Raw genomic sequence first — 269,376 nt, 5'->3', positions numbered from 1 at the left:
GTGCATGTCATCCATATTCGGATCATAGAATGGTTACAGCACAGAAGGAGGCCATTCGAGCCAGTGCCGGCTCTCTGCAAGAGCACCTCAGCCAGTCCCACTCCCCTGCCCTTTCCCTGTAGCCCTGCAAAAAAAAAAAAATTCCTTCAGGTAATTATCCAATTCCCTTTTGAAAGCCATAATTGAATCAGCCTCCTCCACCCTTTCAGGCAGTGAATTCCAGATCCTAACCACACGCTGCGTAAAAATGTTTTCCCTCATGTCACCTTTGGTTCTTCTGCCAATCACCTTAAATCTGTGTCCTCTGGTTCCTGACCCTTCTGCCAATGGGAACAGTTTCTCTCTACTCCATCTCGACCCCTCATGATTTTGGACACCTCGATCAAATCTCCTCTTGACTTTCTCTGCTCTAAGGAGAACAACCCCGGCTTCTCCAGTCCCTCATCCCTGGAACCATTCTTGTAATCTTTTCTGCACTCTCTCTAATGCCTTCACATCCTTCCTAAAGTGCGGTGCCCAGAATTGGACACAATACTCCAGTTGATGCCGAACCAGTGTTTTATAAAGGTTTGTCATAACTTCCTTGCTTTTGTATTTATGAAGCCCAGGATCCCGTATGCTTTTCTAAACTGCTTTCTCAACCTGCCCTGCCACCTTCAATGATTTGTGCACATATACCCCCCAGGTCTCTCTCTTCATGCACCCCCTTTAGAATTGTACCCTTTATTGAGCACCTCCTTAATGCTATTTCACTTCAATAAACACTGTAGGAAATTCTGAGGGTTATTAAACATTGCATGTCTCTTAGTGACTGAGTAACCTAGGGACCCTGGAAATTTGTGGTCTGGCCTCTTTGTTGTGAATGATATACAAGGGGTGGGAGGGGGACCTTTTGAAGAGAAGGGAAGAAAAGATTGGCAGAACAGGGCCTGAAAGGTCCGACAAGATTAAGGCAGCTGCTTTAATCCCACGTTTGCTTAACATTCACTTATTTCTAAATACATACTAAAGACAAGAAAAATGAATAATCTGTTTTTGGATCTACATGAAGAGTTTATAGAAATAGTATATCTGAATTCCATGGCTGCGCCAGATATGTTTATCCACACTCCGCTATTGTGGTTAACTGGTGGAAACCCATCCTGTGTGTGGGAATACTGTGTAGCTTATTATTCCACAATATACATTGTACTTGGAGTATATGCTGAAGAAGATAAAATTATACTTCCAAAAGACTTCTGACTGAAAATATTGGATAGCTCTTTTCCTCAGGCTAGGGGGGAAGGGGGTAGAGGCAGTAGAATAAGGAACAATGCTCACTGGGCATTAAGCAGAGCCCCCATGAAAAGCTCCCTTGACCTTGCTCAATGCCCTTTAAACGCTAAGCCACAGAACAGTGGCTACTGTACCAGTGGTAATTTTGACCATCCGGCATCATGGCCTGTCTGACTGATCATTTGCGCCTATTGATCTGTGGCCGTGAAGGCTGGAGTTGAGATTGCCCAGATGCATTTGTTCAGGAATGACAGCCACCCCTCTTGTGAGCTATATAGGTGCCATGCTTCATACTCTGATCTTGATCTTACAGCAATATCCTCATTCAGCTGAGGTTCACTGCTGAATATTTGTGTCAGTCGTGGATCAGTGGGTCGCACTCTCACCTCTGAGTCAGAAGGTTGTGGGTTCAAGTCCCACTTCAGCACAAAAATCTAGCCTGACACTCCAGTGCTGCACTGTCTGAGGTGCCGTCTTTCGAATGTGACGTTAAACTGAGGCCCCATCTGCTCTCAGGTGGACATAAAAGATCTCTGCACTATTTCGAAGAAGAGCAGGGGAGTTGTCCCCAGTGTCCTGGCAAATATTTATCCCTCAATCAGCATCACTAGAAAGAGATTATCTGATCATTATCACATTGCTGTTCTACCTTACAACAGTGACTACACTACAAAAAGTACTTCATTCACTGGAAAGCGCTTTGGGACGTCCGGTGGTCGTGAAAGGCGCTGTGTAAATGCAAGTCTTTCTTAGTTGGTTAGATTTGAATCCAGAGATGACAGGACAGTGTTTCTAGCCCCCTGCACCCTAGTATCCCACATAGCATAGGATACATATCTACTCTTTAATAATTGAATTGTAAAGGATTAAAATCACTGCCTGTCTCTTTTCAAAAAGAAACTGGCCATTATTCTGTGACCTCTGCAGTGAACATCCAATAATCCATCTTCAGTTTCTTTTCTACTCTTACCAGCACAAGTTGTTTTCCCACTACTTTACAAGCGATGTTTATCTGTTAAGCATGTTTTGGACCAGTTACTTGTTCTCAGTTTTAATGTGTGTTTCCTGGTAAAACAAGAAATATTTTGGGTGTCTCTCTGTGAATTCTGTCAAAGTTTCCAACAAAATAAACCAGTCCCAAGATAGCCTCCGCATCTCCCAAATGCTGATGCTGACGAATCAAACTCTCGCTGCCAGTCCACAGCTGCATCCCGCTGTAACCCTATTCAGCCGCTGAGAATGATTCCCCTGGCCCCAACCAGAGGCAGCATCTCACAACTGTCTCTTCCTTCTCTGCCTTCCATTGCTCTGGTCAATGCTTTAAGAGGCAAACCTCCTTCGTGCACTGGTCAGTGCAGAGTATACCACAGCACAATCCTGTGCTGGTTTGATGCATCCTATGAGCTTGTGGTGTTTCAATGCCTATACTTGGCAAAAGACAGCTACATAGAAGGATTGTTTCAGCAAATTTCAGACTTTCTCCAAAATGATAAAAATTACAGAATGCAGTACCATGTAATAAAAATAGAATTTGACTTAGTCACGGTAAATTAGTGGCCCCTGATAATACATTGTGCATTAAATCTATAATATCCCTATTATAAAACTGCACATCCTCTGACTCACCTTAAAATATGCCATGGGAAATTGGCTAGTATTAAGTTAAACTGATTGGTTTTACTTAAAGAGTAACAGGAGAAATGTGACATCTGAATGATTTATTTTCACAAGTGGAATAAACACGATGAGACCAGCAGAGTGAGAGCAATTATATTGCAGGGGTGGTTAGAACATACTGTATTTGTTATATACAAAACATAGAATTTTAATTGCAACTCATTGATCTCCTATGGCATGGTTTATGGACGAAAATAAAATTCTTCCTGTAACTTTCCATCATAGTGTAATTCTTTGTGACCTTGTTTATCTTCCAGTCTCTTGCACACTTTCTTGTCGCTGTATTTCTGTTGTCTTCCACTCTTTCTGCAAATCTGTTTTGTCTGTCAGTCTCTTTATGTTTCACACTGTATCTGTACGTATCCTTTATTCATGTGTATAAATTTAATTTGTCAATTAAAAAAAATTATAGACATCTAGCTAGAGGGGAGCCAAAATGTCCCAGGCGGGATATGAAGAGCTCAGCTGGGAGACACTATTAGCTGCACCAGGGATGTAAGCGAGACTCAGGCCTGAGCTTAGGGTCTGGTTTCGGAGGGAATGGTGGATCTGGTGCAACGGCACTGTACCCCACCTGGATAGGCTTCCTTTGATGTGGATCAAGAGCCGCAGTTCTGACCTGTGCTGGTGAAAAGTTAAAAAAAAATACTGCAGATGTTGGAAATCTGAAATAAAAACAGAAAATGCTGGAGATACTCAGCAGGTCAGGCAGCATCTGTGAAGAGAGAAACAGTTAACGTTTCAGGTCGATGACCTTTCATCAGAACTGGAAAAAAGCAGGAAATGGAACAGATTTTTAAGCATGGGAAAGGGGGGAGGGGAGGAGAGGAAAGAACAAAAGGGAAGGTCTGTGATAGGATAGAAGGCGGAAGAAGTTAAGAGACATTAAGAGATATTCAAGGCAAAAGGAGATGGTAATGGGACAGGTTAAGAAACAAAGGATGGCTCTAGATGAAGTGTAAATTGCGCTGGCAGAATGAAAGACAGCTGCCATGTGGGAGAGAAGAGCAGACGGCACAAACAAAAAGTAAACTGGTGAGTGAGGAGGGTAGAAGGGTCTGAGAATAGGATGGGAGAAGAGCAGGGTCTGAGAATGGAGTGGGGAGGGAGTGAAGTGGGTTCTGAAGCTGCCTTGGGAAAGGAGCACGGCAGATCTCAAGGCCAGGAGCTGGAGTGGGGAGGGAACAGAGGTGAAAGGGAGGCAAGGAAGGAACTTTTTTTTGTAATGTTGGCTCTATGTGTGTGGGACCCAGGGGAGAAATCTCAGCATTTGAGCAGATGGCACAGTAGAGTGCTGCTGTGGAACGAGAGTGTTCGCTTTAAGAGCTTGCACAATCAATGTCAGGACCAGCAGATCAAATGATTTCCCGTGCACAGTTGGAGAACTTGCAGAACAAAAGCTGGAGCAGCCAAGGCAGGCCTGGACAGAGCAGAAGCTGGGAAGAGTGAATAAGATGCCCAGGGTGGAGAACTAACGGGGTGGGGGACATGGAATTATCATGGCAGCATAAACCAGTTAGAAATGTTAGAAGCTCACAACATATACAGACACCAAGATTTTTAATCATTCAAATTATTTGTGTTAGTGCTATATTCCATTGCCGATTTTTCATTAGTCTATTCCTGTGCAAGATTGAGGAAATAAACCCTGAACTTTTCCATTGCTTTGATTTGGAATTTCAGAACTTTTAAAATTGACTGCTATGGTAAGGGAGTCAAGGGTTATGGGGAGCGGGCAGGGAAGTGGAGTTGAGGCCAAGATCAGATCAGCCATGGTCTTATTAAATGGCGGAGCAGGCTCGAGGGGCCAAATGACCTCCTCCTGCTCCCACGTCTTATGTTCTTATGTAGAAGTTGTTTGTTTCACTACCTGGGATGATACAGACCAGGAAGGTCCAGCTTTGACCTCTGGTTTTAGCTGAGTTATTTTGAAATTAGCCAAAACAGTGACATGGGAGCTACAATTAGCTTCAGTGTCCCTGCACAAGCGAGGAGAAAAATCAGCTTGGCTTCTCATTCCTAATTGTTATCCTGTGATTTAGCTCAGTGCTCACTGTTCCACACAGGAGAAAGGATGGGGGTGTGGTACTGGATGACATCTGTGAAACTATCTTCAGATGAAGTGCCAACTTCAAGAGAGAGAGGTAAGGGGTTAACTTGGAGAAGAAAAAGTAAACCCCAATTTAATTTTGAAAACATCAAAGGAAGTAATGCCACTAATATGCTGCCATGTGAAATGTGTAAAAATCTATGGGGCTGTGGGGCTGCTTGTGGTTGTGAATCCCCTTCTCTCCACCAGGAGAGAGCTCTGAGCTTACATGCATATGTAGAGTTCCACACCCAGACCATAAATTTAAAATATTTTGAGAGCACAGGTGCGAGTGTCTCCTTTCTCAAAACATTAAGAAATCTACAATAAGTTTATTAAATGGCCTGGAAGCATGAGTGCATCGTGTCGAGACCAAGCAGTGTAAGATGGTCTCCCTGAGGAGTTTCTGCTCTCCAAACTGATTTCACAGGATATACGGCACAGAAATAGGCCATTTGGCCCAACTAGTCCATAGAAACATAGAAGATAGGAGCAGGAGTAGGCCATTCGGCCCAACCAGTCCATGCCGGTGTTTATGCTCCACTCGAGCCTCCTCCCATCTTTTCTCATCTAACTCTATCACCATAACCCTCTATTCCCTTCTCCCTCATATGCTTGTCCAGCCTCCCCTTAAATGCATCTATACTATTCACTTCAACCACTCCCTGTGGTAGCGAGTTCCACATTCTCCCACTCTTTGGGTAAGGAAGTTTCTTCTGAATTCCCTATTGGATTTCTTGGTGACTATCTTATATTGATGGCTTCTAGTTTTGCTCTTCCCCACAAGTGAAATTATTCTTTCTGTATCTGTTAAGTCTGTGAATTATTTAGTTAATTAAGACACAGACTAATGAGTAACAATAAAAACAGGTCTTTACTGGTTGGAGGTAGGGACTATACTGAATACAAGATTACTGCACAGTGCTTATATACCGGTGTGTTCACCCCCGGTATTACGTCTACAGCAGCCTGAGAAAGTAGTACATCTCTTAAGGTGGAACAGGCTTAAGCTCTCTTAAGGTGGAACAGGTTACATACACAACACTCCTCCCTTCTTAGCTTTATAGTCATCCCCCCATTTAACATAACGTAATAACATATATACATATATAACTTCATGTTTAACGTAACATATCACAGATTCAGTCTCTGCGGAAAACAGTTCACAGATTCAATCTCTGTGGTGTAGTCGGTTCACGTTACTCATTCAATAGTCCTTTCATGGATTTAACAGCTTGAACTTCCGAACTGATTTGGCTCCGTTCGGAGGGACCACGTGTGTGATCTGGTAGAGGTGATAATGGTTCAGATGGGTCATCTTCTGTTTTTCCTTTTCCTTTTCTGCTTCTTGGAGACTCTCTGGGCTCCATTGTCAGCTGCCACAGCTGCCAGCTGCATGCGCAGTTCCTCCTTCTCTTCCTCCTGTTTCCGTCGTAGAGCCAGCTTCTCCCGATGTTCCGTAGACTTTTGGTGCTCCTCCATGATTTCTGCACTTTGGGAGTCGAAGTTACAAGCTGGGCAGGACAGGACATCGTAATATTCGGTGTCGTCCACCAGGTCATAGTAATATTCGGTGTCGTCCTGAGCTAGACCAGTGAGAGGGTCGTCTATTTCCTCCATACCCAGCTGGACGTTAGCCAGCTCTTGTTCCAAATCCAGACATCTTTCCTGAAGAGACTTCTTCATGTGTACCTCTGCATCCAGCTTTTTCTGGGCTTTCAGCAAGTCGTTTACTAGTGACCTCATTTGTGATTTTAATACTTCAACTTCCTTTGGAGATTGATTGATCGGACTATGCAATCCCTCTACCAGAGCAGCTGTTTCAGCGGTCTGTTGTTCTACATTGACGTGAGTCAGCGTACTTTTGGCATCCAATGGCTGCTCTGTTGCAGTCGTTTCAGTCTGTGTCGTCACATCAGCCATCTCAATGACTTTTGAGAGCTCCGAACCCTTTTCCTTTGAAGATCGCAGCTCGTGTTCAAGTTTTTCCCATTTCAGAGTCTTGTCCCTCAGCATATGAAGGAGTTGGCTGACCGTTAACTCTTCTGACACCAGATTATGGCACGCACCTTCAGAACCTGAATCAGCTTTGATTCGTTCGGCCTCCTCACGCAGATGGTTGGTGTGCTCCTGCTCCATTTTCTCCATCAGTTGCTTCTGTTGCCTTTCCAGATTCTCCCACTCTGTAACAAAGAACTTTTTTATTTCGTTCATCTCTTGCTCAAAACGGCGAATCATTTGTTCTAATTGCTGTTGTAGTTTGAAATGGAGTTGAGTTCGAGCCCAGTGTCCCTCAAAAATGTGCATATCAGTAGACTTGACAGACTCAGAATTCTCTGTTAAACTATGTTGTTGTTGCTCAGTGGAATTCTGTGCTGAAACTTTGTCTTTTGCACATGGGTTGGTCTTACCATCATCAGTTCTAGAGTCTGGGCTGATTATCTGCACCGAGTTCTCACTCTTTATGGCTTTTAGCAAATGCCAGTCCATATTTATGTTTCTAAACCACTCCCGGCCTAGTAGTGGTGGACCTCCCTCCGGTAGCACATATAAGTCCATTATTTGACTTCCTTCGCCCTTGTTGGCCACTGCAACCTTTATTGTCCCGATGGGGTACACTCTCTGCCCCGTGTAGGTTGTCAATATAATCTCCGTATCCTGTAGGGGAATATGTTGGAATAACCTTCTGTAATCTTTCTTATTCATGACCAACAATGCCGATCCAGTGTCCAATTCCATTTTTACTTGGACTCCTTCTATCTGAAGAGTAACCCAAATTGTCTGGAGGTCTGCACCCTTACCAACGTTGAGTACCCTTAAGCTAGCCAGTTCAATACTGCTTAAGCCAGCCAGTTCATTACTGCTAGCGTCTGAATCGGACTCCTGTTCGGCCACCTTGTGTACCTTTGCGTATTTCCCTTGCGGTGACTTCTTGTTGCTGGTCTTCTTCCCTGACCTGCATACTCTAGCTATATGTCCAAGCTTACCACATGTTCTGCATTCTTGGTTTTTAAACCAACACTGGTTCTGATCATGCGTTGTCTTTCCACAACGATAACATTTAACAGAACTCACACCCAATTTGTGTGCACTGAGCTCCGGTGACCGTAGCTGCATTACTGCCGTGCCTCTCGCTGCGGCTTCGTGTGCTGCTGCCATAGTGACCGCCTTCTCAAGCGTCAGCTCATTCTCCTCGAGCAGTCGCTTTTGTGTATCCTGTTTAAATAAACCACACACAAATTTGTCTCGTAGTGCATCTGTCAGTCCCGTTCCAAACTGGCAATATTTCGCTAATTTACGCAATTCCAGCAAATATTCAGCATTGCTTTCATGCTGTAGCTGCCTTCTGTCGTAAAATTTAAATCGTTCCGCTAGCATCAGCGGCGTGGGGTTTAGATGATCTTTCAGGACAGTAACAATCTCATCGAACGTCTTATCCGCCGGTTCATCTGGTGATAACAGGTGTTTCAATTGCCCGTATGTCTTCGCACCCATTAAATTTAATAATGTTAGAGCTTTATCTTGGTCACGAATTTTATTGGCCTTACAATAATTTTTTACTCTTTCAACATATATGGCCCAATCTTCGAGGTCACTATCAAAGGTGCTAATATTCCCGTGTTTAGGCATTGTAGATTTGCAATTTCTCAGATTTTATTTTCTTTACTTGTTATCAAAGATGGCGGCTTCCCGCTCTTGCCGTCGTCCTCCGCCCACAAAATGGCGGTTTTCCCGCGCTTGGCGGTCTTCACCCGTCCCCCGACGCCATCTCCCTTCAGCCCCCGAGTGCGGCCCTTATCTTCGCCGTGATCGCCCGAGTGCGGCCCTTATCAGCGGATGCGATCGATGGCCCGGCTGCGCCTCGCACTTGAAAGCGGCCCGGCCCTTATCAGTGCTTGCGATCGATGGCCCGGCTGCGCCCCTCACTTCAAAGCGGCCCGGCCCTTATCTGCCGATCGCTATCGCCCTGTACCTCTCTCTTCCCCAGTCCTGTCTTCTACTCCGGTTCACAAGCTGATGGAGGCTTCAGGGTCCTAATGCCTGTCGCTTCCAGTGGGGTGGTGAGTGGTGAGGTTTGAAACCTCTCTTCAACCGCCGTGGAATAACTGCCGCAGGGTAAGAACCTGACTCGTCGCCAGTGTTAAGTCTGTGAATTATTTAGTTAATTAAGACACAGACTAATGAGTAACAATAAAAACAGGTCTTTACTGGTTGGAGGTAGGGACTATACTGAATACAAGATTACTGCACAGTGCTTATATACCGGTGTGTTCACCCCTGGTATTACGTCTACAGCAGCCTGAGAAAGTAGTACATCTCTTAAGGTGGAACAGGCTTAAGCTCTCTTAAGGTGGAACAGGTTACATACACAACAGTATCCACTCTATCAAAACCTTTCATAATTTTAAAGACCTCTATTAGGTCACCCCTCAGCCTTTTTTCAAGAGTAAAGAGACCCAGCCTGTTCATCCTTTCCTGATATATATACCCTCGCATTTCTGATGTTAGCTATAAGATCCATCTCCTGCCTGCTCAATGCCCTTCCCACTTGATTCCTCACTATTCAACTTTCCTCCCCGTTCCCCATGGAAGGGACAATGGTTCCTTCTCCCTTGAAAATTGCTACCACCCCATCTTAAAAACCCACCATTGACACATTTGTCCTCTCTAACGTCCCTTCCCTCTTGCTCATGCCCAACTCTCCTGAAACGTTTGGTTAAAATCCCTTCAGTTTGCTGCTACCCTTTTCCCAGCATCAAAACAGCCCCAACCAAAGTCCTGAACAATTTCCTGTGTCTGCAACCATGCTGCAATTATCCTTTTTTCCCGCTCATGGACCTTTCCGCAGTATTCAACAAGAGTTGGCCATACAACTTCCTTCAGCTCCTCTCCACTGTTATCCAGATCCATGGGACTGCCAATCCTACCTATCTAATGCAGTCACAAAATGTCTAACAATGGCTTCTCTTCCCTCTCCTGCACTGTCATCTCTGGAGTCCCCATACTCTATCTACATACTGACCCTCAGTGACATCATCTGCAGGCAGTCAGCTTTCACAGGTGCACTGATGACGCTTGGCTCTATCTCCACCTCCCCTCTCAACCCCTCCACTGCCTGTATAGTGTGAGACTACTTACTTGTCATTGTCTTGGTTGAGTCATAACTTCCACCAGCTCAATTGAAGCCATTATTTTTAGTCCCTGCCACCCTGTCATTGACTCCATCCCCCTCCCCAGCCACCTTCTCAGGCTCAACCAGACCATTCGCTGCCTTGCCATCCTGTTTGACTCTGAGCTGAGATTTATACCCTACCTCCTATCCATCACCAAGACTGCTTATTTCTAAAATAACAACAGAAAAATGCTGGAAGCACTCAGCAGGCCAGGCAGCATCCATGGAAAGAGAAACAGAGTTAACGTGAAGGGTCCCAGACCTGAAACGTTAACTCTGTTTCTCTCTCCACGGATGCTGCCTGGCCTGCTGAGTGTTTCCAGCATTTTCTGTTGTTATTTCAGATTTCCAGCATCCGCAGTATTTTGCTATTGTATTACTGCTTATTTCTACTTCTGCAATGTTGCCAACCTCTGCCCTAGCTCAGAAAACCTGCCCCCACTAAAACTAACCAAACACTCTTCTCACTGGCTTTCCATCATCCATTCTTCATAAACTCTAACTTGCCCAAAATCTGCCGCACATATCCTATCCCAAACCAAGTCCTGCTCACCTGTCCTCAATGACCTACATTGGCCCATTGGCTCCCTGTTGCCACCTATACATTTAACATTTTTGTTCTATTCTTTAAATCCTTCCATTCCTTCATCCCACCCCACCTCTTCAATCTCCAGTGCTATATCCCCACTCTGTCTTTTGTGTCACCCCCCACCCTTTCTTATTATTAATGGCAAAGCCTTCAGCTGCCCAAGTCTTACTCTTTGGAACTTCCTCCCTTAACCTTTTAGTGCCAGGACACCGGGGACAACGCCCCTGCTCTTCTTCGAAATAGTGCAGTGAGATCTTGTTTGTCCACCTGAGAGCAGATGGGGCCTCAGTTTAACGTCACATCCGAAAGACGGTACCTCAGACAGTGCAGCACTGGAGTGTCAGGCTAGATTTCTTGTGCTGAAGTGGGACTTGAACCCACAACCTTCTGACTCAGAGGTGAGAGTGCGACCCACTGATCCACGACTGACACAAATATTCAGCAGTGAAACTCAGCTTAATGCTCTTGATCTTACAGCAATATCTTCAGAGTATGAAGCATGTCATCTATATAGCTCACAAGAGGGGTGGCTGTCATTCTTTGCCTATCCACCTGTAAAACCCTCTCAAAACCAACCTTTTTAACCAAGCTTTCAGTCACCTCAACCTTTCCTTTCTTGGCTCATCCAGCTCTTTATGCCTATTTGTGAATGCTGAATAAATGGAAATTACTGTCCACGTCATATTAAAAATGTAGCAATGCAAATGCAGCAATATAACATAGACATTGACATAGAAGATAGGAGCAGGAGTAGGCCATTCGGCCCCTCGAACCTGCTCCGCCATTCAATGAGATCATGGCTGATCATCCAAATTCAGTACCCTGTCCCTGCTTTCTCCCCATATCCCTTGATCCCTTTAGCCTTAAGAAATATATCTAACTCCTTCTTGAATATATTTAATGAATTGACCTCCACTGCCTTCTGTGGTAGAGAATTCCACAGGTTCACCACTCTCTGGGTGAAGAAATTCCTCCTCATCTCTGCCCTAAATGGCTTACCCCTTATCCTTAGACTGTGACCCCTGGTTCTGGACTCCCCCGCCATCGGGAACATCCTTCCTGCATCTAGTCTGTTTAGTCCTGTTAGAATTTTATAAGTTTCAATGAGATCCCCTCTCATTCTTCTAAACTCCAGCGAGTATAAGCCCAATCGATCCAATCTCTCCTCATACGTTATTCCTGCCATCCCAGGTATCAGTCTGGTGAATCTTCACTGCACTCCCTCCATGGCAAGAACATCCTTCCTCAGATAAGGCGACCAAAACTGCACACAATACTCAAGGTGTGGTCTCACCAAGGCCCAGTACAACTGCAGCAAGACATCCTTGATCCTGTACTCAAACCCTCTCACTACGAAGGCCAACATACCATTTGCCTTCTTAACCGCCTGCTGCACCTGCATGCTTACCTTCAGCGACTGGTGCACAAGGACGCCCAGGTCTCGTTGCACTTCCCCTTCTCCCAATCTATTGCCATTCAGATAATAATCTGCCTCCCTGTTTTTGCCACCAAAGTGGATAACCTCGCATTTATCCACATTATACAGCATCTGCCATGCTTCTGCCCAATCACCTAACCTGCCCAAATCATACTGGAGTTTCTCTGCATCCTCCTCACAGCACACACGCCCACCCAGCTTTGTGTCATCTGCAAACTTGGAGATATTACATCTAGTTCCCTCGTCTAGATCACTTATATATATTGTGAATAGCTGGGGTCCCAGGACCGATCCCTGCGGTACCCCACTAGTCACTGCCTGCCACTCGGAAAAAGAGCCATTTATTCCAACTCTTTGCTTCCTGTCTGCCAACCAGTTCTTTATCCAAGTCAGTACCTTGCCCCCAATCCCATGTGCCTTAACTTTACACGCTAATCGCTTATGTAGGACCTTATCGAAAGCCTTCTGAAAGTCCAAATACACCACATCCACTGGTTCTCCCTTATCTATTCTACCAGTTACATCCTCAAAAAATTCCAGTAGATTAGTCAAGCACGATTTACCTTTTGTAAATTCATGTTGACTTTGTCCGATCCTGTCACTGTTTTCCAAGTGCTCTGCTATTACATCTTTTATAATGGACTCTAGCATTTTCCCCACTACCGATGTCAGGCTTACCGGTCTATAATTCCCCGTTTTCTCTCTACCACCTTTTTTGAATAGTGGGGTAACATTAGCTACCCTCCAATCCATGGGAACTGTTCCAGAGTCTGTCGAATTTTGGAAGATGATCAGTAATGCATCTACTATTTCTAGGGCCACTTCCTTAAGTACCCTAGGATGTAGATTATCAGGCCCTGGGGATTTATCGGCCTTCAATCCCGTCAATTTCCCTAACACCATTTCCCTACAAATACTGATTTCTTTCAGTTCCTCCCTCTCATAACTGCACCCCTAGAGTCCTGCCAGATTATATAACACTCAATTAACTTTGTCTTTAACCCATTACCCTTATATTTACTTTTAGCATTTCCCCATACATGGAGCCTTTCCCGTAGAAGTGAGACCAGATATTGGGGGGGAAATTGAAAATGCTGTTAAAAAAGCTTATGGGATCCTTGGCTTTATAGAGTACAAAAGCAATGAAGTTATGCTAATCCTTTTATAAATCACTGGTTGGACCTCAACTGGAGTATTGTGTTCAGTTCTGGGCACCGCACTTTAGGAAGGATGTCAAGACCTTGGAGAGGCCGCAGAGGAGATTTACTGGAATGGTACCAGGGAAGAGGAACTTCAGTTATGTGGAGAGGCGAGAGAAGCTGGGGTTGTTCTGCTTGGAGCAGAGAAGTTTAAAAGGAGATTTAATCGAGGTGTTCAAAATGATGAGGGGTTTTGATAGAGTAAATAAGGAGAAACTGTTTCCAGTGGCAGGTGGGTCAGTAACCAGAGAACACAGATTGAAGATAATTGCCAAAAGAGCCTGAGGAGAATTTTCTTTTTACTCAGTGAGTTATGATCTGGAATGTGCTGCCTGAAAGGGTGGTGGAAGCAGATTCAATAGTAACTTTCAAAATGAAATTGGATAAATACTTGAAGGGAAACAATGTGCAGGGCTCTGGGGAAAGAGCGGGGGAGTGGGATTAATTGGATAGCTCGCTCAAAGAGCCGGCACAGGCACGATGGGCCGAATGGCCTCCTCCTGTGCTATGTGATTCTATGAAATCATTAAAAAAAATGTTTCATTTAATAAATATTAAACTGTCTTGGAGATAAAGAAAAGCGATTGCATTTCCTCGGATGATTGATTTCAGATGAGGCCAACAACACAGGCTGGGTCAACTTTTACCGTCTCTCTGCGGTAAAGCAGAATCAAATACTCGCAGCAGCCAATCGCTTTGATGAGATTTCCCCCCCCCCCTTCGAACTCCACCCCCGTTTGAGCTGCGAGGGTTTCCTGAGCTTTGCACGCGTCAGTTTCATTGGCTCTTGTGTTTCTCTTCCGTCAGTTTCAGCCGGGTCACATGTTGGTGTCGGTGGAAAATCTCCAGCCCCGGCTAGTTCTGACTCGTCCTGCGGACAGGCTGCCTTCAGGTCTGCGGTGACAGGCATTAGGCATGTGATTGACTCCCACTCTCGGGGTGCAGCTGAGCAGTGCCGGAAGCCTTTACTGTGTAACATGTGTAACATTTGTCACCTCGGCCCGCGGTTGGCTACATTATTATTCAATGTTTCTATGTAATTTGTTACATCACCGGGGCCGTATGGATACACCAGACTTCAATCACAGACACCATTCTCCCTGCGCTGGAGCAATTGCTGAACCTTAAAAGGCGAGACTGAGAATCGGTGCTGCTTGCTTTGTGTCTCGTTCATTCCGTTTTAGAAACTGTTACCGAGTGAATCATGTCCCGGTCTACGCTCCCTCCAGGAATCCGCTGTATTCAGGCATTTTCCAGGAACAGCTGGTAAGGATCGTTTTGTTGTGTGGGTGAATGAATATACATTGCCGGTGTCCAGGAAGTCTCGGCACCTGGTCTTCGGTTAAAGGCAAGCTTGCCCCTCCCCTCCCTTCCTTTGTTAGCGTCTAAACTATCGAGAGAAGGACAAAGACAACTCGAGGCACCACAATCCTGCGGGGCTCTTTCTGTCTGTCTGTCCCTCTGCCTGCTTGGCTCCCTCTTTGTGTGTATCACCCTCGCTCTGTCTGTGTTCGGCCCTGTTGTCCCTCGCCCTGCTATTCCTGGGTTTGTGTTTTTTTGCCTCGCCTCGAGAGAGGATAAAATGTTTCGAGTTAAAGATGTTGACTGAGAGGATGAGCTCGTTGCAGAGTCATTAAATATACTTGTCTGTATGCAGCATATTCCACTTGGGCTGTGCCACTGAACTAGGGTACACACCGTACAAAATGACAAGGGAGGGTGAAGATTGGGATTCATTTTCCTCTAATTGAGCAGTGGAGGTGTGGAATAAATCCCAGTAACAGCAGTTAATGCTGTGCCAATCTCATCTGGTTAAGGATGGGACTGGAGGTTAGAGGAGCGTGTGTCGAGGTGATCAAACATTCCTTGGAATCCTGTGTTATTGGGATGATGAAGATGGAACTGTTGGGGGGGGGGGGGAAATAACCAGCCAGGCCTGAATCAAGGTGTAAGTGTAGACAGGTACTGTAGCGTTTTACTGGGTTATCCTGGGAAAGCAGGAAGAAACATTTTGCTCAAGAGATTGAAGCAGGTGAATGGTTTGGATGCAATTTCCTGCTTTTCTGCCGTTTGGTGCGAGAGACTCCTTCAGTTATAAGTAGTTCACAAATCCTGCAACTTCCATTTTGTGTTGCCTTGAGGTGGCTTCTCCACTCCTCCTTGCTGTTCTTCCTGAGCCCCACCCCCCAGCCTTTCGTGCTTTGTGCTGTGCTCCTTATCTTCCTTCCTCATTCTTTTTCTCTCTGCTTCTCCACCCTACAGCTCTTCCTGGTTCTGTCCTATCCACCTTTTGCGCCGGTGCTGTGTGAAAGGCCTGGTAACAATATTTTTCTCCAATTCCCTTGCCGTTGAGAGCCTAACTCAACAGGCACCAGGGATTGAAGTTGGGATCTTCCTGCTCTGTACCATGGTTCAGCCATTTGACTAACTGAGCTGTCAGGACAGCCAGCATGGTGGAACCAAAGATGTCTACAGCACAGGAGGAGAACATTTGGCCCATCGTGTCAATGCCAGCTCTTTGCTAGAGAAATCCGCTACTAATCTCACTATCTCCACAGCTGTGTATCTTCATCTGTTTCCAATGTTTAACCTCTTCTGATGCAGTGGGTTCTGCATCAACCACTCCCTTGTGATAATGCATTTCATGCTCCAACAACCCGCTGTGTAGAGAAACTTCTCCTGACCTTCTCCTCCCTCTTGGTGACAATTTAAAATTGCTCATCTCTCGCATCCCATTTATCAATCAAGGGAAATAATATTTCCCTATTCATTCCATTAAAACCCCTCATAACTTTAAAACCTAAATTTAGGAAATGCTATTATGTCTCATCTTAACTCTGGCAGAAATACTTCTTTGAACCTGGGTAAGGTAGCATAGTAGTTATGTTGTTGGACTAGTAATCCTGGACTAATGATCTGGAGACATGAATTCAAATCCCACCATGGGGAATTTAAATTCAGTTAATTAAATAAATCTGGAATAAAAAGCGAGCATCAGCAATGGTGAGCATGAAACTATCGGATTGTCATTAAAAACCCATCTGGTTCACTAATATCCTTTTTTAGGGAAGGAAATCTGCCGTCCTTACCCAGTCTGACCTCTGACTCCAGACCCACAGCAATGTGGTTGACTCTTAACTGCCCTCTGAAATGGCCGAGCAAGTCACTCCGTTGTACCAAACCGCTACGCCTTCACCACACGGACTGCAGCGGTTAAAGAAGGCGGTTCACCACCACTTTCTCGAGGGCAGTTAGAGATGGGCAATAAATGCTGACCTTGCCAGCGACGCCCACATCCCGTGAATGAACTTTAAAAAAAAAAGACAAGTGATTTGATCATTTATTTCATTGCTTTTTGTGGGAGCTTGCTGTGCACAAATTGGCTGCTGCGGTTCCTACGTTACAACAGTGACTCCACTTCGGATGTCCTGAGGGTGTGAAAGGTGCTATGTCAATGCAAGTCTTTATTTCTTTTAACTGGTTAGTGCAAGCAGGCAAGTGTGCAGTCATCCATTTTGGACCAAAAAAGAATAGATCCAAGCTTTTCGCCATTTAAAAAATACTCGAACAGTGGAGGGCCAAAGAGATTTAGGGGTCCATGTACACAGATCACTACAACGTTGTGGTCAGGTACAAAAAAAAATCAAAGGGTCTAATGGGATGTTAGCCTTTATATCTCGAGGGCTAGAATATAAAGGGGCGGAAGTTTTGCTACAGCTACACAAAGCCCTGGTTAGACCACATCTGGAGCACTGTACAATTCTGGGCACCGTGCCTTGGAAAGGATATATTGGCCTTGGAAGGAGTGCAGTGCAGAATGTTACTAGGGCTCCAAAGGTTAGATTATGAGGAGAGATTACATAAACTAGGCTTGTATTGCCTGGAATATAGAAGGTTAAAGGTGATTTGATTGAGGATTTTAGAATTTTTAAAGGAATTGATTGGGTAGATAGAGAGCAACATTTTCCACTGATGGGAGCGTCTAGGACAAGGAAATCAGAGCCAGGCCATTCAGGAGAGAAGTTAGGAAACACTTCTTCACACATGTGATGGAAGTGTTGAAACTCTCCTACAAAAATAATAATAATAATTCAACTTTATTGTCATTGTACAATGCACAAGTACATGAACAACGAAATGTGATCTTGCAAGCTCCCATGAGTCCAGTACAAATAACATTAACATTAACGTAAATAGCACCATCCTGGGAGAAGCAAAGCCGCTGCGTCTGTGCGCGCCGCCATTCCATTTCCACCATTCCTCCTGTCCAACAATCTTCAGCCCAACGCCCGGGCCTGCTCACCAGCCGCCCCTCCCGGGGCTCCTTCCGTGACCTTCTCACCAACTGCCCCTCCTCGGGGCTCCTTCCGTGACCTTCTCACCAACTGCCCCTCCTCAGGGCTCCTTCCGTGACCTTCTGCACCTGGTCTTCCCTGATGGTCACCCCTCCAGGTACTAACCAGGCCTGGCTCTGCTTAGCTTCCAATTTAAATTTTTGCCAACTAACGGTATTGAGGGATGTGGAGCTGAGGCGTGGATGGAGTTAGGATACAGATCAGCCATAATCGCATTTAATGGTGGAACAGGCTGGAGGATCTGAATGGCCTACTCCTGTTGCTATAAGCTTTAGTTGAAAAGGGAAGCGTGCACTTATTTGAACCTGGAAAGGGAAGCTAAAACTGCTTGGGATATGATATGAGACTGTATTTACCACACGTGCACAATCTCAAAATTGGGACGCTCAGACTAAGCAGACATGACTCTAAATGGAATAAGAAACTAAAAGTAAGATAATGAGGGAAAATGGCCAGTATAAGTCCTTCATTGTGAAGAATTTTGGGACGTCGTGAAAATGCTACATAAATGGAAGTCCCTTCTTACAAATCCTGCCGAGTGAATGGAGACAGCGTTAATTGGGATGAATATAAGAAAACATCGAGAAAGCCAATCCAGATTATTATATTAAATCATGTTAGTAGAACTAAAGGACACCGGTTCAATCTAAAGGTTATTTTAGGACTGATATCAGGAAATTCTTTGTCACATGAAGAGTGATCAATGTGTAGAACAACATTCCAGCTAGAGTAGGGGAGGCTAAAACCTTGGAGTCATTAAGAAACAATTGGATGCTGCAATGGGCAGAATGTTGGTATCCTTCTGAATGGATGAATAAAGATGGGCCAAATAGCTTTCCTAGTCTAGTTATCTTTTGACCTTGTAAAATGGTGCTTGCCAGATTTTTTGGGGGTTTAGCAGAAGAGCCTGGTCATATCTTCACACTGATATCAGGGACATGTGATGTTTGGCATGATTTGCATCATTTATATTGAAGGGAGGGAGAAAAATTTTCTTAAACACTTTTTCATGATTAGGTAATCTGAGTTGGGCATTTTAAAGAGAATTTACCCGGCCAGAACATCTTGGGTTATGCAAACACCCATTTTGAGTTGGCACTCAACCCTGTGGAACTGTCTCATTCATACCTCTTGATGTGAGGCTGTGTCCAATATTTTCTAAAACAAGTAACAGCTTCTAATAGAGCTGAACGTTGGCTCTAGCTATGATTCGAGCATGAGTTGGAGAGCTAGCACAGACCAACACGGAGTCCTGTTCACACATGTTTGCTGGTTCTATTGCTTTGAGTGTCTTGGTGACGTGGGGTGGTTTAATCACTGTTGCACCTTTAGTGAGAGCAAATCCACAGACACATTCCATTTATTGACTGGTATTTGCACAGTTATATTCCAGATTTCCTTTTTACCATGTTAGCGGCTCTCCCATGGGGTTAAGGTTGCCGACTCCGGTTTGACGTATTCCTGAAGATCTCCTCACGTGGCATTCGATCGCATGACACTGCAAGTGATGCTTAATCACATGATATTTGCTCACTTGGCATTTCCCCATTGTTTGCAAACATTGCAACTCAACTATGGTAAAGGCAATGAGAAACACCAAGTAAAATACCACTGATTCAACAAAGCATCATCAATGTAATTTCTAACTAAAGGTTTCATACAATTTTATGGCTTTTTACAATACCCAGCAAGTTCTAAATAAAACCAAACCTCATTCACTTCACTGACTTCCGCACCCCACCACTGAAGCCCAGCTTCAGGGAGGTGAAGTTCACTCCATAGGGAGAAGCACCAATCAGCCTGACTCCCAGAACAAAATGGATTATACAACCGCGCACATCACAAGCCGACATGAACTCTCCCTCGCTCCAATTTGTGTTGCGTGCGCTCCCACCCTCCCCCAGTTGCGCGCTCAGGACTAGTGGAGCTTCCAGGCAATTTTCATTTGCCCGGATGACGGCAATGAAGTGGCGTTTCTGAATAGCAGGAAGACTAGCATGGCCCACACAACACTGTTTGGTGGCAATCCATGACACCCGGAGAACTGCGGGCGCACAAACAGCGCATACAAGAACCGTTTCTCCCGAATCATCAGTAGCTGTACTCGGAGACCAATCGCCCATTCCGATAGTCTCCAGCCCAAGGTGGGAGGGTTGGGAACCCTACATGGGGGTAGGTCCTAGTGAGTTGGCCAATATTGACGCTGTATATTGTTGTAATGTATAATATATTGTTGGGGTCAATGACTTAGTGATTCAATAAGTGATTACTTTTTTTTACAAAGCATTACTGAACTGTTGCTGGTTCATGTCCACATTTTTATGGCGGTTGTAAATCTGTGACTTTGGTGATTTATTATCTGATTAGCCATGTACTCAGTTTTACGTTTTCAAAGTCTTAAGTACCTCAGGAAGCTGACGAAAGCTGTGCCAGGTTGCCGATAGCGAAGATGCAGGGAGAAGCACTGCAGGGAGGGGTCTCTTCTGGTTTTGTAGTCCAAGAATATGGAAGAAGAAGAAGGAGGAGGAATTTTGGGGCAAGGTCTCTGAATGGTGTGATGGGAGGGTTGGGGGTGTAGCAATGCTGGCAGGGGGATTGGTAAGGTTGGGAGCAATGGATGGTGAGGTGTATGGGAGTAGCTGTGGGGTGCTGGGCTCTGGGAGAACATTGAGGAACAGGATGCATGGAGGTGGGACTACAGGAATGTGGGCACTGTAGTTTTGGACTATTGTCAGGCACACACAATGTTGATGAGGGTCTGCGTTCATGCTATGCAGCAGTGCTGGTGAGGAGGATTGGGGGGGGGGGGGAGAGAGAGGGCCTGGCACCTGAGAGAATGGGGAGGTATGGTCTGGCACTATTGGTGAGAGGGCATAGGATATAGTGGTGGTGGGGGGGTGGCAAGAGGAGAAATGAGAGAATGGAGGCTGTAAACCTTCACCAATTCTTGACCCCTCAACTTGGCCCCTGCCAAAGTTTTGGAACTGCACTTTTTCAGCACTGAGCTGGGAAGCTTCTTTTTATTTAATGTGCTTCATGTCTCGGTCTGCAAAGGCCCAAGCTATTAAGATTAAGAATGCAGCATGTCTGTGCTCAGGTTGGCTTTGGGATACACCCACACCTATGTTTGAAAACTCTTGGTCTATGTTAGCTAGGGTGTGTGCCCAAGATGTATTTTTATTTATGCTTTCTGGCAGACTCGGTTTGTGGTCTTGGCCTGCGGCAAACATTCTCCTGTGGTGCTTCCATATCGAAGCATTGCAGCAATTCCCCAAAAGTTACTACAACAACAATAACTTGTATTTATATAACGCCTTTAACGTAATAAAACGTCCCAAGGCACTTCACAGACATATTATAAGACAAAAAATTTGGCACCAAGCACAAAAGGAAGTGATCCAACCATGGCTAACGAAATAAATTAAAGCTAGTACAGTATTAAGTCAAAGGAGGAAGCTTATAAAGTTGCCAGAAAAAGCGGTCAGCCTAAGGATTGGGATCTTTTTAGAAATCGGCAAAGGCGGACCAAGAAATTGATAAAGAAAGGGAAAATGGAATATGAGCACAAACTAGCAAAATACCAAATCAGATTGTAAAAGCTTCTATAGGTATGTGAAAAGGAAAAGACTGGCGAAGGTAAATGTAGGTCCTTTACAGTCAGACGGGGGTATTTATAATGGGGAATGAGGAAATTGCAGTGAAATTAAATAAATACTTTGTTTCTGTCTTCACGGAGGAAGACACAAAAAACCTCCCAGAAATACCAAAAAAACAAGGATGTGGTGAGAATGAGGAACTGAGTTTATTATTATTATTAGTGTAGCTTCCAAAAGCTCTTATAATAATGTGTCGGTGACTACACAAACCACTCTGGGTCCAGGTATATTGTGTATCAGTAAAACAGTCCGTGATTACACAAACCACTCTGGGTCCAGGTATATTGTGTATCAGTAAAACATATTGGCCCAGAAATTTGGGTCCCAACGCGTGCGTACTCACGGGGTACTCGCACGTGGACCCGATGGAAGTGCCGGTTTCTTGCATGCGCGGGAAACCGGCACTTCCGATCCTCTGAACGAAGGGGTTCAGAGGTCGAACGCGTGCGCGCAGGTGTGTGCGCTTTGAACTTACGTTTTTTTTTACAGGTTTTTACGTGAGGGTAAGTCTTTAGATTTTAGAAATGTAAAAACCAGGCGTAAGGACTGCATTTTAAAAGGTAAGTGGTCAATTAATATTAAAACATTTTTTCCACAGGTTTATTATTTTTAAATACTTTAAAGCAAGGTAAGTTTATTTTTAGCCCTGTTTTTTTTATAAAATTATTTTTTCAAAAATTTAAATTATTGTTTAAAATAGTTATTTAATGTAATTTATAGTTTATTTAAAGTTTTTAAATTTATTTGAAGGTTAACTACTGTTTTGGGCCCTCAGCATTCATACGTTTTGACAGGTCTTTCTGTCAATCTTATGAATGGGCTTTTCCCTCCTCCGATTGGCTGCCCATGGCTCACGTGATCCCAGGGGACGCATCGCACTAGCTACGCCCCTGGGACACGCAAGCACAGCGCGCCGGCCTCTGGGCCAGGCCCCGGAGAGGAATTCCACGCAGGCCCAGAGCTCAACTGCCGGCGCGCTAGGTAAGTGTAGGTCGGGGGCTTGCACCCGCGGGAAGCCCCCGACCCGAATTTCTGAGCCATTGAGCATTAAACATCCAGTACAGAGAAGTTATACTTAAGGAGATAGTCAGAGTCTTGTTTGTTTGAGCCTCGGCATTCCTTCCGATTGACTGGCGCGGTCTCTCTCTTTTTTGCTGTTTTCTCTTGCCTGAAGCTCACTTCTCTGCTTTCTTGCTGTGTTCTGTCGACTGAAGCTTCTTCAACTCTGGTTCGTGCTGCCTTCAGTGTTCAAAATCCGTACCTTGATACGCCTTTTTTCCCCTCTTCCTACGTGACTGTAAACAGCCATCCGGCACCTGATGCATATTTTACGACCTTGTTGATCCCACTCTGATTCGCTTTGTGCATATCAAAGGGCTCTTTTAACTTTAGACATTCTCTTTCCAAAAACCATTTCCCAAGATGTTGTCTAAACAATTTGTCCATTTTATAATAGTTATCGCTGAGGGGTGCTTCTCTTATCAATCTCTCTTCTCCAACTCTTATCTCTTTTCTATCACATTACTGAATACCGCCTAACTGATGGTCTCCATAAATTTAGCATTACATTCCATTACTTCAGTAATTGCAAACCGAGCGAGTTTCAGCCAGGTTAGCACAATTCCCCATCCTGCTTTTCTCTCAGCCATTCGCCATTTTATACAGGCTTTTAGGCTTTTAACATACAATTTCACATATTGTAGTTATACAAAAATGTGTTACTAAATCATACACATACACCCTATCCTACATTAGTTAAAAAAAAAAAGCACTAGCAAAATTAATGGGACAAAGTAGATAAATCCCAAGGACCGGATGACCTACATACTAGGGTTTTGAAAGAGGTGGCCATTGGGATAGTGGATGCATTGGTTGTTATCTTTCAAAATTCTATAGATTCTGGAACAGTTCCTGCAGATTGGAGGATAGCAAATGTAACCCCTTATATTTAAGAAAAGAGGGCGAGAGAAAACAGTGTACTACAGACCTGTTGGCCTCATCAGTAGTTGGGAAAATGCTGAAATCTATAATTGGGCACTTGGAAACTAATAAAGGAAACACTTTTTTTTATCCGGTACTGACGGGACCGGCGTGGTGCCGGTTTATCAAAGTCCGGATTACAGAGAGGTATAGTAAAAGATACGAGAGCCCCGTACACGGCCACAGATCCAGGCATCCCTGTTGCATAGCAACAGGTGCAAGAACCCCGACCACAGATCCAGGCATCCCTGTTGCATAGCAACAGGTGCAGGAACCCCGGTTACACGGCCACAGATCCAGGAGCGGCCACTAATATGAGGTAAAACTTACCTGAACCTACTCCTGAATTTTGCCGGTTAACAGAGATTTCCGGTTATTTTATGTGCCGGTAATCGAGAGTTTCAGGAGTAGGTTCAGGTAAGTTTTACTTCATATTAGTGGCTGTTCCTGGATTAAGATTGGGCAGAGTCAACATGGATTTATGAAGGGGAAATCCTGTTTAACAAACCTATTGGAATTCTTTGAGGATGTAACTAGTGTAGTAGACAAAGGGGAACCAGTAGATGTGGTGTATTTGGATTTTCAGAAGGCCTTCGATGAAGTCCCACACAAGAGGTTGCTGAACAAAATTAGGGCACATGGAATTGGGGGTAATATACTAGCATGGATTGAGAATTGGTTAACAGACAGAAAACAAATAGTAGGGATAAATGGGTCTTTTTAAGGATGGCAGGCTGTGATTAGTGGGGTACTGCAAGGATCGGTGCTTGGGCCCCAGCTATTCACAATCTATATCAATGATTTGGATGAGGGGACTAAATGTAACATTTCCAAATTTGCGGATGATACAAAGCTAGGTGGCAGTGTCAGTTGTGAAGAGGATGTGAAGAGGCTTCAAGGGGATCTCGAAAGGCTCAGTGAGTGGGTGAGAACATGGCAGATGAAATATAATGTGGATAAATGTGAAGTTATCCACTTTTTGGTAGGAAAAAAACAAAGGCAGAGTATTTCATAAATGGTGAAAGATTGGGGAATGCAGATGCTCAAAGGGACCTGGGTGTCCTTGTACATGAGTCACAAAGTGAATATGCAGGTGCAGCAAGCCATTAGGAAGGCAAATGGTATGCTGGCCTTCATTACAAGAGGATTTGAGTACAGGAGTAAAGAAGTCTTACTCCAATTATATAGGGCCTTGGTGAGACCACACCTGGAGTATTGTGTACAATTTTGGTCTCCTTAGCTAAGGAAGGATATACTTGCCATAGAGGGAGTGCCACGAAGGCTCACAAGATTGATTCCTGGGCTGGCGGGACTATCGTATGAGAAGAGATTGAGTGAACTAGGCCTGTATTCTCTTGAATTCAGTAGAATGAGAGGGGATCTCATTGAAGCATACAAAATTATTACAGGGCTTGATAGGGTGGATGCTGGGAGAATGTTTCCCTTGGCTGGGGAGTCTAGAACCAGGGGCCACAGCCTCAGGATAAAGGGTAGGCCATTCAGGACTGAGATGAGAAGAAATTTCTTCACACACACAAGGTGGTGAATCTTTGGAATTCTCTACCCCAGAGGGCTGTGGAGGCTCAGTCATTGGGTGTATTCAAAACAGAAGTCGATAGATTTCTGACTAGTAAGGGCATCAAGGGATATGGAGTTGAGGCAGAAGATCAGCCATGATCTTATTAAATGGCGGAGCAGGCTCGAAGGGCCGAATGGCCTACTCCTGCTCCTATTTCTTATGTTTTTACATAAGGAGAAATTCAGGCAGGAGACCAAAAGTTTGGTCAAAGAGATATAGGTTTTAAGGAGCGTCTTAAAGGAGGAAAGAGAGGTAGCGCGGTGGAGAGGTTTAGGCAGGGAGTTCCAGAGCTTAGGGCCCAGGCAACAGAAGGCACGGCCACCAATGGTTGAGCGATTAAAATCAGGGATGCTCAAGAGGGCAGAATTAGAGGAGCGCAGATATCTCTGGGGTGGTTGGGCGGGGGGGGGGGGGGGTGGAGTTGTGGAGTTGAAGGAGATTACAGAGATGGGGAGGGGTGAGGCCATGGAGGGATTTGGTGTGGGAATTGCGGCAGCCAATTTTCACACAGCAAGCTCCCACAAACAACAATGAGATAAATCACCAGATAATCTGTTTTAGGGGTGTTGGTTGAGAGATAAATGTTGGCCAGGACATCGGGGAGAACTCCTGGCTCTTCAAAAAATGCCATGGCTTTTTTGCATCCCCCGAGAGGGCAGACAGGGTTTTGGTTTAACGTCTCATCCGAAAGACAGCACCTCTGACCCTACAGAACCTCTTCAGTACTGCACTGTAGTGTCAGCTTAGATTATGTGCGGAAGTCTGTCGAGTGGGATGATGAATCCACACTACTCTGACTATGGTGAGAGCTGCCATTGAGGCAAGACTGACACTTGAGCCTTCCCCAGTACTGTGTCCTTATCTCGGCCTCTGAGTCAGAAGGTTGTGGGTTCAAGTCCCACTCAAGAGTCTTGAGCACAAATTTAGGCTAACACTCCGGTGCAGTACTGAGGGAGTGCTACACTGTCGGAGGTGCCGTCTTTCGGATGAGATGTTAAACCGAGATCCCATCTGCTCTTTCAGGTGGACATAAAAGATCTCATGGCAGTGTTTCAAAGAAGAGCAGTAGAGTTATCCCTGGTGTCCTGGCCAATATTTATCCTTCAATCAACATCATAAAAATAGATTATCTGGTCGTCATTCCATTGCTGTTTGTGGGAGCTTGCTGTGCACAAATTGGTTGCTGCGTTTCCTACATTACAACAGTGACTACACTTCAAAAAATACTTCATTGGCTGTAAAGCACTTTGGGCTGTCTGGTGGTCATGTAAGGCGCTATATAAATGCAAGTCGTCTTTTGTAGGAAATCTTTCCTCCCAGCCACAGTTCCAGTTTGAACTTTTCCATTGAGATTCACCGACCCTCCAGTTTCTCTCTGCATATTGTCCTTTTTAAAGGAACTCTTCAGTTTAGACATCGCTATCTTTTTACAGTAGTCTTTTGGAATGTTTGCGTTGCATGGATTTAGGGCTGTTTCAGATCCTTATTTCATCAAATTGAGATGGAAGCCGAGCTACAACACATAATCAAATTGGAAAATCTCCTGTTTTTATGACTTCAGCTAAATAGGGTAAATTTAGTTTTTAAAAATTGGCTTTTGGTGAAGAGTTTGTGTTGGACCAGTTGCTATATATGAAACTGTCCTGTCACTATCCACAACCTCCACAAGAGATAAACTGTCTACAAGAATTAATTTGATATACAGATCAGCCAAGAGGCAGAAGCTTTGTATTTGGTGATAGTTGAAATATTCCTAGACCTTTTTGAAGGACCTTGGATATTTTATTTATGGACTCAAATAATTAAGAATAGTTTCTTGGTGGCCAGTGACTGAAGCAAATAAGCTATCAAATGGCAGGAGAATGTCAGAAATAGTTAATAACTTAATTGCCTAACCATTGGGAAGTATCAATTTTATCTTCAATTGGTTTCCAGCAAAGCCTCAAATTTAAAATTCTCATCCTGCGTTTTTTTTTTTACATTCGTTCATGGGATGTGAGCATCGCTGGCAAGGCCAGCATTTATTGCCCATCCCTAATTGCCCTTGAGAAGGTGGTGGTGAGCTGCCATCTTGAACCACTGCAGTCCGTGTGATGAAGAGAGATTGGGTCGATTGGGTTTATATTCGCTGAAGTTTAGAAGAATGAGGGGATCTCATTGAAACTTATAAAATTCTAACAGGACTAGATGCAGGAAGGATGTTCCCCATGGTCGGGGAGTCCAGAACCAGGGGTCACAGTCTAAGGATAAGGGGTAGGCCATTTAGGACAGAGATGAGGAGGAATTTCTTCACCCAGAGAGTGGTGAACCTGTGGAATTCTCTGCCGCAAAAGGCAGTTGAGGCCAATTCATTAAATATATTCAAGAAGGAGTTAGATATATTTCTTAAGGCTAAAGGGATCAAGGGATATGGGGAGAAGGCAGGGACCGGGTACTGAATTTGGATGATCAGCCATGATCTCCTTGAATGGCGGAACAGGCTCGAGGGGCCGAATGGCCTACTCCTGCTCCTATCTTCTATGTTTCTATGCACTCCCACAGTGCTGACTTTGTCGTCGTGGTTTGGTATAACTGAGTGCCTTGCTAGGCCATTTCAGAGGGCAGTTAAGAGTCAACCACATCACTGTGGGTCGGGAGTCACATGGGCCAGACCGGGTAAAGACAGCAGATCCCTTTCCTTAAAGACATTATTGAACCAGATGGGTTTTTACGGCAATCCAGTAGTTACATGGTCACCATTACTGATGCTAGCTTTTTATTCCAGATTTTTAAATTTAATTAACTGAATTTAAATTCCCCAGCTGCCGAGGTGGGATTTGAACTCGTGTCTCCGGATCATTAGTCCAGTTACTGGTCTAGTAACATAAGCACTGTGCTACCGTACCCCTGTGTTCAAATCCCTGTATGGCTTTGCCCCTCTCTATCTCTAACTTCCTCCAGCCCTACAATCCTCTCCGAACTCTGACCTCTTGTGGATCCCTTATTTCCATTGACGGTCGTGCCTTCAGCTACCACTTTGACCAAGCTTTTGGTCACTTGTCATAATATCTCTGACTTGGTTTCATGTTCTGTCTGATAATGCTCCTGTGAAGCACCTTGGGAAACTATGTTCAAAGTGCTATATTAATGGAAGTTGTTTCAACATCAAAGGAAAGTTACAGATAATGGGGCTGCAGCTCTGGATTACTCAGTTCCATGTTTTCTGCTGCATGTTCCACATGAGATGTCTAAGAGGGCACTGTGGAGTCATTGCTTATGTACCATTTTGATCTAAAAAAAGAAGCACTAAGACTTTAGACACACTTTTTTTACTTTGAAGCAGTTTGTTGTGCAAGTCCAGTATTATACGGTTACTACTTATGTTCTTAAAAGAAACTAAGAGCAGGCAGGAGTAGGCCATACGGCCCCTCGAGCCTGCTCCGCTAGTCAATAAGATCATGGCTGATCATTGACCTCAACTCCACTTTCCTGCCCGATCTCCATATGCCTTGATTCCCCTAGAGTCCAAAAATCTATTGATCTCAGCCTTGAATATACTCAAAGACTCAGCATGCACTGCCCACTGGGGCAGAGAATTCCAAAGATTCACAACCCTCTTAGTGAAGAAATTCCTCCTCATCTCAGTCTTAAATGGCCTACGCCTTATCCCGAGACTATGCCCCCTAGTTCTAGACACTCCAGCCAGGGGAAACAAGCTCTCCGCATCTACCCTGTCAATCCCCTTCAGAATCTTGTATGTTTCAATGAGATCACCTCTCATTCTTCCAAACTCCAGAGAGTATCGGCCCATTCTACGCAATCTCTCATCATAGGGCAGCCCTCTCATCCCAGGAATCAATCTCGCTTTGGCAGCACCTCCCAAACCCATGACCTCTTGCACCTAGATGGACAAGGGTAGCGGGCACATGGGGACACCACCACCTCCAAGTCACACACGACCCCGACTTGGAAATATATCGCCCATCCTTCATCGTCGCTGGGTCAAAATCCTGGAACTCCCTCGCTAACAGCACTGTGGGAGTGCCTTCACCGCATGGACTACAGCGGTTCAAGGTGGCGGCTCAACACCACCTTCTCGAGGGCAATTAGGGGCAGGCAATAAATGCCGGCCTTGCCAGTGACTCCCAGATCCTGGAATGAATAAACAAAAAACCGCCTCCAAAGCAAGTATATCCTTCCTTAGGTAAGGAGACCAAAACTGTGCACAGTACTCCAGGTGTGGTCTCACCAAGGCCCTGTACAATTGTAGCAAGACTTCCTTACTCTTATACTCCAACCCCTTTGCGATAAAGGCCAACATGACATTTGCCTTCCTTATTGCTTGCTGTACCTACATGCTACCTTTCTGTGTTTCTTGCACGAGGACACCCAAATCTCACCAACACCAACATTTGAAAGTTTCTCACCATTTAAAAAATATTCTGTTTTTCTATTCTTCCTACCAAAGTGAATAACCTCACATTTCCCTACATTATACTCCATCTGCCACCTTACCTTTCTTCTCTGTAATTATTCTGTAAATAAATTTAGCTCTTAATTTTAGCCTGAATAATCTGATATGCTAATGAGACCCATACCAGATTTTGGTACAAAAGCCAGTGTAGCTGCGATATGAACTTGCGTCAGAAGTGGGCCAGGTGGGGTTCTTATCCTTGCACTTGGGCACCACAGGAAAAAGCTGGCGTAAGCTGTACAGTACAGAAACATTTACTAACATAATCACTTGGAGTATGATTGGAAGATTGTAATCAAAATCAGGGTTAAAGCATAGAATCTTAATAGGAAGCCATTCGGCCCATCGTACCGATGCCAGCTCTTTGAAAGTGCTATTTAATTAGTCCCTCTTTCCCCATAGCCCTGCAATTTTTTTCCTTTTCAAGTATTTATCCAATTCCTTTTTGGAATTTACTATTGAATCTGCTTTCACCACCCTTTCATGCAGTGCATTCCAGATTTTAACAACTTGTTGCTAATTTCCCCTCCTCTCCCCTCCTAGTTCTTTTGCCAATTACCTTTAATCTGTGTCCTCTGCCACCTGTCTACTCCATCAAAATCCCTCAACTTTCAACACCTATTAATTCTCCCCTTAACTGTTGTGTATGTAATATGTGTGCTACTTTGAACCTATGGACAGGACTGCACTACTTGTTGGGCGTAGTGATACGCAGTACCACTCCTGGCCATAGGGGTATAAATAGTACTGTGGGTACTGATCCCCCTCAGTTCCCGCCTGTGGGCATGAAGTAAAGACCTATGTATAGTCCCTACCTCCAACCAGTAAAGACCTGTTTGAGTTATACGTTTAAGTCTTTGTGTTAATTGTTCAATACAATACACATACTTAACATTAACCTTCTCTGCTTTAATCCGAACAATCCCAGCTTCTTTAATCCATCCACATAACTGATGTCCCTCATCCCTTGGATAAATTGATCCTTATCTGGAACCAGGGAGCTACCCGAGGAAACCAGCTGGGGACGGAATGGAGACGTGAACATTTGGCAAAGGCTAGTGACTGAGCAATTTCAGAATCTTCACACCCAGAGCATAAGGAAACTGACTGACATTACCATGCCCATCATCACGTTTTCTTAGGAAGTTTTATATTTCACGCATCCATCCGCTTTTTTTTTTCTAAAGCGGGCGCTCCCCCGATAGCTAAGTGGGTAAAGTCACTGCGTGGTGTGGTACCGAACAGTCCACACTGGCCAATCCCAGGTTTGATGCCGAGTCAGTTGATCTCGCTGGAGAGGGTGCAGAGAATATTTACAAGGATAATGTCAGAAATGTGAAGGAAAGGATGAACAGGCTGGGTCTCTTTTTTTTTCTCGGAGGGTGGCGGGGCGGGGGAAAGAAGGCTGAGGGACGACCTAATAGAGGTCTTTAAAATTATGAAAGGTTTTGATAGAGTGGATACAAAGGGAATGTTTCCACTTGTGGGGAAGAGCAAAACTAGAGGCCATCAATATAAGATAGTCACCAAGAAATCCAATAGCGAATTCAGAAAAAACTTCTTTACCCAGAGAGTGGTGAGAATGTGGAACTCGCTACCACAGGGAGTGGTTGAAGCGAATAGTATAGATGCATTTAAGGGAAGGCTAGACAAGCATATGAGGGAGAAGGGAATTTAGATTAGATGAGGAAAGACTGGAGGAGGCTCGTGTGGAGCATAAACGCTGGCATGGACTAGTTGGCCTGTTTCTGTGCCGTATACCCTGTGTAATCCTATGTCATGGGTGCAGCAATTGAGCTGTCAGAATTGGCCTCAACGCCCCTGGGCTAGACGGGGGGGGCAAGCCATGGCGCTTATGTTTCTGGAGAAATGTGTGTATATTTCTAGAACATAGGAACAGCAGGAGGCCATTCAGCCCCTTGAGCCTTCTCCACTGTTCACTTGGGTCGTGGCTGTTCTGTACCTCCACTCCATTGACCCACCTTTGCTCCAGATCACTGGATCCCCTTACCTAACAACAATTCTACTGCTCTCAGTCTTGAAAGCTCCAGTTATTACAGCATCCACAGCCTTGCGGGGGGGAAGAAATGTGTGTGTTTCTGGATGGAGCGCAAGCAGCGGGTAGAGCCCTGCTGTGATGCCCAACACTTGTGACCTGGGCTACAGCATTCCGAATGGTCACTGACTTGCAAACATTTAAACCTTGCAATGATGCTGCTCGGTGTCTGTTTTCGTAACAGCAATAACGGCCAACCTTATCAAGTATTTATCGGCTTCTATGTTGAAAGTTTTAAGAAGTGGAGTTGCACCGTTGACCCTTTTGGCATGTTTGCTTCATGAATTACAGTCATGTGTTACATTGTGCACTGTGGCAATTTACATTTACCCCAACTAGGCCCCTTCAAAATGTAATTTTACAAAGTACTCCCCACTTTGGTTGTGTGAAATTTGCTAATATTTCCTGATTTTTAATTTTATAATTGGATTGAGAGCACATAACTAAACACAAGTGAAAACAAGGCTGGGGATTAGAAGTACTCCCCTTATCCCTCCTTTGCCCCAAGAAGTGGATAATACATGGAATAGAATCCCAGCCAAAACAGTTAATGCTGTGTCCGTTCAACTACTCTTTAAAAACAAACTAAAGGCAGGTAATGTCTGATTGCGACTGAAGGTTCTAAGGTTGAGTATAGACAGGTGATTGACCATGGAATACGATCAGAGGCATTGTATTATTGGTGCCTCCCACCAACTGCCCCTTCCCCACCCGCCCCTCATTTTCATTGAATCCCAATTCAGTACACGAGCCAGTCTGCACCTGAGCATAATGGTTCCTTTGCTGCAGAGGCTCTGCAAAGGGTTGAATAGCAGGTAGAAATGCAGGCCGATATCGCGCTGATTTGCTTAACTATTTTCAGTGATCGGGTGGGTGTTTTTTTTTTAGAACTTTGCTATAGTGCTTTTTCACATCAAGAGGGTTTGGAAGTGCCTTACACAATGAATTACACTTAAAAATAATAGGAGTGGCGTGGTGTTCCAGAGATGAAACATGGCAGCAATACCCCCCACAAACCTTGAGATGAATGACATTTTTTGCTTTGGTGGTAAATTGGCAGAGGGCGAAATGTTGGCCAGGGCACAGGGAGACTCCCTGCCAGAATTCATGCCATGAGATCCTGAACCAGCAGAACAGGCTCGACTTACCATCTTATCCAAAGGGCAGCATCCTCCAACAGTGCTGCATTTACGAGCTCAAGCCCAATGTGGGGCTTTTGTGCAGATGATTAAGTTGTGCCGATTGTACGTGGCTTGGTAGAAGAGTAAGTGTGCACGTTGGATTCTTGTGCCCTTAACAGATGTTGCACTTGGGTTACAGCAGTGTCAGCTGACAGGAAGGGGTGATTGTAACATTATAGACTAGGGAGGGGTCAGTTTACTGGAAGTTAATGCACATGATTATCTCCTGTCAGGCAGTGTGGTTTTGCTGAAATATATTCTAGTGTATATGAAAACTGTTGCATTTCTGATCATCTTTTCAGATAAATAAAAACCAATCTAATGATGACAAAATGGAAGAGCAGGCTCGTTGGTGCTGCGATTTGCAGCTTAATCTGTTTTCAGGGCAGGAGGCAGCCACGTCCCAGGGCAGGAAATCATGTTCCCTGATCACAGAAACTTCTAAAGGGCATTAGAAATACGGTCAAGTGTGCAGCTTGACATGTAACCATGAAATGGGCTCCCTTTATTAGGGAAAAAAAGTTCTGTAATGTGCAACTGTTAATGGGAATGCCTGGATAAAGAGACTATTTCCACATATTCATTCACTACAGTGCGTTTAATGGGGTTCGGGAAACCGTTGGATTGAGATAAGCAAATAAACGGTTTCATTAACTACAGCCCTGCAAATATTTCTTTCTTTAGGATTTTCTCCTTTTTCTCTCTCTCCTCTCCTGCCCCCCCCCTCCCCTCCCCCCCCCCCCCCCCCCCCCCCCCCCCCCCCCCCCCCCCCCCCACACATCCCATCCCATCCTGAAGAAAGTGACTCATTGGGCTCTGGTAAAGTCCCCTACAGTTCAATCAATCTTTTATGTGAATGCTTATCACTTAATGCAAATTGGTTCTTCATTAGGTTTAGTGATTTTTTTTAAAAAGCATTGTTCTTGTATCTAAAGGTCATGTGCGCGAGTGCCAAACCTTCATGGCTGGAGTGCTAGGACTTCATGTACAAGTAACGTGCTGATCTTATTTGACATTGTACTGGGGCTTTGTATTCAGTGAAGCCCGTGTCCTGTATGTCTAACGGGACTATAGGATGAAGCCAGTTTTGCATGTGATGGGGGGGTCTCATTAAACTGGGTCTCTACACTAACCACAGTCTAATCCTGCTCTCCTCACTCCCCAAACCCTTTCACATTCCTTTTTTTCAACCAACTACCTAATTCCCTATTGAAAGATTTTATGGACTCTTAACAGTTTCTTTCAACAGTTTGCACATTCTAACAGTCCTCCTGTATAAAGTATTTTTTTTTCCAACCTGCCCTTTAATTCTTTTGGTGTGACTATCTTTGCCTATCTTAAACTTGAGTCCTCATTACCATCTCGTGATCAGTGGAAACCATCTTATTACTATTTACCCATTCATAATCTTGAATATCTCGATCAGTCTAAACATTTTTCAGGTTGGGTTCTGAACAAAACTGGGTCTAGGATTTTATTTTTATAAGACTGGATAAGGGGACAGATTTGGCAATGGAATCCAGCTCAGACGCTGGTTTCTCCAGAATCTGTCCTATAATTTTTTTTTAAACTTTACACTGACTGCAGTCAGTGAGGGAAAAGACATAGTCTCATTTCCTTGGCGTCAGTCCATAGTGTAAACAAGCAGGCCTATCTTCCCCCTATCAATGGCATTACAGACTCACTAAAATGTCAGTCTATGATTCTGCTCTGGGAATAAGGGAGCCGGTTGATTCAATGTAAATACGGGGAGCTTGTGTGTGAGTGTCAGTCTCTCATGTCTCCAATCTCACAGGAGCTTACTAGTACTGTTCAATTCAGGATTCATGGAGTAGTTTAACTTCCTGCCTCCGCTGAAAGCCTGGGCCAGTATTTGAGCTGATACTGAGGGTATATTATGGCCAAAGAGCTTTCTTGTGATCTGGCTCTATCACTAGCCTGTGTTGCTTTTGCTAGTTACAAATTCACATTCACATGTGTTTGCGAACTCCTGCAAGCACCATGTCATTCAAAGTGAATTTGCAAACAAATAAATTATCAGTGTCACGTGAAGGAATGAAATCCTTGAGAGGGTGCGTCTGGGTGTTAGTGAGTGTTTTCTTACAGACTCTGTTTGTTCTTGTTGCTGACTTGCTTGTCTATACAGGGTGTGATGTGCTCCTGTGCCAACTCAAACAGTCGCTGTTACTTGTGTCCTTGTGGTTCTTGGGCCAGCAGAGTCGTTCCGACACAGCTGTGAGGTTGAAGTTTAAGTGCTCTGTTGGCATGTTTTATACTGAATATCTAATAACATTAGCCATTTTAAAACTGAAGGCAGTATAATTTGTCCCCTCCTATATTTAAAAGAAAAATTTACATTTATATAGTGCCTTTCATGTCCTCGGGATGTCCCAAAGCGCCTGACAGTCAATTAATACTTTTTTGAAGTGTAGTCACTGTTGTAACATAGGAAACGAGGCAGCCAATTTTCACACCGCAAGATCCCACAAACAAGAATGAAATAAATGACCAGATAATCTGATTAAGGCTGTGAAATTCACTTCCTGGGTTAGTGGTTGAGTCAGAAACCATCAACATTCAAGATTAGATGGATGGTTCAAGGGGATGAAGGGTTATGGGAACAGAAAGGGTAAATGTGATTTGAACTATTTGCTCGTGTGGAGGGTAAATGCCGACATGAACAGGTTGGGCCGAATGGCCTAGTTTCATGTTGTAATTTCGATGAGTTGAAGGATAAATGTTGGCTAGACACCAGGAGAGCTCCCCTGCTCTGCAAAATGTGTTTTTTCCTTCTCTACAATGTTTGTTTCATCCCACTCCCTCCTCCAATGATGCTGACTCTTGTAGAACTTTACCCAACATGTGTTGCTCAGCCTCTCTGCATCTACCTGTCAATCCCCCTCGGAATCTTGTGTTTCAATGCGATCACCTCTCATTCTTCTAAACTCCAGAGAGTATCGGCCCGATCTACACAATCTCTCCTCATAGGACAGCCCTCTCATCCCAGGAATCAATCCCGTGAACCTTTGTTGCACCGCCTCTAAGGCAAGTATATCCTTCCTTAGATAAGGAGACCAAAACTGTGCACAGTACTCCAGGTGTGGTCTCACCGAGGCCCTGCACAATTGGAGCAAGACTTCCTTACTCCTGTACTCCAACCCTCTAGCAATAAAGGCCAACGTGCCCTTTGCCTTCCTAATTGCTTGCTGTACCTGCATGCTAACTCTGTTTCTTGTACTAGGACACCAACATTTAATAGTTTCTCATCACTTTATTTAAAAAAAAAAAAAAAATTCTGTTTTCCTACCAAAATGAATAACCTCACATTTTCCCACATTATACTCCATCTGCCACCTTATTGCCCACTCACTTAACCTGTCTATATCCCTTTATTGAATGGAACGAAAATAACGTGCAAATTGGTGCAACAGTAATTCTACGTTACGATGTGAAACATTTGTGGTGACCCTGTCCCTTTTTTATAAGGTGCCATATTCACCCTATCAAATTTTTATTGTCCTCCCAGTATGAGTTGTGATGTGGTTAATGTCGCCATACTTTGGATTTGATTAACCGCTGGACTCCAGATACAATCTCAATGATTTCCTATTTGCCTAGCAAAGCAATAATGTCTGGTTCCTCTTCTCTCTTATCCAGTACAATCTTGCTCAACTCCAGGGAGAAGGTTATTGGCTTGACTTAAGTACAATTTGAATTTCACAATATCTCGCCTTGAAGGAACCCGTTGCCCCGTGTCTTAACTCCCTTGTAATGCTTAACCTATAATTGGTGCAGAGTTATCCACCAGCTTTTTGTCGAGGGCCATAATCCCAGATAATGTCTTATTTGAGGGCAGTGCTGCTGCGGAGTCTGCACCTGCCATGCCATTCCCCATATGAGCTCCTGGACCCTATCATGTAGGTTGTTGTCATATGGAGACCAGGCACTTTCCCACAGGAAGACTGAAAGGGATGGTTAACAAATAACCTCAATAGTTCTATCAAACGGGACCATTATGCTAACCACCTGGACCTGAGGATAACCCTGCCTCCCCAACCGCATTCACAAGCTGCTTTTTGCTGGTCAACCTGTCTCCGCTGGGCAGATGATTGAAAGGAACCCGGGGGTACAGGTCTCTCGACGGCGAGGGGTGCTGTAGATGGTCTCTGGAGCCACATTATGACTGAGGGTATAAATTATCCAAGATGTTTGGTCTTTGCTTGCCATTTCAGACCCTGACGACAAGAATTTCTGTCTGGGCACAGTAGTACCTGGGCTGGCACTCTGAAATAAACTGTATAGTATTAACGACGAGGCACATTTTTAGCTCTTATTTTGATAGATTCCTTGTTAATTTTTCAATTGATAAGGAAGCACTGCGAGCAAGTGTAACGCTAGGCCTTTGAGGAAGCTGGTCCTTGGGGGGTGGGGACTGTATTCTACTCCACTCCTTACATCCAATTAACTTTTATCCTTTTTCCTGTGGCCTGACTTTTGAATGTTTAGGAAACTTTTCCAGCATTATCGTGCCACGCACTAACTGCAGGGAGGTGGAGGGTAAAACAACTCCCTGTAGTTCGTCCAATTTAGGTTCCTGAAGGGGTCATGGGAAAGGGAATGGGAATTGCCTGCTCCCCACCAGCTTTCAAGACCCTGTTTCCAGTACATGGGCCACTGCTGTTGGCCCTGTCTACTGCCAGCCTACGAAATGCTTCACCCCAAGTATGTAACAGATGCGTGTTTGTAACCTTGGGGCAGTGGTCGAGGTTTGCTTTAGACTGAACCTCATGGGCCAAGGCTTCCTATCTTGCCTTTTCATGAAAAGGTGCTGAAGAAGTAGGATTAAAAATGTAAAGTTGAAATTTTTAAAAATAAATTTAAAAAATGTACAATTCTGTGTGGCGTTTTGATGGTACTTGTACCCAATTCAGTATTTGGTAGAAGATTCATGGACCTGACCTTCATGCTTGTCACTTGACTTGGCAGTATGGGGTGTATGTGTACACTTATTCATTGTTGCTCGAGTCTGTTACGTCCGTGAATAATTGAGACACGGACAGCAGGAGTGAACAAAATAAGTCTTTACTGGTGGAAGTCCATAGTGAAAATAAAAACAGAGGCTCACTAGCACCTTTTATACAGGGGTGGTCACTGCCGGTACTGCAGTCTGAGACCAGTTATTCTCTTAAAGGTACATACACAACAATTCCTCCCCCTTTTAGATAAACAGTACATAACATTCATTTAACAACTAAATGATAACTAATTACAATTACTGTTGCTAGATACATTGGTTAAGTTTAAGCAATTATAAGTTCAGTCTTTGAGGAGGCTTCCTGATTCTGTCTGGATAACGCCTCTTTGGGGTATCCGGTTCTTCTGGCAATGTTGAGTCGGGATCAATGTTGTTGTTTGGTTCATCTGCTTCCAATATTACCGGTTCTGCGGTAGCTGCAATTGGAACGTCGATTTCATTACCAGGTGTATCAGATCGTGGTGTGGAGTTGACGTTTTCCAGTGACTCTCGAATCTGGTCAGCATGGTGTCTTACAATGCTCTCCCCAACGTCCACGGTATACATGAGCGGTCCTTGTCGTGTACAAATCGTTCTTGGCTGCCATTTCTCAGTGCGGTAGTCCCGGGCCAAAACTGGTTGACCTATCTTAAAACTCCTGGTCGGCCTTTCATTCATATTCTGAAACTGCCTGTTCTCCACATCTCTTCGGACGTTTGGCTTAACCAAATCCAAGCGGCATCGTAGTCTTCGATTGAAGAACATCATGGCTGGAGTTTGGTTGGTAACCGCATGTGTCGCATTCTGGTAGGCAAACAAGAAGTTGTCCACCTTGTGTTGTAGGGGTATATCTTCATTACACATTGCCTTGATAGCCTTCTTGAATGTTTGGACAAACCTCTCGGCCAATTCATTAGTGGCTGGATGATATGGGGCAGATGTGTAATGCTTAACACCATTGTTCTTTAAGAACCTCCGGAACTCTTCAGACACAAACTGTGGTCCATTGTCAGAGCAAATCTGTTCAGGCAGCCCATTCCTGGCGAATATGGTTCGTAAAACTGCGATAGTTTTTTCCGTGGTGGTTGAGGACATTTTTATTACCTCTGGCCACTTTGTGCATCCACCGCAATTAAAAACATCGAGCCCATGAAGGGACCAGCAAAATCAATGTGCACCCTTTGCCATGGAGATGAGGGCCACTCCCATGGATGCAGAGGAGCTTGTGGTGGGGCGTTTTGGACCTTCTGGCATCCTGCACAGCTCTTGGTCATCTCTTCGATTTCTCTATCGATTCCCAGCCGCCACACAAACGCTCTGGCTAAGTTCTTCATTTTTACCCCACCCAGATGACCCTCATGAAGCTCATTGAGCACTCTATCCGTCAACTTAGGTGGAATTACTACTCTGGGTCCGCACATCAAGGTTCCTCTGCACACTGACAGCTGTTCTCTTCTCGGTGAGAATGCTGGCAGCAGTGGTTCGCCATGTGCTGGCCATCCCTTCCCCGTTAAATCATAGACCCGTGATAGTGTCGGGTCATTCCGTGTTTCCTTTTCTATGTTTGCATTCGTCACAGGAAGACATTCGACTATGGTCGAGTGGAATAACTCCATTGGATCCACTGCAAGGTCTTCTTCCACTGTCGGCAACGGTAGACGTGACAATCCATCAGCATTTCCATGCTGTTTAGTTCCTTTGTACTCGATGTCATATTGGTGTGCCCCTAGGAAAAGGGATCATCGCTGCAGCCGTTGTGCTGTCATTATCGGTACGCCCTTCTGAGGGTTGAAAATGGAGACAAGAGGTTGATGATCGGTTAGTAGAGTAAATTTTTGACCGTGCAGGTAGTGATTGAACTTCTTCACCCCCCACACTAGGCTGAGGGCCTCTCTGTCAATCTGGGCGTAGTTATGCTCGGCAGAAGTTAACGAGCGTGACGCAAAAGCTATTGGCCTCTCTAAACCATCAAGGAATTTGTGACAGTACCGCCCCAATGCCATAGGGAGACGCATCACACGCCAGCCTGATTGGCAGTGCTGGGTTGTAGTGAGCCAAAACTTCCCTTGAAGTGATTAAGTCCTTACTCTTCTGCAAAGCACGCTTACAATCATCGCTCCATTTCCATGCTACCCCCGTTCGTAGCAGGGCGTTCAGTGGGTGCAGAATTGTCGACAAATTCGGCAAAAACTTGCGATAGTAATTCACCAATCCGAGGAATGACCTCAGTTGCGACACATTTTCAGGCGCTGGGGCCTTAACAACCGCTTCAATTTTGTCAGGGGACTTATGTAACCCCTCCATCAATCACGTGGCCACAATACGATATCTGTTTCTTAAAAAATTCGCACTTGGGGCGGTTGGCTCGCAGCCCATGTTCCCGTAGTCTAGTGAGCACCTGTTCTAGGTTGTTAAGGTGTTCACTGTCATCTTCACCTGTCACTAGGATGTCGTCCAAGTAACACTGAGTCCCCGGAATCCCTTGCAGGACTTGTTCCATCGCTCTTTGCCATATCGCCGGAGCCGATGCTACTCCGAATACCAATCGATGATACTGGTAAAGACCTTTGAGTGTTTATCGTGAGATACTTCCTAGAGGACTCTTCAACCTCCATCTGCAAATATGCTTGTGCTAGGTCAATTTTTGTAAAACGCTTCCCTCCAGACAGTGAGGCGAAGATGTCTTCTATCCTTGGAAGAGGATATTGTACTGTGTGAAGGATTGGGTTCACCGTCACCTTGAAATCCCCACAGATGCGAATCTTCCTTGGCTCTCTGGACTTATTGCTTAACGTTTTCTTCATGACCGGAACGATGGGTGTCGCCCAGTCGACCTTAGACAACACGCCCGCCTTCTCCAGATTCTCCAGCTCTGCCTCGATGGCTGGGCGAATTGCATATGGTACCGGTCTTGCTTTGAAAAACTTGGGAACTGCATTCTCTTCTATTTTTATCGAGGCGGTTACACCTTTAAGCGTGCCCAGTTCTTGTTGAAATACCTCTTTGGCGTTAGCTAAGATTGTTGACAATCGTCCAGGAGTGACGTCTTCATTTTTACCGTCCACCGTCATTGCATGAATGGAATGCCAATCTAAGCTTATCTTCCTGATCCATTCACGTCCCAATAACGGTGGTCCACCATTTGGCAGTATGTAGAGATACAATTTCCGTATTTTCTTGCCATTGTATTCGATACGCACCCTTATTTTTCCTCTGGGGTATACTTTTTGCCCCGTATACGTCAAGACGATGGATGTCTCTCTCAAGGGTATGTGTGAAAATAGCCGCTTGTAGTCTCGTCGATTCATGACGGTTAGCGCTGATCCTGTATCCAATTCCATTTTAACTTGGGACCCTGCTATCATGAGGGTGACCCAAATGGTTCGGTGATCCTCTTTTGCGATTACATTGTGAAGTTTGAGACAGCTTAGTCTCCTGTTCCCGGATTCACTATTGCTCATCTGGTCTTCGGAACTACTGTCCGTCATCTTTTGTACTTTCTTGTACAGTTCCTTAGTAGCCTTTTTGTTGTCGCTGGTCTTCTTCCCAGACCTGCAAACTCGTGCAATGTGTCCCATCTTCCCGCATTGCCTGCATATTTTGTCTTTGGACCAGCAGTCCTTCTGGTCATGGTTAGTTCTGCCGCAGCGATAACATTTTGCAAATCCCCGTGTCATTTCGTGGGTGCCGTATTCCTGTGGTTTTTGTTGAATTTCTGCAGCTCCCCTGGCTGCTGCTTCATACGATACTGCCACGCTGAAAGCCTTATCTAGCGTCGGCTCTTTCTCTGAGAGTAACTTCTTCTGTGTTCCTTCACTCGAGTCCACAGACAAATTTGTCCCGTAGGGTATCTGCCAGTCCTGCTCCGAACTGGCAGTGCTTTGATAGCTTGCGTAGTTCCGTAAGATACTCAGCATTGCTCTCATCTTTGTGCTGAGTTCTCCTGTGGAATTTAAATCTTTCTGCTATCAACAGTGGTGCAGGGTTTAAGTGTTCCTGTAGGACAGCAACAATTTCGTTAAAACTCTTCGCCTTCGGTTTGGCTGGAGTAATCAGGTCCCGCAATAGGCCGTACGTTCTAGCGCCCATTAAATTTAGCAATATCGATGCCTTTTTCCCCTCCGCTATTTCGTTTGCCTCGAAATATACCTCGACTCTTTCCACATACGTGGTCCAGTCCTCTATTGTATTATCAAAAGCAGTGATACAGCCAGTCTTCGGCATCTTGCAAATTTAAAATGGCGCCTCCCGCGCTTTGCCTTCTTCCCCGCTGTTAGCGCTGCTTTCCACGGTTTCTTGCGCGTTTAATATTGATTTTTTTTCTTTTATTATTTTCCCGTCGTGGAGCGGACCCTCTGGGACACTTCCCTCCCTCTTAGGTCCGAACGCTGCCCGGCTTCGAAGCACCGGCCGCGCCCTGTGTGCTTCACCCTCTCTTTGCTTCCCAACTCGCTGCCCGGCCCCGTTGAAAAGCCACCCGATTGAGCTCTAGCCCGCCGCAGCCCAGGAAGGATCAGTGCACTACCTGCCACCAGCCCGATTTAGCTGGGAAACCACAGACCGAGGAACCAAGCCTGGCTCTGGACAGTCTCTCCTGCAAGTTTTCAATCCGATGATTTGGAGGGCGGTTGCCCACGGTCGACGCCTGTTTCTCGAGTTTCTTTGGATTTTTTTTCTTCTGGCTTCGACCTTCAATAACATCGTCTGAGGTGCTGCCGAGTTGCAGGTAAGTTCGTTTCTTACTCGGCGCCAGTGTTACGTCCGTGAATAATTGAGACACGGACAGCAGGAGTGAACAAAATAAGTCTTTACTGGTGGAAGTCCATAGTGAAACTAAAAACGGAGGCTCACTAGTGCCTTTTATACAGGGGTGGTCACTGCTGGTACTGCAGTCTGAGACCAGTTATTCTCTTAAAGGTACATACACAACAGAGTCTAGCCTTGTTTTCCCTAAATAAAAGCTGCAGAAGTGATTGAGGTTATCTTTGTTTTACATTTTCTGTTCCAGTCGTGTAGGAGTTGAATTTTTCTGGACTACGGGTCCACGGGTGTCGGACATCTTCCAATACCTCAGCCCAGTGGCAATTCTTCAGCTATCAACCTGGCCAATGCCTGGTGACTTCTTAGTTTTTAGCAGGATGTTCACCAAGGTAGGAATTGCAACCAAGCCCAAATCCTGTCGGCTCCCAACCCCAACACCTGCATATTCCAGCAGGGCTCACTAGATAGTGATCAGAAGTGGCCTGTGTGGGTTTTTTTTTGGTGACCCTGAGGGCTGTTGTAGCCTCCTGTTTAAGATCAGTAGACAGGCATCATCAATACAGTATAAAGCTTAATTTGAAACCAATAGGTGTGGTCTTTCTGGAACATAATCCAAAAACATTTTGTTTTTCTATTGCAGGTATCGTGGGTTTACTCTGGTGCTGACCTTCCTATTGTACGCCAGTTATCACCTGTCGCGCAAACCCATCAGCATCGTCAAGGTATGTGACCAATCAGCTGAGAAGGGAGGGCTCCATCTGGTTAAGAGGGGGAGAACAGTTTTGATCACCAGCAGAAGCTTCTAGAAGCCCAGTGGAGCCGCATCCATGTCACCACCTGGCCCATCGAGCCTATGCTTCCCACTCCCGAATGATCTGCTCCATTTCTATTTTCTGCTTCCTTTCTGTAATCTTCAAGTGGTTCATTCCCTTTTTTAAATGAGTTAATCCCTTCATGACCTTGTTTGGTCTCCGCCTTTTCCCTGATTCTTGGTTGTGGTATGTAGGAAGTAGCCATGCTCCCAAAGGTCAGGGGTCACCATAGGTGGAAGCCAGACATGCCTGGTCCAGTCTTTAATGAAAGGGCCAGCCACAACAGGCCACAACAGGCAACACCCACCCCGGCCCCCCAATCTCTTTTGTTGGCCCCAGGGCCAGGGGAATGCAATTCCTGTGGGAAGGACTTGGTCCTTCTGCACAGGACTCTCCAGCAATGTTGCATCCATTTTGCTGCTGTGGACCAACTGGAACTTGTTTAAAATGGAGCTGGCTGCTCAAAGGGAGTTCTCGAGGGATGTGAACCTGGGACCGCCAGGTTCCTTGATCGAAACATAGAAGATCCTGAGGGGCTTTGACAGGGTGGATGTGGAGAGGATGTTTCCTCTTGTGGGAGAATCTAGAACAAGGGGTCACTGTTTTTATAAAAAAAAAAAAAAAATAGTCGCCCATTTAAGACAGAGATGAGAATTTCCCCCCCCCCCCCCCCCACCCCCAGAGAGTCGTGAGTCTTTGGAACTCTTCCTCAGAAGGCGGTGGAAGCAGAGTTTTTAAGGCAGATTAGCTAGATTCTTGATAAGCAAGGGGGTGAAAGGTTATCGGGGGTAGGCGGGAATGTGGAGTAATTGGACCAGCCATGATCTTATTGAATGGCGGAGCAGGCTCGAGTGGCCGACTCCTCCTAATTCATATGTATGTTCAATACCCAGCCCCTAACTGCTGGACTGCATGAGCCCTGATGGTGAATTCAAGCGATGAGGGCACGTTCTTGAATTGGTGTCAACCTTGGCTCAGTCAGAGGGTCGCGGGTTCAAGCCTCACTCCAGAAACCACTGTCTGAGGTGCTGTCTTTCGGATGAGCCATTAAACCGAGGTCCCGTCAGCCCCCTCGGGTGGCATTAATAGAAGAAAAACAGACGAGGTCCCCTGGCCAACATTATCCCACAACCAACATCAACAAAGCAGATCATCTGGTAATTTATTTCATTGCAGTTTGTGGAATCTTGATGTGTGAAAATTGGCTGCGGCATCTGCCTACACCACAATGGACAACGCTTCAAAAGTAATTTAATTAGGTGTGAAGCACTTTGGGACATCCGGAGGACATGACGGGTGCTTTATAAATGCAAGATTTTGCATTCTTTCTAGTCTGCTTCATATCCATATGCTGAAAACTCTTGGCGACAGAGTGCTTGACGTGGAAGAAATAGGAATTGGGTTCCCTTGCCCTGTAATTATAATCCTCCTCCCCTTGTAATTATTCGCTCTCGTGTTTGCGCCTCCCTCCCCGGAGGCAGCGATCAAAATCCGCATGTTGGCACTTGGCAAGTGTTGGATGGGCGCTCACTTGTTGTTGCTGCTCAAAGGGTCAAACTCCTCTCTAATTTGGAAGTTTAAAAAACTTTTTGCACAAAGATCTACTTTGAATAATCTACCTTGCCTATTGACAGAACTCATTTGTGTGTCATTTTGTCTAGAAATTCTACTGCAGCACTGAATGGCTTAAAATTACAGAACTAGAATGGTCTGCTTTATTTTCAGCTGTAGAATCATGTTTATAATTTTTTTAAAGTACAGAAACCAGCCACTTGGCCATCAGGTCTGTGGCTGTGTTTGCTTCCTGCACTAGAATTATCTGCTCCAATTCTATTTCCTCCTTCCTTCCTGTATTCTACAAGTGCTTAATTTCCTTTGAATGTGTTAATCCCTTCATGTCCATCTCAGTTGATTTGTTCTCTCTCTCCCCCCTCCCTCCCTCCCTCCCTCCCTCCCTCCCTCCCCCTCTCTCTCTCTCTCTCTCTCTCTCTCCTCTCATTCTTGAGCGCTGCATTTGGCAATTGCTGATTTCTTGAATTGCCTCCAGCTCCTTTGTGACGACGTTGTTTAATCAGTATGAATAGCGGAGCGACGCCCTCACAATTTACTGTGTGGTTTATACGAACTTAATCTCAATACATGCCAGCACAAGTTGGAATAAAAATCCTTCTGCACGTGTGTGCAGAGATTTACATTTGATAATGATCTACTCTGTGTATATTGGTTACCCGAGTACCCAACCTGACTGGCTGAGTGACCAGTGGGGTTTCAGGCCCCTGAGTGGCTGGAATGTGTGATGGCAATGCGGCCGGCTTCAGCTGAAGGCCATCCTGCTCCTGTGAGTGGAGAAGCAGCTGCAAGGCATTATTCTGAGGTTCCACTTCCATTTCTGTTGCTCAAGCACCCACACACCCTCACCCTGAAACACACTGGATATTGACGGGCCGGTGGAGGGGGCAGAGTTTCCCCCACATGCCTGTCGAGTGTTAACTCCACAGTGTGCGTCTTTCGACCCTGACAGGTTCCCCGCCTGGAAATCGGCCTGATTGACCGGCTTGGCTTGGCTTGCAGTCAGGCTGGGAGGACTCTGGAGCAGGCCACAGGACCAGGTAGGTCCGATCACCAACCCCGGGGGGAGGGGTGTCCAATCCTCTGCTTGCTTTGTTGTGGGGGTGCGGTGAAGCGCTCTGCTCCTCCTGGCCCACGCACAGTGTCGTAAAGGCAACTTGCCTTCTCCCCGACACTGCCCTCGTCTCTCTTCAGCTGCCGGGCTTCCAGAGGCCAAAGCAGGTTTAAACGGAGGTTGCTGGCCTCATTAAAATATTTAAATTGTCATCCTGCCTCCTGGGAGTGGGTTGCTGCCCGCCCCTCGTTAAACCCGGAAGTGGGCGGGTTGGGGTTGAGGTTCAGATTTTTTAAATTTTAATCATCTGATCTGAACCCAACCCACCTGTTTCTGTGTGCTAAAATTCAGCAAACTATTTCTACTTTTTGGGGGGAAAATGCAGCTCGATCAACACTCAAAGCTCAATGCCATCTAGGACAAAGCAGCCCGCTTGATTGGCACCCCATCCACCACACTAAATATTCACTCCCTCCACCACCAGTGTACCGTGGCTGCAGCATGTACCATCTACAAGATGCACTGCAGCAACTCGCCAAGGCTTCTTCGGCAGCACCTCCCAAATCCGCGACCTCTTCCACCTCGAAGGACAAGGGCAGCAGGTGCATGGGAACACCACCGCCTCCAAGTTCCCCTCCAGTCACACACCATCCTGACTTAGAAGTATATCACTATTCCTTCATCATTGCTGGGTCAAAATCCTGGAACTTCTTAACTAACTGCATTGTGGGAGTACCTTCACCACACGGACTGCAGCGGTTCAAGAATGCCCATCACCACCTTGTCGTGGGCGATTAGGGTTGGGCAACAGTGCCGGTCTTGCCACAGATGCTCACATCCCGAGAATGTCCTGTGATTCCTGCAAGAAAATGTGTCTTTGGATGTTTGCAGAGGATAAGAACACCTTGTCAGTTTGAACACTGGCAACTCCAACATTGAATGGCCCGGTTTGACCTGATTCACAGCACCTGGTCACGGAGCAGATGGATCCAGTCCTGTTCCATCTCTAACAGTTCAGTGCTGCTGCAGGCATTGACTCCAACTTTGGCACCATCATCTAGCACTGAGGCCCAAACTTGCCAATCCCTCTTTCTACCTTCCTTGTGGTGTCGGCCCTGGTAGCACTCTCGTCTCCGAGTCAGAAGGTTGTGGGTTCAAGCCCCACTCCAGGGAATTGAGCACATAATCTAGGCTGACACTCCAGTGCAGTACTGAGGGAGTGCTGCACAGTCTGAGATGCCCCGTCTACCCTCTTGAACAGGGGAGTTCTCCCCAATGTCCTGGACAATATTTAAGTCTTTTTCTTTTACCTCTGGTACAATATTTTATATATCTCTCCTTTCTGTCAGCCTGTGTTTCCTTCTCTGAATGTGAAGGTTTGGATGTCTGTTGTTGGCACTGCCATCTTTTGAGGAATGCTGTGTGAAGTATATCTACCTGGTATGGCAACTGCACCGCCACAGACCGCAAGGCTCTACAGATGGTGGTGAAAGCTGCACAACATACTATAGGAATTAAACTACCTGCTGTCCAGGATATCTACCCCGAGAGGTGCCGGGGGGAGGCCCTGAGAATCATTAAAGACGCGAGCCACCCCAGCCACAACCTCTTCGCCCTGCTCATGTCCGGTAAGAGATACTGAAGCATACGGTCTCGTACCAGCAGGTTTCGAAACAGCTTCTACCCCCAGGCCATGAGACTCGTGAACGTATAATTTATTATTTATTACTGTATTTCTATTAGTATTTTATCATTGTTATGCCATATTTATTCCAATGTTGGGAGGACTCGTAAAAATCAACATTTCATTGTGCAGTACACACGTCTGCCGCATATATGACAAATTAAATTGAAGTATTATGGCTGTAAACCCATGTCATGGGACACTGGGTTGGGGGTTCTGCATGCAGTTAACACGATAATATTTACATCTGTAAACTGTGAAGCAGAAACTTGCCTAATGTTATGAGTCAATAACTTCTCAAATGACTCCTTTTATTTTCCACCTGCCCCTCCCTCCCTCCCCTCCACTTTCTACTCCTTTTCTAGGTGAGGCTGCTACTGGCACCTAGTGGCAGATGATTAGTAGTGCGGCGGAGTATCTAGAGGAGTGTGACTGACTGACTGACATCTGATTTTTAGTATTTGTTGTGTCCCAGAAACTAGCAGACTGAGCACAAGTGGCTGTAAAAATGGGCACAGAGATTTGCTCCGGCGCGCCTCTGTCCATCTTGGGTTCCATGAAGCTTACGCTGAGCTCCTGATAGCAAAAACACCTGCCAGAAGTGGGTGGGAGCTTCTCAATAAAACGAGGAGGCCATTACGCCAGAAGGTATTTAAAAGGGCTGGCGGCTCTACGTGTGTGTGTGTGTGGAGCTTTTTTTCCCCTCAACTCTGCGTTTGGGGGGCGTTATTTTGACTTTGGGTGGTGTAAAGGTGTCCTGACCCACTTGGCATGGCATATAACTATCTGCAGGGAAGAGGCGCTCCTGCACTAAAGTGACTCGACCACCGTGCTGTCCCCGTGACTGCTGCTAGACGTGGCTCCAGGGTGACCATTTTTCTTGATCTTTCCCAAATCCTTTTTTTTAAACTGTTGCAGTTACACCTAACTTCCTCCCACTAATGGGTGTGCTGCCAATCCCGGGTTTGACTCTCCGCTGAAGCTCACCAGCGATGTGTTTAACGAGGCCTGGGTGGGCAGTACCCTGGCCGTGCCCACCTCCCAGAGAGACCACCCACTTCAAACAAAAAAAAAAAAGTGGCCCCATTTTTGTCTACTTCTATAAATACTAACAAACGCGTTAATTGTTTCCCCAGAGTGAACTTCACAAGAATTGTTCGGGAATTGCTGGCCATGGAAATGCAAGTCACCTCAACAATGGCACGTGGTGTGACTGGGCTCCATTTGGTGAGCACCTCTGTTGATCAATATTGTTTTCTGTAAAAAAATGAATCTTCAATCTCGTCTCCACATCTTGGGTTGTATGATAAAGGCTAATTGTTTTTCACTTCTCCCTCACTCGCGCTCGCTCTCTTTTTATGCCCATTCTGTTCCATATCCCTTTATTCCCCTTTTACTTCAACCATCTATCATTAGTGAACCAGTGGTTTTTATGACAATCCGGCAGCCCAAAGATTACGAGATTCATTTGGATTCAGTTTCACAACTTGCCACGGTGGGATTTGAACTCCGTGACCTCTAGTTAATCCAGTGCGTAACCACTGCACTACCTGTCCATTTTAATTGTGGCCCACCCGTCACCTTGGCTGAGATGTTCCACAATGTGCGAGGTGTTTACCCCGGGCCCTGTTCCATCTTCTCTGTTGCATTTAGCAAGTCAAACTTGACACGGCCTCCTGGAAACAGATGAATTTGGGTTAACCTGTGCTGAAGAACTGGATCTAGCCTTGAGTTTGGGAATGAGTCATGGGTGTAACCTCCTACAATACAGATCAGCCCATTGAGGGGCGTCCAGTATTGATGCAGCTTTAACTGGTGAGGGAGAGTCCTGTCCTTTTTTAGGGTCTGTGCTGATCCTGTTTGTGGTGATGCTGCAGCTGGTGCAGGCTCATCGCTTGGTCATAACGCAACTGACTCACTTCTGGGAACAGTGCCAGGAAAGTGTTGCTTCACAAACTTTTTGTAATTTAATCGGTGAGTGAATGTGCACAGTTTGAATTTCAGATTCAAAACCACAGACAAATTTATTTAACATTAAACAAGTAAAATAAACAGTAGTCAGTGCAAATAGTTTATACACAACAGTTACAATCTTTAACAATCTCCTCAATCTCAAAACAGCAAAGACTGTTATCTGTTACCTTTCAACATAACATTCATCCTTGAAACATGACTACTCATTTCTTATGTGGCAAAACGTTACCACAAAGTCACATCCAGCTCCCTGACTGACTTCCAACCTCCGACATATCACTCAACATTCTTTTGCAGCCATACTGAAAGAAAGCATTAGGCAAGGACATCGCTCATAATTATATTAGATCAACAACAGTTTATAGATTAGCAATGACACACAATGTTTGTCCCAGACCATTACAATAAAGTTCAACATCTCTTGGCCTGTCTACCTGGACCCAGCCAAAATGTCAAGTTGACCAAATCGAATCGAAGGACATCTACGTATCGATGTTTCTTTGGACCAATACCTCTGACCTGATCTGTTTGCATCCAGACTGTAACATATATTCCTGATACTTTGCAGAAACCAATATTAAACCCTATGTGTTAATGAGAACAAAACTGAAAAATAATAGATCAAAAATGTTGCATTTTTGCCGTATCGTGCACACACGAGACAGCTGTTGGGCAGGAGAACCATGGCTGTTCCTTACACCAGGGCACTAAGGCGCCTCTACCATACTGAAATCGGCTAACTCTGTGTTCTGCAATCAACCTGCCATCTTCAGGTCTCTAGCCCAGCTGCATGCTGTTTGACCCTGTTCCCTTAATGAAATGAGCTGGAATATATATTCCTGTATTTTCTCAAGTGGTCATTCTTTATGCATAAGTCTAGACAATAAGTTTCTGCAATGAGACGGTGCAGCTGAACCTGATCCTGTCCTCCTGTGACACACGTGCGCACACACTTTCCAGCAGCAGCCACTGGATAGCAATCGAGAACATGCTGGCTTTTTGTTTCACCCAGTCCAGGGTACTGAGGCTAATTGCTGCTTGCTAGCCATCACTCCAGGTGAGAGCGGCTAACTCATTGCAAACCTGAGATTGAAGCTGGGACCAGCCTGGTTCTGTTCCACACTGACCAGTGCAGTTACCGACTGAACCTTCAGGAGACGTCCATGCTGATGTGAGGGGAATAGATGGGCGTTTCTGCGGCCGCAAACGAGACTCCAGGATGGTATGTTGCCTCCCTGGTGCAAGGGTCAAGGATGTCTCGGAGCGGCTGCAGCGCATTCTGGAGGGCGAGGGTGAACAGCCAGTTGTCGTGGTGCATATAGGTACCAACGATATAGGTAAAAACAGGGATGAGGTTCTAAAAGCTGAATATAGGGAGTTAGGAGGTAAATTTAAAAAAAATAGGACCTCAAAAGTTAGTAATCTCAGGATTGCTACCAGTGCCACGTGCTAGTCAGAGTAGAAATAGAAGGATATTTCAGATGAATACATGGCTAGAGGAATGGTGCAAGGGGGAGGGATTCAAATTCCTGGGATATTGGAACCAGTTCTGGGGGAGGTGGACCAGTACAAACTAGACGGTTTGCACCTGGGCAGGACCGGGACCGATGTCCTAGGGGAAGTGTTTGCTAGTGCTGTTGGGGAGGGTTTAAACTAAAATGGCAGGGGGGTGGGAACCTATGCAGGGAGACAGAGGAAAGGGAAACAAGGATAGAAGCAAAAGACAGGAAGGAGAAAAGCAGAAGTGGCAGTCAGAGAAATCAAGGGTTTAAATCAAACATGGCCACAGTAAATAATTCTAAGAGTGTTTTTAAAAAATAAAAAAAAACCTGAAGGCTTTGTGTCTTAATGCAAGGAGCATTTGTAATAAGGTGGATGAATTAGCTGCGCAAATAGATGTAAACGGATATGATATGATTGGGATTACGGAAACATGGCTCCAGGGTGACCAAGTCTGGAAATTCAACATCCAGGGGTATTCAATATTCAGGAAAGACAGGCAAAAAGGAAAAGGAGGTGGGGCAGCATTGCTGGCTAGAGAGGAGATTAACACAATAGTAAGGAAGGATATTAGTTCTGATGATGTGGAATTTGTATGGGTGGAGCTGAGAAATACCAAGGGGCAGAAAATGTTAGTGGGAGTTGTATACAGACCCCCAAACAGTAATGCTGAGGTTGGGGATGGCATTAAATGGGAAATTAGACGCGGCAATAAGGGCACAGCAGTTATCATGGGTGACTTTAATCTACATATAGATTGGGCTAACCAAATTAGTAACAATACTGTGGAGGAGGAATTCATGGAGTGTATACGGGATGGTTTCCTGGCCCAATATGTCGAGGAACCAACTAGAGATCAGGCCATCTTAGACTGGGTATTATGTAATGAGAAAGGATTGATTAGCAATCTTGTTGTGCGAGGCCCCTTGGGGAGGAGCGATCATGATATGATAGAATTCTTCATTAAGATGGAGAGTGAAGTATTTGACTCAGACTAGGGTCTTGAATTTAAATAAAGGAAACTACGATGGTATGAGGCACGAGTTGGGTAGGATGGATGGGGGAACGTTACTTAAAGGGTTGACGGTGGATAGGCAATGGCAAACATTTAAAGATCGCATTGATGGACTACAGAATTTGTTCATCGCTGTTTGGCATAAAAATAAAACAAAAAAGGTGACTCAACCGTGGCTAACCAGGGAAATTAGGGATAGCATAAGATCTAAGGAGAGGACATATAAATTGGCCAGAAAAAGCAGCAAACCTGAGGATTGGGAGCAGTTTAGGATTCAGCAAAGGAGGACAAAGGGATTAATTAAGAGGGGGGAAATAGAGTATGAGAGTAAGCTTGCAGGGAACATAAAAACTGACTGTAAAAGCTTCTATAGATATGTGAAGAGAAAAAGATTGGTGAAGTCAAGCGTAGGTCCCTTGCAGTCAGAATCAGGGGAATTTATAATGGGGAGCAAAGAAATGGTAGACCAATTAAATATATACTTTGGTTCTGTCTTCACAAAGGAGGACACAAATAACCTCCCAGAGACGTCGGGGAACATAGGGTCTAATGAGAAGGAGGAACTGAATGAAATCAGTATTTGTAGGGAAATTGACAGGATTGAAGGCCAATAAATCCCCAGGGCCTGATGATTTACATCCTAGGGTACTTAAGGAAGTGGCCCTAGAAATAGTAGATGCATTGCTTGTCATCTTCCAAAATTCTACAGACTCTGGAACAGTTCCTGTGGATTGGAGGGTAGCTAATGTTACCCCACTATTCAAAAAAGGTGGTAGAGAGAAAACGGGGAATTATAGACCGGTAAGCCTGACATCGGTAGTGGGGAAAATGCTAGAGTCCATTATAAAAGACACTTGGAAAACAGCGACAGGATCGGACAAAGTCAACATGGATTTACAAAAGGTAAATCGTGCTTGACTAATCTACTGGAATTTTGAGGATGTAACTGGTAGAATAGATAAAGGAGAACCAGTGGATGTGGTGTATTTGGACTTTCAGAAGGCTTTCGATAAGGTCCCGCATAAGAGATTAGCATGTAAAGTTAAAGCACATGGGATTGGGTCAAGGTACTGACTTGGATAGAGAACTGGTTGGCAGACAGGAAGCAGAGTTGGAATAAACGGGTCTTTTTCTGAGTGGCAGGCAGTGACTAGTAGGGTACCGCAGGGATCGCTGCTAGGACCCCAGCTATTCACAATAATGATCTAGACGAGGGAACTAGATGTAATATCTCCAAGTTTGCAGACGACACAAAGCTGGGTGTGTGTGCTGTGAGGAGGATGCCGAGAAACTCCAGTATGATTTGGACAGGTTGGTTGATTGGGCAAATGCATGGCAGATGCAGTATAATGTGGATAAATGTGAGGTTATCCACTTTGGAGGCAAAAACAGGAAGGCAGATTATTATCTGAACGGCAATAGATTGGGAGAAGGGGAAGTGCAACGAGACCTGGATGTCCTTGTGCACCAGTCGCTGAAGGTAAGCATGCAGGTGCAGCAGGCGGTTAAGAAGGCAAATGGTATGTTGGCCTTCATAGCGAGAGGGTTTGAGTACAGGAGCAAGGATGTCTTGCTGCAGTTGTACAGGGCCTTGGTGAGACCACACCTTGAGTATTGTGTGCAGTTTTGGTCGCCATATCTGAGGAAGGATGTTCTTGCCATGGAGGGAGTGCAGCGAAGATTCACCAGACTGATACCTGGGATGGCAGGAATGACGTATGAGGAGAGATTGGGTCGATTGGGCTTGAACTCGCTGGAGTTTAGAAGAATGAGAGAGGATCTCATTGAAACCTATAAAATTCTAACAGGATTAGACAGACTAGATGCAGGAAGGATGTTCCCGATGGCTGGGGAGTCCAGAACCAGGGGTCAGTCTAAGGATAAGGGGTAAGCCATTTAGGACTGAGATGAGGAGGAATTTCTTCACCCAGAGAGTGGTGAACCTGTGGAATTCTCTACCACAGAAGGCAGTTGAGGCCAATTCGTTAAATATATTCAAGAAGGAGTTAGATATATTTCTTAAGGCTAAAGGGATCAAGGGATATGGGGAGAAAGCAGGGACAGGGTACTGAATTTGGATGATCAGCCATGATCTCATTAAATGGGGGAGCAGGCTCGAGGGGCCGAATGGCCTACTCCTGCTCCTATCTTCTATGTTTCTAATTACAATGGAATACCTAATTACAACACAGTAAAAATTTCACAAGGACCATACTTTCACCATATGGAGACTAAAACGGGCCTTGAGTAAGTGCTCGGGCATTCAAATGGAGTTAATGTGTCCTGTAACCTTTCCCAGCTAATGGTATCCAGAGAATTTGTTTCTTGGGGATATGGGTGTCACTGGCAAGGCTGGCATTTATTGCCTAAAATAGTTGTCCTTGAGAAGATGTTGAGCTGCCTTCTTGAACCGTTGCAGTCCATGTGGTGAAAGTATTCCTACAATACATTTAGGTAGGAAGTTCCAGGATTTTAACACTGCCATTATGAAGGATCAGCGATATATTTCCAAGTCGGGATGGTGTGTGACTTGGAGGCAAATTCGGAGGTGATGGTGTTCCCATGCGCCTGCTGCCCTGGTTCTTCTGGGTGGTGGAGATCGCAGGTTGGGAGGCCAAAGAAGATATTGAATTGCTGCCATGCATCCTGTAGGTGGAGCCACGGTATGCCGGTGGAGGGAGTGGATGTTCACTTACCTCGTTCATGTGTTTGTAACTATCCTGCCATTTGTTTCAGATAAACCCAATTACAAGGCGTTGTTTGGAGCACTGGATAACTGCTTCCTGATCACCTATGCCATAGGAATGTTTTTCAGGTGAGTGTTACGGAAATTGGAGCCATGTGTAACTTTGAGAATGTGAATTTTGTGCTCCTCGAGGTGAGGGTGTTGCTTTCCATTTTGGGTGTCCAGTGTCGGCATTCCCAAAGCGTGGGGGGGGTGGTGGGGGGCGGGTGGACAGAGTAAAGCTCCCGCTAACTCTGCCTTAACCATGCACCACTGCCCCAAACTCCAGCTGCCTGGTCATGCACCAGTCTGACATTTCTCCCTTTCCTCCCCCAGCCATCCTCTGAATGAGATTGCCAAGCGAGGATTCGCTTTACTTTTTGGACCTTCTCCAGGGCAACTAGGGATGGGCAATAAATTCTGGCCTTGCCAGCGATGCCCACACCCCATGATTGAATAGAAAAAAAATTGGACCTCTCTCTCCTGGTGACCCGTTAGTGTGTGCCACATGATATTGGCACAGCAGTACACTGGCACCAGACTCCAATGCAATGCACCAGGTTCAACTCGGTCTCTTTTCAATTCTGTCCTTAATGATATCAATAATTCTTTTGAAAATATAAACTTTCCAGAACTCTGTGCTGAGTCATGGGAACAAATGTTAAACATTCCAGGAGGAAAATTTTAGCAACGGGTCTGCTGTCGTAGAATGTTCTGAAATTTCTGTTGAGTTGAGACGTCTTGGCTGGCCCGCTGAAGTTTGAATTCCTGGTTTCTGACGGTGAAAGGTTCACGAGAGGATCAGCACTGTACAGATGTGACTCTGGTGATGAGAATGGAAGTGTGTGTGTGAAACACTAGCATCCGGGAAGGCACCGAACACCTCGAGTCTCTTCGCCGGGAGCAAGCGGAAGCCAAGCGCAAGGAGCGCATGTCAACCCAAGCACCCCACCCACCCGCCCCTTCAGCCATGGTCTGTCCCACCTGTGACAGAGACTGTAGGTCCCACATTGGACTCCTCAGTCACCTGCGAACTCCTTTTTAATGTGGAAGCAAGTCATCCTCGGTTCCGAGGGACTGCCTAAGAAGAAGATGACAAGTCAGAGCCTGAGGCACCATGGTCATAGGTTGGCTGTTTCCTCCATAACATTGCCTGCCTCTGCCCCTTCCCCTGCCTCCGCCCATCTGATGCTGAAACCCCGCCCCCAGTCCTGCTCACCCCCTACATCTAACCCATGCTGTACCTGACCTAGAAACATTTGGCTGGGCTCTGCAGAGGGAGCTTTTATCCAGTATCTGACCTGTGACTTTTGTGATTTTCGAATTGCTTCATGCCAATAATGGGTGCAAAATAAAAAGTGGACAAGGAAACCATTACAAGCACTGATTCCTGAGCACCGATTTACCAGAGTGGGCAGGCAACAAACTTTCAGTATGGCTGAAAATTGCTTTCATTCCTGTAACTAGAATAAAGCTAAGCCACAGTGAATGATGTGCGTGAATAAATTAATGCCTTATTGCTAGTGAAGGCAATCGACCAGGTCCCTGTACACTGAAAGTAGCACCCATGTTGAAATGATGTCTTTTTCTCTCTATACTCAGGCTGGTTTCTCTCCTGTTTTTAGTGGTATATTTGGGGAGCGGCTCCCTCTGCGATATTACCTGACTGTCGGGATGTTGCTCAGTGGATTGTTCACTGGACTCTTCGGATTTGGATTTTACTGGAACATTCACAGCATCTGGTACTATGCGGTTATACAGGTCAGTCTGGCTGCACAGTCCAGGGCCAGCCAACCATCTACGGGTATCTAATGCAAGTGTAGGCTGCAGTGTACTGTGCAGCCCTTGCATGGGGCATTGTGTTTTATCACTCGTCCTGCAGAGATTTCCCAATTCCATTTTGTCAGCCATTTCTGATGCGTGTTAGAATTACAGAGGTATTTTTGTCTTGAGATATAAGGACAGGAAATTGGCCTCTTGGCCAAATGCATTTGGGGAGCAGGTTTTTGTTCTTTTCCCCTTTTGAACTAGCTGGCATTTATAACACTGGCTCGTGACAAGTGCGGACACAATCTTCCCCGTCCCCAATCTCTTCTCCTAAAGGCTCTGCCTCTTGCTGAGCTGCAGTTAAACAAGCGTCATTCTCACCTTGCCCCACTGGCTATTCTTCATATGTGAGTCTGCACAGTGAGTATCGGGCTATTCAATTGTGGAGATCATTGCGGCTCAACACTATCCAATGCTCCCATTGCTGCGCTTTCCAGCAGCACTATAAGGAGTGGAATCACAGAAACCCCACAGTGCAGATAGAGGCCATTTCAGCTCATCGAGCCTGCACCGACACATCCCACCCGATCCTTGTAACCCCTACACCAACACATATCCCACCCTATCCCCGTAACCCCACGTATTTAATCCCCCTAACACTAAGGGTCAATTTATCATAGCCAATCAACCTAACCTGCACATCTTTGGACTGTGGGAGGAAACCGGAGCACCCGGAGGAAACCCACACAAACACGGGGAGAATGTGTCTGTGTGGAGTTTGCAGTCACCCGAGGCCGGATTCAAACCCGGGTCCCTGGCGCTGTGAGGCAACCATGCTAACCACTATGCCACCGTGCTGGAAGTTTAATTTGTGTTTGTTTATTTATCTATTTCCCTTCTACCCTCCCTGGCCGCAGAGGCACTGAGGTATGGCTAAGACCAGCTTTCTTTTTTTAATTCATTCATGGGATGTGGGCATCGCTGGCAAGGCCAGCATTTATTGCCCATCCCTAGTTGCCCTTGAGAAGGTGGTGGTGAGCTGCCTTCTTGAACCGCTGCAGTCTGTGTGGTGAAGGTGCTCCCACAGTGCTGTTAGGGAGGGAATTCCAGGATTTCGACCCAGCGACGATGAAGGAACGGCGATATACTTCTAAGTCAGGATGGTGCGTGACTTGTAGGGGAACTTGCAGATGGTGGTGGTGTTCCCATGCGCCTGCTGCCCTTGCCCTTCTAGGTGGAAGAGGTCGCGGGTTTAGGAGGTGCTGCCGAAGAAGCCTTGGCGAGTTGCTGCAGTGCATCTTGTAGATGGTACACACTGCAGCCACGGTGCGCCGGGGGTGGAGGGAGTGAATGTTTAAGGTAGTGGGTGGGGTGCCAATCAAGTGGGCTGCTTTGTCCTGGATGGTGTCGAGCTTCTTGTGTTGTTGGAGCTGCACTCATCCAGGCAAGTGGAGAGTGGCTAACTCTGCACATGAGTTGGTGGCAGAGGGAACGTTGGGGGTAAACCAAGAGATGCACAGCTGGATGTGAACAGGTTGTACAGAAAGAGGGGGGAGGGGTGGGGGGCTGAAAGGCCAACTGTACTGTTACCTGTTCCATGTTTCTTTTTTTAAATTAATACTTTTCAACCATTTCAAGGTGGATCTGTGGCTCTAGTTCTAGGATGACAGTTTGACTGGAGGTGAGGGACCATTGGGTAGGAGAGGGAACGATAACTTGCGGGAGGGCTTGTGGCAGTCTCCCCATCTTTCACACGCACTATTAGCAATCAATCAGTTACAGTAAGAAATTGAAGCAGCTCGCCTGCCTGCCCTCCCTTTTGTAGGCCGGGAGTTCGGACATTGCCTCCGTAGGAAGTAAGGGTGTGAGAGAAAACCTGGGATAAGATAAACAATAACACAATTGCTCCAATTCTGCTGGGATTGCAGAAATTGGTCTATTTTTGGTTTGGGCAGGAATAGAGGGGACATGGTATTGTTTTTGTTGTCGGTCTACTTCCTTCTAGTGTGTGTGTGTGGGGGGTTTCCCCCCCACAAATCTGTGAAACTCCTTCTCGCAAAGGGCAGTAGAAATCTGAAACTCTCCCTCCCCAAAAAGCTCTGGATGCTGGGGTGGGGGGGGTTCTTTCAAAACTGAAATCAATAGATTTTTGTTAGGTAAGGGTGTCAGGAGATATGGAACGCAGGTGGGAAAATGGAGTTGAGGAACAGGTCCGCCATGATCCGGCTGAATGGCCTGCTACTGCTCCTCTACTCCGCCGAGCAATCTGCAGCTTGCATTGTTGGGGCAGCAGCCCATGGGGTGCAACACCCGGGGAAGCTGTGCAGGCCGGAGGGGGCTGGGGGATTGCTCCGAATCTCTCAGCCCCACTGTGCAGTCCAGGCCAACTTGCTGCCCTCTTTACCACTATCTCTACCGGGGAAGTTCCGATTCCTTTCTGCAACTTCTGTGCTGTAGCTGAGATCAGCAGCTCGCTTTTGAAGATCGATTTTAAACCCTATCTGTGACCCTCTTGGTCCTTGCCTTCCTCATGCATTTTTTATTTTTTCCCCCACAGATCGCAAATGGCTTGGTACAGACCACAGGGTGGCCAGCTGTTGTCGCTTGCATAGGGAACTGGTTTGGAAAAGGGAAGTAAGTATTGTGTTTTACTGATTCTACAAAAAAATCACCCGTGTGACGGTGGGGGGGGGGGAGGTGGGGTGGCTGGGGGATGGTAGTGGTTTATGATGCGTGACGTTATGTCTTGTCGAGTAAGCTGATTTTAAGGAAAAAAATGTTTTTAACTTGAGAGGGGAAGTAAAAATAGCTCCAGTGAAGATAACACTGGCCATCCAGCTACATGTCCCTGGGTTAACCTGATGGCCCTCCCTGTGGTTGTTGAGTTACAAGGGCCCCTAATTGTTTTTTAATTCAATCTGTAATGTGGGTGTCGTTGGCAAGGCCGGCATTAATTGCCCACCCTTGGTTGCTCTGAGAAAGTGGCGGTGAGCCTTCTCATTAGTAGTTTGATGCAACTGAGTGACCACTTCCGAGGACAGTTAAGACTCAACCGCCTTGGTATAGGGCGGGAGTCACGTACAGGCCTGACTGGGTAAGGACAGCAGGTTTCCTGCACTAAAGTACACTAGTGAACCAGTTGGGTTTCTACGACAATCCTTCACAGTCACCTTCACTGATACCATATTTCCAGATTTTAAAAAATCTGAATTGAAACTTAAACTGCCTTGGTGGGACTTGATCTTGCGTTCTCTGGATTACTAGTCCAGCAACACTTCTCTACCCCTGTAAAGTTCCCAATCCTCCTGCTTTGGGTGCTTTGCTCTCCCAAGCGCTGCTGCTAGTGACTCTGGTTAAGCGGTCCTTGTACGGGCGGCTTGCGCAAACCGCTGTCGTGGCGTGCAGCCAAACCGTGTTGGCTGGTTCCTGCGGGTCTCCCCACTATTCGGAATGCACCACTTCACTGCTGGTTGTGAGGATGACTGCATCAGGGGCAACAAAAATTGCCTGGGTACGCTCGAGTCCTGAGAGAGCAAGAGGGAGAGAGCAATACAACAAGAGGTATTTATATAGCGCCTTTAACGTAGTAAAACATCCCAAGGTGCTTCACAGGAGCGTTGCAAAACAAAATTTGACACCGAGCCACATGAGCTATTGGGGCAGATGACCAAAAGCTTGGTCAAAGAGAGAGGTTTTAAGGAGCGTCTTAAAGGAGGAAAGAAAGTTAGAGGGGCAGAGGGGCAGAGAGGTTTAGGGAGGGAATTCCAGAGCTTAACGTCTAGGCAGCTGAAGGCACAGTCGCTAATGATGGAGTGATTTAAAATCTGGGATGCTCAAGTGGCCAGAATTAGAGGAGCACAGATATCTCCCTAGGGTTTTGGGGCTAGAGGAGATTAGAGGTGGAGGAGGGGCAAGGCTATTGAGGGATTTGAAAACAAGGATGAGAATTTTTAAATCGAGGCGTTGGTTAACCGGGAGCCAATGTAGGTCAGCAAGCACAAGGGTGATAGATGAATGGAACTTGGTGCGAGTTAGGACACGGGGAGCCGAGTTTTGGATGACCTCAAGTTTACGGCGGGTAGAACATGGGAGGCCAGCCAGGAATGTGTTGGAATAGCCAAGTCTAGAGGTGACCAAGGCATGGATGAGGGTTTCAGCAGCAGGTGAACTGAGGTGGGGTGGAGTCGAGTGAGAGCTAACACAAACTGGAGGGAGGGAGAGTTGATGTCGGCCTGTGATGTGCGCTGTTGTATAATGTGTTATGTTCCGGGATTCAGGCGGCTTTGGTGCTGCTTCCTATGGACTGAGCCTCGGCTCCCTGAAGCTGGGCTTCGGGGGTGGGGTGTGGGAGTTGGTGAATTGAATTCGGTTTGGGTTTGGTTTTATTTATTTTTCTAACTTGATGTGTATTAGTCAAATTTATGCCAAAACTTTAGTTACAAGTTACTTGTATTGATGTTTTTGTGGAATCAATGGAATTCACTTGGTGTTTCTCATTGTGGTCGATACTGTAGAAACATCACGGCAATATTACATATTCTTAAATCTTTCTAATCTTATTGTGTTCTTTTGATTTTATAAATTGTTATCCATCTCCCTATGAAACAAACAAATATTTTATTCGGGGCTTGGTGATACTAAAAAGCTCACTAAGGTAAATGTAATAACATTTGCAAACAGTGGGCAAATGTCGTAATTCAGCATCACGTGAGCGGTGTCATGTGATAAAATGTCACATGATCAAATCTCCAGGGATGCATCAAACGAGAGTTGGCAACCCTATACCCCTGTGATTTTATATTTGGACGTTGTCAGATGTTGGCCAGTCATTTGTTTTGTGCAAGGCGAGAGGTGAACAGCAGCTACTCGAGTTGTAACGCACGGGGCTGAGAAGGGGTGGCTTAAACATCCGAGTATTCACGTCAATCATTCTGTTGCAATTTTATTTGCCCAAAGAACACTGCCAATTAATAACTGCCCTGGCATGGCCTCTGATACAAAGTGCTTGTTCGCAGCTCCCTCACTGATGAGCCCCCACTCTTAACATCTCTCATTACACTAGAACAGAAAAGACTGAGGTTGTAGTGTATGTGCCTTTAAGAGCCCCATGTGTACTGTAATGCTGGTAATGGCCACTCAGGCTATATAAGCCTGTATATTGTGTTGTTTCAGTTAGTTCCCCTCCAGACTTTGTTCAGTAAACACCTGTGAAACCAACTCCTGTCTTCAGTGTCTCTCTTAACACACGGACACAACAGTGGCGACGAATTGGAAACGGACTTGCCTACAATTCGGCAGCACCTCAAGGACATCGATTCCTCTGGCGTCCAAAGTTGAAGAAAAATCAAGAAAAAGAAAAAGCTGTGGTTTCACCAGCTAGCCAAGCTGGTGGCAGGTACTGCAATAATCCTTCCTGGGCGTCGGGCTGGGGCTCCAGCGGCTGGCTCTGCAGCTGGGCCAAGCAGCGAAGGCGGAGGCAAGCAGTAACAGACGGGGAGGGAGCACTCTGGAGACGGCCGGCGCTGCAAGCAGGTCGGCGTTCAGACCTAGAGAGAGTCCGGCGGGAACGAGTCTCCAACTGTAAATAAATAAATAAAAAGAACGGAAACCGCGGGGCAGCAGCGGCGGGGAGGTGCTGGAAGCACCATATCTTTTCTGCAGCAAAGAAAGAAAAGCGTGGGAAGCGCCATTTTTTTCTAGGATGCCTAAGTCTGGCAATATTGATGCTTTTGATAACGAGATAGAGGATTGGACCACATGTGGAAAGAGTGGAGGTATATTGCACCGCAAATGGAATAGAAGATGAAAAAGAAGCGTCAGTACTGCTAAATCTAATGGGCGCAAAGACATACGGGCTGTTACGAAATTTAATCACTCCAGCCAAACCAAAGGGCAAGAATTTTAAAGAAATTGTTGATACCCTACAGGGGCACTTAAACCCAACACCGCTGCTGATAGCGGAACGATTCAAATTCTTCAAGAGAAATCAACACAAGAATGAAAGTAACGCTGATTACCTCACCGAATTAAGAAAGCTATCAAAACACTGCCAATTCGGGGCAGGACTAGCAGATTATCTTCGAGACAAACTCGTCTGCGGTCTCCTAAGTGAAGGAACACAGAAAAGGCTGCTTTCTGAAAAAGATTTAACACTGGACAAGGCTTTCAGTATGGCTGTATCATACGAAGCAGCCGCAAGAGGAGCTGCAGAGATACAGCAAAAGCCACTGGACTTCGGCACCCATGAAATGACACAGGGTTTTGAGAGACGTTATCGCTGCGGCAGATCCACCCATGACCAGAGGGACTGCTGGTTCAAGGACAAAGCATGCAGGCAATGCGGCAAGATTGGACACATTGCACGGGTATGCCGATCTGGACAAAAAAAAACCACGGACAGGAAAAAAAAAATCAATAAAGAAAACTACAGAAAGGTACAAATGATGACAGACAGTAGCTCCGAAGACCAGAAGAGCAATAGCGACTCCGAAAACAAGAGACTAAGCTGTCTCAAATTACATAATGTAATTGCCAAAGATGATTACCAGACCATTTGGGTTACCCTCACGATAGCAGGGTCCCCAGTTAAAATGGAGCTAGATACAGGATAAGCTCTGACCGTCGTAAATCGACGGGATTGCGAGCGGCTATTTCCGCATATACCTTTAAAAGACACATCCATTATCTTGAAAACATATACGGGGCAGAAAGTATACCCCAAAGGAAAAATAAGGGTGCCTGTTGTATACAACGGCAAGAAAATACAAGTTGTATTTATACATTCTACAAGATGGTGGTCCACCGCTGTTGGGACGTGAATGGATCAGGAAAATACGTTTAGACTGGCACTCCATTCAGGCACTGACGGTGACCAGTAAGAAAAAAAACGATGATGGCGTCATACCTGAACGATTAAAAGACATCTTGGCCAACACCAAAGAAGTGTTTCAAGAGGAAACTAGGAACCTTGAAAGACATCACCGCCTCAATAAAAGTGGAAGATGCAGCAATTCCCAAGTTTTTTAAGGCAAGACCGGTGCCATACGCAATTCGTCCAGCAGTCGAGGCAGAGCTGGAGAATTTGGAACAGGCAGGCGTATTATCCAAAATAGATTGGAGCGAGTGGGCAACACCCATTGTCCCAGTCATGAAGAAAGCATTGAATAATAAATCTGAAGAACAGAGGAAAAATTCGCATCTGTGGAGACTTCAAGGTGACTGTGATATGCCTATCAATTAGTCCAATAAAAGGCGACGAGTTAAGAACGTAACTGAAGGTTTTTATTGGCTAAATAACAGAGCCCACCCTCGTGGGTGATCCGATCCAACAGGGAGGAATACTAGCCAGTCAGCTACCTTTATACCTGGGCAGGTAATGGGCGGAGTCGGAGGTGGTCAGCCCAGGTATAACAGTGCGACAAGAGGCGACCTCGTGTAGTGATGTGACAGTGAGAACAGTGAGAACAATATACAGTGATAACTATAACAGTGGTTTACCACATTCACCCCTTGTTTAGATTAGAGTCCGGCGGGGTGAAGTGTATTACCAGCTCTGGTATGTCAGTCTGTCCGGAGGCTTCGTTAGCCTCTCCGATCGTCGCAGCGGCGGTGTTACATTATCCGGTGTTAAAGCTGGTGTCTGCGTAGTCGGCAAAGGCTCGTGGGGTTCCGGCATGCCGTCTACCTCGGCTGGACTCGGGGGGTTGGGAGGGGGGGGTGAGGGTGCGAGGTCTCGTAAGGAGACAGTGTCCTCCCGTCCGTCTGGGTAAGCCACATAGGCGTACTGGGGGTTGGCGTGCAGGAGGTTCACCTTCTCGACCAGGGGGTCCGTTTTATGGGCCCTCACGTGCTTTCGCAGCAAGACGGGTCCCGGAGAGGTCAGCCAGGTTGGTAGGGTGGTTCCCGTAGTCGACTTCCTGGGGAAGACAAACATTCGAGCATGGGGGGTGGTGTTAATGGCAGTGCAAAGTAGTGACCGGATGGAGTGCAGCGCAATCGGGAGGACCTCTTGCCAGCGGGAGGTTGGGAGGCCCTTAGACTTTAAGGCTAAGAGGGTGGCCTTCCATACCGTCGTGTTCTCTCTTTCCACCTGGCCGTTCCCTCGGGGGTTGTAGCTGGTGGTCCTGCTTGCTGCAATACCCCTCTCCAATAGGAACTGACGGAGTTCCTCGCTCATGAAGGAGGCGCCCCGGTCACTATGTATATAGTTCGGGAACCCGAACAAGGCGAAGAGTTTGTTCAGGCATTTAATGACCGTGTTACTGGTCATGTCTGGGCAGGGGAAGGCAAAGGGGAAACGGGAGTACTCCTCAACGATGTTGAGGAAGTACACATTACGGTCGGATGACGGTAGGGGCCCCTTGAAGTCGATGCTCAGACGCTCGAAGGGGCGGGTGGCCTTGATCAGGCTTGCTCTGTCCGGCTTATAGAAGTGCGGTTTGCACTCAGCACAGATCTGGCAGTTCCTGGTCATGGTCCTGACCTCCTCGATGGAGTATGGCAGGTTGCGGGCCTTAATGAAATGGTAGAGTCTGGTGACTCCGGGGTGGCAGAGGTCATTGTGGAGGGTCTGAAGTCTATCACTTTGCGCGCTGGCGCATGTAATGCGTGAAAGAGCATCAGGGGGGTCGTTCAGTTTACCGGGCCGGTACAAGATCTCATAATCATAGGTGGAAAGCTCGATTCTCCACCTCAAGATTTTGTCGTTCTTGATCTTGCCCCTCAGCTTGTTATTAAACATGAAGGCAACCGAGCGTTGGTCGGTGAGGAGGGTAAATCGTTTGCCTGCCAAGTAGTGCCTCCAGCGCCGTACTGCCTCCACAATTGCCTGGGCTTCCTTCTCGACCGACGAGTGTCGGGTCTCGGGGCCCTGTAGGGTCCTTGAGAAGAAGGCTACCGGCCTACCCTCCTGGTTAAGGGTAGCGGCTAGGGCGAAGTCGGATGCATCGCTCTCCACTTGGAAGGGGATTGACTCATCCACTGCGTGCATTGTGGCCTTGGCTATGTCTCCCTTAATGAGGGAGAAGGCCGCGCACGCCTCTTCCGTGAGGGGGAAGGATGTGGTTTTCAGGAGGGGTCTGGCTTTGTCCGCATAATTGGGTACCCATTGGGCATAGTAGGCGAAAAGCCCCAGGGTTCTCCTAAGTGCTTTTGGACAGTGGGGGAGGGGTAGCTCCATGAGGGGGCGCATTCTTTCGGGGTCGGGGCCGATGACTCCGTTCTCTACTACGCAGCCAAGGATGGCAAGGCGCGCTGTGTTAAACACGCATTTCTCCTTATTGTAGGTGAGGTTCAGCCGTTGGGCCGTACGGAGGAATTTCTCCAGATTCACGTCATGGTCCTGCCGGTTGCGGCCGCAGATGGTGACGTTATCGAGATAGGGGAAAGTGGCCTGTAGTCCGTTCTGGTCAACCATCCGGTCCATCTCCCGTTGGAAAACCGAGACCCCGTTGGTGACACCAAAGGGGACCCTAAGGAATTGGTAGAGGCGGCCATTCGCCTCGAAGGCGGTGTACTGGCTGTCCTCCGGGCTGATGGGGAGTTGGTGGTAGGCCGACTTGAGGTCGATGGTCGAGAATACGCGGTATTGTGCAATCTCATTGACCATGTCCGATATGCGGGGGAGGGGGTATGCATCCAGCTGGGTGTATCTGTTTATGGTCTGGCTGTAGTCGATAACCAGGCGATTTTTGTCGCCGGTCTTGACTACCACCACCTGGGCACGCCAGGGGCTGCTGCTCCCCTCAATAATGCCCTCTTTCAGGAGTCGCTGCACCTCAGAGCTAATGAAGGCTCTGTCCCCAGCGCTGTACCGCCTGCTCTTAGTAGCGACAGGTTTGCAGTCGGGGGTGAGGTTAGCGAACAGGGAAGGTGGCGGTACCTTGAGGGTGGATAGGCTGCAGGTGTTACGCGGTGGGCGGTTTAACTTTCGCTGGTTGTCGACTGAGTGGGGGGAGGGGTCCACCGTATGCTAGGGTTACACTTTGGAGGTGGGATTGGAAGTCCAGCCCTAGTATGACGGCAGCGCACAGCTGGGGGAGTACGAGGAGTTTAAAATTTTTATACTCTGTCCCTTTAACCGACAATGTCACGACACAGTAGCCGCTGATGTCTGTGGCGTGCGACCTCGATGCCATCGAGATGCGGCTGCGCGTTGGCAGGACGGGGAGGGAGTAGTGGCTCACCGTGTCTGGGTGGATGAAGCTCTCCGTGCTTCCGCTGTCGAACAGGCAGGTCGTGGCGTGGCCGTTGACTTTGATGTCCATCATTGAGCTGGCCAGGTGGTGCGGGCGGGCTTGATCCAGGGTCACGGAAGCTAGGGTGTAGATGAGCGCGTCGTTGTCATGACAAGATGGCGGCGAAGATGGCGGCCCCCGTAGTTCACATGAGGCTCTGTTTAAATCGTTTGCCCCGCACAAAGATGGCCGCCCCTGCTGTTCCCATGAGGCTCTGCAGGCTTCGGCTGCCCCGCACAAAGATGGCCGCCCCTGGTTTTCCCATGAGGCTCTGCAGGCTTCGGCTGCCCCGCACAAAGATGGCCGCCCCTGGTTTTCCCATGAGGCTCTGCAGGCTTCGGCTGCCCCGCACAAAGATGGCCGCCCCCAGGGTTCGCATGAGGCACTGCTGGCTTCTGAGGATTTGCTTCTGCAGGCCTTGGAGAAGTGGCCTTTCTTGAGGCAGGTTTTGCAGGTCGAGTTTTTGGCTGGGCAGCGCGACCTCGGATGCTTCTCCTGGCCGCAAAAGAAGCAGCCAGCGGCCCGATCGGGGTTGCCTGATGTCGGGCCCGGTCGGATCCGTGATGCAGACGCTGAGGTAGGTCCCGGGGGCAGCGCTGTGAAGGGTGGTGGGGTGGGGGTCGGGCCCGAGTCCCAGGGTCGCGAATAGTACCTGGCAAACGCTTCCTGGTCTTGCTGGGTGGCCTCTAGGGTGAGGGCGAGGGCTTCGGCCTTGTCCAGGTCTATGTCCTTAGCTTCAAGCAGTCTTTGCCGTGTGTAGTCGGAACGTAGGCCTCTCACCAAGGCGTCGCGGACATTGTCTTCCATGTTCGCAGTAGCCGTCACCGCTTTAAAGTCACAGTTCCTGCCGAGTTGTCTCAGCGCTCGTGAAAATTCAGCTATCGATTCTCCTGGCTGTTGCTGGCGAGATCTTAAGGGATGCCTAGTGTACATGTAGTTTACCGGGCTCCGGTACTGCTGTTTCAGTAGGTTGATGGCGTCGTCGTACGTAGTCATGTCCTGGATGAGTGTATATACTCTCGGGCTCGCTTGGGCTTTCAGGACTCTTAGTTTGGATCTCTGAGGGACGACGGCTTCCTCCAGGTACGATTCGAAGCAGTCCAGCCAGTGTTTGAAGTCGTTGGCTGAGTTTGGTGCCTGTGGGTTTAGATCCAGGTATGGTGGTTTCAAGGCTTGCAGCCAAGCCGGCTGGTGTGGCCCGTTGTCTGGAGGCTGCTGTTGCTGTGCTGCTGGGTGAGCTCCTTGCTGTTGCTGTTCATTATCAGACATCTTTAAAATTTAGTCAATAAAATTGATATGCCTATCAATTAGTCCAATAAAAGGCGACGAGTTAAGAACGTAACTGAAGGTTTTTATTGGCTAAATAACAGAGCCCACCCTCGTGGGTGATCCGATCCAACAGGGAGGAATACTAGCCAGTCAGCTACCTTTATACCTGGGCAGGTAATGGGCGGAGTCGGAGGTGGTCAGCCCAGGTATAACAGTGCGACAAGAGGCGACCTCGTGTAGTGATGTGACAGTGAGAACAGTGAGAACAATATACAGTGATAACTATAACAGTGGTTTACCACAGACTGTAAACCTGGTCCTTCACACGGTACAGTATCCTCTTCAGAGGATAGAAGATATTTTCGCCTCCCTATCCGGAGGGAAACGTTTCACCAAAATTGACTTGGCACAGGCATATCTACAGATGGAGGTTGAAGAGGCCTCTTTTTTAAAAATCTCACGATAAATACACAAGTCTGTACCAGTACAATCGACTGGTTTTCGGAGTAGCATCCGCTCCAGCTATCTGGCAAAGAGCTATGGAGCAAGTCCTCCAAGGGATTCCGGGGACTCCATGCTACCTAGACGACATCCTTGTAACAGGAGAAAACGACAACGAGCACCGTGCCAATTTGGAGCAGGTGCTCACTAGGCTGAGAGAATGAGCAAATCGCCCCAAGTGCGAATTTTTCCAAAATCAAATATCATATTGTGGCCACATAATTAATAAGGAAGGGTTGCATAAGTCACCTGAAAATTGAAGCGGTCATAAAAGCCCCAGCACCTGAAAATGTTTCACAATTAAGGTCGTTCCTGGGATTAATAAGTTCGGTAAAAATTTGTGATAGTAATTTATCAACTCTTCTACACCCTCTTAATGAACTGCTACAAACAGGAGTAATTTGGAAATGGAGCGAAGACTGTAAACGTGCCTTCCATAAATGCAAAGACTTAATCACGCCCAAAGAAGTTTTGGCTCATTACAACCCACCACTGCCAATCAGACTGGCGTGCGATGCATCCCCTCATGGCGTAGGAGCAGTATTATCGCATAAATTCCCTGATGGCTCAGAATGGCCGATAGCTTTTGCGTCACGCTCATTGAACTCAGCTGAGCGTAACTATGCCCAAATCGACAGGGAAGCACTCAGCCTGGTATGGGGAGTGAAGAAATTCAACCATTACCTACACTGACAAAAATTTACCTTGTTGACTGACCATCAACCCCTTCTCTCCATATTCAACCCTAAAAAGGATGTTCCCATTATGACAGCGCAAAGGCTACAGATTTTCCACTCTACCATAGTCGAATGTCTACCAGTAACAAATTCTGCCATTGAAAGGGAAACTAGAAATGACCCGACTCTCTCACGAGTCTACGATTTAACAGTGAAGGGATGGCCAGTACATGGCGAACCACTGTTGCCAGCATTCTCGCAAAGAAAACAGCTGTCAGTGTGCCGAGGAACCTTGATGTGTGGATCCAGAGTGGTGATTCCACCCAAACTCCAGGATAAAGTGCTAAAGGAGCTTCACGAGGGGCATCTGGGTGGAGTGAAAATGAAGAACCTAGCCAGGGCATTTGTATGGTGGCCAGGTATCGATGGAGACATCGAAGAAATGAACAAGAGCTGCCTAGGATGCCAGAAGGTCCAAAACGCTCCACCACAAGCCCCTCTACATCCATGGGAGTGGCCCTCATCACCCTGGCAAAGGGTACACATCGACTTTGCTGGTCCATTTATGGACTCGATGTTCTTAATCGTGGTTGATGCACACTCCAAGTGGCCGGAGGTAATAAAGATGTCCTCCACCACCACGGAAAAAACCATCACAGTATTAAGGACCATATTTGCCAGGAATGGGCTGCCGGAACAGATCTGTTCTGATAATGGACCGCAATTTGTGTCCGAAGAATTCAGGAAGTTCTTTAATTTAAAAAAAAAAAAAAAAAACTGGGGTTAAGCACTACACGTCTGCCCCATACCATCCCGCCACCAATGGATTGGCTGAAAGGTTTGTCCAGACCTTCAAGAAGGCCATAAAGGCCATGGGTAATGAAGACATAAAACTTCAGCACAAGGTGGATAACTTCTTGTTCGCATACAGGAATGCAACACATATGGTTACAAACCAAACTCCCGCCATGATGTTCTTCAATAGAAGCCTAAGATGCCGGCTGGATTTGATCAAGCCAAACATCAGAAGGGATGTGGAGAACCGGCAATTTCAAGGCATGAATGAAAGGCCAACTAGAACCTTCCAGATAGGTCCACAAGTTTTGGCCTGGGACTACCGTACCGAGAAATGGCAGCCTGGAACTATCTGCACACGACTAGGACCGCTGATGTATACCGTGGCCCTCGGAGAAAGCATAATAAGGTGCCATGCTGACCAAATCAGTCATCCGAAAAGGGACAACCTACACCACAACTCTACGCCTAATGATGAAGTAGAGAAACCCATATCTACCTCCGATCCGGTGATACTGGAACCCGATGAACCCGACACTGGCATTCAAGCTGAATCAGCTTTGCCAAAAGAACCTACTACACCACCAGAAACTACTACACCACCGAGGCGTTATCCGGACCGAGTCAGGAAGCCTCCAGAGACTGACTTATAATTAATTAACTGCAGCAATGTGTAGATTATTTTTCTTGTAACATGTAATTAATGATTACTTAATATTATGTACTGGTTGGCTAAAAGGGGAGGAATTGTAGTGTGTGCCGTTAAGAGCCCCAGGTGTACTGTAATGCCAGTAATGGCCACTCTGGCTATATAAGCTTGTATATTGTGTTGTATCAGTTAGTTCCCCTCCAGACTTTGTTCAGTAAACACCTGTGAAACCAACTCCTGTCTTCAGTGTCTCTCTTAAAACACAGACACAACAGAGGTGTGACCTGATGGAGAAGATTATGAAAGGGTTTAATAGGGTAGATGTAGAGATGTTTCGATTCTCTACCCCAGAGGGCTGTGGAGGCTCAGTCGTTGAGTATGTTCAAGACAGAGACCGATAGATTTTTGGATATTAAGGGAATCGAGGGATATGGAGATCGGGCAGGAAAGTGGAGATGAGGGCGAAGATCAGCCATGATCTTATTGAATGGCGGAGCAGGCTCGAGGGGCCGAATGGCCGCCTCCTGCTCCCATTTCTTATGTTCTTTTGATTTGTGGGAGAGTCCAAAACTAGGGACCATAAATATGATGGTCACTAATCAATCCCATAGGTAATTTGGGAGAAACCTCTTTACCCAGAGAGTGGCGAGAATGTGGAACGTGCTACAACATGGCACATGGCTGAGGCGAATAGCCTAGATGCATTTTAAGGGGAAGCTAGATAAGTACATGAGGGCGAAAGGAACAGAAGGTTATGCTGATAGGCTTGGATGAAGAGGGGTGGGAGGAGGCTCGAGTGGAGCTCAAACACCAGCATGGACCAGTTGGGTCGAATGGCCTGGCCATGTGCTGTACATTCTATAATATTTGTATGTCTGGTAAAACCCAGCTGTAAACCACTTGACTTATAGTTTGGGGAGTGTGGCGATTAGCACTTCTCTGAAATGTGAACCTTGCCTCCAAATTAGATCTGCATCTTTGGGAGAGGGAAGGAGTTGGGGCTGTTCTGAGGAGAGAAGGTTAAGGAGAGATTTAAGAGATGTTCAAAATTGTGAAGGATTTTGATAGTAAATAAGGAGAAACTTTTCAGTGGCAGGAGGGTCAGTAACCAGCGTATAGAGATTTAATATAATTGGCAAAAGAACCAGAGTGAAGATGAGAATTTTGTTTACACTGAGTTATTATCTGAAAAGGTGGTGGCAGCAGATTAAATAGTAACTTTCAAAGGGAATTAGATACATACTTGGAGGTAAAATGTACAGGGCTGTGGGGAAAGAGCAGGGGAGTGAGACTAGTTGGATAGCTCTACCAAAGAGCCGGCACAGGCACGATGGACCGAATGGCCTCCTTCTGTGCTGTATGATTCTATGAGCGGAGGAGAGTCCAGACATTAATTTTTCCTTTTTGTTGCTGTGAGATACTGCAATTGTGCATTCATCTTATTTAACATTTTAAATTGTAACTCGGCAAGAAGAATTATTGAAAGAAACCGAATTTCATGTAACATGTAATGGAATCCATTTCTTTCTTCCCTCTGGCCCGCGCCCCCCCCCCCCCCCCCCCCCCCAAAAAAGTCAAGTGGCTCAGTGGGTTCGTGCACCATATTGTGTACTGAGTCAAATAGCCCAGGATAGCCCCAGGTTTGATATCTGGTGTTAGCTGATTTCAGCAGGTGTGCTGAGTGTTGCAACTGGCTTCAGTGTCACTTGACTAGGAGGAGAAATCCGGCAAGTTTTCCTGCTGCTGATGGGTGACCAACGATCTTGGGAAGAGACCGCCCATGTGGTTCATCAGTAAAGATGGGAATGGGCTCAGACCCTCTCCGAGGCCATCCTACTTGTGTGACCCGAGACAGTGAATGTCCGAGGCAGGGATCTGGATAACTGGAGCCCTGGCTGATTTTTCCTGCCTCGGGTGCTCGAGAGCTCGGAGGCCAGTTGTACTACCCATCAGCCAACTCGGCAGAGAGCAAGAACTGAACCTGGCACTGACCTAGTCTGTAGGACTGAGTAACGAGTCATTCACTGGGCAAGAGGAGAGCCAAATTCTCACTTGTTCGTTTGTTATTTTATGTGCTTATTCTATGCATTTTATTTTGAGGTTTTCTTCCACTTACTATAAATAGTGGGCAGTGCTTCCTCCCACTTCCACTCCCTGATGGAGCAGCCAGACGACTTGCTCCAAGACCTCTGCCAATCTCCCTTGAGTTTAATCACTGGGACGTTGGTGACTGTGGCTCATGGAACAGGAGGAGGCTATTCAACCCCTCAAGCCTGTTCTGCCATTCAATTGGATCATGGCTGATCTGTGTCTTATTTACCCTTGTCTAGCAAAAATCTAGCTATCTCAATTTTGAGATTCAATTGACCCCTGGCCTCAACAGCTCTTCAGGGGAGAGAGCGCTCTGGACTCTGGGGAAGTTGTGTCCTCTGTTTAGTAGTTTACCTTCAATGAACCGGGGAGAGCCTTATTCAGAAAATTGTAGTCACAAGCGCGTGCTTCCAAAACCCTGGCATGTGAGAAACTAACTTTTTATTTCATGTCTAGAGCCGAGTAGACTCTGGGCAGATCTGTGCTGCAACCGGGGTCTCGAGACGACTCCAACTCGCCGTCATTTCCCTTTTTAATTAATCCATTCTCGTGGCCTTCAAAGAGTTTAATGCCACTTTTTTCTCTCTTCCCCACTCCATTTAATTTGACAGGAGAGGTCTCATCATGGGAATCTGGAACTCTCACACCTCAGTCGGTAATATCCTGGGCTCCTTGATCGCTGGGAGCTTTGTGTCCTCTGCCTGGGGTTTATCGTTCATAGTGCCTGGCGCCATCATCGCTGTAATGGGAATAGTCTGCTTCTTCTTTCTAGTGGAATGTAAGTGTTGTCTTGATTTTACATGCCAGTATTTTACCAGGGACTGCCTGCCTACTTTTCACAGAAATCACAGAAACCCCACAGTGCAGATAGAGGCCATTTCGGCCCATCAAGCCTACACCGACACACATCCCACCCGATCCCCGTAACCCCTACACCAACACATATCCCACCCTATCCCCGTAACCCCACGTATTTAATCCCCCTAATACTAAGGGTCAATTTATCATAGCCAATCAACCTAACCCGCACATTTTTGGACTGTGGGAGGAAACCGGAGCACCCGGAGGAAACCCACGCAAACACTGGGAGAATGTGCAAACTCCACACAGTCACCCGAGGCCGGATTTGAACCCGGGTCCCTGGCGCTGTGAGGCAACAGTGCTAACCACTATGCCACCGTGCTGTGTGTGGTGTACAAGATTAGCAGCAAATGATGCAATCAAACAGAGAATTTGGGCACATTTTGTCGAATTATTAATGACGTTGGGTGGAACAGCCCTTTTTGAAAGTGCCAGTGACTCTGGGTTCATGCCCAGAGCCCACCTTCCCTACCCTCACAGCAGCTTGCTGAATTGCCCACGGCAGCTTTTGGAGGTGGTGGGCGGGAGAGGTGGGGAGTGATGAGGGCAAGTAATCATCACGGTGTCCTCATGCTCCTCTTACTGAATGGTCTTGACAGATGCTTGAGATGTAGGTCATTTTCCCTGGGAATGGGGGGGAAATAATAGGATTGCCCATCTCCACCCCCCCCCACTTCCTAGCAATCTCCAAGGGGGGGGGGGGGAGAATAAAGGTGTGGTGGGACCACATCTCCTATTTGCGACTGGTGACCCTGTTGGGTGGCAGTTGTGTGCGGGAGCTGTGAATGACACTCTTGTCAGCTGATCCAAGCAGCTGACATGTTTGGGTGCCATGGCTGGAAAGAAAACTCCTATGGATCGGACAGTTGTTAAGTTCCAGGAGTTTTGACATTGAAGGGTTCAGGTCTGATAACTGGTGATAGTGTTTCCGAATTAACAAATACGAAACTTTTTTTGTCGTCTTTTCTCCACAGACCCTGAAGATGTGGGTTGCAGCCCCCCAAAACACCATGTAAGCCGATCGACCACTTTGACTGTTGACACAGTAATGTGTTGTTGAAATAGACTTTGGACCAGTGTTCCCAACCCAACCAATTAGTCATAGTTATACAGCACAGAAAGAAGCCCTTCGGCCCATCGTGTCCGGGCCGGCCATCAAGCCCTGTCTATGCTAATCCCATTTTCCAGAACTTGGTCCGTAGCCTTGTATGCTATGGCGTTTCTGTTGTGTCCGTGTGTTGATAGAGACACTGAAGACAGGAGTTGGTTTCACAGGTGTTTACTAAACAAAGTCTGGAGGGGAACTAACTGATACAACACAATATACAGGCTTATATAGCCCGAGTGGCCATTACCGGCATTACAGTACACATGGGGCTCTTAAAGGCACATACACTACAGTTTCAAGTGCTCATCTAAATGCTTCTTGAATGTTGTGAGGGTTCCTGCCTCTACCACCCTTTCAGGCAGTGAGTTCCAGATTCCAACCACCCTCTGGGTGAAAAAGTTTTTCCTCAAAACCCCTCTAAACCTCCTGCCCCTTACCTTGAAACTATGCCCCCTGGTTATTGACCCCTCTACTAAGGGGAAAAGTTCCTTTCTAACTACCCTATCTATGCCCCTCATAATTTTGTACACCTCAATCCGGTCCCCCCGATTCTTCCACTGCTGCCTCCAGCTCAGTCATGCAGTTCTGTTGCACACTGATTCTTTCTGTCTCCCTGTGCTAGAGAAGACATGTCCCAGCAAAAATGGGGAAACCTGCTTTCAGATTGGGAGCTCATTCTGTTTTGTTCCTATCTTCAGATTTCTGCAGAATCCAAACTGGTCTAAATCTATTTGGCTTGCATTTATCAGGGTTGTGCTGCCACCAAATATGTTCATGGCACAGACTAAATGTCAACCCATCCCTTCCCTGTTTTTATGGGGTTTTCTAGCTCGGGATTAGAAAGAGTCTGAGAAAGGTGTTCATGATGGTGTTTTGTTAATTCCCTTCATCTACACTCTCGAGGTGGGATGCCTCAATGATCTGGAAAGAGGAAGGGAGAAGATGGGAGACAAACAGCAATGACTGAAGCTCGGATATCTGATTTAGGAATCTAGTGTTGTAGCACTTTTCCATAGAGGGGCTGAATTTCCCACCTCCACCTATTCTGGCAGCCATTTACTATGGAGCCTCGGCACCGCCTGGGGCTCGGGACTAAAAGGACCGGAGGGAGAGATTTTATTTTTTTGCCTCTTTGGCTGGGTGTTTCAAATACTGATTGGGTACCTTTGCCGGTATTACAGGACCAGCTGGATCAAGAGCCAGTGTTACAACACATGAGCACGGAGGAGATTTTCACCCACACCAGCAGCACTGCAGAGAACGGGGGCAGCAACGTTCCCACTGCCCGCACCGAGCAGCCCACTGCCATTAGCTTCCTGGCCGCACTCAAAATCCCCGTGAGTACCAAGGACCCTGGTCAGTCCACACATGTAACCACTTCTGCGTATAAGTGTTGGTGCTCATGGCCTCTGATTGAAAGCCAATATTAAGTTGAAAAGTTGGTGTACAATCTTTTTGTGTGGTAAAATAAATTTGACACTTCCAATAATGTGACGTAAGCAATATGACCAACAAGTGGAAATGTAGTGCTAAAAACATCTGAATTATCAGATAATTTGAATTAAACAACTCTGTTCAGATGTAGGCTGTATCCATAATGTAACTTACTTCAGGCTTTTGTATTTGTCTAGGCCAGCTATAGGCCAGTGTCTATTTATAACACTGCTCTCTGATCGGGATGGTGTTCATGAAGGGATTAGAAACTGCAACTGGCTAGATGTACTTTTACATCTTAAAGCCTTAAAGTGACGAGGATACATTGGCGTCATATTTAAATGGGTGATGGGAGAGCGGGCCAAGGGAGGCCCAAGGCTCCTTCAAATGGAGTCTCTATCTTGCGCAGTAATTGAGCCTGCTTTTCCTCTGTGTGCAGGGTGTGGTCGAGTTTTCGCTATGTTTGCTCTTTGCCAAGCTTGTCAGCTATACATTCCTGTTCTGGTTGCCTCTCTACATTTCATCGGTTGGTGAGTAACAAAAAACACACTTTGCACAAAGTTCTTGCCATTGAGTTCTACTCCAAAGTGCTTACCCACAGCATAGATGCATGACAATGGTGGTCAAGAAAGACTTGCATTTTTATTGTGCTTTTCACGACCTCGAGACATCCCAAAGCGCTTTACTTTTGAAATGTAGTCGTCTTAGACAGTCCCTCGGAACCGAGGATGGCTTGCTTCCACATTAAAAATGAGTTTGCAGGTGACTGATTAGTCCAATGCGGGACCTACAGTCTCTGTCACAGGTGGGGCAGACGGTGGGTGGGTGGGGTGCTTGGGTTGACGTGCACGCCTTGCGCTGCCTGCACTTGGCTTCCGCTTGCTCCCGGCGAAGTGACTCGGTGTTCGGCGCCTTCCCGGATGCTTCTCCTCCACTTCGTGCAGTCTTGGGCCAGGGATTCCCAGGTGTCGATGGGGATGTTGCACTTTTTCAAGGAGGCTTTGAGGGTGTCCTTGAAGCGTTTTCTCTGCCCACCTGGGGCTCTGTTGCCGTGCCGGAGCTCCGAGTAGAGCGCTTGTTTTAGGAGTCTCTTATCGGGCATGCGGACAATGTGACCCGTCCATCGGAGCTGATCGAGCGTGGTCAAAGCTTCGATGCTGGGGATGTTGGCCTGAGCGAGAACACTGACGTTGGTGCGCCTATCCTGCCAATGGATTTGCAGGATCTTGCGGAGGCAGCGTTGGTGGTACCTCTCCAATGCTTTGAGGTGCCTGCTGTACATGGTCCATGTCTGAGGCATACAGCAGGGCGGGTATCACTACTGCTCTGTAGACCATGAGCTTAGTGCTGGGTTTGAGGTCCTGGTCTTCAAACACTTCCTCAGGCCAATGTGGTAGCCAATTGTGCACAGCAAGACCCCACAAACAGCAATGTGATAATGATCAGATGCTCAATATTTGTTATGTTGATTGGAGGGATAAATATTGGCCCCAGGACACCAGGGATAACTCCCCTGCTCTTCTTTAAAATAGTGCCATGGGATCTTTTTATGTCTACCTGAGCGAGCAGACAGGGCCTCGGTTTTAACGTCTCATCTGAAAGACGTCCCCTCCGACAGTGCAGCGCTCCCTCAGCACTGCACTGGACGTGTCAGCCTAGAACTTTGTGCTCGAGTCTCCTGAAGTGGGACTTGAACCCACAACCTTCTGACTCCGAGGCAAGAGTGCTGTCCACTGAGCCAGGGCTGACGCTGTATAGTCTAGCAATATCGCCATAGATCACTGGGTAGGGCAAGTGATTTGGCACAGCAGAAAAGTTCGAATTATGGGGGGAAGCGGGAAATTTTCCACTGACCCAGTGGAAGGCGTGCCCCATCCACAGAGATGGATGTAATGGAGTATTACTGAATTCAAGTGCTGACCAGCCGACTCCAGGTGAAATCCTGATCCTTACTTAAAAAGCTCCGATGATCCCTTACTGTGGGCAGAATTTAATTTTAGTCAAACTCACGTGATAAATAATCCAATCAGACAGTTCAGTTCGACAGTTGGGTTGTCCTTGTAGCTGAAGTAGAATGTTAACATTTGGAACGCTGACATTTTATTGGCCAGTCATGTGCCTCCTGGGATTGGCTTATCCGAGGAGGACATGATCAGAATCATGAATCGGGCCAAACAATGTGTGCAGCTGGTTCAGTGGGAATAGGAACTACAAACTAGCTTTAGGACTTTTCAACAAATGTCACTACAATGGGCAAGTGCCAAATTATTGCATATCCGTGAAATTTCTTGCTGTACTGTCCTTTTTTGCTGATGGTGCCTGGCCTTTGCCCTGCACATTAGTTAAAAATGACAGCATGGACAAGGCCGTGCGGCTGAATCGGTCCATTTTGGTGTTTACCCTAACCATGCACCTACCGTGCTCCCATTTCCCCGAAGCTCCTTTGCTTCAACAACGTATCTAACTAGTTCATAAACGGTGACATGGTCTCTGCTTCATTTACAAACTCCAGTATTGCATTCGACAGCCTCACTACCCTCTGTGTAAATAATATACATTTCTCTTGCGCTCTGTCCTAAATCTCTTGGCCTGGAATTTCCGCTCGATTGCATTGGTTTTTTTTGGCGCAGTTCTCCCGATGTCGGCCAAACCACGCAAATGATCGCGGAATTTTCTGTGCTGTTTTGCGCTAGTTTTTTTTAAAGAAAAATCATGCTAGAAGGCCTCATCCACAACTGGCCGCATGCCCAGGTCGAATTGATCACTGCTGCGAGTTTCTGCTAATTATGCTCATTAAGCTGGATCTTTTGGGTGCAAGGACACTAATGGGAACCTTTTGAAAGGTTTTGAATGATTTTTGAAAATTAATTTACTAAGGAACTGACTACTGTACCCCAATCTAACTAGAAAATTATCTTTTTAAGTCATTTTCAGTCATTTAAAATCGGGTTACTCGCAGGAGGTGGATTGACACTGTTTTAAAATGCTTATTTTTTGATAAACCCATTTTCAGCAGTGTTAATTTTTTTTTTGTAAATTGCGTTTTTAAACGCTGCCCAATTGCGCTGGTTCATGGCAGATTTTGTGTTCGGCGGTATGCAATTTAGTTTGAGCGGAAACTCTGCAGGGGAGAGGGGAGGGACACTTTTCAAAAGGGCAAAATTTGTGCTGGAATTGCCGATTGCGCCCAAAGTGGAAACTCTACTTCCTTCTGTTTAGTCTGAAGGGATAATTACTAGTCCTAGCCCCTTTTCGGGCTACCCCGGATCAGGTGTATTCCCCATACTTTCGCTTTCAACTAAGGTATGAGGTAGCCGAATCCTAAAGACGCTTAATTGGGTCTAAAGGTCCAGACTATCTCTCCCTAAAGGAAAGGAAGAGCCTGAAGATGTTACCGTCCTCCAGATAGCACTTTTAATTTTAGCTAGACTGTAACATTCCGGATATTATGAGGGTCCAGAAAACACACTCAGAATTCTGCAACTCCTCACCAAAGAGCATACAGAGATTGAGTTTACGAGTCTGATACAGAAGTATTATGTGAGACAATTCTATAAAATATATAGATTTATTAAAGAACCGACATATATTTTACAGTTGGTGATTCAATCGTAACATTAACAGTTCCAAAAACAGAAATCTTACAATTCTTATCAGAGATCCTTATTCTCAAATCTTAACTGTTACATTTTTACAGTTCTTAGTTTATTCCAGGGTATCCACCAAAATCAAATACAATACCTTGATCCCCAAGATACAAAGAGTTGAAGACTTAGAGCTAGCTCTGAAGCCAAGAATCGCTTTGCCCCTTTACAGCGAATCTATCATCCCATTTGAAAGTTCAATTTTTTTATACCCTTTTGCAATGGTATTTCCTTTGAAGTTTTCTGCTGATGTAAGCTAATTATCTCTAGTCATTTTTCTGCTGACCCCTGCTATTCTTAGTCAGTTCAGCTGGTAGCATTAAGAATCATGTCTCTACCTTTAGGTGTTCGAAGCTCATCATAAAAACGGTGTGACAGCAGATGCATCTATTTGATGTAATTCTTCTATTTGTGTCTTTTTACGACATGTATTTTAAAACTCCTTAACTAGGGTGATCTATGCAATTCTTGTTTACCTCAGCTGGTTGCAACACAGAATCGTGTCTCCTGTCTGTAGGTGTTCTAAGTTTAACACAAAAATGATTTAACGGCAGGTGTTTCTTTTACTTGTTGTCATTTTTACGAAGGCATATGTTTCTTCTTTCATGTGCCTGTTTAAGAAATGTACTTTTAGAACACCTCAATAGGGTGTACCATTGTCTTTTTTCCAAGACTTCAGACTTTCAGGAACCTCCAACCTCCTGTTTCAATAAGGTTATTGATTCAGTGTCAACAACTTATCTCAATAGCCTGTATGCTGTTTACAGCTTCTCCATTGTTAAGGCTTTTAGATTTTCAAGCCCAGTTTGTCATGTTACAAAGGCCAGAATTCTTTCATAGAATGGTGTATTTTTCTGAGTATGGCTTATTCCTTCAAGTCTCGTATCTGTGTCTCCTTCTTCTAAACCCTTCAACCGCTGTCTGTTTCTATCTACTCTCTCCTGTTGCTTCACGATTTGAAACACCTCCGATCAAATTGCCCCATAATCGTCGCTGATCTAATGAACACAGCCCCCAGTAATTTGGCTGAGATGGGAAACTCTTGAGAAGATCGCAGGGTTGGGACTAGCCCAGTTCCCAACTTTACCTTGTGCTTCAACATATTGTGTAGGTACCTAACAACATACGTTGAAAATATGGCATTAAACCCAGCAACAAGAATGTGAGTTGCATTTATATAGTACATTTCACAACCTCAGGACATCCCATAGTGCTTTACAGCCAATGAAGTACCTTTTTTGAAGTGTAGTCACTGTTGTAATGTAGGAAACGCGGCAGCCAATTTGTGCACAGCAAGCTCCCACAAACAGCAATGAGATAATGAATGGATCATCTATTTTAGTGTTGTTGGATGAGGGATAAATGTTGGCCATGACGCTGGAAAACCTCCCTTGTTCTCCCTTGAATAGTCCAATGGACCAAGGGAACAGGCCAGGCCTGGAGTTTAACATCTCGCCAGAAAGATGGCACCTCTGACAGTGCAGCACTCCCCTCAGTACTGCAGTGTAATGACAGCCTAGATTATGTGCTCAAGTCTCTGGAGTGGGGTGAGGGTGCTACCCACTGAGCCACGGCTAACATTTCCATCAGATGTTATGTTGGGCGCATTGGGGCTTTATACAAACTGGTTTATCTAATTATTTTCTTTCTTTCTGTTTCAGCTCATTTGAATCCCAAAGCTGCTGGTGATACCTCGACACTCTTTGACGTTGGTGGCATTCTCGGTATGTTTATGTTGAGTAGACTTGTGTAGATTTTAAGGACATGCTGGCACTTGATGCAATGAGTTGATAATGATATGGACTAAAAATGCCTCTTTCAGGATAATCCTCTCTTCCTCACTTTATTTATATATACATAGGAACAGGAGTAGGCCATTTATCCCCTCAAACCTGTTCCACCATTCAATGAGATCATGGCTGATCTGCAAACTAACCCCATATACCTTTGACCCATATCCCGTAATATCTTTGGTTAACAAAAATCTATCAATCGCAGATTTAAAATTAACAAATGACCTAGTATCAATTGCTGTTTGCGGAAGAGAGTTCCAAACTTCTACCACCCTTTGTGGGTAGAAGTGTTTCCTAATTTCACTCCTGAAAGGTCTGGCTCTAATTTTTAGACTATGTCCCTGAGTCCTAGAATCCCCAACCAGCGGAAATAGTTTATCTCTATCTACCCTATCTGTTCCCCTTAATATCTTGATCAGATCACCCCTTAACCTTCTAAATTCCAGGGAATACAACCCTAATTTGTGTAATCTCTCCTCGTAACTTAACCCTTGGAGTCCAGGTATCATTCTGGTAAACCTACGCTGCACTCCCTCCAAGGCCAATATATCCTTCCTAAGGTGTGGTCCCCAGAATTGCTCAATACCCCAGGTGTGGTCTAACCAGGGCCAGTTGACAGTCTTCTGACACCTTACCCTAGTTTGCCATTATCGATGGTTCTTGCAATTAGCTGACCTTAGCTGGGCAGTGGTAGGGATGCTACATTTGGCTTCAGTGCCCCTGTGCTGGTAAGGGCATGGAATTTGGTTCTCGTCTGCCATCACCAATCAGGCTCAGTTGAAGTGCCACCTGCCCCATAGTCGAATGGCCTGCTAACCTCACTGACACCCATAGAATGGTTACCTTGAGTTAGGTGTTGCAGGGCTGACGACACCAGTGAAACTGTACCCGACGAGTCGGAGACAGACAGATTCGGGTAGTCAATAACTGTACAGAAAGCTCACGTTGGCACGCAACTAGCCAGAGAGTATTGTAGGTTGTAATTGCTGATTTGATGTCTGAGTTGGATCATAAGTGTCTTCACCTCTCGTTAATGTTACCTGTGAACCTTGACCCTCTCTGGAATCTAAATATTGGGAGGACCCATTACAGGGCAAATTGTACATGGTAATTTGGAAGGAGCAGGTTTATTGAGTTGAACAGTCTTTTTCCATCCCGTGCCTTGTATTGAGCTCCTATCTAGTGGAGTTCAGAGTTCGTAGATCACTAATTGTGCTTGGCTTTCCACCAAAGGGCTGTGGGCATCAACTTTATTCAGTGTTTGTTGGTGCCCGTTAAGCAATATGCTGTGCTACCTACCGTCCTTGACCATTCGCACTGTGATAACTGAGCTTGGCTCTGGCTGGTCATTGGTGAAATCATGTCCGTGTACCTTTCCAGGACACCTCAGTAATGCTGTTTGTAGGTGTCCTGTATGACCAAATGATTAGCCAAGAATGCTATGGTGGTTTTATTCAGCTCCTCACTGCAAAGCTAATGAGGAAGAAGCTTCACTAACAATTTCACAGGACAGTGATGTCCCTTTTTTTAAGATGAGGAAATGCCTGTTTGGGAAGCAAAGCCCCACAGAACCAAACTCAGCCTCTCTGCTAAATGGGGCACTTTTTGTAACCACCTTAAACAATAGTAATATAACCAATATCTCGCCATGAAGGGAATTGTTTTTAGACTCCTAGTTGCATTATCCATTGAGTGACGGTATAACTAATGTACACTGAAGGTACAACATGGAAACAGGTCATTCGGCTCAACCAGTCTGTCTCTGTTTACCCTCCATATTAACACGCAGTTCTAATCATTTTACCTGCCCTGTTCCTCTTTCCCTTCCTCCCCACTTCCTTCATCCACCTATCCAATCTAATCCTGAATGTTGATGTAGCTTCTGCCTCAGCCATTGATCCTAGAAGTGAATTCCACAGCCTCGCATCCCTCTTGTGTAGAGGTTTCTCTTGCTCTCTGTTCTAAATCTCTTGCATATAATCTTGGGTCTATGACTCCTCATTTTAGACCCATCAACTAATGGAAACAGTTTGCTTCTACCTACACTGTCCCATCCCTTCGTGGTTTTAAACACTTCTACCATATCACCCAGTAATCTGCATTATTCTAGCAACAAAAAAACCTCTAGTTTTTCAAGTCTTATTTATATATTGCCTCATACCAGGCAGCCTCCTAGTGAATCTATGTTGTACCCTCTTTAAAGCCTCTATATACTTCCCTATAGTGTGGAGCCCAATAGTGTACACAGTACTCCAACAGAGGCCTGATTAAGGTTTTATACAAGCTCATCATTACCTCTTGGCTTTTATATTTTATACCTCTTGTAAGGAAACCTGGAATTCTTTTATTTTTTTTAACTCTTATCAACCTGATGTGCTGCCTTTAATGTGAACCTGACCCTCCAAATCCCTCTACTCTTCCACTCACCGAGCCTACTCAATTCAGAGTATAATTATTGCTGTTTTTAAAATCAAAATGTATCACTTCACACTTACTGAGATTGAATTCCATCTGCCATTCCGCCATCTTATCAATATCCCTTTGCAGCTTTCCTTTGGTCTGCTAAACAATTAATTTCATCCTTGGGGACTAAACTTTTCTCTAGAACTGACATTAAACTGACTGGCCTTCCATTACCTGGATTAGCTCTATCTCCCTTTTTTAAACACGAGTATTACATTGGTCACTCTCCAGCCCTCTGGATCCACACTAGATCGAGCCCTAAAATATAATTTCCTCTGATCTCCCTCAGGATCCCAAGGTATATCCTGCAAGACCCTGGTGCCTTGTCTTCCTTTAGCCTAACAAACTTATCTTAAAAAATGTCTTTTTTTATCCATCATAATATCACTCATCTCAATCTCAACCACTTCAGGAATCGCCTCTTTTTACTTATTAAATAGCTTCATTTTTTTTTGAAGATCGACAAATTGCCAATCCTATCCCCTTGGGATCCCACCTCGTCTTTTTAAAAAAAAAAAAAAAAAAAAAAAAAAAAAAAAAAAAAAAAAAAATTAAATTTAAAAAAAAAAAAAAAACATTTTAAAATCTTTTTACTGATTACTTGTTAAAAAAAAAAAAATACTTTTGTTCCTCGTGATGGTTTTGACATTTCCCCTGCTACTCCCAGGCAATTAGATGCTTCTTTTCAGCCAACACATGGTACGGTATGATGGGTTGCTGTACACAGTAACTTGCCCAACGCTGCACTGTGCAGATTGTTCACTGTTTCTTTTTGTCTGTGCAGGTGGGATTCTGGCTGGAATCGTCTCTGATTACACTGGCAGGAGGGCCACCACATGCTGGGTTATGCTGATCTTGGCAGCTCCTATGGTAAGACTGGCAGCGAGTGAGGGTAGGAGATAGCATTATCAAAGTAATTGTTCTATCATGGCTCCCAACAATACAGCAATGATGTAGACCGCAAGAACTTATTGATCTGAAGGGCCTCTGTCCTTCTGTATTCAAGTGTGTGCCAGTGATTACATCCACATTGTAGCTCCTGAATCTGCAGCACTACCTAACCCCTCCTGAGTACGGGTTCCAGCTGCATCTCCTCACCCCCACCCCCCTTGGCTCTTCTTCGCGCTGGAACCCACAACCATCTAGCAAGTGCACTGAGAAACTGTATGCCCTCGCATACACCTGCACGGCTCCCTGTGAAGAGATTCACGATCACTGGCAATAGGTCTACATCACTGCCTGGAAAGAAATTGGAACAGGCAACCTGTCACGCACTCGATTCATTTGTTATTGAAAGGATGTCCCAGAGTGTACACTAATAACATTGAATGCACCTGGATCTTCCCTTTAATAAGTCATGTAGATTTTGGAGTAGTTGGATAGAATAGAGGAAAAGTCTTGAGGTGCCACAGGTAGGTAAATGCAAGGCCTGCCAACCTCAACTATGCTAATCTGGAGAAGGACAGAGCAAAATCTCAGACGTCCTGGACTTGACCCCTGAGTATGGACATGATAGCCTTGATGTTTTTGTTTAATGGAATAGCTGAAAGTTTCTAAAATGTAAACCAGCCACCAAAAAAAGTAATTTTTTTCTTCTGTCATGATGTTGTGACATGAGTTATTCAAAATTTTCAGCAGCAAGTGAAATGTCAGGTCTTGTGCCATTCTCTGCCCTGGCCCTAGTGTCACCAGGTTGGTCTTGGACTAGGCAAAAAGTAGGAACTCCAGACACTTCCCAAAAGGGAAAGAGGATAAATCCGAGAGTTACCGCCCCACAATCCCATCCGTCTCAAACTGTAGAGAACCTTCTTTCATCCGTGCTTGGTGAATCATTGGCAGATGCCTGGGAGAAGATTGCTTGCCTACTCTCTCGCCAAGAATGATTGGTGTCATGGGGACACCCAAGTAAGAAGGAGAAAGAAAAAACCTTATAAAATGGGAGCTTAGATACATTGATTCTTTAAGCTGCCCAAGAGGTAGCCTGGAGAGGCACTTTGTGTGGAACTTCCCAACTGTGTTATCGTCTACTCCAGCGATATCAAAAATGGGGGGTTGGGGGGGATGGGTTCAAAGCTCAGCAAATGGAAGCAAGGATTTGACTTGAGAGGTTTGCTGGAGGTATAGGAAGGGCAGGGGTTGATTCATTTTTTGTGATCTCCTCAGTGAGGTTGTGGGGGGTCAAAATTCTGCTCACTGGAAATGTGCATCACCAAATTACCAAACCGGCAGCCCATGATTTTTCATGCATCAATTCTAACGGATGGGGAGTGATGGGATCGGGCTGTGCTGTTTCGTGTTGTGCACCAGGAGCACCGACGTGGAATTTGTAGCCCGTGATTTTCAATAGCAGTCCCACCAGTGCCAGTCCTGGCTTCTTGTGATTGGAAAAGGACCTTTGGGGTCGTGTGAACCTTTTTTACAACAGTGATGCTAATGTCTTTGCTCTCCTTCCAGCTGTTCCTTTATAACTACATTGGGGAAAATGGACTTGCAACAATTATAGGTAAGTCACTTGGGATGTAATAGATGCACTTTGGGTCACGTGAAGTCATTTTACTTATTAAAGTTAGATTCCACCACCCCCCCCCCCCCCCAATATAGTTTGAGCTGGTAGTTTCAGAGAAGTAGAATGTTTTATCCTAATTCCTTTCTGTAAAGTCTGTAGGTTGTGCAGTAAATAACTTCAGAGACTTTAGAAGTACAAACAAAACAGGTCTTTACTATTCAGAGGTCTGGGCGATTTCTGCCCTAGTTAACGTATCACAACCCTTATATACTGGTGTGGTCACTATCGGTATTACAGTATACATGAGCCAATAAATAGTGCCACCCTGAAGTAGTGCTCTTAAAGGCGAACGGTCACATTCTATAGTTCCCTTAAAGGTAAACGGTTACATACACAACACTCCTCCCTTCCTAGCTTATTACTTACAGAATCCCGTTAAACATACAATCTTCAATTTTATATAAACAGGTTGCAGATATACTCTCGATGGAGTCAACGTCATATAACAATTTACAGATATACTCTCGATGGAGTCAACGTCATATAACTTCATGTTTAACATAACATAATAACATATATAACTTCATGTCAAAACAGATCACAGATTCAGTCTCTGTGGAAAACAGTTCATAGATTCAGTCTCTGTGGTGTAGTCGGTTCACATTGCTGGAGTGACTCATTCAATAGTCCTTCCATGGGTTTGACAGTTTGAACTTCCGAACTGAATTGGCTCCGTTCGGAGGGACCACGTGTGTGATCTGGTAGAGGTAATCATGGTTCAGATGGGTCATCTTCTGTTTCGACTTTTCCTTTTCTGCTTCTTGGAGACTCTCTGGGCTCCACTGTCAGCTGCCAGCTGCATGCGCAGTTCCTCCTCCTCTTCCTCCTTTTTCCGTAGTAGAGCTACCTTCTCCCGATGTTCCGTAGACTTTCGGTGCTCCTCCATGATTTCTGTATGGTGGGAGTCGAAGTTACAAGTTGGGCAGGACAGGACATAGTAATATTTGGAGTCGTCCTGAGCTAGGCCAGCGAGAGGGTCTTCTATGTCCTCCCTACCCAGCTGGACGTCAGCCAGCTTTTGTTCCAAATCCAGACATCTTTCCTGAAGAGACTTCTTCACGTGTTCCGCTTCCTCTAACTTTTTCTGGGCTTTCAGCAAGTTGTTTACTAATGACCTCATTTGTGATTTTAATACTTCAACTTCCTTTGGAGATTGATTGATCGGACTATTCAATCCCTCTACCGGAGCCGTTGTTTCAGCGTTCTGTTGTTCAACCTTGACATGAGTCAGCGTACTTTTGGTATCTAAGGGTTGCTCTGCTGCCATCTTCTCAGTCTGTGTTGCAACCTCGGCTATTTCAATAACTTTTGAGAGCTCCAAACCCTTCTCCTCTGACGATTTAAGCTCATGTTCATGGCCCATTCTTACGGTCTCTGTGTTTCTTACAGTTCCCTTTTCTTCCACTGAAAAGATTTCCAGTTGCATCTGTTCTTCAAGTCGTTGGACCTCGGCCATTGCCGCTTCATATTTATTTTGTGTTTCCTTTAATAATTTAATGAGTTCTTGGACATCCTGTATTCCCTGTTCTGGTATGTCTTCCACCACTAATTTTTTTTCCTATGGATTGAATCCCTAACGATGAGTCAGCCTTGGCCTGAAGCTCATCAAACATTTCCTGCAGACTTTGTAATTCTTGCTTATGGTCAACCTTTAGTCGTTCATGTTCTTTCACTAACACGAGCTTTTCGGAAGTTGCCAAGTTAACCCCTTCCAGGATTGTAGTCCGAGCCTGTTCATACTGTTCTTTCAACTCGTTACACTCTGCTTGCAACAAGTCGTAGAGGTGAACTGGAATACCATCCTGACTTCCTGAAGATTCCTCTTCCTTTGGATCGTTCTGTGTATATTCTAGTTCCTGAACAGCCTCAGGGAGATGTGATTGGTACTTGGCCACGATGGCTCTATGGTCGCTCTCTGCTTGAGCGAGCTGTCTCTGTTGTCTTTCCAGGGACTCCCATTCGGTGTCCCAGAACTTTTTCACCTTTTCCATCTCTTGTAGGAGACGGGCACTCAACTGTTCTAATTGTCGTTGTACTTTGACATAACGTTGAGTTCTAGCCCGGTGTTCCTCCGTAATGCATCTGTCTGTAGCTTGAACAGACTCAGAATTCTCTGTCTTTATGCACGCCATCGATTTCCCAACCTTAGTCCGTGAGTTCATGTTAATCTTGTTTTTCATACATAAGCTGGACTTATCGTCTTCCGGCTCGGAGTCTGAGCTGCTTGTCTGCACCGAGTCCTCACTCGTCATTGCTTGTCGGTAGTGCCATTCCATGTCTATTTTCTTGATCCACTCCCGTCCCAGAAGTGGTGGTCCTCCCTCAGGTAGTACGTACAGATACATTCGTGGGTGTTCTTTACCCCTATCTCTCACCTTGACTCGTATTTTTCCCAGGGGGTATACATAATGCCCCGTGTATGTCTGTAATACGAATTTGGTATTTCTTAAGGGTATGTGAGAGAATAACCGGTGATAGTCCTTTTGGTTGATGACGGATACAGCTGATCCCGTGTCCAGCTCCATTCGTACTTGGACTCCCGCTATTTTTAGTGTGACCCAGATCAACTGTAGATCAGTTACTTTACCCACATGGTGGATTCTCAGACTATCCAGCTCCTGGCTGTTTGGGTCTGAGTCTGAATTTTGTTCGTCTGAACTCTTTTCAGCCACCTGATGCACCTTGTTGTACTTTCCTTGTGGTGGTGGCTTCCTTTGCTTGTTGGTCTTCTTTCCGGACCTGCATACCTTCGCGATGTGACCCAGTTTGCCACATTTCCTGCACTCTTGGTTCTTAAACCAGCACTGATTCTGGTCGTGCGTTGTCTTTCCACAACGGTAGCATTTGGGAGTGCTTGTTGTAATTTGGTCCACCCCGAGTGCCGCCGCCTTTAGCTGCATTTCCGCCGTCCCTTTCGCTGCGGCTTCGTGCGATGAAGCTATGAGGACAGCCCTGTCCAGTGTGAGGTCGTTTTCTTCCAGAAGTCGCTTCTGCGTTCCTTCTTTGGCCAAGCCGCATACGAACTTGTCCCGCAGCGCCTCTGTCAAATTCCCTCCAAACTGGCAGTATTTCGCTAGCTTACGCAGTTCGACTAAGTATTCCGCATTGCTTTCATCTTGCCTCTGGGTTCTGGCGTAAAATTTAAATCGTTCAGCCAGCATCAACGGTGTGGGGTTCAAGTGATCCTTCAACACTGTTACGATCTCTTCGAAGGTCTGGTCCACTGGTTTAACTGGTGCTATTAGATGTTTCAAAAGCCCGTATGTTTTTGCTCCCATCGAATTTAACAAAGTTATTGCCTTGTTGTCATCCTCAATTTCGTTGGCTATGCAATATATTTCTATGCGTTCCACATACGTGGCCCAGTCTTCTATTTCTGCATTAAAGTCATTAATATTTCCTCGCTTAGGCATCTTCTTCTCTTTTTGAGAACAGTACAAGTATTACTTTACTTATTATTAATTTTCTTCTCTCTTCTTGAGAACACACCAGCCTTTCTGAAAAATCTTATTACTTTTCTGAAATTCTTAATAATTTCCAAGATGGCGGTTTCCCGCTTCTTCCTTCTTCTTCAGCGGTTTTCCCCGAAAAATGGCGGCTTTCCCGCGCTTCTCGCTCTCCCCGCCCACTTCAATGGCGGTTTTCCCGCGCTTGGCGGTCTTCACCCGGTCCCCCGACGCCGTCTGTCAGCCCGAGTGCGGTCCTTATCTATAATGCGATCGCTGGATCGCGAAGCAGCTGCCGGCCCTTATCTGTAGATCCGATCGCTCTCGCGGCTCTCGGCCCTTATCTGGAGATGCGATCGCTGGCTTGCAACGCCTCCCGCTCGGCTCTGGCTCCCCCGCTCGCGCGGCTCTCGGCTCTGACACTCCCGCGCCTACTCGCAGGCTCAGCGCTTCGTGGCAGCGGTTGCTGCACGGCTTCTCACATTGCCCGCGGTCCGGCTGTCACCCGACGCCGTTGGACCCGAATGCTTTGCCCTTCTCCTCCAAATACTTCTACCCCGTTTTTAATTTTTTTTAATTTGTTTTAACTACTCACAGTCTCTTCGGCCGCCTTGTTTTAGGCTGATTGGCTCGCTCAAGATGTGGTAGCAGGGTAATCTGTGCCTGTTGCTGCCGCAGCTTTGCTGTTAATCTTCCAGCTTCCAGTAAGTACTATACCTTTAGTAGACGGAGCCTCGTGTTTTCTTTTTGAAGCTCTCTGCTACTGGTTAGTCTTGCCGCAGGGTACGATCGGACTCGTCGCCACTGTAAAGTCTGTAGGTTGTGCAGTAAATAACTTCAGAGACTTTAGAAGTACAAACAAAACAGGTCTTTACTATTCAGAGGTCTGGGTGATTTCTGCCCTAGTTAACGTATCACAACCCTTATATACTGGTGTGGTCACTATCGGTATTACAGTATACATGAGCCAATAAATAGTGCCACCCTGAAGTAGTGCTCTTAAAGGCGAACGGTCACATTCTATAGTTCCCTTAAAGGTAAACGGTTACATACACAACACTTTCCAGTTAACTCTCCTCCTTTCCTGAAGGGTCACGGGTGCAGGCCATCCTCTAGTAGCTTCATTGACCAGCCATTCTCCAACTGTGAGCCAAGGAGCAGCAGGACCCGAAAAAGTGCTGCTTTGTGCCCCACAGGAAAACCTAAGGCCACCCTCCTCGACTGAGATCATCTCCTCCCTCCTTCCCCCCCCCCCCCCCCCCCCCCCTTGCCCAGCTGCTGGGGACCATTCCGTGGATCCCGAGCTGCGCTGTCCTGCCACACTTGCCTGACGCCAGGTTCGGGCGGGAGACGGGCCTGGTGTATTTAAATGAGGCCCAGGAGTTAAACGGCACCCCCCCCCCACCGGGCCTCGTGTCTGTGAGCCGGCCCGAGCTTGACTTCCGACCCCCTGGCCTTGTGTTAGCCCTGAGTTACAATTGGGGCTCAAAAGGTTAGAAAAATTCTAGGGTATTTGTCTACACTATTTGGCCCAGAAGTCCTTTCAATGTGTTAATTACACTCTGACTCCTAACATCTGTCCTAATTTGTGATTCTGCAGTTTGAGCCCCCTTGTCTTACGGTCTCAGCTGAACTTGAATTCTTCAAGTGTTTTACACTTAGCTTTTACATTCAGTTCAGTTTTTTTTAAATATACTTTTGAGGTATCTTTGCCCCCTTTCACAGCTAAAGAATGTATGTTGCTGCAATCTATCCTGACATTAGGATCAGCCTCTCTCCCTGCCCTACAGCCTCCAATCAGCCACAGTTCGTTCTCTCTTTACTGCATTGAATTTATTTTGCTCTGTCGGCAGCCATTCTCCCGACCAGTAATAAACTGCTCTTTTATTGGCCCCCAATACCCTCCTCTGATTTAAAGTTGGACTAACCTTTTTATCGGGCAAATGAGTAGTTTGGGAAAGTAGTTTAAAATGAGTGGTTTTTGAATGCGTGTCGTCAGGGAAGTAAGAGAACGAGGAGCTGCACTTCATTTACCGAGTGCCCTCCATAGCTCGATTTTAAAAAAAATAGGGTGAAAAAATAATGCTACAGATTACTGCACATGGAAATATTCATGGAATGACTTTGTATATAATCCTGAAAGGGAGCTGGAAGCAGATTCAATAGTAACTTTCAAAAGGGATTTGGATAAATACTTGACGGGGGGGAAATTGCAGGCCATTGAGGAAAGAACAAAGGAGTGGGACTAATTGGATCGCTCTACCAAAGAGGGGCTGAATGGCCTGCTTCTATGCTGTAAGATTCTTGGTCTGTGTCTCTGTCTCTCTCCACAGTTTACTGAGCAGGGGGAGTAATTTAATAGTATATCTTCCTGAAATCAATACTGTCTCGCACTGGAACTAAGCTATTCCCTTTTCTGGTGATGTCAGAGGAAATCTGTCAATTTCTAACATCGTGCTGTGAAAACCTGTTGAGATGTTTTGGCAAAAAAAAAAAGCCAGAAATAGCTTATTTGATCGTGATGGGTGTCACCTGTGGTTCAGTGGGTAGCACTCTCCCCTCCGAGTCAGAAGGCTGTGGGTTCAAGTCCCACTCCAGAGATTTGAGTTCATCTCTGCTGACACTCCAGTGGAGTGCTGAGGGAGTGCTGCACTGTCTGAGGTGTGGCCCTTCGGTTGAGACGTTAAAACGAGGCCCCATCTGCGCACTCTGGTTTAACGTAGAAGATTCCACTGCACTATTTCGAAGAAGAGCAGGGGCGTTCTCCCCGGTGTCCTGGCCAATATTTAATCCCGCAACCAACATCACTTAAAAGCCGATTATCTAGACATTTATCGCACAGCTGTTTGTGGGTCCTTGCTGTGCGCAAGTTGGCTGCCGTGTTTCCTACATTACACCAGTAACTACACTTCAAAAGTACTTCATTGGCTGTAAAATGTTTTTGGTCGTCCCAAGGTAGTGAAGGACACTATAGAAATGGAAGTATTTCTCTTCTGTTTTTTTCAAAAACATGATTTGATCTTTCTCCGACAGGAATGCTGATTCTCTGTGGTGCTCTAGTGAATGGACCATATGCACTGATCACAACAGCAGTAGCAGCCGATCTGGTGAGGAGCCGCTGTGCACTAGCGGGGGGGGTGGGGGGCGGGGAGCAAGTTGGAGTGGGTTAATGACTGTTTACTTCTGATTAACTCTTGAAATAATTGGCTCTTCTTTAAGACTGAATTCTCTTGGTTAGTTAAGAATTTCAGCTTCCCAAAAAACTTTTTTAAAAAGGATATTGCCGGGCTGTAGTTGTGCGGAAACAGACAAAGGGACTGTGCTAAGATGCCTAACTTTGTGACTTTATCCCCAGGGAACTCATGAGTGTCTTAAAGGGGACGCTAAAGCTCTGTCAACTGTCACAGCAATTATCGATGGAACAGGCTCGATCGGTGAGTCCGCCACACTTGACATGTGTCGACATGGCTAACTAGACAATGACATTAATGGGCTACAACTGTGGCCTGGTTTATTGCCCAATTACACTAACGAGAATGAGTGTCGACCATCTTTTTGGTTAATCAAATCAATTAATCATTAAATGGCAGATTTTAAGCCTTTGTTTTTAAGGAGCTTTGTTGTTCCAGTATTTCGTGCATTTTCTTTTCAATCTAATCCAAACTAGCAGATCTCCTATGAAGTTGCTCATGGTTTGGAGGCTGCATTGTTTTATAATTGGACTTTTGTATTATTCTGCTGTTTAAGGTAGTTATATTTATGTTGGCCAATGCCTTTAATATCAACAAAGACTAATTGTTGCAAATAAACACAACTTAAGGTCAGTGAGAATACCCCAGCCTCAAGTACTCCAATGTTTTCCTGGGCAGTCTCCTGTCCTTTATCCTCCATATCAGCTCGTCCAAAATTATAGTGCCCATATCCTACGCTGCACAAACTCCACCATCACCCCTATCCTTGCTAACCTACATTGGTACCTCGCAGCACACCATCCTGACTTGGAAATATATCATCGCTGGGTCAAAATCCTGGAACTCCTCCCTAACAGCACTGTGGGAGCACCTTCACCACACAGACTGCAGCGGTTCAAGAAGGCGGCTCACCACCACCTTCTCGAGGGCAATCGGGAATGGGCAATAAATGCTGGCCTTGCCCACATCCCGTGAACGAATCTATATATATATAAACGGATCGATCTGTCTGTCCTCCGGTGTGCGTCTGTCCGGCTATGCACTCGAAAGTTATAGAGCGTACCTACGCGTGCGTTACGTCGAAAGAAAGCTTACTGTTCCAAAACGGTCGTAAGCATATTTACTTTTTGGTCGGATGAAAATTGTTCGCGCCTTATGCAAAAAACCTTCAAAATTAAACTCATTATCTGCTACTTAGCATTGATTGACTGACGTCAAGGTTCGACCAATCCTGTGCTGTCACGATTGACCAATCCTACAGTTCAGTCACCTGATGGTTGGCCAATCGCTGCATCTGTGGGCGGGACTAATCGTTTTCATCTCTGGGATCTGGCAGCCATTGCCTCAAGCTAAAAAACCCATTTACTTCCAGCTCAAAATCTGCTCATCCAGCTTTGAAAAAGTTAGTATCTCTTATAAAACGTTTTTGGTAAATCTTATGTTATTTTTAAAAGTACTTTCACTTTCATCTTTCAAGGTATTAAAAGGTAGAAATGTTGCCCGGCAGCAGATTGAGAGAGAGACACAGAGGCCCCAAAGCCTGGGACTCGATTTAAACCGCCTGGCCCAAAACAGCCCTGGCAAAGCCGGGCTCCCCCAGCTAGTATATATATATTTTTTTTAAAAAGCTATGTAGCACCTTATTGTTCCTCCCTAGATGTTTCAAAGGACATCACATCCAACAAATGACTGAGGTGCAGCCGAGACTGTAGGACGGTTGTATTGATCTTTTCCGCTGTTTGTGTTCTGTTCTAGGTGCTGCATTGGGCCCACTGCTGGCCGGACTCCTCACTGACTGGAACAATGTCTTTTACATGTTGATTACGTCTGATGTCTTGGCCTGTCTGGTATGTCAGTGTTTTTCTATAGCCTCTTCCTCGATCAGAAAAGCCCTTACTTTGTGGGGTTTTTTCCCCAACCCCCCTCCCTCGCACACTTCCTTGGCAAAGGAGTAGTTTCTGATTCCACTGACGATGGCAGCACCTTGTCCAAGTGGTCATTCTTCACGTGTGAGCTTGGACAGTGAGTGACACTGGGCTATTGAACCATGGGGCATCACAACTGAGTCAGATTCTGCCCTTGCCTGATGCCCATATAGGCTCCATTCTCCGTATGGAGGGATAAAGATCTGGAGTGGATACCCTGGCTGCCTTTCCTGCCTCACCCCCACCCTTTCCACTCCCTAGTCTGGGGCTCCGAGACTATTTATACCAGAACCTGCCACACCGAGCGAGAAACAAAGAAAAAGACTTGCATTTCTATAGCGCATTTCACAACCACCCCACCAGACATCTCAAAGCACTTTACAGCCAATGAAGTACTTTTGAAGTGTAGTCACTGTTGTAATGTGGGAAACGCAGCAGCCAATTTACACACAGCAAGCTCCCACAAACAGCATTGTGATAATGACCAGATAATTTGTTTTTATGTTATGTTGGTTGAGGGATAAATATTGGCCAGGGCACCGGGGGGTAACTCCCCTGCTCTTCTTCGAAATATTGCCATGGGATCAATGTGCAGACGGGGCATCTCATCCAAAAGATGGCACCTCTGACAGTGCAGCACTCCCTCAGCACTGCACTGGAGTGTCAGCCTAGAATTATGTGCTCATGTCCCTGGAGCGGGACTTGAACCCACAACCTTCTGACTCGGAGACGAGTGTGCTACCCACTGAGCCACAGCTGACAGCTGAGGTCATCTAACTCGGCACAGATGGGAATCAAACCTTTCTGCTCTGTGTGGCTCAATTTCCCCTCTTTCTGTTGCTGCTGTTCTTGGTTAGAATATAAAACAGTGACATCTTATTAGTATAGTCATTGCATTTAATGTACAAGATATAACGTGCATGGTAGAATTTCCACTTTAGTGAATGGTTTGGGTTGAGGTTGATCTTGAAGTGCCATTCCCTTTCTTGATGGTATTATGTTGTAACGAGGTGTCTGAGTGCCAGTTCACTGTGCAGCCGACTGATGGAGTATGGGTTTCACTTGCAATTCCCTCGTCCACATATCTCTGAGCTCCCGGCATTTTCTCACTTTGGCGAATTGCCACGTAAAGGCCAGCCTTGTACCTAAAGGCAGTGATGAGGTGAGTGCTGTTTGAAGGGCCACCCTCAAACAAGGGGGGTAAAGGTACACTCGATGCCTGGCCGAGGAGACTGAGCAAGGGAGAAAAAAACTTGGGGAGTTAGGTCTCTAAGAAAATATTCTTGCCCCACCCCCTGCGTTCTCCTCTGGTTCTATCCCACACACCGTTTTTTGGGAGGGGGGAATGTGGATGGTATTGACGTTGTGGGGTTAAAGGGAGCAAGAAAGTCCCATTCTTCTAGGTCATGGTTTTAACTCTTCATGCCTTACTAGATTGTCCTGTTCTCATTGCTTTAAAATGATTTATTTGTTGCTACATGCACAAATTTTGAATATTCTCGCATTTTAATGTGACTGAAAAGAGAACCAATTTGAAGTAAAATTGATGAGTAGGAAGTTGAGACCATGTGTACAAGAGGCAGCAGCCAATTATGATAGTGGCGGCCTCCGTGTCAGCCGTGGCTCAGTGGGCAGCACCCTCGCCTCTGGGTCAGAAGGTTGTGGGTTCAAGTCCCACTCCAGGGACTTGAGCACGTAAAGCTAGACTGACACTCCAGTGCAGTGCTGAGAGAGTGCTGCACTGTCAGAGGTGCCGTCTTTCAGGTGAGAGGCCCCATCTGCTCTCTCAGGTGGACGTAAAAGATCCCACTGCACTGTTTCGAAGAGCAGCAGGGGGAGTTATCCCTGGTGTCCTGGCCAATATTTATCCCTCAACATAACATAACAAAAACAGATTATCTGGTCATTATCACATTGCTGTTTGTGGGAGCTTGCTGTGCGCAAATTGACTGCCACGTTTCCCACATTACAACAGTGACCGCACTCCAAAAAGTACTTCATTGGCTGTAAAGCGCTTTGAGATGTCCGGTGGTCGTGAAAGGCGCTACATAAATGCAAGTCTTTTTTAAAATTTGTTTTGCCCATTGGATTATGCTGTCCTTCCATTAATGAGGTTGCCCCACTGTAAATGTGTGAGTTCACCAGCAGGTGGCAGGAGATCTAGATGCCCAAATCTGTTGGGTATAAATATGGTTCAGGATTTGGGCTCCATGTAGAATGTTTTTATATTAATCTGTCTCTTCCTCTTTGCATTTTTTTTTTTACAGTTACTGAGCAGATTGGTGTACAAGGAGCTCCGGGGCATTTGTAGGTACCCGATGAGACAACGAGGGTAAGAGAATGAAGACCCTAATTGAGTTCTCATTGACCCACTGCGCTGGGGCTGAGAAGTAATGTGTGTTGAATTACATCTTGTCTGAAGTGCTTAAAGGGAGTCGTTTATCGTACCGGCTCCACGATTCTAGATGGTTTCCTTTTCCCCTTTCGTACTGGAGACCCCAGAAGACGGCTGTGTTGAAGGTCTGGTGATGGTGGCAAATTCCTCCTCCGCCTCCTCCTCCCCACTTGTTACTGAGTTCAGTTCAAGGGCATGGTTCTGTGGGGAGGCTTTGACCAGAGCCAGGCCTAATGCAAAGGGGGGGGGAATTGAGGGAGAGTCACCCAGGCTCCCCACCCCACTCGTCACAGTTGGATCAGAGCAGCATCGGCGTTTGGTGACATCTGTGGCTGCCAGCCCTGATTGGACATATTCCAGGCAGCTTCGTCACATGGAGGTTAACAGCTCCCACCATCAAACAGCCGCCTTCCTTCCCCCCCCCCCCCCCCCCCCCCCAAAATCTCCAATAATGTTATAACTAATAGTTTAAAAAGAAAACGCTCTTTTTGTGCCCTTATGGTCGCTCGCAGCAGTATCCGGGAAATTTAATGTTTTATCCCCGGAGACTCCAGGGCAATCCGAGACTCGGCAAACCCCCTTACACTGTCCGTTACTGGCGCAAATCGACCACAGGCACTCCGGCACGGGCCGATCCAGAAACCAGAGAAAGATAACTGGGCATGCTCGTCCTGCCAGGACAATGAGAATCTGTGGCCCCAGTAATGACTCGGCGAGTGTCTGAGGTTCTGTGTTTTGTGAAGGAGATCTGGTTAGAACTGCAGATAATTCTGACTGCATTGCTTCTGGTGTTCTGGGCTCTGATGTACTGCGTGTCTCTGTGCTGTTGTAATTTATAAAACCTTTTAATGTTTAGCCTTAAAATCACCCTATGCAGACTACACATCCTCTCTGGTCTGGATAGCAGTATTTAACCAGCACACACTGGGGGGGCAGGGGAAGGAAGTTTTGTGTCCCCTTGTTTATGAATTGAGGGGTAACATGTGAATCAGTACCGTCAGTCTGGTTAATTTCCGTTTTTGCCAGCATGAATTGTTTTTTAAGCTTAAAATGAAAGCATTGACTCACAGGCTCCCTCTGCTGTGCAGGGGAATATTGCACTTTATTGGTGTATTGTGGGAGACTACAGTCTCCCGCGTAAAGAAATAGGCAACACAGCGAGCTACAAGAAATAGGTCTTTACTCCAACTCTCACAATACAGTACTGAATTCGTAAAGTCTGCGAGCCTGTGATGACTCACGGATTGGTCACCTGCTGGAACCTGATTGGTTTTCCTTCTCTCAGCAGCAGGCAAGTCTGAACATGCCTTATTCCTCTCGGCTTGCAACTGTCTTGCGGGGGGAGGGGAATACAGCAGTTAAAAGGGGATTATACAGGTTTATCTACATAGTGTTTCCCCAATGTGGCAACGCCACAGTATATTGTAATAATAAAGCTCGGGTTACATAGGAGCAGGAGGAGGCCATTCAGCCCCTCGAGCCTGTATCGCCATTTAATTAGATCATGGCTGATCTGTATCTTAACTCCATCTACCCGCCTTGGTTCCATAATACCCTTACCTAACAAAAATCTACCTGTTTTAAAATTTTCGATTGACCCTTAGCCTCAACAATTTTTGGGGGAGAGAGTTCCAGATTTCTGCTACCCTCTGTGAAGAAGTGTTTCCTGACATCACCCCTGAACGGCCGGGCTCTAATGCCCCCTTGTTCTGGTCTCCCCCCACCAGAGGAAATAGTTTCTCTCTATCGACCCAATCAACTCCTTTACTCATCTTAAATGCCTCAATTAGATCACCCCTTAATCTTCTATATGTGAGGGAATACGAGCCCAGTCTGTGCCACTTGTCGTCCTCATTTAACCCTTTTAGCCCCGGTACTCAAAGAATCAAACCACCTTTCAAAATGGATTTTTATAATTTTGCTCTACACAAAATATTTGAACTGTTATGATCCAAAGTGTCTTTGGTGTTGAAAGAATCGTATCTAAGTCACTCCAGAGGTTTGACTGTTGGAGTGTGATTCCACCTCCTGTTTAGGATTTCACTTGATGGGAACTCGTGACCTACAGGGTTAAGTGTAGCAGAGCTGGGAGTGTGCTACGAAGCAATGTAACAATGAGGGGTTCAGGCAATAGGAACAAGTAACTGGAGCTCCGTCTCGAAGCCTCTGGACTTCAAGATGGGATGGTGCCTGGAAACGCACTCTCATCTACAGTTCTTTCAGAAGTGCCGTTTTATAAAAATCTGAATCGTAACTTCCCGATGACTAACCGCACCGTGTAATGTGGTGCTGAGTCGCACACAGCAGGAGCCCCTGATTAAATCGCCAGTCTATGCTGAGTTTGCTGATTTCAGCGAGGGGAGCTAGTGGGGGGGGGGGGGGTTCAGCACCCATGTCCTAGGGCTGGGGAGGGGGGGGCAGTGACTCCCGCTGGAAATTGCTTGTGTGTAGCTGCAGGGGTGAGGACCGAATCGGGCCCGGCTGAGTCCCTCCCTCGGGCAGACAATCTGTGAAGTGTTCACCTGAGCAAGGTGCCAGAGGGCTGATGGCACCTGTGATGCTGTATCACAGAAAAGTCAGCACTTTTCAAGAGGGGAGAGGAGAAATATTTTCAAAAGGGAGGAGCAGAGGAAGCAAAGGATGAGGGGTGGGAGGGAAAGAGAAGGGGGATCTTGTGCACTTTTTCCCCCCAAAAAATGCTGTACGTTTGTAAGTGTGACTAGTTTGGCACCAAGCTGCAGCCGATCTCCAACTTCTCATAAATTCTTTCCCCTTTTTGTGTTGCAGGTTTAAGGAGATCTGACCGAGAACACTGTTCCCTGAGAATTCTGAAATTAGATTCAATTTGTGGGTTAAACCTGTGTTTGCTTCAAAGCTCACTACCTGGCTCCATCGATGTGTGGGAGTAAAATAACAAGACCCAGTGCAGGGAGAAGAATAAAGAGCCTCTTTAATCTACTGCATTGCTCCCAGAGACTGACAACACAGAGATTAAAGTGCGACCTGCCTTTTTATGAGACTGATGGCTAAATTTTACCCCTCACTTTGAACGAAGGTTGCTGCCAATTTATGGAGAAATGGATTTCATTAAGGAAGCATTGACAGCAGAGGCTGTGTCTGATGTACCGTCTGATGTAATGTCTTTTATTGTTAAAATACACACAATTTGTATAATAGTCTTTGGTTTCAGTGCAATGTTTCTAACAATCAGCTTCAAAAAAATCAAACAGCAAGCTTTTGATTTGTTTTCCTTTTATTTATTTTCTCCATATTTATTTAGTCCCTTTCATTCCTCGTGGGTAGCCTTTGTGCTGTGGCCCGAGCCAGTTTAATTGGATCTCGGCAGCTGTTGAGAGACACAGGACCTGTCTCTCTGTCTCGGCTGCATTGGATGGAGCACCAACCCACGTTGTGAAAGGGCAGTGCTATCACCCACTGTGCCATCTCCTAATTGTTTTCCTATTGTCATTTAGAAAGAAACTCCAAGGTTGCAAGCCCAGTGGTGGAGCCATTAATACCTCTTTCGCCTTTGGTATCCACTCTCTGGCCTCGGCACTACAGTGACCTCTCTGCACTGCCCCCTGACTGCCTGATGGAGGCAGGAGGCTGATTCTAAAGTTGTCTGTAAGCTGAAGGTCAAACGGTTGGCATTTGAGAATACCATCAGCAGCAGAAGGGCCAATGACTATGCTATTTTTAACTCTCCATTACAGAGGGGCAGAGACACACAGGCACAGTTACGCATGTTGCCACACACATGAACCAGCAAGCTGTAGTGCTAGTTCCTTAAGGCCTCACCGTTAAATATATACTATCGCCGCTGCCTCCTTTGATGGTTTGGTTGGTAATCGGCACTGCCCGGTGTGGAAGTGAACCACGGAGACCAACAAGGTCCCAGGTTTCAGTCGGAGTAGAGGCAGAATTGCTACAATTACCATGAATGAGGGAGGAGAAATCTGGTTGAATTTCTGCTCTACATTGCTGCCCAGTGAGCAGTAATGGAGAAGTCAGTATGTACAGCCATCAGGTGAGGGCAGGAGCTGGCTTTCAGGTGATGCCTACTGACACCTACTGTCTAGGTTCAGCTGATCAACGGCCACTTGAGTGAGGTACTGACCAGCAGTCCTGAAACGCTATCTCCAGCAAGAGTCAACATCTTCAGGGCAGGAGCGGAGGAAAGGGAAGAATTGTTCTGTTCGCCATATTCCTGTTACACTAAGGAAAAAAATCTTCTGTACCTCGGCAGCTGAATGTGATGGCCCAGCACTGGTGGATGGAGAGAGGGGGCTAGAGCTGGAATTTCACGATATTAACCTCATTGTCTATCAGTCCTTTCTCTGTTTTCATGTGTCCCGTCACCTTCTGAAAGAAAGAAAGACTTGCCTTTCGCAACTTCGTGATGTCCCAAAGCACTTTTATAGCCAAAGAAGTACTTTTGAAGTGTAGTTACTGTTGTAATTTAGGACTGCAAGGCTACAAGAAATTAAGAGTAGACTAACCACTAATAGACTCAGATGGTCCATTTTGTAATTAACTTCATTGGCTCCAAATTTGAGCTGCATTCTGTCTGGCAGCAAGTCAGTGTGAAATTCATGTTCAGGTATAACATTCCTCTGTAGGATAACAAATTGTGTGTCACTGGGACATGCAGGGAATTGTACACTCCACTCTGTTTTCCTTCGGAATGGATCATTTTAAGGGAATTGTATTTACAGTAGAGGAAGAGGATAGCATGCCAGAAGTCCCAAGGAAACTAAATCAGGGACCCAATAAAATTAACGTAAGTAAAATAACAGTAATGAAGAAAATAATGACCGTGACAAATCCCCAGGACCAGATGGTTTCCATCCCAGGGTTTTAAAGGAAGTGGGTCAGTACATTGCAGATGCCTTTACTATAATTTTCCAAAGTTCTCTCGATTCAGGAACCGTTCCTTTAGATTGGAAAATTGCGCATGTCACTCCACTATTTAAAAATAGTGAGAGGGGAAACCAGGGAATAATAGACCAGTTAGCCTAACCTCTGTTGTGGGGAAATTGCTGGAGTCTATAATTAAGGATAGGGTTACTGAACACCTCAAATTTTCAGTTGATCAGAAAGAGCCAGCATGGATTTGTGAAAGGTAGGTCATGCCTGACAAACCTGACTGAATTTTTTGAAGAGGTGATTAAAGTAGAGGACAGGGGAATGTCTATGGATGAAACACTTCTACACACAAAGGGTGGTAAAAGTTTGAAACTCTTCCGCAAATGGCAATTGATGCTAGATCAATTGTTAATTTTAAATCTGAGCTTGATGGCTTTTTGTTAACCAAAAGTATTCGGGGATATGGGCCAAAGGTGGGTATATGAGGTTAGGTCATAGATCAGCTATGATCTCATCGAATGGCAGAACAGGCTCGAGGGGCTGAATGGTCTACTCCTGTTTGTGTTCCTCTCTCAATCCTTGTAGTTGATGGGGAACAGCAACCTGATGTACTTAATGTATTTTAAGCATCTAAATTATTTCAAACACCAGCATCGCTTTCTGAATGTTTGTGGCTTGTGCCTCCCTGATCAGGATCCATTTTGTTAAACTCTTGGGCTAATCACCTCTAGCCTGGCCAGATCTCCATCTCTCTGTCCCAAGGTCAGGTATAGTGCTCGCTGTGGGAATGAGCCTGTATCAGGTCTGTCCTTGTGGAAAAGCAAACGTGCATAGATGTAGTGAGGATGGGCTCGGGCTTGGCTTTGATATCCCCATGGTCACAATGCACGGACTAGTGGAACTAAGGCAATACTGATCAGAAGGACCAAGGTTTGAGTTCTCTGGTCTGTACAGAATGAGTTGGTTGGTGTTTGATAGTCTATCCTTATTCTCTCTCCTCTGGTTGAAGAGTTGGTCATCAATTTAAAATTGATCCTGAGAATGAGGAGAGAGGTTGGGAGAAATTTCTTTATGTAGAGGTTAGTTGGAACATGGAAGGCTTTGCCATAGGAAATTGAGCCAGAGACCATTGCATCTTTTAAGGGAAAAGTGGATAAATATTTGGGGGAGGGCTATAGGGAGAGAGCAGGGTAGTGGAATTCATTTTGGATTGTTGTACCAGAGCCGGCACAGACATGATGCGACAAATGGAGAAAGGAATAGAAGTATGTGTTGATGGGGTGAGATGAAGGGTGGGAGGAGGCTCTTGTGGAGCACAAACACCGGCATGGACTTATTGGGCTGATGACCTGTTTCTGTGCTTTTAATACTTTGTTCTGACGGGCCTCAGATTCTGAGTTAAGAAGGTTCAAAAAATCATCCAGGGTTTCCACCTCTTATTATCTGGTGAGCCCTTGTTGGTGAGAGCTGGAGTCTGCTGTGATTCTCTCTCTCATTAAATAACCTGTGGACACGCACTGTCTAAAGAAAGAAAGAACTTGCATTTATATCGTGCCTTCCATGACCCCGGGACTTCCCAAAGTGTTTTACAACCAATGAATTACATTTGAAGTGTAGTCATTGTTATAATGTTGGGAAATGCGGCAGCCAATTTGCGCACAGCAAGGTCCCACAAACAGCAATGGGATAAAAAATAGATGATGTGTTTGTGATCTTGGTTGAGGGATGAATATTGACCGGAACACTGGGGAGAACTCCCCTGCCCTCCCCCCCCCCCCCCCCCCCCTTCAAAATAGTGCCACGGGATCTTTTACGTCCACCTGAGCGGGCAGACTGTTTACATCTTGTCTGAGAGACGTTTGCCTTTAAGTTGCTGATAACAGAGCTTGGTGTCATGGTTGGTAATTAACTACCAATGAGGCACCAGCACTAAAAATGGGTCCATCAAAACCTCCAGGCCCAGGAACAGGACAGACCAGCAAATAAGAAATAATAAGTGCAGATTGGATTAAGTTGACTAGGCCGGGTTGAGGAGCAGAGATCAAGGGGACTGCTCGTAGACCTAGGAGTGCACTGTCCCAGTTGATGTGGAATCAAACCTCTTGCTTAATATGGTGCTGAATATATGAAACCGGCAGTGACTTGGTAATTCGAGCAAATCATCACTATATCGGCCTCAGCACTATAACAGAAGCCAGGTCGCCTGCAAATCCTCCAGTTTTCTGCGATCAAATTGCTCGTTTTACTTAACACATTTATTGAAATTTTCCCTTTTTTAAAAAAGTTACAATTGTAAAAACTTAAGATTTAATTTTAAAACATTATAAATGCTGGTTAAATTTTTTCTAACTGATAAAGTAATAAAAACAGAAAATGCTGGAAATACTCAGCAGGTCAGGCAGCATCTGTGGAGAGAGAAACAGAGTTAACGTTTCAGGTCGATGACCCTTCGTCAGAACTGGAAAAAGATCTGTAGTATTTTGCGTTTATTTTATATTATCTAAATGGGGAGAGATTACAAAATGCTGAGGTACAGAGGGATCTGGGGGTCCTTGTACATGAACCACAAAGTTAGCATGCAGGAACAGTAAGTAATTAGGAAGGCAAATGGAGTTGGCCTTTATTGCAAAGGGAATGGAGTATAAAAGTAGGGAAATAACAGCAGAAAATGCTGGAAAAACTCAGCAGGCCAGGCAACATCCGTGGAGAGAAATTAGAGTCAACGTTTCGGGTCAAACCCTTTGTCAAGATTGAAGACCAGGCTGGGAGAGAACAAAAGAGTAGTGAAGAGACATTAAGAGGTATTCAAAGCGAGAGGAGATGGTGATAGGACTAGTGCAGACAAAAGACGGCTCTAGATTAGGTGTGAAATATGCTGGCAGAATGGGAGACAGTTGCCATGTGGGAGAGAAAAAAAAGGGAGGGGGGGGGGGGAGAAAGGGCCAAAACAAAGGTGTGGATAAAAAAATAAATGTAATGGGGGCCGAGGTTATGATCTGAAATTGTTGAACTCGATATTGCTGTAAAGTGCCTAATCGGAAGATGAGGTGCTGTTCCTCGAGTTTACGGTGAGCTTCCATGGAACAATGCAAGAGCCCGAGTACAGTGAGGTCTGAGTGGGAATGGGGCGGTGAATTAAAATGACAGGCGACCGGAAGCTCGGGGTCATCCTTACGGACTGAACGGAAGTGAACCCAGCCTGGCTTTCGGTCTTGACAAAGGGTTTGACCCGAAATGTTGACTGTTTTCTCTCCACGGATGTTGCCTGGCCTGCTGAGTTTTTCCAGCATTTTCTGTTATTTTGGATTTCCAGCATCTGCAGTATATTGCTGTCATAAAAGTAGGGAAGTCCTGTTACAACTGTACAGGGCGTTGGTGAGACCACACCTGGAGTACTGCGTAGAGTTTTGGTCTCCTTATTTAAGGAAGGATATACTTGCATTGGAGGCAGTTCAGAGAAGGTTCACGAGGTTGATTCCGGAGATGAAGGGGTTGTCTTAAGAAAAGTTGAGCAGGTTGGGCCTATACTCATTGAAGTTTAGAAGAATAAGAGGGGATCTTATTGAAACATATAAGATTCTGAAGGGACTCAACAAGGTAGATGCTGAGAGGATGTTTCCCATCGTGGGGGAATCTAGAACTAGGGGACATAATTTCAGAATAAGGGGGCACCCATTTAAAACGGAAATGAGGAGGAATTTCTTCTCTGAGGGTCATGAATCTTTGGAATTCTCTTCCCCAGAGAGCTGTGGAGGCTGGGTCATTGAATGACTATATTTATATTTAAGCTGGAGGTAGACCGACTTTTGAATGATAAGGGAGTCGAGGGTTATGGGGAACGAGCAGGGAAGTGGAGTTGAGGCCAAGATCAGATCAGCCATGATCTTATTGGCCCAGAAATTCCAGAACGGGGCTTGCAGCGCGTGCAAGCCCCGTATTTGCACTTACCCCGCGCTCGTGCCGATCAGCTTCTGGGACGCCTGAACTTGCAGAAATAGAAAGCACATTCCTGGGCAGCGTATGACGTCATGCCGCCCAGGAGTGCAGCCAGCGCGAAGCCAGGAGCGTGCAGTGTAAGTGAGACACGCCCCTTGAGGTCTCAGTTTCACTGGACACGCCCCCAATGTTTCTGTCAAGCTGCTAAGGATTTTTACATGCAAAGCAGCAGTTTAAATAGGTTTTTGGAAGTTTTTTGAAGATTTTGGTAACTTTTATAAACTTTTTTAAATGTTTACATTATTTTGAGTAATCTGAAGTAGTTTTAAAGAGAATTAAAGCAATTTAAAGACTTTTAAAAGCCCTAAAAGAATTTTTTAAATTCCATTTATTTATTTAGCAATGTCGTCGTCATACGTGTCTTCACACTGTTCCCTTTGGGGAACTGTATGAAGTGGTGGAAGGATTTATGGCCATGATTAACACTAACACTCATTCCGTGACCGTAACCATCTTTGAACCAGCCATTAGGGCGGTTAGTCCTATGGCGGGAGGGTTTTACGGGCTCCCACAAGCTATACAAGGAGGGGGGGCCACCCACACCCACGGACGCAAATATCCCACTGGATGTCAACCCAGAATTTAGAGCCGGAGCTCCGACTCCACTTGCCGGGACTGTCTGGAGCGGGGTTCGAAACCCTACCCTGATCTGGCCCAGCGGCGGGGATCCTACCGCTATGACAAAGGCCCAATCCAATTAGCAACGTGAAATGGCAGCATAGGGCTCCAGTCACGGGGAGGGAAAAGGCGCAGGAAACGTATGGGTGTCACCTTTTGTGCGGAGTGGGCCTTTTGCGTAGCAGTAAGCATCCCCGCCGCTGGGCCAGAAGGAGTAGGGTTTTGAACCCCACTCCAGACAGTCCCGGCAAGTGGAGTCGGAGCTCCAACTTTAAATTCTGGGTGGACATCCAGCGGGATACTTGCGTCCGTGGGTGTTGGTGGCCCCCCCCCCCCCCCTCAGATGGGTTGTGGGAGCCCGTAAAACCCTCCCGCCATAGGACTAACCACCCTAATGGCTGGTTCAAAGATGGTTACGGTCACGGAATGAACGTTAATCACGGCCATAAATCCTTCCACCACTTCATACAGTTCCCCAAAGGGAACAGTGTGAGGATACGTACGATGATGACCTCTTGCGCAATGCACCTCCTTGGACCCTCAGTCGCAGATGCGAGGGGGCAAGTCGTGCAAGTGTTAAATTTTTTATTTTATTGACATGTAAAATGTTGGCCCAGTAATTCCCTTCCAAATGCGCTAGTACGGTCAGGGTACTTACGCATCTGGCCGGATGAAATGCCGGTTTTCAGCATGCACAGTGCATGTGGGGAAAACCGGCATTTCCTGTCCTCTGAACGAAGGGGTTCAGAGGCAGAACGCGTGCGACTGCACAGGCAGCGCGTGCGCAGTATAATTCGCCGCTTTCATTAATGCTTTCAGTGAGGTCCAGTCATTACAACTTACACATGAAAAAAGCATGGGTACAGTTGCTCCAGAGGCTGCGGAGGAAGATATTTCTTATCGTGGAGCTTCTGAAAGTATGTATGTCTGTATATATTCCTTTGCGTGTTATGTATATATTCCTTTACTTATGTGTATGAATGTATTATTTAATTATGACTTTCAGAGAAAGTAACTTATTGGAAAATCATAATTAAAAACATACATTCATACACATTAGTAAAGGAATATAAAACATACATACATATACGTAAAGGAATATATGTGGACATACATACATAACTCATTCTCACATTCCATTCACACAGCCACAATTGCTCCTTCTACCTACCGTTCTGAAAACCCGTTTTAAAAAAAAAAAAAAAAAAATTAAAGTTTAAAACCTACTTAAAATAACTTCCCTCCCTTTCCCAAACCTAAATATTGCATTTCATAAGCTCCTCCATAAAATATATCTCCTTCCCCAGCCAATGAACAACTTTACACTTGCTTTTTTCAAGTGTAAGTTCTAGGGACTTACCCTCACTGAATCCATCAGTGAAATCTACAAAGTTCACTGCGCAAGCGCTGCCTGTGCAGTCGCACGCGCTGTGAATAGACCTCGGGTCTGGAAATGCCGGCGTTCCCCACATGCGCTGTTCCTGCTGAACGCCGGCATTTCCAACGGCCAGATGCGTGAGTAACCCGACCGTACTCACGCTTCTGGCCTGGAATTTCTGGCCCAATGGCCCAGAAATTGGTGTCGGGGGGCTTTCCGTGGGTGCAAGCCCCCGACCTACACTTACATAGCGTGCCGACAGTTGAAGCCTGGCCCTGTGTGGATTTCCTGTCAGTGGCCCGGTTCAGCTCCCGGCGCGCTGCGCTTGCGTGATCCAGCGGCGTAGTTAGTTCGATGAGCCGGCTGGGATCACGTGAGCACTGGGCAACCAATCGGAGGTTGCAAAAGTTCATTTATGAGTTTGATAGTAAGAACTGTCAAACTCATGAAAACTCTGGGTGCCCAAAACAGTACTTAAACTTCAAATAAAAGTTAAAAAGCATCCCACTAATTAAATGAACTATTAATAACTGTAAAAAACTAATTTAAACAATTATTCAAATTTTTGAAAATAATTTTTTTAATCACTTACCTTTACTGTAAAGTCTTAAAATAATAAACCTGTGGGGAAAAAAAATTCTAACTTTAATAGACCACTTACCTTTTAAAACTAAGTACTTACGTCTGCTTTTTTTCTCGCGTAAAAACTGGAGGCCTTATCGCACGGGCAACCCTGTATATAAAAAAAAAGGAATTTCAGCGCGCACACTCCGCACACTCGTTCCACCTCTGAACGCCTTGGTTCAGAGGAAAGGAAATGCCGGTTTTCCGCACATGCGCTGTGCATGCTGAAAACCGGCACTTCCATCGGGCCCACGCGTGTTGGGACCCGAATTACTGGGCCAATGTTTAAAAGGCTGTCTGATGCCCCATGTCCAGTGCTATGACAACCTTGTGTTTTGCGGTCAGGAAATCAATTGACTGTTCCATTCAGTTGGTTGGGTCCAAAGAAACTGCCCATGCTAAAGCAATCCGACTGCCAAGTTCTGAATTCCATTTTGTAGCCAATCTCTGAATTCACATTATTATATGGACATTCCAATTGCTTTGATGGTCAACAGGCAAGTTTCTCAAACTATGAAGTTTGCAACTTCCCTTCATACTGCAAGTGTATTTCTCCATTGGAACCACAGTGGGCCGCCCTGGGGACCTGATCAGTGCTGACTTGTATCAGCAAACGCAAGGGCTTGGAACTTGCAGTCAGCAGTGAAGGACAGGTGTTCGTCATTGGCCCTGAGGAAAGTTGCCCTACAAAGATCTCGCGATCTCTGTGGCGAGAAGTTTGCCTTTCATAGAAATTTACAGCACAGTAGGAGGCCATTTGGCCCATCTTGTCTATGGTGGCCGCCAAAGAGCAACCCAACCTAATCCCACTTTCCAGCACTTGGTCCGTAGTCTTGTAGGTTACGGCACTTCAAGTGTATATCCAAGTACTTTTTTAAATGTGATGAGTATCTTTGCCTCTACCACCCTTTCAGGCAGAGAGTTCCAGACCCCCACCACCCTCTCGGTGAAGAAATGTCTCCTCACATCCCCTCAACCTCTGACCAATTACTTTAAATCTATGCCCCCTGGTTATTGACCTTTCTGCTAAGGGAAATAGGTCCTTTCTATCTAGATCTTTCATAATTTTATACACCTCAATTTGGTCTCTGTTCCAAAACAACACCAGCCAATCCAATCTTTCCTCATAGCTAAAATTCCCCAGCCCAGGCAATATTCTCATAAATCTCCTCTGCACCCTCTCTCGTGCAATCACATCCTTCCTGTAATGTGGTGACCAGAACTGCACACAGTATTCTAGCTCCGGTCTAACTAGTGTTTTATACAGTTGAAGCAAAACCTCCCTGCTCTTATATTCTGTGCCTCGGCTAATAAAAGCAAGCATTCCGTATGCCTTCTTAACCACCTTATCTACCTGCCCTGCTACCTTTAGGGATCTGTGGACATGCACTCCACGATCCACGTTTCCGAAGTTCAGTTGAGATCAGCGCACTGTAGTGGGAATCCCCTAACACGAGCTGCTCTGACATCAACAAGCTGTCTAAGCAGCCAATCACAATGCAGAATTCTCAGTCAGGGAACCTGGAAATGAAGAAGTTGCTTTTATTCTGACTTTTAAAAAATGTTACAGAGCAAAAGCAAGATTGGGGCTCTCATGGGGAAAATGTAAACCTGCAACAAATATAAACAAACTTTTAAATATAATTTTTTTAAAGTTTATTAATGTAATGGAGAAATTTGACACTCCACAAAATTAAAATTAGTTTTTCAGGGCCATAACATTTGTTTAGCAGTCAATATGCTGTTAAAACCCCAGTTACACCTAATCCAACAAGGCCTAACTTTTATAATTGCACAATACTGCGGATGCTGGAAATCTGAAATAACAACAGAAAATGCTGGAAATACTCAGCAGGCCAGGCAGCAGCCATGGAGAGAGAGAAACAGAGTTCACATTTCAGGTCTGGGACCCTTCAGAACTGGAAGAAGCTGGAGATATAACATATTAAGCAGGTGCAGAGACGCGGGGCGGGCGGGTGTTTATGAGGGGAGGAAGGAGTAGAAAGAATATCCTGTACTTTTGTAAGAGGCAGGAAAGATAAAATGTTGCAAATGGGAATGGCAAAAATCATACTGCATGAAAAATGGGGGCAGGGATAATTATCTGAAATTGTTGAACTCAATGTTGAGTCCGGCAGACTGCAAAGTGCCCAATCGAAAGATGAGGTGCTGTTCCTCGAGCTTACGTTGAGCTTCATTGGAACAATGTAATAGGCCGAGGACAGAGAGATCAGAGTGGGAGTGAAGCGGTGAATTAAAGTGACAGGCGACCGGAAGCTCAGGGTCACCCGTACGGACTGAATGGAGGTGTTCCACAAAGCAGTCGCCCAATCTGCGTTTGGTCTCCCCAATGTAGAGGAGACCACATCGTGAGCAGCGAATAGAGTGTATTAAATTGCAGGAAGTACAAGTAAATCGCTGTTTCACCTGGAAGGGGTGTTTGGGGCCCTGGACAGTGGGAAGGGAGGAAGTAAAAGGGCATGTGTTGCATCTCCTGCGCTTGCACGGGAAGGTGCCAGGTGAAGGAGCAGGGCTGTTGGGGGTGATTGAGGAGTGGACCAGGGTGTCGCGGAGGGAGCGGTCCCTTTGGAATGCTGAAAGGGGAGGTGAGGGGAAGATGTGTTTGGTGGTGGGATCACGTTGGAGGTGGCGGAAATGGCGGAGGATGATCCGTTGAATGTGGAGGCTGGTGGGGTGAAAGGTGAGGACAAGGGGAACCCTATCGTGGTTCTGGGAGGGAGGGAGGGGCAGGGGTGAGAGCAGAAGTGCGGGAAATAGAACGGACACGGTCAAGGGCCGTGTCAACCACGGTAGAGGGGAATCCTCGGTTGAGGAAAAAGGAAGACATGTCAGAAGCACTAGTATGGAAGGTGGCATCGTCAGAACAGACGCGGCGGAGACGGAGAAACTGGGAGAATGGAATAGAGTCCTTACAGGAAGCGGGGTGGGAGGAAGTGTAGTCCAGGTAGCTGTGGGAGTCGGTGGACTTGTAGTGGATGTTTGTTGAAAGCCGATCGCCAGAAATGGAGATGGAGAAGTCAAGGAAGGGAAGGGAAGAGTCGGAGATGGACCATGTGAAGGTGAGGGCAGGGTGGAAATTGGAAGTAAAGTGAATGAACTTATCCAGTTCAGGGCGAGAGGCCTAACTTTTAATGGGGTACTTTAACAGTGATATTACCGTGGAAAAGCTGAACTTTTCGTCTTTCACTGATTTCCCTGATTACGTCGATTGCCGGCGGTGGGGGTGGGGGTCCACACGCAGCCAGTGTCGGAGCAGTGAATGACTGACCGTAACTTCAGGATTTTTGTGTTAGGATGCACATGTGCTTTATCCTGAAGTTGTGGTCCGTTTCACTGGGGTAATAACAGTGAACACTATTTGTTTGCTGTTATTACCCACCGCAAATTCCGGGCCAATCTGAATACAGGAAACTTTGTGCTATCCGGCACCCACGGGACCGAGCTGCTGCCGTTCCCTCAAAACTGCCTTACACTCCAGAGTTAATGTTGAAAGATATGGAGATTCTTATCTCCGTATCTGACAACAAACACTGTTGCTTAGCAACAGCTTCTAAACACTCAGGTGTGGCTGCAAGCCTCTGTAGCTAAAGCTGTTGCTATAGCTACAGACCTTGCAGAGCTTGACTGTTCAAATAAAGCAAAGAAAACAAACGGCTCCTGATTTTTGCCGGTGGCTCCAGATTGCCGGATAGTTCACCTCCGGATAGTACCAAGTTTCCTGTAGTTGGTAGAGAAAAGTATTGAGGGATATGAGAGTTTGAATGGTATTTTCTTATCTTTGGGACTGACCAGATGGTTTCCTGCACATTCCTAAGCTTTCCATAATTGTGAAGGAATAAGCCATATTTCAGAAAGTGCACCATAATATGAACAGAATTCAGATATTTAAAGTCTAAAGCCTCGGAGACACAGGCTGTAAAGAGAAATACAGGCTGCTGAGATAAAGATCAGTTGTTTAACAAAGTTGTAAACATACAAGCTTTGAAATGGGAATTAGTTAAATATATTAAAACAATGACCCTATTGAAATGGCAGTTTGGCGCTTCCAGAGGGTCTGGAGTTTGGGAATAACACAATGAAAAGACCCAAGCGAAGTGTTGGAAACCAACACATTGAACAGAAACACAAACATTAAAAGAGGCATATGCCTTTTGAAAAGATGACATCAAGTAAAAGAAACACCTGCTGGTCAAATAGTTTTTATGTTAAACTTGGAAGACAGGAAACACGATTAAACATACAACCAATTGAGATAACTAGAAAACAAGTAAACACTCAGTCAAAGTGTCTTTAATTTATACATAGTAAATATGATACCAACAAGAACACTTTGAAGATATGACTTCAATAGATACACCAAGCAATTATATTGTGTTTGTATTGAACTTGAAGCAGTTAGGAGACTCGACGTCTGCTAAAACCAGTAAAGCCAATATTAAGAATTGACTGGAAAATCTTCGATAAGAATGGCATCAAACAGAAACCATTGCTGTCATATTGTTTTTATGATAGTTTTTGGAACACCTAAAGGTAGAGACATAATTATGCATGCAATAGCTAAATTGACAGTAAGAATAGAAAGCATTCAAAAGAGAGAATGAATAAGACAATTAGCTTACATCAGCAGAGAACTTCAAAGAATAAACCACTGTAAAAAGGGTATAAAAGATAGACCTTTTCAAACAGAAAGTCAGAAATTGCTGAACGGGCCAAGCGTTTCTCAACTTTACAGGCACCAACTAAGTTTTTAACTTTGAGTCTCAGGGATCAAACGGTACTATAATTTGATTTTGGTGGATGTTCTGGATTTGGAAATAAGTAAGAAAAGTAGAAATGTAACAAAATAAAGATTTGAAAATAAGGATCTCTGAGAAGAAATGTAAGCTATTTGTATTTTGAATTGTTAATGTTGCAACTGATTCAACAGCTGTTAAATGAATGTCGGTTCTTAAATAAAACTATATTTTTAGAATTGTCTCAGTATTTCTGTATAAACTCGCAAACCCAATTTCTGTACACACTTTTGTAAGGAGTTGCAGAATTCTGGGGGGTATTCTGGACCCTCATAATTACAGTCTAGTTAAACTTATTAAAAGTGCTATCTGGAGGACGGTAACCTCTTCAGTCATTCCTTTCCTTTAGGGAGAGATAGCCTGAACCTTTAGACCCATTTAAGCATCTTATAGAATTCGGCTATCTCTAACTTTAGTTGAAGGTGAACGTCTGGGGAATACGCCTAATCTGGGGTAGCCCGAAAAGGGCTAGGACTTGTAATTATCCCTTCATAATAACCCCTATAGGTTTAATACAGTTGTAAAGAATGTTTAGTTACTGGTTACTAAGCTCTGGAATTCCCGCCCTAAACCTTTCCGCCTCCCTACCTCTTTCCTTTAAGACGCTCCTTAAAACATACCTCTTTGACCAAGCTTTTGGTCACCTGTCCTAATATCTCCTTATGTGGATCGGTATCAAATTTTGTTTGATAATCGCTCTTATGAAGTGCTTTGGGATGCTTTACTACGTTAAAGGCGCTATATAAATGCAAGTTATTGTGATGCTGTATTTCTCCTGCTGACGAGGTGCCTATGTGGAAGGGACACTGGTTGCAAAGACCACCTGCAGAGAACCAGCTGATGCACTTTGCAAATAGGTCAATGTCACTGTGCTGTTAAATATGGCATGATGGTCTGTGAAATACACAAAGCCTCAGCAGAGAACAGTGTGACATAGAAACGGCTGGAGGAACAAATAGCCGGCTGGAGGAACAAATAGCCAGCTGGAAGAAAAACACAAAGGTAAGAGTGAACAAAATGCTCGGGCACTGGATGGAGCAAGCTTGATTGGCTTTTTCCTGCCTTAAATTTTCTGTTCTAAGCATAAAGCAAAGTTGAAGGAAAACGAGGAGGCCAAGAAGGGAAAACAGTGTCAGGGTCAGTGACTTGCATTTATATAGCGCCTTTCATGACCACCAACAATCCCAAAGTGCTTTACGGCCAATGAAGTTCTTTTGAAGTGTAGGCACTGTTGTAATGTAGGAAACCTGGCAGACAATTTGCTCACAGCAAGCTCCCACAATCAATGCTGTGATAATGATCAAATAATCTGTTTTTAGTGATGTTGATTGAGGGATAAATATTGGCCCAGGACACCGGGGAGCACGCCCCTGCTCTTCTACGAAATAGTGCCATGGGATTTTTTACGTCCACCTGAGAGGGCAGACAGGGCCTCGGTTTAACATCTCATCTGAAAGACGGCACCTCCGACAGTGCAGCACTCCCTCAGTACTGCACTGGAGTGTCAGCCTGGATTTTGTGCTTCAGTCTACATTTAGAGTAAAACGCTGCAGGCTGTGAGCAACAGGATGGTGGGTTTCAGTCCTAAAAGGGGTGGTGGAGGGGGGGTGGTAGGGTGGTGGGAGGGGTGGTAGGGTGGTGGGAGGGGTGGTTAGGGTGGTGGGAGGGGTGGTGGGAGGGTGAGTGTGGTAGGGGGGGTGGATGGTGGTAGGGGGCAGGGTAGTGGGGGGTGGTGAGGTGGGGGATGAGTGTGCGGGGGGAGGGTGCGGGATGAGGGTGGTGGGGGATGAGGGGAGTTGTGATGAGGGGGGAGAGGGGGGGAGGGTAGTGGGGGGAGGGGGTGGAGGGTGTGGGTGGTGGTGGTGGGGGAGGGTGTGGGTGGGGGAGGGTAGTGAGGGGTGGGGGGAGGGGGTGGTGGGGGAGGGTAGTGAGGGGTGGGGTGGTGGGGGAGGGTAGTGAGGGGTGCGGTGGAGGGTGTGGGTGGTGGAAGAGGGGAGATTACTGGAATTTCTCCACCAATGACCTGTAGAAACCGGAGTTATTTAAAGTAAATCATTAGCTTTATTTTAAATGATCGGTTTCCCCAAGCTATTGCTTGACAAATGCTTTTAAGAACGCTTACCTCTCTTTCAGGCACCCCCTCTCCACCCCGTCACAGCCAATCTGTCCCTAGTAAACCCCAGTCACTGTGTTTAGGCCACTCCACCATTGCTCCTGTAACCTGGTACCCTTCTTCCACTACCACCAGACCCTGTTCGACTATTACTGCTCCTAGGGACATAGGAAAAAAATTAGGCCATTGGCCCTGTTCTACCATTCAATTAGATCATGGCTGATCTGTACCTTAACACCATTTACCCACCTTGACTCCATATCCCTTGATACCCTTACCTCTAAAATATCCCCCACTGCTCTCAAATTTTCTTTCACACCCTAAAGCCCCACACTCTCCATCCACAGGAGCACAACCCCGAAGCTGCCAACCAATGGAGCTACCCTTTCATCTCCCCATTACTGTTACAGGAAATTCCTACAACCTCTTTATCATCATCCAATTATTCTGGGCTTTAAAAAAACCCGACATGATTACTATTAAAACTTAATTTTGACAACTATTACTCTACAGTCTTCTTCCAAATATGCACATAATCATAGAAATAAAGCCCAAAATGTCAGCAACACTTACAAAATTATAGAATGTTCCAGTTTTTGGGATAGCTTACCTAATGAGACAATAGGTCTAAGTCATTTAGATCTCTTCAAAGTCAACTTGAATAAGTGTCTTGAAGAAAAGCACATCATTTGCTATGACAACAGGAGGGAAGACTAGATGGACTTACGGTCTTTTCTGGCCCTTGAGCTATTCTGTTTCTAAGATGGCCATTCGGCCCATCAAGTCTGCACGAGTGTCTATCTCCACGTGAGCTAATCCCGTAGTCTAGTCCCACTCTCCTGCTCCCTCCCCATACAATTTAATATTATTTTTCAAGCAATTATCTCATTCGCTTTCAAAATAATTTATGGCTTCTGCTTCAACAATGTATTGAGAGAGAATTCCACACACTAACCTTCCTGTGGCCTGAGATTCCCAGTTAATCCCTTTTGTGATTTTTTTTTTCTCTTCTTAAATTTGCTCCCTCCTATTACCATCTGATTAACCAATGGGAACAGTCTATTACTACTTATCTTTTAAATAACGCTTCATAATCTTGAAAACCTTCATCAGGTCACCCCCTTAACATTCTCAGCTCAAGTTAAAGCAACAAACTTCTCAGGTTTCACCATAACTGCAACCCCCTCCTCCCTGGTACCAGCCTGGTGCATCTATGCTGCACAGTTCCTGTTCTTATATTCTTCCTACTCTGTAATAAAAATGGCATTTGACATTCAATTGCCATAACTCAGTGACTCTGATAATATATTGCACGTTACGTTGTGTTAAACAGTGCAGCCTTTGACTCGCCCTGAGCAATGCCTTGGACGCCTCCCTAGTCTTGCATACTTCTATGATGCCTTTCTGCCACCCTTTGGTTCAAATTAAAACAGCAGCAAATCATAACTCAAAAACTAGGGAATGTACAAATCAAAATCAAAAAAAGCAGAAGGAGACCTACCAATGAGGAACTACTACAGACTTATTACAGTTGTGGCTCTGGGTAGCACACTCGCCTCTGAGTCACAAGGTTGTGGGTTCAAGTCTCACTCCCGGGACTTGAGCAGTGCTGAGGGAGTGCTGCACTGTCGGAGGTGCCAGCTTTCGGATGAGACGTTAAACTGAGGCCCCGTCTGCTCTCAGGTGGACGTGAAAGATCCCATGGCACTATTTCGAAGAAGAGCAGGGGAGTTGTCCCCGGTGTCCTGGCCAATATTTATCCCTCAATCAACATCACTAAACCAGATTATCTGGTCATTATCACATTGCTGTGCGCAAATTGGCTGCCGCGTTTCCCACATTACAAGTGACTATGCTCCAAAAAAAGTACTTCATTGACTGTAAAGCACTTAGGGACAGCTAGCTTGAAAGTTTGGAAGTGTTAGGAAACAGATGAATCTCACTGTGAAAACTGTATCCTTAATTATTCATGTATTTCATGTAAAAATAAACCAGTTTGTTGATTTATAATCATGCCTTGTCTCACGAGTGTTTTTTCATCCTTCATCTATAAAGATAAAAAAACATTCATGGTAGCATTCGCAAAATTACAGCAGATTGTATACGCAATGCAGGGGGGGGGATGGGGCAGGGTTATGTTATGCTCTTCTGGCTCATACTATTGTTCAACTAAATATTGGGCCGTAACGGTGTACTCCAGATCATATGAGGTTTGCTCAACCGTGATCCTGAACCCAAAATAATAGCTATTAAGACCTGTGAGCATCTACCTATAAAATTGTTTCTGGCATGTTTGAGTAGTTTCCCTATTTCCTCTTTGGGGGCAATTGGCGATCCAGATGCAAATAGCAGCCAAAAGTGCGGCCGTTTTGAAAGTGTTTTTTTTCCTCAAGTTTCCGCTCAAACTCATTTGCATAATCGGCAAACATAAACTCCGCCATGAACCAGCACAACCGGGCAGCATTTTAGAATGTAATTTTATTTTAAAAATATTATGCTTTAAGAAATACTCCATGATATATTTAAGAGTGGTAATGGTGCAGTTTGATTAATACAGCTGAGAATGGGTTTATCACAAAATATAAGCGTTTTTAATCAGAGTGTCTAGTCCGGCACCTATCATAGAATCATAGGAAATTATACAGCCCAGAAGGAGGCCATTTGGCCCATCGTGCCTGTGACAGTTCTTTGAAAGAGCTCTCCAATTAATCCCGCTCCTCTCCTCTTTCCCCATAGCCCTGTAAATTTTTTCCCTTCTCTTTAGTGACAGCTGTGTTAAAGAAAGAGATGCTTTTTAAGCACATTCTACTTCCCAGACCCGGACACCTCCGGCTGGATTTTACCAGCCCCGAGGAGGTGGGTTTGAAGGTGGGTCAGGTGGGAAAGTTTGTAAAAAAATGACGGCGGGCTCCAATCCCGCCGTCAACATGCCTCTGCGCAACTTTCCCAAAGGCGGGCTTGCAGATTCCGTTTTGGTCCCACCTCTAAGCGGCGGGATAGGCTCTTAAGGCACTTAACGCCCTCTATAATCCCATTTTGAGAGGCCTTTCAAATTTTACCACATTTCCCGCGTGCTGCACGTCTCCCCTGAAACACGCCAGCTAATCCTGTCGGGTTTATAAGTGGCTGGCTTCCTAACAGCTGCAGCTCCACCTTAAAAGCGAAGCTTTCAACAAGGATCAGTTGCAGGTGGCAGAACTTTGTTTTCTCAGGTCTTGGAGAACTTTTTGCAGGTCTACTGATTTTGGAAGTGGAGAAGCTGAGATCCATCTCCACTGTGACCTCCTGGGAAACCCCTCTCCCCACCTTGACTGAGCGCTTCCTCAACTGAGGTATATACCTGCAGCATGGGAACCATTTATTTCCTTTCATCCTGGTCCTCAGACCAGCTGTGGCAGCAGCAGAACCAGGAACAACAGCAGCACCAACAGCAGGAGCGCCAACCTGCTGCTCACCCACCTGATGGTGCACAGGGTAGAAGGCGCCAGCGCAGGGAAGCACGTCGCCGCAGGAGATACCCGCAAAACAGGGTTTACAGGATGAGGATGAACTTCCTCAACATGACTGAGCAGCAGTGCCAAAGGAGGCTGAGACTTTTGTGAGGGGTAGTGGGTGACATCTGCACAATTCTGCACCAACACCTGGAGCCCAGAGGATCGGTGGACACCCCTTACCAGTGGCCGTAAAAGTCACACCGCACTCAACTTTTTTGCTTCAGGCTCATTCCAGGGATCAACAGCAGACATCAGTGGCATCTCCCAGTCGGCTGCACACACTTGCATCACGCAGGTAACCGATGCCCTCTTTGCAAAAGCGCACAATTACATAAACTTCTCCAAGGATCAAGCAAGTATAACCGCGCATGCGGTTGGATTTGCAAATATGGCAGGCTTTCCAAGGGTGCAGGGCGTCGTAGACTGCACACATGTGGCCCTTAAGGCACCCCATCACAATCCAGGTATTTTTGTCAACTGCAAGGGCTTCCACTCCCTCAACGTGCAGCTGGTGTGTAACCACAGGAAGGACATTTTGCATGTTTGCGCCAAGTACCCTGGCAGTTGCCATGACTCATTCATCCTGTGGCAGTTTAGTGTGCCTCCACTCTTCAGTCCGCCAGACCAACTTTGCGGATGGCTACTTGGAGACAAGGGCTATCCCCTGAAGATGTGGCTAATGACACCGTTCAGGAGGCCATCCAACGAAGCTGAGGAGCGCTACAACTCCAGCCACATTTTGACCAGATCCATTATCAAGCAAATCATCGGTTTGCTGAAGATGCGATTCAGATGCCTTGATAGATCAGGTGGAGCCCTGCAGTACTCCGCAGCCAGGGTCTCCAGAATCGTCGTGGTCTGCTGTGCACTTCACAACATCGCGGCTTGCAGCTGCCTGAGGGACAAGTGGCTCAGCACATAGCCTCCTCGGATGAGGAGGAGGAGGAGAGCGAGAACGAAGACCTTGCGGAGGCGCATCAACCAGCGGCAGCAGCACGCGAGAACATTGCTGCCCGGGATGCAAGGGATGCACTGATCTTTGTCAGATTTGCTTAGGTTGTCCAATCAAACACATTTGGCTCGCACCTTCTTACCACACCATAGACAATGGACAAGAACCTGCGGCTTCCTATCACTCTGACCACCATACTGACAATTCCAAGTCGCCCTGAGCCTTCAATATGGAACTTCCATTTGCGAAGTGACACAGCCCAGAACTTCAACAGTTTGCCATCACTTCATTTTATTACATTGACTAAAGGATGGCATTTCACAATTAAACACAACAGAACACCCAAGTGACTACTTGTGCTTTATCTTCCTCTTACGCATGCTCCTACGTGGTGCTTCTCCTGTGGCTTCAGCAGATGTGGAGGCCCCTTGCTCACTTTCATGCTGCTCCTGCCTCGACACCTTTGGCAGGCATCCTCTGGGGTTGCGAGCCTGTGAGGGCTCGCCAATAGTCTGCTCTTCCTGCGGCTGTGCAGGGGATGAGACTCCCATCTCAGTTGGGTGAGGACTCTGGTGGGGCTCTGACCGAGGGCTCCACAGTGGCATGGGAGTGTGAGCACATGGAGAGGAGCCCCCACTTCCTTGTTGTCTGCCACCAACATCCCTCTCATGGGTCAGCCCCACTTCAGAGCTAGCAAGTGGCTTGACAGCACCTTTCTGCACTTCAGGGGGGCCATGAGGACCCGTATCTGCACTGGAAGTCCTACTCCAGAGGACTTCCATGAAGTTCTGGTTTCTCTGCTCAATAGCTGACCACCGCTCCTCCAGAGATGTCAGTCTATTCTGAACAATCACCATGTTTTCAACACACTGGTGACTAAGCTCCTCCATGGCCGTAGCCATCCTCTTCTCTACGGTAGCCATCCTTTCCACAGAGGCTGCCATCCTTTCCGTGGTGATGCGTTCATGCGCCAATGCCTCCACAAAGGCTCTGCTCGTGTTAGCGATGGACTCCTCCATCCTCTCCACATTCGCAGTGACCCTGGAGAAAAAACATGCCAGAGACTCTTGCACCTGTTCCTGGAGTTCCAGGACCGCTCTCCTTCTGGATGGACCCGGAGACACAGGGTCCAGCTGAGCCGAGCTGGGAGCGCCCTGCGCCCTCCGACTCGGACTCTCTACTGCTGTCCCTGTCTCCACAATCTGCTGATGCTCACTTGTGAGCTGTGATACACAAGGTGACAACACTACTCTATGTCCCAAACATCCCACCGAGGTGTGAGTGTCTGTGCTTGTGCTGGGTGTGCTGAATTCTGGTGATGCTGCGCCCTCAGAGGTTGCAGCTTCCTCTGAGGAGTCTTCTGGCTCAGACTCTTCCTCCTGGACAGTGGGGAGGGGGTCTATCGATGGTCCTGTGGGGCAGTAAAGGAAAGAGTTAGACATGTGAGATAAACGTTGCATGCACATGGAATTGTGCAGATGATTATAAGTCAATCTGTTTGAGCATCAGAATCAATATCAGTCACTCATGCAATGTCAATGAGAGAGATGAAAAACTATTCTGTCACCAGTTTGCTCTGATGTGCCCGTCTGTCCGTCCCCCACTTGCGCATCCTCCTCGGCTCCCAGGACCTCAAGGGCCGCCTCCTCTGTGCTGGTGAGCTGGGCTATTGAGGGTGGCCCTCCTCCTGTCTTTGCCCTTTCCCTCTTATTGTGGGCTCTCTTTTCCTGCAATGAGGGACACAAGTGGAGTTTGAGTGAGAATGATGGAGTGAGTGTAGAGAATCCATAGCATAGATGCTTAGAAGGACACAAAGATGGAGTGAGGTCCCAAGACCAAGGGCCCTCCCTGTGTGTTGTTAGTTGTTGTCATAGCATCAGAGTGATAGGGAGTGCGAGGCCAGCATAGTTGAATAGTTCAGTGAATGTGTACATAGAGAGGGAATGGTTAAAGGTGCAAGGAATGTAAGGGTAAAGTGGGATGTGGAGGAGGAGGTTGACAAAGCAGAGTGTTGTTGATAAGAGGCGATGGGGAGCAGATTGAGGGTCATGGTGATGTCATACTCACTTTTCCTGCGCGGACAAGGTAATTAAACCTCTTTCGGCACTGCAGCCAGGTTCTGCTGCACATTGACCTTGCACTGACCTCCTGTGCCACTTGCAGCCACACAGATTTGGTCTGCTGGGGAGGTTTTTTCCTCCCAGAGGAAGGAAACAGTACCTCCTTCTGAGCTCTGGCTCCCTCCACCAGAGCTTGGAGGGAGTCATCATCAAACCGGGGTGCGGCCTTGGACGTTGAACTAGACATTTCAAGAGGACCAAACCGTTAGAAGATTAACAAATAAAAGTTTTGATGCAGAAAATGAACCAAGGCTGCTTGGAGCCCTTTAATGCAACTGCATAAATGACGTCATCAGAGGCGAGTTTCGGGCCCAATAGACTCATTGGGCCAGGGGTGCGCACATGCTGAGAATCAATTACCCAATTAGGGCAAAATAGCTAAATTATCCCATCTGACATCGGAGGCAGGAGCGGGACCCGCTGACCACTTGACCCGCCCCCAACCCGCCACCAATGGCAAAACCCAGCCCCTCCTCTCCCCATTGTTACTTATGACCACAGCCCCTCCCAATGTTATCAGACCATGGAATTCTTATACACTTCAGGATTACCTTCAGTGCTCCAGATTCTAGTACCCTCGCAAGTGCTACCACAACCTAGGATTTTTGGCCTTCGGTGCAACAGATCCCACCATTTCCCTGCCAAATGCTCCCAGACCATAGAACATCCCCGCTCAATGTTGCCATACACGGGGCTCCTGCTGATTACTGGTCCTCAGGAACCACCCAATAAGCCAATCTCCAACGTTCATCCCAGTTTCCTCCCGCCCCCCACCCCGCTCCTCCCTGCAGTATTTCCATACACCAAAACTACTCTGCGACGTTACCAAAACTCAAAATCCCCGCCTCCACACAACTGAGAGAGAATCCTTAAGTTTGCTGCTAAAATTTGAAATTCCTGTCCTTGATATGACTAATGGGTCAGTAGTTTCTGAGGATTTGTCACCTTTTTGTAAATGGCTGCGTCTTGTAGTCACCATGACAAATCACAGTATCTGGAGATAACATCGGGCCAGATATCATCCTATTATTTCTGCAGTGCTAGTCTACAATTCACATGAAAAATATGCCTTTTGATTTGTGACTTGCCACAGTGATTGGAGTATAACTGTAAGAAGTACTTGGCTTATACAGATCCTTATCTTTTGTTAAAGTGCTTCACAGAATTTGTTTCTAGAGTGCAGTGAATATTATGCAGTCAATAATATTCACTGAAAATGATTTTCTGGCCAAGTTAAAAACTAAGTCAAAACTCTTGTATCAAAGGCAAAGTGTGTTTGTACACAGACCCTCCCTTGAACCTGCACACAGAGCCGGGGCTGTGCTCCATTCAGACTGTGGGTTCACTGAGGGAGTTGGGATGAATAACGCGTGTTTGTTTATTTAATGATTTGGATTTCCTAATGGATTAATTAACAAGGCTGAGCAAGGAAATTCTCTGCGGTTAATTAAAAAATCCATTTATATGTGTTGTACCTGTGTGCTTAAGATTTCGCACAGGAAGGAACTCAAGACTAGATTAGACCGATGGGAAATAATCTGAATATATGCAGCCATTCATTCAGCATTAATATCATGAATTGGCTTTGGTTTCCTTGGGTACCAACATGTCATACATAAGGTGCATCATAACCTAAATATAGAAAAATTCCATCTCCATCACTGAAAGTGCTGGCCAGGAGATTGGCTGAAGTACTGGGTGATGACTCTTTCCGTATGACCTCAATAGATGAAGGGCGGTCGGCAATTGAATTGCAAAAATATCAGATGAACGTTTGTGGTATCTTCTGATGTCAGGCTATGGGCACCCAAGGCCATATTGACCGAGTGTCGCATTAAGACGATAGCTTTACTTTTCTTTGTTTTTTTCTTGCCTTGAAACTGGAATTCTTTACCCCAAAGGGCTGTGGATGCTGAGTCATTGAGTAACGTCAAGGCTGAGATAGATAGATTTTTGGACTCTAGGGAAATCAAGTGATATGGGGATAGTGCAGGAAAGTGGAGTTGAGGTAGAAGATCAGCCATGATCTTATTGAATGGTGGAGCAGGCTCGAGGGGCCATATGCCCTACTCCTGCTCCTAATTCTTATGTTCTTATACCAAACACACTGCAGAGCTACTTCCCATGCTGTTCTGGGAGTAGCCTGGGACCTTCCCTTGTAACATGACTCAGACTGATAGGATGACCTGTACCTTCACTCTGAGACTTTTCAGTAAGAGTTCAGGTGTTTTCAATCCATTGCCTAGTGGGCATCAGTCAACAACACAAAAAATGGCATAAAATTCACCATAGTTCACTCTAATGGACTTACTCAAGGGAAGCAAATGGTGGGAATTGACTATTTATACACTTAGTACCACGAGTGAGTGTGTGTACATCGCAAAACCATCAACGGAATGGGACAGATCACTCGGACTAGAAAGGATTTGGAGGATCTCATGATATTACAAGGGCTTGTTTTAAAAAAATGTTTTCATTCTTCCTTTTCTGAAGATGCTGCCTCATGATGGGGTACAGCTCCATGGGCACCTTGCTATCGTAGTCCTTCACCTAAGTGGCAATTCCTATCCTCATCCACACGGGGCTTTTCAGGAGAAATCAGGAGCAGCAATCCTTGGCTGATTTTTCCTTCTTCTCTTCCTAAGCCAAGAAACAAAGAGGCCAACTGTATTATTCCTCCCTCAGCAGCGATCAAATCTGAAATCTGTTATTCTGAGTGGATCACTACACATCACCTACAATAGCAAAATACTGCGGATGCTGGAAATCTGAAATAACAACAGAAAATGCTGGAAACACTCAGCAGGCCAGGCAGCATCCGTGGAGAGAGAAAAAGAGTTAACATTTCAGGTCTGGGACCCTTCATCAGAACTGGAAAAAGCTGGAGATGTAACAGATTTTAAGCAGGTACAGAGGCAGGGCGAGGGGAGGAAGGAACTGAAGGAACATTCTGTGCTAAGGCAGGAGGCAGGAACGATAAAATGTTGCAAATGGGGATGGCAAAATCATACAGCCTGAAAAATGGGGGCAGGGGTTATCGTCTGAAGTTGTTGAACTCAATGTTGAGTCCAGAAGGCTGTAAAGTGCCTAATCAAAAGATGAGGTGCTGTTCCTCGAGCTTACATTGAGCTACATTGGGGCAATATAAGAGGCCGAGGACAGAGAGATCAGAGTGGGAGTGAAGCGGTGAATTAAAGTGACAGGCGACCGGAAGCTCAGGGTCACCCTTACGGACTGAACGGAGGCGTTCCGCAAAGCGGTCGCCCAATCTGCATTTGGTCTCCACATTACCTAGTTCAGTTACCCACTGAACCATTTAGCCACCCAAATATTAGGACAGAGCTTCATCTGTGGATCCTATTGGATGCCTAACAGGTGCAGCACATCAGAGGTGAATCACAAAACATTGGTGAGGCCACAATTAGAGCACTGTGTGCAGTTTAAACACTCCATTATAGCAAGGACATTAAAGCCATAGTGAGCGTACAGTGTGGATTCACCGGGATGATGCCAGAGATGGGAAATTATAATTATGAGGAGAGGCTGGAGATACCATGACTATTTCTACTGGAGCAGAGAAGGCTAAGGGGAGATTTCATGAAGATTTTTTAAATTATGAAGAGTTTTGATAGAGTGAATAGGGAACAACTATTTCCTCTGGTCGGGGAGCCAATGATGAGGATTCATCCATTTAAAATTGCTGTTGAGAGTGAGAAGAGAGATTTGAAGAAATTTCCCAATGGAGAAGGTAGTTGTCATATGGAATGCATTTGCCACAGAGAGTGGTTAAGGCAGAGTCCTTTGCACCTTTTAAGGGAAAATTGGATAAATATTTGAAGCAGTGGAAGATACAGATATAGGTAGAAAGCAGGGCAGTGGGATTAGTTCTGGATTGCTCTAGCATCGTGTTAGCACAGACTAGGTGGGTCAGCTGGCTTCCTACTATGCTGTAAACAGCTAGGACACCTGGGAATCCCTGGCCCAAGACCGCACAAAGTGGAGGAGAAGCATCCGGGAAGACGCCGAACACCTCGAGTCTCTTCGCCGGGAGCAAGTGGAAGCCAAGCACAAACAGCGGAAGGAGCGCACAACAGAGATTGTAGGTCCCGCACGGGACTCATCAGTCACCTGAGAACTAATTTTTAGTGTGGAAGCAAGTCACTCTTGGTTCTGAGGGGCTGCCTAAGAAGAAGAAGAAACAGCTAGGGTTCTAAGCAGGAGAGCACAAGTTTACTGCCTCGGGTCATTTACATGGCTGTGGAGGGCGGGGGTAGGAAGTGTCTAGTCATGATGCTCCAGCCACCATGGTGTGGGGCGGGCTTACTGGAGCAGTTGGTCTTTTCCCATCCGTCGTTCTGTATGTTCGTATTTGCATGGCCTGGGTGCACTCCAGGCACAAGCCCGCCCACTGGCTGGGTCCTGTGCCCAAGATTTGGAGAGGTGTATGGAGCATAGCTGCAGGCCTGGGAATCCTGCAACTGTATTCCTGGCTTCTGGGTCCTTCTTGTTGCTACTGTAGAGGCCCCAATAGATTATCATGGGAGGGGGATAGCTATAAAGAAAAGCTGCTTATTTTTCAGCCTGCCCAGGGACCCCTACCAACCCTCCGGTCCACAGGGATCCTGGGGCAAGCTCTCGTGCCAGGTTTCTTCAGGTATCCCTCTGCTGAACAATCCTATCTGGAGCAACATGTGGTGGGGGTGGCGGCTTGGGAACGTTGATCCCGCCTCAGTAAAAGGTTAACACTGGGCCTGCACCTACTACAGGTGCGGACCCAGTTAGATCAGGTGGGAAAGCCCAGGAAATCCATGGAGCAGTGTGGGGGAGAGGGAGGGAGAGAGGGGGGCTGGTAGAGACACTGATTCCTTGGCCACAACGAAGAGAAAGATCTAGCCTTTAATATCTAAGATGCATTTGCGACTAGTTATTTGGAGCCTCTCTTCATGGGCCCAGGAGAAATAAAAGTAAACCCGCCTTTGTTAATGTTGCAGCAGCAAAGATGGCAGCTGTTTGTCCAGCACCCAACTTTAATGGGTTAATGAGAGATGAATGGAGGATAAGTAAATAGTGGCTAACTCATTCCTCAGTAAAACTGAGAGGTTAACTTCAACCTAACCCCACACCTGCCCCCAGGCAAGAAACTGAGGGGATGGAATCGGCCGTCCATTTTACATCCCGTTCCCCCCACCCTCCCACTGATTTTATTTATTGGTCAGGTTAGGTTCAAATTGCCCACCGCCCCCCCTCCGCGATCTGGTGCGTATTGCACTGGCTGATGTACCGGGTTCAGAATCGAGCAGCAGAGTTTAGGGATGGTGAAAGGTGGGAGGCCAGCCAGGAGTGAATTGGAGTAAGCAAGCCCAGAGGTAACAAAGACATGGATGAGGGTTTCAGCGGCAGGTGAGCTGAGGCAGGGGCGGAGACGGATGATGTTACGGAGGTGCCAGTAGGCGGTCTTAGTGATGGAGAGAGAATAATACCACTTGCAACAAGCAGAGATTTGAGAGCTGATTTATTAAGGACAAACCAATCAGGGTAAGACTTTCTAAGAGCTTTATTGTTTATGCAGCTATTTCACTTCACCACCGTTGCATCCTCATTTACGATTACTACTGGGACCTTCCAATTCTTGCTGCCCCTGAACACTGGCTATATAGACACCACATTCAGCACCTACCCAAGCCTAACATTTCCCACGATTCTTTAACTTCTTAGCACAGGAACTAAAGCATGAATGTGGAACAACTTATCCATCAGAGGTTTCTTGTCAGGCATTCCACCATTGGAAGGAGCCTGCAGCTTGCTGAGATTTGTAATGACTGGGCTAGCCTTGTGACATGAGTCGACTGCACCGTAGAACCCCAAAGGTGAGTTCCCTATTTCTTCCTGGCTGTCAGAGAAATCCAGGCTGCCTTGCTCCAGGGGAGATGGGAGGTCATCTCATCTCTGTGTGGTGGGGTCCTGAGCCATACGCGCCAGGAAGGTCCCAGGTTGAATCCCAAGGGCTGGATTTTACCAGCCCTGAGGAGGCGGGTTTGGAGGCAGGACTGCCGGGAAATGGCAGGAACTGGGAGCGGGTACCGACCCCGCTCCCTACCCGCCTCCATGCCATCGTCCTGGGAGGCAAGTCTCCGAGTCGTGCAGGGACCCGTTGAAGGGATTATTACTAGTCCTAGCCCCTTTAGGGCTACCCCAGATCAGGCATATTCCTCAGACATTCACTTTCAACTAAAGTATGACGTAGCCGAATCCTAAAGACACTTAATTGGGTCTAAAGGTCCGGACTATCTCTCCCTAAAGGAAAGGAACAACCTGAAGATGTTACCGTCCTCCAGATAGCACTTTTAATATGTTTAGCTAGACTGTAACGTTCCGGATATTATGAGGGTCTGGAAAACTCCCTCAGAATTCTGCAACTCTTCACCAAGGAGCGTACAGAGATTGAGTTCGCGAGTTTGATACAGAAGTACTATGTGAGACAATTCTAAAAATATAGATTTATTAAAGAACCGACATGCTATTACAGTAGGTGTTTCAATCGCAACATTAACAGTTCCAAATACAAAAAGCTTACAATTCTATTATCAGAGATCCTTATTCTCAAATCTTAACTTCGCTAGTTTTACAGTTCTTAGTTTATTCCAGGATATCCACCAAAATCAAATACAATACTGTTGATCCCCAAGACACAAAGAGTTGTAGACTTACAGAGCCTGCCTCTGAAGCCAAGAATCGCTTTGCCCCTTCAAGCGAGCCCCTATTATCCCATTTGAAAGTTCAATTTTTATACCCTTTTGCAGTGGTATTTCCTTTGAAGTTTTCTGCTGATGTAAGCTAATTATCTCTAGTCATTTTTCTGCTGACCCCTGCTATTCTTACAGTTAGATCAGCTAGTAGCATTAAGAATTATGTCTCTACCCTAGGTGTTCGAATGTAACAGCAGGTGCATTTATTTGATGTCATTCTTACCAAGGTCTTCTGTTCAATTCTTAGCCACCTCAGCTGGTTGTAACACATAATTGTGTCTCCTGTCCATAGGTGTTCTAAGTATAACGTAAAAACGATTTGACAGCAGGTGTTTCTTTTACTTGATGTCATTTTTACGAAGGTATATGTTTCTTCTTTTATGTGCCTGTTTACGAAGTGTACTTTAAAACACCTTAACAGGGTGTACCATTGTGTTCTTTCTAAGGCTGCAGACATCAGGAGCCTCCAACCTCCTGTTTCAATAAGGTTATTGATTCAGTGTCAACAACTTATCTTATCTCAGTAGCCTGAATGCTGTTCACAGCTTCTCCATTGTTGAGGCTTTTAGATTTTCAAGCCCAGTTTGTCATGTTACAAAGGCCAGAATTCTTTCATAGAATGGTGTATTTTTCTGAATATGGCTTATTCCTTCACACCATCTCCTCGAGGCGGGAAGGGGATTACAGCCAATTAACTGCTTGTTAGCAGGTAGTTAACAGGCAGTTTTATGGCTTTTCCCCATTTTACGCCTGCAATTGCGGGCTTCCCGACGGCTGCGAACCTCGCCAGGGTCAGCGAGGCGAGCAGTGGGTCTGCGGGGGTGAGAGGGGTCGAAATGTCAGCTGTAGAGGTGAGTGATGGGTGCAAGTGTGGACAGGTAAGTATGAGAGGTGAGTGTAAAGTGTTGGAAAAAGTTTCCTTACCTTTGCTTCTTTCTGCAGGCTTCAACTGTTGAGGATCCGGAGGTGCCTCATCTCAACGGCAGAGATGACAGAATGGCTGCTGCATTCTCAGATGCAGCAGCCATCTGCTTTCTGCTGAGGAGAGAGGTCTTGGTGAGCCTTTGTGCAAGGGCTCACCTTAGAACAGAGATTGTCAGTGTTAAACGCTGACAATTCATCTGTCAACATTTCTTCGACAGATGAAGTGTCATACGCTGACGTCATCTGCCACTGGCTATCCCTTAATTGACCGGTAGGGCGGGCTTAATAAGGCCAATCAAGGGAAAATGGCGTGGGTTCATCAGACATCGCTGGGGGCGAGACTAGAACCCGGAAGGCAGCAGTTCCGCCCTCAACTCGTCTCGGCTGGCAAAATCCAGCCCTTAGTGTCTGTAGAGATAATTCATAAAGGAAACAAAAGAATGAAAGACCTTACATTTATATAGCGCCTTTCGCAGTATGCCAAAGGTGCTTTACAGTCAATTAAGTACTTTTTGCCGTGTAGTCACTGTTGAAATGTAGCAAACACAGCAGCCAATTTGAGTACAGCAAGCTCCCACAAACAGCAAAGTGATAAATGGCCCACAACCTTCTGATTCGGAGGTGAGTGTGCTACACACTGACATTAACCAGGACAGCAGGGGAGCACTGCACTTGGCCTCAGCACCCTCAGCCAGGACTGCTGCTCCTGATTATTACTCAGTGACGCCTGCTGGAAAGTGGACCTGTGTGGATGGCTGGTCTCGACAGAAATGAGACTACCCGCCACAGTCAGGTGGCTTTTAATGACATTCACTGTCCAAGCTCACGCATTAAGAATGGCCACTCGGGCGGTACATCAAAGAGAGATGATGGCTCCTGTGGAACCGTACCCCAGTGAGAGTCACTTTCTGAAAGTCACGAGAGAAACAAGGAGACGGAGATAGAATAAATGATCAGAAGCGGAGCTGATCTGTGGCTCACCCCGCACCATGTCATGCCACCTCTTGTCTTTACAGAGTGGCTCTATAGCCCAACACTGCTGCTCCTTATAAAATCCAGCAACTCGGGATAAAAATAGGACAAATCACTTCAGTGAGACGGTGAGTGAAAACCCTGCTGAGAATATCCTTCTAATTCCCTGCCTAGTTTCAATCAGCTTTTTTAAAAATCACATTTTCTTAATTTGGATAGTCCCTAACGAGGCAAGTAATTAACTGTACTCGTGTGCTAGGAATTTCAAGACACTGTTAAGGGCTGCTTGTATAATCAGTTGGAATCACTTGGTTTGCCAAGGCAACGACACCCAGCTGGGGACAAACATCTTCAGATCACCCGCCTTCCAGCCTTTCTGCGTTTCAGCTGCACCTGCTTGAGTTTGCCAGACCGCAGAAGGAGCTGTGATAGTAAAGGGAACAGAGCCGGGAGTGGTTGTCCTGGTCCAGCTCCCGTGTGCAGTAACTCCTCACCTCCTTCACACCCAGCCAACAGGATATGGGATCAGCCTCCTCCACCGACTTTGGACCAAAAGTTATCTACCTGCAGAAAGACAAAAATACACTTAAGGTAATGTCTCTTTTATCGCAGTTTTCTGTTATTGTCTCCGCTCTTCTGAAAGTGGTGATTGGTGTTGAAGCACGATTTATATTAAGGTGGGATTCGTACTCAGGAGAGATTCACATTAAGTAGAGATTCAACCTGAGGCGAGATTCATACTGAGGAGAGGTTTACATTAAGGAGAGATTCAATCTGAGATGAGATTCAATCTGAGGCGAGATTCAATCTGAGGAGAGATTCATACTGAGGAGAGATTTACATTAAGGAGACATTCACTCTGAGACAAGATTCATATTGAGGCACGATTCACTCTGAGGAAAGATTCATTCTCTGGTGAGATTTACACTGAGGAGAGATTTGCACTGAGGAGAGATTTACACTGAGGAGAGATTTACACTGAGGAGAGATTTGCACTGTGGTGAGATTCACTCTGGTGAGATTCACTCTGTGGTGAGATTCACACTGAGGCATTAGTTGTGCTGAGGCGCACTTTGCATTGGTGTGTGAGCAATAAGATTATTTGATCTTTTGTTAGTTGAGACCGCAAATTGTGCATAACATTATCAGACAAATTATAACTTTGTATGACTATAACAATACATGAATTACATATATAACTTAAAAGGCAAAGGAAGAAGCTGAACTATCAACTTTAAGTAAACAGACAGTAACGTTGAGTAAATAATCAGACAGCTGAGCTCTGTTGCCTGTGCATCCTGTGCCATGTTGGAATTCCAGGATGCTTCATGTGTCCTGGACGACCACATATGCAGGAAGTGCCTCCGGCTGCTCGAGCTGAAGCTCAGGGTTTCTGAAATCAGGGAGTAGCTGGAGTCATTGCAGGGCATCCGGGAGGCTGATAATTTCCTGGATCGCATGTTCCAAGAGTAAGTGGGTGACCATCCAGCATGATAATAAGAAGCAGGCAGGTCAGGAATCCTCTGGGAGCATGGCCCTCACAAACCAGGTTTCAGTGCTCAATATCAGTGAGGGTGAAGACACCTCGGGGATTGCAGTCTAGAGCAAATCCGAGGCACAGCAAAGTGTGGAAATGCAGTTTTCATAGAGCCAGGGGGATAAACAGGTGTTTCTGCAACTACCGATGTGAATCTCGCATGATGTGTTGCCTCCCTGGTGCCAGGGTAAAGGGTGTCACGGAACAGGTGCAGAACATTCTGCGGGGCAAAGGGGAATGGCCAGAAGTTGTGGTCCATGTTGGAGCCATGACATAGTAAAGGAAAGTGTTGAGGTCCTACAGACAAAGTTTCAGTAGCCAGGGAGGAGTATAAAGAGCAGGACCTCAAAGTTGGTAATCTCTGGATTATTCCGAGCATCATGTGCTAGTGAGTATAGAAACAGCAAGATAAAGCAGGTTAATGCATGGCTGGCAAAATGGTGCAGAAGGGAGGGCTTCAGATTCCTGGGGCATTGGGACCAGTTCTGGGGCAGGAGGGACCTGTACAAGATGCACAGATTGCACCTGAACAGGGCTGAGAGACCCAGGACCAATGTCCGCAAGGGGAGGTTAACTAGTGCTGTGGGGCGAGGGTTTAAACTAATTTGGCAGGGGGAGGGGAACCAGGATGAAGCATCAGAGGAGAGTAACAAGATGCACAGAGGACTGTGAGAGATGGACAGCATTAGAATAAAGAATCGTCCAGAAGAAGGAGGGATCAGACAGAGGAGAAATGCAAAGCAGACTAAGGTGGGTTTGGAGTGCATGTGCATAAATGCACGGAGCATGACACATACGATTGGTGAGCTGCAGACCCAAGTTGCCACATCGGGTTATGATATAGTGGCAATAATGGAGACCTAGCTCAAACAAGGGTAGGATTGGGAACTTAATATTGATCAAAGATACTCTTACAGCCCTGGAAAGGGATGATGTGCCTGAAGGTTCAAAGACAGAATCTATTTGGTTAGAGTTAAGGAGCAGAAGAGGAGCTGTTACGCTGCTGGGTATCTACTATAGGCCACCAAATCATGGGAAGGAGATAGAGGAACAAATCTGCAGGCAAAGTTCAGAAAGATTTAAAAACAATAGAGTAACAAGAGACTTTGGGTGAAAAGTTCAGTTGTTTGCGCCTCCCGTTAGCACCTTAAGAGGGCGCCAAGTGGGGCGCAAAGCAACTAGTGCCCGGGCGCAGTGATGTTTGCGCCGCTCGCGAAATTAACTAGACATTTTGCGGCGGCGCTAAACACTACCGCCACGATCTCCTGCGCCCGCAGATCGTGACGTCAGTCGAGTGCGCAACGCCCTGTTAGCGCCCTGGACCGGAAATTGAGTGGCGCCCCTGATGTGCCAAATAACTGCCCAAATCCGAAGTTAAAGCTTAAGACTGAAGCCTTTTATTAAATAAGAATCATGGCAGAGTTAACAGAGTCCATCATCGACCGAGCCCTTGGTAGAACATACCAGAAGAGGGGCGGGGCCAGGGAGGAGCATTAGTGGTTCCCCCTGGTGGAACATTCCAGACATTACAAGTGCAAGTACAAATATCAGAACACAGTTATTTCATCACATTCACCCCCTGCTATAGATTCAGTCTGTCAGGTGGTCTGATAATCCTCTGGGAATGACGTAACTCTTGCTGAGGCTCCTCCCGGAGTACTAACTCTGGTTCATTCGAATTCCCAGAATCATCAGTATTTTCCACACTGAGGGTTTGTGTCTCTGAAGGCCCAATACCACGATTGAAAACTCTACTCTCAGAGTCGAACTCTTTTCGAGCTCCAGCAGGTGCAAGATCTTTAATAGAGACCATATCCTCTCGCCCATCCGAATATTGAATATACGCATACTGGGGATTAGCATGGAGGAGTTGTACTTCCTCCACCAGTGGATCAGTCTTGTGGCCTCTCACATGTCTGCGCAACAGCACAGGGCCCGTGGTTGTCAACCATGTGGGTAACGATACTCCATTAGTAGCTTTTCTTGGAAAACTAAACATCCTTTCATGAGGGGTGGCATTCGTCGCTGTACACAAAAGAGACCTTATGGAATGCAGCACGTCTGGCAGGGCATCCTGCCAGCGAGAGGTCGGCAGGCCTCATGACTTCAGAGACAGTACGATAGCCTTCCACACTGTCGCATTTTCTTTCTCGACCTGCCCATTACCACGAGGGTTATAGCTGGTAGTTCTACTCGTTGCAATCCCCTTCGATAGCAAAAACTGTCGTAATTCTTCGCTCATAAAGGAAGAACCCCTATCACTATGTATATAGTTAGGCATGCCAAACAAGGAAAACAGTTGGCAGAGGCATTTAATTACAACAGCACTAGTCACATCTGTAATGATATCAGCAAATAGAGATAGTGTTTGCCTGTTCGATTATGATGCCTTAATTGCATGTATTGATTGCTTGTGCCTGACCAGCAGAGGGCATGTGACCGAGAGAAGCAAGGCAGTTAGTTTGGTTTCAGTTTCGTTCTAGATGCATCACAAGCTTGTTGTCTCCTGTAAATGCTGTATAAAGAGTTGAACAGACTTTAGATTAAAACTCATTTTCTTTCATAAATGTCTCATCATTGAACCCACAAAGAAATCAATACATGGTGTCAGAAGTGGCTGAAAGAGATGAAGAGAAAAAATCTGCAGTTAAATCAGCTCTCCACAGATTAGCAAGCCAAAAGAGAACATCGTTACTTACCATTAGAGAATAGCTAACGAAGTGAAAAATGGAAGGTTTACTCCCACCGGCAATGCTTCAGTTGACAGGTAATGTGGCTGAAAATTGGAGGAGGTTCAAACAACGTGTGGGGTTGTATTTATCAGCAATCGGAGCTGACGAGAAAAGTAATAATAAGAAATCGTCAGTGTTCTTACATGTCGTGGGTGATGAAGCGCTGGAGGTGTATAATAATTTCACATTCGCTGCTGATGGAGACAAAATGAAGTTAGATAAAATAATGGAACAGTTTGAGGCCTACTGCATACCTAAACGTAACGTGACGTTTGAGAGGCACAGATTTTTCACATGTGTACAGAAAACGGGTGAGACTATTGATCAGTATGTGACTGAACTGAGAAACAGAAGCAAATCGTGTGAATTTGGGGGACTGACAGACTCGCTGATAAAAGACAGACTGGTGTGTGGTATTCCAGATAAAGGTCTAAGGGAAAGACTGCTAAGAGAGCAAGATCTAGACCTGGGAAAAGCCATAGCACTGTGGACAGTAGCTGCAACGTGGATGCAGTGAGTAAGAACGGACACAAACCGTTTAACAAAAAGAGCGCCAATGTGAAAAAAGAGGCGTGGCCAGCGAACGAAAATGAAAGGGACAATCGAAAGTCATGTAGTCGATGCGGTACACAGCACCCACCAAGAAAGTGTCCAGCATATGGTAAAACATGCAATAGTTGCAACAAGAACAACCATTATGCCCGTTGCTGTAAGAACCAAATGCAACAAAGCAAGGTCCATGCAGTAGATGAAAGCGACATAGAGGAGTTCTATGTAGGTGTTGTGTCTGAAAACAAAAAAGAAGAAAGAGACTGGATGTTGACACTAAAAGTGAATGACATACACATTCCATTTAAATTGGATACTGGAGCACAAGTTAATGTGATATCAGAGACTGATTTTAAGAAAATTAGACCTAGACCAAAGATACATGGAATCAAAGTGAAAGTGACAGGATACTCAGGTACTGAAATACCAGTGAAAGGAAGATGCATTGTCAAAGTGACACACAAGGACAGAGAGCACACGTTAGCATTAATCATGGTGCCAAAGGAGGTGCAAGCCATACTAGGTTTAAAAGCCTGTGAGAGACTGAACCTGGTAAAGAGAGTCCTCGTTGTGGAAAGCGAAGGAGAGACAGTCTATGATGAACTCATGAAAGAGTACAAAGACCTATTTAAGGGTCTAGGCTGCATTCCAGGAGAACACACGATCAGAGTAGATAAAAGTATGACACCGGTCATACATCCATGCAGAAAAGATCCGTTTGCTCTTCAAAAGCAACTGAAGGCAGAGTTGGACAGGATGGAAAGCCTGAACATGATTCAGAAGATAGATGAGCCAACTGAGTGGGTGAGTTCCCTCGTCGTAGTGGACAAAAAGAATGGAAAGCTCAGAATTTGCCTGGATCCAAGAGACCTAAACAGAGCAATAAAGAGAGAGCACTTCAAGCTTCCTACACGTGAGGAAATCATGGCACAGTTTGCAAATGCAAAATATTTCAGCAAGTTAGATGCATCATCAGGATTTTGGCAGATGAAGCTGGACGAAGCAAGTTCAAGACTGTGCACGTTCAACAGTCCATTTGGCAGATACAGATTCCTAAGGTTACCATTTGGCATTGCCTCAGCTCCTGAAGTGTATCACAAAACAATCCATATGATCTATGAGCACCTGGAGGGAGTTGATACATCAATGGATGACATCATAGTATGGGGGACCACGAGAACTGAGCATGACGAGAGACTGAAAAAAGTGCTGGAAGCAACAAGGAAAACAAACCTGAAGCTGAATAGAGAGAAATGCCAGCTCGGGGTGACAGAACTGACATTCGTGGGAGATATCCTTAGCAGTGAGGGCATCAGACCAGATCCCAGAAAGGTGTCCGCCATTGAGAATATGCCAAGGCCACAATGCAAAAAGGACGTGCAGAGGTTTAATGGAATGATCAACTACATGGGTAAATTCATATCCAACCTCTCAGAAAAGATGGCGCCACTGAGAAGACTAACTGAAAAGAACATAGAATGGGAATGGAATCATGAGCATGAGAAGTCATGGAGCGATCTAAAGAAACTGCTCACAGAGGAACCAGTTCTGAGGTTTTATGACCCAGCGAGACCCATCAAGATATCATCAGATGCATCACAGAGTGGGCTCGGTGCCGTTCTTCTGCAACAATATGACTACTGGCAACCTATTGCATATGCATCGTGCTCAATGACAGACGCGGAGACGCGATATGCTCAAATAGAAAAGGAGCTGCTCAGCATCACATACGCCTGTGAAAGATTTCACCAGTTTGTGGCAGGACAAGCAATCAGTGTAGAGACTGACCATAAGCCCTTGATTGCATTGTTCCAAAAGCCACTAAATAGCTGTCTGCTTAGAATACAAAGAATGATGATCAGGCTGCAACGCTATACACTGAATGTTGCGTACACACCGGGTAAGCTGATGTATACAGCAGACACGTTGTCCAGAGCTGTTGACCCAAGTGAGCCCGCAAACACCACAATGGATGAAAAAGTGAACGCCTACGTGGACATGATCATAAGTGCACTGCCCATAGCAGATGCAAAAATGTAGCTCATAAAGACTGAGACAAACAAAGATGAAACAATGAGACGACTGAGGAAAAGCATCTTGGATGGATGGCCCAACATGAAGCAAGACTGCTCACCTGACATGGCAGAGTACTGGAACTGCAGGGCGGAACTATCAGTGGTCGAAGACATCACCTACAAAGGAAGTAAAATAGTTATCCCAAAGAGTCTGAGAAAAGAGATGTTAAAAAAGATCCATGGAGGACATCTGGGAATCGAAAAGTGTAAGAAAAGAGCACGAGAGGTGATGTACTGGCCACGAATCAACCAAGATGTGACAAATGAGGTGTCAAACTGCACAATATGCCTGAAATATCGAGCAAGCAATCCGGTAGAACCACTAAAGCCATACCCAGCGCCAGACAGACCTTACCAGAAGGTAGGCGCTGACCTATTCGTATGTCAAGGGAAGGACTATCTTGTAGTCACAGACTATTACTCCCTGTATCCAGAGGTTTGTAGACTGTACACCACCACTGCAGATGCTGTGATAACATGTATGAAAGCCATATTCTCCAGACATGGCGTGGCAAGCGAGGTCTTCACAGACAACGGACCCCAGTTTTACAATGCAAGTTTCCGACACTTTGCCAAAGAGTGGGACTTTGTCCACACAACGTCAAGTCCTCACTTTCCACAGTCCAATGGTCTAGTGGAAAAATCGGTCCAGACTGTGAAAAGACTGATGTACAAGGCAAAAGACAGTGGAACTGACTTCTACCAGAGCATGCTTGTATACCGCACAATGCCGCTCGAGTGTGGTATGTCACCAGCCCAACTCCTGATGGGACGTCGGCTAAGGTCAAACCTACCCATCCCGGAGAACCTCCTGAAAACAAAAGAGGGGGAGAAAGTGAGGAAGTTCAAAGAGCAACAGAAAGAAAAGCAAAAGTACTACTATGACAGAGGAACACAAAACCTACCTGAACTCCACACTGGTGACCAAGTAAGGTTCAAAGACAAAACAAACACATGGACTCAGAAGGGAACTGTCCTGAGTGAAGTTCAACCAAGATCATACACCATTCAGACAGATGAGGGTGCTGTTCTGAGAAGAAATCATCAAGATCTTCTCATGGGACCAGCCACAGCAGGTCAAGAGACTGATACTGTTGAACAACCTGATCACACAGCTGAGAACCAATCATCTGAGGCAACAACTCAGATTCAAGGACAATCAATCAGAAAATCCTCAAGACACGTGAAGCCTCCTGAGAGACTCATTGAGCAAATTTAAGGACTATTGTTATAGAAGGAAGTAATGTTATCTTATTCTTTCTTCAAGTTCTAGTGTATTGACATATTTCATGTGAACACACAAAGCAAGGTTAAAAAACCTTGATCATGATAATGATAATGTAAGTTCATTAAGTGTTACAGTTAAAATGCAGATTAATACAAAGAAAACATGTTGTTAGTTAAAAGTAAAATACTTTTGTTTTAAGAAAAGGAGATGTAATGATATCAGCAAATAGAGATAGTATTTGCCTGTTCGATTATGATGCCTTAATTGCATGTATTGATTGCTTGTGCCTGACCAGCAGAGGGCATGTGACCGAGAGAAGCAAGGCAGTTAGTTTGGTTTCAGTTTCGTTCTAGATGCATCACAAGCTTGTTGTCTCCTGTAAATGCTGTATAAAGAGTTGAACAGACTTTAGATTAAAACTCATTCTCTTTCATAAATGTCTCATCATTGAACCCACAAAGAAATCAATACAACATCCGGACAGGGGATAACAAAAGGGAACCGAGAGTACTCGTCTATAATATTAAGAAAATAGACATTACGGTCGCTAGATGGAAGGGGACCTTTAAAATCGAGACTCAAACGCTCAAATGGTCGAGTTGCTTTAATAAGATGAGCTGGCTCGGACGGCTTATAGAAGCGGGGTTTGCATTCAGCACAAACATGACAGGTTCTGGTCATTGTCCGGACCTCCTCAATAGAGTAGGGTAGATTGTGGGACTTAATGAAGTGGTTCATTCTGGTAACCCCAGGGTGGCAGAGTGCATCGTGGAGACTTTGAAGCTTATCTGTACCTAGACTAGCACATACTCCTCGTGACAAAGCATCCGATGGCTCATTAAATACTCCAGGCCTGTACTGAATATCATAGTCATATGTTGACAGTTCTCATAGAGTCATAGAGTCATAGAGTCATAGAGTAATACAGCACGGATAGAGGCCCTTCGGCCCATCGTGTCCGCGCCGGCCATCAAGCCCTGCCTAATCTAATCCCATATCCCAGCCTTTGGCCCGTAGCCTTGTATGCTATGGCATTTCAAGTGCACATCCAAATGCTTCTTAAATGTTGTGAGGGTTTCTGCCTCCACAACCCTTTCAGGCAGTGAGTTCCAGACTCCAACCACCCTCTGGGTGAAAAAGTTCTTTCTCAAATCCCCTCTAAACCTCCCGCCCTTTACCTTGAATCTATGCCCCCTAGTTATTGACCCCTCTACTAAGGGAAAAAGCTCCTCAGCATCCATCCTATCTATGCCCCTCATAATTTTGTACACCTCAATCATGTCCCCCCTCAGCCTCCTCTGCTCCAAGGAAAACAAACCCAATCTGCCCAGTCTCTCTTCATAGCTGAAGCGCTCCAGCCCTGGTAACATCCTGGTGAACCTCCTCTGCACCCTCTCTAACGCGATCACATCCTTCCTGTAGTGTGGCGACCAGAACTGCACACAGTATTCCAGCTGTGGCCTAACCAGTGTTTTATACAGCTCCATCATAACCTCCTTGCTCTTATATTCAATGCCTCGGCTAATGAAGGCAAGTATCCCATATGCCTTTTTTACCACCTTATCCACCTGTTCCGCCGCCTTCAGGGATCTGTGTACTTGCACACCCAGATCCCTCTGACCCTCCGTCTTGCCTAGGGTCTTTCCATTCATTGTGTATTCCTTTGCCTTGTTAGTCCCCCCAAAGTGCATCACCTCGCACTTTTCCGGGTTAAATTCCATTTGCCACTGTTCCGCCCATCTGACCAACCCATCTATATCGTCCTGCAGACTGAGGCTACCCTCCTCGCTATTTACCACCCTACCAATTTTTGTATCATCCGCGAACTTACTGATCATACCCTTTACATTCATATCCAAGTCATTAATGTAGACCACAAACAGCAAGGGACCCAGCACCGATCCCTGTGGTACCCCACTGGCCACAGGCTTCCAGTCACAAAAACAACCTTCGACCATCACCCTCTGCCTTCTGCCACTAAGCCAGTTTTGTATCCAATGTGCCAAGGCACCCTGGATTCCATGGGCTCTTACCTTCTTGACCAGTCTCCTGTGCGGGACTTTATCGAAGGCCTTACTGAAATCCATGTATACCACATCCACTGCGTTACCCTCATCCACACACCTAGTCACCCCCTCAAAAAATTCAATCAAATTAGTCAGACATGATCTTCCCTTGACAAAGCCATGTTGACTATCCCTGATTAATCCTTGCCTCTCCAAGTGGAGACAAATTTTGTCCCTCAGGATTTTTTCCAATAATTTTCCTACCACTGATGTTAGGCTCACTGGCCTGTAGTTCCCCGGTTTTTCCCTACTACCCTTCTTGAATAATGGTACTACATTAGCGGTTCTCCAGTCCTCTGGCACATCCCCTGTGGCCAGAGAGGTCCTGAATATATGTGTTAGAGCCCCTGCAATCTCCTCCTTTGCCTCACACAGCAGCCTGGGATACATTTCATCCGGACCTGGGGATTTATCCATTTTTAGGCCAGCTAAAACCCCCAATACCTCCTCCCTCTCGATGTTAATATGTTCGAGCATATCACAGTCCCCCCGCCCTATTTCTATGTCTACATCGTCCTTCTCCATAGTGAAAACAGATGCAAAAAATTCATTTAGAACCCCTCCTACATCTTCCGGCTCCACACACAGATTGCCACTTTTGTCCCTAATGGGCCCTATTTTTTCCCCCTAGTTATCCTCTTACCCTTAATATACTTATAAAACATCTTCGGATTTTCCTTTATTTTGCTCGCCAGTGTTATTTCATGGCCCCTCCTTGATCTCCTAATTTCTATTCGCCATCTTAAAATCTTATCATTTTTGATCTTGCCTCTCTGCTTAGTGTTGAACATAAAGGCCACAGATCGCTGGTCAGTAATGAGCGTAAAACGTTGGCCAGCGAGATAATGTCTCCAATACCTGACTGCTTCAATAATTGCCTGTGCCTCCTTTTCCACTGAAGAATATCGAACTTCTGGTCCTTGCAATGTATGAGAGAAGAAGGCTACTGGTCTACCAGCTTGGTTAAGAGTTGCTGCCAACGCAAAATCAGATGCATCACTTTCCACTTGAAATGGGATCTTCTCATCCACGGCACATACCACTGCCTTCTCAATGTCCCGTTTGATATTAAGGAAAGCCTCCTGAGCTTCCGCCGATAGCGGAAAAGACGTCGACTTAATAAGAGGTCGGACTTTATCTGAGTAGCTAGCCACCCACTGGGCATAGTACGAGAAGAATCCCAGACACCTTCTTAAGGCTTTTACAGTGTGAGGTAAAGGTAATTCCTTAAGTGGGCGTAATCTTTCAGGGTCTGGCCCGATTACCCCATTCTCCACAACGCAACCAAGAATACACAAACGTGTAGTATTGAAGGTACACTTGTTTTCGTTGTAGGTCAGGTTTAACCTCTTTGCAGTCTCTAGGAACTTCGCGAGATTTTGATCATGCTCCCGTTGGTCACGCCCACAGATGGTAACATTGTCCAGGTACGGGAATGTTGCTTCCAACGCGTATTCATCCACCATACGATCCATCTCCCGTTGGAAGACGGATACCCCATTCGTCACTCCAAAGGGCACCCGAAGGACTTGGAACAGGCGCCCATTAGCTTCGAAGGCCGTATAAGGTCGGTCTTCTATTTTGATGGGGAGTTGATGGTAGGCAGACTTTAAATCAATGGTGGAGAACACGCGGTACTGAGCTATCTGGTTCACCATCTCAGAAATACGAGGCAAAGGATAGGCGTCTAATTGGGTATACAAGTTTATAGTCTGGCTATAATCGACCACAAGTCTTTTCTTCTCATTAGTTTTAACCACCACCACCTGGGCATGCCACGGGCTACCACTGTGTTCGATGATTCCCTCCCATTGAAGCCTTTCCACTTCCTCTTTTATAAATGTTTTATCTTCTGAACTATACCGTCGACTCTTAGTCGCTATAGGTCTACAATTAGGAGCAAGGTTCACAAACAAAGAAGGCGGGCTTACGTTTAAAGTAGAAAGGCCGCAGACTGTGAGCGGAGGCTGGGATCCACCATACTTAAGGGTAACGCTCTCCTGCTGACACTGGAAGTCCAAGCCTAATATTAAGTTCACACACAACTGAGGTAATATGAGGAGTTTAAAGTCCTTATACTCCGTATCCTTAACGGTCAATGTGACTTTACAATATCCAGTTACCTCCGAAGTAAGGGATTTGGACGCCATCACAATTTCACTTCGAGTAGGATACACCTTCAATGAACAGGAGTTAACAAGGTTGGGGTGTATAAAACTTTCAGTACTGCCACAGTCTATCAAACACCCAGTAGGACGACCATTAATCTTAATGTCCATCATAGATTTTGACAAGGAACACGGTATGGTCTGGTCAACCATAGCCGAGGCTAGAGTAAAACGATAGGCGGCAGCAGAGAAGACCTCGGGTACAGGATTACCCTTACACACTTTACTAAAATGTCCCCGTTTCTTACATTTAAAACAGGTAGCCTCTCTGGCTGGGCAACTTTGCCTGGGGTGTTTAGTTTGGCCACAAAAATAACACTTAGACCCATGGGGCACAGCCGCAACAATAGGATTAAGTGGGGGCTCCATTGGTGTTATGGATGCCTCCATACTCGGAACACACGAGGCTGAGAGAGATGCATGGGCTGATGCATACACTTCTGAATTCTTCTGGGCTACATCTAACGATCGAGCAGCAGCGACAACCGTTTTTAAAACTAACGAGTCGTTCTCGAGGAGTCTCTGTCTAATATAATTAGATCAGAGGCCAGATATGAAAGAATCGCGGATGGCTTCTTCCTGATACACTATGGCAGAGACAGCCTTGTAGTTGCAACCCTTAGCCAAAGCCTTAAGGTCCTGCAGGAAATCGTCCAGACATTCCTCGGGTAATTGCCTGCGAGTAGACAGGAGATACCTGGCGTATACTTCGTTAACCGACTTAAGGTACTGGGCTTTAAGAGCTGCGAAAGCCTCTTCATATGTAGTAATATCTTCAATTATAGAGTAAGTTTGATGACTTACCAAGTTGGTTAGAAGACCCAACTTGTTAACCGTCGGATCGGTCGATGATGCGATGAAGTGTTCAAAACATCGGAGCCAATGCGTAAATTTCTTCGACGCATCTGCCGAATGGGGATCGATATCCAGACGCTCTGGTTTCAAAAATCGATCCATCTTCCAAAAGTTGTTATTTAATAAAATTGATGTGCCAAATAACTGCCCGAATCCAAAGTTAAAGCTTAAGACTGAAGCCTTTTGTTAAATAAGAATCAAGGCAGAGTTAACAGAGTCCATCATCGACCGAGCCCTTGGTAGAACATACCAGAAGAGGGGCGGGGCCAGGGAGGAGCATTAGTGGTTCCCCCTGGTGGAACATTCCAGACATTACAAGTGCACGTACAAATATCAGAACACAGTTATTTCATCACAGCCCCCTGCCTTACCGCCTGCCGCTAGCAACGACAGGTTGAGGGGAGCATTATGCTGTCAGAAAGGGACTAGGGGAGCGCTATTTAAAGGCGACCACTTCCTGCCTTTTTTTGTCGGTGACATTTTTGCACCACGCATTCTGAGAGAGAGACTTCTGGAGAGATTCAACGCTGTGTGAAGGAGTTCTGGGTACTGAGCAGCACTTTGCAGGTTGCTTTTGATTTGCCCTTCCTTGTATCGATTTAGAAGAGACTGTGGGGGCTGCACTCTGAGCTCTTTCCCTGGTTCTCTCCATTGTTCTTTCCAGCAGATTTGATGTACAGGTCTCTCCAGGCTGAGATTCAGGCCGAGATTCAAGGCTGCAATGAGTAGGTTGTGGATGGAGAGCAAGATCAACCCTCCCCTTTAAGATAAAAACAGAAAATGCAGGAGAAACTCAGCAGGTCAAGCAGCATCTGTGAAGAGAGAAACAGAGTTAATGTTTCAGGTCGATGACCATTCGTCAGAACTCCCCTTTAAGAATTGGACGGTGCCAGTGTGTCTGTGTTCCATTGCTGACTGACATCACATGAGCTTTGCCGGCGCTGTGAGATAGTGCCTCAGCCTTAGCGCCTTAAGAGAGGTGTGTAGCGCCTGATTTAGCGCGCCAATCACCTCCAGGGGCGATAGAGGCGAATTTTGCAGTCGGGGGCGATAATTAGCGCCGGGCGCTAAACTAGCCAATATTAGCGCCTCAAAATGGGCGATACCAAATTTTCCCCCCTTTAATTATTCTGATATAGACTGGGGAGAAAACAATGTAAAGGGCAAGAAGGGAGAGGAATTCCTGAAATATGTACAGGAGGACTTTCTTGATCAGTATGTTTCTAGCCCAACAAGAAGGAGGCAGTGTTGGATTTAGTTCTGGGGAATGAAGTGTTGCAAATGGAGCATGTTTCAGTGGGAGAGCATTTGGGAAAGAGTGATCACAATATTGTTAGGTTTAGAGTGGTTATGGAAAAGGACAAGGAAAAATTAAAGGTAAAGATACAAAACTGGATGAGAGCTAATTTCTGCGAGTTGAAAAGGGATCTGGCTCTGGTGGATTGGAAACAATGATTGTCAGGTAAAGCAGTAAATGATCAATGTGAGGTCTTCAAGGAGGAGATAGTTCAGGGACAGACTAAACATATTCCTGATGGATTTTTGGACTTTTCAATACCAGTCTTAAGGAAACTAATGGATTGACTAAAACCCTGGATTAATTACCTGCTAAAGGAGCTGAGTTTGGTTAAAAGAATTGCTCACCCGACTGTTCAAGAAGGCATGCTGGGAAGGTTGACCAAACTGCAGACTGTTTGCTACAGATAAGGAGGCCTTGAGAGACTGTGGGAAACTGTCATAAACATCAGGTGCTGTTTGGTAGCATCAGTCTGTGTTACCATGGGAGGGAGAAAGGGGAAAGTTACTGAAAAGCTTGTTTTTATCAGCAAAAATGGTATAAGAGCAACCATTCTAAAGTGAAAGACGAGAGAGTTTACGAGACGGTCCACGAGTCAGACCAGACCAGAAGAACACCATGCAGGATGTCGTTGGACTATTAACTTCTCAGTCTCCCGAAGCAGTAGAATTGGCCATTCTGAGTTTTGAGTTGCACTTAAAGGTTGTATGAGTCTCTATCTGTAAAACTTGTTATAATAAAACCAATTAGAAAAAAATGTTTAAAGTCTTGGTTGATCTGACTTCTTATTACCCTAAGGAGTAAAGAGAGTTTCTGTAAAAACCCAACAGATGATGGCGCCTGAACAGGGACCAGAGCTTTAAGATCAACCAAGAGTTTAGTTGGATTGAGTGACATTAGGACCTGGTTGGTGAGTGCAACTAAAGTAGGAGGTTAAGTAAAGCTGGGGGAGCTTTTCACGGTTTTGGAAACTGAGGAACAGTAGATAAGTTCAGAGAACATGGGAACAGGAGTAGGCCATTCAGTCCCTTGAGCCTGTTCCGCCATTCAATGAGATCATGGCCGACTGCGATCTAACACCATATACCCGCCTTTGGCCCATATCCCTTAATACTTTTGGCTAACAAAAAAGCTATCAATCTCCGATTTAAAATGAACAATTACATAGGGTATACAGCACAAAAAAAGGCCATTTGGCCCAACCAGTCCATGCCGGCGTTTATGCTCCACTCGAGCCTCCTCTAGTCTTTCCTCATCTAACTCTATCAGCATAACCCTCTATTCCCTTCTCCCTCATATGCTTGTCTAACCTCTCCTTAAATGCATCTATACTATTCGCTTCAACCACTCCCTGTGGTAGCGAGTTCCACATTCTCACCACTCTTTGGGTAAAGAAGTTTCTTCTGAATTCCCTATTGGATTTCTTGGTGACTATCTTATATTGATGGCCTCTAGTTATGCTCTTCCCAACAAGTGGAAACATTCTCTCTCTATCCACTTGTTACATAGTTATGTTGGGACTACATTGTACAAGTGTACTAACACTCAAATCAAGTGTAGCAGCACTACGATGCTGGGAAAGTAGTGCGCAGGTGCCGCACACCAGTTGGAAAATATCACCCCGCACCATGCGGCAGGCAGCCATTACAACACAAATAAAACAGTAGTTATAATTACAAACTACCGAGTCCAGAGTCGTCTTTACAAAGCACTAGAAGCACTAGAAGACATAACATGGTGGCAGCGGTATAAGTGAGTAAAACTTACGCAAATAAAAACGATATCAGATTGAAGAAAGAAAATTAAAAGTAAACTCTGCAGCGTTGTAACCGCGAATCGTACGGGCAGCTAAAATGGCGGCGTCCAATGCACTGACCGCGAATATGCGCCCCATCATGAACTGGGAAGCCGATGATATCGTGGAAGCTTTCCGGAAATTTAAGCAAAAATGCGAGCTTACATTTAAAAGTTTCCTGAAAGGCTCCTCCGACGAGGAAAAAATCAGCTACATTCTACTGTGGGCAGGAGAAAAAGGCTTAGATCTCTATAACAGCTGGAGTTTATCCGAAGAGGATAAAACGAACCCTACGGAGATTTATGAAAAGTTCAGTAACCATCTCGAGCCCAAATCAAACCATTGCATACACAGGTATAAATTCCAAAGCTTAAGACAGGAACCTGGTGAAACGGCTGACAATTTCCTGACGAGATTAAAAAATGAAGCCAGCAAATGCAAGTTTACGGAACTAGAAGAAAGGCTGGTAGACCAATTAATATGGGGATCAGCACATACAGAAGTGCAAAAAGAACTAATAGGAAAAGAAAAGCTCGGAATATCAGAAGCCATAGATACAGCGAGGGCTCACGAAGCCACAAAACAACAGATGAAAACGCTGAATACTCATACGGCTGATGTGCGGATAACTCCCGAAACGGATCACAGAATAGATGCAGTGCGTGAAAAGCACAGCACACAAAAACAAGTATATGACAGCGGGAAGAATACGTGTAGAAACTGCGGAAGACAACACGACTACACAGACAGAAGAAAATGCCCAGCGTATGGAACAAGCTGCAACACGTGTGGTAAAGCAAACCACTGGCAAAAGATGTGCAGAGCTAAAAGAGAGGGGCTACACACCAAAAGCAGAGGTGGGCAGCAGAACCAACAAAAGAAAAACAAAATCCATACCATGGGCGAGCAAGATGACGAAGACTGCGGGTACAACAAAGCTCTGAGCATTGAAACCATAAAGGTTCTCTTACACGAAACGTCCAGAGCGGAAAGCACCCCAAAGAAAGAATGGCACAGTGTCCCAGAATTTTGCAACCCTATGGCACACTATCATCCAGATTAAAAAGAGGATCGAAGGACAGCTCACAACCGTCAATCTAAAAGTAAAGTTGGACACAGGAGCTCAGAGCAACATCCTTCCACTGAGGCTATACCGGAGGATCTTCCCCGAAAACTTGGGCGAAGGTAGATACCCGAAAAGAGGATGTTTAAAAGCAAACAACATCACGCTGACAGCGTATGGGGGGAGCGAGATCAGACAACTCGGAACAACCTATATAAAAGGAACACACAAAAGCAGAAACATCAACTGCATGTTCTATGTGACCGACTCCGAGGGACCGGCGATCCTGGGATTAAACAGCAGCGAGAAGCTGGGGTTAATCTCAGTAAACCACGAACTAACAAAAACATCACTGAAAGTCGACAGCAACACCCCACTGGAGAATTGTCCACAAATCATGGACACGAAACATTTGATGGACATGTATCCAGAATGTTTTGATGACACTGTAGGATGCTTCGGTGAGTTCAAGTACCATATAACAATAGATCCAGAGGTAAAACCCATCATCCACGCGCCAAGAAAAATACCCATCGAGCTAAAAGAAAAATTATACACCGAACTAAAAGAAATGGAAGAGAAAGAAATAATCGCAAAGGTCACTGAACTCACAGACTGGGTAAACTCGATTGTGGTACGGGAAAAGCCGAACGGGCGGCTCAGAATCTGTCTGGACCCCAAAGACTTAAACCAGGCAATAAAGCGGGACCACTACCCCACACCAACATTAGAAGAAATCACACCAGCACTGGCAGGAGCCAAAGTCTTCTCCAAACTGGATGCCAGAAACGGCTACTGGAACGTAAAACTGGACAAAGAATCAACTAACCTGACGACTTTTAATACACCATTGGGGCGTTATAAATTCCTGCGGCTGCCATTCGGGTTGAAAGTCAGCCAAGACATCTTCCAACAAAAGATCGATGAAACATACAAAGGCTGTGAAGGAGCCATTGGAATCGCTGATGACATCCAAGTTTACGGATCAAATGAAAGAGACCACGACGTGCACTTGCACGAGGCCATGGAGCGCACCAGAACGGCTGGCATCAAGCTGAACGCCGAGAAGTGCATCGTTAAAAGTACGAAATGCAAATTTTTTGGCATGATCTACACACCGGAGGGTGTCAAGCCTAATCCCGAAAAGGTCGAGGCGATAGCAGAGGTGAAACCTCCAAACGACAAGAAGGAGCTGAGAAGCTACCTCGGCTTGGTCCAGTATATGAGCTCTTTCATCCCGAACATGTCAGACTACACAGCGAACCTAAGAGAATTACTAAAAGAAGACACCGAATACCAATGGTCAGAATCCCATGAGAGGAACTTCAAACACCTAAAGGAATTATTATGTAAAGAAACCAGCCTGTCTTATTACGATAGAAAAAAACCTGTCACCCTACAGGTAGATGCCTCTACCAGGGGGCTAGGGGCAGCCCTCGTGCAGGAAGGAAAACCAATAGCTTTCGCATCGAAGGCATTGACATCAGCAGAGACAAGATACGCAAACATCGAAAGAGAGCTATTGGCAGTAGTATACGGATGCGAAAAGTTCCACACCTACTTATACGGAAGAAAATTCGAGGTAGAGAGTGACCATCGTCCACTCGAACAAATTTACAAGAAAAACCTAAGCAAGGCCCCAGCATGACTGCAAAGGTTACTGTTAAGACTCCAAAGTTACGACTTCAAATTAAAATACCGGCCAGGGAAAGAAATGGCACTGGCAGATGCATTGCCTCGATTGTCACCACACGAAAAACACGAGATGAAGGGCCTGACAGTAAAAATACACCACCTCGTAAATGTTACTCCCACAAAGCTTAGCCAAATTCAAGAGGAGACTGGTAAAGAAGAGTTGCTACTATGGCAACTAACCACATAATAGTTAGCACTGTTGCCTCACAGCGCCAGGGACCCGGGTTCGAATCCGGCCTCGGGTAACTGTCTGTGTGGAGTTTGCACATTCTCCCCGTGTTTGCGTGGGTTTCCTCCGGGTGCTCCGGTTTCCTCCCACAGTCCAAAGGTGTGCGGGTTAGGTTGATTGGCTATGATAAATTGACCCTTAGTGTTAGGGGGATTAAATACGTGGGGTTACGGGGATAGGGTGGGATATGTGTTGGTGTAGGGGTTACGGGGATCGGGTGGGATATGTGTCGGTGCAGGCTCGATGGGCCGAAATGGCCTCTATCTGCACTGTGGGGTTTCTGTGATTCTGTGATACTCATGCAACAGGTAATACAGGGGTGGCCGGAGAAGATCCAGCAGGTCCAAAACCAAATCCGACAGTACTGAACAATCAGAGACGACATCTCGGTGGAGGACGGTGTTCTCCTTGCTGGCTCAAGAACCATAATACCAAACACGATGCAAACGGAACTTCTCCGCTTAATACACCAAGGCCATATGGGGATGGAGAAATGTAAACTAAGAGCCAGATCAGCTGTGTACTGGATAGGCATGTACAAAAGCATAGAACAAATGGTCTCCACATGCTGCATATGCCAGAAATACCGAAACACACAGCAGAAGGAGGAGATGATTCAAATGGAAGTACCCCCGAGACCATGGCACATGGTCGGAACAGGTCTGTTCCGGTGCAACCAGGAGTGGTACATCATAGTAGCAGACTACTACTCAAAATTTCCTTTTGTCAGAAGGATAAACGACATGAGAGCCACAACAATCACAAAAATTGCGAAAAACTTATTCGCAGAACAGGGCATCCCAGAGAAGGTCATCTGTGACAATGGGACACAATTCACCTCCAGCGAATTCAGAGCACTGGCTGGAAAATACAGATTTAAAATAATTACCTCATCCCCACATTACCCAAGGGGACACGGATTTATTGAAAGACAGATCCAAACAGTCAAAAGAGCTCTCATTAAAAGCAAGGAGATGGGAGAAGACCAAGACCTCGCCCTTTTGGCAATCAGATCGACACCTTTGAGAGCAGGCTCGAAATCACCAGCAGAACTACTAAACAGTAGAAAATACAAAAGAACTCTACCAGCAAAGGTATATCCTCCCCAGGACCAAGAGGACGTTCGGCAGAAGCTGATGGAAACACAAGCTACGGGGAGCACACACTATAACAAGCATGCAAAACCACTACCGGAGCTGCTAAATGGGCAATCAGTGCATATACAAGATCCGTTGTTGAGAACTTGGAGTCCAGCCAAGGTTATTGGAAAAGCTGATACTCCAAGATCTTACTTGGTAAAGACAGAACCTGGAAACCAATACAGGCGAAACAGGATCCATATCAGACCCTCACCTGAAGCTGTCAAACAGCGGACAACATTAACAGCAGTTAGGGTACCAGACACGGAAAACAATATAACGCCAGAAACAACCTCAAATACAACAACTGCAAACATGCACTCTCCAGAGCCAAACACGACAGCACCGGCAACAAGAAAAGAACACACCAAAACACCGCAGAAAGGAATAGTTACAGCCAAGTCCACAAGATGGAGGAGTAACATAGAACCACCTGAGCGGTATTGCGAATAATTATAAAGACAATTATAATTCGCACAGAACAGTAAAACAACATGGACAAATATCTGTATATAAATTGAGCAAAGAAAGCTCACGTTCTGTATTTTGTTAACATTATTCAACTGGAAACATTGTAAAATAGAAAATTGATGTAATTAGTTTGTTGGGAAAGAGGGATGTTACATAGTTATGTTGGGACTACATTGTACAAGTGTACTAACACGCAAATCAAGTGTAGCAGCACTACGATGCTGGGAAAGTAGTGCGCAGGTGCCGCACAACAGTTGGAAAATATCACCCCGCACCATGCGGCAGGCAGCCAATACAACACAAATAAAACAGTAGTTATAATTACAAACTACCGAGTCCAGAGTCATCTTTACAAAGCACTACGAGCGCTAGAAGACATAACACCACTCTATCAAAACCTTTTATAATTTTAAAGACCTCTATTAGGTCACCCCTCAGCCTTCTCTTTTCAAGAGAATAAAGACCCAGCCTGTTCATCCTTTCCTGCATTTCTGGTATCATCCATGTAAATCTTCTCTGCACCCTCTCCAGTGCCTCTGTATCCTTTTTATAATATGGCGACCAGAACTGTACACAGTACTCCAAGTGTGGTCTAACCAAGGTTTGATACAGGTTTAGCATAACTTCCCTACTACTCAATTCTATCCCTCTAGAAATAAACCCTAGTGCTTGGTTTGCTTTTTTTATGGCCTTGATAAGCTGTGTGTCAACTTTTAGTGATTTGTGTATTTGTACTCCGAGATCCCTTTGTTCCTCTATCCCAACTAGACTCGCACTCTCCAAGTAATAAGTGATCTCCCTATTCTTCCTACCAAAATATAATACCTCACATTTATCTGTGTTGAACTTCATTTGCCAATTATATGCCCATTCTGCAAGTTTATTAATATCCTCCTGTAACTTGTTGCAGTCCTCCTCAGTATTGATTATCCCCCCCCAATTTGTTGTCATCTGCAAATTTAGAAATTGTGTTTTTGATTCCAAATTCTAAATCATTAATATAAATTGTGAACAACAGTGGTCCCAGCACTGATCCTTGTGGAACACCACTACCCACCTTCTGCCACTGTGAATAGCTACCTTTTACCTCTACTCTCTGTTTTCTGTCCTGAAGCCAGCTAGCTATCCATTCTGCTACTTGTCCCCTGACTCCGCATTCTCTGACCTTGTTCATCAGTCTATTATGGGGTACCTTATCGAAGGCCTTTTGAAAATCTAGATAAATTACATCTACTGCATTGCCATTGTCTACTCTCTCTGTTACCTCTTCAAAAAATTCAATGAGGTTGGTCAAGCAAGACTTTCCCTTTTGAAATCCATGCTGACTATTCATGACTGTTTTTGGTTTCTAGATGTTCTTCTATTTTCTCCTTTAGTAGGGATTCCATTATTTTTCCTACCACTGATGTTAAGCTGACTGGTCTATAATTCCCTGGACATGTTCTATCCTCCTTCTTAAATATCGGTATTACATTAGCTATCCGCCAGTCCTCTGGCACTACACTTTTTCTAACAAGTTATTAAATATGTGTAGTAATGCCTCTGCTATCTCTTTCCTAGATTCTTTTAAAATGCGTGGATGCAGTCCATCCGGACCAGGGGTTTTATCCTCTTTGAGTTTGATTAGTTTATTTAATATATCCCCTCTTTATTTTAAATGCACTTATCTCATTACTAATCTCATCATCCAATGTCATGTCCACCTGTTCTATCTCCCTGGTAAATACTGAAGCAAAATAATTATTTAATATTTCTGCCATCTCTCTATCGTTACTTGTAGTATTACCCTGTCTATCTCTTAATAGCCCTATTCCCATCCCAACCTTCCTTTTTTTATTGATGTGCCTGCAAAATATTTTACTATTTTGTTTTATGTTCCTTGGCAATTTAATTTCATAGTTCCTCTTTGCCTTCCTAATTGTTTTTTGACTTCTCTCCTCATAATCTCTGTAGTGTCCATGTGTAGATAAAGACACTGAAGACAGGAGTTGGTTCATAGGTATTTACTAAGCAAGTCTGGGGGGGGGGGTTTCTAAAGGATATACACAATACACAGGCTTATATAGCCCAAGTGGCAATTACCGGCATTACGCACACCTGGGGCTCTTAAAGGCACATACACCACAATTCCTCCCCTTCTAGCTAACTAGTACATCATATTTTAAGTAATTATTAATTACATGTTATATGCAAAATAATATACATTGCTGTATTAATTAATTATAAGTTAGTCTCTCAGGAGGCTTCCTGACTCGGTCCGGATAACGCCTCGGGGGTGTAGTAGTTTCTGGTGGTGTAGTAGGTTCTTCTGGCAAGGCCGATTCGGCTTGAAGGCCAGTGTCGGGTTCATCGGGCTCCAGTATCACCGGATCGGAGGTAGATATGGGTATCTCTACTTCATCGTTAGATGTATAGAGTGGTGGTGTAGGTTGTCCCTTTTCGGATGACTTGATGATTTGGTCAGCATGGCGCCTTATTATGCTGTCTCCGATGTCCACGGTATACATCAGTGGTCCTAATCGTGTGCAGATAGTTCCAGGCTGCCATTTCTCGGTACGGTAGTCCCGGGCCAAAACCGGTTGGCCTATCTGGAAGGCCCTAGTTGGCCTTTCATTCATGCCCTGAAACTGCCGGTTCTCCACGTCCCTTCGGATGTTGGGCTTGACCAAATCCAGCCGGCATCTTAGGTTTCTATTGTAGAACATCATGGCGGGAGTTTGGTTAGTAACCATATGCGTTGCATTCCTATATGCAAATAAGAAGTTATCCACCTTGTGCTGAAGTTTTATGTCTTCATTACCCATGGCCTTGATGGCCTTCTTGAAGGTCTGGACAAACCTTTCAGCCAATCCATTGGTGGCGGGATGGTATGGGGCGGACGTGTAGTGCTTTACCCCATTGTTCTTTAAGAACTTTCTGAATTCTTCGGACACAAATTGCGGTCCATTATCAGAACATATCTGCTCCGGCAGCCCATTCCTGGCAAATATGGTCCTTAATACTGTGATGGTTTTTTCCGTGGTGGTGGAGGACATCTTTATTACCTCCGGCCACTTGGAGTGTGCATCAACTGCGATTAAGAACATTGAGTCCATAAATGGACCAGCAAAGTCGATGTGCACCCTTTGCCAGGGAGATGAGGGCCACTCCCATGGATGTAGAGGGGCCTGTGGCGGAGCATTTTGGACCTTCTGGCATCCTAGGCAGCTCTTGGTCATGTCTTCGATGTCTCCATCGATACCTGGCCACCATACAAACGCCCTAGCTAGGTTCTTCATTTTCACTCCACCCAGATGCCCCTCGTGAAGCTCCTTTAGTACTTTATCCTGGAGTTTGGGTGGAATCACCACTCTGGATCCACACATCAAGGTTCCTCGGCACACTGACAGCTGTTCTCTTCTTTGCGAGAATGCTGGCAACAGTGGTTCGCCATGTGCTGGCCATCCCTTCACTGTTAAATCGTAGACCCGTGAGAGAGTAGGGTCATTTCTTGTCTCCCTTTCAATGGCAGAATTTGTCACCGGTAGACATTCCACTATGGTAGAGTGGAATATCTCTACTGGGTCTACTGTAGGTGCCTCTTCTATCGTTGGCAACGGTAGGCGTGATAAACCGTCAGCATTCCCATGCTGTTTTGACCCTTTGTATTCAATGTTGTATTGGTGTGCCCCTAGAAAAAGGGACCACCTTTGTAGTCTTTGTACCGTCATAATGGGGACACCTTTTTTAGGGTTGAATATGGAGATGAGGGGTTGATGGTCAGTCAGCAAGGTAAATTTTTGTCTGTGTAGGTAATGGTTGAATTTCTTCACTCCCCATACCAGGCTGAGTGCTTCCCTGTCTATCTGGGCATAGTTACGCTCAGCTGAGTTCAATGAGCGTGACGCAAAAGCTATCGGCCGTTCCGAGCCATCAGGGAATCTATGGGACAATACCGCTCCTATGCCGTAAGGGGATGCATCGCACGCCAGTCTGATTGGTAGTGATGGGTTGTAATGAGCCAAAATTTTCTCGGATGTGATTAAGTCTTTACATTTATGGAAGGCACGTTTACAGTCTTCGTTCCATTTCCAAATCACTCCTGTCTGTAGAAGATCATTAAGAGGGTGTAGAATAGTTGATAAGTTCGGTAAAAATTTATGATAGTAATTTATTAATCCCAGGAATGACCTTAATTGTGAAACATTTTCAGGTGCTGGGGCTTTTATAACTGCTTCAATTTTTTCAGGTGACTTATGCAACCCTTCCTTATTAATTATGTGGCCACAATATGATATCTGATTTTGGAAAAATTCGCACTTGGGGCGATTTGCTCGTAGGCCCCGTTCTTTCAGCCTAGTGAGCACCTGCTCCAAATTGGCAAGGTGCTCGTTGTCGTTTTCTCCTGTTATAAGGATGTCGTCTAGGTAGCATTGAGTCCCCGGAATCCCTTGCAGGACTTGCTCCATAGCTCTTTGCCAGATAGCTGGAGCTGATGCTATTCCAAAAACCAGTCGATTGTACTGGTACAGGCCTTTGTGTTTATTGTGAGATACTTTTTAGAGGTCTCCTCAACCTCCATCTGTAGATATGCTTGTGCCAAGTCAATTTTTGTGAAACGTTTCCCTCCGGATAGTGAGGCGAAAATATCTTCTATCCTCGGAAGAGGATACTGTACCGTGTGAAGGACCGGGTTTACAGTCACCTTAAAGTCCCCACAGATGCGAATTTTTTTCTGTTCCTCAGAGTTATTTTTCAATGTTTTTTTCATGACTGGAACGATGGGTGTTGCCCATTCGCTCCAATCTATTTTGGATAATACGCCTGCCTTTTCCAAATTCTTCAGCTCTGCCTCGACTGCCGGACGTATTGCGTATGGCACCGGTCTTGCCTTAAAAAATTTTGGAATTGCTGTATCTTCCACTTTTATTGAGGCGGTGATGCCTTTCAAGGTTCCTAGTTTCTCTTGAAACACTTCTTTGGCGTTGGCCAAGATGTCTTCATTGTTTTTTTCCTTACTGGTCACCGTCAGTGCCTGAATGGAGTGCCAGTCTAAACGTATCTTCCTTATCCATTCACGTCCCAACAACGGTGGACCATCATCTTGTAGAATGTATAAATACAACTTTTGTATTTCTTTGCCGTTGTATACCACAGGCACCCTTATTTTTCCTTTGGGGTATACTTTCTGCCCCGTATATGTTTTTAAGATAATGGATGTGTCTTTTAGAGGTATATGCGAAAATAGCCTCTCGTAATCTCGTCGATTTATTACGGTTAGAGCTGATCCTGTATCTAGCTCCATTTTAACTGGGGACCCTGCTATTGTGAGGGTAACCCAAATGGTTTGGTAATCCTCTTTGGTAAGTACATTATGTAATTTGAGACAGCTTAGTCTCTTGTTTCCGGAGTCGCTATCGCTATTCTGGTCTTCGGAGCTATTGTCCGTCATCATTTGTACCTTCCTGTATTTTTCTTTATTGATTTTTTGTTTTCTGTCAGTGGATTTATTTTGTCCAGATTGGCATACCCTTGCAATGTGTCCAATCTTACCACATTGCCTGCATGCTTTGCCCTTGAACCAGCAGTCCCTCTGGTTATGGGTGGATCTGCCGCAGCGATAACATCTTCCGAACTCCTGTGTCATTTTATGGGTGCCGAAGTCCTGTGTCTCTTGTTGTATCTCTGCAGCTCCTTTTGCTGCTGCTTCGTATGATACAGCCATACTGAAAGCTTTGTCCAATGTTAAATCTTTTTCAGAAAGCAGTCTTTTTTGTGTTCCTTCACTTAAGAGACCGCAAACAAATTTGTCTCGAAGATAATCCGATAGTCCTGCTCCGAATTGGCAGTACTTTGATAGCTTTCTTAATTCGTTTAGGTAATCAGCGTTTCTTTCATTCTTGTGTTGATTTCTCTTGAAGAACTTGAATCGTTCCGCTATCAGCAGCGGTGTTGGGTTTAAATGCTCCTGCAGGGTATCAACAATTTCTTTAAAAGTCTTGTCCTTTGGTTTGGCTGGAGTGATTAAATTTCGTAACAGCCCGTATGTCTTCGCGCCCATTAAGTTCAGAAGTACTGAAGCTTTTTTTTCATCTGTTATTCCATTTGCAGTGCAATAAACCTCTACTCTTTCCACGTATGTGGTCCAATCTTCTATTTCGCCATCAAAAGCCTCAATATTACCAGATTTAGGCATTTCAGAAAAGATATGGCGCTTCCCGCGCTTTTTTTTTCTCTCTGTAGCAACGATATGGCGCTTCCCGCGCTTTCCCGCCGCTGCTACCGATAACAACGCTGTTTTACTGTGGTTTCCGTTTATTCACTGTTGGAGACTCGTTCCCGACGGAGGTCTAAACGCTGACCTGCTTGCCGCGCTGGCCATCTCTCGAGTGCACCCTCCCAGTCCGTTATTGCTTGCCTCCGATTTCGCTGCCTGTCTCAGCTGTAGAGCCCGCCGCTGGAGCTCCAGCCTGACGCCCAGGAAGGATTAGCGCAGTACCTGTCACCAGCTTGGCCAGCTGGTGAAACCACAGTTTCTCTTACTTCCTTGAGTCTTCTGGACGCTGGAGGAATCGATGTCCTTGAGGTGCTGCCGAATTGCAGGTAAGTCCGTTTCCACTTCGTCGCCACTGTAGTGTCCGTGTGTAGATAAAGACACTGAAGACAGGAGTTGGTTCATAGGTATTTACTAAGCAAGTCTGGGGGGGGGGGGGGGGGGGGTTTCTAAAGGATATACACAATACACAGGCTTATATAGCCCAAGTGGCAATTACTGGCATTACGCACACCTGGGGCTCTTAAAGGCACATACACCATAATTGCTCTTAAAGGCACATACACCACAATCTCCCTTATCATGCACTCCCCTGCTGTCTATGCCTCTTTCCTTACCCTCAGTTGCTCCCTTATGGCTTTATTCATCCATGGAGTCTCATTAGTGTTTAGTTTGTTCTTTTCTTTTAGCGGAATATATTGTTCCTGCACTCTGTTGAACACCGTTTTAACTGTTTCCCATTGCCGTTCTACATTGTTGTTTGCCAATATTGTTGCCCATTTTATTTTCCCAAGTTCTATTCTCAGCCCCATAAAATCAGCTTTTCTTCAATCTATTACCCTGGTCTTCATCATATTTATGTCCTTCTCAATTATCATCTTAACGCGTATTGTATTATGGTCACTATTGCCTAGATGTTCCCTTCCCTTGTTAGGCTTTTTACATATTGGGTTAGAAAGGAGTCCTGTACACATTATAGGAACTCCATTCCCTTATCCCCTTTACCTACCTCTTCTGTCCAATTAATATCAGGGAAGTTGAAAGCCCCCATGATAATTATTCTGTTTTTTATTAATTTCCCTAATTTGTCTGCATATTTCTTTCTCCACCTCCCTTCCACTATTAGGTGGTCTGTGGACTACACCTATTAGTGTGATTGATTCTTTATTATCTTTTTATCTCTACCCATATGGATTCTATTTCTGTCTTGCTGATAGCTGCGTCACTTTTTTCTACTGCCATTATGTTATCCCTAATAAGTACAGCTACTCCACCTCCACTTTTCCCCTCTCTATCTTTTTTCTAAATATGTTATACCCTGCAATGTTTAATTCCCAGTCCTGATTTTTCTGTAGCCATGTCTCAGTAACTCCTACTATGTCTGGTTCCTCGCAATGCATGATTGCCTCCAGCTTCCCTGTTTATTACGGACACTGTGTGCATTGCTGTACAGATAGTTTAACTCATTTTTAATAGGATTTCCTCTCGCTTTATGCTTAACCATCTTTTTAGACTCTTTTTCTATAACTATTTATTCCCTTGCCATCAATGTCTTCCCTTACTTTATTCTTTCCTATGCCCTCTTTTCCTGTTTTGTTTATAATTAGGCTGGTTACGTTTCTTGTAGATCCCTCCCCCCAGCCTTTGCCACTTCTCTATTTACCCTTTCCGCTAGGACATGGGTCCCATTCTGGTTCAGGTGGAGCCCGTCCCATCAGTACAGTTCCTTCCTGTCCCAGAATTGGTGCCAGTGTCCCATGAAAAGGAACCCCTCTTTCCCACACCAACCCTTTAGCCACATGTTAATTCTCCTGATCTGTCTGCTTCTATGCCAATTTGCACGTGGCTCAGGCAATAAGCCAGAGATTATTACTCTCGAGGTCCTGCTTTTTAATTTAGAGCCAAACTCCTTATACTCTTTCAGTAGGACCTCCTCCCTGTTCCTACCTATGTTGTTTGTTCCAACTTGGACCATGACAACTGGATTTACCCCCTTTCTTTCCAAGTTCCTCTCCAGCTGCCGAGAGATATCCCTTACCCTGGTACCGGGTAGGCAACACCCCCTTCGGGATTCTTGTTCTTGGCTGCAGAGGACGCTATCTATCCCCCTAATTATAGAGTCCCCTATTACTACCACATTTCTATTCTGCTCTTCTCCCCCCCACCCCTTGGACAGCCTTCTGAGCCACGGTGCCTTGGTCTGCATTGTGGCTGTCCTCCCTGCAGTCTTTCTCCTTGTCCTCACAGGTAGTGAGTACATTGTACCTGTTGGACAGGACCAGTGTCTGCGGGACCTCCTTCTCAACCTCTCCTAAATCTCCGCTACCCAGCTCCCTAGCAGTCACACCCACCCATTCCTGAACCTGTGCTTTCCTCTGGGGTGTGACTGTATTCTGGATAAAACTGTCCAGTAATTCCTCTCCCTCCCTTATGTGTCAGAGGGCTAGATTTTCAGTTGCTTGCGCCAGCAGTTAGCGCCTTAAGAGAAGTGATTTTCGGGCGCTATTCGTGTAGCGCCCGGGCGCAGCGCAGTTTGCGCCCCGCCCCAAATTAAGTTGCCCGTTAGCGCCGGCGCAAAGTTTAGCGGCCGCCCGGATGCGCGCGCAGAAAATGACGTCACATCCTCGTGCAACGCCCTTTGGCCGCCCCGAATCCAAACTTCAGTCGGACCGCCCCATTGTGCGGCTGGCGTCCAGAGCGTTTGTAAAATGGAACGCAACACACCCTGGGGAGCGCAAATTAAAGGGCACTCCTCCTGCACTATAAACGGCAGTCTGCATGTGTTGTGTGGAAGGATCCAGTGTGTTGTTGTGAACGGTGTATTTATCGCCGCCGCCGCCACCGCCGCCACCACCGCCACCACCGCCACCACCACCACCACCACCGAAAAAAGGACATGCACCCTTCCCCACCAGAGTGTCTGCCGTGCGCTGCGCCCGAGCTCGGGCGCTGCGCTCTGCACCGCCGGCTTAGCGCCTAAAGATAGTAGTGGAACGCCTCTTTTAGCGCTCCACCAACCTCTTAGGGCAAAGCCACTGAATTTCCGGCAACGGGGCGCTACTTTGGGGCGGGCGCTAACTTCAGGCGGGCGCTAAGGTTAGCGCCCCAAAACTGTCTATACTGAAAATCTAGCCCAGAGTGTCTCCAACTGTCACTCCAGCTCAATGACTCTGAGCTGGAGAGATTCGAGATGAAGACATCTCCTGCAGACATGTTTGCTCAGGACAGTCTCGCTGTCCACAAACTCCCACATATTGCAGTCCAGACACACAACCTGCTCTGTCATATCTTAGTCTAGCCTTATTTTATTTATTTAATTAGTTAAAGTCTTTATTCAATTATTATTTATAGTTGTATTAATTAGTTTAACTAGTTAAGCTATAAATGTAACACTGTACATTGTAGTTTCCCGCATCTAATTTAAACCACTGTCCTAGGTTAGAGAGAAAAGAGAGAGGAAAAAAAACTTAATACTCACCAACCAATCAACTACTTGCTGTCCTGTGATATCACTCCTTATTTTTTTGGAAATCGTTGAAGGTTCGGCCGCCGCTGACACCGCCTCCAATTAGGTCCACGCTGCCCGGTCTCCCGCTGTTTATGTACTGCCGCCGCTGATACCGCCTCCAATTAGGTCCGCGTTGCCCGGTCTCCCGCCGTTTTAAGTACTGCCGCCGCTGATACCGCCTCCAATTAGGTCCGCGTTGCCCGGTCTCCCGCCGTTTTAAGTACTGCCGCCGCTGATACCGCTTCCAATTAGGTCCGCGTTGCCCGGTCTCCCGCCGTTTATGTACTGCCGCCGCTGATACCACCTCCAATTAGGTCCGTGTTGCCCGGTCTCCCGCTGTTTTATGTACCGCCGCCACTGATACTGCCTCCAATTAGGTCCACGCTGCCTGGTCTCCCGCTGTTTTAAGTACTGCCACCGCTGATACCGCCTCCAATTGATCGAACATCAATTACTGTTTGTGGGAGAGAGTTCCAAACTTCTACCACCCTTTGTTTGTAGAATTGTTTCCTAATTTCACTCCTGAAAGATCTGGCTCTAATTTTTAGACTATGCCCCCTAGTCCTAGAATCCCCAATCAGCAGAAATTGTTTCTCTCTATCTTCCCCTTAGTATCCTGAAAACTTAAATCAAATCACCCCTTAACCTGCTAAATTCTAGGATATACGACCCTAATTTGTGTAATCTCTCCTCATAACTTAACCCTTGAAGTCCGGGTATCATGCTGGTAAACCTAGGCTGCACTCCCTCCAAGGCCAATATATCCTTCCTAAGGTGTGGTGCCCAGAACTGCTCACAGTGCTCCAGGTGTGGGCTAACCAGGGTTTTGTATAGCTTGTAGTGTATGTACCTTTAAGGGGAGAACTACTTTTTACAGCTCCTGTATACTGTAGTACCGGCAGTGACCACACCTGTATATAAACCCTGAGTAGGGATCTGTACGTTTCGTTTTAGAGTAACCCTCATCCAGTAAATACCTGTTGATTGTTCCCTGCAGTCTTGTGTCTAGTTATTGAAGGACACACAACATCAAAAATACACGGATCTAACAGTGGCGACGAGGCAGATTCGAACTTACCTGCAACTCTGCATTACCTCCCAGGGATTCACTCCTGGAGAACAGTGGAAGAAAGTTGAGGCCAGAAGCACGGGCGTCGACCACGAGCAACCACCCAGTCATCCAGCAGAGATTTGAGCATCGCAGGGGAGGCTGTTGAGAGCTGGGCTTGGTTCTCCAGTCACGGTGGTCCAGCGAAACGGGCTGGACCCTTCCTGGACAGCGGCGGCTAGAGCCAACCGACGGCACAGAAAAGGCCGAGCAGCGTCGACGGGAGAAGAGAGAGGGTAGAGCGCACAGGGCGCAGCCAGTGTTCAGGACCGAGCGGCGTCGACGGGAGAAGAGAGGGTAGAGCGCACAGGGCGCAGCCGGTGTTCAGGACCGAATGGCGTCGACAGGAGAAGAGAGAGAGGCACGAAGGAAAACACGCAGAGCGCAGCCGATGTTCAAGGGACGAGCAGCGTCAGCGGGGAAGAAAGGGAAACGCGCAGAGCGTAGCCGGTGTGCAAGGGCCGAGCAGCCGCAGCGGAGAAGAAGGGAGAGCGCAGGAAACGCCATTTTGAGCCAGTCTAACCACACCCAGGGATGCCGAAGAGTGGCAGTATCACAGCGTTCGACAATGAAGTCGAAGATTGGACGGCATATGTCGAACGCATAGAAGTGTACTGCAAGGCGAACGAAGTGCCAAAGGAGAGGAAAGCGCTGGTATTGTTGCATTCCATGGGTGCAAAAACGTATGGCTTACTGTGAAACCTAGTAACCCCAGAGAAGCCAGTGGACAAGGATTTTAGAAACATAGTGTCAATCCTATAGAACCACTTAAACCCCACACCGCTGCTGATAGCAGAAAGATTTAAGTTTCACAAAAGGAACCAGCATAAAGATGAAAGTAATGCTGAGTATTTAACGGAACTGCGCAAGCTATCGAAACACTGCCAGTTTGGAACGGGACTAGCAGATACTTTAAGGGATAAGTTTGTGTGTGGGCTTCAAAGTGAAGGAACCCAGAAACGGCTTCTATCAGAGAAGGATCTTACGCTGGACAAGGCTTTCAGCATGGCAGTATCACACGAAGCAGCCGCACGGGGCGCTACAGAGATACAACGGAGACCGCAAGAATATGGCACAAATGAAATGTCATACGGAACAGTGAAGTGCTATCGCTGCGGCAGAACAACACACAACCATAAGGATTGCTGGTTTAAGGACAAAGTGCGCAGACAGTGTGGAAAAGTAGGACACATAGCAAGAGTCTGCAGGTCGGGAAAGAAAACCAGCAGCAAGAAATCTCCACAGGAGAAGTACAAGAAGGTACATAAGGTGACGGAGAGTAGTTCAGACGAACAGAAAAGTGATACAGACTCCGGAAGCAAGGAGCTGGGTTGTCTGAAACTACATAAGGTGATCCAAACGGAGGATCATCAAACTATCTGGGTCACACTCAAGATAGCTGGAGTCCAAGTGAAAATGGGATTGGACACAGGCTCAGCCCTAACAGTCATAAACCGAAGGGACTACAAGCGGCTATTCTCACATATACCCTTGAGAGATACAGAGATTGTTTTGAAGACGTACACGGGGCAACAAAGTCTACCCCAAATGAAAAATAAGGGTGAACGTTGTATATAACGGTAAGGAAACACCAAAAATGGACCTATATGTATTGCCAGATGGAGGACCACCACTACTAGGACGTGAATGGATCCAGAAGATACAGCTAGATTGGCATTCCATACAAGCACTGACTGTAGATGCCAAAAAGGATGACGACGCCACACCTGGACGACTGTCAAAAATGCTAACTGACGCACAAGAAGTGTTCCAGGAGGGACTTGGAACACTAAAAGGCATAACAGCAATGATCAAAATAGAGGAAAATGCAAGCCCAAAGTTTTTTAAGGCCAGACCGGTGCCTTATGCGATCCGCCCAGCCGTCGAAGCAGAGCTGGAAGGTTTGGAACGTTCAGGAGTACTGTCCAAAGTGGACTGGAGCGAGTGGGCCACACCCATCGTTCCTGTAATGAAGAGGTCGTTGAGTAATACGCCTGGGGAACCAAAGAAAGTTCGCATCTGTGGGGACTTTAAGGTGACAGTGAACCCAATCCTTCACACGGTACAATATCTGCTTCCGCGGATTGAAGATATTTTCGCCTCGCTATCTGGAGGGAAACGCTTCACTAAGATTGATCTGGCCCAGGCGTACCTGCAAATGGAGGTAGAAGAAGCCTCAAAACAGTACCTCATCATCAACACTCATAAAGGTCTCTACCAATACAACCGGCTGGTGTTCGGGGTGGCATCAGCTCCGGCTATTTGGCAAAGGGCAATGGATCAAGTCCTGCAAGGGATTCCAGGGACCCAGTGTTATTTGGACGACATCCTGGTTACGGGCGAAAATGACAGTGCTCACCTTGCCAACCTGGAGCAGGTGCTCACTAGATTGAAGGAATATGGGCTCCGAGCAAATCGCCACAAATGCGAGTTTTTCCAGAAGCAGATCTCATATTGTGGCCACGTTATTGATGAAGAGGGGTTACATAAGTCCCCTGAAAAGATTGAGGCAGTAGTCAAGGCTCCAGCACCGGAAAATGTGTCACAACTGAGGTCGTTCCTCGGGCTGGTGAACGACTACCATCAGTTCTTGCTGAATTTGTCTACAGTACTACACCCACTGAACACCCTACTGCAAACGGAGGTACCATGGAAGTGGAATGATGAATGTAAACGAGCTTTCCAGAAGTGCAAAGAATTGATCACATCAAAAGAGGTGTTGGCTCATTTCAACCCAGCACTACCAATTCGGTTGGCGTGTGATGCATCACCCTATGGCATTGGAGCGGTGCTGTCGCACAAATTCCCGGACGGCTCGGAGAGGCCGGTAGCCTTTGTGTCTCGGTCACTAACCTCAGCCAAGCGTAACTACGCCCAGATTGACAGGGAGGCCCTCAGCCTAGTGTGGGGAGTGAAAAAGTTCAACCACTATCTGCACAGGCAGAAGTTCACCTTGCTGACAGACCACCAACCACTTGTCTCCATCTTTAATCCAAAGAAGGGCATGCCGGTGATGACTGCGCAACAGCTACAAAGATGGTCGCTTTTTCTAGGGGCGAACCAATATGAAATCGAGTATAAGGGCACGAAACAGCATGGAAACGCTGATGGGCTATCACGCCTGCCACTGCCTACTGCGGAGGAAGCACCAGCAGTGGACCCTGTCGAAATATTTCATTCGACTATAATTGAACGCTTGCCAGTAACGAACGCTGATATAGAGAAGGAGACCCGAAATGACCCAACACTGTCTCGGGTATATGACTTGACGGTGAAGGGATGGCCAACACATGGCGACTCACTGTTGCCAGCATTCTCATCCAGAAGAGAACAGCTGTCAGTATGCCAGGTGACCTTGATGTGTGGATCCCGAGTGGTAATTCCACCCAAGTTAAGGGAGAGAGTGCTCAATGAGCTTCACGAAGGCCATCTGGGAGGGGTGAAAATGAAAAGCCTTGCTAGGGCTTATGTGTGGTGACCGGGGATCGATCAGCAAATCGAGGACCTGACAGAGCTGCTCAGGATGCCAGAAGGTCCAAAATGCACCACCACATGCCCCTCTACACCCATGGGAGTGGCCCTCATCTCCATGGCAACGGGTGCATATTAATTTTGCTGGTCCATTCATGGACTCAATGTTTCTAATAGCCGTGGATGCGCACTCGAAATGGCCTGAGGTGATCAAAATGTCGTCCACCACCACGGAGAAAACTATTGCAGTCCTACGGACCATATTTGCCAGGAACGGCTTGCCAGAGCAGATTTGCTCTGATAACGGACCACAGTTTGTGTCCGAAGAGTTTCGAAGATTCATGAAAAGGAATGGGGTAAGGCATTACACATCCGCCCCGTATCATCCAGCCACAAATGGATTGGCTGAGAGGTTCGTACAAACCTTTAAGAAAGCAGTAAGGGCCATGTGCAATGACGACATTCCACTGCAGCATAAGGTGGACAATTTCCTGTTAGCCTACAGAAATGCGACACATGCAGTCACCAACCAGACCCCGGCAATGATGTTCTTTAACCGAAGGTTGAGATCTCGTCTGGATTTGCTCAGACCAAATGTACGAAGAGATGTTGAGAATAAGCAATTCCAGCATATCAATGAGAAGCCGACAAGGAGCTTCAATGTAGGGCAACCAGTCTTGGCCCACGACTAACGAACAGAGAAATGGCAACCAGGAACGATATGCACACGGCAGGGGCCACTAATGTACACAGTGGATGTTGGGGAGAACATTGTGAGACGCCATATCGACCAGATCCTAGAGTCACAGGAACGAGTCAACCCCATGTCTCGCGCACCTGGTGATGAACCCGACATACAGGTAGCATCTACCCCAAAAACAGTAGCATCGGAAGCTGATGAACCAACTGACGACAAGGGGCCTCCGCACCAAGAACAAGACACTCAGGAAAGGCGATATCCAGAAAGGATCAGGAAGCCGCCCCAAAGACTGAATTTATAAATGGACTATTTTCAGTTAATGTGCATGTTAAAAGTGTTAATTGTTAAATGAATGTTATGGTACTGTCAATCTAAAAGGGGAGGAATTGTAGTGTATGTACCTTTTAAGGGGAGAACTACTTTTTACAGCTCCTGTATACTGTAGTACCGGCAGTGAGCACACCTGTATATAAACCCTGAGTAGGGATCTGTACGTTTAGTTTTAGAGTAACCCTCATCCAGTAAATACCTGTTGATTGTTCCCTGCAGTCTCGTGTCTAGTTATTGAAGGACACACAACATCAAAAATACACGGATCTAACATAGCTGAGGCGTGACTTCTACCCCCTTGTACTCTGGTTCTCTAGATATAAAGGCCAGCATTCCATTAGCCTTTTTGATTATTTTCTGTACCTGTTCATGACATTTTAATGATCTATGTACCTGGACCCTCAAGTCTCTTTGTACCTCCACTGTTTTTAGCTTTTCACCATTTAGAAAGTACCCTGTTCTATCCTTTTTGGGTCCAAAGTGGATGACCTCATATTTGCTTACATTGAAATCCATTTGCCACAGTTTTGCCCATTCACTTAATCTATCAATATCCCTTCGTAATTGATGTGCCTCAATAATTCCGAGACTCGAAGTTAGCAGAACAAAAACAAGGCTTTTATTAACTTAGAAAGTAACACGTAAGAGAGAGAGATGTCTTCCTTCTGGAGACTGAGGCCAGACTGAAGCTAGCTTACAAACGGGGCCAGGTATGGGCGGAGCCCTACACACAGCACATTCCAGCACATTCCAGTATACAATACAGCACATTCCAGTACACAATACAATGAGGTCTGGGGGAAGGGAAATGACACTGAAACCGATCTCAGTCACAGGCAGTGGTGAATGGAATATTTCATCACATTCACCCCTTCTATAGATTTAGTCTGTTCGGGGGTTTGATAGTCCTCTGCGACCGACGTGGCTGTTGCGGTGCCGCGGGTGTCGGCTGGGTGTCCCCGGTAGCCTCCTGGGTCTCTGCCGGGGGTGCCGCCAGGGTTGTTGGAGGGGTAGTTGGTGGGGGTGCCGTTGGTCGGTGTTCTTCTGGGGGTGATGAAAGAGTAGTGGGTGGGTAAGAGTTGCTGTGATCGTCGTTGCCGCTATTGCCGTGGTTGTTGTCGATGCCGGCTGGGGCGACGTCTTTTATGGACACGGTGTCCTCCCTTCCGTCGGCGTGCCGGACATATGCATATTGGGGGTTGGCATGGAGTAGGTGTACTGGCTCCACGAGAGGGTCCGTCTTGTGGCCCCTCACATGCCTTCGCACGAGTACCGGACCTGGGGTGGAGAGCCATGACGGCATGGATACGCCTGAGGTGGATTTCCGGGGAAAGACAAACATTCGTTCATGAGGCGTGGTATTAGTGGCCGTACACAATAGCGACCGTATCGAATGGAGCACATCCGAGAGGACTTCCTGCCAGCGGGAGATAGGGAGGCCCTTGGTCCTTAGAGCTAGAGTGACTGCTTTCCATACTGTCCCGTTCTCTCGCTCCACTTGGCCGTTACCCCGGGGGTTGTAGCTGGTGGTATGGCTCGTGGCGATCCCCTTGGACAGCATGTACTGGCGTAGCTCTTCACTCATGAAGGACGCCCCCCTATCCGTATGGATGTAGCTCGGCATACCGAACAGGCAGAACAGGCTGTTGAGGTATTTAATGACCGTGGCGCTGGTCATGTCTGGGCAGGGGAAGGCGAATGGGAACCGGGAGTATTCGTCCACAATGTTCAGGAAGTAAACATTGCGGTCTACGGACGGGAGGGGGCCCTTGAAATCTAAGCTGAGCCACTCAAAGGGTCGTGTAGCTTTGATTAAGTGGACTCTATCTGGGCGGTAGAACCGAGGCTTGCACTCAGCGGAAGTGCGGCAGTTCCTGGTCAGGGACCGAACTTCCTCAATCGAGTAGGGTAAGTTACGGGACTTTATGAAGTGGAACAGCCGCGTGACCCCTGGGTGGCAGAGGTTGTTGTGGAGGGTCTGTAGCCGATCCCCGGTGGCGCTGGCACACATCCCTCGTGAGAGGGCGTCAGGGGATTCGTTAAGGGCCCCTGGCCGGTAAATGATGTCGTACTCGAAGGTGGAGAGCTCGATCCGCCACCTAAGAATCTTATCATTTTTAATCTTCCCCCTCTGTTTATTATTGAACATAAACGCTACCGACCGCTGGTCGGTAAGTAGGGTGAAGCGTTTGCCGGCTAGGTAGTGGCGCCAGTGGCGCACTGCCTCCACGATGGCTTGGGCCTCCTTTTCCACGGAGGAGTGTCTGATCTCGGGCCCTTGGAGGGCCCTCGAGAAGAAAGCTACGGGCCGCCCCGCCTGGTTGAGGGTGGCCGCCAAGGCGAAGTCAGACGCATCACTTTCGACTTGAAATGGAGTGTTCTCGTCCACTGCCTGTAGCGTGGCCCGCTCAATATCCTGCTTAATGCTTTTGAAGGCGGCGTGGGCCTCAGCAGAGAGCGGGAAAGAGGATGCTTTCAAGAGGGGGCGGGCTTTGTCGGAGTAGTTGGGGACCCATTGGGAATAATAAGAAAATAACCCCAGGCACCTTTTCAGGGCTTTGGGAGTGTTGGGCAGGGGCAGCTCCCGTAGGGGGCGCAATCGGTCGGGGTCTGGCCCGATTTCCCCATTCTCCACCACGCTGCCTAGTATGCAGAGGCGCGTGGTGTTGTAAACGCACTTGTCCTCGTTGTAGGTGAGGTTGAGTTTTTGTGCGGTTTTCAGGAACCTCTCGAGGTTCGAGTCGTGATCCTGCTGGTTGTGACCGCAGATGGTGACGTTGTCAAGGTAGGGGAAGGTTGCCTGCAAGTGGTGGTCATCGACCATGCGGTCCATCTCCCTCTGGAAGACCGAGACCCCATTCGTCACCCCAAAGGGGACTCTGAGGAATTGGTAGAGGCGTCCGTTCGCCTCGAAGGCGGTGTACGGGCGGTCCTCTGGTCTGATAGGGAGCTGGTGGTACGCTGACTTGAGGTCGATGGTGGAGAACACCCGGTATTGGGCGATTTGGTTCACCATTTCTGATATGCGGGGTAGCGGGTAGGCGTCTAGTAGGGTGTACCTGTTGATCGTTTGACTATAGTCGATCACCATCCGTTTCTTCTCGCTACCCCTTACCACTACCACTTGGGCGCGCCACGGGCTGTTGCTGCGTTCAATAATGCGCTCTTTCAGGAGCCTGTCTACCTCGGTCGCGATAAACCGCCTGTCCTCCCAGCTGTACCTCCTGCTTTTGGTCGCTATTGGCCGGCAGTTAGGGGTAAGGTTCGCGAATAGCGAAGGCGGCTTTACCTTCAGGGTAGCCAGACCGCACACTGTGAGGGGCGGCTGGGACCCACCGTACTTGAGCGTGATGCTTTGGTGGTTGCACTGGAAATCCAGGCCCAAGATCACGCTCGCACATAGGTTCTTCATGATTAATACTTTAAAATTATCATATACAGTTCCGTTAACGCACAATTGTACCGTGCAGTAACCCAGAATGGTCGATGTCTGGGTTTTATCAGCCATAGAGATGGTACCCTGAGTAGGGACCACCTTTAGGGAGAGTTGTTGTGCCAGTTCTGGGTGGATAAAGCTCTCCGTGCTTCCACTGTCAATTAAGCATTTAACCCGGCACCCGTTTACCTCGATGTCCACCATTGATCTGGATAGCGGGTGCGGCCTGGTCTGGTCCACTGTGACCGATGCCACTGTAGGGCCCTGATCGATACAAGATGGCGTCCACGCTGTCTGCTCACAAGATGGCGGACCCCACGAGGTCGGGCAAGATGGCGTCCAAGATGGCCGCTCCCACGGCGCACACGCGGCGGTGGCGGGTTTTCCGGCGGTTGGTTTTCCGGCGGGGTTCCCTCTGCACACCTTCCCGAAGTGCCCCTTCTTACCGCACTTAAAGCAGGTGGTGCCTTTCGCCGGGCACAGGTTTCTGGTGTGCTTTGGCTGCCCACAGAAGTAGCAGTTGGGTCCCTGACGCATCGCGGCTGTCGTAGGGCTTCTGGGGGGAGAGCGGGGCCCAGCTGGTGTCGGGCTGTCGGGCGGGGAAGATGCCTTCCAAGATGGCGGCGCCCTCGGTGCACACGTGGCGGCGTGGACGGCGCGGGCTGAAGAGTAGGCGTCCGAGTTTCTCTGGGCCACATCCAGGGATCGCGCGGTGTCCGCAGCCTGTTTCAGGTCCAACCCCGTTTTTTCCAGCAGTCTTTGCCGGATGTAAGTGGAGTTGAGGCCTGTGATGAAGGCATCGCGAACAAGCTCGTCAGTGTACACTGCGGCTTTTACATCTCGGCACTTGCAGTCTTTGCCAAGCAGTTTCAGGGTGCTTAGGAACTCCTCCACCGATTCCCCAGGTCGCTGTGCGCGGGTAGCGAGCAGGTGCCTAGCATACACCTCATTCGTAGGCTGCTGGTAATGCGCCTTTAAGATGTCGCAGGCGGCCAGGTACGTCTCGGCGTCTTGGATGAGGGGGTAAACCCGGTGGCTTACCCAATTCCGCAGAATTCTGAGTCTCATCCTCGCAGCGTCCGTAGCGTCTTTGACGGCTGCGGAATTGTCCAGGAAGAATTCCATACACTCAAACCAGTGTCCGAAGCGTGCTGATGCGTCCGGAGCATGTTGATCCAAATCCAAACGTTCGGGTTTCAGGAGTTGATCCATAGTGTTGAAAAATAAGTTAATAAAATTGATGTGCCTCAATAATTCCGAGACTCGAAGTTAGCAGAACAAAAACAAGGCTTTTATTAACTTAGAAAGTAACACGTAAGAGAGAGAGATGTCTTCCTTCTGGAGACTGAGGCCAGACTGAAGCTAGCTTACAAACGGGGCCAGGTATGGGCGGAGCCCTACACACAGCACATTCCAGCACATTCCAGTATACAATACAGCACATTCCAGTACACAATACAATGAGGTCTGGGGGAAGGGAAATGACACTGAAACCGATCTCAGTCACAGGCAGTGGTGAATGGAATATTTCATCACAGTAATTTTATGCTTTCATCTACAATGCCGCCTATCTTTGTGTCATCAGCAGATCTGGATATATGACTTTCTATACCATCATCTAAGCCGTTCATAAATATTGTGAATAATTGAGGCCCCAACACAGATCCCTGCGGGACACCACGAGTCACCTCCTGCCAATTAGAGTACCTGCCCATTATCCCTACTCTCTGTCTCCTGCCGCTCAGCCAATTTCCTAACTAGGTCAATAATTTGTCCTCAATTCCGTGGGCTTCTACCTTAGTTAACAGTCTCTTATGTGGGACGCTATCAAATGCCATCTAGAAATCCATAAAAATAACATCCATAGACATTCCCCTGTCCACTACTTTAGTCACCTCTTCAAAAAATTTGATCAGGTTTGTCAGGATTGGGTGACCACTTTGCAGAACACCTCCGTTCAGTGCGTAAGGGTGACCCCGAGCTTCCGGTCGCTTGTCACTTTCATTACCCGCTCCACTCCCGCTCTGATCTCTCCGCCCTCGGCCTCTTACACTGTTCCAACGAAGCTCAACTTAAGCTCGAGGAACAGCACCTCATCTTTCTATTAGGCACTCTACAGTCTTCTGGACTCAACATCGAGTTCAACAATTTCAGATCATAACCTCTGCCCCTATTTTTTTTCTCTCTCTCTCACATGGCAGCTGTTGATAATTCTGCCATTGCCATTTACACTTCATCTGGAGTCTTCTTTTATTTCTTTACTTGTCTCATTACCATCTCCTTTTCCCTTGCACCATTATCCCTTTGGCCTAGAAATTCACTAGCCTTAGCGCCGCTTTTGAGGCGCTAGAGGGACTAGCGCCAGAGTTATGGCCAGTTGAAAAATTCCCTGGGGCCCTAAAGCGGCGTTGCACCGGTAGCGCTGCACCGGCACCGATGACGTCATCGGTGTGCGCAGCGTCCCGGTTGCCATGCCGACGGGCCCCAGCGCCGAAATTCAGTTGCGGCCGCCTCGCCCGTGGCAGCCGCAACTAAGACTCTGGCAACAGAGTCCAACATGTGTTTGCGCCGGCGCATTAAAGGCCCCGCGGCGGCCGGCCGCTTTCCCGCCGGCCGCCTGCCCGCAGCTCCCTCCCCACCCCCCCCACCCGGAACAGATGCAAGCCCGGCACTTGTCCGAGGTGCCGGGCTCATTTTTAAACAGATTTGCGCGGGCCGCGGCCGGGTGCAGGCAGCTCCTCCTTAACGGAAGGAGGAGGCCTGCACTTCCCCAGCCTGCCGCACCGCATCGGGTGCCGCAGCGCCGGAATTGCGGCGCTAAACGGCAGTTAGCGCCCTTTTCCAGGCGCTAAGACCCTTCAGTAGCGCCGGCAGCCGTTTGGGCGCGGCGCTGCTGAATTTTTGGCGCGCGCAGGGGGACTTAGCGCCGGCACTAACTTCCGGCGCTAAAGCCCTGGCTAAGCCAAAACCCAATTTCTAGGCCTTTGTCTTTTACTCTCTCCTGCCTTCCATCCTATCACAGTCTTTCCCCTTTGTTCTTTCCTCCCCTCCCCCCTTTCCCCGCCCCTACACTTGCTTAAAAACCTGTTATATCTCCAACTTTTTCCAGTTCTGACAAAGGGTCATAGACCTGAAACGTTAACTCTGTTTCTCTCTCCACAGATGCTGCCTGACCTGCTGAGTATTTCCAGCATTTTCTGTTTTTATTTTGGAATATTATAGTTAGGGCATCTGCAATGTGCTGACCTACTTCCTTTAAAACGCTTAGATGGAAACCATTTGGCCCTGGGGATTTGTCACTCTTTAGCGCCATTATTTTCTTCATTACTGTTAATTTACTTACATTAATTTTATTGAGTCCCTGTCTCCGATTCAATATTCGTTTCTTTGGGATTTCTTGCATGCTATCCTCTTCTTCCACTGTAAATACTGACGCAAAGTAATTATTCAACATGTCCGCCATTTCCCCATTGTCATTGATAATATCACCACTTTCAGTTTTTAAGGGGCCAACATTGCTCCTGACCACCCTCTTTTTCCTAATGTAACTGTAAAAATGTGTTGTATTGATTTTGATATTCCTCGCAAGTTTCTTTTCATACTCCTTTTTTGTAGCTCTTACTATCTGTTTTGTGACGCTTTGCTGTTCTTTGTATCTTTCCCATTTGCCAGAATCTGTGCTATTTTTTGCATTTTTGTATGCCCTTTCCGTTAGTTTTATGCTGTCACTTTTACCTCTTTAGTTATCCAGGGCTGTTTGTTTTGGTAAGTAGGGCTCTTGCCCCTCAGGGGTATAAACTGGTTCTGTATCACATTAAATTCTTTTTTAAACATCTCCCACTGGAGCTGATGAGGCTCAGGGAGCCAAACCAGGAGATAAGCTCGGGTAGCTTGTAATGGAATATGGAGTCCGCCATTTAGAGGTACATTAGTGCCAATTTTCAAAGTGGAAGGAACATTTTGGAGATCCAAAGGAGGACACGGACCCTTTGGGGCATGCGAGGCTTGGCTCGGGGAGCTGAAACAGGGAAGAAACCCAAGGATAGGCAGACAAAGGTGGTATGACTATTGGCGGTTTTACTTCAAGCTCAGAAGGAAACCGAGAACCGAAAAAAGAAAATGGAAAAATAACAAGTTTAAATATATTTCTCCAAATCTACTCTAACATTATTCCCACTTAGGCTTCTTCACCCTGTTGAATAGCAACCATCTTCTACTTTGCCAACAGTGGATAAGTTCTGTACTTCGTAATTCCCTATTCATCTGCCTCAGAGTACAGCATAACCAGCAAGTTATAATTAGTAAGATTATAATGAGGCCTGCCTGCAGAAAAGCAAAAGTTTTAAATCCAAATTCTAATCATCTTCCCTCTCTCAAATTTGCGTGAACTCCCTCGTGGAGCAGCTCATTCAGTCGTTGACCAGCTGTACGCACGTCATTGCTAATAAAAAAACAGGGCACAGTTGACTCGGACCAGTTTCTGGTACTGATCACCTTTAGACAGTAACCTTAAACACATCACACCGACACACATATTCATGCTAAGTTACTGAGCAGCAATCCGTGTATGGTGTTGTCCATTGCCCCCGATGGTCATTGTAAACCAGTAATCATGGCAGGTTTGTTCTCCATTTAGAAACGTCCTTTTCAAGGACCCCTACTGAACGCACCGTGGCCAGCTTTGTGAACACAGACATTTCTATGTTCAGAACTGGTAAGGATAGAATGAAGGAAATGTACATTAAACCCTTCACTAACCAGCCTCCATAAGCACATGCATCATGTTTACCAGAATGTGTTGTGACAAACCTTAGCTTCCTTACAGTGGACGCCGGAAGCATTTTGCACTGATAGTGCTGGAAGGTGGGGTTGAGGTAGAAGATCACCATGATCTTATTGAATGGCGGAGCAGGTTCGAAGAGCCGAATGGTCTACTCCTGCTCCTATTTCTTATGTTCTTATGTCTTAATCTCCAACAGTCCCCCTCGCACCTTTGTGGGATCTTGGGGGCCTTATTTAAGATCCACACCTCATCTTATTACCATCACAAACCTGTCTTGAGCCATTTGTTCTTTTAGTCTAAGTTTCATTTAGTTAATATTACACATCATGTTACAGACAAAGAAAATCATGGCCCAGATTTTGCGGTCAGTGGCGAAGTGACGGCACTCACTGCTGACCCAGAGAAAACTGTCCACAAAGCTCTGACGGGCTCTGTGGCATCGATTTCCCCTTTTTCGATGTGACTTTCCATCTGGCGCCATCTATGGGGGATCTGTGACGTCCAGCAACAGTGACGTCATCAAGCTGGCTGAGCAGCCAATCAGACTGAAGAATTCTCACAGACAGCAAACCAGGAAGTTAAAAAGCAGGTTTTATTATTCGTTTTTTAATAATTTTACAGAAAGCTAAATACAGATTGGGACATACACATGGGATTAAGGTAAAAGATGAAATATCATAAACTTAAACATTTTTTTAAATTATTTTAAAAATCTATGGAACTTTTATCATGGAATGGAGGAAATGACACAGCACAATATAAATTTAGTTTTTCAGGGCCAGAGAGGTTGTTCAGTAATTATGAATTAGTATGCCATTAAAAACTCAGTTACACCTCATTCAACAAGCCTTAACTTTTTCAAGGGTTTTTACAGCGAGAATAGTGCGTAAAAAGTTGAAGATCACATCAAATCAGTGGTTTCTAATAGATTCCATCTGCGAAGACAGCAACAGCGCGCCGTGAAGGATCAGGGTATCATGGACAGCAACTTCCGGATTTCCGCATTTTACTGTGCATGTGCGGACGCCAGAAGTTGTTGTCAGTTTTACCCAGTAATGATGGCGAACGCTGACAGTTTCGCCATCATTACAACCGCAAGTTTCAGGCCCATAATACATTGTAAAGAAAACTACAGGAACCAAGGGCTGTGTTTTGTCAATGGAGGCGAGTTGGAGGCGGGACTGCTGCTTGTCGTGTCAATGTCCCACCTCCATTCTCGCCTGACCATTCGGAGGGATTTTCCCCTGATTGAGCTTGTTAAGTCCGCCCGGCGGGCTCAGCAAGCCAATTAGGGAAGAAGTCACTGACAGATCACATCAACGTCAGACGTGCTATCTGTCAAGACTTCTTGAAAGAAGAAATGACAGCGTTTGACAGCTCTGTGAAGCTGTCAAACACTGACATTCTCTTGAGTTTGATGAGTCTTTGTGGTGAGGACTGAAAAAACATTGTAAAAAAGTAAATTTCAGATGTCTGATGGATCGGAGGGTCCATCAGCCATTACCTGAAATTGACAAGGTGGATGTCCACTCTCCTGATCCAGTACGGCTAAAGGCTACAGAAGTAAAAAAAAGGTAAGTGAACACTTTTTTAAACTTATCACTCACCTTACACCTACTCCACACTTGCACCCATCACTCACCTCTACACCTTACTTCCAGGTGCCTCCGACCGCCGCAGACCTCCTCCATGTCTCCTCCAACCCGGCGGGGTTCCCAAGGTCGGGAAGCCTTCACCTGTGAAGGTAAAATGGCACTAATCCCTTTTTCTGCCTGTTAACTACCTGTTAACAGGCAGTGAAAAGGATTAAAAGCCTTTCCCGCCTCCAGGAGACGGGACACGAAGCTGCACATCCTCCCGCCTCCTGGCAAAAGGGCACGGAGGCGGGATGGGGGCAGGTTTGCCACCCGCCCCCAATTTCTCCGATTTTACATCCCGCCTCCATGCCCGCCTCCTCGGGGCTTGGAAAATCGAGCCCTAAGCATTCCCCAACATTCCTATGTGGGGGGGGGGGGGAGGGAAGGGCACCCAAAATAGAGCTCCCTGGATTACTAAAGAAATTGTGATTAAAATGGAACAGAAATTGGAGGCTTATGATAAATGTTAGGTTCATAATTCAGTAGAGAATCAAGCAGAATACTAAAAGTACAGGGGAGAATGGAAAAAGGAAATAAGAGTGACCAAGAAAGGGTATGAGAAAAGATCAGCAGGTAACATAAAAGGGTACACTAAACAACAACAACAACTTGTATTTATATAGTGCCTTTAATGTAGTAAAACGTCCCATGGCGCTGCACTGGAGTATTTTAAGATAAAACATTTGACACCGATCCACATAAGGATAAATTAGGGCAGGTAACTAAAAGCTAAGTCAAAGAGGTAGGTTTTAAGGAGCGTCTTAAAGGAGGAAAGAGAGGTAGCGAGGCGGAGAGGTTTAGGCAGGGAATTCCAGAGCTTAGGGCCTAGGCAACAGAAGGCACGGCCACCAAAGGTTGAGCGATTATAATCAGAGATCCTTGAGGGCAGAATTAAAGTCTTTTATCTATATATATAAAGGAATCGATCTGTCTGTCTGTCTATCTGTCTGTCCTTCTGTCTGTCTGTCTGTCCTCGGGTGTGCATCTGTCCGGCTATGCGCTCGAAAGTTATACGGCGTACCTACGCGCGCGTTACCTCCGAAGAAAGCTTACGCTTCCGGGACGCTGGTAAGCATATTTACTTTTCGGTCGGACGAAAGTTGTTCGCGCCTTATGCAAAAAACCTTCAAAATTAAACACATTATCTGCTAGCATTGATTGACTGACGTCAAGGTTCGACCAATCCTGTGCCGTCATGATTGACCAATCCTACAGTACGGTCCTCTGATGGTTGGCCAATCGGTGTGTGTGTGTGTGGGCGGGACTAATCGTTTTCATCGCGGGGATCTGGCAGCCATTGTTTCACTGCCATGACTTCAGCTTCCAGCTCAAACTACTTTGAAAGTTAGTATCTCTTTTAAAAATAACATAAGATTTACCAAAAACGTTTTATAAGTACTTTCACTTTCATCTTTCAAGGTATTAAAAGGTAGAAATGTTGCCCGGCAGCAGATTCACAAAGGGACACAGACAGGGCCCAAAAGCCTGGGACTCGATTTAAAATGTTGCCCGCCACCAGATTCACAGGGACACAGAGAGGCCCCAAAGCCTGGCACTCGATTTAAACCGCCCGGCAGCAGATTCACAGAGGGACACAGACAGGGCCCAAAAGCCTGGGACTCGATTTAAAATGTTGCCCGGCAGCAGATTCACAGAGGGACACAGACAGGGCCCCAAAGCCTGGGACTCCATTTAAACCGCCCGGCTGCAGATTCACAGAGGGACACAGACAGGGCCCAAAGCCTGGCACTCGATTTAAACTGCCCGGCCCAAAACAGCCCTGGCAAAGCCGGGCTCCCCCCAGCTAGTAAATGTATAAAGAGTAAAAGAATAATCAAAGGAAAGGTGTGGCTGATTAGGGACCAACAAGGAGATCTTCTTGTGGAGGCAGAGGGCAAGGCTGAGGTACTAAATGAGTATGTAGTACCTGTCATCACTAGAGAAGAGGGTACTGTCAATGCCGCAGTAAAGGAGAGGGGGGAAATTGGATAGGATAATAATGGATAAAGAGGAGGTGCTCGAAAGTTTGGCAGCTCTCAAAGTAGAAAAGTCGCCCGGGATGCATCCTAGGTTTGCTGAGAGAATTAAGAGTGAAAATAGCAGAGGTTCTGGTCACAATCTTGCATCCTCCTTAGATATGGGAGTGATGCTAGAGGACTTGAGGGTTGGAAATGTTACACCCCTGTTCAAAAAAGGAAGAGGGATAAACACGGTAACTACAAGCCAGTCAGCCTAACGTCGGTGGTGGGGAAATGTCAAGGGACCATAATCCAGGGCAAAATTAATTGTCACTTGGGAAAACATGGGTTAATTAATGACAGCCAACACGGATTTGTTGAAGGCAAGTTTATCATGTCTGACAAACTTGACTGAGTGAGTTCTTTGATGAAGTAATGGAGAGGGTTGATGAAGGTCGTGCAGTTGATGTTTATATGGACTTTCAAAAGGTGTTTGATAAAGAGTGACATAATGGACTTGTTAGCAAAATTGAAGCCCGTGGGTTAAAGGGGATAAAAAATTGGCTAAGAGGCAGAAAGCAGAGAGTAATGGTGAACAATTGTTCATCAGACTGTAGGGAAGTGTACAGTAGTGTCCCCCGGGGCCGATATTAGGGCACTGCTCTTTTTGAGATATATTAATGACCTTAATGAGATTAAAATGAAACCGATAAAGGAGCCTTATGATAAATGTCAGGTACATAATACAGTAGAGAATCAAACAGAATACAAAAAGAGCAGAGGAGAACTGAAAAAAGAAATAAGAGGAGAAAAGAGTGTATGAGAAAAGATTAGTGGGTAACCTAAAAGGAAAGACCAAAATCTTTTATTAACATATAAACAGTAAAAGGATAGTCAAAGGAAGGGTGGGGCCAATTAGGGACCAAAAAGGAAATCATCTTATATAGAATTACATAGAGTTTACAGTAACGAAATAGGCCATCCAGCGCAACTAGTCAATGCTGGCGTTTATGCTGTACACGAGCCTTCTCCCTTGTGGAGGCAGAGGACATACCTGATGTACTAAATGAGTATCTGTCTTCACAAAAGAAGAAGCTGCTGCCAATGTCACAGTAAAGGAGGAGGGGGGTAGAGAAATTACATGGGATTAAAAATAGATAAAGAGATGGTACTTAAAAGGCTGGTAACGCTCAAAGTAGAAAAGTCACCCACCCAGTCAGCCTAACGCTGGTGGTGGGGAAATTTTGAGACAATAATCTGGGACAAAATTAATTGTCACTTTGAAAAATATGGGTTAATAAATGACAGCCAGCACAGATTTGCTAATGAAAATCGTGTCTGACAAACTTGATTGAGGGTCATGTGGTTGATGTTGTGTATATGGACTTTCAAAAGCATTTAGTAACTTTCAAAAGGGATTTGGATATATACCTGAAAAAGAAAAATCTGCAGGACAATGGGGAAAGAGCAGGGAAGTGGGACTAATTGGATATCTCTTTCAAAGATGTGGCAAAGGCATGATGGGCCGAATGGCCTACTTCTGTGCTGTAAGATTCTATGAATCATATTGAGGCACGAGTTGTCTTGAGGCGTGATTCCATGGACACAGGTTGTCCTCTTGTTGCTTGGCCAAGAGAACATTCTTCACATAAAAGCCTAGGCAGTGAGCATTTGCAAGCTCTCTAATCTTTGAGGGTAACGCAACTGAGCTTGATTCTGTCTTCATCCAAAGTCGGCTCAGGATCACTACCCGGCAGCCATCACCAGACAGTAATAAGACAGCCCTATATGCAATAAAAAGAAAATTCTACAACATCCAAATCCCAATCAAAATCTGGCTCAAAATATTTGACAGCATAATCCTGCCCATTGCACTGTACGGTAGTGAAGTATGGGGCCCGCTAAATCACCAAAGCTACACTAAATGGGAAAAACACACAATAGAAGCCCTACATGCAGAATTCTGCCGAAGCATCCTTCGCATCCAAAGAAAAACGCCAACAAATGCATGCAGAGCCGAACTAGGCAGATACCCACTGATAATAAACATCCAAAAACGAGCACTAAACTTCCTAAATCACCTCAAATCTAGCTCCCCAGACACCCTTCATTTCAAAGCCTTTCAGACCCAAGAGCTAAACCCAGAAAAGAGTCCCCTGAGTCAGCTGCTACTGAAACTAAGTACTCAGCCGGACCCTGACCAGCCCCAGACCAACACAGCCGTCCAAACACCAATCCGAGTGAACCAAATCATTAAACAATGCAAAGAAACCTACCTGGAACATTGGAACAAAATAACCGAAAGCCAAAGCAGATTAGAATGTTACCGGGCCCTAAAAAGAGAATATAAACTGGCAGACTACCTCACGACCATCAGAGACACAAAACAGAGACAGACCCTCACCAGGTACAGACTAAGCGACCACCAACTGGAAATTGAAAAAGGCAGATACAAGAAATCCTGGCAGCCTAGAGAGAATAGAATATGCGATCAATGTCTGGCCGGCGAGGTTGAAACAGAAATGCATTTCCTCCTAAAATGCGAAAAATTCAACACATCAAGAAACATATTATTCAACAAGCTAAGCCAAACAACCCCAGATTTCAAGGAATTGGATGACCTGTCAAAATTGAGATTAGTCCTGGGAGAAGGAGACAGACCATACCTTGGGGCCAAATATGTAACAACATGTCACAACCTGAGGACTGTTTAAAATTAAGACTGTTTAAAATTAATATTGAACGTACCAAATGAAGTACAAAGACTGTTTAAAATTAATATTGTTTAAAAGTAATATTGTATGTACCCAACAAATGTCAAATCGATCGACACCTACAGAATGTTTGAAAATGTACCTTTTTGCTATGTAAGCTTTGGCAATATGGTTCTCTGTAAACTTTCATGCCAATAAAGCATTTGAATTTGAATTTGAATTTGATTTGAGTAGCAAACCTGTCTGGAACCGATTGCAGCACCCCTGCTGTTGCACTTTCTGCAGTTGGTTAAGTAAGCACAGCCAATGGACCAAAGCTGGCACCTTTTGGACTGCATGGCTCAGGACTACACCAGGTGCTGGTTTTACCCATTGAGCTACCAGGATAAACTCGACGTAATATTGCTCTGGTGTCAATTCAGTCAAAACCTTGAGAGCAGCAGCTTTAACAAATTGCTAGTGGCCCAGTAGTGAATTAAATAATTCTTTAAACTATTTAAAATAGAAAGGGAGAGACAATTGATAAAATAGTCAAACTTAGAGAGGATAAAACCACTGGTCCAGATGGATTGCATCTGCGCATACTAAAAGAAGTTAGGGAAGAGATAGCAGAGGCATTATTACATATATATAAAAGTTCATTAGAAAGGGGAATAGTGCCAAAGGACTGGTGGACAGCTAATGTTTAAATGAGGAGGAATTTCTTCACCCAGAGAGTGGTGAACCTGTTGAATTCTCTACCACAGAAGGCAGTAGAAGCCAATTCAGTAAATATATTCAAGAAGGAGTTGGATATATTTCTTAAGGCTAAAGGGATCCAGGGGTATGGGGAGAAAGCAGGGACCGGGTACTGAAATTGGATGATCAGCCATGATCGCATTGAATGGCGGAGCAGGCTCGAAGGGCCGAATGGCCTACTCCTGCTCCTATCTTCTATGTTTCTATGTTTCTAAAAAGGGAGATAGAACAAGTCCAGGGAACTATACACCAGTAGGCTTAATATCAGTGGTAGGAAAGATAATGGAATCTTTACTCAAAGATGTAATAGAAAAACATCTGGAAACCAAAAATATAATAGAATAGTCAGCACAGATTTCAAAGGGGAAAAGGAAGGTCGTGCTTGACCAATCTTATTGAGTTCCTTGAAGAAGTAGCAGAAAGAGTGGACAAGGGTAATGCAGTGGATGTAATATACTTGGATTTCAAAAGGCCTTCGCTAAGGTACCGCATAGTAGACTCATGACTAATGTCAGAACATGTGGAGTCGGGGGGCAAGTAGCAGAATGTGGAATCGGGGGACAAGTAGCAGAATGGTTGGCAAACTGGCTACAAAACCAGAAAGCAGAGAGTAAGGATTAAAGGTAGTTACTCAGACTGGTGGGAAGTGGTGTTCCACAGGGATCGGTGCTGGGACCACTGTTCACCATTTACATAACTGATTTGGACTCTGGAATCGGAAGTACAATATCAAAATTTACAGTCACCAAATTGGAAGGTATAGTTAACACAGAGAAGACTATGACAAAATACAAGGAGACATTCACAAACTTGCAGAATGAGCGTGTAAATGGAAAATGAATTTCAATATAGATAAGTGTGAGATGGTGCATTTTGGTAGGAGGAATAAGGAGGCCACATAGTCCTTGGATAATAAGAGTCTAAATGGGGTAGAAGAGCAAAGGGATCTAGGGGTACAGATTCACAAATTACTAAAAATAGCGACACAGGTGAACAAAGCCATAAAAATGCAAACAAAGGACTGGGGTTCATTTCTAGAGGAATAGAATTCAAAGGCAGGGAAGTTATGTTTAACTTATATAGGCCTAGAAATTCACTTTGGGCCCGCCAGCTGGCGTGTGCCCAAAAGTTAGCGCTGAGCGCGGAGCCAGTTGCGCCCGTCAGATATTCAGTTTTTGCGCCCCAAGTCGGAACCGGGCGCTATTCCAGGGTGTGCCCGCCCCCGCTTGGGGCGCTGAAACTGAATTTCAGCACTCTAGGCGCCGCTGCGCCACCCGCTGCGGAACGGCAGGCTGCGGTACTGCAGGCCTCCTCCTTCTCTTAAGGGGGAGGTGCCTGCAACGGGGAGATCGCCGCTGGATAGTGCTGGCAAATGAGCCCGGCACCACGGAGAAGTGCCGGGTTCGCGGAAAGCAGCCGGCAATGCCGCGGGGGGGGGGTGGAGGAGGCCGGGGAAGGAGGTGCGGGCAGGCGGCCGCCGAAAAAGCGGCCGGCCGCACCTCCACCTTAAAGCGCCCCACTAAGGCTACAGGATGGCCCCGTTTTCTGATCGCTGTTTGCGGCCGCTGCGGAAGAGGCGGCCGCAACTAAATATGGCGGTCGGGCCGGTAGCGGGGCGGTAGCGGGGCACTGCGCACACCGATGACGTCATCGGTGGCGGCGCAGCGCTACTGGCTAACGCCGCCATTACCGCAGCGCTGAATATCGGCGAAAGCTCAGCAAGTGGCGCAAAAGCCCTCTTTGGGCGAAAACTGGGCGCAAAGCCTACTGAATTTCTAGGCCATAGAACCTTGGTTAGACCGCACTTAGAGTGCTTTGCTCAGTTCTGGTTTCTGATTTCCATATAACAAAAAGAAGAGGCACTGGAGAAGGTGCAAAAAAGATTTACAAGCATGACACCAGAACTGAGAGGTTATACCTATCAGGAAAGACTGAAAAAGCTGGGGCTCTTTCCTCTAGAAAAGAGAAGGCTGAGAAGTGACCTCATAGAGGTCTTTAAGATTATGAAGAGGTTCATGAGGGTAGACATAAACTTCAGCTTAAGTCATGTTGAGTGGGGAGGGAGTAACATTATTACCATAGCAGCAGGAAGGAAATGGTTGCTCTTTTGCTCTCAGTTCTACTAAACTTGAAAGATGTCAGCCTGCTTCCCATTTGTCTGCCGTCTACTGGCTAGTTTGGAGCAGAATAAATAAAGGATCTGAAGCAAAGTTATCTGTGTAGTGATTTTGGATCTGGCATTTTTCCTCCTTTCTCCTGAAGCTGCTGACTCTTGCTGGGGCACAGTTCGACTGGCATGAACAGCTCTCTGATACCTCCATTCAAATGGCCTTTCTACACATGTAACCAGGTTGTTTTACCATAAGGGCCATAAAAGCCAAGCCAATCCCAACATCCACACATGGAACTTTTCTGCCTGATTCACTGGATGACAATGAGTAGGAGGAACCAGAGCTGATCTTTCTCTTCCCTAGCCCAGGGTTGCTGAAACAACCAGAATGATACCGGTGGTTAGAGGGTTAAACTTGGCTTGTATGCCCTTGAGTACAGGAGATTGAGGAGTGATTTGATTGAGGTGTTTAAAGTGTTGAAAGGACTTGATAGGGTAGCTACAGAGAAACTATTTCCTCTGGTGGGGGGAGTCAAGAACAAGCAGACATAACCTTAAAATTAGAGCTAGGCCATTCAAGAATGAACTCAGAAAGCACTTCTTCACACAAAGGGTAGTAGAAATCTGGAAATCTCTCCTCCAAAAGGATGTGGATGATGGAACAATTGGAGCTTTCAAGATTGAGATAGCTAGATTTTTTTAATGTAAAGGTATCGAGGGATATGGAGCAAAGGCGAATAAATGGTGTTGATGTGCAGAACAGCTGTGATCTACTTAAATGGCAGAGCAGGCACAAGGGACTGAATGGTCTACTCTTGTTCCTAATGATCTTATGTTTCTATGAAGCCAATTGTAGCACCTGATCTACCATTGATGCTGAAATCATCTACAACAACAGCTTGTATTTATATAGCGCCTTTAACGTAGTAAAACGTCCCATGGTGCTGCACAGGAGTATTTTAAGACAAAAAATTTGACACCGATCCACATAAGGCTAAATTAGGGCAGGTGACCAAAAGCTTGGTTAAACAGGTAGGTTTTAAGGAGCGCCTTAAAGGAGGAAAGAGAGGTAGCGAGGCGGACAGGTTTAGGCAGGGAATTCCAGAGCTTAGGGCCTAGGCAACCAAAGGTTGAGCGATTATAATCAGGGATCCTCAAGAGGGCAGTATTCGAGGAGTGCAGATATCTCGATGGTTGTGGGGCTGAAGGAGATTACAGAGATAGGGCGGAGCGAGGCCATGGAGGGATTTGAAAACAAGGATGAGAATTTTGAAATCGAGACACTGCTTAACCGGGAGCCAATATAGGTCAGCGAGCACAAGGAAGATGGGCGAACGGGACTTGGGGCGAGTTAGGACACTAGCTCAGCTAGCTCTAGCTCAGCACAGAGCTGTGGTTGGTCTGTATGGTTCCGTATCACACTGGGCCGAGAATTTACCAACGGAGGCCTTGAAGGCATTGCGCATGTTACACTTAGAAATTCACCTCCGCAGGGGCGGGGCGGGGTGGGAGCTGGTAGAGGGATGGTAAATGCTTTTTATGCCCACGTTGTCTGTCATTTATTCTGTGGCACTAACCAAACTATATCTTTCTCCCTTTTATGCAGGTGATGTTCAGCAGACATTGCAGACCCAGTGACATTAAAGAGCTGCTGTGTACAACTGTTGGGCTCACCAGGTCAGTGAGAAAAATCAACTATTACATTCAGTCGGGCGAAGGCCATTGGGGTTGGAATTGCTCTGCTATATCAGTGATGATATTTATTAACTCATTTGAATGAAATTCCTTTGTGATGAAGCCACTACCTGATTTATTTTAAACTGGCTGATGCCATCACTTAAATGGAAAACAGTTTAATGTGTTCATTACCAAAATCACACAGCGTGAATTCAACATTATCGTGTTCCCGGTCTGTGAGACAAGCAACAATTTAAACATGTGCTAATTGATTCACTGCAACCACAGACCCTAGTTCTATGGTGAACGAAAGAAAGGAAAAGAGAAAAGGGAAAAGGAAGGAAATAAATAAATGCATTTAATTGCTATAGCGCCTTTCACGACCTTGGGGCGTCCCAAAGCGCTTTACAGCCGATGAAGTATTTTTGAAGTGTAGTCACTGTTGGAATGTAGGAAACATGAAGCTTTACCACCAGCCGTCTGTATTGGGGAATCTTGAATACAAAGCCCACGATTTTTTACCCATGTGCAAAATCAGGAGCAGTGTGCTGCCGATTTCTCAGAGGCGGGCGAGGATTCCAGCTGACAGTGCAAACTTGGAAAATCAGTCTGACGAGTTGACCAAATGTGTATGTAATCTGTTAACGTCTCTTTCTCTCTTCTGTCTTGTTATTTAGGAACACCTTGATTATGCTGATGGATCAAGGCGATGCTATTATAGCCATAGACCCAACAATGCCAACTAACTCGCCAAGGTACAATTGTTTAGGCTTTTACACGAAGGTTTGGCCCAAAGTAATGCTAGAGTGGCATAAACGTTACACCGTAAAACCAGTGGCGGACAATCAATATTGTGGCAAGGCAGTGTTATAACTAAAGTACATGGATGACAGTTTCTCCAGCCCATTACCTCAGTTTATAGCTGAAGTCAATCTGAAACTGCTCTAATATAGAGCAGACTTCGTGTACATGTGTTCAAAAATGTGAGGCGCAATCTTCATCGATGGGGAAAATAAGGAACTGGCCGTCATTTTGCACTTGTGCACTGTGTGTTCCTTGACGTATGTGACACCTCTCTGTAATGGAATGGTTTCAAATACATTAAGAAGCATGGTAGTTACAAAGCTACATGTTCTAAAAAAGAAAGCATTTTATCGAGAGTGCTGTCATTATATTACCAATATAATTGTATTGTTTGAGCAACTCACAGTTAAAAGTGAGATGGTCCCAGATCATCGGCCGACATTCCATCCAATTATTGAGCTGGATGCCTCTCTGTAAAAGTAACCATTTTTGCAGTGCCTAGGGATTTTCCCGCTCAACTTTCTTGAATAGACATGTTAATAGCATAGAAAATAAGAAGCCACAGTAACAACAACAACCATTAATGTTGCGAATCAATCTAAGGCATTTTACAGAGAGAGTTAGGACAGGTAGGCAGAAGTTTGGTTGAAGAGATTTTTTTTTGAGCTGGCCATTAAAGGAGAGGCAGTGGCACAGAGTAGGACCAAGATGGTTGGTTTTCCTGAGTGTAGCCAACAATCCAACCCTGCAGTGGGCATCTCAAATAGGCATTAGGCCCCTTATTTGCATATGCTAAGGGCCTATTGCCTGTTTCAGGCATGGTCACTGTTTGACAACCTTTTGGCCTTTATTTACTCTCTGGCCTAGAAATTGAGTGGGGTTAGCGCCCAATTAGAGGTGCTAGAGGGCCTTGCGCCGGAATTATAGCCGCTTCGGAAATTGATTTGGGCCCTACCATCGGCGTTAGCCGGTAGCGCTGCGCCGGCACCGATGACGTCATCGGTGTGCGCAGCGTCCCGGTTGCCGTGGTAACGCGGCCGGACGCTGAAATTCAGTTGCGGCCGCCTCGCCCGTGGCAGCCACAACCAACGATTTTTCAAAAGTTTCTTGCTGGACTTAGCGCCGGCGCATTAAGGTGGCGCGGCGGCCGGCCGCTTTCCCGGCGGCCGCCTGCCCGCACCTCCCTCCCCGGACTCCTCCACCACCCCCCCGCGGCACAGATGTGTGTGGGCCTCGAGCCCGGCACTTCTCCGAGGTGCCGGGCTCATTTTTCGTGCGATTCCACCGGCCAGCGGTCGGCTGCAGGCAGCTCCTCCTTAACAGAAGGAGGAGGCCTGCAGTACCCCAGCCTGCCGCACCGCATCGGGTGCCGCAGCGGGGGATTAGCGCCGCAATCCTGCATTCAGCGCCCATTGCGAGGCGCTGACACCCTCCATTAGCGCCCGCAGCCGTCTGGGCGCGGTGCAGCTGAATTTTTGGCGGGCGCAGCGGCAATTAACGCTGGCGCTAAATTTCGGGCGCTACAGCCCTGGCGGAGGCAAACTCAATTTCTAGGCCTCTGTCTTCTACCGCCTAACCAATGTCCTAACCAGGTCAATAAATTGAGCTTTTATTTTAGCTAACCGTCTCTTATGTGGAGCCTTATTGAATGTCTTCTGGAAGTCCATATAAACTACATCCATCGACATTCCCCTGTCCACTACTTCAGTTACTTCCTCAAAAGATTCAATTAGATTTGTTAGATGTGACCTACCCCTTACAAATCCATGTTGGCTCTCTCTAATCAGCTCAAATTTCTCTAAGTGCTCAGTCACTCTGTCCTTAATTATAGATTCCAATAATTTTCCCACAACAGATTTTAGACTAGCAGGTCTATAACTTCCTGGTTTCTCTCTCTCTCTCTCACCTTTCTTAAATAATGGAGTTACATTTGCAATTTTCCAACCTAAAGGGACAATCTCTGAATCGAGAGAGCTTTGGAAGATTATAAATCAAACATCTGCAATTTCCTCACCTACTTCCTTTAAAACCCTGGGGAATTTGTCAGTCTTTAGACCCATTATATTTTCTAATACTGTTTTCTTGTTTACGTTAACTTTAGTGAGTTCCATCCCTTGATTCATTATTAGTTTCCCTGGAATGTCAAGCACATTAGCCTCTTCACCCAGTGTGAAGAGTGACATGAGGTAATTATTCAACCTGTCTGCCATTTCCTTATTGTCATTTGCAATATTACCCACATCTGTTTTTAAAGAGCCCACATTAATCTTGATATCCCTCCAAGTTTCTTTGCTGTAATTTAGGGATCCGTAAATATCATCAAATCATAGAAAGTTACAGCACGGAAGGAGGCCATTTCGGCCCATCGTGTCCGCGCCGGCCAACAAAGAGCTATCCAGCTTAATCCCACTTCCCAGCTCTTGGTCCGTAGCCCTGCAGGTTACAGCATCCCAAGTGCACATCCAAGTACTTTTTAAATGTGGTTAGGGTTCCTGCCTCGACCACCCTTTCAGGCAGTGAGTTCCAGACCCCCACAACCCACTGGGTGAAGAAATTTCCCCTCTAAACCTTCCACCAATTACTTTAAATCTGTGCCCCCTGGTTTTTGACCCCTCTGCTAAGGGAAATAGGTCCTTTCTATCCACTTTATCTAGGCCCCTCATAATTTTATACACCTCAATAAGGTCTCCCCTCAGCCTCCTCTGTTCCAAGGAAAACAGACCCAGCCTATCCAGTCTTTCCTCATAGCTAAGATTCTCTACTCCCGGCAACATCCTTGTAAATCTCCTCTGTACCCTCTCCAGTACAATCACATCTTTCCTGTAATGTGGTGACCAGAACTGCACGCAGTACTCTAGCTGAGGCCTAACCAGTGTTTTATACAGTTGAAGCATAACCCCCCTGCTCTTGTATTCTGTGCCACGACTAATAAAGGCAAGCATTCCATGTGCCTTCTTAACCACTTTATCTAAGAGATTGATGGTAAATAGGAAAAACCTGTTTCCACTGGTTGATAAATCAGTAACAAAGGGGCATAGACTTGGGGTTAGCCCCAGAAATGGAAAGTCAGAAGTATTTCTTCAACCGGGGGTTAGAACATTTTGGCATGTCCCTCTAATTTTCTCCCCTTCTTTCCCGAAGGCACTGATGTGCTGAGACACAGTTCCTTAAATGCCACCTGCTGTCTGATTCATCTGGCTATTCTCTACACAGTGAGCTTCCGGAGCCTATTCAACCATGAGGGAACATCGCAGCACAACTCAATTCTGTCCTCACCCAAAGTTCACATGTGTGCCCTTGCCCGCTGGAGACACTGGGCAGTGCTTTATCACAAGTGCCTATTGAGGCAGAGATTATATATGATTGTATAAATTAGATGATGAAGAGAGACTCAAAAGAAAATTCAGATTGGGCACATTGCAAAGGCTTTCAATAATGAGCGGTCTAGATTATGTTGAATCAAGTCAGCTGTTTAACTCCTGACTTTGTGCAGAACCAGAGTAAAGTACCAAATAGGTCGATTTAGGTTAGAGATTAGAAGAAAGCTTTCTCTCCTACCATGTAATGGATAATTGTTGATTAGTTGTGACGTAAAATAGCTAGCTAGGAATGGGCTTGAGGTTTTAGGAATAAGTATAGACTGAGATCATCAAATACTCTTTGGAACATTGGTTTCTGTACTGTTCGGAATTATAGAAATTGTATCTGTGGAAAGTAATTGGCCGTTTGAGTAAGAAAGATGTCTGGATAGATCGAGATTCTGGTCTTTCACTCAGTTATCTTTGGACGAATGGGAGTCATTTTGCAGACCAGTTCTTCCAGGGATTTTCCCTCTTGACTACATTTTACGGTCAGATTCCCAGAGTTACTGAAGTGATCGCTGCATTATTGCCTTTTCTGATTTTTTTTCACAGCTGTCTTATAGAGTCAGGCATTGCTTATTACAGTCTGAGCTGTTGAAGCACTGGTGCACTGTTTTGGGAAAAAAAGGTGATAATCCATGGAGAGCGTAGGGGCAAGTGGGTTTGTTTATGGCATGATATACTGTCTGAGTCTGTCAATTTTGCGTAAAAAGTCCTGGAGGCAATGAAAATATTGGTTTCTGAGTAGTTGTGCGTGATAACGAATGACTTGCCCTGAGCATCAGCAATGACTCTGGTTATGAATCAGTGCTGCCTTTTTTGACATGGGAATGCACCAGACATAAAAATGAAATATTTTTATATTTCCATTAAAATTCCTATGTCTACATTCATTATGGGAACATAAGAACATAAGAAATAGGAGCAGGAATAGGTCACTTGGCCCCTCGAGCCTGCTCCGCCATTCAATAAGATCATGGCTGAACTTGGGCTCAAAGCCACTTCCCCGCCCACTCCCCATAACCCTTCACTCCTTTATCTTGCAAAAATCTGTCTATCTCCACCTTAAACGTATTTAATGAACCAGCCTCCAAAGCTCTCTGGGGCAGAGAATTCCACAGATTTACACCCTCTAAGAGAAGAAATTCCTCCTCATCTCAGTTCTAAAAGGGCGGCCCTTTATTCTAAAACTGTGCCCCCACGTTCTAGATTTCCCCACGAGGGGGAACATCCTCTCTGCATCTACCTTGTCGAGCCCCCTCAGTATCTTAACTGCCTATGTAAACTTGTCATGCTGTAATTACACCCTCCCACCAGAGGAAGCACTGCAGTGCCACCACTGCAAGGAATGTATAATTACAGGATGACAAGTTTACAAAGGCAATTTACATCATAAATATGGACAGAGGAACTTATAATGGAAATTTAAAAATAATTTGTGACTTTAAAATTGAGCCTGTCTTATCGGCATGCCTTAGTAAATTTCTCCCCTGTCCTCTAACTCTGCTTCACATGATGTTGACTCTGTATGCAATGCCTCAGGAGATTGAGTCATTTTGTATATAATCGATTCAAGGCCATGATCTAGATCTTACCCAGTCTCAGCTGGCCTTTATTCACTTTAAAAATGTATTTATTTTATGCACTTCAGTCAGCTAAGTGCAACTGAACAGGTGTTTCAGACACTGTTCTCTGCAGCCGTGACCGGGAGTTCTGAAGGTTGTGTTGCCTGCCCGGTGCCAGGGTTAAAGACATCTCCTCACGGCTGGAGGAGAACTTGGAGTGGGAGGGGGAGGATCCAGTTGTCGTGGTCCAGGGAGGAACCAATGACATAGGTGGAACTAGGAATGAGGTTCTACTGAGGGAGTTTGAGGAGCTAGGGTCAAAATTAAAAAGCAGAACCTCAAAGGTAATAATCTCTGGATTGTTACCTGAGCCATGTGGAAATTGGTATAGCGAGAAACAAATTAGAGGTATAAATGCATGCCTCAGAGTGGTGTGGGAGGAAGGGGTTTCAGTTCATGGGGCACTGGCACCAGTACTGGGGAAAGAGGGAGCTGTTCCGTTGGGACGGGCACCACTTAAACTGGACTGGGACCAGTGTCTTGGCGAACTGAATAACTAGGGCAGTAGCCCGGGCTTTGAACTAATGAAGGGGGGTGGGAGGATTCAGGAAAGAGTAAATTTAAAAGCAGCGAGAGAAATGTCAAGGCTCTAGAGCAGAGTAGAGTTTTGGGTAAAAATAAGCAGAGTGTGTCAGGAAGGGACAGAGAGAGTAACAAAGGTAATAGGGCATCAGTGACTAAGGTGACATCAGGGAAAAAGAGAAATAAGTCAAAGTTAATGGCACTATATCTGAATGCGTGAAGCATTTGCAACAAAATAGATGAATTAATAATGCAAATAGAAATGAATAGGTTTGATCTAATAGCCTTTACAGAGACGTGGTTGCAATGTGGCCAAGGTTGGGAACTAAATATTCCAGGATACTTAACTAAGAAACAGTAAGGGGCAGAAAACATTGGTGGGAATTGTTTATAGGCCCCCAAACAACATACTAGCATGGATTGAGGATTGGTTAATGGACAGAAAACAGAGAGTAGGAATAAACGGGTCATTTTCAGGTTGGCAGGCTGTAACTAGTGGGGTACCGCAAGGATCAGTGCTTTGGCCTCAGCTTTTCACAATCTACATCAATGATTTGGATGAGGGGACCAAATGTAATATATCCAAGTTTGCTGATGATACAAAGCTGGGTGGGAATGTAAGATGTGAGGAGGATGCAAGGAGGCTTCAAGGGGATATAGACAAGCTAAGTGAGTGGGCAAGAACATGGCAAATGGAATATAATGTTGCGAAATGTGAAGTTATCCACTTTGGTAGGAAAAAATAGATAAGCAGAGTATTTTTTAAATGGTGAGAGATTGGGAAATGTTGGTGTTCAGAGGGACCTGGGTGTCCTTGTACACGAATCACTGAAAGTTAACATGCAGGTACAGCAAGCAATTAGGAAAGCAAATGGTATGTTGGCCTTTATTACAAGACGGTTTGAGTATAAGAGTAAAGACGTCTTACTGCAATTATATAGGGCCCTGGTGAGACCACACCTGGAGTAAAGTGTACAGTTTTGGTCTCCTTACCTAAGGAAGGATAAACTTGCCATAGAGGGAGTGCAACGAAGGTTCACCAGACTGGATCCTGGGATGGGGGGACTGTCCTATGAGGAGAGATTGAGTAGACTAGGCCTATATTCTCTAGAGTTTAGAAGAATGAGAGGTGATCTCATTGAAACATACAAAATTCTTACAGGGCTTGACAGGATAGATGCAGGGAGGATGTTTCCCCTAGCTGGGGAGTCTAGAACCAGGGGTTACAGTCTCAGAATAAGGGGTCGACCATTTAGGACTGAGATGAGGAAAAATTTCTTCACTCAGAGGGTGGTGAATCTTTGGAATTCTCTACCCCAGAGTGTTGTGTATGTAATATGTGTGCTACTTTGAACCTATGGACAGGACTGCACTACTTGTTGGGCGTAGTGATACGCAGTACCACTCCTGGCCATAGGGGTATAAATAGTACTGTGGGTACTGATCCCCCTCAGTTCCCGCCTGTGGGCATGAAGTAAAGACCTATGTATAGTCCCTACCTCCAACCAGTAAAGACCTGTTTGAGTTATACGTTTAAGTCTTTGTGTTAATTGTTCAATACAATACACATACTTAACACTGGCGACGAGTCGGTTCGAACCCTGCGGCAGTTATTCCACAGCGGCTTCGTCCAAAGACAGGACGTTGAAGAGAGGTTCCAATCCTCAACACCCCACTGAAAACTGAAGGGCAGCAGAAATCCTGACAGCTTCCAGCGACTGGAAGCGACAGGCATTAGGACCCTGAAGCCTCCATAACCTCGTGGGTAAGCCAGAGCCCGGGAGGGTGCGAGCGGGTAAGCCAGAGCCCGGGAGGGAGCGAGCAAGAGCCGCCGAGCGGGTGAGCCAGAGGCCGGGAGCCGCTTCAAGTGGGAGGCGCTTAGCGGGCCAGCGATCGCACCGGTGATAAGAGCCGCAGTCGGGCTGAAAGTCAGCGACGAGAAGCGCGGGAAAACCGCCATTGAAGTGGGCGGGGAGAGCGAGAAGCGCGGGAAAGCCGCCATTTTTCACGGGAAAACCGCTGGGGAAGAAGGCAGAAGCGGGAAAACCGCCATTTTGTGGGCGGAGGACGACGGCAAGAGCGGGAAGCCGCCATCTTGGATAACAGTAAAAAAAAATCTGAGAAATTGCAAATCTGATAAAGTACTACAATGCCTAAACACGGGAATATTAGCAACTTTGATAGTGACATCGAAGATTGGGCCATATATGTTGAACGAGTTAAAAATTATTGTAAGGCCAATAAAATTTGTGAGGCTGATAAAGCACTAACATTATTAAATTTAATGGGTGCGAAGACATACGGGCAATTGAAACACCTGTTATCACCAGATGAACCGGCGGATAAGACGTTCGATGAGATTGTTACTGTCCTGAAAGATCATCTAAACCCCACGCCGCTGATGCTAGCGGAACGATTTAAATTTTACGACAGAAGGCAGCTACAGCATGAAAGCAATGCTGATTATTTGCTGGAATTGCGTAAATTAGCGAAATATTGCCAGTTTGGAACGGGACTGACAGAGGCACTTCGAGACAAATTTGTGTGTGGTTTATTTAAACAGGATACACAAAAGCGACTGCTCGAGGAGAATGAGCTGACGCTTGAGAAGGCGGTCACTATGGCAGCAGCACACGAAGCCGCAGTGAGAGGCACGGCAGTAATGCAGCTACGGTCACCGGAGCTCAGTGCACACAAATTGGGTGTGAGTTCTGGCAAATGTTATCATTGTGGAAAGACAACGCATGATCAGAACCAGTGTTGGTTTAAAAACCAAGAATGTAGAACTTGTGGTAGGCTTGGACATATAGCTAGAGTATGCAGGTCAGGGAAGAAGACCAGCAACAAGAAGTCACCGCAAGGAAAATACGCAAAGGTACACAAGGTGACCGAACAGGAGTCCGATTCAGACGCTAGCAGTAATGAACTGGCTAGCTTAAGCTGTAATGAACTGGCTAGCTTAAGAGTACTCAACGCTGGTAAGGGTGCAGACCTTCAGACAATTTGGGTCACTCTTCAGATAGAAGGAGTCCAAGTAAAACTGGAATTGGACACTGGATCGGCATTGACGGTCATAAATAAGAAAGATTACGGAAAGTTATTCCAACATATTCCCCTACAGGATACGGGGATTATATTGAAAACATACACGGGGCAAAGAGTGTACCCCATCGGGAAAATAAAGGTTGCAGTGGTCCACAAGGGCGAAGACAGTCAAATAATGGACTTATATGTGATATCTGAAGGAGGTCCTCCACTACTAGGACGGGAGTGGATTAGGAAAATGAATATGGACTGGCATTTCCTACAAACAATAACGAGTGAGAACTCGGTGAAGATAGTCGGCCCAGACTCTGGAACGGATGATGGTAAGCCCAACTCAGGTGCAAAAGACAAAGTTTCAGCACAGAATTCCACTGAGCAACAACAACATAGTTTAACTGTGGATTCTGAGTCTGGCAAGTCTACTGATGTGCCCATTTCTGAGGGACACCGGGCTCGAACTCAACTCCATTTCAAACTACAACAGCAATTAGAACAAATGCTTCGCCGTTTTGAGCAAGAGTTGAATGCAACGAAAGAGTTCTTTGATATAGAGTTGGAGAATCTGGAAAGACAACAGAAGCAGCTGATGGAGAAAATGGAGCAGGAGCACACAAAACGTCTGATGTCAGAGGAGTTAACGGTCAGCCAACTCCTGCATATGCTGAAGGACAGGACTCTGAAATGGGAAAAACTTGAACATGAACTTCAATATTCAAACGAAAGGGGTTCGGAGCTCTCAAAGGTTATTGGAAGAGCTGAGGTGGCAACACAGACTGAGATGACTGCAACAGAGCAGCCCTTGGATGCCAAAAGTACGCTGACTCACGTCAACGTAGAACAACAGACCGCTGAAACAGCTGCTCCGGTAGAGGGATTGCATAGTCCGATCAATCAATCTCCAAAGGAAGTTGAAGTATTAAAATCACAAATGAGGTCACTAGTAAACGACTTGCTGAAAGCCCAGAAAAAGCTGGATGCAGAGGTACACATGAAGAAGTCTCTTCAGGAAAGATGTCTGGATTTGGAACAAGAGCTGGCTAACGTCCAGCTGGGTATGGAGGAAATAGACGACCCTCTCGCTGGTCTAGCTCAGGACGACACCGAATATTACGATGTCCTGTCCTGCCCAGCTTGTAACTTCGACTCCCAAAGTGCAGAAATCATGGAGGAGCACCAAAAGTCTACGGAACATCAGGAGAAGCTGGCTCTACGACGGAAACAGGAGGAAGAGAAGGAGGAACTGCGCATGCAGCTGGCAGCTGTGGCAGCTGACAATGGAGCCCAGAGAGTCTCCAAGAAGCAGAAAAGGAAAAGTAAAAACAGAAGATGACCCATCTGAACCATTATCACCTCTACCAGATCACACACGTGGTCCCTCCGAACGGAGCCAATTCAGTTCGGAAGTTCAAACTGTTAAATCCATGGAAGGACTATTGAATGAGTCACTCCAGCAACGTGAACCGACTACACCACAGAGATTGAATCTGTGAACTGTTTTCCGCAGAGACTGAATCTGTGATCTGTTTTGACATGAAGTTATCTATGTATCTATGTTATTCTGTTATGTAAACCTGAAGTTATATATGTATATATGTTATTACGTTATGTTAAATGGGGAGATGACTGTAAAGCTAGGAAGGGAGGAATGTTGTGTATGTAATATGTGTGCTACTTTGAACCTATGGACAGGACTGCACTACTTGTTGGGCGTAGTGATACGCAGTACCACTCCTGGCCATAGGGGTATAAATAGTACTGTGGGTACTGATCCCCCTCAGTTCCCGCCTGTGGGCATGAAGTAAAGACCTATGTATAGTCCCTACCTCCAACCAGTAAAGACCTGTTTGAGTTATACGTTTAAGTCTTTGTGTTAATTGTTCAATACAATACACATACTTAACACAGAGGGCTGTGCTGGCTCAGTTGCTGAGTATATTCAAGACTGAGAGTGATAGATTTTTGAATATTAAGGGAATCAAGGGATATGGGGATAGTGCAGGAAAGTGGAGTTGAGGTAGAAGATCAGCCATGGTCTTATTGAATGACGGAGCAGGCTCAAGGGGCCAAATGGCCTACACAGGCTCTGATTTCATTTTTTTTTTTTAACCTCTCTCCTTTTCTTTCCAGTTCTCCCTACAGAGTGATCCCTCTCAGTGCTGGACAGCTTACAGGTAATGACTCCTTACACACCACTAGCTGCATCTATTGAAATATCTAATGGATTCCTGCTGGGAATTGTTACAAATGGGCTATATGGTTTATATATTTTTCACTAGATTGATTCCTGGGATGAGCGGGTTGTCCTATGAGGAGAGATTGAGTAAAATGGGCCTATACTCTCTGGAATTTAGAAGAATGAGAGGTATTGGAATGTATACAATTCTTAGAGGGCTTGACAGGGTAGATGCTGAGAGGCTGTTTCCCCTGGCTGGAGAGTCTAGAACTAGGGGTCACAGTCTCAGGATAAGGTGTCGGCCATTTAGGACTAAGATGAGGAAAAATTTCTTCACTGAGGATTGTGAATCTTTGGAATTCTCTACCCCAGAGGGCTGTGGAGGCTCTGTCGTTGAGGATATGCAAGCCTGAGATCGATACATTTTTGGACACTAAGGGAATCGAGGGATATGGGGATAGGCGGGAAAGTGAGTTGAGGTCGAAGATCAGCCTTGATCTTATTGAATGGTGGAATAAGCTCGAGGGGCCGAATGGCCTACTCCTGTTCCTATTTCTTGTTCTTCTATGAGCTATATGCCTTGTTATACCGGTGCTCCAGTACATTTTGATGATACTATTATATTGTAAAGATACCTCCCATCCATGAGATACAAACTCCCTTTTGTCTCCCTCCACTGATGGTACCTGCAGCTTGTTGCATGTGAACACAAAGTGGGAGAGGATGTGAGCAGGAGGTCAGGGTTCAATAGCAGAAATGAAGAAGATTGAAGAATATTCTGGATCTTAGAGAACCAGGAGTATCTATAATATATTGCAAGTACATAGTGTGCACTTGCTGTAACTCTTTACTCATCGCCCTTTTTGTAATAGAAACATAGAAACATAGAAGATAGGAGCAGGAGTAGGCCATTCGGCCCCTCGAGCCTGCTCCGCCAATCAATGAGATCATGGCTGATCATCCAAACTCAGTACCCTGTCCCTGCCTCCTCCCCATATCCCTTGATCCCTTTAGACTTAAGAAATATATCTAACTCCTTCTTGAATATATTTAATGAATTGGCCTCCATTGCCTTCTGTGGTAGAGAATTCCACAGGTTCACCACTCTCTGGGTAAAGTAATTCCTCCTCATCTCTGTCCTAAATGGCTTACCCCTTATCCTTGGACTGTGACCCCTGGTTTTGGACTCCCCCACCATCAGGAACATCCTTCCTGCATCTAGTCTGTCTAGTCCTGTTAGAATTTTATAAGTTTCAATGAGATCCCCTCTCATTCTTTTAAACTCCAGCGAGTATAAGCCCAATCGACTCAATCTCTCCTTATACGTCATTCCTGCCATCCCAGGTATCAGTCTGGTGAATCTTCGCTGCACTCCCTCCATGGCAAGAACATCCTTCCTCAGATAAGGCGACCAAAACTGCACACAATACTCAAGATGTGGTCTCACCAAGGCCCTGTACAACTGCAGCAAGACATTCTTGTTCCTGTAATAACACCATATTATAAAAGTGTATCGTCCAGTGTGAGCAATGGCACAAGAGATCTGCTAATTTATCACTAAATTACAAAGTGGAGGTAAGGGAGCTATTTGGCCCACAGACCTTTCACTGAGCAGATTAAACAGTTGGCGTAGAGTCCATGACAGGGTAGGTTGTCTATCGCCTAGGGAAGAGGAGGGCTCGACTAAGCAAGCGGGTCTTTGCTCATCTTTGCATTCTTCCATTTTTGTGCTTGGTGTGCCTTGAGGAACACAGCACTTTGTCCTGTGGCGGTGATTTTTCTGAGTAGGTGCTGGCAACAGGAAGACTCATCTACCAGCAGCACACGGGGGGAAATTACCAGCACAGCCTGCCTGTGATTTTCAGCACTTTGCTTTGAACCAATGGATAATCGTGGGCAATGCTCAGGTAATTTTCCAACATGGAGGCCCGGGGTTTCCATCGCATTTGCACCCAGATACACATGTAATATGGGCACACACTAATAACGAGGCTTAGAGGATCTCGGAATTTTGGACATAAGTGAGTTACGCCCAAATCTCCCCAACCTTTTACTTCTGTCCATCAAACCCTCCGTCTGATCAAATCTCCACCCACAAAACTGGCCGTGCCCCCAACTCTCAACTGCGAATATCCTCCAATTGTGTGTGGAGCCGGGGGTGGGGATGGTCCTCTCAACATTGCAACCAGATTTTCAGCCACAGCAGAAAAGAAAGTAATTTTTCCAATCATTTAGTTGTGATTTTTTTTTTTAATGATCCTCACTGAGACATGCCCTGTATTATTTATTTCTTTGACTGGATTTTCATGGCAGTATAAGTCGCATTAGAAATTAAAAAGGTTTCCCGATTGCAGGTTCTTAAACACGCTGTGGTTAACGTGCATGATGGTGAAATGAGTTGAAACTTTTTAGTTTAAAGACGCAAAAGAAGAAATGTGAGTTCGGCGTTTTCTGGGGCCCCGATTGTTCAGCTGATTTACACCCATTTTGTTTTTGGAGTATTCTAATGAAATTGGGAGGACACTTGAGCGTAACTTGACATCGCCAAAATGGGCACAGCTTTGGGTGAAGTTTCGGGTGCATCTTCCAGGTTGTGCCCAAGGAGGAAACTCCAGGGCTGCACTATCGTCAGGTGAGGTTCCCCGCCACCAGCAACCACTCAGAGCCAGCTTCTGGAAGATCGCATCATTGTCCGTAACTGAGTCACTTCATTGTGAAGCAAACTGAGGAATCCCAGAAAAGTGGATGTAATTAGAGAGAGTCTCATGGATTCTAACTTGTGTCATCAATCACCTTTCTATCCCTAGAAGAAGAAGACTTGTTGCAGAATGTTCTGACCCAAGTTGCTGACCAGTTTTCAAGGTAATCTGTCATTAGTTCTTTATTTGAATTTTCAACCATTTTCGTTGCTCTTGTGCTGAGGGTGGTTGTGTATTCTGGGATGCGGTTCCATTGGAACTGGTAGCCCCACGGTACCTCGCCCAAGTGACCATCCATCATGTGTCAGCCGGGACAGTGAATGTCGGAAACCTATTCAACCATGGGGGAATATCACAGTCAAGCCTATCCCTGTCCATACCCGATGTCCACACCAGGTGCACTTTCAGCCGGGGTCAGTGGATAGCAATCAGGAACAGCGCTGTTGTATGGTTTTTCCCCTTCCCTTCCGAGTTCAAGGGACACTGAGATCCAGTATAATGCTCACATTGCTACACATTGTCTTTACCCATCTCTTTAAGTCTCCCAGACCACTCAGCATTCCACAGCTAAGCTAAGAGGCCGGGCAGCCAAGGCACTGCCAAGCGCACAAGAGGTAACAATCTCCAATTTCCTTCCCTCTGTGAGGGAACGCAACCTCCTTCCCATTCAGTGGTCACAATTTCCAGAGGTAAGAACGGGTGGGTTGGAGACGTGGGGGGAAAGTGAAAGTTTCACCTTTAACTCGGGGTGGGGGGAGCAGGGTGGAGGCTGCCAACCCGTTGCCAAGAGGCCGGTTGGCAATTTACATCTGATAATAATGAGGCCTGAAGCCTCTACTTTAACCTGCTTTGCAGGTTTTATTGCAGGCGGCCAGGTATTCCGGGCCTCTGGATTCCCAATGGCTGCGACGAGGCAGCCTGAGCCTCGGGGAGCAATTCTTGTGGGCCGGGAGGAGCAAGAGTGCTTCCTCCCGGCCCCCCAAACTCCCTCACCATCAGCCTGGCACTCCCCCGGGGTCGGGGATCAGACACCGCCCCCCAGCCCAGGGGGAATCGGACCCCAACCCTGGCTTGGACCCCCGCTACCATCCTGGGCCCAGCACTTATTTTGTCCTGCAGCCTCCTTCTCCAAATTCCCTGCAATCAGGCTGACTTCTGGGCGGGGGGCGGGGAACCCACCCCTGACGTCACACATATGCTGAGGAGTCAGCGTGCCGAGAAACCCAAACTTCCGGGTTTCCCGCCGTCTCCCGGGTCCCCCCGCACTGTGCAGGTGGGACCCGGCAAAATCCAGCCCATCGTCTGCCTTTAACAAACCCAAGATAGCAGCATAACCTACATCTTACTACTCCATTGCATGGCATGTTGGAGCACTATAAGAGCGATAGATTGTTGGATTTTAAGGGAATTGAGGGATATGGGGATTGGGCGGGAAAGTGGAGTTGAAGTCGAAGATCAGCCATGATCTTATTGAATGGCGGAGCAGGCTCGAGGGGCCGTATGGCCGACTCCTGCTCCTATTTCTTATGTTCTTAATGTTCCCTGTCCAGGTCAAGTTCAAATACAAACACAATCAGATATGTTGAGTTTACTGTAGCTGTTGATTGTTTGACTCTCGTGCAGAATGTTCAAAGTCAGTGATCTGAAAACTGAAATCTCAAGCAGGTTGGCAGCGTTGGAGAAGAGGGTCGAATGTAAGTTGGCACTTTGAACCTTCTATTTACTACTTCTGTTTGCCTAATATAGAATGGTATTGGTACGAATAACCGTGAAGGCCATGGGAAAGGACTGGACAGCTCTACTCTCCAGGCCAATGATTCACACGCATACTTGCAGCAGGAACACTAGTGATCAAGCGTGAATGGTCAATATTCCTCCTGCCAGCGTTGAGGCTAATTATAGTGCTCCTGCCAACATGCTGGCTGAGAGCAAGACCACACCTGCTTTATTAGAAAGTTTCCTGCATTTTAATGTGTGGCTAAGAACTGCTACCATTTAGGATGGAAATATAGACCTGTTCCTCCTGACATATGGAAACTGTCCATTTTTTGAAAAATAAAATAGCTTTGGGCCAAACATCCCGATTCAAGATTGGGCATTCGAGACCGTGCTTCAGGGGTGTCTTGAAAATGAGGAGTGACTCAATTTGAAAAAGAGGCCACCTAACAGTAAACTGCTATTTTTGACCAGGTTTCACTTGAAACACCCATTTGAAATGGGTCTTGAACATCTGGCGCATTGGTCGGGTGCTCCAGGTTCTTTTGGTAGGACATTGCCCTCAAATAAAATTGGTGAGTTTAATGAGCCTTGCGCGCAGTCTGTATGCAGTCTTCGTGTATTTAAAGTGCTTGTGGCCCACAGTGTTATACACTGTGTGCAGCGGGTGTGACGAGCTCTCGGTGCCCAATAATATGAGTGCAGCAGAATTATAGGCTTCGACGATCACACTAGTAGTCCCAATGGATTCAGGAGTAACAATCAGTTTTCAGTTGCCCTGATGGTTCAGTGGTAAAATACACTATCAGCACATTGCTGAGCCTTGGAGACTAGTAAGATCCCCAGCTTTGATCTCCAGTCTGTGTTGAGTTAACTGATCTCAGCTAGGGTGATAGTAGCAGTGTAGCAGTTGCTCTCAGTGCAGCTGGGCTACGGAGAGACCAACCCAGACAGGTCTCCCACGCATGGTCACTACCTAGTGAACGCTGCTGGAACCTGCGTGTATCTGGGCATCGAGATGAGAACAGGATTGGGGTCAGCTGTAAGTCCCTCCTGGTCAAATAGTCTACCGCCACTCTCTGTTTAAGCCCACCTAAAGAATTATCTCTTGGATGAGGTACTTGAGGGTGGCCACCACTTCAGCAGAAGTGAAGAGGGGAGAAAAGAAGAATTTTTCATGGAAATGAAATTCAACCTTTATCATTCCTGAAAGATTGAGCAAGTTTATAAAGGGGGCTGTGGTCTAATTATTAATGCATAGATTCGGCTTGTATTTCTTTGAGTATAGAAGGCTAATGGGGTGATCTAATTGAGGTGTTTGAGATGATGAAAGATTGTGTAGATAGAGCAAAACTATGGGAGTCCAGAATAAGGGGCATAACCTTAAAATTAGCGCTAGGTCATTCAAGGGTGAAGTCAGAAAGCACCTCTTCACACCAAGGGTAGTGGAAATCTGGAACCTTCTCTAAAAGCTGTTGAGCATAGGGGTCAACTGAAAATTTCAAAACTGGAATTGATAGCTTTTTGTTAGGCAAGGGTATTGAGGTTATGGAACCAAGGCGGGTAAATGGAATTAAGATACAGATCAGCCATGGTCTAATTGATTGGTGGAACATGCTCGAGGCGCTGAATGGCCTCCTCCTGTTCCTTTGTTCCCATGATTATCATAGTCTTTGGCCAGGCCATAAATAAGAAGAAGTCCCAGTGAACTGAGAGAAAGAAGGAACTAATCAACCAGCAACTGCAACCAAAGCTGCTCCATAAAACCCCTTTTTACAGTGTTACCAGATGGGAGAGTCACAAAAGTACAGTCTCAACATGGAGCTAAGAGCCCCCAGCTAAAGTCTTTATAAATCAGTTAAATATAACAGAATTCAAATACAACCATTGCATTGAAATTAAAGGTTTGACTACAGTGCAAACTGCCATCTACTATTCTACCCAACAACATAGCCAGTCAGTGTGAAAAATACCTGGTGTATCATCTGCAAATTGGCTTTTGAATCTCTTGTGCATTTTAAGGGTTTTGGGATCTTGAGGTAGGATATGTCCTTGGGTGGGATGATGCCTTTTTAGTCCAAAAGTGCCCAAATGTTCTAACCCACTTGTGTACACGGCAGTACAGGAAACTCTCGATTTACTGGCACCTAAATAACCGGAAATCTCTGTTAACCGGCAAAATTCAGGAGTAGGTTCAGGTAAGTTTTACTTCATATTAGTTGCAGTTCCTGGATCTGTGGTTGTGTAACTGGGGTTCCTGCACTTGTTGCTAAGCAACAGGGACGCTTGGTCTGTGGCCGGAGTTCCTGCACATGTTGCTAAGCAACAGGGAAGCCTGGCTTTGTTGCTGTGTATGGAGCTCTCCTACCTTTTAACTATACCTCTCTGTAATCCGGACTTTTTGATAAACCGGCACCACGCCGGTCCCATCGGTGCCGGATAATAAAGAGTTTCCTGTAGTGAGATATGAGATCCAATAACAGGAAAAGATAGGGCTAGATTTGGAACGTGAATTTGAGATTGAAAAACAAAACATTTATGGTGTACCATCAGGTTACTCCAACAAACCTCACCTACCAAGAAATCAGACATGACCACCAAGTCACTCGGATTTATTTTCTCCTAAACCACTAGGACCATCACAGAACATTGACCTGAATCAGTCATTCATGAAAGAAAGACTTATGAAATAATACTGAGCGGCCTACGGGTGGAGCTGTCCAGGGACAGTATAAATACTCGGGCACGGGCCCAGCTTGCGCAGGACATTCTTAACAGGAACTAGTGAAGGACACAACTAGACCTCCATGTTGTAAAACAGTTGATTAAAGCTTTGTTTAACGCTTAGACCAAGTGCCTAGTAGTTTTCTTACGTCACACATCATCCTACTTCATTAGATCAACTGAGATTACACTTACCTACCACTTAGGCATAGGGAGGGGAAGGGCGAACCTAGTATCAAAACTGGCATAGTCTCAGGATAAGGGGTCGGCCATTTAGGACTGAGATGAGGAGAAATTTCTCCATCAGAGGGTCATGAAGCTATGGAATTCTCTACCCCAGAGGTCTGCGGATGCTCAGCCGTTGAGTATATTCAAGACAGAGATCGATAGATTTTTGGACTCAAAGGGATATGGGGATCGTGCGGGAAAGTGGAATTGAGGTTGAAGAATAGCCATGATCTTATTGAATGGTGGAGCAGGCTCAAGGGGCTGTGTGGCCGACTCCTGCTTCTAGTTCTTACGTTCTTATGGACCCAATGCTGCCATTGGACCCCCACAAGAATTGACATCACAAATAAGGAAAAATATAGCCCCATTCAGATCACCTTGGCTCCGACTAGGACTACATTGTGGGTTCCAAATCGTCTTGTTGAACCTTTAATTCGTTCATTGTTATTTTCCTTTTGTTTCCAGTGGAAGGTTTAAAGATGGTGGAAATAGAGAAGTGTAAGAATGACCTGAAGATACTTAAAGATGAATTGTCTTTGGGAAACAGGTGAGAGCCCTCAGTACACAATTGGTATTGTTACTCATCCAGCGAGATGAGTAATTATGGTAAAACAGCCAATGCCAGTAGCACTACCAAATGTGCCAATGGGCTGCAAATCAAATCAATTCGCGATAACTCCCCTTCTCTTCTTTGATTAATGTCATGGGATCTTTCACGTCCACCAGGGGCCTCGGTTTAATGTCTCATCCGAAAGACGGCACCTCTGACAGTGCAGCACTCCCTCAGTACTATACTACAGTGCCAGCCTAGATTATGTGCTCATGTCTTGAGTGGGACTTGAACCCACAGCCTTCTGACTCAGAGGAAAGAGTGCGGACACTGAGCCACGGCTGACACCTGGACAGGAGAACACCTGAAATTTCATAATTTTGATGTTTTCTGTTTCTGCCAGGTCAAACACACCTTACCACCACACTATCGTGGAGGATCCTATAAAGCTGACACCACAACGCGATGTTCCAAAATATCCCAAGGTAACTGCCCAAATAAAGTAAATCTAGTGGAATCTAGTCGTGTTCCGATGGGATAAGAGAGTGCACCAAGTTAAAAATAATCAACAATACTCATTGATAAATATAACTGCCAACCTTGGTAGGTCGGACGGAGGAGGGGGTAGGGGAAATTGTAGAGATAGGCGATAGAGTCATGGGAGAGGGCAAGTGACTGGGAAAGGGCAGGGAAAGAGAGATTGAAGAGGTTGAATTGTTTCCTGAGGAATGTGGGGCAGAGTGCAAATCAGGATGCTGTGTAGAGACATGAAAATCATGCTATCTTTTTGGTCAGCTTGCTGTCTGACTAATATGAAACCTATCATTATGCTCAAACTATTCATAAATCCCCATAAATAGAGATTCTACCTACCTGATATGGAGTACACACTTCTCTCCTTGTTGGGATAACGCCCCCCGCCCACTTACTAAAGTCCAGCGAACTTAGGTGCAGGTTGGCGGCATTCGATGCTTAGGGATCTGCCAATACTGCTGGAGCTTAACCAGCTAAAACCCCACAAATTACAAGCACAGAGCAGTAGTTAGCCTCCTGCTACCCATTGAGGAATTGTCTTGCAGGATTACCTGGAGCCGAGTGGGAAAAATCCCAGTCCCCTGTGACTGGTCTACCCCTCCCGATCCCATCAGTGAGCTAGGCTGCTTAATGATCAGCATGGATTCTGTGGGCCTTCCTGGTTTAGGCATCGCATTACCAAGTTACATAACAATTGAAATAGTTGAACGGATAGACTGGCCACCCGAGGAACAAACTGGGGCTTGGTAAAGATTTGCTGCGGCCAAGATGGCCATTTTGGTGCAGCAAGGGCTCCTGTGGTAAGGCCATGGAGACTGCATTAACAGAGCGAGGAAGTTGGGTCGTCGCTTGCCGACAGCCAAGCATCATGGACACCATTGAGTTATCTGTTGTCATGTTGGCTGTGAAGTTGAATAATGTTCCTGTGAGCAGTTTTATTAAGGGTGCCAATTCATTGCATGGATGACTTAGGACCTGTTTTTCAACAAAAAAACTCTGCAAGAATATTCACTCAGTCAGGAGATTAGTCTGGTTCACACAGGTTGTGTGCTCCGGCTGTTGCCAGATCACAAATCTGACACCTATTGTAATCTTCTGTTACCCACCCACATGAACCAAATGTCATTGTGAGATGACCTACTCTATAGAAGACTATTGAAACCAGTTCAGGTTTAAGTTACATCTCAGTCAGCCTCTTCATTCGTTGAAACCAGTGGCCGATCAATGGGTAGACTCCATTGGGCGCAGAATCACTTCTCAAAATTCTCCATGCACCCTTCCCTGGCCAAAAGGAAAGGCAGACAGGCCTTTGAGGCAGCTAGTAATGAGGGTTTCAAGGATGAATGCAACGTGCCTCACTGACACCCCATTGCTTCCCTGTGGAGAAGCATCTGGCCTGTACTTGCCTCATGGTAAAGTTGAAGAAAGAAATTTGTCACGCGAGTAATTGTACTATGTCTGCGTCTTTTATAGAGACATAAAGTAATAAAGCGCTATCATCGGGATTGGTAAATCGGAAAGGTCGGTGGCGGACGAGATCAGAGGCCTCAGGCAGAGATCGGAAGATTGGGGAGGGAGATTGGAAGGGTCGGTGGTGGAGGAGATCGGAGGCCTCGGGAAAGATCAGAAGAGTCGGGATGGGGAGATCAGAAGGGTTGGGAGGGGAGATCAAAAGGTCATGGAGGGGAGATTGGAAGGTGTCCGATCGCGAGGGGGGGGTGGTGTGAAGCAGGTAAACTGGATCCAGCCGATTAAATGGAAAAACACTTACCTCCAGGATCCAGCAGTCCTCGCCTCCCTTTAGCTGTCAGGTTTCCCAAGGCCCAGGAAACCCGGCCGGCCTGGGTTAAATTTTAAATGGTGCTTAATTCTGAGGCATGCAGCCTCATCATAATAGCTAAGTGACCAACCTGCCTCCTGCGAGCGGATTGGTTGCCCGACTCCGTTAAAACCGGAAGTGGGCAGGTTGGGGTCGGGTTTCAGAATTTTTGCATTTTTACATGTCACCTGACCCAAACCCACCCGATTTTGGGGGTTAAAATTCCCCCCATAGAGGCTGCAGGTTGTGGAGCTCGGATTCTTTACTCTCTGCTTTTTTGCGCCCACTGTACAATTGCTTTGAGCCTGTTCCTTCTGGTTACAAATTTAAGCAAAACATATTGGTTACCCATGTAGTAGCTAACCAAGGTATAACAATCCCAGAACATTCTGAAAGTAACAATAGGAATATACTGTACTGGGCATTGTAGCAACTACTGGCAAAAAAAACCACGTTTCACACACTGGAGTCCCGGCCCATCGCTTGAACATTTACATATTACAATTAACAGGTCACAACAAGATGGGGGGAAAAAATAAAATAAGGTGGTACACTTCCCATTCTACAGCCTGTATCATCAGTGAAAAATGTACTACCCCCAACGTGAACAGGTGGCTGGCTTACTGTCTCCTCTTCATGGATTCAAAGTTTCTCATTTTTAGTTTAATTTGTAAATACAGCCTGCTAAAAATGTATTATTGAGCAATATAATGAAGAAAAAATTCTAATTGATGCACAAAGTAGAATTACAGCAGCACACATTTTATATGGGTTTAGATTGAATAGGTGTTTATTTATAGATCTGAAGAATTCTTATTGAGATGGTTGTTGTGCTAGAGCCATACTGAACATCAAACAGAGATATAGTGCCATTCTGAATTTAAAAGTAGCTTTTAATTGAAACCTGTATCCGTGTTTACTACATTCATTGTCCAGTGTGATTAACAGAGTCACCAGCTCCAGCAATATGTATTAGAGGCCAATGCCCACTCCCCGCACTATTTTTGTGTTACCTCACAACATAAGAGTTTTTAGAAACAGGAAAAGGCCATTAGGCCAGAACAAGACAGTGCTGTTTTGATGGATCTCAATCCCACCTTCTCACCAAACGTCTTAATCATTCTTTCTCCAGAAACCTCTTACTGTTTCTTGAACCTATTAATGTCCTTGGTAAATTATTCTACAAATCTACGACTCTTTGGGTGAAATAGTTTCATCTCAATCACTTCTAACTTTAACTTGTGTCTCTGGTATTTGAATCCTTTGCCATTATGCTTCACTTTGAAGTTTCAAGATTCTGAAGGGGGTTGATGGTTGAAATCTCCTGTTTTCCTTCTTTAACCTTTCTAACAAGTTGGAATCACCTTCACTTCTCACTTCTGTATCCTCTCAAAACCAGTACTATCAGTTGGCCGGAATTGGATGCAGTGCACCAGATGGGGATCTGACTAACCCCTTATAAAACAATACCACCTGTCTTGATCTGTACTTTTTGCCTCTAGTACAGTCCACTGCTATTAATTCAAAGCCATTTACTTTGAATTATTTGATAATTCAAACTTTTTTTTGCAATAACCCCCACTTTGCTGTGTTGTTTAATTTAAATTATTGGATAATTCCATTCTTTAAGTGTAAAAAAGTGACTGAATTATCAGGAATAAGAACATAAGAAATAGGAGCAGGAGTAGGCCAATCGGCCCCTCGAGCCTGCTCCACCACTCAATAAGATCATGGCTGATCTGATCCTAACCTCAAATCTTCTATCACTCTGCATCCACCCGAACCCATGTGATCTCCCGGGAGAGGCGAAAAACCAGATAAAGACCCAATGGCCAATTTGGGAGAAAAAAATCTGGGAAATTCCTCTCCGACCCATCTAGGCGATCGAAATTCTTCCAGGAGATCACTCTGTCCCTATATTTTCTACAGTACTTACCTTCTGTAAAGGCGATCTCCACCCCAGCCAGGAACAGGAATAAAACCATCTCCTGAAATCTAACACAGAATTAGAACACAGTAGGAGCAGAACCAGGCTACACGGCCCTGGGCCCACTCCACTACCCACAGGGCCATGCCCATTCCGAACCTAGACTCATGTCCAATTTCCTGCCCGCTCCCCGTAACCCTTAATTCCCTTTACTTCTAGGAAACTATCTATTTCTGTTTTAAATTTATTTAATGATGTAGCTTCCACAGCTTTCTGGGGCAGCAAATTCCACAAACCTACCACCCTCTGAGTGAAGAAGTTTCTCCTCATCTCAGTTTTGAAAGAGCAGCCCCTTATTCTAAGATTATGCCCCCTAGTTCTAGTTTCACCCTTCATTGGGAACATCCTCACCGCATCCACCCGATCAAGCCCCTTCACAATCTTATATGTTTCAATAAGATCGCCTCTCATTCTTCTGAACTCCAATGAGTAGAGTCCCAATCTACTCAACCTCTCCTCATATGACCACCCCTTCATCCCCGGGATTAACCGAGTGAACCTTCTTGTACTGACTCGAGAGCAAGTATGTCTTTTCTTAAGTATGGACACCAAAACTGTATGCAGTATTCCAGGTGCGGTCTCACCAATACCTTGTACAACTGCAGCAATACCTCCCTGTTTTTATATTCCATCCCCCTAGCAATAAAAGCCAACATTCCATTGGCCTCCTTGATCACTTGCTGCACCTGCATACTAACTTTTTGAGTTTCGTGCACCAGGACCCCCAGATCCCTTTGTACTACAGTACTTTCCAGTTTCTTGCCATTAAGATAATAACTTGCTCTATGATTTTTCCTGCCAAAGTGCATAACCTCACACTTTCCAGTATTGTATTCCATCTGCCAAATCTCTGCCCACTTACTTAGCCTGTCTATGTCCCTTTGCAGGTTTTTTATGTCCTCCTCACTCACTACTTTCCGTCCCATCTTTGTATCATCTGCAAACTTTGATATGTTACACTCGGTCCCCTCCTCCAAATCGTTAATATAGATTGTAAAGAGTTGGGGACCCAGCACTGACCCCTGTGGAACACCACTAGTTACTGGTTGCCAATCTGAGAACGAACCATTTATCCCAACTCTCTGCTTTCTGTTAGAGAGCCAATCCTCCACCCACGCCAGAATATTACCCCCAATCCCGTGATTTTTTATCTTGAGCAATAATCTTTTGTGTGGCACCTTGTCAAATGCCTTTTGGAAGTCTAAATACACTACGTCCACTGGTTCCCCTTTATCCACCCTGTATGTTACATCCTCAAAAAACTCAAGCAAATTTGTCAAACATGACTTCCCCTTCATGAAACCATGCTGAGTTTGTCCTATTAAATTATGTTTATCCAAATGTCCCGTTACTGTCTCCTTAATAGTGGACTCTAACATTTTTCCAACCACAGATGTTAGGCTAACAGGTCTATAGTTTCCAGCCTTCTGCCTACTACCCTTTTTAAATAAGGGTGTTACATTAGCAGTTTTCCAATCTGCCGGGACCTTTGCTGAGTCCAGTGAGTTTTGGAAAATTATTACCAATGCATCCACAATCCCTCCCGCCACTTCCCTCAAGACCCTAGGATGCAAGCCATCAGGTCCAGGGGATTTATCTGCCTTGAGTCCCATTATTTTACCAAGTACCACTTCCTTAGTGATTTTAATCGTATTTAGTTCCTCCCCCCCTAGAGCCCCCTGTTTGTCCAGTGTTGGGATATTCTTAGTGTCCTCTACTGTAAAGACTGATACAAAATAATTGTTCAGTGTTTTTGCCATCTCCATGTTTCCCACCATTAATTTCCCGGTCTCATCCTCTAAGGGACCAACATTTACTTTAGCCACCCTTTTTCTTTTTATATAACTATAGAAACTTTTGCTGTCTGTTTTGATATTTTTTGCTAATTTACTTTCATAATCTATCTTCCCTTTCTTAATCAATCTTTTAGTTATTTTTTGCTGTCTTTTAAAGACTTCCCAATCTTCCATCCTCCCACTAGATTTGGCTACCTTATATGCCCTAGTCTAGAATAGTCTGACCTGTCTTATATTATTGTAGCTAAGGACCTGGCCGACCATTTCATAAAATGTTCCCCCTCTCTAATTCAAGGTGTTAAAGCCAATTTAATTGCCCCAATTGCTTTCCTGTTTGAGATAAACTAACCTGCATAAACTCTGGATCAACCTGGGACCTTCCTGGTCTCGCTGGCTCCCTGGATAAACTCCCTGAGCCATGGGGGGAGCTAAAGTCTGGAATGTAAAATGTAATCTTAATTTTCTGTTGCCTATATGGGTTACTCATGAAGTGGAGGCATTAGCTACTGAGGTTACCAAGGATTTTAGAGAAGTTTATCAACAGCAAACAAACCTGAGAACTTGAGCCCTGTCCCACTGCTAATCTCTTTTATTTTGGACTTAGCAAAAAGTGGGACACTAATGTGTTTGTGTGAGAGAGTGTGTTTGCTTGTGTGAGAGTGTGTTTGCTTGTGTGAGAGTGTGTGTTTGCTTGTGTGAGAGAGTGTGTTTGCTTGTGTGAGAGTGTGTGTTTGCTTGTGTGAGAGAGTGTGTTTGCTTGTGTGAGAGTGTGTTTGTGAATGGCCATATGAAAGTTTGTGTTTTGAATAAAAATAGATAGAAATTGCAATTAATTCTGGATTAATGTTCTGGAAGAATGGATTGGTATAGTGGAAGGATGTTTTGATGTTCAGGTAGGATTTCAGTTGCTATCTTAGAAAAACAGGTTGATGTTCTGGATGAAGGGGGTAGCGTTTTGGAAGAATGTGTTACTGGAAAAATAGGCTGGTGTTCTGGAAGGATAGGCTCATGTTCTCGAAGGAGAGCCTGGTGTTCCAGAGGACAGATTTTCCTTCAGAAAGCATGATCCAGTGTTTCAGAAGGATGGGTCGATGTTCTTGGCGAATGTTTGATTGGTGTTCTGTAAGGATTTGGGTTGATATTCTGGAAGCATGTGATCAGAAAGGCCAAGGGGCCTTTTTTGTTCAAATCTATATTGAGCACTTGTCAAAAGCATGGATGAAAAAGAATCGCAAAGGAGGGATTGACCCAATTGAAATGTATGAGATAGCTATGCAAACTTTTCTTTTCTAAACCTTGCAAGTCTGTCAATGCTCTGAAAGTACACACATCTGTTTATTAGCATTCAGCACCTGAACTTGACCGAGAACATAAAATGAGAAGCTCAGTTTTTTCCTTTCTTTATAAAACTTTCTACCATCTTTTTCACTCTGGTTTCTCTCCATCCCTCCTGACTCATTCTTGGATCTGGTATCCTTGGGTGCCATCCATCTTGCTCAAGTGAAAACTCTGCCACTGAGAGCCTAGACATTGAGCTTCAGCAGGTTATTTGACTGTGGAGGGTATCACCACTCTACTATCCTCCTCATTGTTTACTACATTTCTGAGTTTTGTGTCATCTGCAAACTTTGAAATGATGCCCTGTATACCTAAGTCCAGGTCATTAACATATATATCAAAAAGAGCAGTGGTCCCAACACCGACCCCTGGGGAACACCACTGCACATTTCTCTCCAGTCTAAAAAACAACCGTTCACCACTACTCTCTGCTTTCTGTCCCTTAGCCAAATTTGTATCAAGGCTGCCACTGTCCCTTTAATTTTGTTAACCAGCCTATTCAGTGGTACTTTGTCAAACACTTTACAGTTTCTACAGTTATATAAAAAGAAAAAGGGTGGCTAAAGTGAATGTTGGTCCCTTAGAGGATGAGACCGGGAAATTAGTAGTAGGGAACATGGAGATGGCAAATACGCAGAACAAATATTTTGTATCAGTCTTTACAGTAGAGGACACTAAAAATATCCCAACACTGGACAAACAGGGGGCTATGGGGGGGGGGGGGGGGGGGCGGAGCTAAACACGATTAAAATCACTAAGGAGATGGTACTCGGTAAGATAATGGGACTTAAGGCGGATAAATCCCCTGGACCTGATGGCTTACATCCTAGGGTCTTGAGAGAAGTAGCGGTAGGGATTGCGGATGAATTGGTGGTAATTTTCCAAAACTCCCTGGATTCAGGAAAGGTCCCAGCAGATTGGAAAACTGCTAATGTAACGCCCTTATTTAAAAAGGGAGGTAGACAAAAGGCTGGAAACTATAGACCAGTTAGCCTAACATCTGTGGTTGGTAAAATGTTGGAGTCCATTATTAAGGAAGCAGTAACAGGACATTTGGATAAGCACAATTCAATAGGACAGAGTCAGCATGGTTTTATGAAGGGGAAGTCATGTTTGACAAATTTGCTCGAATTCTTTGAGGACGTAACAAACAGGGTGGATAAAGGGGAACCAGTGGATGTGGTGTATTTGGACTTTCAAAAGGCATTTGACAAGGTGCCACACAAAAGATTACTGCACAAGATAAAAAATCACGGGATTGGGGGTAATATACTGGCATGGGTGGAAGATTGGCTATCTAACAGAAAACAGAGAGTTGGGATAAATGGTTCATTCTCGGGTTGGCAATCAGTAACTAGTGGTGTTCCGCAGGGGTCAGTGCTGGGACCCCAACTCTTTACAATCTATATTAACGATTTGGAGGAGGGGACCAAGTGCAATGTATCCAAGTTTGCCGACGATACAAAGATGGGAGGGAAAGCAGTGAGTGAGGAGGACATAAAAAACCTGCAAAAGGACATAGACAGGCTAAGTGAGTGGGCAGAAATTTGGCAGATGGAATATAATGTTGGAATGTGTGAGGTTATGCACTTTGGCAGAAAAAATCAAAGAGCAAGTTATTATCTAAATGGAAAGAAACTGCAAAGTGCTACAGTACAAAGGGATCTGGGGGTCCTGGTGCATGAAACACAGAAGGTTAGTATGCAGGGACAGCAGGTGATCAGGAAGGCCAATGGAATCTTGGCTTTTATTGCAAGGGGGATGGAGTATAAAAGCAGGGAAGTCTTGCTTCAGTTATACAGGGTACTGGTGAGGCCACACCTGGAATACTGCGTACAGTTTTGGTTTCCATATTTAAGAAAAGATATATTTGCTCTCGAGGCAGTTCAGAGAAGGTTCACTCGGTTGATTCCGGAGATGAGGGGGTTGACTTATGAGGAAAGGTTGAGTAGGTTGGGCCTCTACTCATTGGAATTCAGAAGAATGAGAGGCGATCTTATTGAAACATATAAGATTGTGAGGGGGCTTGATCGGGTGGATGCGGGGAGGATGTTTCCACTGATGGGTGAGACTAGAACTAGGGGGCATAATCTTAGAATAAGGGGCTGCCGTTTCAAAACTGAGATGAGGAGAAACTTCTTCACTCCGAGGGTAGTAAATCTATGGAATTTGCTACCTCAGAGAGCTGTGGAAGCTGCAACATTAAATAAATTTAAAAAGGAAATAGAGTTTCCTAGCTGATAAGGGAATTAAGGGTTATGGGGAGCGGGCAGCGAAGTGGACATGAGTCTAGGTTCAGATCAGCCATGATCCTATTGAATGGCGGAGCAGGCCCGAGGGGCCGTATGGCCTACTCCTGCTCCTACTTCTTATGTTCTTATGTTATGAAAGTCCATATACACAACATCAACTGCACTACATTCATCAACCCTCTCTGTTACTTCTGTTACTTTTGTGATCTCAGGATATTCCAAAGCACTTCATAGCAAATTAAGTACTTTTGAAGTGTAGTCATTGTTGTAATATAGGTACCGTCAATTTGCACACAGCAGGATCCCACAAACAGCAATGAAAGAAATGACCAGATCATCTGTTTAAGGTATTGGCTGAGGGATAAATCTTGGTCAGGAGACTGGGGGAACTCCCCTGCTCTTCTTCCAAATATTGCCTTAGGATCTTTTACGTCCACCTGAGAGAGCAGACGGGGCCTCGGTTTAACGTCTCATTAGAAAGACAGCAGCTCCAACATTGCAGCGCTCCCTCAGTACTGCACTGGGAGTGTCAGCCTAGATTAATTGCTCAAGTGTCTGGAATGGGATGTGTGAATAAATGTTAAGAAACCAGCCCTTAAATCTTATCTTCTCAGTTGTAAGCTGCCTCTCCTTTGGGGAGCTCGCTCTTGTAGCTCGGCTTTCCTGGAGCTGGCGGTGAGATGAAAGTAAAGCTATTGGATTTTTAGTCAGTCAATGACCCCTTTCTCAGTGGGTCCCAGTGCCTCCCACCGGTCTAACACTTGCCACTTCCAAAACGGCCCCTGGTGAGGTCATGACGTAACAAATTGGAGAAAACCTGGGTCGTTTTGTGTATCATAACATCATCTATTGATGACGTAGGCCGAAATTTTCTCCAGGGCGGCGGGTTGGGGGCCACTAAGGCGGGTGGGACACCCGGGAGGCTGGGGTTCCCGCAGGCCCTGCCGACTTTAATGGCAGGACCTCATTTGAATGCGAGTCCTTGGATTCCTGCCTGCTGTCAGCCAGATTGATGGGCTGGATGGTTGCGGGCAGGTGGGCCTCAGAAGTGAGGGGCCGGTCCGGGGGAGGGATCGTGGGAGGGGGGGGGTCGGCAATCGGTTGGGGATTGGGGTGCGGGGGGGAGGGGAAGGAGGGGGGTTGGCTGGGATCGGGTGTTCCCATGCGCCTGCTGCTCTCTCCTCCTGGATGCAGCAGTTCCCGCCTGTTTAACTGTCAAGGTTTATGAATTGTGTGAAACCCGTCCACAGTCAGTTAAATTCAAAATGGAGGGGAAAAAAGAGGCTTCCAGCTTTGTTACAATATTTAAATTGAGGTAACTCCCCCTGGCACTGGGTTGGTCGCCCGCCTCCCACCCCCACCCCGCCTCCTGCAAAACCGGAAGTGGGCGGGTTGGAGCCGGGGTCGGGTCGGGAATCCCATTTTTAACAATTTAACTGCCCCCACACCCAAGCCCACCCGTTATTTTTAGGGGAAAATTCCAGCCGTAATATCTCAATGACGTTGCGCGGGTGCAGCGGCAATTTGTCATGACTACACTGTGAACGCACAATTTCCCCGTGGAACGCACAATCCCGAGTGGAACACACCGCCAGCAGTTCAGAAGGATACCAGCAATGCAACGACAGTGTAAATTCAGGGGAGCAGTTCTGTCTCTGTCTCTCTCCCACGTACACGCACTGTATTTTCTGTCTCGCAGTCTCTTTACCTCTCTGTCCGAATCTCGGTGAATGAGATAATGATAACAGACATTCCATTGACTAAACTGGGAGGGCCCAAAGGGCAGACCCTAATCCAGAAAGCCAGTGCTATTTTCCTGACTCTCACGGTACATGTGAAAGTAGTGAGTCCATTTCAAAGACCAGGAGTTGCACAGTAGAAGCTGAAACACAACACTTATTTGCCACCTTGTGGAAGCTTGGCTGTACAGCACATAACACAGGAAAGGAACTTTTACATGAAGCAGTAGATTTTACAAATTAGCTGTGGTCGGAAGTGTGCTGAGCTCTGCGCCTAATTCTCGATAACGGGCTCCCGATGAGCATGCTAAGCTGTGCACCTGGAATGCCAATTCATCAAATCCACCCCCGTATTCCAAGCTCATCCAAAAATCTGCTGCCCGTATCCTAACGTGTATCAAGTCCAGTTCACCCATCAACCCTGTGCTCGCTGACCTACATTCTCTCCAGGTTCACCAATGCTTTGATTTTAAAATTCTCATCCTTGTGTTCGAATCCCTCTGTGGCCTCGCCCCTCCCTACCTCTGTAACATCATCCAGTCCTGCAACCTTCCGAGACTACAGCCTGCATTTACACAGCACCTTTAACACAGTAGAACGTCCCGTGGCTTTTACAAGAGTTATTATCAGATAAAATTTAGCACTGAGCCACATAATATTAGGACAAGCAGTAGGTTTTAAGGAGCGACTTAAAGGAGGAGAGAGAGGCGGAGAGGTTTAGGTCCAGAGCTTAGGGCCTAGATGGCTGAAGGTATGGCCGCCAATGGTGGAGCGCAGGAAGTGGGGGTGCGACAGAGGCCGGAACCCTGTTTGCTTTCCTTGATACAGATGGTGATTCCCCTTAAGCTGTCACTGGATGAATAGTGACAAAACATCCTATTTCCCAGTTGTATATTCCCCTCACCTTGATGAGCGGACTCACAATAAAACACCTGCAGGCAGTGCCGCGCGTCCGGGCCTTGCAGGAGAAAGCGATTGCTGACCGCATTTTATTATTATTGCTTTTCTAAATGAGACACCTGTTCCCTGTTTTGACAGTACACACTATCCCAGGAGACCATCGAGGCACTGAAGAAACCAACGTTTGACGTCTGGCACTGGGAGTACAATGAGGTAGCGTGAAGCTGCCATTCCTGGGGCACGGAAGTGGCCGCAGATCAATGAGTTAAAATGAAACCGTTCAATAATAGTCGCTTTATTACAGAGACTGTGTCATCCCAAAGGAGGGGCGAGGAGGAGGGGTGAGGAGGAGCAGGCCAACAGCTCAGAACAATCATGTTCAGGAGAATTTCAGTCTTGTGTTTGATGCCCCTGTTTATGTTGTGAAACCGTCACTGTTCTGCTTCTGCTGCGTCAAATTGCCCCTTTTATAAAGCAGACTCAGCAATAGCGGAATAATTGCACATCACCAGAAACCTATGGATGATGAGGCCCATTCGGCCCATCTTAACACATCCATCCAGAACAACCCTACTCTCCCCCCCGCCCCCCCCCCACCCAACCCATTGCTGCATCTAGTTGTTTCTTGAATAATTCCATGGTTTTCACCTCCACTACTCCAAGTGTTGATCACACTCAGTGTGGGAAGATCCTCTTGATAAAGTTACCTTTCACTTGAACCTGTATCCCCTTGTCCTTCTCCTATTGTTAGTATTACGTCCGTGAATGATTGAGACACGGACAGCAGGAGTTGAACAAAACACGTCTTTACTGATGGAAGTCAATAGTGAAACTGAAAACAACAGAGGCTCACTAGCGCCTTTTATACAGGGGTGGTCACTGCCGGTACTGCAGTCTGAGACCAGTTATTCTCTTAAAGGTACATACACAACAATTCCTCCCCTTTTAGATGAACAGTACATAACATTCATTTAACAACTAAATGATAACTAATTACAATCACAATTACGGTTGCTAGATACATTGGTTAAGTTTAAGCAATTATAAGTTCAGTCTTTGAGGAGGCTTCCTGATTCTGTCTGGATAACGCCTCTTTGGGGTATCAGGTTCTTCTGGCAATGTTGAGTCGGGATCAATGTCGTCGTTTGGTTCATCTGCTTCCAATATTACCGGTTCTGTGGTAGCTGCAATTGGAACGTCGATTTCATTACCAGGTGTATCAGATCGTGGTGTGGAGTTGACGTTTTCCAGTGACTCTAGAATCTGGTCAGCATGGTGTCTTACAATGCTCTCCCCAATGTCCACGGTATACATGAGAGGTCCTTGTCGTGTACAAATCGTTCCTGGCTGCCATTTCTCAGTGCAGTAGTCCCGGGCCAAAACTGGTTGACCTATCTTAAAACTCCTGGTTGGCCTTTCATTCATATTCTGAAACTGCCTGTTCTCCACATCTCTTCGGACGTTTGGCTTAGCCAAATCCAAGCGGCATCGTAGTCTTCGATTGAAGAACATCATGGCTGGAGTTTGGTTGGTAACCGCATGTGTCGCAAAGTTGTCCACCTTGTGTTGTAGGGGTATATCTTCATTACACATTGCCTTGATAGCCTTCTTGAATGTTTGAACAAACCTCTTGGCCAATCCATTAGTGGCTGGATGATATGGGGCAGATGTGTAATGCTTAACACCATTGTTCTTTAAGAACCTCCGGAACTCTTCAGACACAAACTGTGGTCCATTGTCAGAGCAAATCTGTTCAGGCAGCCCATTCCTGGCGAATATGGTTCGTAAAACTGTGATCGTTTTTTCCGTGGTGGTTGAGGACATTTTTATTACCTCTGGCCACTTTGAATGTGCATCCACCGCAATTAAAAACATCGAGTCCATGAAGGGACCAGCAAAATCAATGTGCACCCTTTGCCATGGAGATGAGGGCCACTCCCATGGATGCAGAGGAGCTTGTGGTGGGGCGTTTTGGACCTTCTGGCATCCTGCACAGCTCTTGGTCATCTCTTCGATTTCTCTATCGATTCCCGGCCACCACACAAACGCTCTGGCTAAGTTCTTCATTTTTACCCCACCCAGATGACCCTCATGAAGCTCATTGAGCACTCTATCCGTCAACTTAGGTGGAATTACTACTCTGGGTCCACACATCAAGGTTCCTCTGCACACTGACAGCTGTTCTCTTCTTGGCGAAAATGCTGGCAGCAGTGGTTCGCCATGTGCTGGCCATCCCTTCACCGTTAAATCATAGACCCGTGATAGTGTCGGGTCATTCCGTGTTTCCTTTTCTATGTTTGCATTCGTCACAGGGAGACATTCGACTATGGTCGAGTGGAATAACTCCATTGGATCCACTGCAAGGTCTTCTTCTTCCACCGTCGGCAACGGTAGGCGTGACAATCCATCAGCATTTCCATGCTGTTTAGTTCCTTTGTACTCGATGTCATATTGGTGTGCCCCTAGGAAAAGGGACCACCTCTGCAGCCGTTGTGCTGTCATTATCGGTACGCCCTTCTGAAGGTTGAAAATGGAGACAAGAGGTTGATGATCGGTTAGTAGAGTAAATTTTTGACCGTGCAGGTAGCGATTGAACTTCTTCACCCCCCACACTAGGCTGAGGGCCTCTCTATCAATCTGGGCGTAGTTACGCTCGGCAGAAGTTAACAAGCGTGACGCAAAAGCTATCGGCCTCTCTAAACCATCAAGGAATTTATGTGACAGTACCGCCCCAATGCCGTAGGGAGACGCATCACACGCCAGTCTGATCGGCAGTGCTGGGTGGTAGTGAGCCAATACTTCCCTTGAAGTAATTAAGTCCTTACTCTTCTGAAAGGCACGCTTACAATCATCGCTCCATTTCCATGCTACCCCCGTTCGTAGCAGGGCGTTCAGTGGGTGCAGAATTGTCGACAAATTCGGCAAAAACTTATGATAGTAATTCACCAATCCGAGGAATGACCTCAGTTGCGACACATTTTCAGGCGCTGGGGCCTTAACAACCGCTTCAATTTTGTCAGGGGACTTATGTAACCCCTCTTCATCAATCACGTGGCCACAATGCGATATCTGTTTCCTAAATAATTCGCACTTGGGGCAGTTGGCTCGCAGCCCATGTTCCCGTAGTCTAGTGAGCACCTGTTCTAGGTTGTTAAGGTGTTCACTGTCATCTTCACCTGTCACAAGGATGTCGTCCAAGTAACACTGAGTCCCTGGAATCCCTTGCAGGACTTGTTCCATCGCTCTTTGCCATATCGCCGGAGCCGATGCTACTCCGAATACCAATCGATGATACTGGTAAAGACCTTTGAGTGTTTATCGTGAGATACTTCCTAGAGGACTCTTCAACCTCCATCTGCAAATATGCTTGTGCTAGGTCAATTTTTGTAAAACGCTTCCCTCCAGACAGTGAGGCGAAGATGTCTTCTATCCTTGGAAGAGGATATTGTACTGTGTGAAGGACTGAGTTCACCGTCACCTTGAAATCCCCACAAATGCGAATCTTCCTTGGCTCCCCGGACTTATTGCTTAACGTTTTCTTCATGACAGGAAGGATGGGTGTCGCCCACTCGCTCCAGTCGACCTTAGACAACACGCCTGCCTTCTCCAGATTCTCCAGCTCTGCCTCGACGGCTGGGCGAATTGCATATGGTACCGGTCTTGCTTTGAAAAACTTGGGAACTGCACTCTCTTCTATTTTTATCGAGGCGGTTACGCCTTTAAGCGTGCCCAGTTCTTGTTGAAATACCTCTTTGGCGTTAGCTAAGATTGTTGACAATCGTCCAGGAGTGACGTCTTCCTCTTTTTTACCGTCCACCGTCATTGCATGAATGGAGTGCCAATCTAAGTTTATCTTCCTGATCCATTCCCATCTCAATAACGGTGGTCCACCATTTGGCAGTATGTAGAGATACAATTTCCGTATTTTCTTGCCGTTGTATTCGACAGGCACCCTTATTTTTCCTCTGGGGTATACTTTTTGCCCCGTATACGTCGTCAAGACGATGGATGTCTCTCTCAAGGGTATGTGTGAAAATAGCCGCTCATAGTCTCGTCGATTCATGACGGTTAGCGCTGATCCTGTATCCAATTCCATTTTAACTTGGGACCCTGCTATCGTGAGGGTGACCCAAATGGTTCGGTGATCCTCTTTTGCGATTACATTGTGAAGTTTGAGACAGCTTAGTCTCCTGTTCCCGGATTCACTATCGCTCATCTGGTCTTCGGAACTACTGTCCGTCATCTTTTGTACTTTCTTGTACGGTTCCTTAGTAGCCTTTTTGTTGTCACTGGTCTTCTTCCCAGACCTGCAAACTCGTGCAATGTGTCCCATCTTCCCGCATTGCCTGCATATTTTGTCTTTGGACCAGCAGTCCTTCTGGTCATGGTTAGTTCTGCCGCAGCGATAACATTTTGCAAATCCCCGTGTCATTTCGTGGGTGCCGTATTCCTGTGGTTTTTGTTGAATTTCTGCAGCTCCCCTGGCTGCTGCTTCATACGATACTGCCACGCTGAAAGCCTTATCTAGCGTCAGCTCTTTCTCTGAGAGTAACTTCTTCTGTGTTCCTTCACTCAGGAGTCCACAAACAAATTTGTCCCGTAGGGTATCTGCCAGTCCTGCTCCGAACTGGCAGTGCTTTGATAGCTTGCGTAGTTCCGTAAGGTACTCAGCATTGCTCTCATCTTTATGCTGAGTTCTCCTGTGGAATTTAAATCTTTCTGCTATCAACAGCGGTGCAGGGTTTAGGTGTTCCTGTAGGACAGCAACAATTTCGTTAAAACTCTTCGCCTTCGGTTTGGCTGGAGTAATCAGGTCCCGCAATAGGCCGTATGTTCTAGCGCCCATTAAGTTTAGCAATATCGATGCCTTTTTCTCCTCCGCTATTTCGTTTGCCTTGAAATATACCTCGACTCTTTCCACATACGTGGTCCAGTCCTCTATTGTATTATCAAAAGCAGTGATACAGCCAGTCTTCGGCATCTTGCAAATCTAAAATGGCGCCTCCCGCGCTCTGCCTTCTTCCCCGATTTAACAAAATGGTGCCTCCCGCGCTTTGCCGCCTTCCCCGCTGATTAAGATGGCGCCTCCCGCGCTTTGCCTTCTTCCCCACTGTTGTTAGCGCTGCTTTCCGCGGTTTCTTGCGCGTTTAATATTTCTTTTTTTTATTAGCTTCCCATCGTGTAACAACCCTGTGGGACTCTTGCCTCCCTCTTCGCGGGTCTATACGCAGCCCGGCTTCGTAGCACCGGCCGCGCCCTGTGTGCTCCACCCTCTCTCTCTCTCTTCTTCCCGACAACGCTGCTCGGCCCCGTTGCAAACCACCCGCTCGAGTTCGCGACCGCCGCAGCCCAGGAAGGATCAGTGCACTACCTGCCACCAGCCCGATTAGCTGAAGCACCGTCGACAGGAACCAGGCCCCGCTTCCGACAGCTTCTCCAGCAATCTTCAACTCCGCAACACAGGGCGGATGCCCACGGTCGACGCCCGTTTCTACTGCCTCTTACTTTCTTTTCTTTCCGGTCTCGACCTCTGCTCACTTCGCTGTAGGAATGGATCCCAGGAGGTGGTGCAGAATGTAGGTAGGTTCGTATCTGCTCGTCGCCAGTATTACGTCCGTGAATGATTGAGACACGGACAGCAGGAGTTGAACAAAACACGTCTTTACTGATGGAAGTCAATAGTGAAACTGAAAACAACAGAGGCTCACTAGCGCCTTTTATACAGGGGTGGTCACTGCCGGTACTGCAGTCTGAGACCAGTTATTCTCTTAAAGGTACATACACAACAGTTAGTTTAAAGTAGTACTGTGGATTAACCTTTTCCATAGTATTTACAACCTTATAAGCCTCCATACGATCACCTTTCACACGCCTCCTTTTCAGGCCGAGTAGTTCAAGTCTCTCCAGTCTTTCCTCAGACATGTGCAAATCTTACTACAATGTTGCCTTTGCGACTTTGCCATTCTGGTCACAATATTGGGGGAAGGTCTGTAGGGACCAATTGCGGCAAAAGCACAATGCTGGGCTGAGAGATCAGTGGCAGGCATGATGTGAATGTTGGTGGTTAGGGTTACCAACTCTGGTTGGATGTATTCCTGGAGGTGTCATCACATGACCTCCTGCCTCCAACCGCCACAATCCTGCCACTGGTCGGCCAACATGTCCATCCTGGCGGTGCACCGCGTTCCCATGCCATTGGGAAACGAGTAGGCTCTTCCACTACGCGAGTGGATGATTATTGACTGTTGGGCAAACAGCCTTTATGCCCATGTCCGATTTTATTATAACTAATGAACAAAAGTGTTCAACGAAAAAAGATTAGAAACACAATTATTTTTTGCCCCTATGATCTTTCTCCTGGGTGGCTCGCAGCATGGTCCTGGAGATTAGTCGTTTGTTCCTGGAGACTCCAGGGCAATCCTGGAGGGTTGACTACCCTATTGGCGGTGGAAGCCGTTTCCCTCACAGCCTCCGCACCACACAATCAGAGGCACCCAGGAAACCCAAGGAGGCTTTTAATGCCCCCCACAGTACTTGCACAATAGAAGACCACCTCCATTAGCACCATCATTGTCAGAAGGCAACCTGTAACGGTAAAGAGGACCCTTGGTAGAGTGACTGACCCAGCGCAAGTCCCATTGGAGGTACTGTATGACCGTGTTTTTTTGTGACATTCCCTTGTCTGGTGTTTTAACTTTATTTTAAGCTGGTGACTGTCTCCATTGAAATAGCAGGTGTGGGAACCTTTGACATCCACAGTGATAGCGCAACATATCGGGCGCGCAACAGGTTCAAGTGTGGAGTAACTGTGTTTTATAATCACTGGCAGATGCTCAGCTGTCTGGAGTACATGTACCATGACCTGGGACTGGTGCAAGAGTTTAACATGAACCCCATCATACTGAAACGCTGGCTGGTAAGTTTGCTGCTCTTGAGGCAAAGGGAGGTACTTCACAACATCACAGCTTTGAACTGATTGTGGCCAATAGAAAGCAGACGAAAGTCTCTGCATCCCCAATAATTAATAATCGCACACAAGCAGCGTCTGATGCTGTTGTTACTCTGCATTGATGGAATGATGCAAGCAGAGAATGTGGTTACGCTGCCCACCTGCACTGACGGGAAGGAGGGGCTGGAAGAGATCCATGCATGTGCACAGGACTCGAACTCCATTCAGTTTCGAGAGGAGCTGATGGGCTGGCTGGGAGAAATTCAAAGCTGGCCCAATGGGGAAACTAGGCTCTACGCTGGCCTTTCATTTCTGTCACCTGGGTTAAATTCCAACCCATTCCTAATGCTTAGCTGTAAGGAGTTTGGTTAGTTATATGGGGTACTCCATGAAATGAGATTGGGCAGCCTTAAACCAGGCCCTGGTATGGATGAGTTGTTGGCACAAATTGTTAACTGCGTTTATTGATGCAACTGTAGCAGGAAATGGAGAAATGTTAGACTGGAGCAGTAGGGGCCGCTCTTCTCACACTGGGGCTGAGACACGTTGGTCGCACAGAGTAGAGGGAGCTTTAGCAGCATCTCACCGTTCTGTAGCTGAAGTCGGAAGTCGTTCTCAGGAGATTCTGCAATATTTTGCTGTTAAACTGAAAGCCAAACAGTGTTAGGAAGAGTGCCAGGGGATGGAGCAGTTTGTGTAGAAACATTGTATGGTTTGCTCAAGGAACTCCCTTGTACATTTTTATAATCTCATAACCAGCACCGATGCTTTTCACAGAGTGTCAGTGTGATTGTGAGCCTGTGGGTCAAGTGGCTCTAATATTCATTGACCCAGAGGGTCCCCAAACATGAAAACAGCACTGAGTGCCACTTATCTCTGCTAGAACAGTGTTAGAATGTTAAAAACAATTAACTCACAGCTTCTCCTTGGATTGTATTTTCTCTTTCTTGTCCTCAATACAGAATATTTCAAACAAGAGTATTCACAGAATCATACAGTGCAGGAGGAGGCCATTCAGCCCATCGTGCCTGTGCCGGCTCTTTGAAAGAGCTGTCCAATTAGTCCCACTCCCCCTGCTCTTTTCCCGTAGTTCTGCAAATCTTTCATTTATAAGTATATAGATAGATCCAATTCCCTTCTGAAAGTTACTATTCAATCTGCTTCCACCAGCCTTTCAGGCAGTGCATTCCAGATCATAACAACTTGCTGCGGAAAAGAAAATCTCCTCATCTCCCCTCTGGGTCTTTTTCCAATTACCTTAAATTTGGATGCATACGGGCCTGTCGATGCTTGCTGCATGCATTCTAACAATCCCACCTAATAAATTACAGACCTCCTTGGCTAAAAGACCAGGATTTTCTACATTTTTGGCCACTAACAGTTATCACAAATTAAGAAGAAACCTCAGGGGGACAGAACTGACTGGTTTTATTTCCAGATTTTCCTCTTCAGGGGTCTGCTTGGCTCTGTCGGTAGTGCTGTCACCTCTGAGCCAGCCGGTGTGGGTTCAGGGCCTACTCTAGGCCATCTGGACTGATGTTCGGTGCAGCACTGAGGGAGTGCTGCATTGCCAGAGGTGTTATCTTTCGCACGAGACGTTAAACTGTGTTTCTCCGTGTCTGAAACGTTCCCGAGCTTCCTGTGGCTTTCATCAGAAATCCCTGCCACTGTTAGCCAGTCAGTGTGTGCTTATCGCCAGAGCCGGGTTACGAATTTGGCTCAGTACCACACTGGGCGTTGCATTTACTGTCTAACCCGTCAAGGAAGCTGACTGCTCTAGTCTTAAAGCTCAAGCCACACTGAAAGACCTCATCTCTGTATTGGCCATCTAGTGACAGTCCTGGAATATATTAATCACTCAAGCTGTCAACTGGTTTCATAGAATAGTTGAAGTCAATGACAAATGTTGTCCATTATAGACAGGCTTCACTGTGCAATGTTTGATGAACTAGACAGAGAAACTATTCCAGCCAGATGCTCCTGACAGATCAGTAAGTCAGCTTGTGTCTGTTTCCCAGCCACCTTTTTCTCTCCAGTGTGTGGTTCTTTGTCTCTTCATCTGCTTGTCTCTGCATCTTTTTCTAGGTCACTTTTTCTTCGCCTGACACATTCTTTGTCGTGTGTGCCTCTGCATGCCTGTCTGTATGTAGCTGTGTGTCCCTTTCTCTTTGTCTGTCTGCATTTGTCTCTCTGTCTGCCTACCCGCTCTTTACTCTTCGTCTGTCTTTCTCCTTGTCTGGCTCTCTCACATGCTCCTTGCTCACAGTCTAGACTCAGACGTGAAGAATGACCACTTAGTGAGATACCAGAGGGCAACCAGTGCCTGTGGAGCCGTACCTCCAGCAGGGGATCAATGCTTAGAGGACAGGAGAAATCTTGGCAAAATACCACTTGTTCCCACTTGCAATAATTGGGCTTCTTTTATATTGTGTATCCAGCTCAGCATTCAGGAGAACTACCGGAACAATCCGTTCCACAACTTCCGACACTGTTTCTGTGTGACACAGATGATGTATGGTATGATCCATCTGTGCAACCTGCAGGTAAGTGGAGATCGATGTCTAGCTCGCACTCTATCATGTGATTGTATTTCCTCTTTCATGGTCACAAGCTCAGGAAAAGGGCTGTGTTTGGTGAATACAGCCCCTTTTGTATCTATTTGCAATAGTAATGGAGAGTTTTACACCTAACTCATGGTACAGCCAGCCCCCTTCTCATTACCAGGTTCAAATGGAGTAGTGGACATGGTTGAGTAAGACAGAAACAGATTATTAGAATATAGTCAGCAATAAATCCAATAAGGAATTCAGGAGAAACGTCTTTACCCAGAGAGTGGTGAGAATGTGGAACTCGCTACCACAGGGAGTGGTTGAGGCGAATAGTATAGATGCATTTAAGGGGAAGCTGGATAAACACGTGAGGGAGAAAGGAATCGAAGGATATACTGGTAGGGTTAGATGAAGTAGGGTGGGAGGAGGCTCGTGTGGAGAATAAAGATCAGCACAGACCAGTTGGGCTGAATAGCCTGCTTCTGTGCTGTACATTCTATTCAATTACATAAGAACATAAGACGTGGGAGCAGCAGTAGGTCATTTGGCCCCTCGAGCCTGCTCCGCCATTCAATAAGATCATGGCTGATCTGATCTTGGCCTCAACTCCACTTCCCTGCCCGCTCCCCATAACCCTCGACTCCCTTACCTTTCAAAAATCTGTCTATCTCCACCTTGAATATATTCAATGACCCAGCCTCCACAGCTCTCTGGGGAAGAGCATTCCAAAGATTCACCACCCTCAGGGAAGGAATTCCTCCTCATTTCTGTTTTAAATGGGTGACCCCTTAGTCTAAAATTATGCCCCCTAGTTCTAGATTCCCCACAATTCTATGTAAATTTATTAGGACAGTTTGGTCAGTCATAGAGTCATACAGCACAGAAAGAGGCCCGTCGGCCATCAAGCCCTGTCTATTCTAATCCCATTTTCCAGGACTTGGTCCATAGCCTTGTATGCTATGGCGTTTCAAGTGCTCATCTAAATGCTTCTTGAATGTTGTGAGGGTTCCTGCCTCTACCACCCTTTCAGGCAGTGAGTTCCAGATTCCAACTACCCTCTGGGTGAAAAAGCTTTTCCTCAAATCCCCTCTAAACCTCCTGCCCCTTACCCTGAAACTATGCCCCCTGGTTATTGACCCCTCTACTAAGAGGAAAAGTTCCTTTCTATCTACGCCCCTCATAATTTTGCACACCTCAATCAGGTTCCCCCCCCCCCCCTCAGCCTTCTCTGCTCTAAGGAAAACAACGCCAGCCTGTCCAGTCTCTCTTCATAGCTGAAGCGCTCCAGCCCAGGTAACATCCTGGTGAATCTCCTCTGCACCCTCTCCAATGCAATCACATCCTTCCTATAGTGTGGCGACCAGAACTGCACACAGTATTCCAGCTGTGGCCTAACTAGCTTTGTACAGCTCCATCATAATCTCCCTGCTCTTATATTCTATGCCTCAGTTAATGAAGGCAAGTATCCCATATGCCTTTTTAACCACCTTATCTACCTGTCCTGCTGCCTTCAGGGATCTATGTACATTCACACTAAGGTCCCTCTGATCCTCTGTCCTTCCTAGGGTCCTACCATTCATTGTGTATTCCCTTGCCTTGTTAGTCCTCCCAAAATGCATCATCTCACACTTTTTTCAGGGTTAAATTCCATTTGCCACTGTTCTGCCCATCTGACCAACCCGTCTATATTGTCCTGCAGCCTGAGGCGTCCCTCCTCGCTATTTACCACTCCTCCAATTTTTGTGTCATCTGTGAACTTACTGATCATACCTCCTACATTCATATCTAAATCATTAATGTACACTACAAACAGCAAAGGACCCAGCACAGATTCCTGCGGTACACCACTAGACACAGGCTTCCAGTCACAAAAACAACCTTCGACCATCACCCTCTGCCTCCTGCCACTAAGCCAATTTTGGATCCAATGTGCCAAATTGCCCTGGATCCCATGGGCTCTTACCTTCTTGACCAGTCTCCCATGCGGAACTTTATCAAAAGCCTTACTGAAGCCCATATAGACTACATCAACTGCACTACCCTCATCCACACACCTAGTCACCCCCTCTCAAAATTCAATCAAATTGGTTAGACATGATCTCCCCCTGACAAAGCCATGCTGGCTATCCTTGATTAATCCTTGCCTCTCCAAGTGGAGACTAATTCTGTCCCTCAGAATTTTTTCCAATAATTTCCCTACCACTGATGTTAGGCTCACTGGTCTGTAATTCCCTGGTTTATCCCTACTACCCTTCTTGAATAATGGTACTACGTTAGCTGTCCTCCAGTTCTCTGGCACCTCCCCTGTGGCCAGAGAGGTTCTGAAAATTTGTGTCAGAGCCCCTGCAATCTCCTCACTTGCCTCACACAGCAGCCTGGGATACATCTCGTCTGGGCCTGGGGATTTGTCCACTTTTAAGCCCGCTAAAACCGCTAGTACCTCCTCCCTCTCAATACTAATTTGTTCAAGTATATCACAACCCCCCTGCCTGATTTCTATGCCTACATCGTCCTTCTCCATAGTGAACACAGATGCAAAATATTCATTTAAACCTCACCCACATCTTCCGGCTCTACACACAGATTGTCACTTTGGTCCCTAATGGGCCCTACTCTTTCCCTGGTTATCCTCTTGCTCTTAATATACATTTAAAACACCTTGGGATTTTCCTTTATTTTGCCCGCCAGTGTTTTTTTATGCCCCCTCTTCGCTCTCATTTCTTTTTTAAGTACCCCCCTGCACTTTCTATACTCCTCTACGGCTTCCGCTGTTTTTAGTCCTTTGTATCTGCCAAAAGCCTCCCTTTTTTTCCTAAACCATTCTTGTATATCCCTTGACATACAGGGTTCCCTGGGCTTGTTGGTCCCACCCTTGACCTTTACGGGAACATGTTGGTGTTGTACTCTCTCTATTTCCTTTCTGAAAGACTCCCACTGCCCTGATGTGGATTTTCCTACAAGTAGCTGATCCTAATCCACTTTGGCCAGATCTTGCCTTATCATATTAAAATTGGCCTTCCCCCAATTTAGAACCTTTATTTCCAGTCCATCTTTGTCCTTTTCCATGACTACCTTAAATCTCTCCAAATTATGGTCACTGTCACCAAAATGCTCTCCTACTGACACTTCTACCACTTGCCCAGCTACATTCCCTAGAATTAGGTCCAGTACCGCCCCCTCTCTTGTAGGACTTTCTACATGTTGGCTCAAAAAGCGCTCCTGGATGCACTTTAAGAATTCCGCACCCTCTAAGTCTTTCACACTCTGACTAACCCAGTTAATATTGGGGAAGTTGAAATCCCCTAGTATTATTACCCTATTATTTCTACACTTCTCTGAGATTTGCCTGCATACCTGTTCCTCTATCTCCCCCTGACTGTTTTGGGGGCCTGTAGTACACTCCCACCAAAGTGCTTACCCCCTTTTTGTTTTTAAGTTCTACCCATATGGCCTCATTAGAGGATCATCCCCCCTTACAGCAGTAATTGACTCCTTTGATTAATATTGCGACACCCCCTCCTCTTTTACGCCCCCCTCTGTCTCGCCTGAAGATTCTATACCCCGGAATATTGAGCTGCCAGTCCTGCCCCTCCCTCAACCATGTCTCTGTGATAGCAACAATATCATACTCCCATGTGTTCATCAACACCTTCAATTCATCTGCCTTACTCGCAAGACTCCTTGCATTAAAATAAATGCCATCCCGCCTTGCCATACTCCCTTGTGCCGTTACATATTTGCTCTGCCTTCCAGACTGACTTGTTTTTTCCTCTATATTTGGCTGTGCATCACCCCCTACTATAGCTCCACTCTGTATCCCATCCCCCTGCTGTTAGTTTAAACCCCGCCCCCCAACAGTACTAGCAAACCTCCCCGCAAGGATGTTGGTCCCATTCCGGTTCAGGTGCAACCCGTCCGACTTGTACAGGTCCCACCTTCACCAGAAGCAGACCCAGTGATCCAGGAAACTAAAGCCCTCCCTCCTGCACCAACTCTTTAGCCATGCATTCATCTGCTCTATCCTGCTATTCCTATACTCACTAGCACGTGGCACCGGGAGTAATCCAGAGATTACAACCTTTGAGGTCCTGCTTTATAATCTGCTACCTAGCTCCCTAAATTCTTGTTGCAGGATCTCATCCCTCTTTCTACCTATGCGTAGAATGGAGAGCAGAGCTCAATAAATAGAACTAACTGTAGTCAGACAAGTACCAACATTCACATTCAGTAATGTGTTCAGCAACTAGAACCAAACAGGCTCTGCATTTCTGGTTCAACAGTCTCTGCACGGTATCTAACAACATATATTCTTTTATTAGTTAGTGGGAATCAAAGAAGCAATTAGAGGAAACAGAGAAAGAATATCGGGGTTTATGTCCACATTTATACCTCCGATTGTAAGTCGTTAATGGTCTCGAGTGGTAATGTGGGCGCCCCTACTGGGCATTCTCAATGTTGTTCAGAAGTGGATTGGACACACCAGTCAGTCACAACTCTGCTTCTGGTGGCAATACATTAATATAAGCAAGGTGGTACCTGAAGGCACTGAGACACACCTCACGAGGTAGTCTTCCAAGGATAGCACAGGCGACAAACATCAACAGGCAGCTGCGTATAACTTGATGCGTCCCTTTTAAACCACAAAGTTTTATTGCTGTGTCTTGTTGAGGTCAGAACATACTAGCAGGAAATGACATTTCTTTTTACTCATTTACTTTTTAAATGTGACAGAAACCAATCACGCAGGCTGCCATTTTGTTCTAGCTGCGGGCGGCCTGCAGCCTGCTCGACTAGGCTAGCTGTGTTGACGTACATGGACTTTCCCCAATATCAGAGAGGTCTGCAGTCAGAAACGCTGTCACGAATACAGCTTTTGAGTAGCTGTGCATGCATGCCCGCGTGCATAGTGGTACGTGCACCTAGTGGTACATGCGCCCGATGATAAGTGTGCTCAATGGTACATGTGCTCAATGGTACGTTTGCCCAATGGTGTGTACCCGATGGAACATTTGCCCAATGGTCAATGGTACATTTGCCTAATGGTACGTGTGCCCGATGATACGTTTGCCCAACAGTACATTTGCCCAACGGTACATGTGCTCGATGGTACGTTTGCCCAATGGTGTGCATTTTTTTTGCATCAGTGTTGCTGCCGGTGCGTGGAGTGCACTTGAAGTATAAACAGCCTCATCAGTTTGTGGTACGTGTTCTGCTATCTAAGTCCAGAGAGAGGGGAAAGAATAAGCGTCTAATTTTCTCTACTAACCAGTAATTGCGTCACCCTTGTTTTCATTGCATGTGAACAGGAGACACTTAGTTTGACAGATTTGGTGATCTTAATGACTGGAGCTATTTGCCATGACCTGGATCATCCTGGATACAACAATGCGTGAGTATGATTGTAAAATAACAATCTGTAGCTACTGGCTAGCCACATAGACAGGAATTTACTATCTAGCATTTACTTGTTAACATGAAGGAAACTGTCCAATTTGAGCAATATGTTATGCCAGGAGCTGTACGGACTGAACAGTGTGTTACACAGAGGGCTAAACGGAATGTACAGTGTGTTACACAGAGGGCTAAATGGAATGTACAGTGTGTTACACAGGGAGCTGTATAGACTGAACAGTGTGTTACTCAGGCAGCTGTACGGACTGAACAGTGTGTTACACAGGGAGCTTTATAGACTGAACAGTGTTACACAGAGAGCTGTATAGACTGAACAGTGTGTTACACAGAGAGCTGTATAAACTGAACAGTGTGTTACACAGAGAGCTGTATAGACTGAACAGTGTGTTACACAGAGAGCTGTATAGACTGAACAGTGTGTTACACAGGGAGCTGTATAGACTGAACAGTGTGTTACACAGAGAGCTGTATAGACTGAACAGTGTGTTACACAGGGAGCTGTACGGACTGAACAGTGTGTTACACAGGGAGCTGTATAGACTGAACAGTGTGTTACACAGAGAGCTGTATAGACTGAACAGTGTGTTACACAGAGAGCTGTATAGACTGAACAGTGTGTTACACAGGGAGCTGTATAAACTGAACAGTGTGTTACAGAGGGAGCTGTATAAACTGAACAGTGTGTTACACAGGCAGCTGTACGGACTGAACAGTGTGTTACACAGGGAGCTTTATAGACTGAACAGTGTTACACAGAGAGCTGTATAGACTGAACAATGTGTTACACAGGGAGCTGTACGGACTGAACAGTGTGTTACACAGGGAGCTTTATAGACTGAACAGTGTTACACAGAGAGCTGTATAGACTGAACAATGTGTTACACAGAGAGCTGTATAGACTGAACAGTGTGTTACACAGGGAGCTGTATAGACTGAACAGTGTGTTACACAGAGAGCTGTATAGACTGAACAGTGTGTTACACAGAGAGCTGTATAGACTGAACAGTGTGTTACACAGAGAGCTGTATAGACTGAACAGTGTGTTACAGAGGGAGCTGTATAAACTGAACAGTGTGTTACACAGGCAGCTGTACGGACTGAACAGTGTGTTACACGGAGCTTTATAGACTGAACAGTGTTACACAGAGAGCTGTATAGACTGAACAATGTGTTACACAGAGAGCTGTATAGACTGAACAGTGTGTTACACAGAGAGCTGTATAGACTGAACAGTGTGTTACACAGAGAGCTGTACGGACTGAACAGTGTGTTACACAGGGAGCTGTACGGACTGAACAGTGTGTTACACGGGGAGCTGTACGGACTGAACAATGTGTTACACAGAGAGCTGTATAGACTGAACAGTGTGTTACACAGGGAGCTGTATAGACTGAACAGTGTGTTACACAGGGAGCTGTATAAACTGAACAGTGTGTTACACAGCGAGCTGTATAGACTGAACAGTGTGTTACAGCGGGAGTTGTACAGACTGAACAGTGTGTTACACAGGGAGCTGTATGGAGTGAACACTGTTACACAGGGGAATCTGTATTGAAAGATTCTAATGGTGAATATATGTGGGATACCTATTCAAAACTATTTACAGATGCATTTTAAAATTTAGCTCAGGAACTGAGGACTGATAGACTGTGTTTGAGATGTTGGCCCAGATTTTCCGGAGCCTATGACTGTGTACGCTGCTGCGTGTGCGTGAAAACCCGGAACTTGCAGTCTGTCAAGTTTCAGCTCGACAGATCCTCCGCATGCGCAGGAAACGGACATTCGCTGGCAGAGAGTCGGGCTATTTGCCCAACTACTGCCCAGCCAATGCCCACGAAACTCTTGCACCCGGTAAAGGCAGGCATATAGGGCCGCCTTTTACCAGCATAAGGGTTTAAATAAATAATAATATAAAACTTTTTCAATCATTTAAACATTCAAAAACCTTTAAAATTAGTTTAGGTTATTTTTGGCCCCTTTAAAAATGCTTAAATTTATTTTTCAAAAAAATTACATTTTTGTTTTAATTGTTTAAATTGTATTTTAATTCATTTTAAATGTGATGATTTATTTTTATTTAGTTTACGTGCAAGTGTGTTTTTTATGTAATTCCTACTAAGCTTATGGGGATTCCATACGTAAATGAAATCCCCATAAGCATAATGGGAATTTCCCTTTGTCATTGGGTGGGCTGGCCCACGTGATCCCAGGGACGCTTGCGAACCGTGTGCGCCCCTGGGATCCGTGGGCCTTTACGTAGGCGTACGCCTGCAGGCCCAGGACCGCAAGAGTCCGAAGATACGGAGGCACCAGGTAGGTGCGTACTTTTCTTGCGGATCGGAGGTATTCGCCCGTGGGAGGCCTCCGACCGCAATTTCAGATCCATTACTTACAAACAGACGGTGAAGACTTAAGTGAGGTGTCTGCTTTCCAAATGTTGCTCAGGTACCAGATCAATGCCCGCACTGAGCTCGCTGTCCGATACAATGACATCTCCCCTCTGGAGAATCATCACTGTGCTGTCGCCTTCCAGATTCTCTCTCAGCCGGAATGCAACATCTTCGCCAATGTGGATCCGGAGATCTTTAAACAGATCAGACAGGTCAGTGTTCATAGCATTTAGTGATGTACTGGAAATACACAGCAGGCTCACCAGCTTCTGAAGACAACAGATGGGCTCACTTCCTGTAAACCCTTCTGACCAATCTCTCATTTCTTTACGTAACCTTATCCAGTTTCATTCAATCTGTTTCCACTCATCTGAAATTCACTTCATGACTTTTTCATTATTTAATTGCTGAACATTCAGCCGTTACTTGAATTAATTATTGCCTTTTTAAACTAAGTTTGTTTACTGAATGTTCTCGATACCTGTGTTGTTTGTGACACTGTGTAATGTAACATGCTCTCATTCAGTGGGAATGTGGTGCAACATACTGCACGGTTCATGTCAAACCCAAGTTTGGTTTGATTTATCTTGTCTTTATTTACTTTTTGCAACCTTTCCAGTTTCCTGTACGAGGGGTCTTAGCCCTTTAACATCGTTTTTTTTAAAAAGGATATTACGTTGTTTAATGTACTGCCTAAGTATTGTGCTGTCTAAAATATTGTGTGATACTGCGTAGTGTAATGTCCTCTTTAATATGTGATGCTAGGCGGTTTCCTGTAAGTTGATGCTAAACAATGTAATGTTCAGTTCTAGATCAGGGTGATACCGCACAATGTGGCATCCTGTTCTAGGTAATGCTGTGGGGTGCAATGTGGCATCCTGTTTTAGATCAGTATATTGCAGTACACTTTGGTATCCTGTTCCAGATCAACGTGATACTATGCAGTAAGAAAGAACTTGCATTGACTTTGATAACTTCAGGATGTCTCAAAGCAGCTTACAGCCGATCAATTACTTTTGAAGTGTAATCATTATTATGTTGTAAGCAAACGTGGCAACTCATTTCTCCACAAACAACAATGGGATGATTGGCCAGTTAACCTATTTTTGACAGTGTTAGTTGAAGGATGAATGTTGGCCACGATTCGGAGAGAACTCCCTGCTCTTCTCTGGAAAAGGTGCCACGGGATCTTTTGCACCTACCTGAACAGCCAGACAGGGCCTCAGTTTAACATTTCATCCGACAGACAGCACCACAACAATGCAGCACTCCCTCAGCACTGCACTAGGCTATGTGCTCAAGCCCTGAAGTGGTGGTTGAACCTACAACTTTCTGACTCAAAGGCAAGAGTGCTACTTCTGAACCAAGCACTCTGAGAAAAGTTCAGCTTGGTCTTGGATATGGTTTGTTTTGCACAGTTTCACTGAGGCCATGGCAAACCAAACCAAACCAAGCTAGAAACCTGGACCTGCTGTTAAAGCCAAACCATTTAGGAGTAAATTCAGGAAGCATTTTTTGACACAGGGTAGTTTAAATCTGGAACTCGTTCTCCCAAATACTTATGGATGCTGGGTCAATTGGAGCTGTCAAGAGCGAGAGAGATTTTTGTTAAGTAATGGTATCGAGGGATATGGATCAAAGGCATGTAAATGGAGTTGAGGTACAAACATGATCTAATTAAATGGCAGAGCAGGCTCGAGGGGTTGAAGGGCCTACTCCTGATTTTATGTTCCTGCTCACCCTTTCCCCGTGAACAACCTACTGCAATGGATGCTCTTAATTATCACATGATTGCAGTTGGGCAAGGCCAGGTTCTTGTTTTCTAACTTGCTCTGCCCATTCTTCTACCTTTCCTAAAGGGAATTATTACACTTATCCTAGCGACAGACATGGCTCGACATGGAGAGATACTGGACACATTCAGACCAAAGGTTGCCACCTTTGATTTCTTGAATGAAGAACACAAAATGAGTGTAAGTAAAACGAACATAATCTTCAGAGCAATGAATGGCCTTTTTAGTTTGCAAATTAAGAGATACTGGCTCCAAATGTCCACAGGCCCCTTAGCGTAGTCCCAGTGTCAGTCAGCCGGAAGTGCAGCAGAAGGGGTGGAAAACCGATGTGACTGGAATTCACTATCCACGAGTTTCTGTCGGGGTCTGTTTGGAGTGGAACCTCCTCCCTCCAAGATGGAGGTGGTGGTGTTGGGGCCAGTGGTGGGGTTGGGGGGAAGGAATTTCAACGCCAGGAATTTCCTCGTCCCCGGCCTGTCCAACGCTCAGCATTTGAGCAGCAGACGTAGGCCCCACCCAGACCCCAGTAAAAATAATGGCTCAATTATTAATAATTGGCCCTTTTATAAAGGGGAACAATTGGGCACATTGAACTTAAAAACTCTGTGCCTCTGGTGCCAGCTGGGAGAATAGTGGCCCTAAGGAGAGGTTGGAAAGCTGAAAATTGGGGGAAGGGAAAGACTGTTGAAGATTAATGGTTTTAGATTGTGACAAAGCAGAAATGTATGAACTTACTCAGAAAAAGCACTTGTCCCTTTTTCCTAGCTGAAAATGCTTCTTATCAAGTGCTGTGATATTTCCAATGAAGTGCGGCCGACAGAAGTGGCGGACCCTTGGGTTGACTGCTTGCTCGAAGAATACTTTACACAGGTGAAAGACATAGTTACTGATCTCATGGTGCAAACTGTAGAGGGTGATTTGTTGTTGTCTTCAATGGGCTGACAATAAAATGGAGGCATGCTTAGTTAACAAATTAGTTGGGTCAAAATCCTGGAATTCCCTACCTAACACCATTATGGGACCATCTCAAGGACTGCGGCCGTTCAAGGAGAAAACCCACCACCACCTTCTCAGGGCAACTGGCGATAGGCAAGGATGAGAAAAGACCTTTCGTCCCATTGAACCTCATCCCTCTTGTACCTAGCTCTCCCATTACAGCATCCAGCTTCCTTTGAACTCCCACAATGTTTCTGTCTTTACTACCCCACCTGGCATATCGTTCCAAACACTTATCACGCTTTAAGTAAAATAGTTCATCCAAATGTCTGTTTCAAAACTGTTTTTAAATGCATGTGCTCTGGTCTTGCTGTGTTGGCTGAATCATCTCAGTGCTGCCTTGGTGACAAGCTCAAGTCCCTCTGCTATGTGTTAAATCAGGAGCCTGTCAATGTCTTTTTCAAATACTTCAGTCAAGTCTCTATTCAGTACACTCGGTGACAGTCTATTCCGTAAACTGGTGTGAAATGACTGCTCTGTAAGTTATATTCAGCAACCTTCCTTGGGATGTAGTTGTGCCCTCTGATTCTCTTATTCTGGGTGAGCATAAAGAGCTTCTCCACATCTATCCTACAGACCATCCTCTTGATTTTACATAGAATTACATTTAATTTATACCACAGAAACAGGCTATTCAGCACAACTGGTCTATGCCGGTGTTTATGCTCCACACGAGCCTCCTTATATTCTACTTCATCTAACCATATTTGCATATCCTTTTAAAAGCTTGAATTATTATTCCTCTCCCTCCGCCACCACTTCTTTTGCTAAGATGAGTTCCAGTTACATGTTGTAGCTCCATTGTTTGATACCATTCTTGTTGCCCCTTATTGGAACCCTTTTCGGCGCCTCTTTCTCCTTACTATGACCAAAGCTGATTGGATTGGTTTTTGAGGTTGGGTTGAAGCTCAGGATACAGCTGGTGTTTCGGCTTTGGTTCCAGTTCAGATTTGCTCTGAAACCCAAATGGAGTCAGCGTAAGAATTTGAGCTTTGTTTATACAGGAAACTTTCGATTTACCGGCACCTAAATAACCGGAAATCTCGGTTAACCGGCAAAATTCAGGAGTAGGTTCAGGTAACTTTTATTACTAGCCTTCCTTCATCTGTTGCTGTGCAAGGGTGTGGCTGCAGCTGTTGCTAAGCTACAGAGACGCTTGCAACTTGTGGCCATTGGTCTGAAGCTGTTGCTAAGCAACAGGGTTTGTTGCTTTATACGGAGCTCTCAGCTCCGTATCTTTTACTATAGCTTTCGGTTATCCGGAATTTTTGATGAACCGGCACCACGTCGGTCCCGTCCGTGCCAGATAAAAAAACGTTTCCTGTAGTAGGATCTGCATTAGGGTTTAGGTTAAGTACTGGGCTAAGATTCAAGTTGGGTCATAGGTTCAGATTGAGATTGAGGTACGAGTTCAGATTGATTTGGTTTACAGATCACATTGGGCTCAAAGTTTAGTTGGGTTTAGGACTGAAGTTTGCAGTCAGCTTCGGGTTTAGATTCAACTCAATCAAGGCTTATGCCTAGAACATCTCCCTCTTTACAAGCAGAGTATATGAAAAAAAAACTATTCTTTCTAAACATACATCTTTAATATAGTTTGCTTGTGTTCAATTGCAGAGTGACCGGGAGAAATCTGAAGGCCTTCCAGTAGCCCCATTCATGGATCGAGATAAGGTTACCAAGCCCACAGCCCAGATTGGATTCATCAAGTTTGTCCTCATACCGACATTTGAGACACTGATGAAGGTAAGTTCAGAATTAACGGGTAATTCCTCTCTTGATCGAAGAATGACTACCTCAGAGGTCCCTTCCCTTCTTTAATGATGTTTGTGTTCATCACCTTCATCAAGGTGAAGGTGAGGAGTGTTAGTGCTGGGAACTGGGCGACTATTTATTTTGGCCACTCAGTTGTAAGTACTTCTGGGTGAGGTAGAGCTACACCTTTGACATTTGTATATTTCTTACACCAGCCATCCTCAGCTTCTCTCTGAGTAAGATTGACAATTTAGTAGGGTTAGTTTTAGTTGTGGGCCCATGCCCATCAGAAAGTGGATTGAAACTGCCTAAACTCATTTCAGTTAGGACATCCCATCAGTCTGGGCTGGAACTGAACCCAGGTTCCAAAGGTGGAAGACCAGCGTCTAACCCATTGGATCATTTAATCCACAGGGAACTGTGCCCTTGTTCCAAGAGCGATCAGCTCAATGATTACCCCCGGTTAGAATTTCCACGAGGGTTCCATCTCCCGTTGGATTGGATAAAGTCCGTGATGGAGCAGCCTGGCCTTTTTTGGTCATTTATATTGTGTCTTTTTTTTGGGGGGGGGGGTGGGTGGATTCCGCCGATCTGCTGCCCAAGTTATGGCGGGAGATCAGGACAAGCCCTGCAGAAATTCCAGACGCCCATGTTCAAGCTCATTTCTGCCTGATTGTTTGAATTAGTTTGTTATTGTTGAAATGAACAAAGTACCTGTTACCCCGCTTCCCCTCAAAACGTGCAACCAAGCCAAACAATAAATCAAACCTGGAGGATTTTGGGTTACTTTTCTATCCCACTCTCCCACTTCCTCTTACTTGTACATCGGGAGAGATCTCGATCTCTTGCTGTAAGACCGGCAGGAACCCTGGAGAAATGGCCAATCTTCTGCTGAAGTTACGGTAGGGGATCGGGAGAAACCCCCCACGATTCAGAGATAGTAACAATTCTGCTCTTAGCAGGCTGGATCGTGTGGTGGATACATCATCAGTATCTTCGGCTGGTAGCCTTCCTCTGCTAGATGCAAGGGCTGTAGGTGAAAGAGTCTGGGTGACCTAGATCTTGGTGGGTGGGGATGCACTGCGCAAAATTACCAATTCATTTGACACATGATTCCCCTAAATTGGCAACATCAGTCAGCGACACCATAGGTATTAGCATTGGCTCAATGGTACGACTCGCCTCTGAGTCAGAAGGTTGTGGGTTCAAGCCCCACTCCAGAGACTTGAGCATATAATCTAAACTGGCACTTCAGTGCAGTTCTGAGGGAGTGCTGCACTGTCGGAGGTGTTGTCTTTCAGATGAGATGTTAAACCAAGGACGTATCTGCCCTCTTGGGTGGACATAGAGATCCTTTGGCACGATTTGAAGAAAAGAAGGGAAGTTCTCCTGGTGTTTTGCCCAACATTTATTCCTCAACCAACACCACAAAAACAGCCATATAAATACTGTGGCTACAAGAGCAGGCCAGAGGCTGGGAATTCTGCGGCGAGTGTCTCACCTCCTGACTCCCCAAAGCCTTTCCATCATCTACAAGGCACAAGTCAGGAGTGTGATGGAATACTCTCCACTTGCCTGGATGAGTGCAGCTTCAACAACACTCAAGAAGCTCGACACCATTCAGGATAAAGCAGCCCGCTTGATTGGCACTCCATCCACCACCTTCAACATTCACTCCCTCCACCACCGGCGCACTGTGGCTGCAGTGTGTACCATCTACAAGATGTACTGCAGCAACTCGCCAAAGCTCCTTCAACAGCACCTTCCAAACCCGCGACCTCTACCACTTAGAAGGACAAGGGCAGCAGACGCATGGGAACATCACCACCTACAAGTTCCCCTCCAAGCCACACACCATCCTGACTTGGACCTGTATCGCCGTTCCTTCACTGTCGCTGGGCCAAAATCCTGGAACTCCCTTCCTAACAGCATTGTGGGTGTACCTACACCATATGGACTGCAGCGGTTCAAGAAGGCGGCTCACCACCATCTTCTCAAGGGCAATTAGGGATGGGCACTAAATGCAGGCCTAGCCAGCCAGCGACGCCCACATCCCATCAATGAATTTTAAAAAAAAGATTATTTGGTCAATTATCTCATTGCTGTTTGTGGGCCCTTGCAGTGCACAAATTGGTTGCTGTGTTAGCCTACATTACAAAGTACTTCCTTGGACACAAAGCACTTTGAAATGTCCTGAGGTTATAAAAGGCACTATATAAATACAAGTTTTTTTTTCATGAGGCAATAAGGGTGCCTTTTTAACATTAGGTAACATGAATCAGTCATTCATGAAAGAAAGACTTATGAAATAATACTGAGCGGCCTGTGGGTGGCGCTGTCCAGGGAGAGTATAAATACTCGGGCACAGGCCCAGCTTGTGCAGGACATTCTTAACAGGAACTAGTGAAGGACACAACTAGACCTCCATGTTGTAAAACAGTTGATTAAAGCTTTGTTTAACGCTTAGACCAAGTGCCTAGTAGTTTTCTTACATCATTAGGTCTAAGGCATATTTTGGAGGCAGTGTAAAGGAAGTTTTATCCTGCATCTCATATTTCCTGTACCCGACTATATAATGTGAGGGGAATACAAGAATACTTTCAAACAGACATTTCCCTGAAAGTCATTACCCTAAATGTTTGCTCTGCATGCATTAGGACAAAACATCCCATGAAGTTTGTGCGTGGCCAGGTTTGATTATTACAGGACCACCATGCCACTCTTATTCTGTAAATTGCGTTACACTGATCATTGCCTATTTGCTGTTAGTTATTCCCACAGATTGAAGAAGCTACGGTACAGCCTCTGCGAGATTCCAGGGATCGCTATGAAGAGCTGAAACAGATTGATGATGCCATGAATGAGGTAAATGCAGCCAATCGGTGACCTGTAGATAATACAATCTTAACTCCTCAACTAAGTTGCTGCTCTGTCCCAGCCATCATATGTAAATAATGATGGCTATAATTTTGCTTTGGAATTAGAAAATAATCCCCTTTGTAAATTGTGTTGGCGCCACTTACCTTTACCGTAAAAGAAAGACTTGCATTTATATAGCCTGTTTCACAACCTCAGGACGTCCCAAACATCTTTACAGCCAATGAACTACTTTTGAAGTGTAGCCATCCTCTGAAGACACTTTCGATCATAGAATCAAACAGCACAGAAGGAGGCCACTCAGCCCATCGTGTTTGCGCTGGCTGTTTGAAGGAGCTGTCCAATTAGCACTCCCCTGCTCCTTCCCCATAGTGCTGCAGGTTTATCCACCCCGTCAAGTATTTATCCAATTCCCTATTGAATCTGCTTCCACCTCCCTTTCAGGCAGTGCATTCCGGATCACAACAACTCGCTGCGTAAAATTGTTTTTCATGTCGCCCCTGGTTCTTTTGCCAATGACCTTAATTCTGTGCCCTCTGGTTACTGACCCTTCTGCCACTGAAAACAGTTTCTCCTTATTTACTCTATTAAACCTTAATGATTTTGATCACCTAAATCACCCCTTAACTTTCTCTGCTCGAAGGAGGACAATCCCAGTTTCTCTAGTCTTTCCAAATAACTGAAGTCTTTCATCCCTCGTACCATTCTAGTAAATCTCCTCTGCACCCTCTCTCAGGTCTTGACATCCTTCCTAAAGCATGGTGCCCAGAATTGGACACAATACTCCAGCTGGGGCCTAATCAGTGTTTTTTAAAGGTTTAGCATAACTTCCTTGCTTTTGTACTCTAGGCCTCTATTAATAAAGCCAAGGATCCTGTATGCCTTTTTAACAGCCACCGCAACTTGTCCTGCCACCTTCAAAGACTTGCACCCCCTTTAAAATTGTACCATTTACTTTACATTGCCTCTCTTTATTCCTCCTACCAAAATGAATCACTTCACACTTCTCTGCATTCAACTGCATCTGCCACGTGTCTGCCCATTTCACCAGTCTGCCTACGTCTTCCTGAAGTCTGTTAATATCCTCCTCACCGTTTACTGCATTTCTGAGTTGTGTGTCATCTGCAAACTTTAAAATTTTGTCCACTATACCCAAGTCCAGGTCATCAATATATAATCAAAGAGAGAAGTAATTCCAACACCGACCCCTGGGGGACTGCACACTTTCCTCTTGTCTGAAAAACAACCGTTCACCACTACTTTGTTTTCTGTCCCTTAGCCAATTTCATATCCATGCAGCCACTGCCCCTTTAATCCCAAGGGCTTCAATTTTGCTAACAAGTCTATTATGTGGTACTTTATCAAACGCATTTTGAAAGTCCATATATGCAACATCAACTGCACTACCCTCAACAACCCTCTCCGTTACTTCATCAAATAACTCAAGTTACTGCATCAATGAATAGAATGCACACACTGCCAACCAGAGAGTGCTTTGTTTCTATGGCAACCATCCTTCAACACTTTCTTAAAAACATAAATTATGCATCCTCTGTATCTCAACCTCCCCTAGTGAGTCTCCTCTGTCACTGTCTGTTCCCTAGTTTATAATCACACTATTGTGTATCCATTATATATTAATGAAGATTAGTGAATTCCTTTATAATTCAATATCCTCTCATTGTAAACGCTTTTCCCCTTCCCATTGCTATGGTCTCACTAGGCCACGGGCAGTTTTGACAGACATTTTCCCACACTTCTACCAATGACACAATTAACTAACTGTTGGAACTCCCGGAGATATCTTACTGTCCATTTTTCTTTCTCCTCTTCTCCCACCCTTCACTTATGAGGAAGCCCACTTTCTCCACTTGACACCTTCCCTTGCAATGTGGTCAGGATCAGAAACTCAGAGGAATGGCTGATCAAACGCACTTCCCTCCATTCGTTGCATTCCGCGTTGGTCTCGCTCGCGCTTTCTCTCTATCGCTCTCTCTTTCTGAAGGGATGAGGTTTTACTATAATCTTGTTTGATAAAATAAAGGATAGCATTAAACCTAGTGGAGTAGAAATTGGACCTCTTATCAAGAGGGCCAATTTCCAACTTAAAAAAAAACTTCTGCCAGTCGTGCCAACTTGCCCAACCCGAGTAGATGTGAAGCATCTTCCTATGCCCCCTCCCCACCCTTCAAGCAAGCACCTAAGATGTGCTCAAACTGGTGGGGGTGCCTGGCAGAACTATTACAATTAGCTGACCCCACCTGGTGCTCAGATTCTCTAGCGGAGTCAGGAGCAGAAGTCAACGGCACATCGGGATTGGGGGTAATATATTAGCATGGATTGAGGATTGGTTAATGGATAGAAAACACAGAATAGGAATAAACGGGACTTTTTCAGGTTGGCAGGCTGTAACTAGCGGGGTACCGCAAGGATCAGTGCTTGGGCCTCAGCTATTTACAATCTATATTAATGACTTAGATGAAGGGACTGAGTGTAACGTATCCAAGTTTGCTGATGATACAAAGTTAAGTGGGAAAGTAAGCTGTGAGGAGGACGCAAAGAGGCTGCAGAGAGATATAGACAGGTTGACAGAGTGGGCAAGAACATGGCAAATGGAATACAATGTGGGGAGGTGTGAAGTTATCCACTTTGGCAGGAAAAACAAAAAAGCTGAATATTTTTTGAATGGTGAGAGACTGGGAAATGTTTCACTCAGAGGGACTTGGGTGTCCTTGTACATGAATCACAGAAAGTTAACATGCAGGTACAGCAAGCAATTAGGAAAGCAAATGGTATGTTAGCTTTTGTTACAAAGGGATTAGGGTATAAGAGTAAAGAAGTCTTACTATAATTATACAGAGCATTAGTGAGGCCAATTATACAGAGCATTGGTGAGGCCACACCTGGAGTACTGTGTACAGTTCTGGTCTCCTTACCTAAGGAAAGACATACTTGCCTTAGAGGATGTGCAACAAAGGTTCACTAGACTGGTTCCTGGGATGAGGGGATAGCCCTATGCGGCGAGGTTGAGTAGACTAGTCCTATATTCCCTAGAGTTTAGAAGAATGAGGGGTGATCTAATTGAAACATATAAAATTCTTAAGGGGCTTGACAGGGTAAAAGCTGGGAAAATGTTTCCCCTGGCTGGGGAATCTAGAACACTGGCTCAGTCACGGAATAAGGGGTTGGCCATTTAGGACTGAGAGGAGACATTTCTTCACTCAAAGGGTTGTGAATCTTTGGAATTCTCTACCCCAGAGAGCTGTGGATGCTCAGTCGTTGAGTATATTCAAGACAGAGGTCGATAACATTTTGAGAACAAAGGGAATTGAGGGATATGGGGATAATGCGGGAAGGTGGAGTTGTGGTAGAAGATCAGCCATGATCTTGTTGCATGGCGGAGCAGGTTTGAAGGGCCAAATGGCCGACTCCTGCTCCTATTTCTTATGTACTTACAGCAGCAGAAGGAGTCCAAGGGATTTTGGCCCTAAGTACATTATTGTGTGAAAGGCTTGCCAGCCTACTAAAGTTATCCTTTAAGTTGAAAGTTATAATAAAAACGTGTGATCTTTTAATTTTAAACCCCATTGTGTTTAACGAGCATTTTAACGTCACTTTGCCCACAATAATGTCTGTCTTCTTAAAATTTAACTTTACAAGTTGCGGAAGAAAACAGAAAATATCCCTCTCGGATCGAAGAAGTAATTTTCTTAGTACGGTAAGTAGATTTTGAAGCACTCGCATTCTTTCAACAGTTCTGATATAAAACAACCAGAAATCAGATAAGGATGAGAAGATATTAAAGGAGTTTTAAATGTTTTTATATTAAGGCACTTGAAATAAAGTTTTGCAACTAGAATTATTATACAGCCAATGAGAATATCATCATCGCTGGCATTATGAGAACATGGCAAGATGGACAGGAGATGGAGCTAAGAATGGTTAACATTGATTGCCTGTTAAGTTAGTTGGTGAGTGACAGTATTGGTAAGGGATGATATAACAGCTACGGGCAGGTTAGAGGTAACATCAGAAGGAGCAATAGCTCCAGCAATATAGGTGGGAATTACTAATGATAACCGCATAACTGGCAGCTGCTGTCGACCATCAGCTGAAGCTGAACATACAGTAAGAGAGCTGAAAGTGATGCTGTAGGTAATGATATCTGGACCAGAGATGTGAAAGGACAGTGTTCAGCATATTGCATCATATATATACATTTCAAGTATATATCCAATTCCCTTTTGGAAGTTACTGTAAATATGTAAGGTTCCTAAGTTTTACCAAAATAAGGACATTGCCTTCCTAATGACTCAGTTACTAAATGCACTACTAGTGTGGCACTGAGCCGTGCAACAACCAGGAAGGTCCCAGGTACGGTGCCCAGTTACTTAACCTCGGTTGGGGTGCTGGTAGGGGGTGTCACAATTGGCCTCAGTGCCCTTGCACTAGGGCGAGAAATAAATCAGTCTGGATTCCTGATCACTATCCAGTGCCTCCTGCTGGGTTTGTACAGGTGTTGGATCAGGCTTTGGTGTGATACTCCCACAGTTGAGTAGCCTGCTGCATTTGCTGTGTAGGAGGATCAAGCATGAAAACTGGCCACTGGGCAAACTTCCAGAGGCCTGGTCAGCACCCCATGAACCATACCTCGGCAAAAGTTAGGACCCTCAGCAAAGGAAGACGAGGAGGGGGAGAAAAATAATCAAAGGAGGAGTAACAGGGCCTTATTTTTGTTCCTTTTATCCAAAAAATCCGTTTTATTTATTTTCATTACAGGATTGCAAACTACAGTCACTGCTCCGGGTCTAACAACACTTGACTTGAAGACAATGTTGGCTGATGCTGATTAATGATGCAACATCTATCAAGTTGAGTGAATTGACATCAATCTGTCATTAACCTCCATTAACAGGCATTTATCGACCATCAGCAGAGTCACTAGTGAATCCAAGTCATTCCAATGAACAGCACCATTTATATTTTCAACGTTTGGAACTTAAGTAAACACTTCTGCACTGAATATTTTAGAGCCCATTCAGATCTTTTCTAACAGGCCCTTCAGATTTAGTCGCTTCCAACATTTTTAGGAAAAAAATTATTGAGGAACAAAAATCTGCCAGTCTCAGAATTTATGAAATTCATACTTTATTCACTACAAATAATTCATCCTTTTTAATTTAAGGCCATTGGAGAAGTTGCCTTTTCCACTGCACTGTAGTCCCTGAATGTCGTAAGAACTCAATGCTTCTCCAGGGTCTCAGAGTTAAGTATTCATGGGAACACTGGGGTTTGGAGTTGCAATAAGAGCCTGCCTGATGTGGAACCCATCTGCTCGCCTTCCCTTCCTCCAACCCAACAAGCACCAACACCATTATCCAAACTCCTGGAACACTGTGCTGTACCAGAGACATCCAGTGCTGGTAAACCTGTGCTATGTCCCTAAAGTCTTCTTTCTCACTCCTAAGACAGACAAAACAACTGGATAACCTCAAACGCAGTAAATAATGAGGATAATTTCTGTACCAACTACATTGAAAAAGACATTCTATAATATCAACCATTTAACACCTAAAAATCACAAACATTAACACACTTCCTAAACCAGTAGTTTATTCACTGATATTTCTCAGTTTGAAGATTTATCAACTGATCAATAAAGATGTAATTAATATTGGTATTTTTGGATTTGTTTTAATATTAAATGTGACTTGCACCGGTCTACAGGAACATTACATTATGGAAGGGGACATTAAATAAAGTTGTTGACGTTGTAAATTAAGGAAATGTCTTGTTCTGATCACTGCTCTCACTGTAATCGGCACGGCAAACAGTTTGAAATAACTCCACAAATAGTAATCGTCGGATATGATTTGCAATTACTTGTATTTTTTTAAACTGACAGCTCAGTTAGTTATACAAATTAAGTACCGACTTATGCTTCAAAATATTGTGGCTAGTTTAGTGGACAAAAGCCTCACCAAATGTGTGACAGATCCATAAAGGCCAGTGAGATACCAGGCTTGATTCCCAGTCTGTGCTGATGTCATATGGGACAGTAATTTGGGCCTTGTGCGTGATGGTGGGTAAAGAATCAGCAAGGATTCTCGTTCTCGACCGCTTATCCATCGGCCCCTGCTGAAAGGTGCATGTGTGTGGATGTCAGGTGAGAATAGGTTTGGACTTGGCCATGATGTCCTCTCTCTCCCCCACCCCCACACCCTGTGATCAAGATACCCACTATCCAGGTTCACAAATGTCTCTTTGGTGAGGCAGGGGGCTTCCATCATCCGTGGAACAATACCCTGACATGGGTCAGCATCTTCAGGAGAGGAGGAGGGAAAACGGGAGAAAATTGAATAAGAATGACTTGGGAGGGAGGAGAAAAATCCTTGATTTTATCTTATGTATCATAGAAAAAACCAGTGTGAAATTCTGCAGAGGCATTCAAACATAGCCCCAAAACTGCGAGACTGCTCCCGGCATGGAGTCTTACTTGACAATAATGCAGATTCGAGATCGGTTTTAACAAAACAGAAATTAGGAGCACCACAAATCAGGCACTCTGACCTCGGGCACACTCATCGAGTGAGACTGTGTGCCATGAGCGGAGTCTTGTAATCTCGGGACTCTTGTTTGCTGCAAGTGTGTTCTTTTACCACATGTTAAAAATAATGTTTTATTGTAGGGCACAGCCTTTGGAATCCTTTCTTCATAAGGAAGGAACCCAGGCTGCAATCTCGATACTTCCACTGTAATCCACAATAGCTTCTGAGGAGGCACAATGCTGCGATTGTTCACAGTTACCAAGGAGACAGGAACGTTGTATCCTAGCAATGGCCAAACCAGAATTTCAGACTTAAACCATACTGCGGGAAAACACAGAACAGCTACCCAAGAGGACAAAGATCCAGCCTCGAGAAACTCCAAGCCTTGTTTGCTAATGTTAGCTGTGTGTTAAGACTGGTGCAGTATGGGAGAAAGTGGTAATGAACTGTTTGTCCATTTTATGGTTGCCGTAAGGATTCTTGCTGTCCGGAAATGGGTTTCCAGAAATTAGCAAATAGTTTTTGAAAAGCAGCCTTTTGCTTGTTAAAGCCTTGTTAAAAGCTTGCCATAATCAATTTCTGCACAAACGGGGAAGGAGGGGGTGAGGGTATAAACCGAAATGAGTATGGAACTCCAAGTCGGACCTGGTGTTCATGAGCTTAAAGAATAGAAAGATTTCAAAGCATCACCACAGTGGTGGCAGAATTGAATGCTCTCAAAATAGAAAAAGTCCATTTTCCCCCAAATATCTGTTCACTGATTCAGGCACCTTGTTATTCTGTAGTTTGTAAATGTATTCATTGGAGCACTGACCATCATACTGGATTGTATCGCTCAGTAATACATAATCGGCTCTTTCAGCATATACATTTGTTTCCATGCTTCATGCTATGGAGGCAGGCTTCCACAGTCTAAAGCTTGGTGACAGGCTCTGATGAACTCTACACGCCCCCTATTTTCAATAGAGCACTTTCACTGCAGCTGTGAATCCTGGGAGAGCTCCACTTCCATATTATACAGAGAATTACATAGAAATTACAACATAGAAACAGCCATTCGGCCCAACCAGTCCGCGTTGGTGTTTATCGTCCACACGGGCAGTAATCCTAATCTCATGTGCTTTCCCCGTTTTCCTTCAACCGCCTATCTAAACTATTCTTAAATGTTGATATGGCCTCTGCTTCAATAACTAAATCTGGTAATGCATCAGAAACCTCTATGTAGAAACGTTTCTTCTGCTCTCTGTCCTAAATCTCTTGCATGCAGCCTTCTAGACCCCCTCAATGACTTGAGTCTGTTTCTATCTACTCTGCCCCATCCTTCATAATTTAAAATACCTCTATCGAATCAACCTGGAATCTCTTCTATTCCAAGAAACAGCCCCAATTTTGAAATGTTTCTTTATTTTTATTTCCTCATACCAGATAGCAACCTAGTCATAGAGTCATATCGGCACAGAAGGAGGCCATTCAGCCCATCGAGTCCGTGCCAGCTCTCTGTAGAGCAATCCAGTCAGTCCCATTCCCCCGCTCTATCCCTGTAGCCCTGCAAGTTTATTTCCCTCAAGTGCCTATCCAGTCTCCCCTTGAAAACATTGAGTGTCTCCGCTTCCACCACTTCCGTCAGCAGCGAGTTCCAGGTCCTCGCCACTCGCTGCGTAAAAATGTTTTTCCTAGTGAATCATTATTTGACCTTGAAGTTGAGGGCTATTCAGGTAACGCTATAGTGCAGTTGATATAGGTTTAGTTAATGAGTGAGTTCTCAGATTATATTATGATGCTTTTTCAATGACTATTTTATTACAACAATTGAATAAACCACATCTCTTTCAAATGACAATATGGAGGGAGAAGTTAAAAACTGATTTAGGTTTTTTTGGAAGGGTATGTTTGGAAAAATAATTTTCTCTTAGTAATCTATTTAATTTCAGATCCATTTTATTTATCCAGAAAATTAATAAGCTATTCTCAGATCCATTTTATTTTTCCAAAACATTAACAATTTCTTTTGTGTTTCAACTCAAATGGTTACTTCTAAAAAAGTCACATTGAGGCACAGAAACATCTGTATTCACTTAGCGAGGAGGCCGTGTATTAATGTGTGATACATTTTAATAAACCGAATGGATTCTTCTATCTGTAGGGTCTTGGGGATAAAATAGGATTTTCTCAATTTCCATTCAGTCATTAAACATATTTCACAGTTGGATTAATGAACTGTTCATCGTTTGTTCTAATTAATTAGTTTGTTAGCTGCTTGAGAGGTACTAAGGGATCATTATTACAGGTGCCTGTGACAACTTTTTGTTGTGACTGCTAACTAACACTGTGCTGTATGAAATTATCCATTTAAAAACCACACACACCCACTATTTTAACAGATGGTAAATGACAATAAAATAGGTCATTAACCCTTCTGAACAAATATAGCTCTAGGTAATTTTTTATCATGGCATAAATACCTATAACTTGTTTACACTAGTTGCAGGCATGTAATATGTCACTACAGGAAATGTGCTCTCGGTTGATGCTATTATAGCCCTAATCATTTTATAAAAATCTCTCTTTCTGTCATGTGATACAACACAAAACAACAAATCACAAAAGCAATAATGTTGCTGGTTAGTGGGTGGTAACATAAAAATTGGTGATAGTAATGAAATGTTTGATAGCACAATTAGAACAGAAAGACACAGAAATAGGAAACTTTCTTTGAAAACACAGATATTACTTTAACAAATACTCCTGCAAATGTATTCAGGTCTGTTGCAGACCCTTCTGTGCACTGCTCCAGGCTTCTGTAGGTCCCCACAAAACAGCGAAGTATCTGTCAAGCAACCTAAACCTTGCCATTTCCAGCAGAGCCCATCTACAGGATTTCCCGTACCTCGTTACTTATTCATGGCGAGCTTCCCACCCATCATGGGCCGGGTGTTGGGAGTTGCCAAAGGGACAAGGCAGGAAACTGCATGCGTCAGCAGCCCTTAAAGAGCTGCTGGGAAAATTAAAATGATACAGCCACTTACCTTTAAACTGCTGTATGAGGATATAAAAGTTTTAGCCTGCAAAAAAGGACATGACTGCAATTTACATTTATAAAGCATCTTTATATAGAAAAACATCCCACTGCTCCTTAGAGGGAAAAACCTTTTTTTTTAAAAAAAATTCCGCTATATATTTCAGCCTTTCCGAAGGCTGTTGGAGCACAAAAAGGGCTTGATAATTCTCCGTAACTGATCAAATAAATGTGGTGGTAGGAAACAGAGTTTCTAGCCAAGTAATGGAGTGGCACTGAACCCAAATGCCTTGTTTGATGGCAGCTGAACTGTGGGTGTTGCTGCATAAAGTGGGTGCAAGGATGGTTGGCACTCTCCACAGAGGGCAGCTTACCTGGTTGTGGGGTGGTTGGGCGGAGACAAAAAATATTGAGGCAGGATGTGACCTTGACTATCTATCACTGGCGTTGCATGCCTAAGGTACAGGTTAGCTCCGGGTATCTTTGCCAACAGATTGCACATGTCCGCAGTCGGCTCTATGCTGACCCGGGGCCTGAGGAGTCAGCTTCTCTCGGTCACTGGCAGGTAATTGTGTCTACCCTAAAGATATGGTTGGCGGCATAATTAATCGGTGTGGCAGTCCAGCTCTGGTACCTGCCGATCTCCCTGCGAAGTCTTTCATTTTGTACCATTTTAACTTCAAAATACTGTGATGGGGTCGCAGTAGGCAAAAAAGAACCTCCCCAAAAACTTCATGAATATTTTTCATTAAAATACCAATAAAAGAAAGGGAAGCCTGTACTTAAACCATACTGCAAAACAAAAACAAAAGGCCAAAAAGTCTCTGCTCTTATAAGAACCCCACTGCTCATGGAGCTTCTGTTTGGCTCACTCCAAATGGGCAAATGAGAACCAGCCCCAATCCTAGTCCTAAAAAGCTGGACATTTGCACTGACTCCATTTCAATGTAATGTAGTAAATTAACCTGTGGCTTGTTTTCATGGCAATCACCTTATGTCCATCTAAAATGTTTGCTGGCACAGTAGTGGTTTTATGCTATATGGTCGGCTAGATTTTCTGATTCCTAGCACCAGAGCCTTGGCGCAGGAAACTCTACCTTATGATCCTTTTGAGTAGATGTTATGGCTTTGGAATATAATATGGGACAGCTGGTGTTATCAGTTTGGAGAAACTGTGCATGACAGGTGCCCATACTATATTTCACAACACTTCTGAGAACAAATCAATCACTCCCAATAATTAAATCATTGTCCAATGACTTACTCACCCAAGAACTCAGACATCACTCAAAATCTCAATCACTCATCCAAGAAGTCAAATACTCACTCAGTAAATAATCACCCAACCCGATAAAGAATTTGCATTTAAATAGCACCTTTCACATCCTCAGGATGTCACAAAGTGCTTTACAGCCAATGAAGTACTATGGAAGTGTTGTCACAATGTAGGGAAACACAGCAGCCAATTTGCACACAGCAAGATTCCACAAACAGCAATGAGATAAATGACTAGATAATCAGTTTTACTGGAGTTGATTGAGGGGTAATGTTGGCCAGGACACTGGAGAGAACTCCCCTGCTTTTCTTCAAATAATGCCAGGTGATCGTTTACATCCGGCTGAGAGGGCAGCCGGGGCATCATGTCTCATCCAAAAGATAGCACTCCCAGCAGTGCAGCACTCCCTCAGTACTGCACTGCAGTGTCATCCCAGATTATGTGCTCAAATCGCTGGAGTGGGGCTCGAACCCATGACCTTCTGACTCAGAGACGAGAGTGCTACCATTGAGGAGCCAAGGCTGATACCCAATAACTACTCACTCACTCAAACACTGAATTACTCAAACACTCCCCCACAAACTCAAATACTCACTCCCTCCCTCCCTCCCTAATAACTCAGTTACTCAGCCAGTATCTCAATCACTCTGCTAATAATTACATTTTTGCCCAAAAACTCAATGACTTCCTGATAACTCAATCACTCACTCAATCAATCAATTAATCGCTCACCCACTGAGCATCATTCAGTCCCTCTCTTTTTATTCGACCAAAAACAAGTTCACAAATAAGGTGACAAAAACCCAATAACCCTTTAAAATAGCCCTCCACCAATCAAATTAAAATTTGGTTGTCCCGATTAATTATGCACTGAGCATCATTCAGTCCCTGATTTAATCACTCAATACCACAATCTAGCAACCACTCACCCACCAAAAACACTCAATTACTTACTCATTTAATCACTCCCTTAACTTCTTCATGACTCACCCACACCATGGGTCGATCACTGAATTAATCAATCAAGCTCATCTCTGTTATGATAGTCTTGTTTAATTTTTATCCTTTGCCAATTTTCTCTCCTTTCCTCACCTGAAAGTGTTGACTCCTTGCTGAAGTTAAGTTCATAGTCGCTGTTCGCCTCCGTTAGCTGGCCAAGTGGTGATTATTTCATGTCTTGACATTGTCTTGTATTCAAGCCTTGATAGCAAATGTTGGCAGACTATTGGACTGTTGGGGGCATCACACCAAGCAGGGTCCTGTCATCACCCAATGCCCACACAGGCACAGTTTTAGCAGGGGTCACTGATTAGCAATTTGGCACAGGAACCTCTTCCTAACTCCGAGGTACCGAGGGCAGCCATGGTGCGCCAATTGTTCCCTCTGCCTCGTTCATTTTGTAATATTTCCTTTAAAGTTCCAAGTAACATAGGCAATAACCCCAAGCACGTTGCTTTTAAATTACTGACATCCGGGAGCGATTTGCCTATTTTCCGCAGTAATGTAAGTAAAACAGTTAATGATGTGCACGGAACATTACTGGGACATCTGTGGCGAATTACAGAGTTATAGTTTCACTGGTCTTTTTCCATGGTACTTCATTCATAATGTGAAATGTCCTTGTGGGTATAATAAGCGAGCAAAACATAATGGAATCGGAAATAAAGTAATCAAAGTGTTACCCCATACACTATCCAGAGCTTAATTTGGGTGAGAGTGGGAGGTTTTTCCATCAGAGTGGGTTAGATGCAAATGATGCTGAGCTTTATCATTTGTCCACTGTGTTAATGAGATCAAAATCCAATATCTCTACTGACAGATTCGGCAACAATTTTCCAATATAAACACAATCTTTTCTTTGAGATGTGTTTTTATATTGCTCGTTAGATTAATGAGATTTCCCAAACTTTGCGCGTTTGGACTTTAAAGTTTTGTAAATGCATTTTTCGATTTCGCTTTCAGCCTCAGAGCTCCAGCATAGTGAGGCTTTTTAAAATGTGTTTTACTTTCATGGTGAGTTATGGCATTGAATTCTCCACTTAACAATTGCAACCTGTAGAACGCTGCGTTGAAGGAGCGATATTGGACGGTGTGAGCCAGTGCTGGATAGGAAAGTTACGGTTTTGTGAGCCTTGATGGTTTGCCCGGTTTGAAAATCTGATTACATAGTTTGAATTTCCATCAGGTAATTAAAATAAACCATGCTGTGTGCTTTGATGATGAGAGAGAGAGAACACTCTCCCTATGGCTAGGAGCAGCGCCTTCCACCAGGGATTTTAGGAAAAAGCAGTAGTATGAACCGGTCACAGGGCACAGTCCTAAAAGGTCCACATCTTTAGCGAGAGACACACATATTCACATTTTGAAATCATGTATTGGGCTTTTCATAGCGAGCAAAATGTACTAACCAGCTAACTATCATCATTAACTTCTGATTAATCTTCCGCTGTGTTATGCCTCAGCCTCTTCTCCCAAATCAGGCACTAAGACAGCCTGACTGATAACATCTGCCCCTGTTGCTGCAGGCATTTACTTAACAATCAGGTTGCAATTTGTGTTTAAAACAGAATATTTCACCATTACAGTACATTTAACCACAAGCCAGAGTTGTATTATAAGCTGCGTTTATTATTCCATTCCCCCGGCATATCTTCTTTTACTGCACAATAAAAAAAACAACAGATTTAACAGAAAGCTGAAAAATAATGGCTGTTAAATTGATGAATCCTACAAGTATTTAGCAATCGTTCTTTCACGATGCGGAGAGGCTGTTTCCCCCCCTGGCTGGAGAGTCTAGAACTAGGGGGCATAGTCTCAGGAGAAGGGGTCGGCCATTTAAGGCTAAGATGAGGAGGAATTTCTTCAAGCAGAGGGTTGTGAATCTTTGGAATTCTCTGCCCCAAAGGGCTGTGGATACCGAGTATATTCAAGGCCGAGATCGATAGATTTTTAGACTCTAAGGGATATGGGAATCGGGCGGGAAAGTGGAATTGAGGTTGAAGATCAGCCATGATCTTATTGAATGGTGGAGCAAGCTCGAGGGGCTGTGTGGCCGACTCCTCTTCCTAATTCTTATGTTCACATTAGCTATTTTTCTTTTAAATGTGCATCATTTGAGCGGGGCGGGGGGTGCGGTTGAGTGAAGCCTTAGAGGGATTTCAAAGTGAAGATGAGGATCTTGAAATCAATTTACTGGGGTATGGGGAGTCAGTCCGGCTTGGAAAGTAGAGGGGTGACGTAAGCGTGGGACTTTGTGCAGTTAAGGATGCATTCTGAATGAGTTGTATTTTGTGGAGGATGAAAGTTGAGAAGCTGGCAAGGAAAACACTGGCGAAATCAAGTCTCATTATGCCAGCAGTGGGAGGCGGATGATATTTCAGAGGTGAAAAAAATAAATGCACTACTCACAACAATGTTAATGGAGTTGTACAGCATTCACTTGCCTGCTATTTTAATGCCCCATTTGGGTTAATTGCTTTGCGTCAGCTGTGGCTCAAAGGTAGCACTCTGAGGGAGTGCACTGTCGGAGGTGTTGTCTTTCAGATGAGAGACTAAACCGAGGCCCCGTTTGCCCTCTCAGGTGGATGTAAAAAAAACCCATGGCACTATTCAGAAGAAGAGCAGGGGAGTTCTATCCCAATGTCCTGAATAATATTTATCCCTCAGCCAATCTTATCATTCTCACATTGCTGTTTATGGGACCTTGCTGTGCGCAAATTGGCTGTCGCCTTTCCTACATTACAACAGTGTACTTCATTGGCTATAAAGCATTTTGGGACATCCTGAGGCCGTTATAGGCACAATATAAATAAAAATCTTTGTTAAAATAGATGGGGGACCTCATATAGAGTTTACAGAGGGTGGGGCTTGGGAGTCTGTAGAAAGGAGAATTCTCTCTTAACCGGCAAAATTCCCACTCCGAAAACAACACCTCAATAACCGGCAATGTTGCCGAGTTCGAGTCTCCCGCAGTGGCCGAGTTAGTCAGTGGGGGTAGTTCTCCAAACTGCCACTACTCAGCTTCTTGGCGCTGTCGGAAGTCGGAACACCTCAATAACAGGAGTCTGACTCTCCCGCGCTGCCGGTAGTCTCTTCTGATCCACCATTTTACAGGGGTAGTGTGTGTCTCCCACACTGCTGGTAGTCATTGCATTGCATTACCCTCAACTAGCAGTACTGTACTTAATCAAGCATCTTCCACCATCCATTTAACACAACATTCTGTAGGTGAGTACCCAATTACTGTATACGGCACATTTCTTGATTTTTTTTATTTTTCTTTGTTAAAAATAGCCTCGGTAGATAACCCTCTCCGTCATCCAGAATTTTTGATCAACCGGCAACACACCGGTCCCGTCAGTGCCAGATACCAAAGAGTTTCCTGTATTATGCTTTCGGTTCTTTTCTAGCCTTCAATGTCTGAAAAAAACGCAGCTCCTGATGACTGACCTGTGTACTGATTACCATTTTAAAATTATCTCCTTCTAACCAGCCACCGCCCGCCCGTCCACCCAAAACACTATGCACTATTCCAATAACCGAAAGGGCAGGAACCAGACCTATGCCAATCACCTCCTGTAACTAAGCATCATGCAGTTCAAGAGAGTAGAGCTGGTTGGCTCACCCTCTGATATTTTCTTATTCGCAGTGCGGTAGCGGGTAGCGTTGCGCTATTGGCTGAGATCAGCTTCTAAACAGTCGGCCGTAGCTTGCAAGCATCTCTGTAACTAAGCAACAGCTTTAGCTAGACCTTGCAGAGCCTGACTGGTGAAAAAAAAGCAACGAAAACAAAAAAAAATTACTGAACCGACTCCTGAATTTTGCCGGTGGCTCGAGCATTCTGGACAGTTAACCTCCGGATAAACCAAAGTTTCCTGTACATAGAATGTACAGCATAGAAACAGGCCATTCGACCTAACTGGACCGTGCTGGTGTTTATGCTCCACACGAGCCTCCTCCCATCTTCCTTCATCTGACCCTATCAGCAATACCTTCTATTCCTTTCTCCCTCATGTGTTTATCTAGATTACCCCAATGTTATACAGTATATCATATTATATAATGAACTTAAAGCGCACCACATTCAATGAATTAACTTGAAGTGCAGTGACAATTGATATGTAGGCAACCACAACAGCCATTTTGCTTTAATTGGCCAGTGTCGCCGCTAAAAAGTGGTTTTTACATTACAGCTAGATCACCTAACAATTCTAAATTGAGTGTGTTTTGAGCAAATTGCAACAACAACTGCAGCAACATGCATTAATAAAAGAAAAAAGACTTGCATTTATACAGCACCTTTCACGACCTCAGGACGTCCCAAAGTGCTCTGAGGGCAATGAAGTATTTTTGAAATGTGGTCACTGTTGTTATGTAGGGAAACACAGCAGCCAATGGAGGGATGTTGCATAGCAAGAGAATATGACAATGCCGAGCAGGAGAATGGAAAAATTGGGGTGGGGTGACCACACAGTCAAAGAGAAAAGTTTTGAAGGAACGGAGATACGGAACAAAGCAAACTGGCTTGGGGAGCGTGGGGGGTGGGTGGTGGGGAGCAGAGGGGGATGGGGGAAAGTTCCGAAGATCAAGGGCGTAGATACTGAAAGATCAGCCTCTGATGGCAGAGTGGAGGAAATGAGGGATGAGTAGAATTAGATCATTTATAACACACATCCAAGGCAAACATAAACCACTTTCAGCAATATTATATTTCACAAGTTGCTCTACTAAACAATCTGAAACAACTACCTTAAGGCTATACAAAGGAGCAGTGGCATTTCAAATTAGAGGTGATTCCCATTATAATATAATAAATCAGAACAGAAACTCTGAAAACTTCACAGCAATACAAAGGCGATCCCTGGACTCTAAGCAGCTTATGAAATATCTAACATCCCTAATTAAAGAAAACATGATTTCAAACAAATCTGAGAGACTGGAGACTAACATTTTGTTATTCCCCAGCTAAATCTAGAACTCACCAGAATATCTTTTGTCTATCTCGCTGCCAATAACTGCAGTCACTTGCCCAGAAGCATATAAAGTGGCAAACATAGACAGGATGGCTTGATAGGCACCTTACAAGTGAACTCGTTTGCTAGTCTTGATTGAAGAAATGTATGTCATTTCAAATGGTAATGTTTAACATTCATTTCCTTTAGTTCAAATTTATCTAAATTATAACATCAGATTTTCATTTATGTTATGCTTTTAACCCAGAAAGTTGTCCCAAAATACTTCACAGAAGAGTGAAAATAGATAGTGAGCATAAGTGGGGAGTTGGTCAACCTGCTGAAGGCAGAGCTGAATAGGTAGGTTTTTGAGACAGCGCTTAAAAGCTGGGAATGAGGAAGTTGGGTGGAGGGTATGAGAATGGACCTCCAGGGAGTAGAACTGAGACTCCTAAAGCTCTCACCAATTCTGGAAAGGAGGGAATGAGAGTGCATGGGACTCCAGAGTTAGAGGAATGAAGGGTATTAGGGGAGGACATCACATGAAGTCAGAGTAAGATGGGGCAAGGCTATCAAGTGATCTGTAGAACATGACAAGGATTTTGAAATTTGTGTGTTGGGGAACAGCAAATAACAGTTTGTAAGGATTGAAATGATGGACAAGCAGGACAGGATATGGGCAAGTGAGGCTGTGGAGGAGGGTTCCAACTTGCTGCGGTGGTCCGTCAACCTCACCAATGCTCAAGATGCTGGAGGTGCCGCTTATCTCCAGTGTCTCCTGCTCTGCCGGGGCCACTTCAATGATGTCTGGTGGTCCTCCACTGTTCCTGGCCCTCTCCCTAGCATTCTGCACTCCTGTCCCCTGCAAAGCGGGTAAGATAGTCCGATGAGTGGCTGGCAAAGATGCGTGCTTCCTCTGGATGTAACTCATACGCTGAAAGTGGCTACAGGCAAATTCAGGAGGTTTGATGAGAGTGGGTGCAGGTCAGATGAGATGAGATAAGGATGGGGTTATTGGCAGTAGTAAAAGGAGGAAGTGGGAGTCAAGATGAGAGGTGATTCATTGAACCGTTCCGCTTGGTGCTGAGGAAAGTGATGTGAATGGTCTAGTAGGAAAAGAGGGTAAAGATGGAGGTGTGCTGATCTTTCCTGACCTAGTCAAGTAATTGAAACGTTTCCTGCACTGGATCCATGACCTTGGTGTCACAATCCTGCTGCTCGTTTCCTCAGCCACCATCTATCCACGCCTTCTTCGTGGTGGCAGCTGGTTTCTTCTGACTTGGATGAAGGGACTGAGTGTAATGTAGCCAAATTTGCAGCTGATACAAAGATAGGCGGGAAAGCAAATTGTGTGAAGGATGCAAAGAATCTCCAAAGGGATATAGATAGGCTAAGTGAGTGGGCAAAAATCTGACAGATGGAGTATAATGTGGGAATATGCGAGGTAGGAAAAATAAAAAAGCAAATTATTATTTAAATTGGGAGAGATTACAAAATGCTGAGGTACAGAGGGATCTGGGGGTCCTTGTACATGATCACAAAAAGTTAGCATGCAGGTACAGCAAGTAATTAGGAAGGCAAAGGGAATGGAGTATAAAAGTAGGGAAGTCCTGTTACAACTGTACAAGATATTGGTGAGACCACTCCTGGAGTGCTGCGTACAGTTTTGGTCTCCTTATTTAAGGAAGGATATACTTGCATTGGAGGCAGTTCAGAGAAGGTTCACGAGGTTGATTCCGGAGATGAAGGGGTTGTCTTATGAAGAAAGGTTGAGCAGGTTGGGCCTATACTCATTGGAGTTTAGAAGAATGAGAGGGGATCTTATTGAAACATAAGATTCTGAGGGGGCTTGACAGGGTAGACGCTGAGAGGATGTTTCCACTCGTGGGGGAATCTAGAAGTAGGGGGCATAACCATTTAATGAGAAGGAATTTCTTCTCTCAGAGGGTCGTGAATCTTTGGAATTCTCTTCCCCAGAGAGCTGCGGAGGCTGGGTCACTGAATATATTTAAGGTGGAGATAGACAGATTTTTGAATGGTAAGGGAGTCGAGGGTTATGGGGAGTGGGCAAGGAAGTGAAGTTGAGGCCAAGATCAGATCAGCCATGATCTTATTGAATGGCGGAGCAGGCTCGAGAGGCCAAATGACCTCCTCCTGCTCCTACGTCTTATGTTCTTACGTTCTTCCCACTTGTGGGAAACAGCACATCGCTCCTTGCCCTCACAGCACCCAGCAGGAGCTCCTGGGAAACATCAGAGGATCGGGAGCCCACCTTCCCTCTCTTTCCAGCCATTTAACAGGTTTTTTACTCCAATCTCTATGTCCATATACTGCTATCCCTCAGCCTCCCTCGCAGAGCCGGACTGAGGCTTTAAGTAGTAGCTGGGAAATTGCATCATGTGGATGGGCAGACTGCCTCCAGACGTGTGATGCTGGCGTGAAACATTATTTAAGTGATGCCTAGGCCATTAAAAATCAGCCCTCGCACACTCCATTCCCATTTCCGGGTTAATATCGGGGCTATGGAGTCAGTGGCAAGAGTAGAGAGCTTTTAGCAGGGGCCAAATGCAATGGATTGGATCTTCCCAATGTTAGACGGGAGGGAATTCTGGCTCATCCATGACTTGCTGGGGACACGCAGTCCAACAGCACAGAGGTAGTTGTGAAATTAGGGGAATGGTGGAGAGGTAGAGCAGACAGTCATCAACAAACATGATAACAGACCCTATGCCTTTGGATGATGACACTGAAGGACACCAGGTAAATGAGCAAAAGAAGTGGGCCAAGAACGGCACCTTGTGGTCCAATGGAGATGGCCGTGCAGGGGCAGAAGTAGAAGCCATTGCTGGAGATACGCTGGTCACATTTTGGACATGTAGGAGTGAAACCGTGCAAGGGCGGGTCCGTAGAGGTGTAGGAAGTGGTGCAATGGACCGTGTTGAATGCCACAGAGAGGTCACACAATGTGATCGCAGTCACAGAAGATATCAATGGTGATTTTGACTAGGGTGGTTCTCAGTGCTTTGCCTACGAGTCTGCTACTGGGAAAAAGGAAGCCAGATTTAACAGTGTAAACACTGGGAGCTGGTTCACAGTAGCTGATTTCTGAAACGTTGGATTAAATCAGTACCAGTAGATAAATGGCGAACGAGTCAGCGCTGGTCTTAGGTATCTCCCACTGAGGTGCTCACGAACAGAGATGGGCCATAAATGGGAGGGGGAGGGGGGGCTGTTCCTGGGAAATGACTACCTGCCCACCCTCGCTGCTGAAGGACGATAGACAGAAGACCCAAGAGGGACAATAAACAAACTTAAATTAGCATCCATTTTACCAATTAATTAAGCGAAAGCAGTGTAACAACCTAATAAACAAATGCTCGATATGCAGTTGTGGTAAAAATAGGAATCTTTATAAATATAATGAGTGTCAAAATAAAATTCCTATTTTATTTCCACAACAGTCTATGGCGTTTATTTACTTGGAAGTTATAGGGCTTTAACACAATTAGTGTAATGGACGCCAATTAAACCGCAGAATGAGCCCTGAGATGGAAAAATTAAGGTAATTAGTTTTCCTTTATGAGTGAGTGGTTTACAAAAGTTAATAATTAGCTGGAAAGAGCAAGTAATCTCATCTACGCACCATCACAACCCGCTCAGAAATTTCAATTACACAACACAGCCCTTGTTCAGCACGGCATAAGAAATTCAATTGGCCTTCTTTCTAAAGAACCTGAAATGTTCCCAGAAAGAAAGACTTGCATTTATATGGCGCCTTTCATGAGCTCAGGACGTCCCAAAGTACTTTACAGCCAATGAAGTGCTTTTTGAAGTGTAGTTGCTGTTGTAATGTGGGAAACGCAGCAGCCAATTTGTGCACAGCAAGCTCCCACAAACAGCAATGTGATAATGACTAGATAATCTGCTTTTTAGTGATGTTGGTTGAGGGATAAATATTGGCCAGGAGGCCGGAGCAAACTCACCTGCTCTTCTAATATTGCCATGGGATCTTTTAAGTCCCCTGGACAGGGCAGACGGGGCCTCGGTTTAACGTCTCATCAAAGATGGCACCTCCGACAGTGCAGCACTCCCTCAGCACTGCACAGTCTCAGCCTAGGTTTTGTGCTCAAGTCTCTGGAGTGGGACTTGAACCCACGACCTTCTGACTCAGAGGTGAGAGTGCCGCCCACTGAGCCACAGCTGACACCTAGGTACAAAGACTTGTATCATCACAGCTACTGCATTCACTGTGGAAAAAGGCTAGGAGGAGCTTCTTCCAATAGCCCAGTAAGTACATTTCTTTCTGCACAGTAAGTTGGAGCATAGAAAGCTTTGCCACGTGGACTAGTTGAGGCAGAGACTATTGCATCTTTTAAAGGGAGTGTATAAATATTTAAAGCAGAGCAAAATAGAAGGCTATGGGGAGACAACAGGGCAGTAGGATTACTCTAGCAAAGAGTGACAGATATGGTGGGCTGAATGGCCTCAGAAATGTTTCAACAGATCACATACAATGACTTACCTTGAAATGTAATGACTGCTGTTATGTAGGCCAACCTGGTGCGGTACCATTTTGCACACAGCAAGATAGTGCAAATAGCAATGTGATCAACGACCAGTTAATCTGGTTTGGGTTGTGTTGGTTGAGGGAGCAATTTTGGTCAGGATACCAGGAGAATTTCCTGCTCTTCTTCAAATAGTGTTGTGGGACCCTTGATGCCCAAGCAGATAGGATGTTAGCTTAATGCCTCATCTGAAGGGCAGCATTTCCAACAATGCCATATTCCCTCAGTTACATCATAGACCAGAGTCACAGCCTTCTGACTCAAGCAATAGACCTACCAAATGAGCCAAAGTGACACTCAGACAGCAGGCCATTCAGCCCCTCAAGCCTGTTCTGCCATTCATTCAATCAGATCATGGCTGATCTGTACTTCAACTCCATTTACCCCACGCTTGCAGTCAGCGCCTCCAGGAAGGAGAAAAAAATTGGAAACACTGCACGATAGACAGGAGATATCACAATGTATATTTTGCTGGAAGGCCTGTAATAAAGGACACTGCCTACATTCACACCTAGCTTGGAGCTGTTCAGCAATTGTTTCTCATTTGTTTTAACTTACTTCTCTGTGCTCTGCTGCAGCTCCTGAGCAAGGGGAAGTCAGGGCTGGGACTCAATCACATGGGTAGACTACCCAATCAGACGTGGCAGAATAAATCTGTCTTAGCTAGAATAAATTTGCCTGTGATGAAGAGTGACATAGAACCATTACACAGGGGTGTTACAGAAAGTGTATGATGGCACATCATATGCAAGACTATTTTAGCTAGATATATTTCCTTCTCTTTCTTCGCCTTTAATGCTTTTCCTCGTGTGTTCCATTTATTTTTGAGACTTTTATTCTAAATCTTGTTTCTATCCTGTTTTTCAGCTCCCTCTCTCTTAGGCAATCCCTCAGAACCGAGGATGACTTGCTTCCACATTAAAAAATGAGTTCTCAGGTGACTGATGAGTCCAATGCAGGACCTACAGTCTCTGTCACAGGTGGGGCAGACGGTGGTTGAAGGGGCGGGTGGGTGGGTGGGGTGCTTGGGTTGACGTGCGCTCCTTGCGCTTGGCTTCCGCTTGCTCCCGGCGAAGAGACTCGAGGTGTTCGGCGCCTTCCCGGATGCTTCTCCTCCACTTTGTGCGGTCTTGGGCTGGGGATGTTACACTTTTTCAAGGAGGCTTTGAGGGTGTCCTTGAAGCGTTTCCTCTGCCCACCTGGGGCTCTCTTGCCGTGCCGGGGCTCCGAGTAGAGCGCTTGTTTCTAGGTTCTATCCTGTTTTTCAGCTACAATGTACTGTACAGGTACAGTTCTTAATTTCTGCCAGTAGATGGCATTGCAGCGCCACCTAGTGTCAGATTCTTAAATCAGGAGCACCATTTAACCGAGTTACGCGGAGAGGGGTCTACAAAAAGGAGCATTTCTTTTGTTAACAAAACTAAATGCCATGGAAGTCTTGAGTTTCGGGCTTAAATGTGGAAGTTTAAATAGCTTTTTTTTTTAAATTCAAAGATTTTACAATGTATAGTCATGCTTGCATTCTCCAGCGCTCACTGATTTTGTTTTAATTAAACATATATAAATCTGCATATTTACCAGAGCAAAAATATTTATTCAAAAGAAATTAGCTACAAAATATAAAAACGTTTCCAAAATCTGAAAAAATTCACAATGTACAAAAAGACTTGTTTTAAATAAATAATTAGTTGCGTAGTATAACCACAAAATATGGAAGAGGCAGCATCTGGTTGGTCCCACAGAGTAGCTTATTGGTGTTGAGGCAGCCGTGAGCGTACTCAGCCTGTGATTCCTCACACAGCCCCCTGCTCACTGGGGAGCGACACCAAGTACAGCTGTAGTGCTTCTCCACAGAAATGGTAGAGAGGGAGGGGAAAAAACAGGAATTACACAGACTGTTCGGCCCAGTCCACACGAGTCATCCTAATCCTATATACATGCCCTGTTCCTATACCCCTTTACTTCCTATCTAACCTATTCTTAAATATTGCCATGGTCTCTGCTTCAATCACTAACTCTGATCCATAGCACCACCCCCCCCACCCACCCCTCTGTGTAAATCTCTGTCACAAGTCTCTTATATGTAATCTATGCCCCCCTGGAAACAGTCTTTTTCTATTTACCTTGTCCTGTCCCATCATAATTTTAAACACTTCTATCATATCCGCCCCTTAACCTCCTCTGTTCTAACAAAAACATCTCCAATTTTTCTAGTCTTCCCTCCCATTTGTATTTCACATACCAGGCAGCATCCTAGTGAATCTGTGCTGTATCCTCTCTATTGCTTCAACCTCCTTAATATAATGTGGAGCCCAAAACTGCACACAGTACTCCAACTGTGGCCTGACTGAGGTTTTATATAGATTCACCAGAGGTGTCTCTGGCAGGGGGGGGGGGGGGGGGGGGGCGGGGTCGCGGTCTTATGAGCCGGTCAGGACCCAGCTGTGAGAATGCAGGATGAGACAGCAATGTCTGTATGTGGTGCCTCACAGGTTCTGATTACTTATAAGCAATAACAATGACCTATTAGACCTGGATATTTGGAACCGAGATTTTCCATGAATCTGCTGTGAAGGAATCTTTCACACTTAAAAGGATATTTCTCATTTCCCCAGTATTCGCCCCTTCTCTCGGGTATAACCGCAGATTGTCGGGTGCTGGTAGTCTTCCAGTATCTTCTCCAAGTGGCTGCTATTCCTGCGCGAGTGTCGTGAATCTTATCATTCATGAAGAAATGACTCATGAAGTAACACTGGGCGGCCAGCTGGTGGCGCCGTCCAAGGAGTATAAATACTCGGGCGTGGGCCCAGCTTGCTCAGGATGTTTCTGTAACCAGGAACTAGTGATGTAACTAGAATCTCATGGTTGTGAAACAGTTGATTAAAGCCTTGTTTTATACTCAAACCAAGTGCTCAGTAGTCTTTTTACATCAGCGAGTACCTTCCGTCTACTGAACTATGGGATGGGGGTGAATCTCAGCCAAGTCGAATCCTATATCTGCACATTGTCCAGCAGGAGTCAATGCAGAGCAACCAGGCGCAGGCACTCTGGCTGATTTTACCTTCCCCAGGCCAGGGAGGCTGCAGCCAACTTTGGCACCCCACCACACCTTCAGCATAGTTGAGATCGGCTAACTCAGCACAGAGCAGGGATGGATTCTGGTCTGGTCTCCATGCTCATCACCCCAGGGCTAGAGGGAAAATCAGCCAGAATTCCAGCAACTGGTCACTATCCAGTATCCCCTGCTGGGAAATGCATGTGGGTCCCGGGGTGAAGGCAGGATCAGACCCGGCTGTGATGCCCATCTACACACTTGGTATGAAAGGACAATTGACACTCATGGATTTCGTGTATGTAGGGGAGGGGAGAAAAACAGGGACAAAACTGGTGAAAAAAGATCTGCGGCTATATCATCACCCAATGACAGTCATTGGCACAGGGGCGATAGGCCAAAGGGCCTTATTCTGTGCTGCAATTTCTATGATTCTATGTTAGTTATTTTCTCCCTATTGATGTTTGACCTCTGCGACAGTCTTTTTCTCACTAAAATGCTGCTCAATCTAAGGAAAATTCTTTTGACTCCCTTCCCAGACCACTGGGAAATGGCAGAAATATAAAAGTAATAGACAATTCATAGGGGTTTTTCGTTTAAAGAGGAAAGTTTGACTCGTGTGGATTACTACAGGCTTGCCATTCCTCAACAGATATTGCAATATCTGCACCACACAGTTTTCACAAATATAAACGTTTTAAAAAGTTCCAGCGAGTACAATGCTGCTTTAACACACACAGTGCAGGGGCTCTGTGGATCGCTTCTCAGTAGTTTCGAAGAGGTTTGGCTTCTATATGCACCAGTATATAATGGGGAAAGAGTAGAATCAAGCCGGCCAGGACTGTCACAATTAGTAAACACAGCAGACAATAGCGGCCAATGAAGAAACTGTCGAAAATCTGCAAGAAAAAGAAGAGGGGCCTGGATCAGATTTGTAAGCCAGTCTCCGACACTATTTTCCCTCTGAGGGAGCAAGTAGACAATCTGTTTCCATATTTAAAACAAAGCAGTTTAACTTGACCTCAAGAAGGTATATTAAGACAAGCCTTGGGTGACTTCTCTCTCCCCCTCTCTTTAGGGGAAACCGTCAGCTGCAGCTAAGTGTCTCCCTCATCGCCCTGAAACATTAGCTATGTTTCTCTCGCCACAGATGCTGCCTGACCTCCTGCATTTTGTGTTTTTATTTCAGATTTCCAGCATCTGCAATATTTTTCTTTTGTCCAAGTGTCTCCCTCTATCAGCACAACATAGATTGGGACCTGACCCTGGTAGAGAAATCACAAATTGACATTTCAAGAACACATCCAATGGTGCTCTTCATAATCAGCCAATGCATAAATGCGACAATATTATTCCCCCCCAATATAAACATGGGTTTAACTCCCCGAGGACTCGGTGAGTAAGTGCATGATGCGGTATGGTCCAAAGGTACACAGACAGAAGGCCCCAGGTTTGATCACCAGGCTATGTTGAGCTAGTGATCTGGGCCGAGGTGGTGGGAGGACCAGTGCAAATGGCCTCAGGTGACCCTGTGCTAAGGATGGGGAGAAAAACAGGGCTGCCACTCCCGATTGCTATCTGGCGACCCCTACTTGACAGTGAACATCCAGTGAGAAGATGGTGCCTGTTGTAATTTTACCCCGGGAACAGTTTTTTTTTTTTTATTCGTTCCTGGGATGTGGGCGTCGCTGGCAAGGCCAGCATTTATTGCCCATCCCCAATTGTCCTTGAGAAGGTGGTGGTGAGCCGCCTTCTTGAACCGCTGCAGTCCGTGTGGTGAAGGTACTCCCACAGTGCTGTTAGGGAGGGAGTTCCAGGATTTTGACCCAGCGACGATGAAGGAGCGGCGATATATTTCCAAGTCAGGATAGTGTGTA

At 45.7% G+C, this 269,376-nt stretch overlaps 3 protein-coding genes across 5 annotated transcripts in view; 2 read left to right on the top strand and 1 right to left on the bottom strand.

The window, feature by feature from the left end:
- The first annotated feature begins 14,244 nt into the window (after positions 1–14,244).
- On the top strand, positions 14,245–100,794 carry slc37a2 (solute carrier family 37 member 2). 2 transcript variants are annotated; one of them, XM_085968091.1, is made up of 18 exons: positions 14,246–14,706; positions 43,116–43,197; positions 48,731–48,821; positions 54,820–54,898; positions 56,434–56,569; positions 59,133–59,209; positions 73,404–73,570; positions 74,628–74,665; positions 75,943–76,098; positions 76,635–76,725; positions 81,501–81,563; positions 84,880–84,965; positions 86,550–86,598; positions 93,141–93,214; positions 93,463–93,541; positions 95,054–95,145; positions 97,491–97,555; positions 100,406–100,794. In XM_085968091.1, exons 1-18 carry the CDS (start codon positions 14,645–14,647, stop codon positions 100,419–100,421), a joined length of 1,503 nt encoding a protein of 500 aa, XP_085824217.1. In that variant the 5' UTR covers positions 14,246–14,644; the 3' UTR covers positions 100,422–100,794. The 2 variants fall into 2 exon arrangements, with proteins under 2 accessions (XP_085824218.1, XP_085824217.1); XM_085968092.1 differs by lacking the exon at positions 100,406–100,794 and having other exon boundaries at positions 14,245–14,706; positions 97,491–97,559.
- Positions 100,795–131,489: 30,695 nt separating this feature from the next.
- Positions 131,490–249,671, top strand: LOC147100408 (high affinity cGMP-specific 3',5'-cyclic phosphodiesterase 9A-like). Of its 2 annotated transcripts, none has more exons than XM_085968090.1 (19): positions 131,490–131,826; positions 186,487–186,557; positions 187,235–187,312; positions 198,043–198,086; positions 200,896–200,950; positions 202,411–202,481; positions 205,921–206,002; positions 206,409–206,490; positions 218,509–218,583; positions 225,200–225,286; positions 227,758–227,862; positions 233,175–233,257; positions 235,726–235,882; positions 237,530–237,643; positions 238,229–238,333; positions 240,077–240,205; positions 242,996–243,079; positions 246,752–246,809; positions 247,871–249,671. In XM_085968090.1, exons 1-18 carry the CDS (start codon positions 131,755–131,757, stop codon positions 246,794–246,796), a joined length of 1,539 nt encoding a protein of 512 aa, XP_085824216.1. In that variant the 5' UTR covers positions 131,490–131,754; the 3' UTR covers positions 246,797–246,809; positions 247,871–249,671. The 2 variants fall into 2 exon arrangements, with proteins under 2 accessions (XP_085824216.1, XP_085824215.1); XM_085968089.1 differs by having other exon boundaries at positions 131,492–131,826; positions 242,984–243,079; positions 247,871–249,670.
- A 16,349-nt stretch (positions 249,672–266,020) lies between these two features.
- The window catches only part of tmem218 (transmembrane protein 218), a 19,342-nt gene continuing 15,986 nt past the window's right edge, over positions 266,021–269,376 (bottom strand). Inside the window, exon 3 of the mRNA XM_085968087.1 lies at positions 266,021–268,398. Within this exon, the coding sequence (XP_085824213.1) occupies positions 268,264–268,398 (135 nt within the window). The 3' untranslated portion in view covers positions 266,021–268,263. The remainder of the gene's footprint in view (positions 268,399–269,376) is intronic.

Source organism: Somniosus microcephalus, chromosome 26 (assembly GCF_052327205.1).
Source record: "Somniosus microcephalus isolate GS21.2 chromosome 26, FLI_Smic_1.0, whole genome shotgun sequence".
Classification (NCBI taxonomy): Eukaryota; Metazoa; Chordata; class Chondrichthyes; order Squaliformes; family Somniosidae; genus Somniosus; species Somniosus microcephalus.
Note: the sequence above shows the minus strand (reverse complement) of the source record. Positions and strands in the feature narration are given on the sequence as shown.

Excerpts from the sequence above, each read along its gene's own strand:
- slc37a2 (XM_085968091.1), top strand. The coding sequence starts at position 14,645 with ATGTCCCGGTCTACGCTCCCTCCAGGAATCCGCTGTATTCAGGCATTT. Across the intron at positions 76,099-76,634 it reads TGGCCGCACTCAAAATCCCC|GGTGTGGTCGAGTTTTCGCT; the intron begins GTGAGTACCAAG and ends CTCTGTGTGCAG. Across the intron at positions 76,726-81,500 it reads TCTCTACATTTCATCGGTTG|CTCATTTGAATCCCAAAGCT; the intron begins GTGAGTAACAAA and ends TTTCTGTTTCAG.
- LOC147100408 (XM_085968089.1), top strand. The coding sequence starts at position 131,755 with ATGGGATCAGCCTCCTCCACCGACTTTGGACCAAAAGTTATCTACCTG. Across the intron at positions 206,491-218,508 it reads ATGTTCCAAAATATCCCAAG|TACACACTATCCCAGGAGAC; the intron begins GTAACTGCCCAA and ends CTGTTTTGACAG. Across the intron at positions 218,584-225,199 it reads GGCACTGGGAGTACAATGAG|ATGCTCAGCTGTCTGGAGTA; the intron begins GTAGCGTGAAGC and ends AATCACTGGCAG.